This window comes from Solanum dulcamara, chromosome 10 (genome assembly GCF_947179165.1).
Source record: "Solanum dulcamara chromosome 10, daSolDulc1.2, whole genome shotgun sequence".
Classification (NCBI taxonomy): Eukaryota; Viridiplantae; Streptophyta; class Magnoliopsida; order Solanales; family Solanaceae; genus Solanum; species Solanum dulcamara.
This window is the reverse complement of record NC_077246.1, coordinates 68827000-69096561: the sequence shown is the minus strand read 5'-3', so window position 1 is coordinate 69096561 and position 269562 is coordinate 68827000. Positions and strand designations below refer to the sequence as shown.

General features: G+C 33.9%; 15 protein-coding genes, 2 long non-coding RNA genes and 4 pseudogenes across 31 annotated transcripts; 12 read left to right on the top strand and 9 right to left on the bottom strand.

The window, feature by feature from the left end:
- Positions 1–1985: 1985 nt before the first annotated feature.
- LOC129870407 (uncharacterized protein At5g23160-like) lies at positions 1986–4890 on the bottom strand. The gene is made up of 2 exons (XM_055945189.1): positions 4425–4890; positions 1986–2818 (listed from the first exon to the last, which is right to left on the bottom strand). The coding sequence occupies exons 1-2, from the start codon at positions 4770–4772 to the stop codon at positions 2249–2251; spliced, it is 918 nt and encodes a 305-aa protein (XP_055801164.1). The 5' UTR covers positions 4773–4890; the 3' UTR covers positions 1986–2248.
- Positions 4891–24161: 19271 nt separating this feature from the next.
- Positions 24162–33294, top strand: LOC129870309 (GTP-binding protein BRASSINAZOLE INSENSITIVE PALE GREEN 2, chloroplastic). The gene is made up of 4 exons (XM_055945043.1): positions 24162–24307; positions 24412–25757; positions 27205–27372; positions 32711–33294. Exons 1-4 carry the CDS (start codon positions 24184–24186, stop codon positions 33029–33031), a joined length of 1959 nt encoding a protein of 652 aa, XP_055801018.1. The 5' UTR covers positions 24162–24183; the 3' UTR covers positions 33032–33294.
- Positions 33295–36599: 3305 nt separating this feature from the next.
- LOC129870375 (disease resistance protein RPP13-like) lies at positions 36600–39407 on the top strand. The gene has a single exon (XM_055945137.1). The coding sequence runs from the start codon at positions 36689–36691 to the stop codon at positions 39224–39226; it is 2538 nt and encodes an 845-aa protein (XP_055801112.1). The 5' UTR covers positions 36600–36688; the 3' UTR covers positions 39227–39407.
- Positions 39408–84422: 45015 nt separating this feature from the next.
- LOC129869918 (disease resistance protein RPP13-like) lies at positions 84423–87273 on the top strand. Its single transcript, XM_055944485.1, has 2 exons — positions 84423–84438; positions 85164–87273. The coding sequence occupies exons 1-2, from the start codon at positions 84423–84425 to the stop codon at positions 87134–87136; spliced, it is 1989 nt and encodes a 662-aa protein (XP_055800460.1). The 3' UTR covers positions 87137–87273.
- Positions 87274–93066: 5793 nt separating this feature from the next.
- On the top strand, positions 93067–109346 carry LOC129870374 (disease resistance protein RPP13-like; annotated as a pseudogene). The gene is made up of 6 exons (XR_008762078.1): positions 93067–93350; positions 102396–106508; positions 106590–106643; positions 107414–108295; positions 108559–108619; positions 108917–109346. The product of XR_008762078.1 is annotated as a disease resistance protein RPP13-like (transcript).
- Positions 106416–108158, top strand: LOC129869917 (putative pentatricopeptide repeat-containing protein At1g10330). Its single transcript, XM_055944484.1, has 2 exons — positions 106416–106508; positions 107502–108158. Exons 1-2 carry the CDS (start codon positions 106416–106418, stop codon positions 108156–108158), a joined length of 750 nt encoding a protein of 249 aa, XP_055800459.1.
- Positions 109347–109448: 102 nt separating the features above from the next.
- Positions 109449–112412, bottom strand: LOC129870373 (receptor-like protein Cf-9 homolog). Its single transcript, XM_055945136.1, has 2 exons — positions 109643–112412; positions 109449–109543 (listed from the first exon to the last, which is right to left on the bottom strand). Exon 1 carries the CDS (start codon positions 112258–112260, stop codon positions 109660–109662), a length of 2601 nt encoding a protein of 866 aa, XP_055801111.1. The 5' UTR covers positions 112261–112412; the 3' UTR covers positions 109449–109543; positions 109643–109659.
- Positions 112413–135177: 22765 nt separating this feature from the next.
- Positions 135178–136603, top strand: LOC129871663 (disease resistance protein RPP13-like). Its single transcript, XM_055946621.1, has one exon. The coding sequence runs from the start codon at positions 135219–135221 to the stop codon at positions 136488–136490; it is 1272 nt and encodes a 423-aa protein (XP_055802596.1). The 5' UTR covers positions 135178–135218; the 3' UTR covers positions 136491–136603.
- Positions 136604–154578: 17975 nt separating this feature from the next.
- Positions 154579–157269, top strand: LOC129870525 (thioredoxin-like protein YLS8; annotated as a pseudogene).
- Positions 157270–160525: 3256 nt separating this feature from the next.
- LOC129870344 (putative pentatricopeptide repeat-containing protein At5g08310, mitochondrial) lies at positions 160526–166234 on the top strand. 13 transcript variants are annotated; one of them, XM_055945095.1, is made up of 6 exons: positions 160526–163329; positions 163510–163670; positions 163758–163884; positions 164464–164695; positions 164833–165239; positions 165645–165744. In XM_055945095.1, the coding sequence occupies exon 1, from the start codon at positions 160679–160681 to the stop codon at positions 163235–163237; it is 2559 nt and encodes an 852-aa protein (XP_055801070.1). In that variant the 5' UTR covers positions 160526–160678; the 3' UTR covers positions 163238–163329; positions 163510–163670; positions 163758–163884; positions 164464–164695; positions 164833–165239; positions 165645–165744. The 13 variants fall into 13 exon arrangements, 12 of the variants coding, with proteins under 12 accessions (XP_055801070.1, XP_055801075.1, XP_055801065.1 ...); XM_055945100.1 differs by lacking the exon at positions 165645–165744 and adding an exon at positions 166149–166234 and having other exon boundaries at positions 163510–163884; positions 165198–165239; XM_055945090.1 differs by lacking the exon at positions 165645–165744 and adding an exon at positions 166149–166234 and having other exon boundaries at positions 163510–163884.
- Positions 166235–166771: 537 nt separating this feature from the next.
- LOC129870345 (pentatricopeptide repeat-containing protein At5g08305) lies at positions 166772–168595 on the bottom strand. The gene has a single exon (XM_055945101.1). The coding sequence runs from the start codon at positions 168422–168424 to the stop codon at positions 166778–166780; it is 1647 nt and encodes a 548-aa protein (XP_055801076.1). The 5' UTR covers positions 168425–168595; the 3' UTR covers positions 166772–166777.
- A 1868-nt stretch (positions 168596–170463) lies between these two features.
- On the top strand, positions 170464–174433 carry LOC129870274 (glutamate-1-semialdehyde 2,1-aminomutase, chloroplastic). The gene is made up of 3 exons (XM_055944996.1): positions 170464–170762; positions 172171–172344; positions 173201–174433. Exons 1-3 carry the CDS (start codon positions 170556–170558, stop codon positions 174266–174268), a joined length of 1449 nt encoding a protein of 482 aa, XP_055800971.1. The 5' UTR covers positions 170464–170555; the 3' UTR covers positions 174269–174433.
- Positions 174434–174747: 314 nt separating this feature from the next.
- Positions 174748–178009, bottom strand: LOC129871637 (uncharacterized). The gene is made up of 5 exons (XM_055946595.1): positions 177728–178009; positions 176752–176854; positions 175838–175909; positions 175102–175307; positions 174748–175000 (listed from the first exon to the last, which is right to left on the bottom strand). Exons 1-5 carry the CDS (start codon positions 177835–177837, stop codon positions 174904–174906), a joined length of 588 nt encoding a protein of 195 aa, XP_055802570.1. The 5' UTR covers positions 177838–178009; the 3' UTR covers positions 174748–174903.
- A 348-nt stretch (positions 178010–178357) lies between these two features.
- Positions 178358–180689, bottom strand: LOC129870246 (uncharacterized). Its single transcript, XR_008762057.1, has 2 exons — positions 179736–180689; positions 178358–179125 (listed from the first exon to the last, which is right to left on the bottom strand). It is a non-coding gene; the product is annotated as an uncharacterized LOC129870246 (long non-coding RNA).
- Positions 180690–181401: 712 nt separating this feature from the next.
- Positions 181402–183474, bottom strand: LOC129870245 (transcription factor TCP7-like). The gene has a single exon (XM_055944947.1). The coding sequence runs from the start codon at positions 182677–182679 to the stop codon at positions 181876–181878; it is 804 nt and encodes a 267-aa protein (XP_055800922.1). The 5' UTR covers positions 182680–183474; the 3' UTR covers positions 181402–181875.
- Positions 183475–200907: 17433 nt separating this feature from the next.
- LOC129871452 (E3 ubiquitin-protein ligase RING1-like) lies at positions 200908–207481 on the bottom strand. Its single transcript, XM_055946361.1, has 2 exons — positions 206472–207481; positions 200908–201232 (listed from the first exon to the last, which is right to left on the bottom strand). Exon 1 carries the CDS (start codon positions 207408–207410, stop codon positions 206472–206474), a length of 939 nt encoding a protein of 312 aa, XP_055802336.1. The 5' UTR covers positions 207411–207481; the 3' UTR covers positions 200908–201232.
- A 13694-nt stretch (positions 207482–221175) lies between these two features.
- LOC129870047 (uncharacterized) lies at positions 221176–238404 on the top strand. The gene is made up of 2 exons (XR_008762024.1): positions 221176–221290; positions 238111–238404. It is a non-coding gene; the product is annotated as an uncharacterized LOC129870047 (long non-coding RNA).
- LOC129870046 (disease resistance protein RPP13-like) lies at positions 222699–228000 on the bottom strand. The gene is made up of 2 exons (XM_055944626.1): positions 227750–228000; positions 222699–226075 (listed from the first exon to the last, which is right to left on the bottom strand). The coding sequence occupies exons 1-2, from the start codon at positions 227993–227995 to the stop codon at positions 223775–223777; spliced, it is 2547 nt and encodes an 848-aa protein (XP_055800601.1). The 5' UTR covers positions 227996–228000; the 3' UTR covers positions 222699–223774.
- A 1585-nt stretch (positions 238405–239989) lies between the features above and the next one.
- Positions 239990–243402, bottom strand: LOC129870045 (disease resistance protein RPP13-like; annotated as a pseudogene).
- Positions 243403–248963: 5561 nt separating this feature from the next.
- LOC129870419 (uncharacterized) lies at positions 248964–258407 on the top strand. Of its 2 annotated transcripts, XM_055945206.1 has the most exons (10): positions 248964–249119; positions 251201–251411; positions 252541–252666; positions 252745–252897; positions 255983–256112; positions 256209–256250; positions 256643–256891; positions 257018–257057; positions 257744–257821; positions 257980–258407. In XM_055945206.1, the coding sequence occupies exons 1-10, from the start codon at positions 249049–249051 to the stop codon at positions 258044–258046; spliced, it is 1167 nt and encodes a 388-aa protein (XP_055801181.1). In that variant the 5' UTR covers positions 248964–249048; the 3' UTR covers positions 258047–258407. The 2 variants fall into 2 exon arrangements, with proteins under 2 accessions (XP_055801181.1, XP_055801182.1); XM_055945207.1 differs by lacking the exon at positions 257018–257057.
- A 1200-nt stretch (positions 258408–259607) lies between these two features.
- LOC129870106 (protein LNK1-like) lies at positions 259608–268482 on the top strand (annotated as a pseudogene).
- The last annotated feature ends 1080 nt before the right edge of the window (positions 268483–269562 follow it).

Sequence of the window (269562 nt, the reverse complement as noted above, 5' to 3'; positions counted from 1 at the left end):
CACTATATAAAGTTATAAGTGCCTATCTAATATAGAACGGATGGAGTAATATCTAACTACGGTGATTGACAGCAATTGTGGTATGGCTACTGCATGTTGATAGTTGAAATGATGAAATATGAATAACATCCATAGTAATAGTTGATACTGATGGATGAAATGCATAGTTGGCAATGAAAGTGAATGAAATAATGTTTGAAATGTCATATTTCTAGAAATTATTGAATAAATAACATCTCAATGATATTAAAGTTTTGTTATAGACGGAATTATTAACGTCTATTTAGATATAGGGTTCATTTATTTTTGTTAAGATTAAAATATTTGAATTAAAATATAATACACATGTGAATATTAAGATCTTAATCAAAATTTAAATATTTAAATCTAAATATTAAGATAAAAATACTGAATAATTAAACAATATGTTTTGTCAATATTTGAATGTATGAAAATTATTTTTATTTAAAATCTAATTATATACTAAATTAATCCAATATTATATCAAATAAAATATTTTTAAATAAGTATATGATGGTGAAGATGATATGACTAGTGGTGATGGTGTTAGTGTTGATCGAGGACGGTGTTGTCTAACGATAATATTGTGGATATATGGTAGTTAGTGGTGATGGTGATGACTTTGTAATGAATGATAGTGATAACTAATAGTGATGGTGAATGATGATGATTGACGATATATAGTAGTGATCAATTGTGGTAATTGTCGGCTCATTGGTGACGATAATTGTTAATAGTGATTATAAGTAATGGTGAACGATTGGTTACATTATAGTGATTGAAAGCAATGGTGATTATAGCTAAGAATCGTAGTAGTCAATTATAATGGATAACGAATGATGGTGATTGTTAATAGTGGATGAGGACGCGATCGATGAATGAATGAAGTTTGTGCAATCAATGAATTATAAAATAAAATAAACATGCACATAGACCATATAGTAAAATCAAATTAAAAGCTCCTAAATGATGGCCGCCGGCTTTAATGACATTGTTAAGTAAGACCAAATTCATTAAATATATCTATTCATTGTGAATTAATAAAACTTTAAAATCTTTGTAATTAATTTAAATATTAAACTAAGTGTTAGTTCAGGTTAATTAAGCATTTAATTAGTTAGGGCTTTTAATTAAAGTGGTGCAAGAAAAAATGCTAATTATTGTTAAAACAGAGAAAATTGATATACTTTTTCTTATTTTTTTAGTTGCTTAGATTAATTCTGAAACCCCTCATTATTCTTCATTTGGAAGATTTGATTATCAATTTAGAGTGTTTGCGATAACTTGAAGTTCTATATTTATAACTATACGTATTATTTCAAACTATCATTTTCAATGCAATATGGGCTCGTTACAATTTTTCATGTAAATTTTTTGGGGAATCATGTTTTTTAGATAAATATTTTATTACTTATATATTTTGAATGAAAAAATTAAAAAATAAAATTATTTAGTGAATATATCAGTCATGTAATGTCAGTTTACACAATTAAAATCGATGCATCGAATGCTGATTCAATTGCATCAAAATTTAGAACATGACAAATTTGATGTATTCTATTTCTCAATTTTTTTGACTTGTTCCTATGAAACCAAGGTAGAAAAAATTAAAAAAATCAGTCATTCACAATCATTGATGAAGGATTCCTCGAAAATTAAGGATTAGTAATTCTTTTTAGAAATCGAATTGATTCAGTCTTATACACACGCGAGAAAGGTAATCAAAAAAGAAAGAAAATGTGTTCTTCTTTCTTTATCACTTAGGAGTCGTGTGAGAAAAAAGTCTCATGAATGGTTTACTCTGACTCTCCTATTCTAGTCGTTGCTTTTTTTTTTACTTCAAAAATAGCTGCTTCAACTTCAGCAATTCGAATTTTTAATAATTTTTTTATTTTTCATTAAACGAATAACATACCATCTTAGCCTGAGGGAATAAATCAACAGAGATATTCCAAAAAAAAAAAATACTAAATGAAGTTGAAATTAGACAAACTTCTATACCAAACAACCATCTCTTTTGCACACTCCCATATATGTCTAAAATTTACATGAAAAATTCAATTCCAAATGAAAAAAAAAAAGTGTTTTCCTTTCTCTTTTCCCCTTCTCTCTTTTTTTTTTTAATAAAATAAATGAATAGAAAATAGCCCACATAAAATGGACCCTCTCCCCCCTCTCCCCCCAACCCACCCAAAAAAAAAGAGATTAAAATGCATTACAAAAAAACCTACGAAAATCCAACACTACTCCTATGGTTTCTCTCCAAAAATCCTTCCAACACCACCTTCTTCTTGTACTCCTCCGAGTTTAGATCAACATCTCCGGCGACACCGCCAACTTTTCCGGCGATAACCACTTCGTTTTCCGTTCGAAACCGATGGAGAAAATAAAACCATGCACACGTACAAACAATGGCACAAACCTTGCCCCAAAACAACATTATCAATAGAGTTACCATTAGAATTGACATCCCAATAATTGAGTCAAAATTGTCATGACTCGATACGTGTTCTCGTCGTTGACTTGACTTCTCATCGTTGACTTTTCCGATGGCAGCTGCCGCCACCGGTTTCTTCCACTTTGGTGGCGGAAGAGATTTTGAGTGGGAAAATTTGATCTCATGTTTGTCTTTTGTTGGATCGTTTATTATAAGGTGGTTTAAATTATGAGTACTAGAAATAGTAACACTTCTTGAAAGTTCATTTCGACACGTTGAATTGTCACGCACGTTATCTAATAATTGATCCAAGCTTTTGTTGTTTTTGTGGATGATGTCCTTTGTTTTATGGTCCTTTGTCTGAAAAAAAAAAGAGCTAAAAAAGTTAATTATTCATTTAAATAAATATACGGCAAGAAGGAAATTTTTTTTTTAAAAAAAAAGGTTTGGGGGTGGGGGGATACCTTGTAATTTTAATTTGTTTAAAAAGTATAATTAAACAGAATTCCAACTTCATAAATTCAAATAAAATGAAAAATATTTGAAATAAATTAGGGTAAATAAATTAGGGTAAAATTGAAGCATAATTAATTATTTTTTCTATTATTTTATTTTTATTGATGAAGTATAGTTACATTTTATAACTGTATAAATTATACTTACGACTTAAATAAATAAGAAATGTAAAACTAGCGTTAATGAGCTCGTGCTATCAATAACTAGAATGATCATAAACGTCGAATTAATTTTGGCCATTTAGTGTCAAAGTTTTTCATTTCAATAATTTAAACCAAACAAGCACTAAAAATAAAGAGAAGAAAGCATGCAAATAAATTCATCCAAAAGAGAAAGAAATCAAAGATTTCCTATATTTCGCATAGAATTTTTTTCTAAATTCTAAACAACAACAACAACTATACAGTAAAATTCCACACGTGGAATCTGCGGAGGGACGACTGTTTCCGAAAGACCCTCGGCTCAGTAAAATCATAAAAGAAGTCGGATAAAGATAAAAAAATTCAAAGTTAACCAAATAACGAAAAGAAATTGTGAATTTGTTACCTAGAAAGTAGAAACTCCACATAGATAGTGTAAATATAATTTCTTTCACTTTTGTACCACCTACTTTTGTATGGTTTAGAAGATTTATTAAATGGAGTAAGTTAATTACCTTCACCAACAGGTCGTTTGGTACGAAAGATGATAGAATAATAAAAATATATGATTATTTTATTTTATAATAAAATAATTAATTTTATAGAATATCTCAATCCATGATATAACTTTCCCCTTTACCAAGCAATCCCTAATAATATAATATAATTTTGAACTCATTTCTTCCTTTTTATATAGTATGGTTTCTTCAACATTATAGAATATTTAATTAAATAACAAAGAATACATGGTCAAATTTTGTGTTGGAATGAATAAATCTTATTTAATTTTAACTAGAGATTTCAAGTTTTAATTTTGTGAATGGAAAAAATTAAAGGAGGGGACCACAATATTGAATTTATGAGAGTTTTGAATTTTGAAAAAGACAAGTTTATTGAGTTTGAAAAATTATTTTTATGTATTAAATAATTTCTTAACACAAATACAAGTTTTGATCAAAATAAACTCATAGCTTTCTCTTTTGCTTTTATTCTTGATCTCAATAAATTTGATGTTGTACAAATTTAAATTAATTAAACTAGTAAACTTTGAATACTGAATGATTATATTGACAATCTCACAAAAAAATATGCAATCAATGAGTAATATACATCACCACCAAAAGTTGTGCGTAGAGTGATTTGAGCTCTGATTATGAAATTATTTTTAATAAAAAAACGCTTTTTATTTAAAGTAAAATTTTTCAATACCAATTTAGATCACTTAAGTCCAAAACGAACATAAAAATTAAAAATCAAAAAAATAAGTACTACTTATAATATAAAATTTAGTAGTACTAATATTTACTTACCTTTTTTGTATCCTTCTCTTGTATATTTGTTTTACTTTGACCCTTAATCGCCGGCGCTGGAGTTACATCGCCGGCGATCGCCGGAGTTTTAACCTTCTCCGACTTCACCACATGAATTTCTCTACTACTCCGGTTATCGAACTTATCGGAAATGTCCACCGGAATAGTTTTCGCCGCCGACGAATGCTTCCGTACAATTTTAGAAAAAGATAACATTTTTGACTTATTTTTTTTCTTGACTGATTTATTAACAGATAATAATTCTTTTTCAATAATTGAAAATCCAAAACAACCCAGAAAATATGATTTTCTGGGTTTTTTGATCTTTTTTGGGCTATCAAATTCCATTTTTGCTATGGAAAATGAAGAAAAAAAGTTTAGGCATGGAGAGGGGTATTTTAGGAAGAAAAAAAAGAGAAAGAGAGGATTTTTGGAATTGTAGTCTTTTGGGTGAGTAGTTGAAGTAGTTGGCAAATTTTCAAAAAGGAAACTAGTGTTAATTTATACTTCTAGATGGTGCTTAGTCAAAATGGAATATTTGTTTATCTATATAATATATAAATATGATTTTTAACCTGAATTCAATGGATAATTATAATTTTTAATTTTATTAATGTACAAATAAATACTTTAATTATCTAAAATTTGAATAACTAGATATATTCGTCCTAAATGATAATTTTGTGTCTTGTGGCGTCCTATTTGTATTATGTCGTGTATGATATGTGAGTCTATCTGTTTAATTTTATACAAGTTTAATTATCTATTTATGCACACCCAAAATTAAAGAGCATAGATGTAAGATGTTGACTGAATTCAAATTAAAGGACATATTTGTGTATTATGTCATTTATATATGAACGAAAACTTTGAAATTTTCATGTCAATTTCTAACCCTTTTTTTCCACTCATGTTTATTATCTGCGTCGAAGCCTGATAAAATTTAAATTTATATATTGCAAAACTTATTTCTAAAGGGCAATATTTTTAACCAGAGTTTTTCCGTTCTCATCCGCTTGAATTCAAAAATTTTCTAATTAAAGGTGCCTACCTACGATTCATATTGATATCAATTTCTAATAATTTAATTCTAACTTTCTATGAATATCTTTTTTCTTTTTAGTTTGTGTAAAAAAAAATATATGGTATGTTTTAGTATTTAGTGATGGACTCTCTAATGCCAAAACAATAAAAATTGATAGCTAATTTTATGTAGCAATGAATTGTTAGAAAATTTTGTAAGGTACATGCTATTTTATTGATAGATTAACAATGAATTTTATAGTAAAATTTTACTTTTTTAGGGGCGTATACTTTCTTCTTCTTTTTTAATTTTTTTTTTTTAGCTATTTGTATCATTGAAGGAGAGTGACACTTTTGATCTTTCAATTAGTGATAAATTTTTACTGTGATTTTTATGATATATGATTCTATGTATTTAATTTTAATTAATTAAAATGTATTTTGATTTTTTATATAGAAAATATGTTATATTTACAATCTTTAGAAGCATATGAATTGGAGATGTGGAAGATACATTGGTCGAAGCTTCTTGAAAGAAGTTTTCATTTCTCCAAGAACTTCACGGACACTATCAATATCTGAGTGAGGAGTCGTAATTGATTGGAAAGTGGCTTTCTTCACTTTAGGAGCCACCGCAATCCATTTTGATAATCCAAACCAAGATAGATATATCCTGACCAAATAATCACCATGATCAGACTTTGCCCTTACGTGTTTTCGTAATACCGCAGGTATGATCTTGGGAATTCCACATCGGGTCAATGAAACTGGAACAGACATGGTGTCATTCTTAGAACAACACCCAGCGTAATAAGGCTGAAGGAAAACTGTACACTGTTTTAAATACACTAGTATATCGAGAATTAAATGATTAAATGGTTAGCATTTCTGAAATTTTGTGAATATCATAAGCAAAAACATTAAAAAATATATTTTAACTAATTGAAGATTAATATATTCAGTCAAATATCATAAGAATTAAACTTAGAAATCAAAAGTGATTTACAGATCTTTATGACTTATTTAAATCAAGTTTCAAAAAGTCTCTTTCTTTTTAAAATTCACAACGACATGGTGGGATTTTTTTTTATTTTGGCAAGTTATTTTTCTAACTATTAGAAAAAATTTTACCATTAAGAATTATTATTTATTATTGCAATTTTTTAAAAATTATTATTTAAAGTTTGATATAAAAAGATATATGTTCTTGCAAATTACCTTAATATGATACTCTATTATATAAATTTTTTATACCCCCCAAAAAAAGTAAACTATACATCTAAAGCTAGAGCTTCCTCTCTTCTTGGTGTGTTTGGTAGGGAGGAATATATATATATATATATATATATATATATATATATATATATATATATTATTTTTAATGATCAAAATATTTTGAAAAATAATTCTTAAAAAATTGGAAAAAATAACTTCTTCAAATAGAAAAATAAATAAATTTCATAAACGTTATTCCGCGATTATTATTTTGTCCCACTCCTAACCCAACCCCCAATTCTCACCACCCACCATCACCTTCCTTACCCTTTATCTTCTATAGTCTATCCACTCATGTTTTTTTTTCTATATATATATATATATATATATATATAGAAATACTGAAATAATATTTTTTATTTACTTATTAAATATATTTTAAAAATAAATAAGAATTTTTTTTATGTGGAAAAGATTTTCTTACACCCTTGATTTACTTGTGACTCTCTCTGTCTTTTTTTGGTTGTTGATTACTAACTGACTTTATTCTACTTTAGCCATAATAATAACAATAATAATTGGTAAAGTGACATCAACCAAATCTAAATCAGCATCATAATACATACAATATATATAAAATACAATGCATTTGGCTTTTACGTCTTAGTTTTGTTAATTGCATGTTGCTTCTAAAAGATATTAATGTTGTTTTATTGCCTTTTACCCCCATCATGTACTAATTTGTTTCTATGTACTTTCTTGTTAAGCAAGTTCATTGAAATCAACGACATTTGGGAGGGAGGGGGGGGGGGGGTATTTGGAAAATTGAATAGTTTCGATTTATAGTCATTACGTGAAAAGAACTGTACAATCTCGACTCTCCCTTATTCATTTCCCAGGCCAAAAGAGAATATATATGTGATACAATATTAAAATAAGGAAATTAAATATCTCCTTAATATGCTATCAAATATATAAAGAATTATATGGCAATTATTTCCCTACAAATATGCTATCAAATATATAAAGAATTATATGGTAATTATTTCCTTATAAATATGCTACCAAATATTATACTGCAATATTACGATCCTCCAAAATGATGGCTTTAATTTTAATTTTAATTTTTTTTGGAAGGGGGGTCTAATTATATTGTGACTACGAAGTTTTTGATAATTAGCAAGGTGGAATTAAAGAGGATCTCCACTCATTACATTTATTTAGTGTTTGCAATTTTTTAGTAGGAGTTATGTTTTCTCTAGTGCTTTTCTTTTAAATAAAAGCATATGTTCTTTCGAAATCTCTTTCAATTCACTTATCCAGTAACCTCCTCAATTAAGAAGAATAAGATATCCTCAATTATGATAAATGCAACCTTTCATGAATGTCTTAATTGGACTTTATATCGATCTAGATGACAATACAACTTTTCTTCCTCGTGAAGGAGTAGACCTTAACTCTATTAGAACAAAACAACAAAGGAGACAAAATGAAAAAAAGAAAGAGACAAAGGCGGTCTTCTTTGAAGTTGTTGTTGGTTCGAGGGTAGAGTACATTACTAAAAGTCTTCGAGACTTTCAATCAATTTTTCTTTTAGGTAGTTGTTCAATCGTTAGATCACGCCAATACAACTCCCTGTAATTTTTGTTATCGAGATATTTTTTTTCATTGTTCCTAGAATTCTTTTGAGGGATATACTTCCATGTTGCGAATACTCAAATCTGAACTGAAGCTTCTTCTTTTCTGGTGTTGTTGTGCATTGTGTGATAGGGGGAGTCACTCTTATAATAAAACATAATCACTAAATATATATTAGTATTTGATTATAAATTCAAGTATTATTATATATTAAGTTATTCCATAAACTTCAAACCGTGAATCCGTCTTTATCCTCCAACACACCCCATAGGCCCCCTCCTACTTTCCTACTCTATACCCCTACTTCCATCGTGTTTAATGAAATATTTTTTTTACTATCAAACAATAAAAAATAAATGAAAAAATTATATGTTCTTTCGTAACGAACACACCCTAAAGGTAAATTAATTATTCCGCTAACAAGAAGTTCTAGAAAGCGTTAGCAGTCAATTTATGCAATTGCATTTTTTATCGAAAGTCATATTTTTTATCTTTAATAGTCTCTATTTAGTATTCAATTCTTATACAACTAGTGGTCCTCATTTTTATCTCACAAATAATTACAACCCCATGATAGCAACTTTGCCCTTCGTTTTACATGGATTATTTTTTATTTTATTTCTTAGTTTTGATCTTCTTTCAAAAACATGGAGAATTAATTTCAATTTTTTTGAAGAACCTGAAGAAATAGAATTTAGGAGCTATTCAAGTTTACCAAAAACTTGAATAAATGTGAAAGTTTTGAGAGAGAAAAAAAGGTATTTTTTTTTGCGAAAAATATCAAAAAAACACAACTATAGTATATATACTTTAAAGAATTTTTGGCCAAAATTTTTTCACCTTATTTCCCTTTCAAATGGAATAAGGGTAGGCGTAACAGGAGGCGAAGTTAAGATTTTGAATTATGCATTATAATTCTAGAAAAATTTATATAATTTATTGAGTTCTGAAAAAATGTTTGAATCAATACTATCATATTTTGTGGAACTCATAAACAACCGTATAGCTCTAACCCTTATTGGAGATTTGAGTCACATGAAAGGTAAATTGGATAAAAATAAAAATAAAAATGTAAAAAGAAAGGTTTTGAAAATCAAACCCAAGAAAGTTCCTAACTTGATGTAAAAACTTAGCTTAAAGTTTGACCATACCACTCCCACATGAAAAAGATGTCTACTAAGTAATATAGTAAGGAGAGTAGAAAAACAAATTAAAAGATTTTAGGAGCACAACCTAGGAGATTTCATATTTCAAAATAAACTAAATTAATGCTTTCTTTAAGAGAAAAATATATTAATGTATAGGAGTAAGGTTATTTTGGCGGCGGAGTTAGAAATTTGATAAAAAATGACAATTTATTTTTTCTCAATTATATTAAGAATATGTAAAATTAAAATATACAGTCATATAACTAACATTTTAGTCTCTATGTCCCATATAATTTTTCAATAAAAGGCATGCATCAGACCACTCCTTGCATACGGTGGTTCTGCTCATGCTTTCCTATACACTCATTTATTTTTCCTTCATACCAAGCACACTCTGAATATTTGCTCTATTTATGTGGCATCTCCTCATGATTGAGGTGCTTACAATCAATGTCGTTTTAATAAGATTGGGGACCTAAAGCCAAATTTCGAAGGGAGACCTTAATTATTATTTTAGTTGACATATGTAAATTGAATAACAATAGCACACTCAGTGCAATCCTACAAGTGAAGTCTAGAGAGGGTAGAATGTATGCAGATCTTATGAAGTAAGAATGTAAACAATGCAAATATATTTTGCATAATGTAGATGTTTGATCATTTTAAGAGACTTTGGAATATTCAATAATACGAGAATACAAATGATGAAAAAGGAATGAAAAAAGTAAATAATGTTAATCGTAAGAAATAAATGAGACAATAAAATAGATATCACGTAAGAATTAAGATATTAAAATTACCTAAAAATTATTTCATTTCTTTTTTTAAATTTAATCGTACATGAGTTTTTTTAACATTATATATATATAGATAGATAGATATATAGAGAGAGAGAAAGAGAGAGAGAGAAAGTGAAGGTCCAAAAAACTTATAGCCCCAAATCATTGTTTTAATGAGTTTATAGTCAGACCGGCCCTATTTGAAATCCTTAAGAACAATTATTATTAAGGGTACAATGAAAAAAAAATATCTTGAACTTTTAAAATATATAATAAATTATTTTTTAAAAATCACCACAAATACTTTAAGGTGGAAGATCTTTATGCAAATGGTCCTTAATATTTGCAAACAAACCGACACTTCTAATTCAAAAATCCCAAATCTAACCTAAAAACTCATGTCAACTATAGGAGTAAGACCCAACATATGAAAATTCTCCCTACATCATGGCTAATTGAGTGCAAGTTATTTGACAATTCCACTTAATTTTTTTCTTAAACAATTAAGAAGAAAATTCCAAGACATAACATAAATTAAAGGATATAAAAAGAAACTTAATGAAAAATAAAAACAAAAACTTGAAGGCCTACAAGTAATTATTCTTATGTTTCAATAACTTTATTTATATTTCATATATGGGCACTAAAAACTATTCAAACATTGCAATTTTTGTTTTGTTCCACCAATGGGTCCTAATCAAAACTCAAAAATTTATAAATTCCATATTTGTGTACTACACTCAATCAATGATTAGGAAAATATGATTCCAAAAGTCAAAATTTGGCTAAAACACTAACTATATATTATTTTTTAAAATAGAAAATAAAGAAGGTGCATGTGTTGCATTGCAATTAATTTATATTTTGCTTCATACGATTATTGATCTTTAGAGGTTGATTTAGTTTACCAAATAATGTGTTCTTTGAATGCCGATATATTATATACATAAATGTTTTTAGAATAATATTTATATTTACATATAAAACACAAAAAGATGAGAGTTACAAATTTACTTATTTTCTTGAAAAGCTTTTTTCGAAGAAAAATATTTTCCCTCAAGCTGAATACACTCTTTATATCGAATTATTTTCTACGTTATTTATTAACACTATAGTTTAGCTGTTACAAACGTTGTTAATGTTTTCTCTACAAAAAGAAGTTTCTCAAAAAAATGAGGACTTCCCTAGTTGAGACAAAAAAACAAATTCCCTTAAATGACATTTTACATTAATCGTCTCCTGATCTCCACAATCTCATCCTCCAACACAACTCAATTTAGGATTTTATTTTTTTTGCTAGCTTACGTACCAAACACGAAAAAAAATATTTTTCTTGATACCGAACACAACCTTTGTATCCACTTATTTTCTAAGTTATTTCCAAATGTTTTTAATCAGGCGTCCTATACTTGCATTAGAGTACTATTAAATTTGAATTCGCTCATCGCTAAACTAGTAGGGACCGTGCTTTCAACGAGATTTTTTCATTTTAAAAATTTAAATTCAATACCTCTAATTAAGGACAGAAGAAATAGACTAATATAAATTGGAAACGTGGTTACAGCATATTGACGTGAAACGCATGCCTTCATTGAATCTTCCACTTTGGATTTAGTGTTAGACGTTGACTTAGAAGATCTACTAAATTTTCTTAAGATTCATTGTGCATTTAGCCATGAGTATTTTTAGAAAAAATGTTTGAACATAAAATTATTACAATATTTAGAAATTTGAAAAACTTTAAAAATCATTTCACATTTTTCACATCAAATTATTCACAAAAATTGAAAAATAACTCAAATTTTTAAATATCATTTTCAATTTCTTTTCAAATACTATTTTCTTTTCGAATTTTACAATTTTATGTCCAAACACCCACCAGATATCGATGACGCTACCGTGTGACTTAAGATTCAGTAGGACTCAATAAATTTGGCTTAAACTCTATACTTCGTGTTCAACTTTTTTTTCAAATACTATCCCCCCCCCCCCCCCCCCCCCGAATTTTACATTTTTTATGTCCAAAATGCCCATTTACAACAATGACATATATATAGATATCAGCGGAGCTACAGTACGAATTCGACAGAGTCCAATAAATTTGACGCAAATTTTATATTTTTTTATTTATAAATTTATATAATATGTATAAATAATTTCATTTAGAACTCATAAATTTTAAAATTTTAGTTATATTTTATGTATAAAAACTAGAAAAAAAATGAAAATATATATGTAGTCGTTTTCTGAAAATACAAGTAATGCCAGCTTAACCTTAAAGCCGGCCATATATAAGTTCGTGTTTGCACACAATGCCACATGAGTCAACTTAGTGACTTTGTCAAATTATCATTAGAATTCTCAATATAAAATAAATAATTTTCACTCTTATGAATATTAATAAACAAACAAAATGCTAAGGAAGTGTTTGGAACTTTTCTATTATGAATTCTAAAATAATTTGTTGCTAATGAAACTACGTTATGACTCTCTTTTTTTCTTATTCGGTGTCCGAAATCCGCATTGAAACTTTAACTAAATTCGGATTACACATTATAGGGCTCATTCGGAAATGACGCTCCCAACAAGATTTTCTTCATATCCAGGGCTCGACCTCAAGACCTCTGTCTAATATTACCTAAAAAAATGTGTGATTGTGTTTTATTTTTCTTTATGATAAACTAATTAAGATAATAAAGAAATTGTAAAATTTATCAGCAACTAAATTAATCAATATTAAGATATATTAAAGAAGATTAATTTAGAATATTCGAGAAGTGATAAAAAAAATTGAAAGGAGAACTCTAGAAGAAAATGTCTCATCCGAATGAATTAATTGGTACTAGAATATCGTCGATCTCGATGAGGATCGAAAGAATGATTCTAAAAAAGTGTTTCAGATCAGGCATAAAACAAAATATACAACTTATATAATGAAGTAGTTAAGAAATAACTCATTACATTCATATCCATCATTACTTATAAAAATAGATGGTCAATTTGAGTCGCATGTGCTCAAACAAACAAGAAGAGCTACTAAGAGTAGAAATAAAATAAAAACCAATGACCCAGCTTCCACCAAATAAGGGAAAAATAGAAGTTGTTAGAGAATCACCTTCGTCTTCACCTACAAGACATAACTGACCTTGCAACCAGACTAGCCAAGTACTGGTAGGCATCATCGTTCAATCTGATATGCACCGCATAACATATGAACAAAAGAGTAAGAGATATCATAATACTTAAAACTTCCTCAACTTAGCCACCCCATCCTGGTAAGTGCACTCCTTATTCTCACCCTTAGGGCGTTCGCCACCCTAGACCTATGGGTTAGGGACACCCTTACTATTATTCCATCACCCCCGTAGTCCCCACCTAACAACCTTAATCATTCAATGATTTCGCCCAATCCTCACTAGTTGGTCTAATTGTCTCACAACATAAAGCATATCCATCTCACAAACACACTCTCCAACTCACCTGAGTTCTAGATATCCCCTATTCCTACCTCAGTTATTCATGGAAATCACAATGGTAACACTCTTTGGCAATTAGAAACCTCAACTTCTAAGTGTATAAATATAGAATACGATAATACCATATAGATTACATCCAGGCCTAACAGGGCCATGAAAACCTCTTTCTTAAGTATGCAAGACCAAACTGAAAGCCCTTCTTTTATTGTTGTTCCTCCCAGATATCCTCTTATCAACCAATAAGTGTATTGATGATCATGATTCTCTATATCTAGCACACCTCAACTCAAGAGTTCATTTATAGTTCTTAGTCCATAGCTTATCTACCACTAATCTTATTATTACATGAACATACATATATCATCATGTCCTCTCATGGGATCATCCACACACACATACTTGGCCTTCTCAGGGGACCAATTCAGTCATATTTGTGTCGGAACGTGACACTCGATCCAAGAATCTGTTGGAATGTGACACCCGATTCAAATACGTATCGAAACGTGACACCCAATTCAAATATATATCGGAACGTGACACCTGATCCATATATGTGTCGGAACATGACACCCGATCCAAACCTATTGCCTTCACAATTACATTAAGTATTCACAACATTTATATCACCAAGAACAGGTTCATCATAAAAATAGACCAACAAGTGCTCAACTATATATGGACTAACCTGTTACCTTTATTTGTTCACGTTTAGGCATATTGTAAGCAACTTAATTACACTTTTAAGATAATTTCGGGAATAATCAATGTCCACACTACCAACCTTATAGGTCTAACCTTAAAATCTACTAGTTTTACTTTTTGTACGAGATTCTATGCTTGATATAAATTAATCAGTTGCACACAAAAACATCACAATCAATAGCTTCTCAATTCACTGTAGAACCTTGCTACCCAGGTCACATTCGAATTTGGCCCTATCACAACCTGATCTCCGCCCGTAACCCATGACCGACAACTTATATATGAATTCTCATTAATTTTCCTCATATATTACATAGTAGGTATAGATTTACTACTCAAAAAAGAGAAGCCTAGCCTACCTAGGCGCCAAACATTCGCTGAGAGATAACACTGCTGAAATCATTAGTTTCAAATGTTCCACATGTAAGACCAGATTGAATTTCACGGGTTGAATCCTTCTAAAAGCTGAGATTCCCTCCCCACCTCTTCTTCATTCAAGAACAACCTTTGTGGAGGGTTTTGCAGAAACCCTCGCCTCTGACCTCCTCTCGGGAGAAGTGGAGAAATAAAAAAATTCACGACTTAAGTTTTGTCCTACGACTTTCCGCTCTGGCAGCCCCGCTCCGGCGGGATCATCCCGCTCTGACAGAGCGGTTGGATCCAATCAAGTCAAATTCTTGTGATTTCTTTTTAATCGAAATTAACAATGGATCAGATCATTACATCAGGCATAGCCGAAATACTTTCGTCGATAGCTCTCGAAGCAGTGGCTTGAAACTAACCACTTTAGTCTTACAATGGCTAAAGTTTAGAACCTTCATAGATTTGGCTATACTTTAAAGGAGTTTTTACATAAAAAAAATATGGGTCAATTACTTAAATAATATATTCTATAGCATTAATTATGAGCTTTAATACATTTTTCACCTTTACTGAAAATGACAGTACTTTTCTTATCCTAAATAGTAAAAAAAGTATCTTTTTTTCTTCCTATCTCTCTCCTTATTTTTTTCTTACTCTTTCTTTCTGTCTCTCTCTCTCTCTCCGTCTTCTCTCTTTTTTTTCTTCCATTTTATGTTTCTCTCTCTCTTTCTCTTTTTCCCTTTTTTAAAAGTAATAATTAATTATTTTAATTTAAAACTTAATTTTGGATTGGATATTACAAAAATAATGCTTTTACTATTTTTTATATTATATAATTTTTTAAAATGTAAAATACATACGTAATGTATTTCTAACACAATAAAAGAAATAAATATAAATGATAAATGTAATACATTTTGAATTCAATATATTATATATATTATAGGCATGTTTCAATGCACGTGATGAATATATAACTAAAATATTTTTAATACAAATGTATTATAAGTATTATGTGTGAATTTCAAATATTCTAGTACTATTCAAATTAATTTGTGTGTTAGAAATATATTATATTTATTGAAATAACAACAATTGAATTCATAACAATGTATAGTATTAAGTTCTAATTTTAGTACATTTCAAATTAAATATATTATACATATTATAGAGATGTTTCAATGCAAGTGGTGAATATATAACTAAAATATTTTTAATACAATAATATATTCCGTTAATAAGAGAAAAGGAATAAAAAATAATTATAATAAATTTTGAATTTAATATATTATATGCATGTTTTAATGCACGTGGTGAATATATAACTAAAATATTTTTAATACAATAATATATTTTAGTGCCATTGATAAGAGAAAAAATAAACAATAATTATAATACATTTTGAAATCAATGTATGATACATATTATAGAAATCTTTCAATGAATGTGGTGAATATATAATTAAAATATTTTTAATACAAATATATCATAGATATTATATGTGAATTTCATAATTTTTGGTACTATTTAAATTAGTATTAAATTAAGATAATTAATTATTATTTTAAAAAAAAAGAGAGAAAGAGAAATAGAAAAATAGATAAAAAGTAAAAGGAGAGAAAAGGCATGAAAAAAGGAAGAAAAAGAACGGAGTCACACAGAAAGAGGAGAAAGAGAGAGAGAGAGAGAGGGGTTGTTGTAAACATTAAAATTATATTGGATTTAAATCCGTAAATTAATTTGGACTATATTAAATTCAAGAAAATAGCCCAAATGAGGTGGCAATCCAAGTCAAATAAATGATCCACTAAAAGCACATCATGTGTCAAAGTTATGTGGCAATCCAAATCAAATTAAATGAGCCACTAAAATCACACCACGTGTCAAAGTTATATGGCAATCCAAATCAAATTAAATAAGCCATTAGAATCATGTCATTTGCCAAAATTATATGACAATATAAGTCAAATTAAATAAGCCACTAAAATCATGCCACGTATCAAAGTTATGTGGCAATCTAAGTCAAATTAAATGAGCCACTAGAATAATGTCACGTGTATATGTGACATATTCTCACCAATGAAATTAAAGCTCTTCATCAAAGAAATTTGATTGATTAGTTAAAACCAACCAATCAAATCACACTCTCATACCACTCGCAACAACTATAAATAGGGGTCCTCATTATTCTCAGAGGGGGTCGAAAAAGAACAAGAAGCAAGAAGGGAGCTCGTGGATCACACATCGTAAATTCTCTACAAAGTTACAAAGTTCAAGTAATCAAATTCAAGTTCAAGATCAAGAACGAAGGAAAATATCAAGAAGTTCAAGATCAAGTTACTTGATCATACTTATTATTCTTCATAACCATACACGTGTTCGTGATGAATAATTCAAATCCAAATTTAAAGACGAAGATTCAAGATTAAGCTATTCAAGCCCTTGACTCTAAATCAAATTCAAGTTCAACATATTCCATATTATTTAAAAAATCAGAGGATTATTGTTATATTCAGTATTTTTGCTTCTTGGATTATTCGTGAGCTAACAGATATAAATTTAAGGACTTTTAATTTTGAATTTTAAAATGACAGATTTGTTGTAAATGACAAGTTATATGTATAATTTATGTGAAGTAAAATACATCTCAAGAAGTACCCTTGAGCCAAATCAAAATAGAAGCCATCAAATATTTTTTTTCTTAAAGTCATGTTTCGGGTAAGATGACTTCGGGAGGCCATAACCCCTTTATAATTTAGTAATTTGGGAAAACCCTCGAAATGAAAGTTGTAGAAAATTTAAATATCTTTCCAACCATAGGTTGTGGGTATGGAGATGACATTGAAATAAGGAGATATGCATGTTTTAAGACAGAGGGGTCAAGCTGGATAGTAGATTCGGCCCAACCCGATTCTAACTCGGGTCAGGCCCAATAACCACATCATTAAGGGATTTTTTTAAAGCTTCTATCTTCATCCTCAAATAAGAAAACATTCAGAAAATTCCATAGAGAGAGAGGAAGTTCTTGAGAGAAATACCAAATCCGACCAAAATTCGAGTTTCGAAATCTAAAGCTCATGAAAAGAAAATTATTGTACGTCGCGTTGGCTTCAATTTGAGCTAGATATTAGCCAATAAAGAGAAGATTTAATGTGTTTGATGCACACTTGAGGTAATATTAAAGTTCTTTTTTCATTGTTAATCAGTTTAGTTCGAGTTTTAACGGATTAGAATGGAGAAAATAGCGTTATAAACTAGTTTGGTGATTTGTTGAGATTTAGGGGTTAAAGGGTTGTTTTAGTAGCTTAAATGGATGTAATTAGCTTAGTGATGATGTATAATAATGATTGATATTGTTTTGATGTTGTTGATAAGTTGTTGTTCTTGAATTTGGAGGAAAAAGGTGTATGAAGATTTTGAGTGTTCAAATTCATTTTTGGGATTGTGTAGTTGGTAGTAATTATGGAATATCTCACTGTGTAGACCTTTGATTTTAGATATTAAACATGTTTTGGAAACCTAATACACGTACCTACAACTTTTAGTTTTATGTTGTAGTCTATATCTGCTATTATTATGTCAAAAAAGGGGATGAATCATGAGATAAATTTTGTCCAGATTCTGGATTGAAAAATCCCTCATGTATAACTGTTAGTGTTTTGATGATATCTCTTTGTACAAAATGAGTTTTGAATTGATTTCTTTTGGGTTACAAACTTAAAACATATATCTAAAAGTTTCATGAAGGTCATTAAGTCCAGTTTTGCCGTTTTTCAATTTAAAAATTTAGATATAACGTGAGGTACTCGATTTTCCGAACTTACTGTTTTAGGTAACATAATTCGGGTGGCAACATTCTAGGCTTATTGTCAATAATAAATTTTGTTTTATGTCAATATTTTGGATTGTTGATATTACTTAATGATTATATGGCTGATTTGAAAGTGGAAAAAGTGAGCTGTATAGGGGAGGTGCTGCCCAATTTTTTTTAGAAATAACCTACTAATGGTAGAGTACATTTTATTCTTGTGCATAGCTTAATCATAGTGCTTAACGTTTTAATATAGGTTGAAAAAATATTGGGCAACATATTCGTGTAAACGCTAAAGGTATGTAATGTTAACCTTTCTTTCTTTTGGCATGATCTTATGAAATAAATGGACGACGAATGTATAAAATTTCAACGAAGCTCTTATTCTTAGATATACTAGGATGACGAATGTTCTCAATTTTCAAAATTTATATCGATATGTCTTGATTCATATGTATGATTTCAGCCATCCAAGTTGGTATAAGTCGTATTTTAGTATAAATCATACTTCTGTATAATTCATATTTGAAATAATTTATAAGGTCAATCGGAGGTTACTTGAAATAAATATTGTCTTGATTTTCAAATGATGGTTCATTTGAATTATTCTATTGAGTCTCAAATGATGATTTAAATGCATATGGTTACTCACTACTCTACTCATGCATGTCTTAATATATCTTTCACCGAGTCCCGAGCCGGGTATGTATTCGTGCACAGTTTCACTGCATTATTCACCGAGTCCCTCACTAGAGGGCCGGGTACGGTGTATATATATATATATATATATATATATATAATAATATGATATGATGACATGATGATATGATGATGGCGCCGAGTCCATATTGGGCCGGATATGATATATGATATGATCATGCATGATTTTATTTCATAAGGCGCAGGTACAGTGATTTCTTGATTATCGGTATTATACTTGTCTCCTGATTGCCTCTTTCAAATGTGATCTCCTTTACGGTATTTTATACTTTATATACTCAGTACATATGTCGTACTGACCCCTTCTCTTCGGGGGGCTGCGTTTCATGCCCATAGATACAGATACTCATTTCGGGAATCCGCCAACTTAGGATTTCCATCCAGCTATTTTGAAAGTGGTCCATTGTTCCGGAGCATTGACATTTGATATCAACCTTTTGATGTATATATTTATTTATCTAGGGGTACGGCGGGGCCTTGTCCCGTCATATGTTATTATTGATATTCTTAGAGGTCTGTAGGCATATATGTGGTGGTATATAGATGTTATCCAGTTGTACTAGTATGACATATATTTTGAAACATTCCTATTCATAGTGGTAGCCTAGTCGGCTTGTGTATATACATATATATTTTGAAATATGATCTGTAGAGGTAGCCTTGTCCGCTTACGTACCACATTACCTTTGATGTTATAACTCTTCCGAAGACATGTCGCATAAATATATAAATATGGGACAGTTTTGATATGACATCCTATTTCCTTAAGTCCCATATCATGTTTAGTTGTGAATTGGTTATAGACAACAGATATGTGTACGGGTGTTCAGTCCGGACACCAGTCACGGCCTACGGGGTTGGATCGTGACAATTATCATAGAGTTTGTAACACGCACTACATTTTGAAATTAAATATTACTATTTGTTACTCCAATTTTCCAATCTTATTTATTTATTTTTTTCGGCTCGAGAATTTATTGTTTACATGTGTAATTGATAATTTTAGTTATTAATGAAGAGAAATATGCTATAGACCGTAATAAAAAAAATGTATCCTAAAAAAAGATAATTATTAATCTAAAAGAGTTCATTTATGTAAAAAATTCAAAACATATTTTTAGGTTTATTTTTACCTTTTTAGGATATTTTTCTTTTATTACTATCCATAACATAATTACTTTGAATATTTAAAATTATCCTACTACTCTTCTCATTTCTCTATTTCTCCTTCTTTGTCCAGCTTTTTTTCTTTTATCTAATCTCGTTGGAGATGGAGCTCGGGGTTGTTTGTTGTTTTGTTCGCAGGAGAAGCTACTTTCAACGAGGCTAGATAGAGGAGAAGAGGCTGGACCAAAAATTACGAGCTCCCCAGAGCTCTATGAAAATCAATGATGGTCATGCCCTGTTCCTCATTTCTTTTTATGTTTTTTTATTTTCATGTTAGAACTCCATTGGCGTTTATATTTGATCAAAAAAAATTTCTTCGATGATGATTCATCTTCAATGAAGCCAATGAGAGACAATGTGTGATATGAATTAGTGTGGCGTTATTTGTCTGTCACTTTGACGTATGTATTTGTCAAAGAAGACAAGGAAGACATGAAGATGTGGTGTACGGTATAGGTAGTAGCGAGTGCACAAAAGAAATTGAGAAAAAAAAGCTTGGTGGTTGCTTTATGCGTGGGTGAATTGCGTGGTGATTATTTTTTAGTTGGTTGGAGCTACTGGTAGTCCGACGATGGTCTGGTGGTGGTGTCATTCACTGGAGAAAAAGTGGTGAAACTTTGAAAAATTGTATTATAGTTGTATTAAAACTGTACTAAATATAAATGATAGTTGTAATAAAATTTGAATTCAATATGATACATTGTTATGAATTCGATTATTGTTAATCCAATAGATATAATACATTTCTAACAAGGTAAATTAATTAAGTACTATTGAAATATTTGAAATTTACACATAATACTTATAATACATTTATATTAAAAATATTTTAGTTATGTATTCTCTACATTCATTGAAACATACATATAATATGTATAATATATTGAATTCAAATTTTTTTCTCTTATTAACGGTGTTAAAATATATTATTGTATAAAAAATATTTTAATTATATATTCACCACGTGCATTGAAACAATTCAAAATGTATTACAATTATTATTTATATTTATTTCTTTTATTAATGATGTCAAAAAATATTTTACTTGAATTTCAAACATTCAGGCACTATTTAAATTAATTAATATATTAATATATTAAAATTTTGTTAGAAATACATTATATATGTATTCATATAATACAAATTTAACACATAAATGATTTTGTGGTGGAGGTTAGAGCTGTTGGAGAATTTATTGGGATAAGAGAAAGAATTGCAGAAATTAATAAAAGAGATATTGCACAAATTAATGGAAGAGAGAGAAATAAAAAAAAGTGTATTCATTCTTTTTAGGGTAAAACAAAAGAGTAAAACTTGTACTAAAATTCATAATTAATATTATATAATATATTATTTCAGTAATTGAGCATACTTCAAATATGTTAGGCCCATTTACTTAGCTAATATAGTATATAACATTAATTATGAATTTTAGTACATGTTTCACATTTACCAAAAATAACAATATTTTTCTTATCCGAAATAGCAAAAAAATAAAGAATATTTTTTTCTTTTTCTCTTCCCTATTTTTCTTATATAAATAAAGTTTTCTCTCTCTTCCATTTTTCCATTTCTTTTCTCTCTCTACTTCTTTTCTTCTATTTATGTCCCTTTTCCTCCTTTTTTTGGTTTATGTTTTTTTCTTTCTCTTTCTCCCCTTTTTAGAAATAATAATTAATTATTTAATTTAAAATTTAATTTTGATTTGAATATTATAGAAATGATGCTTTTACTATTTTTTAAATTAAATATTTTTTTAAAATTCATATATAATGCAGTTATAACTCAATAAAAATAAATAAATATAAACGATAAGTATAATACATTTTGAATTGAATATATTATACATATTATAGACATATTTCAATGCACGTGGTGAATATATAACTAAAACATTTTTAACACAAATGTATTATAAGTATTATGTGTAAATTTCAAACATTCTAATACTATTCAAATTAATTTACGCTGTTAAAAATGTATTATATTTGTTGAAATAACAACGATTGAATTCATAACAATGTATAATATTGAATTCTAATTGTAATAAATTTTGAATTCAATATATTATACTTATTTTTTTTTACGGGAACAGACCCTACACGAGGCTCCCACCTTTCGTGCGCGGCCAGGGGTTTAGCCGCCCACCCCCAAGCTGTATTATACAATTATACAATTATACAATTATTCTTCTCTATTCATAGGTGTAGTAGTGCATTACGATCTCTTGCGCTTTGACTTCTGATTTCTGTTATTTCTGCTATTATTTATTACTTTCTATGCTTTGATTACTCAACTTTACCTGTGACGCTTTCATTATTTATTTAATCGTTATTTGTTATTAGTCTTTATTTATTTGTTATCTATTCGTTATTTGTTTGTTGTTTTTCTCATAAAGCTTTTAATTTTCTATTCTTATCTAACATTTTTTATGCATTTATGCTTTTACTGAGCCGAGGGTCTCCAGGAAACAGCCGTCCTACCTTGGTAGGAGTAAGGTCTGCGTACATTCTACCCTCCCCAGACCCCATGGTGTGGGATTTCACTGGGTTGTTGTTGTTGTTGTTGTTGTATACTTATTATAGAGATGTTTCAATGCACGTGGTGAATATATAATTAAAATATTTTTAATACAATAATATATTCCTTTAATAAGAGAAAAAGAATAAAAAATAATTATAATAGATTTTGAATTCAATATATTATAAACATGTTTCAATGCACGTGGTGAATATATAACAAAATTATTTTAATACAATAATATATTTCGTTAATAAAAGAAAAAAGAAAAAATATTATAATAGATTTTGAATTCAATATATTATAGGCACATGGTAAATATATAACTAAAATATTTATAATACAATAATATATTTTAGCAATATTAATAAGAGAAAAAAATAAACAATAGTTAAAATATATTTGAAATCAATTTATGATACATATTAATGCATCTTTGAAATGTTTCCAACGTCCCCCTTATGCAACTACGGGAATTTCTTCTGGTTCGCTACTATCTTTTCAATAAATGCGGTGAATATATAATTAAAATATTTTTAATACAAATATATTATAAGTATTATATGCGAATTTCAAACACTTCGGTACTATTTAAATTAGTTTTAAATTAGGACAATTAATTATTATTTAAAAAAAAAGAGAGAAAGAAAAAGAGAAAGAGAAAAATAAATAGAAAAAAAAAGAAAGAAGAAGCCGCACAAAGGGGAGGGAGAGGGAGAGAGAAAGAGAGAGAGGGAGAGAGAGGAGGTTAATGGGGTGATTTTTGTAATTAATTAAAATAAGTATGTTATAAATCGTAATTAAAAACTACCTAAAAAAGATAATTATTAAAACACTTATATAATACATTTATATTGCATGTATAATTCACTTTTAATACATAATATATATATATATATATATATATATATATATCATAATATTGCTATATATAATAATAAATAAAAATATCATTAAAATTAATAATTATTTATTAAAAATATTTTTATAGTAATATTTTTAATTATTAATCTAAAAAAGTTCATTTATGTAAAAATTTCAATATGTTACTTACTAGGCTAAGATAGTATTGGGTTTGAATCCATATTAAGCCCAAAAAATCTACATCATTAATGTTGTACGACCTGCTAGAATACTTGTACTTTAGTTTGCTTACTTTGATACATACCATAAAATGGCTAAGGCATAATTCCAGCCATGGCGCTTGTTCTTTCAATTTCAACTTCAACAGCAGCAGCAGCAGCAGCTTCCTCTTCTCATTTATCTTTGAATTCCATCTTTCAAACAAAGAATTTCTTGGTACCCCATCTTCAATTTTCAGGTATTCCAGCTCCCCTTTCATATCTTTTAATAATCAAGATTGAATTAAGTAACAAGGGTAACAAACATAATGGACATTTTTTCTCTATTGAATTGATTAAACAGGTTTTACTAAAAAACCCCACAAGAAAAGATGTCAGCAAAAAATTCCTTACTTGGTTTTATCTGTAATAAAGGGTGTTCAATCAAGAACAAAAAGAAGTGATAGTAGTAGTAGTATTTCAAGAAAAGGTAGTAACTTTAAGCTTTTGTTGAGTGAAGGAAGGGATAATGATGAGAATTATGGATGTATATGTCCTGGTTGTGGAATCTTTATGCAGGATGAAGACCCAAATCATCCTGGTTATTACAAGAAAAAAAAGGTGGAAGAAAGTGTAGGGGATTTTGTGGATGACAAGGATGTTGTTGGTGAAGGTGGGTTTAATGAAGAAGAGGAGGAATTTGGGGATTACATTGAGGGGGAATTGGAAGAAAGTGAAATGGGGTCTGGGAGTGGAGATGGATTTGATGATTGGGATTCCGAGGAATGGGAATCGGAGTTGGAAGAAGACGAGGATGACTTGAGAGAGTTAGATGGTTTTTTGCCAGCAGGTTTAGGTTATGGTAACATTACAGAGGAGGTTCTTGAAAAAGGAAAGAAGAAAAGGGTCTCGAAATCGGAGAGGAAAAGGATGGCGAGGGAAGCGGCTAAGGGAGAGAAAGAGGAGGTCACAGTTTGTGCACGATGCCATTCGTTGAGGAACTATGGACAAGTGAAGAATGAGATGGCAGAAAACTTAATACCTGATTTTGATTTTGACCAGTTGATTACGAGTAGGTTGATGAAACCCACTGGGAAAGCTGATGCCACGGTTGTAGTTATGGTGGTTGATTGTGTTGATTTTGATGGATCTTTTCCGAAGAGAGCTGCTAAATCTTTGTTCAAGGCACTCGAACAAAGCAAGGATGGATTGAAACAAAGTAAGAAGTTGCCAAAGCTTGTTCTTGTTGCTACCAAGGTTGACCTTCTCCCTTCTCAAATTTCCCCTGCGCGTTTGGACAAATGGGTTCGACACCGTGCTAAAGCTAACGGAGCGCCGAAACTGAGTGGAGTTTACATGGTAAGTTCCCGTAAAGATTTAGGTATTAGAAATTTGCTGGGATTTATTAAAGAATTGGCTGGTCCTCGAGGAAATGTGTGGGTTATTGGGGCCCAAAATGCAGGGAAGTCGACATTAATAAATGCATTTGCTAAAAAAGGAGGAGTAAAAGCTACAAAGCTTACAGAAGCTCCTGTACCCGGAACTACTCTGGGAATCCTGAGAATTGGAGGAATATTGTCAGCCAAGGCAAAGATGTATGACACTCCGGGCCTCCTACATCCATATCTTATGTCCATGCGATTAAATAGGGAGGAACAGAAAATGGTTGAGATGCGAAAGGAGCTACAACCTCGAACTTATAGGATTAAGGCAAGCTAGTCTCTCTTATTTACTTTATCGTTCGTTTTACAGCCCATAATATGATCTATTTCTTGATGAACCACTTATTTGAACTTTACGATTAGTGACCATACATTAATAATTTGAACTTTATGAATACATACAAATATCTGTACAAGCATATTGCAGTTAATCCCGTGAGAACCATTCTTTGATTTGAAATTGGAATCTATGAAATGGGAAACTTAGCTCTGGTGCATAAATATGCAAATTTACCATTTGACTAACATTTATCAGCACTACTGCACATTCTGATTATACAAGTTTAGCAAATAAAATTTATTATTCATATGTTTTCTGGACTTGCTTGTACGTTGTAATTGGTGAATAATGCATATTCTCACACAATTTATGTAATTGTTATAGTCAAAGATTTTGACTGGTCTGTCAAAGAAAGGAATGCATTTTGGAAATTTTTCTTTGACCTGCAAAGGGCTGCTGTATTCGTTTTTTCCTTTTCCACCGGAGAACATCTTTTCCTCCTCTTCCTGAGTTTCTTACTTGTCTGCCGAGTTTTTTTATCTAGAAGAATGAGTCCATTGTAAAAAGTGTCAGTTCAGTATTTTGTTAGTGTTACCAATAGAAGGGGAGCTTTGATGTAACTGGTAAAGTTGCTTCCCTGTGACTAGAAGGTTACATGTTCGAGCCGTGGAAACAACCTCTTGCAGAAATGCAAGATAAGACTCCGTATAATAGATACTTGTGATCTAGCCCTTCCCCGGACCCCGTGCGAGGCGGGAGCTTAGTGAACTGGGCTGCGTTTTACCAATAGCATTGTTGTGTTTGATACTGTCCGACAAGGTTAATGTATTCTGTGCTTCTTAACTCCAAGGTTAGTGCCTCTTGGGTCTTGAAAGAAACGTGTAAAACAACATAGAAGTTTTCCTTAGGAATCTGGTTCCACCACCGGAATTGCCCGGAGATGATAAAGGAGAGAGTAGATTGAAGTTTCCTCTTAACTGAAGGTTTACTTCGTAGAATCCTGTGATGCGGTGCCTCTAACTTGAAATTTGTACCCTTTTTCTTTCTTTCCTGATATGCCCATTTTGGAAATAGTTGTTAGTACATACATACTCTTTCTACATGAAGTTCTGGTGCGACACCTGAAGATAGATTCTTGCTCCAGAAATAGGTTCAGGCCCTTTGTTTGATAGGTAATATTGATGAAGCTACTGTAGGGTCTATGAATTTAGAAATGGAGAGCAATTTGACGAAATGACCTTAACTCCTTGCAAACTGGCCCCTAATCAAATTGTTTAAGATTCAGATAGCTCCTTTTATTCATCCCTCAGTCTTTAGCTGCTCTTTTAGTTTTATATTGCAGTCAAAGATATATATGACTGCAACAAACTGTTTTGCTTGAGATCAAAAAGACTTTTCTACTTTAAAATGTATTTTTCGTGATTTGTTTTTGCAGCACGGGCAGACTGTACATATTGGGGGCTTAGTTAGATTGGATCTAGTTCATGCCTCAGTGGAAACAATCTACGTCACTGTCTGGGCATCACCAAGTGTGTCTCTTCATCTAGGGAAGACAGAAAATGCCGATGAGCTCAAGAACAATCATGCTGGAGTAAGATTGCAGGTAATACTTCAATTCTTGCAGTATTTCTGATTCAATAATATTTCCTACTTTATTGCCAATTCCACTCGAACTGTATCAATATGTTTTTGGTTGAAGATTAATGTATAGATTTGAGAGAAGTACAATGAAAGGAGAGGGTATTCTTTGCTAAAGAGAAGCCGTAGTTGCAAAAATAAGTTAACAACTAAGAACATGTTGCAAGTTAGCCTGATTGCGGATGTCATAGCGCCGTATGTGTGAATAAATCCTCTACCCTTGATCGGCCAAGAACCAAAGAAAGGCTATTTTCCTAAGATGTTATTAATGGACATCTTTTATATGATATTCATCCATTTCTTTGCAGACATATATGCCAAATTATTGATAATAAGCAGCTCTCACCAAGCTTGCTTCTATCTGTTTGCTGAATCACCATTGTTTTGTATGGGTATCTATAAAGGCAAAAGAAAAAAAAAAGCTTTGCCATATGAGGGTTAATGCATCATTCGTTTGAGGGGATGTTAGAAATAACTCAATAAGTCCTGGTTAAAAGTTGACATAGCTGAAATGAAGAAAGTAAGCTAAAATCTGTCATACCGAGCTAAATTTGAGTAGAGAGTCTTCAATTCTCTTCTTGGGACAGTAGAAGTTCTTCAGTTATAGTTGAATGATAGGTTCCGAAGCCCACCGGCTTACCTAAAGTTAAAGTAAGATGAATCACTTAATCTATGGTAGAAGAAGAAGGTAATGTAGTTTGATAAAATTGGACTCAAACAATTGCTTTTACTAGCAATCCTCTTTGTGCTACTAATTGTTTACTTGGGAACATCTGAAACTCGAAAAGAATTGGACATTTTCTCAGCTTGCTAATTCTTCAAATGAACGATGGCATTTAAAGTACGTGGATCAAACCATGCAATTTTTGGGTTGATTTTTGACTTTGATTCTTTGATTTTCTTTGAGAATGAATTTCATATATTTTAAAGGAAAAAGGCGTTTCAAAAAAAAAAAGGCATTAAAACACCCCCAAGCTTGTTCAGCATTGTCAGTTACACACTTATTTTCCTCTCTCTCTAAATCAACAATAAACACAAGGGTGTGAGTCTCCAAACATCCTCCTATCTCCCTATTTTGATCCTTCTGTCTCTGCAATTTGTTTATTTCCACATTGGTAGGATCTTTGATACAGTTCTACCCATTTGTAGGGATGTGATTCGCCAAGTTGGGACTAATCTTTCCACCTTCAGCTCACCTTAGCATGCTTTATATCCTGAGCTTAAATAAAGAACATGGTTAGTGGGGATTCATTGTAACGACCTAGCCCGTGTTACTAAAAATATCTGCGTTAAAGATATACAAATCCCATTCTTCATAAGACTAGGATCAATGTTTTGGTATACGAGTGCATTAGTTGTGAATTAAGGTCATACAATGCCGCGAGTGCATTAGTTGTGAATTAAGGTCATACAATGCCCCTAGCACAAAGTTAAGTTAAAAGTATTTTTTTGATTTAGTTTCGGACTTGAGTTTAAATTAGAGTCAACTTCAAACGACCATAACTCTCAGTCTATAATGAATTAGGTGGCCCATGACCTATTAAATTAAAGGTCTATGAGTCTTTTTTTCAACGCCACCGAGTTTGTCTCATTTGAAATTTGGGGTAAAAAGTTATACCCATTTTACTGAGCACTGTCGGTGCTGAGTTGCCAGAGCGGGATTTGGCCGCCAGACGTTATAAATGACGTATTTTTATTATCTCATTCTTCTCTAAAGTGCCAAAATAGACGAGGGTTACCCTAGAAACCTTCAAGAAGCTGTTCTAGGCTTGGAGAGAAGGGAAGAAGAGATTCCTAGTGCAAAGAAGGCTACAACCCACAGATTTCAAGCTCGTCTCCATAGTTTCTCCCTCTTAAAGTCAGAGATCGTGCTATAATCCTTCTACAATTGTTTGGCGCCAGGTAGGCTAGGTTTTCTCAATTTGGTAGTTATAAATTCATTCCATCGCTTAATGTAATGTAGATTGACGGGAGATTTCATGCTTAGGCCTTCTAGCACGGGTCTGGATGGTTAAATGGTTGTCAATTGTTGTTAGAGTGGGAATGTATACTATGGGTCATGATTATTATGTTACTAGTGATAGAGGTCCAATCTTAAATGTTAACCTTAGTGAAATGTTTAGAAGGCGAGTGACTCTTGTGAGATTAAGTGTAGACAATACTGGGTCATAACGTAATCCTGAGACTTGGGATTATGTGCTATTGATGAATGACTTAGTGTTGGTAGATTTCTTGCCATGAACCTATTTGGTTGCCTGTGACTGTAGGTTATGATTTAGTCTATATCATAGAGACTCTTAATAGTGATTGAGTAATGTTGTGATGTTTACCATGCATTTAATTGTTGTGGTTAAGTGATTGATATGTTGTTGTGATTGGTCTACAATTCCAAGACCGTGAAATCTATAATCTTGAACTTGCTTTACTAAAAGTGATGCCTTGAATAAAGAAGGCTTTATGAAATATTGTTAATGAAGGGAAAGATAGAATGAAATCAATGAAATGACTATTTGTGAACAATTGCATGCAATGAACTTGTTACTTAATTGTGTAAGTATGTGAACTATTCGTTGTGGACTGTGATTGTGATATTGGATCGGGTGTCACGTTCCAACACATATATTGGATCGGGTATCACGTTCCGACATATATATAGTTTGGGTATGGGTTCCATGAGAGAACCATTGTGTGACTATCATCTATGAATTGATCTTGACTATATGGGTGATGATAGAGAAATTGATTCGAATATAATTGAGCATGCCCATCCTGTGTAATAATTGATATGAAAGGACCAAAGGTCCAAGTGTTACCATATTGACTGTTGTATTTGTGATTTACTCTGTGAAACTGTATATTGCTCCTGAAATAGTAAATTGATAATGTGTTCTTGTATATGCCTTTTCGGATTATGTTACGAGAGTTAGATGCATCCGCATCATAGGTATGAGGTCGTGGATAAACAAGTGTAAAGCAGTCGTTGTGTTGTTAAGTGAGATTAGTGACTTAAAGTTAGGTATTGCTGATGTCCTGTGGGCACATGTGTAAAATGGGGGAGTTGGAGAGAATTCAGAGATTCTGTCTCCGGGCAGGCCGCTTTGGCGGGATTGTGGTGAGGCCGCCAGAGCGGAATAGGTACCCCCATGGCGGATCAGTACGATTATGAGAGGAGCCTTAGTCCACCTAAATATTTTTCTTTTTCAAGTGAGATGTTAATTATTCTAGGGCAAGATATTGGTGTGAAAGCTAAAGATAGTAGACTGGTTAGACAAAGTTAATAGTGACCCGTAGTTCGGAAACTCCTCTATGTGATAAAAGGGTTAGACTTTAATATTATTTAGAGTTGGCAGCGGACCAATTAGAAGGGATGAGAGTTAAGCTTGAACAACTTAATGAGGTTATGAGAATGATAAAAGTTTGTGCATAAAGGTTTGGCGAGTGTATTTCCTGAAGAACATGCTTTCTTCTTGTTGATTTCTTTATATTATGCGGTGGGTATCGGGTTGACCGATGATGCCTATCAGTACGCGTTGTTTGTACTGATACTACTCTTGCTATGCCACTTGATATAGTCTGGTTACAGGGTCAATGATGTTTCTTAGGTGAAGACGAAGTTGATTCTCCAACAACTTCTACTCTTCCTTCCTTATGGTTGGAGCTGTGTCATTACTCTATTTATACTCTGTATCATTAGAAGTTCTTGTACATGTTTAGACTAGTATCCTTGGGGTGTTATAATATTTTTTGTAATAAACCTTAAAGTTTTGATAATTCAATTATGGTATATTCCTGACTTTTAGGGCTATTGTTGGTATTTTGTTAAACTTTTGGGGATTAACGATTTTCCTACTTAGGTGTTAGAGTAGGTGCCCGCACGGCCGGTGCGTTGGGTCGTGACATTCATATAGCTAACTCCAACTTATTTGGGACTCAAGCTCTTTGGGGAAACTGCCTATTGATTTGAATTTTCCTCTCCAGCTGAAGGTAGAACCAGCCTGGGACCTGAAGGAAGGAGTAATCCCGCGACCTATACCTCTCTCTAGAGCAGAGCAGTTGATTCTCACTCGCTTAGGAGGAAGAGGGGGAGCTCTTGACTCTAAGCTAGTTGAAGAAGCACGGTCGGTCGTTCAACTTGTTTTTGTTTTAGTATCTTGTTCTTTCAGGGGACATATAACAGTAAGCTATGTTGAACGACTGATCAACAACAATAAGAACAACAACATACCCAGTGAAATCTCACAAGTGGGGTCTAGGAAGGTTAGGATGTACGTAAACCTTACCACTACCTCATGGAGATAGAGATGCTGTTTTCGAAAGACCCTCGACTTAAAAGTCACAGTCCCATGTAAAATAGAAAAACAATATATATAGCATAATGACACAAAAAACGAAAAGTTATGCAAGTATTACATGACAAGAACAATAACAAGAACAATAACAATAGCAAAGTAATGTGATAATGTAATAGTCAAAGGCAATAACAACACAACTATAAAGGCATGCCTAGACGTACGATCACCCTAAACTGGCACACGACCACATACCATTCTATTCCTGCTAGTCTTCTACCCTAGTCCGTGGCCTCCACTCTTTTCTATCTACGGTCATGTCCTTGGTGATATGGAGTAGCGCCATCTTGTCTAATCACCTCTCTCCAATACTTTTTCGGTCTACCCCTGCCCTTCCGCAAACCCCCAAACTCCAACTGCTCACACCTCCTAACTGGGGCGTCGACACCCCTCCTCTGCATATGTCCAAACCATCTCAGTCTCACTTCTCTCATCTTGTCTGCCACAGATGCCACTCCACCTTTTGCTGAATAACCTCATTTCAGATCTTATCATTCCTAGTGTGTCTACACATCCATCTCAGCATCTTCATCTCCGCCACATGCATCTTTTGAACATGAGATGTTGAACGACTGATCGCGCTTCAGTTAAGCAAAAAATACTAAATTGAATGTTGATCTAAAGTCTAGAGCATGTAATGGAGTCTTTTTTTCTTGGGCTTTGTGGCCCAAATGGATCACAACATGATTGCAGGGTTTTGTTCTCTCTGTGTATGTTTTCCAAGTTAATATCCAAAGGGAAATTTGCTCCAGGAAGCTTATCAACTTGCATTGTTAAGTATATTTAACGAGTTGTGTTAGTTCTGCTCCTATCTTTCACCATTCAAATTTTTAGACGCTATATAATATTTGCATACCATCACTGCCTCTAAGATGTTTCAATTTACTCAAGCATAAAGGAAAACAGTTGTAAAGAGCACAGAACTACTCTAATTGTTCTGTATTTTTTTTTCAGCCTCCCATTTCAATGGAGCGAGTTTCTGAAATGGGACAATGGCAAAAGAGGGAAGTAAAAGCACGTGGAACGAGCTGGGATGTCAAGAGCATGGATGTTGCAATTGCTGGCTTAGGATGGTTCTCCCTGGGTTTGAAAGGCGAAGCAGATTTAGCGTTGTGGACATATGATGGCATTCAGATCACATTGACGGAACCGTTGGTACTTGATCGTGCAGCCTCTATCGAAAGACCTGGATTTTGGCTACCAAAGGCAATATCAGAGGCCATCGCTAACTCATCGAAGCTTGAAGGTCAAGAAGCAATGGAAAATAATCCATAAGAGGAGACAATGCAACTTTCATAAGTATCCGACTGAAAGAGGTAGCTGAGTCAATTTTGCTTGTGAACATTTCTAGTGTACGACGACTTAAAATAGGCAGGTTGGATCGAATATGAGCGGATTGAAAACAGGTTAGACAAAAATGGAAAAGAAATCCCATATGAAGGAGGCGATGTGCTATTATAGACAATTTCTTCTTGTTTTCATTTTTCTCTTGTAGCACTGTTGAAGCAATGCTGTTAACATATTTAGTTTTCTCTTCACCCTGTCTTTGGTGTCGCCGGTTATAAACTCATTTTTAATTGAGCCAAGGGTCAAAAATATATCTAAAGTATCTCGGATTTTTGAGTTTTCATGCCTGAACTATCAGACGTGAATTTCTTACATAAACTCATTAAATGCTTGTCGAAATATACCTTAACTATTAGTTGTTCACTTTTCCTACCTGAGCGATGGTGATATTTCAGGTAGGAAAAGTTAATCGTAATTGAGGTGTGTTTTGATAAACATTTGGTGATAGTTCAGGTAAGAAAACCAAGGTGTATTTCGATAAACATTTGGTGATAGTTCAGGTAGGAAAAACAAACACCTGATAGATTGATAGATTGGATAGGAAACTCAAAAAATCATTGTACTTTTAGTTGTGTTTTTAACCCCCAGTTTTTGAAATTGACAGGTTGGACGAATACTTAAAAAAGTTATACATTTTGCGAGCACTATATATACTCGACAGAGTCGAAGTCAGAATTTGAAGCTTATGAGTTTGAGATTATAGTCTTTTTATGTTATTGAGTTTTTAATTAATATTTTTTCTGGTTCCACTTTGTTTAACTAAATTAGATATAGTGAAGAGTGCTGAATCTTCACATAAACTGGAAAATTCTTGCAACTTAAACAAGCATAAAAAATCACATCAATAACTCTTCATCCAAAAGTATTTGAAATTAGGTCTAATTAAGGATACTTTGACACATTATTCTTTATTAAATGAGAAGGGACAATAATTAAATACAAGCGCTTTAGAGGGCAAAATTAAGTATCATCCCGAAATTAAAATAATCCATGCAAAAACTTCTGTTTCAATTTTTACCCATAATATCATTATAAAAAGTTACTTAAAACACAATCTAAAAATAATTTACCAATTTATTCCATTAGGATTTCTATTTGGGGATTTCTACATATTATAAATATGCATGGTAGTTCATCAATTTCATTTATTCACCATTATCGTCTTCGTCCATCACATTATCGTCATCGTCCATCATTATTATCAACTATGTGCCATCGCCCACAATTATTATTATTATTATTGCTCGTCACTATTACTAAGCACCCTTTACAATTAATATCACTAACCACTATTACCACAACAATTACGACCCAAAATATATAATCATCGCATTATATATCGACAATCACCATCATTATTCACTGCTTTAGCTTGTTCACATGTAGCAATTATTTCTTCATATTCAACCTCAACTTCTTCAATTCCCCTAATTTTCTTTAGTGCAACTTTATCGCGGATGACTTTAGAGCCCGTTTGGATGAGCTTAAAAAAAATAACTTTTATGTATAAAGTGCTTTTAGAATTTTGAAATGCTGAAAGTTATTTTTATAAATAAGCAGTTGAGTGTTTGAATAAAAGTGCTTATGATGTGAATTTTAGGGTTAAAAGAATAAAAAAAGGTAATTTGAGAATTTAATTAAAATATAAAGGATATAAAAGTAATTTCCATGGTCAAAGAAAATGACTTTAAGCACTTTGGAAAAAAAGTTAGAAATTCTAACTTTTCATTTTTGACTGACTTTAAAAACTTTATGGCTTAAAGTCAGCATTAGACAAACACGTCCAAAAGCTAAAAAGGGGCTTTAAGTTGGTTTTGACCAACTTAAAGCCAATCCAAACAGGCTCTTAAGCATATAATTTTTTGTTTACTTCATCATATTCTCAACCAACAACCAATTTCCTTACTCTTTACCATTTGCTTCAACTCTATTGTAAAACACATATAATTATTACTTTTAGACTTTTGTAATGATTGTTGAAGATATTTTAATTTGTTTTTCCGCAAGTTATGTAATGATTGTTGAAGATACTTTAATTTCTAATTTTTGTCTAAAAAATGGTAGTAAAAATAATAATTCTTGTAAATACCCTAATATTGAAATGATATCTAATTTTTGTCCCTCGAACATAAATTGTGTCTTTAAATTGATGCTATGCAATCTAACTTGTATTACTGAGCTTGTATACACAGAGATTCAATCGAGATGTTAGGTTGCCATGCCACCCCAACCCATACACATAGATCCACCATTACGACCTGGAGCACAACTTTTATCTTGAACTTATGCTATGGGAATTTCTATATTTCTTATGTTTTAATTTCGAATAAAATATTCCTAGTATTCTAAAATAGTCCTTTTCTTTATTGTTAACTTCAACTTTATCATCTTTGTACAAAATAATTGTTACTTTGGACTTTTTTCCCATGTTCATCTGTCAGATATTTTAAGATTTAAATACTCAATTCCATAATAACAATATTCATCTCTTATCAAACTCATAATCTACTGCTTCCAATATTTAATTGCCATACATACTTTACGTTTTTTCTAAAAATATTAATGATATCCATCGTAATTCCAATATTAGATTCTATTTTTTTGATTAATATAATATTTAAATATATTGCTTCATTTTCTGTCACTATATGCTGTCATAAATCAGTAATTTAAAGAATAAACTATACGAAAGGTAGTGTACGGGGTAAAAATATTATAAAAAAATTAAGATAAACAATAAAATAAAATTACTAGATATTTAATATCACTAACAATTATTACCACAATAATCACGAATCATCATATTTAATCACCACATTAGATATCGATAATCGTCTCGATAATCAAGGACGAGGGAGATATTCCAAAAAAAATGTACCTTTCGTTTAGTAGGAAATTTTGCTGGGAAAATTCGGACTAACACAAGAATATATATAATCAAAATGATAAAATAAAATAGGAAATAATGACACAAAAAATTTACGTTAAAACCCTTTTAAATAAGAAAAAAATCATATATAGGAAGAAACTTTACACCATATAATTACAATTACAATACTCAAAATGACTACTATACACTAAAAAAAATAATACTTTTTTAATTTTCATTTTATTAAAAATATCGCTCACACTCTATTTTTCTTTACAAACTATTTTCTTATAGTCTATAATATATCTCATCATTCAAATTTTTTTTCTCCCTATTTGTGAATGGAATATTGTAAAATTAAGAGCTGAAAAACTTCTTTTATATAGCAACTCTCGCCTATCCTTTTTCACAAAAAAACGCGAAGAAACAGCCTTGCAATTTGCAAATTGCTAAGCATCAATTTTTAACTAAAGCAATTTCTCAGGCAGCCATATTTGACTTTGAAATGGGACTGGACCCACAAACTTTTCAAAAAGGCTTTAATACATCTTCGTCGTTTTTGATAACGGGACCTTTCATTTCCTCTTGCTTTGTCTAATCGTAATTCTTTTTCAATACTGCTGCTTCTGAGTGTTTATCTCTATCTCCCATTTTCCAACTTGTATTCCAATATACAACTCCTTCTCTTTTTTCAATCAAAAGTAGTATTCCTGAAGATGGCTGATGCCTTTGTGTCATTTGCAGTTCAAAAATTGGGTGATTTCCTCATACAGGAAGTTTCCCTGCGAACAAGTCTGAGAAATGAAGTTAAGTGGCTGAGAAATGAGCTACTCTTCATACAGTCATTCCTCAGAGATGCAGAACAAAAGCAAAGTAGAGATCAAAGAGTTCAACAATGGGTCTTTGAGATCAACTCTATTGCTAATGACGCTCTCGCTATACTCGAGACTTATAGCTTCGAGGTTAGTAAAGGTGACGATGCTAGATTTGCTAGTCGTCTCAAGGCTTGCACTTGCATCTGCAGGAAGGAGAAGAAATTCTACAATGTCGCCAAGGAGATCCAATCACTCAAGCAACGAATCATAGATATTTCTCGCAAACGAGAGACTTATGGTATAACAAATATCGATAATAATACAGGAGAAGGACCAAGTAATCGGACAAACAATCAGTCTGCAACACTGAGGAGAACTACCTCCTATGTGGATGACCAGGATAACATTTTTGTTGGATTTCAGGATGTTGTACAAACATTGCTAGCTGAAATTCTCAAAGCAGAGCCTCGTAGAAGCGTCATCTCCATTTATGGAATGGGCGGATTAGGCAAGACCACTCTTGCTAGAAACCTCTACACAAGTCCTAATATAGTCTCTTGCTTCCCTACACGCTCTTGGATATGTGTTTCTCAAGACTACAACACAATGGATCTTCTTAGGAATATCATAAAATCCATCGAAGGTCGCACCAAGGAAACTCTAGATTTGTTGGAAAGGATGACACAAGGAGATCTAGAAATTTACCTTCGTGATCTTTTAAAAGAAGGCAAATACCTTGTGGTGGTTGATGATGTATGGCAGAGAGAAGCATGGGAGAGTCTGAAAAGAGCATTCCCAGATAGCAAGAATGGCAGCAGAGTTATTATTACCACTCGCAAAGAGGATGTCGCTGAAAGAGCAGACGACAGAGGTTTTGTCCATAAACTTCGTTTCCTAAGCCAAGAAGAAAGTTGGGATCTCTTTTATAGGAAACTACTTGATGTTCGAGCAATGATTCCAGAAATGGAAAGGTTAGCTAAAGATATGGTGGAAAAGTGTGGAGGCTTACCTCTTGCAATTGCTGTATTGAGCGGATTACTTTCTCATAAAAGGGGGCTAGACGAATGGCAAAAGGTGAAAGATCACCTTTGGAAGAACATTATTGAAGATAAATATATTGAAATCTCCAACATACTATCATTAAGCTACAGCGATTTGTCAACTGCACTCAAGCAGTGTTTTCTCTACTTTGGTATTTTTCCAGAAGATCAAGAGGTCCGTGCTGAAGACATAATACGGCTGTGGATGGCCGAGGGTTTCATACTAAATGGAGAAGAAAGAATGGAGGATGTCGCTGAAGGCTTCTTGAATGAGTTGATAAGACGAAGCTTGGTTCAAGTTGCAGATACATTTTGGGAAAAAGTTGTTAAATGTAGGGTTCATGATTTACTTCGTGATCTTGCCATACAAAAGGCATTGGAGGTAAACTTCTTTGACATTTATGATCCAAGAAACCACTCCATCTCCTCTTTATGTATCAGACATGCCATTCATAGTCAAGGAAAAAGGTACCTCTCACTAGATCTTTCTAACTTGAAGTTGAGGTCAATTATGTTCTTCGATCCAGGTTTTCCTAACATGAGTCTTGTAAACTTCAGTAGTGTGTTCCAATATATATATGTGTTGTACTTGGATATTGAAGGTGATATTATGCCTGATGCCATAGGGAGTTTGTACCACCTCAAGTTCTTAAGTTTGAGAGGTATCCGTGGTGATCTTCCCTCTTCCATTGGCAACCTCAAGAATTTACAGACACTTATTGTCACTGGAAATGTACTTCCATTCAAACTACCCCCCGAGACAGCTGACCTAATAAATCTAAGACATTTAGGTGTTTGGTATTCAGAACCTCTGTTACGTATAAGCAAACTCACAAGTCTCCAAGTTCTAAAAGTGGTTTGTTGTGATCAGTGGAAAGATGTTGACCCTGTTGGTTTAGTCAATCTTCGAGAATTACGCATGTCTAAAATTACCAAATCTTACACCCTAAACAACATTAGTAGCTTGATAAACCTTACCACTCTTAAATTATTGTGTAAAGATAATGAAATATTCCCAGCCCTTGAATTTCTTATTTCTTGTCAAAAGCTCCAGAAATTGTGGTTAAAAGGTAGAATAGAGAAACTGCCTCTGTTTCCAAATTCCATCACAATGATGCTTCTTTGGGACTCAAAGCTCATGGAAGATCCGATGCCTATTTTGGGAATGCTGCCAAACCTAAGGAATCTCATTTTGGATAGAGCTTATGAAGGAAAAGAAATTACGTGCAGTGATAACAGCTTCAGTCAACTGGAGTCCCTTAGTCTTGATCATCTTGAGAACCTTGAAAGATGGCATTTAGCCACAAGTGCCATGCCTCATATTAAAGGTGTTGGTATCCAGGATTGTAGAAAGCTGAAGGAGATTCCAGAGAGAATGAAAGACGTGGGGAGATGTTGAGCAGATATTATAAATCAGGTTCATGAAGTTGTCTTGTCCAAGCATCAATCAACTTATTTCAACATTCAGTTTTTTTTTCAATGTTTCATTTCTTTTTGTTTTTGGCTTTGTTTTAGTGTGTGGAATTGGTTCGAAGAGTACTTTTCGGATTCAATGCAAAAATGATTTTTTGATGATTTAATTAATAGAAAATGATTCTTAAATTATGTGAAATCAATAAAAATGTTCTTAGTTGATAGTTTTATCTGAAAATGCCTTTGCTTTCAATAGTTGGTTCAAAAATTTAGAGTTTGAATTAACTTATCTACGTTATTGTTTCCCCTAGAGCTTGATAACAACATATATTACTAATCATATCATATGTTACTAAAAATGGGAAGATCCTAAGTGCAAAGTTGAATTACCATTTTACCCCTACACCAAATCAAAATATTTATAAAACATTTAATTAATTAATTAAATAGAAAATTTTAATAATCATCATAAAAAATAAAACAATAATCTTTTATATGTTAGTTTAACATTGAATTAGATAGGAAGATTGTTTTATCTTCCGTAGTTATTGTAAGCAACTAAAGTTGTGTAAAATTGTAGCCTTTTCATATTTCAATCCAATTTGTTTTGCAGTAAATGAGTCAATTATTTCAACATAAACATTTTCATCTCCTACTTTAATTTAAGCTAAGGAGTTTCATGTGTTGGGTAAACTTTTGGTTTTCCATGTCATCATCATTTCTCCATACATCTGTACCAATGTTAAAAAGATAATTGTTATCAAATCTTATTGCTTATTAATTATCTATTATTAAATTGCCAAACAAATTCTGATTATTAGTGAGCTTATATAAACGGATATAAAAAAAAGTCATACTCATAACCATCAACATCAGAAGAAACACAAGACGAAAGTTCAATTTACCAAGTAAGTTTATTCCTTTGTTAGTTAAAAACAAATTTGAAAGGTGCGAAGAAAAAGACAAGTTTTTGAAGCTACTAAAGGAACATGAAAAATAGAAAATAGTTGCTTCAACCAGAATTTTCAATTTCCTTTAGGAATTATAAGTTTTATCTGCATGTTTTTTCGTTTATATGCTACTTAAATACTTGTGTTATGAATTAACTAACTTGACAATTTTATAAAGGAAGAAGAACAAGAGAATATGTATATAGAAAGTATTAATAGAGAGAGTAGTAATATAAAGAGAGTAATAGTAATTCTTTCTTTTATGTGTTTGTGTGTTTTTACATTGAAGTTTAAAGCTATATTTATAGCCATATTTACAAGTGGAGGAAAATATTAATGGGCATTTTACCCACTTAAAAAGTAAATGGACTATCCACCATTTTAAGTGGACAACCATTTTACTTGGTTGATATTACTTGGTTGATAATACTCCCCCTTGGATGTCCACGAGAAATGTGCCTCGTTAAAACCTTATTAGGAAAAACCCAGTGGGAAAAAGCCTAATGAAAGAAAAAGAGTACACATATCTGATAATACGCCTTGAATGCTGCCTCATTAAAAACCTTATCAGGAAAACCCAGTGGGACAAAACCTTGACTAAGGGAAAAAGAGTACAGCGCGTATTTTGCTCCCCCTGATGAAAATATCACTTAATATCTCGAAGACGACGCATTCCAATTTTGTATCTCATTTTCTCAAAGGTTGATGTTGGCAATGCTTTGGTGAACATATCCGCCAAATTGTCACTTGAACGAATTTGTTGGACATCTATTTCACCCTTCTTTTGAAGATCATGAGTGAAAAAGAATTTTGGTGAAATATGTTTTGTTCTGTCTCCTTTGATGTATCCTCCCTTCAGTTGAGCTATACATGCAGCATTGTCTTCATACAATATTGTTGGAGCGTCTTTTGTCAAAGAAAGACCACATGTTTCTTGAATGTGTTCAGTTATTGATCTTAACCAAACACATTCTCGACTTGCTTCATGAATGGCTATTATCTCTGCATGATTTGAGGAAGTGGCAACCATAGTTTGCTTTGTTGAACGCCATGATATAGCTGTACCACCACATGTAAATAAATAGCCTGTTTGCGATCGACCTTTATGGGGATCAGATAAATATCCCGCATCTGCATAACCAATCAATTGTGATGTGGAATCATTTGAGTAAAACAATCCCATATCAATGGTACCTCGAAGGTATCTGAATATATGCTTAATTCCATTCCAGTGTCTGCGTGTTGGTGAAGAACTAAATCTTGCTAACAAGTTTACTGAGAAAGCTATATCTGGTCTAGAATTGTTGGCAAGATACATTAATACACCAATTGCACTAAGGTATGGTATTTCAGCACCAATAAGTTCTTCATCATTTTCATAAGGCCGAAACGGACGGATCTGTATTAATATCAAGAGATCTCACAACCATTGGAGTACTCAATGGGTGTGCTTTATCCATATAAAATCTCTTTAAAATATTTTCAGTATATGTTGACTGATGGACAAATATCCCATTTGTAAAATGTTCAATTTGTAGACCAAGACAAAATTTTGTCTTTCCAAGATCTTTCATTTCAAACTCTTTTTTCAGGCATTTTACTGCCTTTGAAAGTTCTTCTGGAGTTCCAATAATATTTAAATCATCAACATATACTGCTATTATGACAAATTCAGATCCAGACCTTCTCATAAAGACACAAGGGCAAATTGGATCATTTTTATATCCTTCTTTTAGCAAATATTCGCTAAGACGATTGTACCACATTCGCCCTGATTGTTTCAACCCGTACAAGGATTTTTGAAGTTTTATTGAGCAATTTTCTCGAGAATCCTTGTATGCTTCAGGCACTTTGAACCCTTCGGGAATTTTCATAAAAATGTCGTGGTCCAATGAGCCATATAAATAGGCAGTGACCACGTCCATTAACTGCATTTCAAGCTTTTCATGAACTTCCAAATTCATTAGATACCTGAAAGTAATTGCATCCACCACAGGGGAATATGTTTCCATATAGTCAATGCCAGGTCTTTGCGAAAAACCTTGGGCTACAAGTCGTGCTTTATATCTTACGACTTCACCCTTTTCATTTCGTTTACGCACAAAAACCCATTTGTGCCCTACTGGCTTGACACCTTCAAGTGTTCGAACTATTGATCCGAAAACTTCACGTTTTTCAAGTGAAGTTAACTCTGCTTGAATTGCATCCTTCCATCTTGGCCAATCATTTCTTTGTCTGCATTCATCGACAGATTTTGGTTCAAGATCCTTATCTTGTTGCATTATTTCAATGGCAACATTATAAGCAAAAATATTATCGACCACAATATTATTTTGGTTCCACCGTTTTCCTGTCGAGACATAACTTATTGAGATTTCTTCATTCTCATTATTTTCAGGTACTTGGACCTCCTCGGTGGTATCACCATTTGTTGTATCTCTGGGCTCTTCTTGAGCACTTGCCTCCAAATTATGATCATCTTGATCATTCATTCCTTTCCTTTTTCGAGGATTTTTATCTTTGGAACCAAATGGTCTTCCACATTTTAAGCGTGGTCTAGATTCATTTGCCTGAATAAGTTGTCCTACCGGGACATCAACTCGAACTTGAGAATTAGCAGTTGGGATATGCGATTTAGTAACCCGTGGAAGGTTAGTAAATGCATCCGGCAGTTGATTTGCAATATTCTGCAAATAAATCATCTTTTGAACTTCTTGCTCACATTGATTTGTTCGAGGATCTAAATGAGATAGTGACAATGAATTCCAATCTATCTCATTTTTCATCTGCTTATGTTCTCCCCCTAATGTTGGGTATACTGATTTATCAAAATGACAATCAACGAATCTTGCCATAAATAAATCTCCAGTCATAGGTTCCAGATACTTTATAATAGAAGGAGATTCATACCCAACATATATTCCCAACCTTCTTTGGGGACCCATCTTTGTGCGATGCGGTGGAGCAATTGGGACATATACCGCACACCCAAATATTCTAAGATGGGATATATTTGGCTCCCTTCCAAACGCCAACTGTAATGGGGAAAATTCATGATAATTTGTTGGCCTTACGCGCACAAGTGCTGCTGCATGCAAAATAGCATGCCCCCATACTGAAATAGGAAGTTTTGTCCTCATTAGCAATGGTCTAGCTATCCATTGGAGGCGTTTAATCAATGATTCCGCTAGACCATTTTGTGTATGTACATGAGCGACCGGATGCTCAACTTTTATTCCAATCGACATACAATAATCATTAAATGATTGAGATGTGAATTCACCAGCATTATCAAGAAGAATTGTCTTTAATGCATAATCTGGAAATTGTGCTCTTAACCTTATAATTTGAGCTAACAATCTCGCAAAAGCCATGTTGCGAGTTGATAATAAGCACACATGTGACCATCTTGTAGATGCATCTATCAAGACCATATAATATTTAAATGGTCCACATGAAGGGTGAATTGGCCCACATATATCACCTTGTATACGTTCCAGAAACGCAGGGGATTCAATCCCAACCTTAGTTGCTGATGGTTTGATAATCAGTTTTCCTTGGGAACAAGCAACACAAGAGAATTCCTTAGATTGAAGAATTTTCTGATTCTTCAAAGTGTGTCCATGTGAATTCTCAATAATTCTGCGCATCATATTATAACCGGGATGGCTCAACCGGTCATGCCAAATGATAAAATCATTAGAATCAGTAAACCTTTTGTTTACAATGGCATGTGATTCAACAGTACCAATATTTGTATGGTACAATCCAGAAGAAAGTGCAGGTAATTTTTCGTGCATAATTTTCTTCTCCATATTTATTGTAGTAATATAAAGGTATTCAACCTTTCCTTCATTTGCAGTCTCAATATGATAGCCATTTTGGCGAATAACCTTGAAACTTAACAAGTTTCTTTGAGACTTACTACAATATAATGCATTATCAATTACCAATATCGTTCCTCCAGGTAGTAATAAGACTGCTTTTCCAGAGCCTTCAATTAATTTTGTACTACCAGATATTGTATTGACATAAGCCTTTTTCATAATCAAATGACAAAAATATTTCTTTTCTTTTAATATCGTATGAGTTGTGGCACTATCCAAAATGCACATATCTCCATTATTCATCTTGAATCCAATTGAACACTGATAAATTTATTTATCTTCATAAAATAAAAATGCATTGTAAGAAATAAAATAAGTAACAATTTTGCTAGTAAAACATAAGTCCCCTTTTTTTTTTTTAAAGTTAAATTATGGTAATTTAGAATTTAAAAAATTATATGATTCAATTATGATGAATGTTACAATAATTTAGTTTATGAAATTATATACTTATTAACCTTAAATAAATATTATACACAAGTATTAAAAACAAATATAAAATATTATAAAACATTAATATAATATTATTCATCATGTATAGATAATTTGTTTATTGACAAAAATAATACAATCATTATACATTATTAATGTCTAAAATATTAACAAGAATAAACAGTTAGTATAATGACATTAAATAAAGCGAATATTATTTTTAGTAACAATATGATATTAAGATTAAATAATAGCACACTAATAGTAATTAATTACAACATTGTAAAATAGCACAATGTAATAAATAATATACAATTATCATAAAAATGTAACCTTGATTATTATTTTTTTTCTTCAAATACATAAACGTAAAAACACAATAATTTAAAGTACATGATAACATATTGAAAAACATGAAATTAAACATCAATTAAGATCCTTAAAAAAATCTTCAACCTCCAAATGAGTAATATCATTGAGGTCATTAAAATCATCATCCCTTAAGGCCATATTTGCTTCAATATTATCATTATTCAAAGGCCTTGCCTCAACATTATTTTCGAACGCCAAGTGTGACTGTTGACACCCAATTTTGGCCATCCACAACGCAAATTAGCTATCGAGTTTCTTTGAATTTGAACATTTTGAAACAATTAGCTTTTATAAAAAATATATATATTTTCATATTATTCTTAACTATTTTTATCTTTTTATAAATTTTAGTATAATATATATATTTCTATATAACTATATATTTGATTAATATTTATGTGGTTATTCAAAAATTATCTTAAAAGATTTTATTTTTTACTAAATACAATGTTAGTTAGGTTAGTTTAATTATAGTTTGCATTTTTGAAATTTTTAGGTTTTTTCTAAAAAAAAAAAATAAAAAAAAAATAAAAAAAAAAATCCCAAACTCCCACATCGAAAATACATAGAAAACTTGGGGTTTTTGGAGCCTATATAAAGGCTCATATTTTCATTAAGAAGAGGAAGAAGGAGGAGGTTTTTTAACCACCCCAAAGTTAGAAATTTTCTTACCTTGGCTAGGATTTTGGACTTTTGTCCCCAGCCTAAAAGTTGTGAAAATTTCTAGCTTTCAATCTATATTTTCTTCACGGAAAATAGGAGATTGAAGTTGAAATTTAGGCTAAGAACCCACGAAGGTTCGAGTCTAAACTTTTTTTTAAAAAAATCTTTTTTCTTTATTTTTGTAGATTGGAGTTCCATCAAGCTATTGGATGGTGGTGAAGTTGTCTTCCGCTCATCGTTTTCAATCTTGGCCCGGAAAGAGGTAAAATATTTTTTCAGTTTTATTTTACTTAATTGTTTCACGTTTTATATTTAGTTGATTTATAGTCTTATTTTTTTAGTTAGTATGTATATAAGAATAATTAAAATTAATGATATAAATTTGTTATAGTTAGCATGTGTTAGGATTAATTAGCTAGCATGTGTTAGAGTTAATTAGCTAGAATATGTTAGGATTATTTTATTAAAGCACTTAGTTTTGTTCATTATTTTTCCAAGTAGTTTGATATTATTATTATTACTATTATTATTATTATTGTTGTTGTTATTATTATTGTTGTTGTTTTTATTATTGTTGTTGTTGATTACTATTATTATTATTGATTGTTGTTGTTATTATTATTGTTGTTCTTATTATTGTTGTTTTTATTATTGTTGTTGTTGATTACTATTATTATTATTATTGTTCTTATTATTGTTGTTGTTGTTGTTGTTATTATTGTGTTCTTATTATTGTTGTTGTTGTTGTTATTATTATTATTATTATTATTATTATTATTATTATTATTATTATTATTATTTTTGTTGTTGTTGTTATTTTTATTGTTGTTGTTCTTGTTATTATTATTGTTGTTCTTGTTATTATTATTGTTGTTGTTCTTATTATTATTATTGTTATTCTTATTATTATTATTGTTGTTCTTATTATTAGTATCATTATTATTATTATTATTATTATTATTATTATTATTATTATTATTATTATTATTATTATTGTTGTTGTTGTTATTATTGTGTTCTTATTATTGTTGTTGTTGTTGTTCTTATTATTATTGTTATTGTTCTTATTATTATTATTATTGTTGTTGTTGTTGTTCTTATTATTATTATTGTTGTTCTTATTATTATTATTGTTGTTATTATTATTGTTGTTCATGTATTATTTATTATATTTATATTGATTCGGGTTGTAATAATTTAGTTACTTATGTTAGTTATACTTTCTTAGATATTAATTTTAATTTATTTTAACCTAATTAGATTCCCCTAAAGATAAACCAATTCATGTTAAGTTTACTCTTTAAATGATTTTCTACCTTTACTTATTTATTTGATAAACTTTTACTTTTTTTATATATACATCTATATTATTTTCAATGTTTAAGTTTAATCTTTTTTTTTCTAAAAAAAATAATTCTAAAGTCTTCATTTCATTTTAAATTAATATTTTCAAAAGTTAGTCAAATAATTTTCAAATCGTCGGATAACCGCGCGTTAGCGGCCACTTTGAATGCTTAACATCTTCTCAAAGTGGAAATAAGAACCTCGTACCTTTTTCTCTAAATTTTTAAGACTTAAATCTGTTAGGGTCTTTTAAATTAAGTTTTCTTAATTTCTTTAAAAAATTAAGTGGCGACTCCTTTTTTTCTAAAATTGATTTTTTCTCTAAAAAGTTGAAATTAATTTTAAACCGTCTTTTTTTCGATATAACAGAAATGGCGACTCCGCTGGGGACTAATTAGGTTCTAACCATTAGATTTGATTGTTTATTTGACTAACTATTTGGGTTTGTAATAATTAGTAATTTTTGTTTTTCCTTAATTGTGCAATTATGTGTTTAATTTATATATTAAATTGTTATTTGCATTTCATAGCATTTTTCCTATTTAATGTATAGTATATTAAAGAACGATTTTGCGGTACCGCAGTCGGGCTTTTTATACTTAACCCTTTTCGGAATGATCGACAATTTATTGATACGCCATGCGTCCAATGGTTGTCGTAAGTTCCAGCCTGAGTTGTCCGCTTGGGTTACCAGTCTTGCAAAAGCCACTCTTAGTCAACCTAGCGTAGAGCAAAGCCAAATCCCTAATTTAGTGCATTGGCCTAAGACGACCCCATACCCAAGGCGTATTGGGCCCATTAGAAAGACCACCTTGAGTTCAAGACGGCCCTCGGCCTAAATGGACAAGCATACCTATATGTTTAAATTTGAAGGTTTTATACGCGGTTTGGCAAACCATTGTCCCTCGGGGCTGGGAGTTTTTTTTTTGTAGCTTAGTCAAGTCAAAGAAGGACCTTCAGTAAATGACACTTCATCCAAAAGGCGTTGGCGTTCGGAGATGTCAAGAAATCAAGAAAGAAGGATTTTCCACGAAGGCTTAGTTAGGATTGTACCCCTGCGTGGGACTGACAATTTATATCCCTTTTTTCCATTTATGTATCCCCATTCAAATTATTCATAATATTTGTATAAATATAAGTTTGGGGGCAATGGAATGTTTCAAATGACGTAATACATCCTTCAAATCGTTAGGCCTACCTTTGGCACAAAAAGGTCACATATCTGTTTAGGATGCGCAATAATTGTTTGTGTGCTATATGCTATAACTGTTTTGTGAATATGTTGCTTTATTTGGAGACAAGCTAGTCCACTCTTTTAGATTTTTTTAGAGCCTCATAGGCATAAATATCGATCACTATCGATAGTGCATCTAAATATTCAATGAGTCTTTAATTTCCCAACAAAATTCGAACTTTACACTCAAATCATAAACTTTGCTTTCTCATCTCCACAAAAAAAAATCAAGTGGTCGAACTACGTAGGACCTGAATTTTCCTTTGTGAGATACGTAGGCAGTCTTTCAAGGCTCGGTCCCTGTTTTTGAAGTTTTCAGTTTTCCTCATTCTTTCAAAGAAATTGAGAACTTTTTCTGCATCTAAAAAAAAAATAAGGGTACAAAAATTGAAACGCAAAAAAATCTGTGATTCACAAGTCAACTTTTCTCACACATTTATCATAAAATTAATTTTTGTCCGTTTACTCTTTCTTCACCCATAGATTAATTTGTCTTAAAACAAAGCAACATTTATGTGTTTAGTTCTTTATGTGATATTTTGCATTAATTATTATAAGCACAGACTAATACTTTGGCTTTTGAGTTATTCTTCTTTTTCAGGAAAAGACTAATTTATGTCGGAAAACAAACTTGCTTACTTCTCAAAGATCGAGGGTTCAACAAAGTGGTTTCTTTCTTTGTAGGGGCTGTTATCAAAGGACATCATGCGATAAATGAAAGGATCTCAATTTTGAGGTCAATTCCCTCTCCCTAACTAAGAAATTTTCTTTGTACACAGAAGAGACGACATTATTTCAAGAGAGGGGATTACAAGACAAAGAGTTCATGGGAAATAACGATGACATTAAATTTCACAAGACACCAATACACAGCCTGAAAGATAAATTGGGGGAGTCTTTGACTATGAAATCTTACTCCTATATCTTGTTACTTATTTTTTTATAATGGCCCTGCTTTCATACTTTTCTCATATCTTTGCAGGAAAACTGTCCCCGACAATAGTCGGGGATGGTTATAACAACGTATGATTCTTTGAATAGTTGGAAGAATTCAAATCATAAGAGACAATCCTCAAGAAAAACACAACAACAATAACCAGAGCTCAAGAAATTGGATTTATTGGAGAAGTATCAATTTGAGGAAGAAAGATATAGGGTGATAAACATCCAACGTCTATATTAGATGAAGAATTAAAGGGATACATATTCCAAGAGTCTCCTAAAAATGATGTAAAAATTCAAGATAAACAAGAAATAAATACTGAGTATGACAGCATAAAATACTGAAAGTAGAGAGCTAAATATTTGGACAAATTATTGGAAACAAGTGTTCAACAGGATACAAATACTAATTGAGAAATTATAGGAAAGCATAGAAAACATTGAAAGACAATCCTCTCTAGTAGAAGAATTATCCCAAATTCTGAAAAGAGCAGATAATTTCGTACAATTTGTCCTCCAAAATACACCCGTTATTATCCGTCACCAGGACAATGAGTTATGTTATCTACAATTGTTTGTCAAGTCTGCATGAAGAGGACATCATCAATAAATAAATGTAAAGATTTTACTAGTACTGATGTAAAGGAATCTCGAGACTTCAAATGAGAGGTTTTGGAAAGGGGAATATCGGCAAAGAAGAGATTATTTGGGTCAAAGAATTCTCTAATATATGTTGAACCCGTGTTCAGTAAGGCAGGAGAGACAATTGGTGTAAATTACATAGGGATGGAGATAACTGATCAGATAAGGAAAAGAGAAAAAAATGGCAAAATTGCAAGAAGAGATAATTGTACAGAAAGCCAAGGAGACTGAACTTAACAGAGAAAACTATGCGAGAAAAACAAATGCTTGCAACCATGTCTCATTAGATTAGATCCTTTTGTCAGGAGTGGTCAATATGATCGAGATTTTTTCTACCATAAAATTGGATAAGGAACATCGTCAGCTTGTGAATGTAATATTGTCTTCAGGAGATTTGGATCTTCAACTAATAAATGACATCATTGACCTTTCCAAAGTCGAATCAGGAGTAATGAAGTTGGAAGCCACAACATTCCGATCAAGAGAGGTTATAAAGCACGCTGCAGCATCTCTACAGAAAATATTAACATTGGAAGACCACACCAAGTTTGTCTAAAGCTCTAAATTATTTTATATATCATATCTGCAAGAACTACGCACACCTGATTCTCATCTCGATGAGATACGTAGGCAGCCCTTCTTGGGTTCGGTATTTCTTTTTTTCAAAAAAAAAAAAAAGATTAAAAAATAGAAAATAAATAAAATAAAAAATTGTGTACATATGTTAAGTGTCATATCTTCTTGATTGGAACGAATACAGTTAGGAGCATGCGAAATATTTGGTATGATGAAAATGATTGGCTTTGTGGTAAACCATAGCTTCTGTTGGTATCTTTCATTCGTACTTTTGTGATGCTTGAAAATTCTCTTGCGGGCATCCAAGGTAAGAATATAACCAACCTCATGGCTTCATGTGCATTGTGTGGTGAGCTTTAGATTAAAATTCAATTGCATCGCACTGTTGATCTAGAACTTGGCCTGATATGTTTGTTGAGGCGAAATCCTGAGTTATGTTTGGTTTGAGAAAGGATTGTAGGCTTTTTTTGACCCGATTGTGCCTTTCAGAGCCTACCAAATAACATTAATCCCTAATTTTCCCACTTTGAGCCTAAAACCTTTTCTTTGGACAACCACATCTTAGCCCTTTCCCTTCTGAGTGCTTACATGCACTATCCCTCTCTTGGCCCAACCTCCTTGAGCGCACCAAAGACGCGCAAATTATAGAAGAAGATCCAACTTCGAAATTGCCAAAGGCAAAAGACGTAAAGTCTCCAAAGTCAAGAAAGCAAAGACGACTTTCTCATAAAAAAAAAAGAACCTCCTACAAGGTCGATGTAAGACAAAAAGGAAACTACTCCAACAAAAAAGGAGAAACCTCAAAAAGGAACGAAAAGAGAAAAGCTCTAACAACTAAGGACTCAAAGAAGTCAAGACAAAAGAAAGAGGTGAAAAGAGGAAAAACTCTATCAAATAAAGACTCGAAGAAGTTGAGACAAAAGAAAGAGGATTAGACGTCAAAGGCGTATCAATCATCAAAAGCACAAATTCAGTGTGATGCTCAAGGAGAGATTAAGTCACTTTTATCCCAAATTAATATCCCACCCGTTCCCTTAGCCTACATTACAAACCAATAAACAAGCCCTATATGATCTCATTCCAAATATTCTCACATTAGTGGAGACTTACATGCAGGCCAAGCATATGGTATCACAGTTGCATGCGTTGAACTTTCTTGAGAGTGTGAGTGCACTTTGTAAAATGTTCTCAAAATCAAACACTTCATATATGTGCGAAATAGAACTTTCTTTATTGTGAGGGCACTTGAAACATGATGATTGGTATAATTCTAAACCTTTGTTGGAAGCAGGATGAAAAAAATCTTGTCGACACTTAAGTATGTTTGAGGTACTACTTGAAGCTATAAGAATTACCTTGAAGTCAATCTCAGTTATGAGAAAGGAAATGAGAAATATTTCTATGCATTCCTAACTGTTGATACCAATTGTAGTCAAAATTTGACTATCTCTTTACATTCACTAAAAAAAAAAAAAAAAAAACTCTTGCATTTGTCGCATTTGTCCTTTGAAAGTGGGTAATCCCATTGATGTGAGATGCCTATTTTACTTCATTGGATCGTCCATATCAAACTGGTGGAATATCTCGTGTTTTAAGTTGGAAATGTTGTAAGTAATACAGTTTTCCATGTCATTATGCTCATATTACACATGTGTCTACTGATTATCTTGTCTAAGATTTTGCAGCATTCATCATCCAGAGAATTGGAACTACATTTGACCTCATTCCTGCACCAACAGGATATGTAGGCGCCACAATGGCTCGGTCATGTTCCCCGTAAGATTTTCATTTCTCCCTTTTAATGAAAACTGGGACAGAATTTTTGAGATCTTCTCAAAAATTCAGAAGAAGATACTATCTCCAGCAAGTCAAGATTGGAGATCATGTTAATATATGCAACTGGGACAGAATTTTTGAGAAGATCTCAAAAATTCCATCAAGAATTGTCAGAAGTTCGAAGTCAACTTCAAATAATCTCCAACATTGCTAGAATGAAGCGAACTCAAATTCAAGTTGCGAGCCACCGAGGCCTCGTATAACTTCTATCAAAGACATGAGTTCCAACGAACACAAGTTGTTCAAAAAATAAAATAAAATAATAATAATAATAATAATAATAATAATAATTAAAAAAAAAAAATAATTGTCAAATCATCCAAGAAGATGACAATGCATTTCATTTCCATTGCATTCATCATTGCCAAGAGGGCCATTGCATTTTTATTTGCCAAGAAGGCCATTCATATTTTATTGCATTCATATTATATTACCGGAGGTGGTAATATCATTGCCAAGAGGGCCATTGCATTTTCATTGCCAAGAGGGCCATTGCATTTTTATTTGCCAAGAAGGCCATTCATATTTTATTGCATTCATATTATATTGCCGGAGGTGGTAATATCATTGCCAAGAGGGCCATTGCATTCATCATTGCCAAGAGGGCCATTGCATTTTTATTTGCCAAGAAGGCCATTCATATTTTATTGCATTCATATTATATTACCGGAGGTGGTAATATCATTGCCAAGAGGGCCATTGCATTTTCATTGCCAAGAGGGCCATTGCATTTTAATTTGCCAAGAGGGCCATTCATATTTTATTTTATTCATATTATATTATCGGAGGTGGTAATATCATTTGCCAAGAAGGCCATTCATATTTTATTTTATTCATATTATATTACCGGAGGTGGTAATATCATTGCCAAGAGGGCCATTGCATTCATATTATATTACCGGAGGTGGTAATATCATTGCCAAGAGGGCCATTGCATTCATCATTGCCAAGAGGGCCATTGCATTTTCATTGCCAAGAGGGCCATTGCATTTTCATTTGCCAAGAGGGCCATTCATATTTTATTTTATTCATATTATATTATCGGAGGTGATAATATCATTTGCCAAGAAGGTCATTCATATTTTATTTTATTCATATTATATTACCGGAGGTGGTAATATCATTGCCAAGAGGACCATTGCATTTTCATTTGCCAAGAGGGTCATTCATATTTTATTTTATTCATATTATATTATCGGAGGTGGTAATATCATTTGCCAAGAAGGCCATTCATATTTTATTGCATTCATATTATATTGCCGGAGGTGGTAATATCATTGCCAAGAGGGCCATTGCATTCATCATTGCCAAGAGGGCCATTCATATTTTATTTTATTCATATTATATTATCGGAGGTGGTAATATCATTTGCCAAGAGGCCATTCATATTTTATTGCATTCATATTATATTGCTGGAGGTGGTAATATCATTGCCAAGAGGGCCATTGCATTCATCATTGCCAAGAGGGCCATTGCATTTTCATCTGCCAAGAGGGCCATTCATATTTTATTTTATTCATATTATATTACCGGAGGTGGTAATATCATTGCCAAGAGGGCCATTGCATTCATCATTGCCAAGAGGGCCATTGCATAATCATTGCCAAGAGGGTCATTGCATTCATATTATATTACCGGAGGTGGTAATATCAGTGCCAAGAGGGTCATTGCATTCATCATTGCCAAGAGGGCCATTGCATATTCATTGCCAAAAGGGTCATTGCATTTTAATTTGCCAAGAGGGCCATTGCATTTTCATTTGCCAAAAGGGTCATTGCATATTCATTGCCAAGAAGGTCATTGCATATATCCTACCAATGGATTTTCATTCGTCCTACCAATGGACATGCAACATATCCTACCAATGGATCTTCATTTGTCCTACCGATGGACAGATAGTTATTTTTTCAAGTATCCTATCAATGGATCACCATCCTACCGATAGTACAGCATTATCCTACTAACGAATCAATGAGGATTTTTTCAACATGCAAAGAGGATGAAAGAAAGTGCGAACGACATCAAAGAGGATGCAGCACAACGTGGAATCCTTTTAGCAGCGAACTGGGACACAGTCCAAAGAATAATGTCAAACTCATAGGACACGAGCTAAGGAAACGACTTCCACCACAATAAACTACATTTCTATCGGAAGGCGTGTGGTTATTTCGGGGTTCATTCATAATTCAAAACTCGTACCAACCCCTTTTCAAAAAGATGAAAATGGAGTCGGCCAAAATTGGATTTGTCAATTTTCTTTGTCCACGATCTCTTTTATCAATCATATCCAAAGAAAGGGACAGCTGTTGACACCCAATTTTGGCCATCCACAACGCAAATTAGCTATCGAGTTTCTTTGAATTTGAACATTTTGAAACAATTAGCTTTTATAAAAAATATATATATTTTCATATTATTCTTAACTATTTTTATCTTTTTATAAATTTTAGTATAATATACATATTTCTATATAACTATATATTTGATTAATATTTATGTGGTTATTCAAAAATTATCTTAAAAGATTTTATTTTTTACTAAATACAATGTTAGTTAGGTTAGTTTAATTATAGTTTGCATTTTTGAAAATTTTAGTTTTTTTCTAAAAAAAAAAAAATAAAAAAAAAATAAAAAAAAAAATCCCAAACTCCCACATCGAAAATACATAGAAAACTTGGGGTTTTTGGAGCCTATATAAAGGCTCATATTTTCATTAAGAAGAGGAAGAAGGAGGAGGTTTTTTAACCACCCCAAAGTTAGAAATTTTCTTACCTTGGCTAGGATTTTGGACTTTTGTCCCCAGCCTAAAAGTTGTGAAAATTTCTAGCTTTCAATCTATATTTTCTTCACGGAAAATAGGAGATTGAAGTTGAAATTTAGGCTAAGAACCCACGAAGGTTCGAGTCTAAACTTTTTTTAAAAAAATCTTTTTTCTTTATTTTTGTAGATTGGAGTTCCATCAAGCTATTGGATGGTGGTGAAGTTGTCTTCCGCTCATCGTTTTCAATCTTGGCCCGGAAAGAGGTAAAATATTTTTTCAGTTTTATTTTACTTAATTGTTTCACGTTTTATATTTAGTTGATTTATAGTCTTATTTTTTTAGTTAGTATGTATATAAGAATAATTAAAATTAATGATATAAATTTGTTATAGTTAGCATGTGTTAGGATTAATTAGCTAGCATGTGTTAGAGTTAATTAGCTAGAATATGTTAGGATTATTTTATTAAAGCACTTAGTTTTGTTCATTATTTTTCCAAGTAGTTTGATATTATTATTATTACTATTATTATTATTATTGTTGTTGTTATTATTATTGTTGTTGTTTTTATTATTGTTGTTGTTTTTATTATTGTTGTTGTTGATTACTATTATTATTATTGATTGTTGTTGTTATTATTATTGTTGTTCTTATTATTGTTGTTTTTATTATTGTTGTTGTTGATTACTATTATTATTATTATTGTTCTTATTATTGTTGTTGTTGTTGTTGTTATTATTGTGTTCTTATTATTGTTGTTGTTGTTGTTATTATTATTATTATTATTATTATTATTATTATTATTATTATTATTTTTGTTGTTGTTGTTATTTTTATTGTTGTTGTTCTTGTTATTATTATTGTTGTTCTTGTTATTATTATTGTTGTTGTTCTTATTATTATTATTGTTATTCTTATTATTATTATTGTTGTTCTTATTATTAGTATCATTATTATTATTATTATTATTATTATTATTATTATTATTATTATTATTATTATTGTTGTTGTTGTTATTATTGTGTTCTTATTATTGTTGTTGTTGTTGTTCTTATTATTATTGTTATTGTTCTTATTATTATTATTATTGTTGTTGTTGTTGTTCTTATTATTATTATTGTTGTTCTTATTATTATTATTGTTGTTATTATTATTGTTGTTCATGTATTATTTATTGTATTTATATTGATTCGGGTTGTAATAATTTAGTTACTTATGTTAGTTATACTTTCTTAGATATTAATTTTAATTTATTTTAACCTAATTAGATTCCCCTAAAGATAAACCAATTCATGTTAAGTTTACTCTTTAAATGATTTTCTACCTTTACTTATTTATTTGATAAACTTTTACTTTTTTTATATATACATCTATATTATTTTCAATGTTTAAGTTTAATCTCTTTTTTTCTAAAAAAAATAATTCTAAAGTCTTCATTTCATTTTAAATTAATATTTTCAAAAGTTAGTCAAATAATTTTCAAATCGTCGGATAACCGCGCGTTAGCGGCCACTTTGAATGCTTAACACCTTCTCAAAGTGGAAATAAGAACCTCATACCTTTTTCTCTAAATTTTTAAGACTTAAATCTGTTAGGGTCTTTTAAATTAAGTTTTCTTAATTTCTTTAAAAAATTAAGTGGCGACTCCTTTTTTTCTAAAATTGATTTTTTCTCTAAAAAGTTGAAATTAATTTTAAACCGTCTTTTTTTCGATATAACAGTGACTCTATCCGAGCATTAGAAGAAGAGGCACCACCTCTATTTGCCTTTCTTTTAAAAGAATTTTGATAAAGTCTTACAAAATGCTCAGGCGTCCGACATTCATTTTTCCAGTGGCCTTTCATGCCACAACGATGACAGTTACTTTTTGAAGGGCCATTTTGAGAACTGATATTGTTCTCCCTTTTATGTTGACCACCACCACGACGATTATTATATCGTCCTCTGCCATTGCCACGCCCACGAACATTATTATGACCTTGATATTTATTATTTCTTCTTTCAGACTGGCCATGTGCTTTTACCATATTTGCCTCCGGTAACGGAGCAGTTCCAGTGGGATGGGCTTCATAATTTTTCATTAAAAGGGCATTATGTTGTTCAGCCACCAGAAGGCATGATATCAATTCAGAGTATTTTTTAAAACCCTTTTCACGGTATTGCTGCTGTAATATTACATTAGAGGCATGAAAAGTAGTTAGTGTCTTTTCTAACATGTCCTCATCATTTATATTTTCCCCACATAATTTTAATTGGGAAGTTATTCTAAATACAACAGAATTATACTCAATTACGGTTTTAAAATCTTGAAACCGTAAGTGCATCCACTCATAACGAGCCCTTGGCAATACCATTGTCCTGAGGTGGTCATACCTCCCTTTTAAGTCTTTCCACAATTCAAGTGGATCTTTCACTGTCAAGTATTCCATTTTTAGGCTTTCATCTAGATGATGACGAAGGAAAATCATAGCCTTTGCTTTATCCTGACTTGATGCTGTATTTCCTTCAATTATAGCATCACCAAGACCCTTAGCGGTAAGGTGAATTTCAGCATCAAGTATCCATGACAAATAATTTTTACCAGAAATATCAAGTGCCACAAATTCCAATTTTGACAAGTTAGACATGATGAAAATTAATTTGAAAGTAACAAAGATAATTTAAAAATTAAATTTCTTTAGTAGATATACCTGATATAGAAGTTAATTTTCTGAAAAATTAGAGCTTCGTGCTGATAATGTGTTATGAATTAACTAACTTGACAATTTTATAAAGGAAGAAGAACAAGAGAATATGTATATAGAAAGTATTAATAGAGAGAGTAGTAATATAGAGAGAGTAATAGTAATTCTTTCTTTTATGTGTTTGTGTGTTTTTACATTGAAGTTTAAGGCTATATTTATAGCCATATTTACAAGTGGAGGAAAATATTAATGGGCATTTTACCCACTTAAAAAGTAAATGGACTATCCACCATTTTAAGTGGACAACCATTTTACTTGGTTGATAATAACTTGCACTTTAATATTTCAAGTGATAGTTTCTAGATTTATTATTGAAGTATTTTAAAGATGTTACCCTTGCCATTTTGTTGGTGTTCTCTGAAATTTTACTATATTTGCAACTACTTTCTTTGTCATGAGTTTATGTTAATCCTACTTGAGTAAAGTTTTAAGAAAGCAATTTTTATATAAATTGGTGTCAAGTCAAATTACTTCACAACAACAAATCTCGAATTGTATGAGGATAATTCACACTTTTATTCTTCTAGCAAATTCACACTTTTATCCTTATTCACACTTTTATTCTTTTACCTAATGTAATATAGTGTTGTATTTTTTATGAAGTATGACAATACCGTGTACTATTAATATTTCATAAATGATTGTGAAATATTTGAATTATGTATTGTGACATATTAAAAAGAACTTTTATCAAGTTGAATACTTGATATATTATTGGAAGTAGTTAGAATGTTACTTTTGAAATGCATTTGATAGCAATATTTCAGTATGATGATGTGCCTTGCAATAATAATAATATCAGTTGAATATGCTCACGATTCATCGATTCGAGCTTGTATTTTATACCTTTAGTTTAAAAATTATTCCTTTAACATTTTTGTATAAAAGTGCAGATACATTATCATAAAGTATAAATACTAACATCTAATTTTTGTTGGACATTTTAGTAAATTATAAATGTTTATTTTGCACTGTAATTTTATTGTATAATATATTTCTCCTTTGCAAAATTATGTGACAATGATATGGGATACACCTGCGACGTTGTGTATTCAAAGATTACGTGTTGGATTAAATATTTTTCCTTTTGTATTGTTTCTAAAGTGTCAAAATATTTTAATATAACCTTTTCACCTAATAGAAAAAATGACCATAATTCCATTAAAGTTGTTTGTATTCGTATTTCATATATTTCAATTTAGTAATCCTACTTGACAAAATTTGATTCTTTTTCAAACTTCGTTAAAGATTTCAGAATTTTATAGAGATTTTTTTTTGATTTAAGGTTTGATATTTGTGTCCCGTAATTTGGTGAAGAAAATTGTCATATGAATGAATTGGCTTAATGTCAAACTCACAACGTGGTAAGTTTCAAATTATTATTTCATCTCACATAGCCAAATTGGTCTTACGTCTACCAAAAAAAAAAAAAAAAAAGCTTACAATATGTACAAGTGAATTCAAGTTATAAACAAAAGAGCATTTATTTCTAAATTATTTGTATTTCAGAAGATTGTGGAATGTAGTCAAAGTTGATGAAATAACTACAAAGATTAACAAACATGTAAGCAGCTAGCAACCGATTATAGCAAGGAATTTGCAAAACGACTAAAGGGAGAACAATTCAAGCTAAAGTCCTACAACATTATTATACAGATTTTCTTAATTTAATACATTTTTTTCTTTTGTTGTTTTCAACAAAAGAAACTCTACCTCGAGGTATTTTAGTATGAATATAGTATGTGTCGAATCAAAATGTTATTTGATGATTGTGTGTATATTTATATGATTTATTTTCTTTGATTTTATAAAATTTATGTTATTAAATACATTATGTTGAAAAAGATTAACTAAGATATCATAATATCATAATATACAAATTGATCTATAAAAGAATAATATATATATTATAAGGTTAATAAATCATTAAATTTATTTGACCAATACGATAAACAAAAAAAAGAATACATATTTTTTTATAAATAATAGATAATGTAAATGATATGTAAAGAATGGAAAGAGAAATAATATTTTAAAATTATTTGCTGTAAAATTCGAGAATGTATTGAAACAATTAAAAATAAAATACAAATCTTATGTAAGGCAATTGAAGTTAACATTCAAAAGTTAAAGTTATAAAAAGAAAAATAATCGTCAATTTGCACTTTATAATTTTGAATAATAATAACAACAATAACATATAGTCATATATTATCTCACAGGTGAGATTTATTTTTATCTATTTTGTGGGATAAAAAATTATTTCTGATAAACCCTAGGGACACCAAAAAAGTAAACTCTCATTAATGATTTTCGTTTATACAAAAATGAAAACCATATTTTCTTCTAAAAAAATATTTAAGGCACGAAAAGAACAAGCAAATATTAAGATAATATAGAAGAACTTATTTTGAGAGATTGTAAAATATTCTCTTAATTGTAGTATTCTTATTTTTTTATTCATTTTATACTTTCGAATTGTTTGTATATAATTTTGATATTTGGAGTACATCGAAAAGTTATTTGATAATTATTTAAAAAAATTATTTTCTTCAAAAAAAATTAATTAAGAAGTATATATTGTATTGCAAAATTAGATAACAGTTAGGCATTTGTTGATTTAATATGAACTAACACATGTTCAAATAAATAAAATTTCAATTATAATTTAATTTAATAATGATTGCGCATCACACGCGATACTTGTCACGATCCAACCCCGTAGGTTGCGACTGGGGTCCAACCTGGACCTCCGTATACATATCTATCAGCTGTGGTCAAGTCAAATTATAGACATGCAATGCATATAAATTAAGTGTAGTCAAATCGGACTACAAACAATACAACGCCATGTATCAGAATCCTATTGGGCGATAACATTTTCATAAACATGTAGCTTATTTCATTTGTATCACCTCATGAAAGGGCACGAAAGCCGATAAGGCTGCCATAACATAATAACATATATCATACATCATGTAGACCCAACTGAATCAAATTGACATACACAACCCACATATAATTATCTGCAGACCTCTAAAGATATTAAAGACAACATATGGCGGGACAGGGCCCCCGTCGTACCCCTGAATAAATAAAACAATGATTATACATCAGCGGCCAGTGCCAAAAACTAGGCTCCAATACAATGGAGCCTCTTTCAGCTGAGCTGAGCGAAATCCTAAGCTGACGGACTCTCAAAACCTGTATCTGTACCTGCGGGCATGAAACGCAGCCCCTCGAAAACAAGGGGTCAGTACGACATATGTACTGAGTATGTAAAACATAACATAACATAACTGGGACAGCAAAGCAAGGGATAAATATATCGTGAAAGAAACCTCGATACCTGTACTCTGTAAATCATAAAAGCATGCATGTTCAAATTATACCATATAGCCGGCCATCAGGGATCCGGTGAATACATCTGTAAAACCATCTTAGATGTGGTTGAAGTGGTTAGAGTGATAGGATTAAGTGTATGGTAGTCACTATGAGAGAGATGGGAGTAGGCTATTATTGACCTTTGGGGGAGTGATTGGATGTACGTGAAGGGTGTTATGAGGCTTAGAAAGAAAGGGAAGCTTGGGCACCAATATATTGGCCTTACGAAATTGTGAAGAGGATTGAGGATGCCACTCATGAATTGAAGTTCGACGGTTGATGATCTAGATGTTTGAATGATTCGATTGATAGGGTTTCGATGTTCTATTCATGCCTAATGATGAGAATGACGAAGGAAATGTCCCTACTCTTGACTTGGATTGATTTGGCTATTCTTGAGTTGGAATAGTTGATTGTCTAGATTGCTTGATTGGTTGATTTGATTGAGTCTCGATTGTTATTCATTCCTCGAGTCCATCTCTAGTTGACCTTTATTCGCGGATGAATGATCCCAAGGGGGAGATAATGTAACACCCCAAATTTCTTTTTGCAAAGACTCGAACATTTCTTCACGTATGTGTAGCCTCGAACCGAAGGAATTATAATTATATATATAAGTTAGGATTAATTCCTAAGTATTTTAAGTGTGTTAGATGTGTTTAGGGGTCATAAGGGATCTCCAACGCCAAATCGAGTCCAAAAATTTCCAATCGATTAAGTTTTCGAATGAGTTAGTATAAGGGTCAACTTCAAACGAATATATCTCCTAGGTTATAATGAAATAGGTGTACCACGACCTACCAAATTAAAGGTCTTTGAGTCTTCTTTCCAACTCCACTAAGATTGCAATTTTTGGAGTTCGAAGTTAAAAGTTATGACCATTTTACTATAGACTAGTACTTCAGGAATTTCAGGCCTGGGCGACCACTGCAGGAAATTTAGGCTTGGCGCTCCAGTGGCGCGACGCGCCACTATAGCGCCAGAAAAAAGCCTCAGTAGTTTGGTCCTTGGCGCGATGCGCCACTATTAGATGTGCAGATTTTAAGCCTATTTTGGCTTGGCGCTGCAGTGGCGCGACGCGTCACTATAGCGCCAGCAAGATTTTTGCCCAGTTTTCCAGATTTTTGAAGAGGGACAACTTGGAATTTTTCCCAAATTATATATACCCTCACTTGAAACATTTTGGGATCATTTTTTAGCCTCCTCACCTCCTAAAAACCCTAATCTTCATCTCCTCTTCTCTTCCAAACATCTCCAACTAGAATTTGCCCTCAAAAGCTCAAGGATTCAAGCTTCCCATTGAAGACCCAACAACAAGGTTTCTTCAAAATCTACTCTAAGGTATGTAAGACTGACCTAAAATATGGATTGAATTCTTCCATATGTCCAATAGATGTGTTGGATGGAGATTGTGAAAGGTTTGAAACTTCTATGAAGATTTTTCTTGAGTTTCCTAAACTATAGAATATTTTTTTTATATTATTAATTGAATGATGATTCTCATGACTTGAATGACTAAATAGTGATATTTCATATTGTTGACTACAATTGAATTTTTGTATATAAATTCATATGTATTGATGGTGCTCTTGAATTGAGTTTTGTTGAGAGTATGGATTCATGTATTCATTCACATGAACCCAAGATGAGATTTCCTTTGATCATAATTTGTCTTGAGTTTGAGATGGATGGTTTGTGTACGTGTATTGATTGGAATGAAAAGAATTAAATGGAATAGTTATGATGTGAATGAAGAGGTTTCATTGATGATGATGTTGTGTGATGAAGTAGATTGGAGTCTAATGTGATATGTGATTTGTATAATTTGATTTGGTTGGAGTCTTATGAATATTTTGAAAATAAACGATCTTTGAGAAGGAGTTTTAAATAAATGATTGTGAACATTTTGCATAAACTATTTATACACTATTTTTGAGTTTAAAGAATGATTATCTTTCATCTATGATTTAAAAATAGTTTAAGCATGAGTTGAGTTTGAGAAGTCTTTTAATTATTTTTGAATATGAGTATTTTGAGTATAAACGAGTTACGTATTTCTTTTATAAAAATGTTTATTTTGAGTTTGAGTTGAGGAGTTGAAATTAGGTTCTAAATGCATCTAATATTTTTCTAAATCCATTGAGTTGAAATGGTATCAAATTTGAAGAGAAGAGTTTGATGATTGAGATAAGTCGACTTGAAAGAGGGTCCAATGAGACCAGACTGATGGAGTATTGAAAAGAGTCCAATGAGACTAAATGAGTTGATTTGAAATTAAGTCCTAAAAGACTAAATGAGTATTTTAAATATTTTACTCACTTAATATCTATGTGCGTATTGAGTCTTGGGAGGAGTATTGGGAACCGAATTGGGTAAGAGTATAGTCCATACTCGAATCCCATAAACTATGCCGCCAACGTAGGAAGGAATTGTACCGTGTCGGATGTTTCCCTATTTCATTGTCCTGAAATGATAGAACTTAATTGATTGACGGATCCATGATTGGTTTGAGTCGTTCATACCCTGGCAAGTATGAACGGACGGAGCAATGGTGTGACTCATTGTGCATAACCTATATATAGGTGGTAGGATTGTTGTCAGTTAGAGAAACTCCCAAATTGAGTGGATTATACATTGATTTAATTGGTTTGATTGAGCTTGTTGATAATTGAGTTGGATTATATCACATTACTAAGTTCTAATTTGCATATTTATTGAGTTGAATCCTTTGACTTAATTATTGAGTTGATTGTATATGATTGAATTGGATTGGATGATATATGATTGGATTGTGTATGATTGGATTGGAGTAGGTGATATGTGGTGGATTGGATTAAATGATATGTGATCGGATAGTGTACAATTGGATTGGATTGTATGGAATGTGATTGGTCTTTGTCTAAAAATGCATTCTTACTTTAGACTTATGACACTTTGATTGAGTCTCTCTTATCTTTCTGAGTTGAGATATTTGAATCAACGTTACTCTTTCTTGAGGTATGTTTTCATTCTGCCATATTATATACTCGTACATTCCATGTACTGACGTCCATTTGGACCTACATCATTTCATGATGTAGAGACAGGTTTAAGAGATCGTCAGTAGGAGCACCATCGAGGATCTATACACACTCAGCGTATTGGTGAGTCCTCCCCTACATCCGGAGGACACCGCTTATGTTATTCTTGCGTCGAGTTAGCCCTTTTCATTTTGATTTGAGGTAACCATGGACATATCATTGACACCAATTAGATAGTAGTGATAGAGACTTCATAGACTAGATAGTGATGGGTCGATTGAGTATTTTCTTTCTTTGAATTATTCTTGTCAAACTATTTTAATGACAAAGATCGGAGTTTGATTTGTTGGCTCATGACCTTTCTTTCTTGAGTTAGATCGCTGATTTAGATTGCCCGCCAAATTATTTCTTTATTTTAAACTTTCTGCTGGTTGATTGATATTGAATAGATGTGTGATTGGACCAAGTGGTTCACTTGGGGACCAGAAATGGTCTTCGAGTGCCGGTCACATCTAGGGTACCCTCTCGGGGCGTGACAGAAACTCAGTGGATAATGCAGTGAACTGTGCACGAGAATCTGCCCTAGCCCGGGACTCAGTGATACAGGGGTTACAGTATGCACGAATAGAGTAGTGAGTAACCATATGCAATTTAAAACATTATCAGGGACCCGACGAAATAAAAAAGTTAACCTTTTGCCTGAGGACCTGAGTACTGGTGTAGTCATCTCGAGTGTCCTCTAAATATCATTATGGGATGTCTCAATTGTAATCTCGGGGACCTTATACATGTATTAACATAGGGCCAAATCGTTTATGTAATCAAAAACATTTGGTGTCATATAGTTTTTAAGACTTGGAGCCTGTACATTCATTATCTGCTTAATACATAGAAGTTTCCAGGGAACTAGTTCAACTATTACAAGAGTTCGTTATTCAAAAGTAAATAGGAGATGTTTAAGAATGGAGTTACCTCGGAGCTCATATCATATTTCACTTACAACTAAGACATGCCAGAAAAGAAAGAGAGTAATCTCTATATAGTCTGTACTTTTCTTCATGTGGTCATCCTATACATATTTCATATCCTGCCCATCCTGGGGCTCGGTGAACAATTATGGCATCATAAACTCACTTCCATACCAAGTACATATCAAAAGAAAGCAGAGATAGCTTTTCACACTACTACTTTTTAACACGTAGAATCCTTAATAGACAGTACTCAATTCTTGCAGGAGTTCCAATACCAAGCAGTGGATAGGGGTTATGAGGCGTACTTGGAGTTATGGGAATGGAATTACCCCCACATTTCACATACAATTCACTTACGGCTAAGACAAGCCAAAAGGAAAGAAAGATAGCTTTACATACTTATGTCAAAAACATGTCAAGAGAAAGCTTCACATACCTCTTATGAGTTACTCTTTATCACGTTCGCCTCGTCATCCTTTGAACCTATTCAACACAGAAGTAATACGAATATCAACCACTCTTGACTTTCCAGCATCTTAAGTTGCACCTTAGTATTCATAGAATCTATTTCCTTGTTCGTCTCCTTGATTAATTCTTTAATTAGTTAAGGTGTTAACGAAAATTGGGCAGCATCTCCCCTATAATGTGCCCTATTCGAATTTTCAATTACACCCCTAATACCTACGGCCAACCAACAACAATAACCTGCAGCATATGTTTTAGCAATTCACACCAACAATATACCAAAATAGGGTTTCTAGTCTTTATTTCGCAAAACCTTTAATTGTATGAAACGAGGGGTCGTGTGGCTGCAACCAGAAGCAACCACACCCCTTTCAGAATACATTTAGGCCCTGAAAAATACCCCCCACACCTGCAGCAGCACACCACAAGCACAATACCTTACTTCGACGACAATTCAACTATAACGACTCCAATTTAGTTTGTTTCGAACGTCAAGCATTTCTATGATATTGTCACATCTCTAGACACCTATAGGGTGTGTAACACACTCCATAATAATACCATAAATTCCAAATTGAAAGAAGAAACCTTACCTTACCTGAAATTGGCCAAAACTGCCAAATTGTGACTCGAAACTTTTTTAAACGTGCTGAAATTGAGCGGACTGTTTGTATCACTTCTCCGCTGCCCCAAATTGGAATTTTATGTTATGAAACACCATTATATAACCGTGGGACACATCAAATAATTAATTCACGAAACAAAAATCGGAAGTTTACCTCAAAGGGGCCAAATCCGTAGCCCTCCTCTTTGTGCTCCTAGCATTTTTCTCTTTTAGTTTCCAAGTGTAGGGATGAAGACATGGTTCCATAGGCATTGTAAGATATATATATATACCTCCATGTGGTTGAAGAACACCGTAGATAATTAATTCGAGGAGAAAAAGTTGGAGACTTACCTTTAGAGGGAGCAACCCATAGCTCCCCTCTTTGTTCCTCTCAACTTTTCTCTCTTCTGCGGCTGAACATTTTGGATGGAAAATGAATTAAGAGTCAGCCAACATGTATATATACACCTCCTTACGAGGTGAAACGTGGTATCCCTCTAGGGGTGACACGTGATAGCCCCCTAGGGTGCCGCCTAGTCCAAGCTTCCAACCCAAAGCTGCCACGTGACAGCGTGGGGTCCACCCCAAGTAGGTGTGTCACCTACTTGCTTGTCACCTGCTTGCTTCACTTTCGTAAGTTCTGTTATATCGAAAAAAGACGGTTTAAAATTAATTTCAACTTTTTAGAGAAAAAATCAATTTTAGAAAAAAGGAGTCGTCACTTAATTTTTTAAAGAAATTAAGAAAACTTAATTTAAAAGACCCTAACAGATTTAAGTCTTAAAAATTCAGAAAAAAAGGTACGAGGTTCTTATTTCCACTTTGAGAAGGTGTTAAGCATTCAAAGTGGCCGCTAATGCGCGATTATCCGACGATTTGAAAATTATTTGACTAACTTTTGAAAATATTAATTTAAAATGAAATGAAGACTTTAGAATTATTTTTTAGAAAAAAAAAGAAGATTAAACTTTACATTGAAAATAATATAGATGTATATATAAAAAATAAAAGTTTATCAAATAAATAAGTAAAGGTAGAAAATCATTTAAAGAGTAAACTTAACATGAATTGGTTTATCTTTAGGGGAATCTAATTAGGTTAAAATAAATTAAAATTAATATCTAAGAAAGTATAACTAACATAAATAACTAAATTATTACAACCCAAATCAATATAAATACAATAAATAATACATGAACAACAATAATAATAATAATAACAACAACAACAATAATAATAATAATAATAATAAGAAGAAGAACAACAATAATAATAATAAGAACAACAACAACAACAATAATAATAATAATAATAATAGTAATAATAATAATAATAATAATAATAATAATAATAGTAAGAACAACAATAATAATAACAAGAACAACAACAATAATAATAACAAGAACAACAACAATAATAATAACAAGAACAACAATAATAATAACAGGAACAACAACAATAATAATAACAAGAACAACAATAATAATAACAACAACAACAACAACAACAACAATAATAATAATAATAATAATAATAATAATAATAATAATAATAATAATAACAACAACAACAATAAGAAGAACACAATAACAACAACAACAACAATAATAAGAAGAACAATAATAATAATAATAATAGTAATCAACAACAACAATAATAAAAACAACAACAATAAGAAGAACAACAATAATAATAACAACAACAATAATAATAAGAACAAACAATAATAATAATAATAATAATAATAATAATAATAGTAATCAACAACAACAATAATAAAAACAACAACAATAATAAGAACAACAATAACAACAACAACAACAACAATAATAAGAACAAACAATAATAATAATAATAATAGTAATAATAATAATATCAAACTACTTGGAAAAATAATGAACAAAACTAAATGCTTTAATGAAATAATCCTAACATATTCTAGCTAATTAACTATAACACATGCTAGCTAATTAATCCTAACACATGCTAACTATAACAAATTTATATCATTAATTCTAATTATTCTTATATACATACTAACTAAAAAAATAAGACTATGAATCAACTAAATATAAAACGTGAAATAATTAAGTAAAATAAAATTGAAAAAATATTTTACCTCTTTCCGGGCCAAGATTGAAAATGATGAGCAGAAGACAACTTCACCATCACCCAATAGCTTGATGGAACTCCAATCTACAAAACAAAGAAAAAGATTTTAAAAAAAAGTTTAGACTCGAACCTTCGTGGGTTCTTAGCCTAAATTTCAACTTCAATCTCCTATTTTCCATGAAGAAAATATAGATTGAAAGCTAGAAATTTTCACAACTTTTAGGCTGGGGACAAAAGTCCAAAATCCTAGCCAAGTTAAGAAAATTTCTAACTTTGGGGTGGTTAAAAAACCTCCTCCTTCTTCTCCTTCTTAATGAAAATATGAGCCTTTATATAGGCTCCAAAACCCCCAAATTTTCCATGTATTTTCGATGTGGGAGTTTGGTTTTTTTTTTTTTTTTTTAGAAAAAAACTAAAATTTTAAAAAATGCAAACTATAATTAAACTAACCTAACTAACATTGTATTTAGTAAAAATAAAATCTTTTAAGGTGATTTTTGAATAACCACATAAATATTAATCAAATATATAGTTATATAGAAATATTTATAATATACTAAAATTTATAAAAAAGATAAAAATAGTTAAGAATAATATGAAAATATTGTTTTTTTTTATAAAAGCTAATTATTTCAAAATGTTCGAATTCAAAGAAACTCGATAGCTAATTTGCGTTGTGGATGGTCAAAATTGGGTGTCAACAGCTGTCCCTTTCTTTGAATATGATTGATAAAAGAGATCGTGGACAAAGAAAATTGACAAATCCAATTTTGGCCGACCATATTTCATCTTTTTAAAAGGGGTTGATACGGATTTTGGAATTATGGTTAGACCCCGAAATAACCACACGCCTTCCGATAGAAATGTGGTTTACTATGATGGAAGTCGTTCCTCAGCTCATGCCCTATGAGCCTGATATTCCTCTTCGGATTGTGTCCAGTTCGTAGCTATAGAAAGATTCCACATTGGGCTGTATCCTTTTAGATGTCGTTTGCACACTTTCATTCTTTTTGTATGTTGAAAATCTCAATTGATCCATTGGTAGGATACAAAATGCGTGTCCATCGATAGGATGAATGAAGCTGATCCATCGGTAGGATATGATGCATGTCCATTGGTAGGACGAATAAAGATGATCCATCGGTAGGATATTTGCATGTCCATTGATAGGACGAATGAAGATCCATTGGTAGGATATGTTGGTCCATCGATAGGACGGATGATGATCCATTGAAAGGATACTAGGCAAAATAAATGCAAGTCCATCGGTAGGACGAATGAAAATCCATTGGTAGGATATGTTGGTCCATCGATAGGACAAATGAAGATCCATTGGTAGGATATATGCAATGACCTTCTTGGCAATGAATATGTATTGACCCTCTTAGCAATGAATATACAATGGCCATCTTGGCAAATGAAAATGCAATGCCCTTTTGGTAATGAATATGCAATGGCTCTCTTAGCAAATGAAAATGCAATGGCCCTCTTGACAATGATATGCAATGACCTTTTTGGCAATGAATATGCAATGGCCCTCTTGGCAAATAAAAATGCAATGGCCCTCTTGGCAAATGATATTACCACCTCCGGTAATATAATATGAATAAAATGAAATATGAATGGCCCTCTTGGCAATGATATGCAATGGCCCTCTTGGCAATGATATGCAATGGCCCTTTTGGCAATGATATGCAATGGCCCTTTTGGCAATGAATATGTAATGGCCCTCTTGGCAAATGAAAATGCAATGGCCCTCTTGGCAAATGAATGCAATGGCCCTCTTGGCAAATGAAAATGCAATGTCATCCTCTTGGATGATTTGACAACTTTTTTTTTTCTTTTTTTTTTTTGAAGAACTCGTGTTCATGGGAACTCATGTCTTTGATAGAAGTTATACGAGGCCTCGGTGGCTCGCATCTTGAATTCGAGTTCGCTCCATTCTAGCAATGTTGGAGATCATTTGAAGTTGACTTCGAACTTTTGACAATTCTTGATGGAATTTTTGAAATCTTCCTCAAAAATTCTTTCCAGTTAGATCTCTTGATAAATCTCGAGCTGCTGAAAAAAGAATTTTGACATTCTTGTGGAATTTTTGAGATCTTCTCAAAAATTCTGTCCCTGTTGCATATATTAACATGATCTCCAATCTTAACTTGCTAGAGATAGTATCTTTTTCTGAATTTTTGAGATCTTCTCAAAAATTCTGTCCCAGTTTTCATTATAAGAGAGAAATGAAAATCTTACAAGGAACATGACCGAGCCATTGTGGCGCCTACATATCTTGTTGGTGCAGGAATCAGGTCAAATGTAGTTCCAATTCTCTGGATGATGAATGCTGCAAAATCTGAGACAAGATAATCAGTAGACACATGTGTAATATGAGCATAATGACATGGAAAACTGTATTACTTACAACATTTCCAGCTTAAAAACACGAGATATTCCACCCGTTTGATATGGACGATTCAATGAAGTAAAACATGCATTTCACATCAATGGGATTAGCCTAATGTTACATTATTTAAAGCAAACTATCCACCTTCAAAGGACAAATGCAAGAGTTTTTTTTTTTTTTTAAGTGAGTGTAAAGAGATAGTCAAATTTTGACTACAATTGGTATCAACAGTTAGGAATGCATAGAAATATTTCTCATTTCCTTTCTTATAACTGAGATTGACTTCAAGGTAATTCCTATAGCTTCATGTAGTACCTCAAACATACTTAAGTGTCGACACGATTTTTTCATCCTGCTTCCAACAAAGGTTTAGAATTATACCAATCATCATGTTTCAAGTGCCCTCACAATAAAGAAAGTTCTATTTCGCATATATATGAAGTGTTTGATTTGAGAACATTTTACAAAGTGCACTCACACTCTCAAGAAAGTTCAACGCATGCAACTGTGATACCATATGCTTGGCCTGCATGTAAGTCTCCACTAATGTGAGAATATTTGGAATGAGATCATATAGGGCTTGTTTATTGGTTTGTAATGTAGGCTTAGGGAACGGGTGGGATATTAATTTGGGATAAAAGTGACTTAATCTCTCCTTGAGCATCACACTGAATTTGGCTTTTGATGATTGATACGCCTTTGACGTCTAATCCTCTTTCTTTTGTCTCAACTTCTTCGAGTCTTTATTTGATAGAGTTTTTCCTCTTTTTACCTCTTTCTTTTGTCTTGACTTCTTTGAGTCCTTAGTTGTTAGAGCTTTTCTCTTTTCGTTCCTTTTTGAGGTTTCTCCTTTTTTGTTGGAGTAGTTTCCTTTTTGTCTTACATCGACCTTGTAGGAGGTTTTTTTTTTTATGAGAAAGTCGTCTTTGCTTTCTTGACTTTGGAGACTTTACGTTTTTTGCCTTTGGCAATTTCAAAGTTGGATCTTCTTCTATAATTTGCGCGTCTTTGGTGCGCTCAAGGAGGTTGGGCCAAGAGAAGGATAGTGCATGTAAGCACTCAGAAGGGAAAGGGCTAAGATGTGGTTGTCCAAAGAAAAGGTTTTAGGCTCAAAGTGGGAAAACTAGGGATTAATGTTATTTGGTAGGCTCTGAAAGGCACAATCGGGTCAAAAAAGGCCTACAATCCTTTCTCAAACCAAACATAACTCAGGATTTCGCCTCAACAAACATATCAGGCCAAGTTCTAGATCAACAGTGCGATGCAATTGAATTTTAATCTAAAGCTCACCACACAATGCACATGAAGCCATGAGGTTGGTTATATTCTTATCTTGAATGCCCGCAAGAGAATTTTCAAGCATCACAAAAGTACGAATGAAAGATACCAACAAAAGCTATGGTTTACCACAAAGCCAATTATTTTCATCATACCAAATGTTTCGCATGCTCTTAACTGTATTCATTCCAATCAAGAAGATATGACACTTAACATATGTACACAATTTATTATTTTATTTATTTTCTATTTTTTTAATCATTTTTTTTTTGAAAAAAGAAATACCGAACCCAAGAAGGGCTGCCTACGTATCTCATCGAGATGAGAATCAGGTGTGCGTAGTTCTTGCAGATATGATATATAAAATAATTTAGAGCTTTAGACAAACTTGGTGTGGTCTTCCAATGTTAATATTTTCTGTAGAGATGCTGCAGCGTGCTTTATAACCTCTCTTGATCGGAATGTTGTGGCTTCCAACTTCATTACTCCTGATTCGACTTTGGAAAGGTCAATGATGTCATTTATTAGTTGAAGATCCAAATCTCCTGAAGACAATATTACATTCACAAGCTGACGATGTTTCTTATCCAATTTTATGTTAGAAAAAATCTCAATCATATTGACCACTCCTGACAAAAGGATCTAATCTAATGATACATGTTTGCAAGCATTTGTTTTTCTCGCATAGTTTTCTCTGTTAAGTTCAGTCTCCTTGGCTTTCTGTACAACTATCTCTTCTTGCAATTTTGCCATTTTTTTCTCTTTTCCTTATCTGATCAGTTATCTCCATTCCTATGTAATTTACACCAATTGTCTCTCCTGCCTTACTGAACACAGGTTCAACATATATTAGAGAATTCTTTGACCCAAATAATCCCTTCTTTGCCGATATTCCCCTTTCCAAAACCTCTCATTTGAAGTCTCGAGATTCCTTTACATCAGTACTAGTAAAATCTTTACATTTATTTATTGATGATGTCCTCTTCATGCAGACTTGACAAACAATTGTAGATAACATAACTCATTGTCCTGGTGACGGATAATAACGGGTGCATTTTGGAGGACAAATTGTACGAAATTATCTACTCTTTTCAGAATTTGGGATAATTCTTCTACTGGAGAGGATTGTCTTTCAATGTTTTCTATGCTTTCCTATAATTTCTCAATTAGTATTTGCATCCTGTTGAACACTTGTTTCCAATAATTTGTCCAAATATTTAGCTCTCTGCTTTCAGTATTTTATGTTGTCATACTCAGTATCTATTTCTTGTTTATCTTGAATTTTTACATCATTTTTAGGAGACTCTTGGAATATGTATCTCTTTAATTCTTCATCTAATATAGACGTTGGATGTTTATCACCCTATATCTTTCTTCCTCAAATTGATACTTCTCCAATAAATCCAATTTCTTGAGCTCTGGTTATTGTTGTTGTGTTTTTCTTGAGGATTGTCTCTTATGATTTGAATTCTTCCAACTATTCAAAGAATCATACGTTGTTATAACCATCCCCGACTATTGTCGGGGACAGTTTTCCTGCAAAGATATGAGAAAAGTATGAAAGCGGGGCCATTATAAAAAAATAAGTAACAAGATATAGGAGTAAGATTTCATAGTCAAAGACTCCCCCGATTTATCTTTCAGGCTGTATATTGGTGTCTTGTGAAATTTAATATCATCATTATTTCCCATGAACTCTTTGTCTCGTGATCCCCTCTCTTGAAATAATGTCGTCTCTTCTGTGTACAAAGAAAATTTCTTAGTTAGGGAGAGGGAATTGACCTCAAAATTGAGATCCTTTCATTTATCGCATGATGTCCTTTGATAACAGCCCCTACAAAGAAAGAAACCACTTTGTTGAACCCTCGATCTTTGAGAAGTAAGCAAGTTTGTTTTCCGACATAAATTAGTCTTTCCCTGAAAAAGAAGAATAACTCAAAAGCCAAAATATTAGTCTGTGCTTATAATAATTAATGCAAAATATCACATAAAGAACTAAACACATAAATGTTGCTTTGTTTTAAGACAAACTAATCTATGGGTGAAGAAAGAGTAAACGCACAAAAATTAATTTTATGATAAATGTGTGAGAAAAGTTGACTTGTGAATCACAGATTTTTTTTTGCGTTTCAACTTTTGTATCCTTGTTTTTCTTAGATGCAGAAAAAGTTCTCAATTTCTTTGAAAGAATGAGGAAAACTGAAAACTTCAAAAACAGGGACCGAGCCTTGAAATATTGCCTACGTATCTCACAAAGGAGAATTCAGGTCCTACGTAGTTCGACCACTTGATTTTTTTTTGTGGAGATGAGAAAGCAAAGTTTATGATTTGAGTGTAAAGTTCGAATTTTGTTGGGAAATTAAAGACTCATTGAATATTTGGATGCACTATCGATAGTGACTCGATATTTATGCCTATGAGGCTCTAAAAAAAATTTAAAAGAGTGGACTAGCATGTCTCCAAATAAAGCAACATATTCACAAAACAGTTATAACATATAGCACACAAACAATTATTGCGCATCCTAAACAGATATGTGACCTTTTTGTGCCAAAGGTAGGCCTAACGATTTGAAGGATGTATTACGTCATTTGAAACATTCCATTGTCCCCAAACTTATATTTATACAAATATTATGAATAATTTGAATGGGGATACATAAATGGAAAAAAGGGATATAAATAGTCAGTCCCACGCAGGGGTACAATCCTAACTAAGCCTTCGTGGAAAATCCTTCTTTCTTGATTTCTTGACATCTCTGAACGCAACGCCTTTTGGATGAAGTGTCATTTACTGAAGGTCCTTCTTTGACTAGACTAAGCTACAAAAAAAACTCCCAGCCCCGAGGGACAATGGTTTGTCAAACCGCGTATAAAACCTTCAAATTTAAACATATAGGTATGCTTGTCCATTTAGGCCGAGGGCCGTTTTGAACTCAAGGTGGTCTTTCTAATGGGCCCAATACGCCTTGGGTATTGGGTCGTCTTAGGCCAATGCACTAAATTAGGGATTTGGCTTTGCTTTACGCTAGATTGACTAAGAGTGGCTTTTGCAAGACTGGTAACCCAAGCGGACAACTCAGGCTGGAACTTACGACAACCATTGGACGCACGGCGTATCAATAAATTGTCGATCGTTTCCGAAAAGGGTTAAGTATAAAAAGCCCGACTGCGGTACCGCAAAATCGTTCTTTAATATACTATACATTAAATAGGAAAAATGCTATGAAATGCAAATAACAATTTAATATATAAATTAAACACATAATTGCACAATTAAGAAAAACAAGAATTACTAATTATTACAAACTCAAATAGTTAGTCAAATAAACAATCAAATCTAATGGTTAGAACCTAATTAGTCTCCAGCAGAGTCGCCATTTTTGTTATATCGAAAAAAGACGGTTTAAAATTAATTTCAACTTTTTAGAGAAAAAATCAATTTTAGAAAAAAGGAGTCGCCACTTAATTTTTTAAAGAAATTAAGAAAACTTAATTTAAAAGACCCTAACAGATTTAAGTATTAAAAATTCAGAAAAAAAGGTACGAGGTTCTTATTTCCACTTTGAGAAGGTGTTAAGCATTCAAAGTGGCCGCTAATGCGCGGTTATCCGACGATTTGAAAATTATTTGACTAACTTTTGAAAATATTAATTTAAAATGAAATGAAGACTTTAGAATTATTTTTTAGAAAAAAAAAGATTAAACTTTACATTGAAAATAATATAGATGTATATATAAAAAATAAAAGTTTATCAAATAAATAAGTAAAGGTAGAAAATCATTTAAAGAGTAAACTTAACATGAATTGGTTTATCTTTAGGGGAATCTAATTAGGTTAAAATAAATTAAAATTAATATCTAAGAAAGTATAACTAACATAAATAACTAAATTATTACAACCCAAATCAATATAAATACAATAAATAATACATGAACAACAATAATAATAATAATAACAACAACAACAATAATAATAATAATAATAATAATAAGAAGAACAACAATAATAATAATAAGAACAACAACAACAACAATAATAATAATAATAGTAATAATAATAATAATAATAATAATAGTAAGAACAACAATAATAATAATAAGAATAACAATAATAATAACAAGAACAACAACAATAATAATAACAAGAACAACAATAATAATAACAGGAACAACAACAATAATAATAACAAGAACAACAATAATAATAACAACAACAACAACAACAACAACAATAATAATAATAATAATAATAATAATAATAATAATAATAACAACAACAACAATAAGAAGAACACAATAACAACAACAACAACAATAATAAGAAGAACAATAATAATAATAATAATAGTAATCAACAACAACAATAATAAAAACAACAACAATAAGAAGAACAACAATAATAATAACAACAACAATAATAATAAGAACAAACAATAATAATAATAATAATAATAATAATAATAATAATAGTAATCAACAACAACAATAATAAAAACAACAACAATAATAAGAACAACAATAACAACAACAACAACAACAATAATAAGAACAAACAATAATAATAATAATAATAGTAATAATAATAATATCAAACTACTTGGAAAAATAATGAACAAAACTAAATGCTTTAATGAAATAATCCTAACATATTCTAGCTAATTAACTATAACACATGCTAGCTAATTAATCCTAACACATGCTAACTATAACAAATTTATATCATTAATTCTAATTATTCTTATATACATACTAACTAAAAAAATAAGACTATGAATCAACTAAATATAAAACGTGAAATAATTAAGTAAAATAAAATTGAAAAAATATTTTACCTCTTTCCGGGCCAAGATTGAAAATGATGAGCAGAAGACAACTTCACCATCACCCAATAGCTTGATGGAACTCCAATCTACAAAACAAAGAAAAAAATTTTAAAAAAAAGTTTAGACTCGAACCTTCGTGGGTTCTTAGCCTAAATTTCAACTTCAATCTCCTATTTTCCATGAAGAAAATATAGATTGAAAGCTAGAAATTTTCACAACTTTTAGGCTGGGGACAAAAGTCCAAAATCCTAGCCAAGTTAAGAAAATTTCTAACTTTGGGGTGGTTAAAAAACCTCCTCCTTCTTCTCCTTCTTAATGAAAATATGAGCCTTTATATAGGCTCCAAAACCCCCAAATTTTCCATGTATTTTCGATGTGGGAGTTTGTTTTTTTTTTTTTTTTTTTTTTTTAGAAAAAAACTAAAATTTTCAAAAATGCAAACTATAATTAAACTAACCTAACTAACATTGTATTTAGTAAAAATAAAATCTTTTAAGGTGATTTTTGAATAACCACATAAATATTAATCAAATATATAGTTATATAGAAATATTTATAATATACTAAAATTTATAAAAAAGATAAAAATAGTTAAGAATAATATGAAAATATTGTTTTTTTTTATAAAAGCTAATTATTTCAAAATGTTCGAATTCAAAGAAACTCGATAGCTAATTTGCGTTGTGGATGGTCAAAATTGGGTGTCAACAAGTTCGGAAACTAGTTTTTGCTCCCTTTCGTAGGTTTGTCATCTCGTCTTCTTTTAAGAGCCTATGTAATCCATGCTTTGCAAGCTTGGTATATCCTCAAGTAGCTTAAGTATGTAAGACTTCTAAGTTAGTAGCTTTCGTAGGTAAATCGAGTTCTACGACTCATTACTTGGCCTCCAATTCCTTCCGGATTATTATGACTCTATTTCCAACCTTCACTACTACGGGGTATCACATTCTCCCCTCCTTAGAGTCGTTTGATAGTGTATGGACAGTAGGGGTCACCTGACCACTTTCAAGAAGGTTAGAAACACGTCTCAAGGTTCAAAAGTGCGGGGTGTAACAATATTATACTAGTATTGTTGAATAGTACTTTCTTAATTTTTGTAACTGTTTTTCTTATCATGTTGTCTAAAGTTATTTTTTTTACACTTTATAAAAGTGTTTTTCTTATCATTTTGAAAGAATACTTTCTTTACTTTATGTAAAAGTGATATTTTATCACGGTTAATGAATACTGTCTTTATATTTTGTAAAATTATTTTTCTTAACATGTTGAAAGATTCTTTATTTATAATTTGTAAAGTGATTTTCTTATCACAACGAATACGTATTTTCTTTACATTTTTATCTAAATTGTATTTCTTATCATGTTAAAAATGTACTTTCTTTATATTTTGTAAATGTGTTTTTCTTATCATGTCAAAAGTGATTTTCTTATCATGTTATATGATAATTTTTTTTTACACATTATCAAAAATGTATTACTTATCATGTTGCAATCCATTCATAATTGATCTCAGATTAATAGTATGCGCATCCAACTGATACTATACTAGTTCTATATCATAGATAGACTATTAATAGTGATTGATAGTCGTTGAGTAATGTGTGAAGTTTTCTCTGCATTTAATTGTTGTGGTTTGAATAGCTGATATGTTGTTGTGATTGGTCTGCAATCCCAAGATCGAGAAATTTATAATCTTGAACTTGCTCTATCAAAAGTGATGTCTTGAATAAATAATGCTTGATGAAATATTGCTAATGAAGTGGATGTGATAATAAAGAATGATGAATTAATTATATTATGAGATCAGGTGCCACAAGCCGACACGATATATTTGGATCGGGTGTCACAAGCCGACACGATATTATTGGATCGTGTGTCACTTTCCAGTACGTTAATATTAAAGAAAAACAAATTAATGACTTACTACTACCAATTTCAAATAACTTATTTTTCAAAAGAGCGTGATGTGGAGGCTTGAGTCCTCATATACTCTTGATATTGTTGACTGATTACGTAATTGTTTCATTGTGTTGTCACTTGATCTTGATCTTGTTTTTTGCCGATGTTAAGTGTTATAGTTGATTTCCTGCTATTACTTTTGCATATTGATTTCTATTTCGAGTCGGACGATGATACCTACTCAGTACATGTTGTCATGTACAGACCCCTACTTGTATTTTACTTTTTTATTTTGTGGAGTGCAGCGAGTGTACCATCGACTTCGACTTGGCCTCAACTCTATCCAGTCTCCAGTATATCAAATTCCAAGGTGAGCTATCCTCCTAGCTCGTGTTGAATTGTCTTAGTAATGGCAAGATGTCCTTAATTTTCAGACATAAACTATTTTATATATCTATTCGGGTGTTAATACTCTTATACTTGATATTTTGAGATTAGATGTCCTTGATGTGATGACTTTCAGATTTTAGAAAACGATATGCAATAGACTTTAGTGGATTTTTATTTGTTACTTTAATAAGATTTGAGCTTCCGCATTATTACATATTTCATAAGTTGAGCAACTAATATAAGTTGAGGTTTGCCAACCTAGAAGGTTAAGTGTGGTTCTACTCATGGCCATTTTATATCGCAACACGGGTCGAGACAATTATACAATGTTGTGTTGTATTATATTATATTCTATCTTTTTGATGAATACAATGTTTAAATAGAATGTATCGTTTCTCGTTCACTACATACTATCACACATTGATAATTTGAAGGAAAAACTACACGAAAATTAGGTGTGAGATAAAGCTATTATAAAAAAGATAAGATAAACGATAAAACAGAATTACTAGATAGTATTTAATACCACTAAGTACCATTACCACAACAATCACAAATCATCATATTTAATCACCATATTAGATATCGACAATCACAATCATTGTTCACCGCTTTGGCTTGTACACAAAAAGCAATTATTTCTTGGTATTCAAATTTAACTTCTTCAACTCCCCTAATTTTCTTTAGTGCAGCTTTTTCACGAATGATTTAATCCTATAATTTTCCTTAGTTGGTTATATTCTCAACCGACAATGTCAATTCTCAATTTCCCTACTCTTTACCATTTGCTTCAACTCCGTCATCAATATCATTAATTAGGTGGACCATTGTACAACACATATAATTATTATTTTTAGATTTTTCTCCATATATATTTTTTCACAAGTTGTGTAATGAGTGTTGAAACTTTAGAGCCTGTTTGGATTGACTTTATGTTGGTCAAAATCAACTTAAAGCCCCTTTTCAGCTTTTAGATGTGTTTGCCTAATGCTAACTTTAAGTCAGAAAGTTCTTAAAGTCAGTCAAAAATGAAAAGTTAGGATTCCTAACTTTTTTTTTCTAAGTGCTTAAAGTCATTTTCTTTGACAATGAAAATTACTTTTATATCTCTTATATTTTAACTAAATTCCCAAACTACCCTTTTTATTCTTTTAACCCTAAAATTCACATAATTTTCCTCATTTAAGCACTTTTATCCAAACACTTAACTGTTTATTTATAAAAATAATTTTCAGCACTTTAAAGTTCTAAAAACACTTCATACATAAAAGTTACTTTTTTTAAGCCCATCCAAACGGACTCTTATTACATATAATTCAAGAATCAAGGTCAAGTGAGTGGACCTTTAAAACACATTATTTGTTCTTTCTTTTAAACACATTGTACCGACACATATAATTATTATTTTTAGACTTTTCTCCATACTTTTAGGGCCTGTTTGTTAAATGAATAAGGAGTAAGTTATTCAAGTACAAAACTTTATATAAATTTTATAATATTTAATAGTATTTTTATGTCATGTATAAAATTTAACACACTTATTATTATGTTGATTAACAAATTAGAATGCCACTTAATTTACGAAATAAAATTTAGAATAACTTATACCTGAATAACTAATATATGAATAAAAAAGAAATGCGGCCGACAAGAAGAAACGCCGGCGAGCTGCTTACTACTCCGATTCCGATTCCGACAACCGATCTTTCCAATCCAAACTGAAACCAGATTCCGTCATCCTCCAAACCCAAAAATTCCTCAAATCCTCCTGCTCCACCACTTCCAAAACCCCATCCCTCTCCAATGTCGGCCTCTCCTCCACCTGCCGTGAAGTCGCTGACCTCCCAATCAACGAGGTACAGTCCGAAATTGAATCGTTAGCGTTTACTATAGCTAAGTCCATACCCTCCGGCGAAGGTTTCTCTTTCTCCGTCCCTTCCCGTTCCGCCGCTAACCAACTCTATGTCTCCGAGCTCGACAAAGGTAAGAAAAATGAAGGGTATTATAGTAATCAAATAATTTATTTTTAAGAACTATATAATGTTTATTAATTTTTAATATAACAAATCAACATCCAAATAAATTATTAAATCCTACTTAATTAAATCCTGCATAAATAAATCCTTCATAATTAAATATTGCATTATTAATATCTACATAACTAATACATGTGTTACTAATACCTGCATAACTCTAATGAGCAACCAAATGGACCCTTAGACCATTGTACAACACATAAAAAGAAATTAGCAAAGGATATTTTTGTAATTTAACTTTGAATTTAAAACCTTTCCACTTTTAGTATAACTAATTTAGCATGTGATTTGCACGTGTTATCACGTTAATTAATTATATATATATAATAAACAAATTATTACGTATTTTATCCATATCATTAAATACACAATTTTAAAGAAATACATAATATTAATAACTCATGTCATCAAATTTATAAATACATCATTTTTCTATTTCTATCCTTTTGTACAAAAAGAATTGTATGTAGAAGTATTGTGCGTACCCTTTTAATTATGTCCTAATAAAAATAGGGCATGTCCTGGAATTGCAGCCGCTGTCTTGGAAGAAGAAAATCGGCGCAAAAATAAGGAAGACAGACAAGCAAGTTCGCAGCAAGCTGAAGCCTTGATGATGGTGAGAGGAAGACCAACGGAACGTGGCCCTAGTGGGAGTCACAATCATGACAGATCTCAATCAAGAAGTAAGAAGAATATCAAGTGCTACAACTGTGGCAAGAAAGGGCACTTCAAGAAAGATTGTCGGTTCAAGAAGAAGAGTGAAAACCCTGAGCCATCAAATGCTCAAGGGAATGTTGCATGTACCTCGGATGATGGCGATATTTTATGTAGTGAGGCAATATCAAATAATGAAGGCAGAAAACGTTTTGCTGATGTTTGGATTATGGACACAGGAGCAACATGGCACATGACTTCCAAGAGAGAATGGTTCCATCAATATAATCCTATCTCAGGAGGGTCTGTGTTCATGAGAAACGATCATGCTTTGGATGTTATTGGTATTGGGTACATCAAAATAAAGATGTATGATGGCACGGTTCGCACCATCCAGGAGGTACGACATGTAAAAGACTTGAAGAAGAATCTATTGTATTTAGGACAACTAGATGATAATGGATGTTCATATAAGACTCATGGTGGAGTCATGAAAATATCCAAAGGAGCGCTTGTAGTGATGAAAGCAGAAAAACTTGCTGCAAATCTATATGTGCTTAAAGGTGAAACACACCAAGAAGGAGAAGCATCAACTGCGTCAGCAAGTTTATTTGAAGAATCAACGATGATGTGGCATCGTAAACTTGGCCATATGTCGGAACGAGGTTTGAAAATTCTTGTTGAGCAAAAACTTCTTCCAAGGCTCAAAAAGGTTTCACTACCCTTTTGTGAGCATTGTGTTACCAGTAAGCAAAATAGACTGAAGTTTAGCAGTTCCTCTGCTAAAAGCAAGGAAATACTAGATCTGGTTCACTCTGATATCTGGCAAGCACCGGTGGAGTCTCTAGGAGGAGCAAAATATTTTGTGTCATTTATCGACAATTACTCCAGGAGAAGTTGGGTGTATCCAATCAAGATGAAGGCAGATGTTTTTTCAGTTTTCAAAGAATTCAAAGCGCGGGTGGAACTTGAATCCGAGAAAAAGATCAAGTGTTTGAGGACAAATAATGGAGGAGAATACACTGGTGATGAATTTAATAACTTCTGTAAACAAGAAGGTATTAAACGGCAGTTCACGGTGGCAATCGGTCACCATCAACCGCAATTGATCTGAAAACGCCAATGGAGATGTGGACAGAAAAACCAGCTGATTATTCTCGCTTATATATATATTTGGAAGTCCTGTTTATGTTATGTACAACACCCAGGAAAAATCAAAGTTGGATCCAAAATCCAGGGAATGTATTTTCTTAGGGTATGCTGATAGAGTCAAGGGGTATCGCTTGTGGGATCCCACAGCCCGCAAGGTGGTTATCAGCAGGGATGTTGTATTTGTTGAAACCAAGATACAAGCAAAAGAAGGTAGCACTTCAAAAGAAAAATCAGAGACTACTACAGTTGAAGTTGAAGAAATTGAAGTTCCAGTTTCTTTTGAAGCAGCACCAGAGCACGAAGAACAAGAGCAAGCTGATATCGAAACTCCAGAAGTTCGACGGTCAACTAGGGAGAGAAGAGAACCATCTTGGCACTCAGATTATTCTATGGAGAGTAATATTGCATACTGTCTACTAACAGAAGATGGAGAGCCTTCAACTTTTCACGAGGCTATGAAAGGCCAAGAATCATCTCTGTGGGTGGCAGCAATGCAAGAAGAAATTGAAGCTCTCCATAAAAATAAAACATGGGATCTTGTTCAATTACCACAAGGAAGGAAGGCCATTGGAAACAAATGGGTCTACAAGATCAAACGCAATGGTAATGATCAAGTAGAGAAGTATCGTGCAAGATTGGTGGTGAAAGGATTCGCTCAGAAAGAAGGTATAGACTTCAATGAGATATTTTCTCCGATGGTTCGACTCACAACAATTCGAGTGGTCCTGGCGATGTGTGCTACATTTGACTTGTACTTGGAGCAGTTAGATGTCAAAACTGCATTTCTTCATGGAGAACTTGAAGAAGAAATTTATATGCTCCAACCAGAAGGTTTTGAAGAACAGGGAAAAGAGAACTTGGTTTGCAGGTTGAACAAATCTCTATACGGTCTCAAACAGGCGCCGAGATGTTGGTATAAGAGATTTGATTCCTTCATTATAAGCCTTGGATACAACAGACATAGTTCAGATCCTTGTGTTTATTACAAGAGATTTGGTGATGAAGATTTTGTTATTTTGCTGTTGTATGTTGACGACATGTTGGTAGCAGGCCCCAACAAAGATCGTCTCACAAATTTAAAGGCACAGTTGGCTAGGGAGTTTGAAATGAAGGACTTGGGACCAGCAAACAAGATTCTAGGAATGCAAATTCACCGAGACAGAAATAATAGGAAGATTTGACTTTCTCAAAAGAACTACTTGAAGAAAATCTTGAGACGCTTCAAGATGCAAGATTGTAAGTCAATTTCTACCCCACTTCCTATTAATTTCAAGTTATCCTCAAGTATGTGTCCTAGCAATGAAGCAGAGAGGATGGAGATGTCTCGAGTACCGTATGCATCAGCAATGAGAAGTTTAATGTTCGCTATGGTATGTACAAGACCTGACATTGCACAAGCAGTGGGAGTGGTTAGTCGATCCATGGCTAATCCTGGTAGAGAGCATTGGAATACTGTTAAGAGGATCCTGAGATACATCAAGGGTACCTCAGATGTTACAATGTGTTATGGAGGATCAGACTTTACTGTTAAAGGTTATGTTGATTCAGATTACGCAGGTGATCTTGATAAAAGTAAGTCCACCACAGGTTATGTGTTTACTCTTGCTAGATGAGCTATAAGCTAGGTTTCAAAACTGCAATCTATCATGGCAACATCTACGACGGAAGCAGAATATGTAGCAGCTACACAAGCTAGCAAAGAAGCAATATGGATGCAGATGGTACTGGAGGAGCTCGGGCACAAACAAGAGAAGATTGCTCTATTTTGTGACAGTCAGAGCGCTTTGCATCTTGCAAAGAATCCGGCATTTCATTCAAGAACAAAGCACATACGAGTTCAGTATCACTTTGTTCGTGAGAAGGTGGAAGAAGGTAGTGTGGATATTCAGAAAATTCACACTAATGACAACCTGACAGATATGTTTACGAAGCCTATCAACAGTAACAAGTTCATATGGTGTCGATCTTCTATTGGCCTAGCAGAAACGTAACATTGCAGTAATTGGGTAGAAAGGATGGTGTGAAGACTTAATTGATTCTCAATTAAATCTTCAAGTGGGAGAATGCAAGATAGTCAAAACGCGTTTTGAACGCGTAGTCAAAAAAGGAACAAAACGCGTTTTGAACGCGTAGTCAATAAAGGGAACAAAACGCGTTTTGAACGCGTAGTCAAAAAGGGAGGTTCAATACACAGATTTTACGCGTTTCTAGTTTCCTATAAATAGAAGACCTCTTGCCCTCATTTATCCCATCCCAGAAAAAGAGAGTAAGAATACAAAGAGAGTTATACACCAAGATAAATATTGTAGTCTTGAGTGTCCTCTTTAGTAGTTGTTCCTTTTACAAAAGAGAAGTGTTAATTGTTGTTTTCTCCTTGTATTTGAGAGCTGTGTACTCCATATTAAAATAGTGAGATCCTTCTACCCCGTGGTTTTTCCCTTCTATCATTTAGAGGGGTTTCCATGTAAAATTCTCGTGTCTAATTTATTTTCATTATTTTCATCATATCAAACTTTAGTTGTGGTGCTTCCTCCCCAACAGGAAACTCTAGATTTGTTGGAAAGGATGACAGAAGGAGATCTAGAAATTTACCTTCGTAATCTTTTAAAAGAAGGCAAATACCTTGTGGTGGTTGATGATGTATGGCAGAGAGAAGCATGGGAGAGTCTGAAAAGAGCATTCCCAGATAGCAAGAATGGCAGCAGAGTTATTATTACCACTCGCAAAGAGGATGTCGCTGAAAGAGCAGACGACAGAGGTTTTGTCCATAAACTTCGTTTCCTATGCCACGAAGAAAGTTGGGATCTCTTTTGTAGGAAACTACTTGATGTTCGAGCAATGATTCCAGAAATGGAAAGGTTAGCTAAAGACATGGTGGAAAAGTGTGGAGGCTTACCTCTTGCCATTGCTGTATTGAGCGGATTACTTTCTCATAAAAGGGGGCTAGACGAATGGCAAAAGGTGAAAGATCACCTTTGGAAGAACATTATTGAAGATAAATATATTGAAATCTCCAACATACTATCATTAAGCTACAACGATTTGTCAACTGCACTCAAGCAGTGTTTTCTCTACTTTGGTATTTTTCCAGAAGATCAAGAGGTCGATGCTGAAAACATAATACGGCTGTGGATGGGGGAGGGTTTCATACCAAATGGAGAAGAAAGAATGGAGGATGTCGCTGAAGGCTTCTTGAATGAGTTGATAAGACGAAGCTTGGTTCAAGTTGCTGATACATTTTGGGAAAAAGTTGTTTCATGTAGAATTCATGATTTACTTCGTGATCTTGCCATACAAAAGGCATTGGAGGTAAACTTCTTTGACATTTATGATCCAAGAAAGCACTCCATTTCATCCTTATGTATCAGACATGTCATTCATGGTCAAGGAAAAAGGTACCTCTCACTTGATCTTTCTTACTTGAAGTTGAGATCAATTATGTTTTTCGATCCAGATTTTCGTAACATGAGTCCTATAGAGTTTGGTAATGTGTTCCAACATATATATGTGTTGTACTTGGATATTCGTGGTCAAACTATTTCTTCTGCCATAGGAAGTTTGTACCACCTCAAGTTCTTAAGATTGACAGGTATCCATAAGCTTCCCTCTTCCATTGGCAACCTCAAGAATTTACAGACACTTCATGTCAATTATTATCAAATCTCATGCCAGCTACCCCGGGAGACAGCTGACCTAATAAATCTAAGACATTTAGTTGCTTCGTATTCAAAACCTCTGGAACGTATAAACAAACTCACTAGTCTTCAAGTTCTTGATGGTATTGCTTGTGATCAGTGGAAATATGTTGACCCTGTTGATTTAGTCAATCTTCGAGAATTACTCATGTATAAAATTACCAAATCTTACACCCTAAATAACATTAGTAGCTTGATAAACCTTACCGCTCTCAAATTGTTTTGTGACTCTGATGAATCATTCCCAGCCATTGAATTTCTTATTTCTTGTCAAAAGCTCCAGAAATTGTGGTTAAAAGGTAGAATAGAGAAACTGCCTCTGTTTCCAAATTCCATCACAATGATGCTTCTTTGGGACTCAAAGCTCATGGAAGATCCGATGCCTATTTTGGGAATGCTGCCAAACCTAAGGAATCTCATTTTGGATAGAGCTTATGAAGGAAAAGAAATTACGTGCAGTGATAACAGCTTCAGTCAACTGGAGTCCCTTAGTCTTGATAATCTTAAGAACCTTGAAAGATGGCATTTAGCCACAAGTGCCATGCCTCATATTAAAGGTGTTGGTATCCAGGATTGTAGAAAGCTGAAGGAGATTCCAGAGAGAATGAAAGACGTGGGGAGATGTTGAGCAGATATTATAAATCAGGTTCATGAAGTTGTCTTGTCCAAGCATCAATCAACTTAATAGATTTTTTTTCAATGTTTCATTTCTTTTTGTGCTTTGTTTTAGTGTGTGGAATTAGTTCGAAGAGTACTTTTCGGATTCAATGCAAAAATGATTTTGTGATGATTTAATTAATAGAAAAAGATCAAAAATATTCTTAAATGATGTGAAATCAATAAAAATGCCCTTAGTTGATAGTTTGGTCCGAAAATGCCTTTGCCTTCAATAGTTAGTTCAAAAATTTAGAATTTGAATTAACTTATCTACATTATTGTTCCCCCCTAGAGTTTGACAACATCATATATTACTAATCATATCATATCATATATTACTAAAAACGGAAAGCTCGTAAGTGCAAAGTTGAATTACCATACATATCATATCATACATCTGTACCAATGATTCGCTGATCCGGTAAAAAAGATAATTGTTATCAAATCTTATTGCTTATTAATTATCTACTATTAAATTGCCAAATAAATTCTGATTATTAGTGAGCTTATATAAACGGATATAAAAAAAAGTCATACTCATAACCATCAACATCAGAAGAAACACAAGACGAAAGTTCAATTTACCAAGTAAGTTTATTCCTTTGTTAGTTTAAAAAAAATTGTTAGCTAAATTAGAAGAAAGAAAATGTGAAAGGTGTGAATCAAAAGACAAGTTTTTGAAGCTACTAAAGGAAAATGAAAAATATAAAATAGTTGCTTCAACCAGAATTTTCAATTTCCTTTAGGAATTATAAGTTTTATCTGCATGTTTTTTCGTTTATATGCTACTGAAATACTTACCCTTGGCATTTTGTTGGTGTTCTCTCTGATCGACATATTCAAAAATGATAATGATCTACTAACCATCCTAAGGAAGGCATATGTTTGATCGAATTTCTCTACAATTATTGCAAAACATTATTCTCCTTCGACAATAATTTTTTGATATGTATGCATCTGTAAAAGAGTGGAGGCTACTATTCCTTAAAAAGAAGGCGGAAACTTTAAGGCGTTAAATATTTTGCTACCATAGTGCCAACATTTAAATTATGTGTTGTGACATACTAAAAAAGAACTTTTATCAAGTTGAATACTTGATATATTATTGGAAGTAGTTAGAGTGTTACTTTTGAAATGCACTTGATAACAATATTTCAGTATGATGATTGCCTTGCAATGATAATAATATCAGTTGAATATGCTCACGATTCATCGATTCAAGCTTGTATTTTATGTCTTTAGTTTAAAAATTATTCCTTTAACATTTGTGTATAAAAGTGCAGATACATTATCATAAATTATAAATACTAACATCTAATTTTTGTTGGACATTTTAGTAAATTATAAATGTTTATCTTGCATTGTAATTTTATTGTATAATATATTTCTCCTTTACAAAATTATGTGACAATGGATATGGGATACACCACGTGCCAAGAAACTAGTATTACTAAAAGTGGGAACAAAAATAATTGTAAGTTGAAATACCAAAATACCCCTATAAAGTTGAGTTATTACAATAATACCATTAATATATATATATACAACAACAACGACCCAGTGGAATTCCACAACGTGGGTCTGGAGAGGGTAAAGTGTACGCAGACCTGACTCCTACCAAGGTAGGACGGCTGTTTCCGAAAGACCCTCGACTCAGAAAAATCAAAATAAAATCCAAAAGAAGAAGTCAGATAAGAATAAGAAGTTTAAAGCTTGATGGAAAGCAGCAGGTAACGAAAACAAAAGCAACACAGATAAAAATAGAACAATCAAAGTACAGAAAGTAATGAAAGTAATAAATAATACTAGACATCATACCACAAGGAATCATAGTGCGCTAATCCGCCTACTTCTAAGGAAGAATAACGATACTATGAACTAGCCTTCTACCCTAATATGGCTCCTCCACACCCTCCTATCTAAGGACATGTCCTCGGTAAGTTGTAATTGCGTCATGTCCTGTCTAATCACTTCTCCCCAATATTTCTTCGGCCTACCCCTACCTCTTCTAAAACCATTCATGGCTAACCTCTCCCCAATATATATATATATATATATTATATTATTACTATTATTATTATTAAATAGTAAACTTAAGCTGCATTTTAATTTCAACATTGAATGTATTTGAGTTATTGTAATTATTGGTTAACCAATGAAAGAATAATAAACTGCATTTTTTTTTATTTTCTTTCGTTACCAATTTAGCTAGATAATGAATCATCTTATTTGTTATCTTAAATTTTCCTCACTAATCAACTTATTATAAATGGAATAATCAATCTATCGTATGTATGCCTTCCTGGCTCCTCATTAGAAGAAATAATAGAGACAAGTTGAAGATTTCTACAAAGGTATGTTCATTTTATTTGGTTATTTTCTATGAATGTTTATGAAATTATATACTCTTTTTTCGTGTATTTTTTTATGCATTATCTTGTAATGTAATTGTCCAGTGAGAATAGAGGAGCTGAACTCTGGCCACAATAGAGATTTTTGTATTACTTATTAATACAATCAAACAGTTCAAATCGAATTGATGTAATATATTATGCTACTCTATGTAGATCACTTTATGTTTGGAAACGTTTTGGCCATAATTTGTGACATTATGTATTGCAAGTACATCTCAAAATTGGCCTATGCCAATTCACTTCTACAGAAGCGTAATTTTTCTTTTCTTGTGCTTCTTTGTCTTTGTCAAATAATTATAATAGGTTTAATTTCTGCGATGAAGAACCTCAAAAATCATTGTCAAGGATCCTTGCTTCTATATAAACTTTCGGAGGTTTCAGATGAATCTATATGTTTGTACCTAATAATATCAAAATGTAACTCATTTTACAATTTAACTACCTAACCAATTTTTGTTGTTTGATCTTATAAATTTTTCTCTTTTTTTTTTATATGTTTTGATTTTTATTCTATAGCACAAAGAAAATTCAAGTATCATTTAAAATTTATCTTTTAAAATATAAATTTTATATTAATATATGAAGATAAGCGTGCAACGCACGTTCCCAAATACTAGTATTTCAAAATACTCTCAAATATTTCATGGAGTTTGAATGGTATCGGTGCTAACTCTATAAACATAATCTGAAATCTCTATATTTCAAGTTACATTAAGATTTTAAAGATTTTTATGATTTCAAGTTACATTAAGGTTTTAAAGATTTTTATGTTTTAATCTAGAGTTATGATTGTCAAATGATCGATCTTTTCAAATTTAGAAAGGAGGGTGTATGTTTAAACTTCTCATTTTACCCTTTAATGAAATGATTTATACACACATTTTTTTATGGCTTGTTTAATTTGATCATCAATTTCAAAAGTAGGGGTGTACATGGACCGGGTTGGTTCGAATTTTTTACAAACCAAACCAAACCATTTGTGTCGGGTTATAAAAATTTATAAACCAAACCAAACCAATAAAAGTCGGGTTTTTTTATATCAATTTTTCTCGGGTTTTTCGGGTTTTTTCGGGTTTTTCGGGTTTTTTCGAGTTTCTCGGATTTTTCATAATATCTAATAAAAAGCACAGAGCAGTGCTTCTTAAAAAGAGTTATAGTACAAAATATCAACATATAAGATGGAGGCAGAACACTGTTTGAAGTTTTAACTTTATAATATAACTTTATAAGATGGTTTTTTTTGTATATTATTTAGATGGACTTCTCAAGTCCAAATCTAAATGTAAGAAATAAAAAATATATGAAAAAATTTTAAAAAATATTTATAAATTACATTTTAATAAATATTTTCATGTATAACATAATTTAAAAGTAGTATATCTATAATCGGGTCGGTTTGGGTTCGGTTTGACTTTTTTTAGTTAAAACCAAACCAATCCTATAATGGTCGGGTTTTTTTTCCAAACACCAAACCAAGTCAAACCAAACCACTAGTCGTATTTTTTTTCCGGTTTGGTTCGGTTTGTCGGTTTGGTGCGGTTTATCGATTTGCCCTGTACAACCCTATTCAAAAGTCTTTCTTCACTTTTTAAATTCCATACCCAATCAAATACCTTCATAAAAATTGAAATGGAGGGAACAATAATCATGTTTGAAAATTGAAAAACCAAACTAAATAACAAAAATAAACCGTAAAACGAATGCACACTATAGAGTATCTAAAGTAGGGGCGGGAGACAAGTGAGGGTTGCTCAGTTGGTAAAGCCATCTCCATCCATGACCGGTAGATCTTGGGTTCGAGTCACACTAGAAGGATAGCTTGGATTCAAACTTATGCCATGCGAGTTTCTATACTTTTCTTTATTAACCTCAACTTTATCATCTTTGTATAACATATTTGTTACTATAGACTTTTCCCATGTTCATCGGATATTTTAAGCTTTAAATATTCAATTCCATGATAACAATATTCATCTCTTATCAAACTCACAATCTACTACTTCCAATATTTAATTGCCATACATATTTTACGGTTTTTTCAAAAATTATCAATGATATCCATCGTAATTCCAATATTAAATTCTATCTTTTTTATTAATACAATATTTAAATAGATTGTATTATTTTTCGTCACTACATGCTGTCACAAATTAGTAATTTGAAGGACAAACTACATAAAAAAAAATAGTGTACGGTATAAAAATATTATAAAAAAAGTAAAGGTAAACAATAAAATAAAATTACTAAATATTTAATGCCACTAACCACCATTACCATAACAATCACAAATCATCATATTTAATCACCACATTAGATATAGACAATCAAGGACGAGGGAGATATTCAGAAAAAAAAAATGTACCTTTCGTTATGGGAAATTTTTCAAAAAGCTTTAATGCATCTTTGTCTTTTTTGATAATGGGAACTTTCATTTCCTCTTGCTTTGTCTAATCGTAATTCTTTTTCAAACTTTAATCACATAATTGGACCCTTTGAACACTTTATTTATGTATTCTGATTGTTTATCTCTATCTCCCATTTTCCAATTTGTATTCCAATATTTCCTCTTTTTTGTTTTTTTCAATCAAAAGTAATACTAGTAACTTGGTAATACTATTCTCTGTAATTTGATTATTTTATTTTATGTGTGACGCTTTTGTTATTTGTTATTTGCTTTCACATAACACTTTAAACTTTTTGTAATTCTTAGTAGTATCTAACCTCTTTTTATGTTTTTATTGAGGCCGATGATTTTTCAGAAACAGTCGTTCTACCTTGATAAGAGTAAGGTTTGTGTACACTTTACCCTCCTTAGATCCCATATTGTGGGATTTCACTGGGTTGTTGTTGATGTTGTTGGAGATGGCTGATGCCTTTGTTGAATACATATAATTATTACTTTTAGACTTTTCTCCACATATATATATATATATATATATATATATATATATTCACAAGTTGTGTAATGATTGTTGAAAATATTTTAATTTGTTTTTTTCCTCAAGTTGTGTAATGGTTGTGGAAGATATTTTAATTTCTTCTTTTGAGAACATTTTAATTCAGAGGTCCAGTGCATGTTAATTTCTTTTATGTTTGACTAAATGTATGATAGGCATATAAAAAACATTCATTATTTTTAGTTTTTCTTATATATATATAACCTTTAGATATTTGGTACCCACTCAAATGATTAAGGTTGATTTTTTTCTCATTTAAATTTTGCCTCTATTTTTAAACATTGCGCAAATATAATGTTTTCTCATATATTTCAACCTTATAGATAACATTAATATGTGATGTTGGATGTTTTTTTATGGTGGTTTAAAAGGTTCATAAATTACGAAAATATTATATTTAAAAAAGGCAGTTACTAAACAATTAATCAAAAAAAAGGACAACCAGAAAGAAAATTTGTTCAATTAATTCAGATTTGGACGATGTACAAATAATTTAACTGTAATAATATTCTAAGTTAAAAGAAAAAAAAGGAATCTGCTGGGGTTGTTTCATAGGAGTAACTCGGAACATTCGACTTGTTGGCTTTATGTAATTTAACCATGAAGAAATTTTGATACTCTAGATCTAGAGTAAATACACTTAGGGACTTGAAATTTCTTGTATACAGCCCTCTTTTTCTACCCTCTCATTAAAGTGAAGATGGTTGATGCCTTTGTGTCTTTTGCAGTTCAAAAACTGGGGGATTTCCTCATACAGGAAGCTTCCCTGCGTTTAAGTCTAAGTAAGGATGTGCAGTGGCTGCGAAATGAGCTTGTTGGAGAAAGAAGAAAGCAGACGAAGAATGAGAAGAAGAATGAGCAGAAGAATGAAGAAGAAAAATGAGAAGAAGAGTGAAGAAGAAGACAGAAGCCTCAAGAAGACTCTTCCACTTCTTCTGATGATATGATAATCCTCCACCACGTGGCCTCATCTTGTCCCTACAAGTGGATTCATCCTGTCCACACAACACAGTCAAATTAAAATATGACTATACCCATATAGTTATGGGTAAATAAAATAAAGTAATGACAAGTTAGAATAGGACAAAACCAACCCATTTCTCTTTGTCTATATTACAATTGGTTGCAGCAACTTGTGTATAAGTAGATGTATATTTTGATGAAAATATAGACAGAAATTCTCTTAATCTTCAGCTTTTCATTCTTTAAATCTCTACATGGTATCAGAGCACCTCTAAAGCTCCATCCAAATCTGTGTCAAAACATCAAAGTCATCTTCAAAATCCCAGAATGCCTGAAACAACTGAAATCAAATTAGACAGTGGTGAAAAAGGAATCATATATGAAAACAACCATCCCTATTACTTAAGCAATTCAGATTCACCTGGTATGACTCTAGTCAACAGTATTTTTGATGGAAGAGGATACCCAGGTTGGAGAAGATCTATCTTTCTATCTCTATCAGCCAAGAGAAAACTTAGTTTTATCAATGGAACTTGCAAGGTTCCAGACCTGAGATCTGCAGATTTTGAGCAATGGAATTGTGTCAATGACATGATCATATGTTGGATATCAAATGCATTATCTAAGGATATTGCAGATAGTGTAATGAGTTCCAAAACTGCAAAAGAACTTTGGGACAGCCTGGAGCAGAGATTTGGGAAATCAAATGGTGCCAAACTCTACCATCTACAAAAGGAATTAACAGGATTAGTACAAGTCAATAGCGACATTGCAGGTTACTTCACCAAGGTTAAGAGATTATGGGATGAATTAGATGGGATGAATGTGATTGCCTGTTGCTCATGTGAATGCACCTGTGATGGGAAAGCAAAGTTAACAAAATCACTGGAAGATCAAAGATTGATTCAATTTCTAATGGGACTGAATGATGTATATACTCAGGCAAGGGGAAATATACTTATGATGAATCCATTACCTGGAATAGATGTTGCATATTCCTTGCTTTTGCAGGATGAGAACCAAAGGGAAGTGTATGCAAACACAAATGTCACTCCTGATTCTGGATCATTTATGGCAGTAGGCCAAGCAAACCAGCCAAACAACAAGTTAATTGCTGAGTTTGCAGCATTCATGGCTAATGGACAGGGAAGATATGCACAGAGGCTCAGATATCAACCAATGAAAGGAACAAACACATATCAGAAGTATGCTAACCCAAACCAGAACCAGAGATCTGATAAGCCACAAAACAAGTTTAAGGGTAAGAAAAAATATGATCCAAATCTGTCATGCACTTATTCTGGAAAAATAGGACATGTGCATGATGATTGCTACAGGCTGCATGGGTTCCCTGCAGATTTTGAGTTCACTAACTCTAGGAACTATCAGCCTCAGATTAAAGCAAATACAAGTTTAACTCAGCAGAAAAATGAAGACGTTGGGAGGACAGATTCTGCAGTCAATGATGGAGATTTTGAAGAATAGTATAGCAAACAACAGATTGCAGAAATGATGGAAATGTACAAGCAAAGCAAGTTGACAAAAACAGGAATCAATGCAAATGCAGTAGCTGGTACCATTTTTAAATACTCAAATTCTGTATTCAGTAACCTTAAACAGAATTCCTGGATAATTAATTCAGGAGCTTCAGAACACATGTGTTTTGATTCCAACTTCTTTTTGTTTCTGAAACCTCTCCCTGTGCCTTTGAACATTAATTTACCTAATTCTTTCAAGGTAAGTGTGACCCATATAGGCAACATCTCCATCCTGCCAGGACATGTCATAACTGATGTGTTACTTGTGCCAGATTTTAAGTACAATTTACTGTCAATTCACAAGTTTTGTATCCAGTTTCCATATGATGTCCTGTTCACTGCTAATGGATGTTTCTTGCAGGACCTTTCAATGAAGAGTCCTCAAGTTTTTGGTGAAGTTAGAAAGGGTCTCTATTTATTGAATTCTAATAGTGACAGGTGTAGAAATGTTTTCAATTCAAATGATGTATCTTCAATCCCAAAAGGAAGAAATCCCATCTTAGTTCCAGATTTTGATTCAGTTTATGTTAATGCTGCACCTAATGTAAAGCTCTGGCATGTGAGGTTGGGACATATCCCATTTTCAGCAATGAAACATTTAAGTTTTCTCCCTAATGAATCCAACTCCAATTTTATTTGTGACATTTGTCCTAGAGCTAAGCAAACTAGACAACCTTTTCCTACCAGCAGCATAAAATCCAAGCAAATTTTTGATCTTATTCATATAGATACTTGGGGACCATACAAGTGTAATACTTACAATGGTTTCAGGTTCTTTCTCACCATAGTAGATGATTTCAGTAGAGGTACATGGACATTCTTACTGAGTACTAAGAGTAATGTTTTTCATGTACTGAAAAGTTTTCTATCTATGGTAGAAAGATAATTCAATGTAAAGGTTAAGATGATCAGATCTGATAATGCTTTGGAATTGGGGAAAGGCACAAGAATCAGCATTTCTTACTTCTCAGGGGATTTTGCATCAATTGTCTTGTGTAGCTACACCTCAACAAAATGAAACTGTTGAGAGAAAACATAGACACCTATTAGAGATTGCAAGAGGGCTGATGTTTCAATCAAAATTACCTATGTGCTACTGGGGAGAATCCATCTTAACTGCTACTCATATCATTAATAGGTTGCCATCTAGTGTTCTAAAGGGAGTTACACCTTATGAAGTATTGCTTAGACAGAAACCAACCTATGATCATTTGAGGAATTTTGGGTGTCTGTGTTATGCTTCCACCCTGGCACAGGGAAGAAACAAGTTTGATGAAAAGGCTACTGCTTGTGTTTTACTAGGATATCCTTTACAACAGAAAGGATATAAATTGTTGTCTCTTGATAAAAGAAAAGTGTTTGTATCTAGGGATGTGAGATTCCATGAATCACATTTTCCTTTCAACTCATCTGAGAACTCACACACACCTATTTTTTTCAACTCCCCCTCTTCCTCAGATCATCATTCTGATTTATCACTCCACAATCACTCAGCCCCACCTGTAAATGATTGTTCCTACCCAGTCACACCCTCAGAATCTCCACATAATGCCTCTGGCTATATTCCACATCCTGAATCTACACTTCCTAATCTGTCACTAAGTCCCTCTCAGCAAACCCCTACTGAACAACCTATATTACCACAACTTGAACATGCTTATCCAAGCTCTACTACATCAGATACTTCCCCTCCTGTCCCTATAACAGCTATACCAAGAAGGTCTGGTAGAATATCTCATGAGCATGGTGTAATGACCCTCAAGGTCATTTTTTTGAATTTTTTTGTAAAATGACCATTTTACCCATCCCTTTAGATGCCCCGAGTCATTTCTAATTGTTACCGGATGTTGATTTTTAGAAAATCCTATGAAAAGTTAAGTCTTTGGAAATTTTGAGTTTCATAAGCTTTAAGTGTTAAAAAGTGGTATTTGGGGTCAATTGGAGCTACGGGTCTCAGAATGGAATTCCGTCGATTCCAGCAGCTCCGAATTGTCGAAATAGGCTTAGGAGACTTTACGGAATCAGTTTTGGAGCTGTAACGAAGATTTGAGGCCTTGAGTTGAGAATTTGAGGAACTTTAAGCCAAGGTTTGACTTTGGTCAACTTTTGAAGTTCCGATGCTCGGAATAGAATTCCGACAACTCCGTTGGATTCAGGAGATGGGTTTTGGTCTAGAATAAGTATTGGTTGAATTTTTAGAGGTCCCGAGTCCATTTTGGTATTTTAAAGGCCTAAGTTAGTTTAGTTGCGACTTTTTGAGTTTTGGGCTAACGAAATCTCGAATTCAAATTCTGATGGTTCCATCAGCTCCGGAATGACCAAATTAGGCTAGTAGCACTGTTGGAATGACTATCGAGTCAATTGATACGAGTTTGGGCTATTTGACGCTTTTGACTTTGAAACTTAGCCTATAGTTGACTTTGGTCAACATTCTTGGAAAATGCGCTCGAATAAAAATTCTGACAGCGCGGTTAGTTCCGGAATGTCAATTTTGGTCAGGAACGACCTTTCGTTCTCTTCCCGAGGCTCCCGAGCTAATATCGAGACCCGTTGTGGAAAATGATTTTTGGGTGTGGGACCCACTTTTTATTAAAATAATCTCGTATGGAAATTCTGAATGCGTCATTGAGTTCGGAATGTCGAATTTAGTGGGGTAGCATATTTGGTTTATTTTTATCTGATTCCGAACGAATTCCGAAGGTTCGTTCGGAGACTTTAAATTATGGCTAAACCAGAAAATCTGCAGCAACAGTGCAGAAAAATTTTCAGATTTTCTCCTCAACTTTGAACCCTCATTTCTTGAGTTCTAGAGCTCCAAATTGGGTGATTCAAAAGGCAAAATTGTGAGGTTTTTCGTGGAGAATGCATTGGAGAAATTGAAAACTGATTTGGAGTATTCGATTCTGGTAAAAATCGTGATTTTATTTGCAGCAGTATCCATTTTCGGAATGGATTTTTGAAGAACTTTGACAAGTTATATCTTGACCAATATAAATCCGATTTGGGTGATTCCAGAGGCTATCTTGCGTGGAAATTTAAGGAGAACATCGTGGAAGTTTCAGAATCTATTTTTGGCACGTCGTTCGAGGTAATAAATTGATTTTAAGCAGCAGATTTAGTCATTTTCGGAATGAAATTTTGTTGAAATTTGAAAGAGTGTATCTTGGTCAATATAACTCCGTTTTGAGTGATTCTTGAGGCTAGATTGTGGGGTTTTTCACAAGGAACGTCATGGTATAATTTGTTTTGATTGACAGTATTTCGTTTTTGAGAAATCGACGTGTAAAGAGGCTGCCTTATATCGTTTTCTTAGTTTAAAAATGTGGGAATTGATTTTTGATCGTCTTACGTAATTTTCCACCCCGAATTATGTTATAAATCTGATTTGTGTGCTTGGGGTGACGTTTAGAACCTGTTTTGGGGGTCAAATCTGGAATTTCGTATGTGGGCCCCACAATTCCCGTTTTCGACCCCAAAATTGGTCCATTTCAAAAAATTATGAAATTAGTGTCTAAACGACCGTATCAACGTTGTGGTTCTATTTTTGACAGCTTGGCAGCGTTCCGAGGCTGTTCGAAAGGGAAAAGCTCCAGCACAGTGATTTGGAGCCCGCGTGTTTGGCCTACAGGTAGGCTACGGTTTACCTTTCTTTAGATTGAGCCGAAATGTGTGAAAGCATGTTGAAATAGTTGGAATTTGGGTTGGGTAGTTTGATTGTATATCTTAGGCGTTAGAAATCATGCTTTAGGCTTATTATCGGGTTTTTGGATATTTAGAAGCATGTGTATCTTATCGTTATTTGTTAAGTTTTATAAGTAGAGTTGAATGAGCATGTTATTGATACAGTGGGGTATGTTGGCCTTAGTATAGGATGTAAACTTGCTTTAGATGTCCCGGCGTCGCTCCGGTAGACTTAGATCCTTGTACAATGGTGTAGCGGGCTAGTGCCTAGTAGTTTGGCCTTAGCTAGGCGTTACTCTTGCTCTTAAAAATACCATCATCCATAACTCAATATAATCGTGACTTTTGTGAGGTGTCGGCAACACTAGATTTCGTGATCGTTGACTTTGGCTCCGGTTTTAGTTTTGGCGGCATATTGGTTGACTCATTGGAAAGGAGATTCTCGGTACTATTATTGTTTAGTTGGAAAGGAGAATATTCGGCACCATAAGATAAAATATCTGTGAGTATCCGGGTACCCAATCCCGGCCTCCATTCTGAATTATCGAGGAGCATCCGGGTACCCAGCCCCGGCCTCCGTCAACTTGGTAGTATGACGAGCATCTTGGTATCCAGTCCTGGCCTCGATCATATCGATGTGTTACGGCGAGCATCCGGGTACCCAGTCCCGGCCTCGACCGTACTTATGTATTATGGCAAGCATCCGGGTACCCAGTCCTGGCCTTGACCACTTTGAATATTCAGGTGAGCCTCTGGGTCCCAGTCCCAGCCTCGACCCCTAAGTCACCACTAGATCGATTGACTCTTAGAGATTCTGGGTTTGGAAATGATATAATACTTCGGCTCCTAACATCGCAAATTCTTGGTTCCTAGCCTTGGTAGTTGTAGCTATTCTGTGTACTCGGCGGGCTTATGGGGGTTCGTCCGAGTTTTTATTTAACTTGCGCACGAGTATCCCGGTTGGGCTTATGGGGGCCCAGTTGGGTATAGTTAGCTGTAGTTTTCATAGGTAGTACTTTTTTTCCCTTTTGATGCTTATGTTGACTCCTATTTAGGCTATTCTTCTTTTTCATATTGTTTTTACCTTTTCTGCTCAGTCGGCCTATGATGCCTACTGGGTACCTGTTGTCTTGGTACTCATACTACACTTTGCATCTACTTTCGTGATGCAGGACCGAGCATCAGCTATCGCCGTGGATAAATCGAGCATGTTGCAGTCAACTTCGGAGACTAGGGTGAGTACTTGGCGTTTTTAGATCATTCTTGTCTCCTTCAGCATGGATGGCCCATCTTTTGCCTTCTGAGACTAGCCAGTTGTTTTATATCTTTTTGGTCCACTTTCGGGACTTGTACTCGTATTTTATTTTTTAGCAGCTCTGTACTTGTGACTTCCAGGTTCTGGGAGGGATCTTTAGTTGTTTAAAACATGTTTTGGTTTACTTCCGCTTATTCATTCTGTTTACTTTTATATTTCAATGCTCTTATATAGTTTTTGCCTTCAAACACATTACTTGAAGTTCCGGGTTAACAGGTTGGCTTACCTACTAGAGGGTTATAGTAGGTGCCATCATGACCTACGAAATTGGGTCGTGACACCTGGATATCTAAGAGACTACATTTGCAATAGTGTGATACTCACTGATCTATGGAAAACTTTCTTTGATCACTCTCCTAAGGCTAAGAGATATGCTTTCTCCTCTTTATCTCTCCATAATCAGCAACTACTCCATTCCCTTTCCAATGTTACTGAGCCTAGCTGCTATCACCAGGCCTCTCAACATCCAGAATGGAAGAAAGCCATGAACTCAGAGATTCAGGCCTTGGAGACTAATCAAACCTGGGATGTTGTCTTGCTACCTAAAGGAAAAAGAGCTTTACCCTGCAAATGGGTATACAAGATAAAGCATCTCTCTGATGGTAGTATTGAAAGATTAAAGGCACGACTAGTTGTGAGGGGGGATATACAAAGGGAAGGTATAGATTATGGAGAGACATTCTCACCTGTAGTGAAAATGACCACTATACGGTGTTTACTTGCCATTGCTGCTAAGAGGAGGTGGTCTGTTTCGCAACTAGATGTCAACAATGCGTTCTTGCATGGTGACCTCCAAGAAAAGGTCTTTATGAAATTTCCCCCAGGACTGACACCTCCTAGTCCTAACTATGTCTGTCTTCTGAAAAGGTCTCTATATGGTTTAAAGCAAGCTTCACGGCAGTGGTATGCTCGGCTTGCAGGAGCTTTGGCTTTCAAAGGTTATTCCTCTTCTTTAAATGATTACTCTCTCTTTTTTAAACACACTGGGCCACTAATTTCTATCCTAGCAGTGTATGTCGACGACATTCTTCTCACAGGAGATGATTTGCATGAACTCGAGAATATCAAATGCTTCCTCAATACAGAATTCAAAATTAAGAACCTGGGAGAAATTCACCACTTTCTTGGCATGGAAATTTTGCGCGAAGACCATGGCTTCATTGTCAATCAACGCAAATTTGCCATGGATCTGCTTTATGACTTCAATGTCTCTCATCTGCCTGTAGTTCATTCTCCACTGGATCCATCCTCCAAGCTTCGCGCAGATGATAGTCCTCGCTTGGATAACCCCACCCTTTATCGATACTTGATAGGCAAGCTGAATTACTTGACCAACACTCGCCCAGATTTGTCATTTGTTGTTCTTTCTCTGAGTCAATACATGCAACGACCATGTTTATCATATTTCTCAGCTGCTTTACGAGTTTTACGATATCTGAGCTCAGATCCGGGTCAAGGCATACTACTATCTTCCAATTCATCATTTTCTTTACTGGCCTTTTGCGATGCGGACTAGGCTTCATGTAAGGATTCTCGTAAATCAGTTAGTGGATTTTTCATTACCCTCGGAGGTGCCCCCATCTCTTGGAAATCGAAGAAACAAGTCTCCGTCTCCTTGTCCTTCGCAGAAGCAAAATATCGGTCTAAGCGTCGTGTTATCGCTGAACTTACTTGGTTGGTTCGTCTTCTTGAGGACCTTTCTGCTCCAATTTTGCTCCCAATTCTGCTGCACTCTGATAGTCAAGCTGCCATCCATATCGCTCGAAACCCAGTCTTCCACGAACGCACCAAACATGTTGAACTGGACTGTCATTTTGTGCGCCAACAATTTCAATCCGGTCTGATTACTCTTTCTTTTGTTCCCTCTAAGGATCAACTTGCCGATCTATTCACCAAACCCCTCTCTGGGGTTTCTCACTGTGCGCTTTTACACAAGTTGGGGGTCATGAATCTCCCCTCCAACTTGAGGGGGGATGTTGGAGAAAGAAGAAAGCAGACGAAGAATGAGCAGAAGAATGAAGAAGAAAAATGAGAAGAAGAGTGAAGAAGAAGACAGAAGCCTCAAGAAGACTCTTCCACTTCTTCTGATGATATGATAATCCTCCACCACGTGGCCTCATCTTGTCCCTACAAGTGGATTCATCCTGTCCACACAACACAGTCAAATTAAAATATGACTATACCCATATAGTTATGAGTAAATAAAATAAAGTAATGACAAGTTAGAACAGGACAAAACCAACCCATTTCTCTTTGTCTATATTACAATTGGTTGCAGCAACTTGTGTATAAGTAGATGTATATTTTGATGAAAATATAGACAGAAATTCTCTTAATCTTCTCATTCTTTAAATGTCTACAGTTCTTCATGCAGTCTTTCCTCAAAGATGCAGAACAAAAGCAAGTTGAAGATCAAAGAGTTCAACAATGGGTGTTTGAGATCAACTCTGTTGCTAATGACGTTGTTGCTATATTGGAGACTTATAGCTTCGAGGCTAGTAAAGGTGATGACGATAGATTTGCTAATCGTCTGAAGGCTTGCACCTGCATCTGCAGGAAGGAGACAAAATTCTACAACGTCAGCAAGGAGATCCAATCACTCAAGCATCGAATCATGGATATCTCTCGCAAACGAGAGACTTATGGTATTACAAATATCAATAATGCAGTAGAAGGGCCAAGTAATCGGTCAAACAATCAGTCTGACATGGTTAGAACGTTGAGGAGAACTACCTCATATGTAGATGAGGATCACATTTTTGTTGGCTTTCAGGATGTTGTAGAAAGATTGCTAGCTGAACTTCTCAAAGCAGAGCCTCGCCAAAGTGTCATCTCCATTTACGGTATGGGCGGATTAGGCAAGACTACTCTTGCGAGAAACCTCTACACAAGTCCTAATATAGTCAATAGTTTCCATACACGTGCATGGATATGTGTTTCTCAAGAGTACAACACAATCGATCTCCTTAGGAATATCATAAAATCCATCGAAGGTTGCACCAAGGAAACTCTAGATTTGTTGGAAAGGATGACAGAAAAAAAAAACAAATTTACCTTCGTAATCTGTTAAAAGAACTCAAATACCTTGTGGTGGTTGATGATTTATGGCATAGAGAAGCTTGGGAAAGTTTGAAACGAACATTTCCAGATAGCAAGAATGGCAGCAGAGTTATTATTACCACGCGCAAAGAGGATGTCGCTGAAAGATCAGATAACAAAGGTTTTGTCTATAGACTTCGTTTCCTGCGCCAAGAAGAAAGTTGGGATCTCTTTTGTAGGAAACTACTTGATGTTCGGGCAATGGTCTCAGCAATGGAAAGTCTAGCTAAGGATATGGTGGACAAGTGTGGAGGTTTACCTCTTGCAATTGTTGTATTAAGCGGACTACTTTCACATAAAAGGGGGCTAGAAGAATGGCAAAAGGTGAAGGACCACCTCTGGCAGAACATTAAAGACGACTCTATTGAAATCTCCTACATACTATCATTGAGCTACAACGATTTGTCAACTAAGCTCAAGCAGTGTTTCCTCTACTTTGGTATTTTTCCAGAAGATTATGTGGTCCGTGTTGATCACATATTATGGTTGTGGATGGCTGAAGGATTCATACCAACAGGAGAAGAAATAATGGAGGATGTTGCTGAAGGCTTCTTGAATGACTGATAAGACGAAGCTTGATACAAGTGGTAGGTACATTTTGGGAAAAAGTTAGTAAATGTAGGATTCATGATCTACTTCGCGATCTTGCCGTACAAAAAGCATTGGAGGTAAACTTTTTTGACATTTATGATCCAAGAAAGCACTCTGTATCCTCCTTGTGTCTTAGACATGCCATTCATAGTCAAGCAAAAAGGTATCTCTCACTAGATCTTTCTAACTTGAAGTTGAGGTCACTTATGTTCGTTGATCAAGACTTTTCAAAGATGGGTATTATAAAGTTCCGTAATATGTTCCAACATCTATATGTGTTGTGCTTGGAGATTCATGTTGACAATATATCTATAATACCTGCTGCCATAGGAAGTTTGTACCACCTCAAGTTCTTAAGACTGAGAGGTATCCATGATCTTCCGTCTTCCATTGGCAACCTCAAGAATTTACAGACACTTCTCGTCAATGACTATGGATACTTTTGCCAACTACCCCGTGAGACAGCTGACCTAATAAATCTAAGACATTTAGTTGCTCCGTATACAAAACCTCTGAAATGCATAAGCAAACTCACTAGTCTTCAAGTTCTTAAAGGCATCCATTGTGATCAGTGGAGAGATGTTGACCCTGTTGATTTAGTCAATCTTCGAGAATTAAGCATGTATAAAATTACCATATCTTACACCCTAAACAACATTAGCAGCTTGAAAAACCTTAGAACTCTCAGATTGTTGTGTAAAGATAATGAAATATTCCCAGCCCTTGAATTTCTTATTTCTTGTCAAATGCTCTACAAATTATGGTTAGAAGGAAGAATAGAGAAACTGCCTCTGTCGGACCAATTTCCAAATTCCATCATAATGATGACCCTTTATCACTCACAACTCACGGAAGATCCGATGCCTATTTTGGGAATATTGCCAAACCTAAGGAATCTGGATTTATTTAGAGCTTATGATGGAAAAGAAATTACCTGCAGTGATAGCAGCTTCAGTCAACTGGAGTTCCTTCGTCTTGATTGTCTTGAGAACCTTGAAAGATGGCATTTAGCCACAAGTGCCATGCCAAATATTAAAGGTATTGATATCCATCGTTGTCCAAAGCTAAATGAGATTCCCGAGAGAATGAAAGACGTGGACAGAACTCCTTTTCGATGAAGCTTTTCAAGCATATATGATGTCCTATTATCGGCCTCTTTCATAATCGTAGAGGTAATAAATCCCAATACACAATAACCATTTCTTTAATTCCTTTTAGTGTTAGTGGGAGCAACTAATATGAATTTAAATACAGTTCTATGGAAAATGACTCTCACCCTTTTTTATGAAACTATTCTGATAAGCAAATTACAAAAATTTCCTCGGAAATGACTTTCATCGTACGAAAACAAACCCAGTTTTATGAGCAATCAATTATTTGGTTGACACTTGATATTGTCTTGAACATTTTATAATTTTTATCATAATTGATAAATCTTTTGTCTTCTATTTAGTATTATATTAAATAGTTTCTTACAATTTGAGTTAAGCAGGGGAAGAAAGAAGCTGTCAGAGGAAATAAAATAGCAGATGGGGGTATTTTTGCCAAGCACTTGAAGGGATTGGTATGGCTAAAGTTGGATTGTTCATCGGAGCATTAATCAGGTTTCAGGGCTGTCACAACCTTGAGTGTGTTTTCAGTGTTTTTTGTTTGTTTGTTTTGAGCTTTTTGAGTGTATGGAATTGGTTTGAAGAGAATTGTTTTTGGGATTCTATGCAAAAATGATTTTCTGATGTTTTAAATAATTGTTCCACCTGATCAATGCGATAGGCAGCTTTGTCTATCTCAATTTTCTAGGCATTCTGTATTAACATTCATGATCCCTAGATACTGCACATGAGTTATCAAACTACAAAACGAAGGTACCTTCTTGTATTGTTCAATTTGATTTCAGAAACCACATCAAAATTCCTGCTTTGGATATCAGGTCCTGCTTTAAACTGTCCAGATGATGCCCTCTTACGTCTACTTAAATGCTGTGTTCACATTCATTTCATGCTAGTAAATAGTAACTAAGGTCAAGATTGCATCATCAATAATGGAAACAACATCAACAGAGTAAACAAAACTGAAATACAGACGATGACTCACAAAGCACAGATTGCTGTTCATAAATTCAAGTAACTATGCTTTTTCACACTGAACACATCAATTTCACCATAATAATTGGTTGGGCAACTCAATTAGACGACACCAAAACCCAATATGAAGATTATAAGACTTCATATTTACATACTTAACAAATTATTTAAGGAGAATAAAGTGTACTCTATTGGAAATCTTATGGAAAATACTCTACCATGACGAATACTAATACTCCATCGCGAATATTAACACTTCATCACGAATACTAAGTACTAACACTTCATCGCAAACACTTGTAAGGAATTCACATAGGCATAGCTTGAGGTGTGCTTCTGTCAATGTCTTAACGATATTTCACCCGGTATAGGTGTATCCCTCAAAATTCAACAAGTTTTTCTAGTATAAAACTAGGAGCCAAAATCTAATAAAGATTTAAAAGAACAAAATCCAGCACACCAATAAAATATGAGAGGAAAAAATTATTTCTTAGAGATGTATTTTTGTCTCCCTCTATATCTTTGTAAAAGAGGAGGACATTATTTATAGGGAAAACATATATGAGGTTAAAGCCTCCAACGGAAAGAGAGAATTAATGCCAATAGGATTAATGACACATGCTGCAACGGAAAGAGAGAAAGAAAGACGTGGAGATGTTGACGCCTTTCAAGCATATATGAAGTCTTATTTCATAGCAGCAAAGGTAAATATACAAACAAATCCCAATCCTACATAACTTTGTTGATTTTTTTTTTATAAAATAGATAATATTATGGTAAAACAGGAGAAGACGCTATCACTTGAAGAAATTTACGGTTGATGAAGTTGGGCTATCGAAGTATCAATCAAGTTTCTCTTACTTTACTCATTATTTCAACATTCAGCTTTTTTTCCTTTTTATTTTTGGCTTTTTTTAGTGTGTAGAATTGGTTCGACAAGAACTTTTCAGATTTTATGCAAAAATATTTTTGTGATAATCTAATTAATAGAAAATGGTCGAAATGTTGTTAAATTATGTGAAATCGATAAAAATGACTCATTGAGAATAATCTGCCTTCAGAATTATCAAGGCCTTGATTCTGATAGTACTTTTCTTTTTTAAAAAAAAACCGTGAAATTTTCAAGAGCTTGTTGACGCAAGTTTCAAACTCAGTGGATGATTGACCTACCTCTCTACCCTTCTCCACTTATATGCCAGGTGCTCTTACCAGTGAACCAAAACCCTTGGGACTTGATAGAGATGGTACTTTGTATGTTTGTGGTGGCCTCAAATGTTATTAGTGTGACTTCCTTTCTAATTCGAACAGTTATGGATGGAAAATCATGATGCTTTTATCTTTATAGTTACACGCTATAGGGACAACCTTATGACATGATTTATTTCCTTTAATTTTTGTGACACCGTTTGCTCCATGTTATAGTGGTATCACGAGAGGTTGTCCCAATAACATGTAATTCTGAATTCATTGATTATAGTAACAGACGATTCTTCTTCTGATTCCCTGAGGCCGTATTGGATACTAGATTTTCTTGAGTTATGAATCGGAAGATTCACATTTCTGAGATCATAGTCTCTTTAACTTCAATGAGAAAAAGTTAAAATTGCAGACTTCAACTTTGCTACATGGTCTCCATCAACTAACTAGACCTGAAAATGCCTTATGGAGACCAGATGTTGGTGTGGCATTATATCTAGGGAGGCAAGTACATGCTTACGGTAACGATTGAGGAGTTGAGTGTCTTCATGACGACCGCATTGATCGCGTTTTATGGGAAGATGGGTTGTTTGGTTTATGCTTCAAAGATATTTGATGCAATGGTTAGCAAGCAAGTTTGCTCTTGGAATTCTATGATTTCTTCCCTAGCTTTGAATGTAAGAGAGAAGCAGGCATTAACGATGTATGAGAAGATGAGGGCAAAGGGGCTGCAACCAAATGAGATTACCTTCGTGGCTGTTCTATCAGCTTGTGCACGTGCCAAGCTTGTCTATTTCGGTTTTAAATTGTTTGAAGCAATGCCAAATGAATTTGGACTTGTAGCTAAGATGGAACATTATGGTTGTGTGGTTGATCTCTTAGGGAGACATGGGCTACTACAGGAAGCGTACGACTTCATAAAGAAGATGCCTTTTGAAGCTGATGCCACTGTCTTGGGGGTTCTGATGGGTGCTTGTAGACTTCATGGAGCTATTGAATTGGGAAATGAAGTAGCACAACTACTACTTGAGTCACAACTGAATCATTCAGGGCGTTATGTGCATCTCTCAAGAATTTATGCTGGCGCAGAGAGGTGGGATCATGCTGCTGCCTTGAGAAAAGCAATATTAGATGCTGGAATACACAGTTTTATTTAGTGGAGCTTATAACTGCCACAGCTTGGTGATGGAATCTCGACTCATCAAAATCAGCTAAGTCATAGCTTGACAGATCAAGGAGGATGCATTTTTGTGAAAATGCACAACAAACCTGGTTCCAAAGTCTGTTTGGCGAGGTATTTCTTTTTGTTTTCCACTTTTCTTTTTCTGAATCTTTTTCTTTTGCCCCGAAACTTTGAAATTATGGAGCAGCTTGCTAATTAATTAATCTGAACAATAGTTGATCACGATAAGCATCACCTATAGGCAAGCGGTTCTGCTTGATTTCTTCCTAAATGAAGTGTCAAATCCATATGAATTTCGATTACTAGATATTCTATATATCACTCAATTGTGTGTTCATGTCTAATCTTACTTGAGGCTTTAAACATTGTTGCAGGTCTCTATGAAAGTTGTTGTTTGGGACTGATGCATAGTTGTTGTATAGCAGTGATATCCAGGTAAGCTTGTGTTTTGCTTGATTAATTCAATCGGTACCGTCTATGTTCCACCAACACAGATAGTGGATAACTCCACCATCCAAGACTTAGATGGGAAGAGTTCTTCCAGTATCATCTCTGCTAGGATTCTAACCTTGGTTTCCAAGGTTGTTTCTCCTACTTTTCAACTGCTAGACCAACCCCATTGTGGTCATCGTCGCTATTCAAATTATTGTATGTACGTGATCCCTAAACATTATATTATCAACCAGTAGAACTTTCCCAATTCATCTTATTTTCTCTCAAATTCATCCGTAGGTACTTAAATGACACAACGCTATGAGCAGCTCATGAGGCCGTGTTGGATACTATAGCGTGTAATGCTGAATTCATTGATGATAGTAACAGAAGACTCCTTCTGAGAGAGGCCGTGTTGGATACTAGATATTCTGAGTTGTGGATTGGAAGATTCCTATTTATGAGATCATAGTCTCTTAGTTGTGGATTGGAAGATTCCTATTTATGAGATCATAGTCTCTTTCTCGTGATGGGCATTTTGCTGCTGCTTCAATGAAAAAAGACTGAAACTTTGGCCCAAGGTGTCCTGAACTTATGTTCTATGTTTGTGTTAATGTTAAAGAGTAAAGTGAAAATGTTTTTAGTGAGGCAGGCACATATCGTCCGATTGAATGATCTAAAGATTCAAAATTTGTGTCTGATTTCTGTTTATCAGTTGAATTTATTTCTATATGCCATAATTTCTGGACCCTGCGCATAGCGGGAGCTTAAGTGCACCGGGCTGCCCTTTTTTTATAGACAAATGAATACAAAGTCTGGTTAAGTCTCAAAGGAAGAAAAGTCATGTCTTTATTCATAGGATAACAAACACTCTATGGAAACATCACAAACTATGAAAGATAAAAGGCTTTTATCTGCACTTGAATCCTGCAATTTTCAAAAATAAAGAATTAAGTTAAGAGCTTGGAGGATGGAGGAAGTAGAAAATACATCAATATATTGAAGGATAAAGATCAAGTTGAATACCTGGAGGTTGCTACACACTAATATCTTTTCCTGTACTTTTCCATTCTCGTAGTAATTCCGTGTTCCAATTGTACAACCATCCTCGAAAACCATACTGGATATTGAGTTGACAACATCATGTATATTACGGACAATCCAATAACAAGTCCACAACCGTAACCCATGAGAACCGCCTGCCAACTGATTATTGGTGAATCTTCTTCTTCTTCTTGATCTAGCTCAGCTGGAGTTGTCACTTGTGGTACCCTATCAACACCGCCACAATGTTTTGAGAGTGGCAATCCACGTAACCCATCATTTCCTTGGTATGAACTATTCTCAAACGTATCAAATTGTTTTCCTTTGGGGATGCATCCAACAAGATGATTGTGAGAGAGATTTAAGACTGCAAGAAATGTGAGAGATGCAAGTTGTGGTGGAATTTCACCGCCTATTTTGTTGTATGAGAGATCCAATGATTCAAGTACAGCTAAATATTGCAGTGATGCTGGTATAAGACCTTCCAAGACATTATGAGATAAGTTCAACGTACGAAGTCCAACAAGATCTCCAATAATGTTTGAAATATAACCTTCAAATCTGTTCCTTGAGAGATTGATAATCATGTTAGAAGCCAAAATTCGAACAGAATCATAATCATGTCCCTTTGTTGTAGTTGTCATCACATATTGAAAATAAGAAACATATTGATCAGACACATACTGTGGGATTCTTGTACTCACATCAATTTTCTTCATGGCTTGCAAATTCCCAAAAAGACTTTCTGGTAAATTCCCACTAAATCCATTGGATGATAAATCTATAATTTGAAGCTTCGCAAACAAGTTTCTATTTCCTAAAGATTTTATGGGACCGTAAAACCTATTTGATCTCAAGCTTAAAATTTGCAAATCAGGTAGGTCTCCCAACCAGTTTGGAAATGTGTCATTCAATTCATTGTTACCTAGATCAAGAAGTTTCAAATGTTTGCAATTGATCAAAGATCGTGGGACTTTCCCCGTTAGCTTATTCCCATGCAAGCTAATGACCTGGAGATAGTTTCCAATCCTAAAAGTTGTATTAATTGTCCCACTAAGACGGTTGTTGCTCAAATCCAAATTCCAAAGGTTTTCATTCATCTCACCCAAACATTGTGGGATTGTTCCCTCCAAATTATTATTTCTTAAATCTAGTATTACCAGTGTCTTCAGATTGCAGATAGCTGAAGCAATCTGTCCACTGAAATTGTTTCGACAAAAGAGAAGATATTTTAAGCTTGGCTGGTTTAGGAGTGAATTTGGTATAGGACCTTGCAGCAGATTTTGGTTTAGAGCAACCTCAATCAATGTTTTGGACTTGAACTCCTGAATTTTCCCACTGAAAGTGTTAAATCTCAAGTCTAAATGTCTCAGTGAAGAAAGGGAGAATATCCAGGAAGGTATAGTCCAATTCAAGTAGTTTGATGACAAGTAGAGAAATTGTAGGTTTTGCAGTCCACTTACGTTGGATGGAATTGGACCAGTTAGGTGATTGGACGAAAAATCTATCCATTCAAGTTGCGTCCAGATTCTGTTAAAGGATAAAAACTCAAGTTGGCCATCGAAGCTGTTATTTCCAAGGAATAAGTGTCTGAGCTTTCCAAATCTCGAGAACTGGGAAATTGGTCCTTCAAGATGGTTACCTTCAAGGTTCAAAAACTCTGTGTTGGTGAGATTCCATAGAGGTTTAAGAATTGGCCCTGACAGATTAGAATAACTCATGTCCAACTCATGAAGTAAAGTTAGATGGCTAAATGATTCAGGTATCCTACCAGTAAAATTCACATCACAGAGTTGTAACTTCATGAGTGATGCATTGCTATTCCATTTGGTTGTAGGAAACATAACAGTAAGCTGGGGATTGTGTGATAAATGAAGGGATTCTAAGTCAGAAAGGTGGAAAACTCTTTCGGGTAATACCCCACGTAACTGGGTGCCTGGAAGCCATAGAGCTGTTAAATAAGAAGAGAAATTTAGAGGAATGGTGGAAGAGATGTTCACAGAGTCAAGGTTGAGCTCTCTTAATTGGGTCAAGTTCTTAAGGAGCAGTTCAAAATTGTGAGGCCCAAGACTAAGCTCATATGGATCAGTCGAGATACGAAGAAAGTGTAATTTAGAAAGATGAGAGATTTCTGAAGGAATTAGACCTGTAAAACTTGAATCCGACAAATCAAGATGCGTTAAGCTAGAGAACTCACCAAATTTAGGTGAAATGAGCGATCTAGTGAAATCATTATAAGACAAATCAAGCCTTTTGAGATTTGAGAATTGAAAGAGGCTACTATTGGAATGAAACTTGCCTTGAAGTTGGCTGCAGCGGAGATCAAGCTCAATCACTTGTCCTGTCTTCTCATCACAATGAACTCCATCCCATGAACAACAATCTGTGCTCTTGTTCCATAAAAGAGTTCTTGGATATGACTGAATCTTTTGGTATGTTATGTCCAAACAATAATGATAAGGAACATTAGGATTAATGGTAAACATGTGCTTGAATTGTAGAAGGGCAAGAGCTTGATCTTTGGGGCACAAATGAGATAAGGATGAGGAGAAAACAAGTTGACAGAGAAAGGTACAAAATACAAGTTTTACACAACCCATTTCTTCACTAAATTAGTGATCAAATCTAATGAAGTTCGTATAGAAGAAATCAAGAAATGTTTGCTTTGTGTGTCTATTCAATAAAACATTGATGAGGTATGTATTGCACAAATCGAGCAAAGAAAAATTTACTAGAAAGGTTCCGTAGTCCAGGAATAGGACACAGCACACAAACTTAATTGGTTAAGATAAGAGTATTACATATTCCAGGAAGGTCACCTAGTCATTTTCAAAGTCGAAAATTCAAAGTTCGATTAATCATAATAAAAGTAATATTTGGTGTATAGACTTTGAGAAAAGACATTTCAAATCAAAATTTCAAAAAGAAATTGATTGGTTGGGATAATCGTGTTGGTTGATGTATGGACCTTGACTTTTTTTCTTAGGACATACAAAATTCTAGTGAATTGACATGCTATTTTTGTAATTGAATTTGATAATTTCTAGATTTTTCTTATTATATGCACTTTACGATTTAAGTTTTGAATATATTGGTTTATGTAATTGAATATTAAGTGTATTGTATTATATGAATATCATTAGAATTATGTTATTTGTAGAAATTAAGACTTAACCCTAGACTTAGAATTTAGAAAATTGATTATAGTAATATGAGTGTCTACGGACTCGTTTGCTTACGAATATTGTATACTCGTTAGATTGGAAACGTTCTGAGGCATTGAGGAAAGGAAAAACATTGGTGAATTAGCTTGCTTGACTTTGGTTCTTCGGTTGAGGTAGGTTATTGTTTATTCTATATCACAGATAGATTCTTAATAGTGATTGATAGTCGTTGAGTAATGTGTGAAGTTTTCTCTGCATTTAATTGTTGTGGTTTGGATGGTTGATATGTTGTTGTGATTGGTCTGCAATCCAAAGGTCGTGAAATTCATAATTTTGAACTTGCTCTATCAAAAGTGATACTTTGAATAAAGAAGGCTTGATGAAATATTGTTAATAAGTGGAATGCGATGATAAAGAATGATGAGTTAATTATATTATGGGATCGGGTGACACGAGCTGACACGATATATTTGGATTGGGTGTCATGAGCTGATATGATATATTTGAATCGGGTGTCATGAGCCGACACGATAATGTTAAAGGAAAATAAATTAAATGACTTAATACTACCCAATCTCAAATAACTCATTTCCCAAAAAAACGTGGTGAGCAGGCCTGAGTCCTCATGTATACTCTTGATATTGTTGACTGATTACGTAATTGTTTAATTATGTTGTCACTTGATCTTGATCTTGTTGTTTGCCACCTGTTAAGTGTGATAGTTGATTTCCTGCTATTACTTTATGCATATTGATTTCTATTTCAAGTCGGCCGATGATACATACTCAGTACATATTGCCCTGTACTGACCCCTACTTGTATTTTTTTTGTTTTATTTTGTGGAGTACAATGAGTGTATCATCGACTTTGACTCACCCTCAGCTCTAGCCAGTCTCCAGCATATCAGATTTCAGGGTGAGATATCCTCCTAGCTCATGTTGGATTCTCTTAGTCATGGCAAGATGTCCTTAGTTTTCAGACACAAACTATTTTATTTATCTATTCGAGTGTTGATACTCTTAGACTTGATATTTTGTGATTAAATGTCCTTGATGTGACGACTTTCAGAGTTTGGAAAACGATATGCAATAGACTTTAGTGGATTTTTATTTGTTACTTTAATAAGATTTGAGCTTTCGCATTATTACGTATTTTATAAGCTGAACAACTAATATAAGTTAGGGTTAGTATCGTTGGTTCGTCCACCTAGGAGGTTAAGTATGAGTGCCACTCATGGCTATTTTGGGTCGTGACAACTATACGATGTTGTGTTGTATAATATTATATTCTATCTTTTTGATGAATACAATATTTAAATATAATGTATCGTCTCTCGTTCACTACATACTATGATACTATCACACATTGATAATTTGAAGGAAAAACTACACGAAAAGTAGGTGCGGGATAAAGCTGTTATAAAAAAGATAAGGTAAACGATAAAACAGAATTACTAGATATTATTTAATACCACTAACCACCATTACCACAACAATCACAAATAATCATATTTAATCACTGCATTAGATATCAACAATCACAATCATTATTCTCCTCCTTGGCTTGTTCACAAAAGGCAATTATTTCTTGGTATTCAACTTTAACTTCTTCAACTCCCCTAATTTTCTTTAGTGCAGCTTTTTCGCGGATGACTTAAGACTATAATTTTCTTTACTTGGTTATATTCTCAAACGACGATGCCAATTCTCAATTTCCCTACTCTTTACGTACCATTTGCTTCAATTCCATCATTATTATCATAAATTAGGTGGACCATTGTACAACACATATAATTATTACTTTTAGACTTTTCTCCATATATATTTTTCCACAAGTTGGGTAATGGTTGTTGAAGCTTTAATACATATAATTCAAGAACCAAGGACAAGTGAGATATTTCAAAAAGTGGATCCTTTAAACACATTATTTGTTCTTACTCCTTTAAACACATTATTTGTTTTTACTTTAAAACACACTAGTCTCTGGGAACGTGCATTGCACGTTTGTCTCATATAATTATTATAAAACTTCTATTTACTTGAAAAGTTGAGTTATTACATAGAAAATGCTAAAATTAGCAATATTAATTTTACCATTTACATTTTATTCATTAAATAAAATCCATAACAATGGAATGGTGCATTTTCCATCAAGCAAGAAATATATGAAGCTAATTAAGATAATATACCTCTAATGGTATGAATATGTTGATATGACTTATCCTCAATAATCTCTCGAAAGGGAATGTTTGCTATAAAATGGTAGTCTATAAAAGTGACAGAAGAAGAATGATATATAGCTTTGAGTTCATATACACATTATTCTAAAAACTCATAATAATAGTTAAAAGATCACAACATCACATTGAATTGATCAGAGTTGCAAAAGAAACATAAAAGATAGAAATCTAATAATGGAGAAAGAAAGATTTGAGGAACTAAGGATATCCAAAGAAAGTGTTCACGTTCTTCTCCCCTTTACTCTATTTACTCCTTTTCCATCTATCTTTCTTCAATATTCTCAGATATGATGATGTGTTTGATCCAAATGCAACACTAATGCTATTGCCCCTAATAGTTCTATTTTCTTCTGTCCCTAACTATGATTGAAAAGAGAACCAAAAAAAGACTTCACTAAATAAAGAGAGAAAAATGAGAAAATGGTTCTTACTCGGAGTGAATCTGATCCATTAAAATTAATTAAGTGGCAAGAGTTAAAAATCTAACAGAGAACTGTAGAAATAGAGGTAGAATACTGAAGAGGTGGCAATATTTAGCTGCTTAATTCCAACATCTTGTGAGCGACCCCGTGGATGGTTTGCTGGTGAAGACATTTTTGAGTAAAAAGATCCAATGGGATTTGCAACTCTTCTTGGTGACTTAAATAAGGGACCTTAGGTAAGGGAAGATGAAAAGAAACAAATTACTATTAAACATATTTTAGCCAAAAATTAAAAAGACTCATCAATTTCCAACTTAATTGTTGTAACCTTTGATCTTCATCAGTTTACTCACAAACAAGAGATCATCAATAAGGATGAAGCAGTAATTGAAGAGTCTATAGACTTAAATCATAATTATGAGTATTTTTACATTTTTGTGCAATATTATTAATGTAGAACATATAATTGATTTTTTTTAATAAAAAGGATAAAATAGTAATTCAACTTTTGACTTGAGTTCTTTCCACTTTTAATAATACTAGTGTCTATGAACGTGCTTTGCACGTTACTGTAACACCCCCCCCCCCAAAAAAAAAAAAAAAATTCTTCACTAAGATTCGGACCCTTCTTCGTATACGTGTAGGATCGAACCCGACTATTGTGAAGTGTATGCATGAGTTAGGATGAGTTCCCAAGTAATTGAAGAGCGTTAGAGGTAATGTGGGGGTCATAAAGGATCCCTAAAACCAAGCTAAGCCCAAAGAATTCGTCTTGGCTAAGTTTTAGAATGAGTTCGTATAAGGGGTCGACTTCTAGCAACCATATCTTTTGAAATAGGACGATTTGGGTGGCCCAAGACCTATTAAATTAAAGGTCTTCGAGTCTTCTTTCCAACGCCACCAAGAATGTAATTTTTGGAGTTCGGAGTCAAAAGATATGACTATCCTAAGACGGACTAGTACAACAGGAATTTTAGGCCTGGGTAACAACTGCTGGAAACCTGGGCTTGGCGCCGCAGTGGCGTGACGCGCCACTATCGCGTCAGGAACAAGCCTCAGTAGTTTGGTCCCTGGCGGGGCGCGCCACTAGGAGATGTGCAGGGTTTTTAAGCCTGTTTTCTAGAACCCAGAAATTTTAGGCTTGGCGCTGTAAGGGCGTGATGCGCCACTATCGCGCCATAAAACAACCTCAATAGTTTGATCCTTGGCGCGACGCGCCACTATCATATGTGCATGTTTTAAGCCTAAATTCGACTTGGCACCGCAGTGGCGCGACGCGCCACTATTGTGCCAGGAGCGTTTTAGCCTGTTTTCCAGATTTTTGGAGAAAGGGCAATTTGGGTATTTCCCCAAATTATATATACACAAGCCTTGAATGTTTTTGGATCATTATTTCAGCCTCTTTCTCTCTCTCTCTAAATAGAAATTTCCCTCTCTTCTTCTTCTCCTTCTCCATATCCAACAAGGATTGCTTCAAGAACTTCAAGAATTCAAGCCTTCCATTGAAGACCCAACATCAAGGTTTTCTTCAAAGTATTCACTAAGGTATGTAAGGCTATTCAAAGCATGGGTTGAGTCCACCCATGTGCCCTACATCTTCTAACAAATTGATTGTTCATAAGAATGAAGTTTATTGATAGAGTTAGGTCCAAATAGGTCCTTTTCATCTATTACCCTAATATCTATTATGTTGATGTTGTGGAGTCAAGAAAGTGATGTACTACATGTTGGTATGAGTTGATTGAGATGAGAGGTCTATCATATATTGTTAATTTCTTAACTATGTTGATTATGATAAAGAATGTTATTTTTCTTAGATATGTTGCTTATCTTGAATTGTTGATTTAAAACCTTGGAGTTGTGTTGAGTCCCAAAAGATTTGTGAAATGAATAGAGGAACGATTGGATAGGTTTGTATGTTGTTAAATGCATATTTAATCTACTCTTGAAAGATATGATTGGGAGAGGTTTGATTGTGATAGAATTGATGAGTTGACAAGGTTGTATATGAGACTTGTCGATATGAATTGATTGAGTTGATTTGATGGAGGTTTATGAGCATTGAGTCTTGGGAGGAGTATCGAGAACCGAATTGGGTAAGAGTAAGTAATAACTCGAATCCAATAACTACGTCGCCAAATGTAGGAGGGGATTGAACCGTTAAAGTCGGATGTTTCCCCAAAGTTTATTGTCCTGACATTATAGGACTTGGTTAGATTGGATCCATGATTGGTTGATTCGTTCATACCCTGGCAAAGTATGAACGGACGCGGCAACAACGTCGGTTTGTTGTACTGTCACTGGCTCATAAGTGATGTTTGTCGGATAAGAGAAACTCCCATATAGGTCTTGATAGTACTCTGAGTCGTATTGAGTTGAGTTGTATGTGAATGGTCCCGTCTAAACCATATTCTTGTTTAGATTTAGGACACTTGATTGAATTGTTCTTCTTTTTGAGTTGAGATTCCGAATTGGTTTGGTTCTTTCTGATGTTGTTTCATTCGGCCATTTTACATACTCGTACATTCCATGTACTGACGCCATTTGGCCTGCATCAACCGGCGCACCGTTGAATATCCCAGTCAGTTGGTGAGTCCTCCTAGTTTTCGAAGGATACCGAGATTACCTTTATAGCTTTGTTTTGCTTTCTTTATTTTGATTGTTGGTAGCCATGGACTTGTCATTGTCACCTCCTAGATTGTTGATAGAGGCTTCATAGACTAGAGTGTGCAAGTGTCGGATTGTTCATTTTGTCTAGTCCTATTCTATCTAATTGTTGATTTGATAGGAAATCTCATCTTGGTTTTCATGTGAATGAAACATGAATCCGTACTCTCAACAAAACTCCACTCAAGAACACCATCAATACATATGAATTTATATACAAAAATTCATTTGTAGTCAATAATAGGAAAGATAACTATTTAGTAATTCAAGTCATGAAAATCATCAATCAATTAATAGCATATAAAAAAAATATTCTATAATTTAAGAAAAATTCAAGAAAACCTTCATGGAAGGTTCAAGCCTTTCACAATTTTCATCCAACACATCTATGGGGCATATGGAAGAACTCAATCTATATTTTAGGTTAGCCTTACATACCTGGAAATCGGAGAAAATAAAGACTTGAAGGAATGGTTTGAAACCTCACTCTTCTTCTTCTTCTTCTCCAATTCTTCTTCTCAACATTCTTGGATGTTTTTTGGAGAGAAAACTCTTAGAAATTAATGTGAGGGGCGGAAATGGTGAACCCTAGTGTATTAGGTTTAATATAGGATGGGTGGGAAAGGTCCAAAATGCCCTTTTTTCAAGAAAAATCTAAAAAATGCGTCCAAAAACCTGCAAGCCTAATAGTGGCGCGTCGCGCCAAGGACCAAACTACAAAGACCAGTTTCTGGCGCTATAGTGGCCCAGGCCTGAAATTTCTACAGTTATAGTATATAGTAAAATGGTCATAACTTTTGATTCCAAACTCCAAAAATTGTAATCTTGGTGGCGTTGAAAAGAAGACTCAAATTACTTTAAATTTGATAGGTAATGGGCCACCCAATTCATTATATTCTAAGAGATATGGTCGTTTGAAGTTGACCCTTATACTAACTCATTCGAAAACTTAATCGATTGGAATTCTTTGGACTCGATTTGGTATTAGAGAACTCTTATGATCCTAAAACACATCTAATACACTTCAAATATTTAGGAATTGATCCTAACTCATATATAAAATTACAAGTCCTTCGGTTCGAGTCTACACACACGTGAAGAAATATTCGAGTCTTTGCGGAAACAAATTCCAGGGTGTTACACCGACATCGGACCTCGACACCTGACAATGATTTAGGACTGCACTTTCGACACCAACTCCCGATGTAGGACCCGAACCGAATCCTGAATTGGGACCCAACTTCCGACCTGAGATTCGATCCTACACCCGACTTTTGAACTGGGATTCGACCCCACCCAACCCTAACATTCGACATGAGATGGACCCCGACTTCTAACTCCTTACCCGACCCAACTTTTGACTAGAGATCCGACCCCGACATAAGATCTTTGATCTGATTTGCGAACTAGATCTGACCCCGAATCTAACCTAGGACCCGATCCCAATTTCCGACATAGGACCCTACTCCAACTTTTAATTCGGGACCCGACTTCCGAAATAGGACCCGACCATGAGATCCGACTTTTGAACTGGGACCTGATCCCGACACTCGACCCTGACGATCGATTAAGGACCCACTCAGATACTTGACCTGGGACCCGACCTCGATTCTCGATCTGAAAACCGACTCCCGACGCCTGGCACAAAACCCCACCTTGACACCTAAGTCGGTACCCAACCCTGACACCCCGAAATCTTACCTCAATTTCTGACTCGGAATCCGACACACTAATTGAGATTCGACCCGGGATCCAAGAGTTGGGTCTTGAATCATCTTGAATTTAGGAAAAAAGGCTAATTATGGAAGGTTGTATCTCATTGAATTGTTGATTGAACATTGCCTTTATCGAAAGACTCTATAATAGATAAAATTATCATTTACTATTTTTCTACAATAGACAAAATTGTCATTTACTATTTTCTTTAAATAATTGTTATTTAATTATTATGCAAATATGTAGGATTTTTAAATTAATTAAATTTATAACTATTAAATATTTACTCCTTGAGGATATAAAAGTTGTTTTATACTTAATGGATATTTTGGTCGACCAATATTATTAAACATGTAAAAATTCTTTGTTCATAGTTTACTTGAAATAGATTTAATGTTAAGATCGTAGTATTAATAGGATAATATGTATCCTACAATAAACTTAGTCCTAATAGAAATATGTTTTTTTAGTCTTTGTACAAAATTACATTTATACCCATTAGTAATTTTTTAGATGGAAAAAAATTTAAATTAAAAGGGCAAATAAGTAGATTAACTTTTAGTGGATATTTTGATCAATCAACATTTATATTCGTGCTTTTATAATAATATAGATAGATAGATATGATTTTACAACACATATAAATATTACTTTTAGACCATTGTACAACACATAAAAAGAAATTAGCAAAGGACATTTTTGTAATTTAATTTTGAATTTAGAACCTTTCCACTTTTAGTATAACTAATTTAGCATACGTGATTTGCACATGTGTATCACGTCAATTAATAAAAAATATATACAATAAATGAATTATTACGTATTTGATCCATATCATTGAGTACACAACTTTAAAGAAATACGTAATATTAACAACTCATATCATCAAATTTATAAATACATCATTTTTCTATTTCAATCCCTTTGTACAAAAAGAATTGTATGTAGAAGTATTGTGCGTACCCTTTTAATTATGTCCTAATCAAAATAGGGCTATAGTTTGAAATGTGCTATCAAAATAAGGTTACAGAGGTCCTAACAAATCGGTATTAAGTAATGTAATTTTTTTTAATAAAAATAATTAAATAATAATGATTGAAAGAAGTATGCATGAAAATTAGCACAAGACTTTAATTATCATTTAGTTAACCTTTGTTTTGATTAAATGGTTTTGTATTTAGTATAAAAGTAATATAGCTCTTTAGGTAACTTTTTATAGACAAATCTATCTATATATATAAAGTTGGATAATAGAAATCTAATGTCGCACCTCTCTTTGATCAGCATTACCATTTATCTTTTTTTTGTCAATTTTTTTATTTCTTTTGATCTCTAAAATCTGCATAAAGAAGAAAAAAATATTTAAAATATCTTATTTATCTCTCCTCATCATTATTACAATTTATTAGTTTTCATCTCTCTTCAACATTACTATAATTAATTATTTTTCCTTAAATTCCTCTTTTTACCTTTTATTTTTATAATTTTCTTTAAAATATCTTATTTATCTCTCCTTTTTATTATCATAAATAAATATTACACCTTTTATTTCTACAATTTTCTAAAAATAAAAATATCTTATTTATCTCACTTACTTATTACCATAAGCATTTCTTTTTCATATTAATTTTTGTCTCAATCAATCTCATTAAATTTGTTTCCATAAAAATTAGCAGAAAATTAAAAATATTTTTTTTATTTCATCATTAATATTAATTGATTAATTTACCTAAGACCCTTCCTCTTCCTTCTCTCAAATTTCTTTGCATTTATTAAAAAAAATAAAACACTTCTTAAATTCTGATAAATTTCAATCACATTTATTTCGTATTAATTGAGTTTTACTAATTAATCATTATAATTTCAAATCGGTTACAAACCTTTTTACCTTCCATTCGTTTTTATATCTTCATAAAAGTCTCATAATTTTGTAGTTTCTCATTTCTACTAGAAACTCATTTACAAGCTTATTCTTTTTAATTTTACACTTCTTTTCTTGTGACAAGAATGGAGAAAAATGGTGTGCTAAATTTTTCAAGGAAACCAAAGGTGTATTTATAACTTATTTTCATTTGTTATCATTTAGTGTATGCTCTCATCTTTTCATTTCCTAGATTTATTGTGATTTTAACCTTTTGAAGACTTCATGTATTCTATTAGAATATTTCAATATGAATCAAGATCAAGAATTTGGAATACTTAGAAAAAATTCATAAGGTATTAAATTTCATTTATCAAAATGAAGCGTATATGGTGATGAACTTTCACTATTCGAAGCATTAGACTAGCATGTTGTAGTTCTAATTTAGCTTCCTATAATTGCTATTCTTTCAAATGTCATGTTCTAATGATATAATGTAAGTCCTGTCGTGATTATAGATGTAACTACGTGAGGAATTTTGTTTCAAGCATAAAGGCGCGGAGCAGATACAATCTCTTTCGGAAGAGTGTGCTAATTAATTCATTAGGCCCTGTCTTCATTACCTTGCTGTCTTGTTGGAGAAAAGGGATCTCTGAGCAAATTCAAAACTAAATATCAGTGTTATTTAAGTCTTTGAAAGATTTTATTTTAATTTTTGTGATTTTAGTTATGATTCTTTTGGAGTTGTTAATTTACATGAATACATCTATTTTGTTTCTCTCTAAATCTACATATTTTATTATAGTTAGATATAGACAATATGATGAACACTTTTCTATGACTAAGAAATTTATTTATCTTTTTTTTAAAAAAAATTATTATTGCAATAAAAAAGGCAATGAAAAATTATGAAGGCAATGAAAAAGGTGTAAAGGAAAATGAGCATTCACATTTGTTTAATTTGTTAACCAGTAGTCAACTCACAATATATGAAAGACTTCATTTTATCTTTCCTATAATTAATTTTCAATTTTAAAAAATAGTCTTAACTTATTTTGATATTACTTTTAATCTAATAAATTAGCTTAATATGTCGTTATGAGTTTGTCACTTTTTTGGCTAACCTTTTCAAAATACACATCAATGAAATGACACACTCTTTCGTACTCTGTTTTAATGGAGGACAAAAAAATCTCTACATTCTCCTGCATCATTTACCATATTCTTTTATTCAAATTCTAAAACATAATGAACTTGCATTATGTTCAAGTGCAGTCATGGCTATCATTACTTGTCAAGCCTCGGGAGGGTACCCTAGACGTGACCGGCACTGAGAAACCATTACTGGCTCCCAAGCGAACCACTTGGCCTGATCACACATCCGTTCATTCATTCAATCAACGGAAGACTTAAAATAAAGAGATAATTAGGTGGGCAATTCCAACCAACAATCTAGCTCAAGGAAGAAAGGCCATGGGCCAACAAATCGAACTCCAATCTATGTCATTAAAATAGTCTGACAAGAACAATTCGAAGAAATAAAATACTCAATCGACATGTGAATTAGAATTTAGAAATGTTTTACAAATGGACTCAATCATCTACAATCTCAATCAAACCACTCACATCATATTCAGTCAACTCAATAATAAACTCAAAAGACTCTACTCAACAGGTATGCAAATTAGAATTTAGCAATATTTTACAATTCGATTCAATCCTCTACAATCTCAACCAAACCAATCATATCATGCACAATTCACTCAATTTAGGAGTTTTTCTAACTGACAATCATCGTCTATGAGACAGTGATTGTAACACCCCCCAAAATTCTTTACTAAGATTCGGACCTTTCTTGTATACGTGTAGAGTCAAACTCGATTATTGTGAAGCGTATGCATGAGTTAGGATGAGTTCCTAAGTAATTAAAGAGTGTTAGAGGGGATGTGGGGTCATAAGAGATCCTTAGAACCAAGCTAAGTCCAAAAGAATTCGTCTTGGCTAAGTTGTTGAATGAGTTTGTATAAGGGTCAACTTCTAACGACCATATCATTTAAAATATGACGATCTGGGTGGCCCACGACCTATTAAATTAAAGGTCATTGAGTCTTCTTTCCAACGCCGCTAAGAATGTAATTTTTGGAGTTCGGAGTCAAAAGATATAACTATCCTAAGACGGACTGGTACTACAGGGATTTCAGGCCTGGGTTGTAATTGCAGGAAACCTGGGCTTGGCGCCGTAGTGGCGCGATGTGCCACTATTAGGCTTGCAGGGTTTTCAAACCTATTTTCCAGAACCCAGAAAATTAGGCTTGGCGCTGTAAGGGCGCGACGCGCCACTATCGCGCCATGAAACAGCCTCAGTAGTTTGGTCCCTGGCGCGACGCGCCACTATTGGGTTGCAGAGTTTTTAAGCCTATTCGACTTGGCGCTGCAATGGCGCGATGCGCCACTATCGCGCCAAAAGTGTTTTTGGCCTATTTTCCAGATTTTTGGAGAAAGGGTAATTTGGGTATTTTCCCAAATTATATATACATCAGCCTTAGAACATTTTGGACCATTATTTTTAGTCCATTCCTCTCTCTAAAAGCCCTAGAAATTCCCCTCTCTTCTTCTCCAAATCCTTCTTCAACAAAGATTGCCTCCAAGAGCTTCAAGAATTCAAGCCTTCCATTGAAGACCTAACATCAAGATTTCTTCAAAGTCTTAACAAGGTATGTAAGGATACTCAAAGCATGGGTTGAGTCAAACTATGTGCCCTACACCTTTGACATTGATCGTTCATAAGAATAGAGTTTTTGATAGAGTTAGGTCCAAATAGGTCCTTTTCATCTATTAACCTAATTTTCATTATGTTGATGTTGTGAAGTCAAAAAAGTAATGTGCTACATGTTGGTATGAGTTGATTGAGATAAGAGGTCGAATATGTTTTGTTGATTTTCTTAATTATGTTGATTATGATAAAGATGCTAATTTTTTTAAATATGTTGCTTATCTTGAATAATTGTTTTAAAACCTTGGAGTTGTGATGAGTCCCAAAGATTTGTTAAATGAATAGAGGAATGATTGGATATGTTAGTATGTTGCTATAAATGTATATTTAATTTACTCTTGAAAGATATGATTGAGATTGATCGGATAGTATGATTGGGAGATGTTTGATTGTGATAGAGTTGATGAGTTGACAAGGTTCCAAATGAGACTTGTCGATATGATTTAATTGAGTTGATTGGATGGAGTTTTATGAGCATTGAGTCTTGGGAGGAGTATCGATAATTGAATTGGGTAAGAGTATAGTCTATACTCGAACTCATAAACTACGCCGCCAACATAGGAGTGGATTGAACCGTTAAATTCGGATGCTTCTCATGGGATCGAACCGTTAAAGTCGGATGTTTCCCATTTTATTATCCAGAAATGATCGGACTTGAATGATCGATGGAATCCATGATTGGTTGATTCGTTCATACTTTGGCAAAGTATGAACGAACGTGGCAACAACGCCGGTTTGTTGTGCTATCACTGGCTCATAAGTGATGGTTGTCGGATAAGAGAAACTCCCATATAGGTCTTGATAGTACTCTGAGTTGGATTAAGTTGAATTGTATGTGATTGGGTCCCGTCTAAACCATATTCTTGTTTAGACTTAGGGCGCTTGATTGAGTTGTTTTTCTTTCTGAGTTGAAATTTTCGAGTCGATTTGACCTTTCTGATATTGTTTCATTCAGCCATTTTACATACTCGTACATTCCATGTACTGACACCATTTGGCCTGCATAGTTTCATGATGCAAAGACAGGTACTAGAGATCATCAACCGACGCACCGTTGTAGATCTACTCATTCCCAGCTAGTTGTTGAATCCTCCTAGTTTTCGGAGGATGCCGAGATCTTCTTTACATCTTTGTTTTGTTTTATTTATTTTGATTGTTGGTAGCCATGGGCTTGTCATTGACACCTCCCAGATTGTTGATAGAGGCTTCATAGATTAGAGTGTGGAAATGTTAGATTGTTCTTTTGAATAGTTCTATTATAGCTGTTGTTGATTTGATAGTTGTTTGGCCTACGGCCCTAAACTATGAATAGTATTTCTATGATTGAGTCTTCCGCTGAGAGAATGTGATTGAATGAAAGTGTTACTGGACTAGGTGGTTCGCTTGAAGGCCATAAATGGCTTTCGAGTGCCAGCACGTCTAGGGTACCCTCCCGGGGCGTGACAGTGATGTACAACAAGCCGACGTTATTGCCACGTCCGTTCATACTTTGTCAGGGTATGAACGAATCAACCAATCATGGATCCAACAATCAATCAAGTCCTATCATGTCAGGACAATGAAATAGGGAAACATTCGACTTTAATGGTTTAATCCTTTCCTGCGTTGGCTACGTAGTTCATGGATTAAAGTAGGGACTATACTCTTACCCAATTCGGTGCTCGATACTTCTCCCAAGACTCAATATGATCATATCTATCATATGAGTAAAATACTCAAAGTACTCATTAAGTCTCTTTTGGACTTATTTCAAATCAACTCATTTAGTCTCATTGGACTGTTTTCAAAACTCAATCAATCTGGTCTCATTGGACCCTTTTCAAAACTTAATCAATCTGGTCTCATTGGACCTTCTTTCAAAACTCAATCAATTTCAATCATCACTTCATTCAATTAGGCAATCCTTTCAAGACTCATTCATCACTCATCAAGACTCCGAATCAAGAATCATTAATGCTTTCAAACTCAATCAATGCAGTAAATATTAAATGCATTAAAAACATAATTTTAACTCCTCAACTCAATCTCAAAATAGACTTTTTAATGTAAAAATGCTCAAATTGTTTATACTCAAAATATTCATGCTCAAAATAATAATTAAGAGACTTCTCAAGCTCAACTCATGTTTAAACTCTTTCTAAATCAAAGATGAAAAAATCATTCTTTAAACTAAAATAGTGCATAAATAATTTATGCAAAGGCGTTAACAAATCATTTTTAAAACTCCTTCTCACACAATCATTTATACTCAAAATCCTCATAAGACTCTAATCAAATCGAATTATGCAAATTATATCATGTAGTCACATTAGACTCCAATTCACTCCATCTCAAAATATCATCATCAACATTACCTCTTCATCAATCATTTTACCTTTTTTAAAAATAAACATCATTTACATCATCATCAAACATCTTGCTCCAAAATCCTCATTTAACTCTATGTTCGATTTCATCAAACTCATTAAAATATGCATCATCTCACTTTGAAAGCAATACTTTATTTATACATGAAAACCATCAATCTCTACCTCAAGATAAATCATGACAATAATAAAATCTCATCTTGGGTTCATGTGAATGAATACATGAATGTATACCTCAAATACTCAACTCAAAGACATCATCAATACATATGAATCTATATACAAAAAAAACCTCAATAGAATTTATAGACAACTCAAGAACTCAACTCATGGAACCTCAAAACTCAACTCAACTCGAATCAATGAAGATGTAGGCACGAGGAAGAACTCACTCCAATGCTCTGATTAGCCTTACATACCTAGAATGAAGATCATCTTGAAGAACAAATCAAGGATTTGATGGCCTTACTTGAACTCTAGCCTTCCTTCTCTTCTCCAATTCTTGCTCTCAAATAAAATAAGGGTTAGATGAGGGTATAATCATATAGGGTACTTATAAGAGACTTAAAATAGTCCCAAAATGTCAAGGTTTTGATCTGAAAAGAATGGAAAAAGACCAAACTATCCCTCATAAGAATCTGTCTGAAGGACCTTATGACGCAGCCTTACGGGTCGTCAAAAATATTACGGGTCGTAGACCCCTTTCATCCTTTCAAAACCTTGAAAAAGAAGCTGAAATATGAGCCTCTGATCTTTGTTTACGAGAAGTGTTTATGAGTCGTAACTATTTCTACGGTTCGTCACTTGTTTCCACGGGTTGTAACTCAAGGTCGTAATATTTTCTACGGGTCGTTTCTGATGGTCTGACAGCCTCTAGTAGAATTGTCATAACATTTTACTCCAAACTCAGAATGAGGCAACCTTGGTGGCGTTGGAAAGAGGATTCAAAGAACTTTAATTTGATAGGTCGTAAGCTATCTAAATCTTAATATTCTGAAAGTTATGGTCATTTGAAGTTGATCCTTATAAGAACTCATCCGAAAACTTAGCCGATAGAAATTATTTGGACTTGACTTGATGTTAGAGATCCCTCATGAACATAAACCATATCTAATACCCTTCAAATACTTAGGAATTGATCCTAACTCATATCTAAAATTAAAAGTCATCGAGTTCGATCCTATACGCATATGAAGAACAATTCGAATCTTAGCAAGAAAAAAAATTGGGGTGTTACATTACTACTCATAACAAGGTAGACTTAGAAGGATCAAACATGAGTTTAATTTGTTTGGGTTAAGATAATTAGAGGGTCGGACATGAGTTAAAATTCGGTGATGGGTTATTTTCAAAGAAAAACGGACAGCTTCACTTGATTTGGAGTTTCCCTTCCAAGTGAGGGGTATGGGTGATAAGTTTATGCACGGCGAGGGTATGAATGACTGCATCGTATAGCAGAGGGTAAAACTAGCTATAAACAAAAGTTGAGGAGTATTTTTGACCCTCATCCCTACACTTAAATCAAGAGATAATGATAAGGCCGAACAATATAATATAGTGAATATATAATTAATTGGAAATAAAATTAATTCTGAAAATTAATTCTAACACATATATTTTAAAGCTCGCGCGAAGCGCGGCTACGTTCCCTAGTTAACATAATAATTTTTTAATTGTTATCGGTGTGTAGCCTTTTATCTTAATAATAGGCAAACTATTAACCTATTTTTTGACATTTTTAGTATATATTTATTCCTTTTTTTGTCTCCCACTCGGTGTTTGGAGCCCGTGGAGCTCCAACTAAATTTGGATCACGCATTGCAGGGCCTTCTTGCAGGGAGATCTGATAGAAGAAGTGTACATGCAATTGCCTCAGGGGTTTCAGCACACTAAAGAAGAAAAGGGTCTGGTATGTAAGCTACTTAAGTCACTCTATGGACTCAAGCATGCTTCCCGGCAATCAAATGTCAAGTTGACCAATGCTTTGCTTGCCGCAGGATTTCAGCAAAGTCATCTTGACTAGTTCCTCATGACTAAGAAAGTTGGTGATGATATTGTAGCAATACTCATATATGTGGATGATCTCCTTGTGACAGAAAGTAACAGTCAATTAATAGAAGAAGCAAAACAGGTCTTGAAGGACAACTTTAAAATCAAGGACCTAGGAGACCTTAGGTTCTTCCTAGGCATTGAATTTTCTAGAGACTAATAAGGAATATTGATGCACCAGAGGAAATATGCCTTAGAGTTGATTTTAGACTTAGGTTTGGGAAGTTCTAAACCTATGGCAACACCAGTAGAGTTGAACCAGAAATTCACTATACCTGTGTTTGATGATTTGGTTGGAAATGATTCAGATCCACTTCTATTAGATGCTGGTGAGTATCGAAGATTAATTGGAAGGTTGTTGTATCTAACACTCACCAGGTTAGACATATCCTATGCAGTTCAGAGTTTAAGCCAGTTCATGCAAGCTCCTAAACAATCTTACATGAATGCTGCAATCAGGGTGGTGAAGTATGTCAAGCAATCACCTGGACATGGAGTGCTCTTAGAAGCAAAGTCAGTTGGTTCTCTACAGGCATACTGTGATGCAGATTGGGGATCTTGTGTCAATACCAGAAGGTCAATCACTGGTTACTTGACCAAGTATGGAAATTCACCAATCTCATGGAAGTCTAAGAAACAATCCACCATTTCCAGGAGCTCAGCAGAGACAGAATATAGGAGTCTTGCCTCCACTGTTGCAGAGGTCACTCGGATCATAGGCTTGTTCAATACATTTGATATACCATTGACCTTACCTGTTCCTTTGCATTGTGATAGTAAAGCAGCTATCCAAATAGCTGCTAACCCATTGTTCCATGAACGAACGAAGCATATCGACATTGATAATGTCATTTTATTTGAGAAAACGTCCTGAAAGGTCTTGTGAGCATCCAATACTTATGCTCTCAATATATTAGTTTCTTTGCGGGTGAAATCAAGTGTAGTAAACATACTAGGCCAGCAATGATGTATGATGACAAAAATGGCTTGGCAATAACGCAAGTCAATATCAATTGTCCCAATTGTGAAGTAAGCAACTATCTCATTTGTGCATGATTTTATCTCTGCAAATGCATTAATACACTCCACTATACTCCCATGGTTTTCTACATCAAGTCTTGCCAGTAATATTGATATTTTACTGAACCAGTTAGTAAGAATGGCGAATAAATATAATATTTTGATTCATTTTGGTTTCTGAATTTATAGGCTTTGAAACACTCACCTACATGTTATAAGCCTTGTACTCTTTCCTAAGTCATCAAGGAATGATTTTACAACTATGTTGTGTTCTATTATATTTACAACCAGTTAGTAATTATTTTTTTCTTCAAAAATCACAATAGTGATGAAATAATATATATTTCAAAGGTTTCATCTAGAAATAATGAGAAAGTATCTTCATCAATTTTAAGTCCTAAACTGAGAACATTCATGTGTTTCTACTTGCCAGAGTTTTTTTTTCTTTATTTTGTGCGTGAATTATATTTGGCTGGGAATGGGTAATGGTTCTCAAAATTTCATATTTATATCGCTTGATATGATAGAATTTTAAAATCGTCCTGTGTAGTATTATTAGCGATTGTTGGGGTAGTGACCTTCTATCGAGCTGTTTCTGATATTTAGTATCAGTTAGTATTTTTCTTAAAATAAAAACAAATAAAGATGATTTCATTTGAATTAATTTTTTTATTATGTGTCTCCGCTTATATGTTTATTCTTTGAAATTGTATGTATATCTTGCCGTATATATTTATAATTTATAATAATTCCTATTTTTGTGTACTTAGAAGAAGTATTCACAACCGTGCGAAGCGCGGACAAATTCACTCGTATATATATATATATATGTTCACGGGTCAATTTGGGTCGGTTATTGGTCAAAGCCAAAATCAAACCAACTTAATCGGTTTCTAAATTCTCAAAACCAAACCAATTTCGATTCGATTTGGTTCGATTATTTGGTTGTTAATCATACACAAAAATAAAAAAACGATTCAATCAAAATGGGAAAAAAGCGATAATAATTCATTCAAAACGAGAAATAGTTAGAACGAATGACACTACAAAACTTTCGATCACTAAATTTTATGTGAATAAAGTTTCAAAATTGTAACACCCCCCAAATATTTCCCTAAGATTCAGACCTTCTTGTATTCGGGTAGGGTCGAACTCGAGTATTGTGGAGCATTTGCATGAGTTAAGATGAGTCTTTGAGAAATTGAGCAGCGTTAGAGGTGATGTGGGTCATGAAGGACCCCTAGGACCAAATCAAATCCAAATGATTCATCGTGGCTAAGTTTGAGGAGGAGTTCGCATAAGGGGTTGACTTCTAACGACCCTATCTTTTGAAGGACGACAATCTAGGTGGCCCACGACCTATTAAATTAAAGATCGTCGAGTCTTCTTTCAATGCCACCAAGAATGTAATTTTTGGAGTTCGGAGTCAAAAGATATGACGATCCTAAGACGAACTAGCTCGACAGGAATTTTAGGCCTGGGTTGCAACTGCTGGGGATATAGCCTTGGCGCCGCAAGGGCACGACGCGCCACTATCGCGCCAGGAACATGCCTCGGTATTTTGGTCCCTGGCGCGACGCGCCACTATTGGGTAGCAGGTTTTTTCAAGCCTATTTTCCAGAACCCAGAAAACTTGGGCTTGGCGCTGTAAGGGCGCGATGCACCACTATCGCGCCAAGAACACGCCTCAGTAGTTTGGTCCTTGGCGCGGCGCGCCACTAACGGGTGTGAAGGTTTTAGGCCTAATCGACTTGGCGCTGCAGTGGTACGACGCGCCACTATCTCGCTAGGAGCATTTTAGCCTATTTTTCAGAACTTTTGAGAGGGGCAATTTGGGAATTTGTCCCAAATTATATATGTATCAGCCTTGAGCATTTGGGAACATAACTTTCAGCCCCCTCTCTCTCTCTCTAAAAGCCCTAGGAGTCTCTCTCTCTCTCTCTTCTTCTTCTTCTCCATTTCTAACAAGGATTTGTTCCAAGAGCTTCAAGGATTCAAGTCTCCCATTGAAGACCCAACAACTAGGTCTCTTCAAAGTCTTCACAAGGTATGTAAGGCTAACCTACAATATGGATTGATTTCTTCCATATGCCCATAAATGTGTTGTATAGGAGTTGTGAAAGAGTTGAACCTTCTAAGAAGGTTTTCTTGAAAGTTTTCCTAAACTATAGAATGTTTTTAGATACTATTGGTTGATTGATGTTTTTAATGACTTGAGTTACTAAATAGTTATCTTTCATATTATTGATTACAAATGTATCTTTGTATATAGATTTATAGATGTTGACGATATTATTGAGTTGAATTTTGTTGAGAGTATGGATTCATGTTTCATTCACATGAACCCAAGATGAGATTTCTTTGGTCATAATTTGTCTTGAGTTGAGGTGGATGGTTTTGTGTATATATGTATTGATTGGAATGAAAAGAATGAATTGGATAGTTAATAATGTCCTTTTGCTTCCATAAATTGAACATATGACTAAAATAAGGATTTTGGAGTAGATGTTTGACGATTGATGTGATGATGATATTTGACAATGATGTGATGATAATATTTGATGATGATGATGATGTGATGATGATGTTTGATGACGATGTGAATAATGGTATTTGACGATGTTGTGTGATGAAGTGGATTGGAGTCTAATGAAATTTTGTGGTATGTGATGTGTATCATTTGAGTTGATTGGAGTCTTAGGAGTATTTTGAAAATAAATGATCTTTTGAGGAGGAGCTTTAAATAAATTATTTGTGAACCATTTTGCATAAACTATTTATACACCATTTTGAGTCTAAAGAATTATTAGATTTATCTTCGATTTAGAAAGGAGTTTAAGTGTGAGTTGAGTATGAGGAGCCTTTAAATGAGTTGAGTATCTTTACATTAAAATATCTATTTTGAGATTGAGTTGAGGAGTTGAAATTATATTTTAATGTACAAAATATTTTCTGCATTCATTGAGTTGAGATTGTACAAATTTTAAAGAGAAGAGTTTGATGATTTGAGATGAGTCGATTTGAAAGAAGTCCAATGAGGCCGGATTCGAGTTGAGTTTTGAAAAAAGTCCAATGAGACTTGCCATTATGACTCGATCGAGTTGAATTGAGGATAGAGTTGATGAGTCGGCAAGGTCCTAAATGAAACTAGCCGTGAGGGCTTGTTTGAGATGATTGGATGGAGTTTATGAGCATAGAGTCATGGGAGGAGTATCGAGCACCGAGGCGGGTGAGAGTATAGTCCATACTTGAACCCCAGAAACTACGTCGCCAACGTAGGTAGGGATGGAACTGTTAAAGTTGGATGCTTCCCGTGGGATCGAATAGTTAAAGTCAGATGTTTCCCATTTTATTGTCCTGAAATGATAGGACTTGACTAATCGATGAAATCCATGATTAGGGAGGCGTTCATGCCCTGGCAAGGTATGGACGGACGTGGCAACAACGTTTGATTATTGTACTATCACTGGCTCATAAGTGATGGTTGTCGGATAAGAGAAACTCTCATTTAGGTCTTGATAGTACTCCGAGTCAGTTGAGTTGAGTGGCATGTGATTTGGTCCCGTCTAAACCATTTCTTGTTAGACTTAGGACATTTGAGTGAGTTATTACTTATTTATTGAGTTGAGTCCTTTGAGTTAATTGTTGAATTGAGGGTATATGGTCGGATTGGGTTAGACGAGTTGTGATTGGATTGTACATGATTTGGATGGATATGTGAATTGATTGGATTAGATGATATGTGACCGACTTCGAGTTAACAGTATATGATTGAATTGGATTGAATGATTTAATTGCACTGTATTGTACATGATTGGATTGGATTGTATGGTATATGATTGGTCTTTGTCAAAAAAAGGTCTTCTTACTTTAGACTTATGACACTTTGATTGAGTCCCCCTTATCTTTCTGAGTTGAGATATTTGAACCAGCGTTACTCTTTCTTGAGGTATGTTTCATTCTGTCATATTACATACTCGTACATTCCACGTACTGACGTCCATTTGGACCTGCATCGTTTCATGATGCAGAGACAGGTTTAAGAGATCGTCAATAGAAGCATCATTGGGGATCTATTCGCACTCAGCGTATTGGTGAGTCCTCCCCTACTTTCGGAGGACACCGTTTATGTAATCTTGCATCGAGTTAGCCCTTTTTATTTTTATTTAAGGTAGCCATGAACATGTCATTGACATCAATTAGATAGTAGCAATAAAGGCTTCATAGACTAGATAGTGATGGGTCGATTGAGTACTTCTATCCTTGAGTTATTCTTGTCAAACTATTTTTAATGACAAATATTTTAGTTGATCTGTTGGCCCATGACCTTTATTCTTTGAGTTGGATGGGTGATTTGAGTTGCCCACTAAATTATTCTTTATTTTTAAACTTTCCGCTGAATGAATGAACGGATGTGTGATCAGGCTATGTGGTTCGCTTGGGAGCCAGAAATGGTTTTTGAGTGCCGGTTACGTCTAGGGTACCCTCCCGGGGCGTGACAAAAATTCACCATTTTGGCCTAGAAGGAAGAGACAGTGGCATTTCTAGTCCCACCAAGAATTGTCATAGACACTCATATACACGAAATCATAAGATAAATGTTCTCGTCTTGGATATTCTTGCTTTCATAAATAAATTAAAAATATTTTTTGATGAAAACATAATTGGTTTGGTTCATTTTTTGATTTGGATCAAATTTTATCCAAACCATGAACACCCCTATTAATATATATATTTTGTTCAAAGCTTACAATTTGGTTCACAATTTTCCTGTATGAAAAGTAACAAAAATCGGTGTTTAGGATGAATTAATTTTTAGAACTTCAAGCTCTGACAAAATCTTTGATGGAATAACCTCCAACGCTGAATTCGAATTAATTTGTGCTGACTTATTGAATATTTTATTTCTTCTCTTCAAAGTTATACAAAATGCATCTTCCAAAAATTGAGCAGCTCTCATCTTTTTTTCCCTATAGATTCCCCAAACAAGGAAAATTAAAAGGAAAAGAAAGGTATCTATTATTTAAAGATTAAATTTAAAATTTCTCATTTCAATTTTATATTCTTGCCTTGCAATTATTTTGAGAATATATACTTTTCTTTATCATTAACCTCAACTCTATCATCTTAATTTGTACTTTAGACTTTTTTCCCTGTCGGATTTTTTAAAGCTTTAAATACTGATAACAATATTCATCTCTTATCATACTCACAATCTACTGCTATACAGATTTTACCTTTTTACAAAAAACAATATATATTAATTATCATATTTCTGAAGATGGCTGATGCCTTTGTGTCATTTCCAGTTCAAAAATTGGGTGATTTCCTCATACAGGAAGTTTCCCTGCTGACAAGTCTGAGAGATGAAGTTAGATCGCTGAGAAATGAGCTACTCTTCATACAGTCATTCCTCAGAGATGCAGAACAAAAGCAAAGTCGAGATCAAAGAGTTCAACAATGGGTCTTTGAGATCAACTCTATTGCTAATGACGCTGTCGCTATACTCGAGACTTATAGCTTCGAGGCTAGTAAAGGTGACGATGCTAGATTTGCTAATCGTCTCAAAGCTTGCACTTGCATCTGCAGGAAGGAGAAAAAATTCTACAATGTCGCCAAGGAGATCCAATCACTCAAGGATCGGATCACGGACATTTCTCGCAAACGAGAGACTTATGGTATAACAAATATCCATAATAATGCAGGAGAGGGACCAAGTAATCAGTCTCCAACACTGAGGAGAACTACCTCCTATGTGGATGACCAGGATAACATTTTTGTTGGACTTCAGGATGTTGTACAAACATTACTAGCTGAACTTCTCAAAGCAGAGCCTCGCCGAAGTGTCATCTCCATTTATGGTATGGGCGGATTAGGAAAGACTACTCTTGCGAGAAACCTCTACACAAGTCCTAATATAGTCAATAGATTCCATACACGTGCATGGATATGTGTTTCTCAAGAGTACAACACAATCGATCTTCTTAGGAATATCATAAAATCCATCCAAGGTCGCACCAAGGAAACTCTAGATTTGTTGGAAAGGATGACACAAGGAGATCTAGAAATTTACCTTCGTGATCTTTTAAAAGAAGGCAAATACCTTGTGGTGGTTGATGATGTATGGCAGAGAGAAGCATGGGAGAGTCTGAAAAGTGCATTTCCAGATAGCAAGAATGGCAGCAGAGTTATTATTACCACTCGCAAAGAGGATGTCGCTGAAAGAGCAGACGACAGAGGTTTTGTCTATAAACTTCGTTTCCTAAGCCAAGAAGAAAGTTGGGATCTCTTTTGTAGGAAACTACTTGATGTTCGAGCAATGATTCCAGAAATGGAAAGGTTAGCTAAAGATATGGTGGAAAAGTGTGGAGGCTTACCTCTTGCAATTGCTGTATTGAGCGAATTACTTTCTCATAAAAGGGGGCTAGACGAATGGAAAAAGGTGAAAGATCACCTTTGGAAGAACATTATTGAAGATGTGGAGGTGTGGGGCACTGGTCACAGATTTGTCGGTCATCAAAACGTCTGGTTCAGCTATATCAGGCATCCTTGAAAAGAGCAAAAAATAATCTAGAGACAAATTTTATCTCTGAAGATAATATTGATCCTATGCATCTGGATGTAGCTGATTTCTTTAATTTTTCAGAAGACAATATGAATATTGATAAGCCTAATAATATTTAAATAATTTCCTTTTTATTTGTGTGTACTAAATGATATTTCTAGTTCATGTAAATAAATAAAATTTGTGTAATGAGCCATGTATTAATTATAATATTTACTTTATTTTTTTTGAAGAAAAATATGGTTATGCCTCAAATTTTATTTGGATCAATGATCAATCAAGAGTATATTTGTGTAATTGATAGTTGAACAACACATGCTATTTTTAAAGACGAGAAATATTTTTCCAACTTGATTTGAAGAAAAGTAGATATTACTACAATTTCTAGTAATTCAAAAATAATTGAAGGCTCCGGAAGAGCTACTATATTTCTGCCTAAGGGGACACAGATTGTTATAGAAGATGCACTGTTCTCTTCTAAATCCCCAAGAAACTTGTTAAGTTTTAAAGATATCCGCAGAAATGAATATCATGTTGAGACACTAAATGAAATGAATATTGAGTACCTTAGTATAATCAAGAGTGTCTCACGCCAGAAATATATTTTGAAAAAATTACCAACTTTGTCATCTGGCCTATATTATGCAAAAATTAGTGCAATTGAAGCACATGTGATCGTAAACCAGAAGTTTATTGATCTAAATACATTTGTGATATGACATGATCGAATAGGTCATCCTGGATCAATAATGATGAGACCAATTCTTGAAAATTCAACTGGACATCTCTTAAACAACCAGAAGATTCTTACGACTGATGAATCTCCATATGTTGCTTGTTATCAAAGCAAATTAATTATCAGACCATCGACCCTGAAGGTTGGCATTGAATCTCCTGGCTCTTTAGAGCGTATACATGGAGATATATCATCTAGATGTGGACCTATTCATCCACCTAGTGGATTGTTTAGATATTTTATGGTCCTAATAGATGCATCATCTAGATGATTTCATGTGTACCTCTTATCATCTCGCAACCTAGTATTTGCGAAGTTGTTGGCACAAATAATAAGACTAAGGGCGCAATTCCCAGATTATCCAATTAAGGCCATTCACCTTGATAATGCTGGAGAATTTACATCCCAAGCTTTTGATGATTATTGCTTATTAATTGAGATAAAAATTGAACATCCTGTTGCTCATGTTCATACTCAAAATGGCCTTGCAGAGTTATTTATAAAGAACCTACAATTGATAGCAAGACCTCTACTAATGAAAACAAAATTGTCAGGGGTTATGCTATCTTACATGCAGCAACACTTGTACGTCTCAGACTGACACATTATAATAAATACTCTCCGTCACAATTAGTATTTGGTCATAATCCAAATATAGTCCATCTATGAATTTTTGGTTGTGCAGTATATGTGCTTGTAGCACCACCACAACGTACAAAAATGGGTAATCAACAAAGGTTGGGCCTATGTTGGGTTTGACTCACCCTCCATAATTCGATACCTTGAACCGTTGATTGAATACTTATTCACTGCTCGATTTACATATTGTAGGTTTGATGAAAAAACTTTTTCGCCATTAGGGGGAGAGAAAAAGGAACCCGGAAAAGAAATTACATAGAAAGTTTCATCACTATCTCATTTTGATCCACGTACCCGCACATGTGAGCTGGAAGTCCAGAAGATCATCTACTTACAGAAAATAGCAAATCAAATTCCAGATGCATTTACTGATTTGAAATGGATAACTAAGTCACATATCCCTGCAGTGAATGTGCCTATCCGAATTGATGTCCCAAAAGGACCATCTACTAGTATCATAACTTTTGAATCCCAAACACGCCTGAAGCGTGGTAGACCATTGGGTTCAAAGGATAAAAATCCTAGAAAGAGAAGCGTGAGGAATAATAAAAATGATACTACAAAAGAACCTCCTAAAGATGGTCAAGATTTGAGTAATCCTGATAATCCTGAAGAAATCAGTGAACCCGAGACTCAAGTGAATGAAGAACTTTCAATAAGTTCTACCCGGTGATGAGATAAATTTAGATCGATTGAAAATCACGGTGGATAATGTTTTTGCATATAATGTGCACTTAACCTCATATAAGATAGTGAAAGTTTTGAGCCTAAATCCATCGAAGAATGTCGACGTAGATGTGATTGACCAAAATGGAAAAAGGCAACTCAATCAGAATTAGACTCACTTGCTAAACGTGAGGTTTTTGGACCTATAGTCCAAAACCCTGAAGGTGTAAAACCAGTTGGCTATAAATGGGTTTTTGTGCGAAAACGAAATAAGAGAAATGAAATTGTAAGATACAAGACACGCCTTGTTGCACAAGGATTCTCTCAAAGACCCGGGGTGTAACACCCCTCAAAATTTTTCCTAAGATTCGGGCCTTCTTTGTACACATGTGGGGCCCATCGTATTTATTTCAAAGTACGTGCTTGAGTTAAGATGAGTCCCCGAGGAGTTTAAGAGCGTTGGAGGTGAGGTGGGGTCATTGAGGACCCCTAGGACCGAGCTAAGTCCAAAAGATCCGTCGTGGCTAAGTTTAGGATGAGTCCACGTAAGGGTCGACTTTCAACGACCCTATCGTTTGAAAGACGTCAATCTGGGTGGACCACGACCTATCAAATTAAAAGTCATCGAGTCTTCTTTCCAACGCCACCAAGAACGTAGATTTTGGAGTTCAAGATCAAAAGATATGACGATCCGAAGACGAACTAGCACGACAGGGATTTCATTTTGGCCTGGGTTGAAACTGCTGGGGAAATGGCCTTGGCGCCGTAAGGGCGCGACGCGCCACTATCACGCCAAGAACATGCCTCAGTAGTTTGGCCCCTGGCGCGATGCGCCTCTAAAAGTGTGCAGGGTTTTTGGGGTCAAATTCCCAGAATTTGGAACAATAGGCTTGGCGCTGTAAGGGCGCGACACGCCACTATCGCGCCAGGAACATGCCTCAGTAGTTTGGTCCCTAGCGCGACGTGCCACTAAAAGTTGTGCAGGTTTTAGGCGTAATTGGCCTTGGCGCTGTAAGGGCGCGACACACCACTATCGCGCCAAGGGCGTTTTAGCCTATTTTCAGAACATTTTGAGGAGGGGCAATTTGGAAACTTACCCAATTATATATATGTAGCCCTTGGCCTTTTGGGAACTCTTTTGGCATCCCTCACTCTCTCTCTAAAAAGCCCTAAGAGCTCCTCTCCCTTCTCTCTACTCTTCTTCTCCATTTCCAACAAAGGAGTCCAAGAAGCTTCAAGATTAGAGTCCTCCATTAAAGACCCAACCTCAAGGTTTTCTTCAAGTCTTCACTAAGGTATGTAAGGCTAAACAAAATATGGGTTGAGTCCACCCATGTGCCCTATTCTTGTTTTGAGGTTAGATATCCATGAAAATGGAGTTTCTTGGTATGGTACATGTTTGAATGAGTATTGTTCCCATCTTATTTAATTATTGATGTGTTAATGTTGTTGAGCTAAGAGGTTCCTAAAATGAGCCCTTATATGAGTATGAAATAATGAAGAAATGAGTTGATAAATATGTTTGTTGGTCTTATTAATTATGTAGATTTGATAGAGTATACTATTTTCTTAAGCATGTTGCCTATTATAAGAATGTCGATTTGAAGTCTTGAAGATGTGATGAGTCATAAAGATTTTTCTCAAATGGATGGAGGTAATGATTGATTTTATATCTAGATGATGTGTATATATGCATTTTAACACTTCCTTGAATATATGATTGAGATTGAGCATTGAGATTGAGACTTGATTGTGATAGAGTTGATGAGTTGATGAGTTGACAAGGTTGTAATGAAACTTGTCGATGTGATTTGATTGAATTGATTGGATGGAGTTTTATGAGCATTGAGTCTTGGGAGAAGTATCGAGCACCGAATTGGGCAAGAGTATAGTCCATACTCAAACCCAATAACTGCGTCGCCAAATGTAGGGGGGATGGAACCATTAAAGTCGGATGCTTCCCCGAGAGATTTGTCCTGACATTATAGGACTTGGTTGGATTGGATCCATGATTTGATGACTCGTTCATGCCCTGGCAAGGTATAAGCGGATGTGGAAACAACGTCGGTTTGTTGTACTTTCACTGGCTCATAAGTGATGGTTGTCGGTTAAGAAAAACTCCCAAATAGGTGTTGATAGTACTCTGAGTCGGATTGAGTTGATTGTGTATGATTGGTCCCGTCTAAATCATATCCTTGTTTAGACTTAGGACATTTGATTGAGTTGTCACCCTTTTGAGATTGATATCCCGAGTTGATTGATTCTTTCTTGATGTTCGTTGTATTCGGCCATTTTACATACTCGTACATTCCATGTACTGACGCCATTTGGCCTGCATTGTTTCATAATGCAGAGACAGGTATTAGAGATCATCAACCGGCGCTCTATTGAAGATCCACTACTCTCCCAGCCAGTCGGTGAGTCCTCCTAGTTCCTGGAGGATATTGAGCCTTCTTGTACAGCTTTTGATTATCCTTTTGTTATTTAGATTGACGGTAGCCATGGGCTTGTCATTAGCACCTGTTAGACTTGAATAGAGGCTTCATAGACTGGAGTGTGGGAGATTGAACTGATATTTTGATGAGTCTTAATTTACTACTCTTGTTGGATTGAAATGTTTGGCCTTCGGCCCTTATGTTATGAGAAGTATTTCCTTAATTGAGTTTCCGCTAAGAGAATGTGCTTGAATGAATGAGTGGCCGTACCAAGTGGTTCGCTCGGAGGTCAGAAATGGCCTTCGGGTGTCGATTACGTCTAGGGTACCCTCCTGGGGCGTGACACGGGGTCAACTATGAAGAAACATATTCACCTGTTATGGATGTAATAACGTTTTGATATCTCATCAGTTTAGCTGTACATAAAAATCTTGAAATACATCTAATGGATGTAGTTACAACTTACCTTTTCGATTCACTTGATAATGAAATTTACATGAAAATCCAAAAGGATTAAAATTGCCTAAAGCATGTACTAAGTCTCGTGAGATGTACTCAATGAAACTCCAAAGATCATTATATGGTCTGAAACAATCAGGGCGTATGTGATATAATTGCCTTAGTGAGTACTTGATAAATGAAGGTTATATAAATAATGTCATTTGTCCAAGTGTTTTTATTAAGAAAATGGAATCAGAGTTTGTTATACTCGTCGTTTATGTTGATGACATAAATTTCATTGGAACCCCTGAAGAGGTCCAAAAGGCAATTGAATATCTAAAGAAAGAATTTGAGATGAAAGATCTTGGATAGACAAAACTTTGTCTAGGTCTGCAAATTGAACATTTAGCAGACGAGCTCTTTGTCCACCAATCTGCCTACACTGAGAAAATCTTAAAACGAATTTACATGGACAAAGTACATCTATTAAGTACTTCAATGGTTGTTCGATCACTTGAAGTGGAAAAAGATTAATTTCGACCTCCAGAAGAGGATGAAGAATTTCTTGGTCCTGAAGTATCATATCTCAGTGCAAGTGGTGCACTTATGTATCTTTCTAATGCAACCAGGCCTGATATAACATTTTCTGTTAATTTGCTGGCAAGGTATAGTTCATCCTCAACGCTAAGGCATTGGAACAGTATCAAACATATTTTGCGATACCTAAAAGGTACCATTAATATGAGTTTGTTTTATACTAACAAAGGTTGTGCAGACCTTATTGGTTATGCAGATGCAAGTTATTTATCATACCCACATAAAGCTCAATCTCAAACAGACTATCTATTTACACACGGAGGAACTGCTATATCATGGCGATCTACAAACAGTCTATTGTTGCTACTTCTTCAAACCATGCTGAAATAATAACAATTCATGAAGCAAGTAGAGAATGTGTGTGATTGAGATCGATGATACAGTTCATTAAAGAAAGATGCGGCCTGAAAAATGATGTCAAAATACCCACAATTATATTCGAAGACAATGCTGCGTGTATAGGTCAATTGAAAGGTGGCTTCATAAAAGGAGACAGAACGAAACATATTTCACCAAAATTATTCTTCACACATGATTTTTAGAAGAATGGTGATATTGATGTACAACAAGTTCGTTCGAGAGATAATCTTGCAGATTTATTCACAAAGGCATTACCAACATCAACTTTTGAGAAGCTAAGATATAAGATTGGAATGCGTCGTCTCCATAATATCAAATGAAGTTTTCATCAGGGGGAGTAAAATACGCGCTGCACTCTTTTTCCCTTAACCAAGGTTTTGTCCCACTGGATTTTCCTGGTAAGGTTTTTAATGAGGCAGCATTCAAGGCGTATTACCAGATGTGTGTATTTTTTTTCCTTCACTAGGCTTTTTCCCATTGAATTTTTCCTAGTAAGGTTTTAACAAGACACAATATTTATGGATGTTTACGATAAATATGTATATTATTTCTTGTAAAGTTTTTAATGAGGCACATTTCACGTGGACATCCAAGGGGTGTGTTAAACAGCAAGTGGAACAAGTGGATGTCCAATTGCAATTGCTTTTCCTTTTCGAGTGGGCAAGTTGCCCACTATATTTCTCCTTTCCCTGTGGCTATAACTTGCCAGATTTTGGCAATTTTTTACATACACTAATACGGCAATTATCTATTTTTCTCCCTTTCTTTCACTCTCTCTTTTTCTAATAAATTTGCTAAGTTAATTTATTTCATAACACTTTAGGAATTATAAGTTTTATCTGCATGTTTTTCGTTTATATGCTACTGAAATACTTGCACTTTAATATTTCAAGTGATAGTTTGTAGATCTCTTATTGAAGTATTTTAAAGATGTTACCCTTGGCATTTTGTTGGTGTTCTCTGATCGACATATTCAAAAATGACAACAAGAATGCATTCTTGAACAAGGTCAGGTAGTTGACATAATATGAAATTATAATATGACATCACGAGAATTATTTACTATATTTGCAACTACTTTCTTAGTCATAACTTTATGTTAATCCTACTTGAGTAAAGTTTTAAGAGAGCAATTTTTATATAAATTGGTGTCAAGTCAAATTACTTCGCAACAACAAATCTCGAATTGTATAAGGAGGATAATTCACACTTTTATTCTTCTAGCAAATTTACACTTTTATCCTTATTTTTTTTCCTGATGTAATATAGTGTTGTATTTTTTATCAAGTATGACAAAACCGTGTACTATTAATATTTCACAAATAATTGTGTTGTATTTCATAATTCAATTATATGTATACAACTGAACAAATATTTCTTTTGTCAAAATTTACAGATGACAAAATTAATAATTTTGAATGAGCCAAAGAAGACGAAGGATACATATACATGTAATTATGATTTATATATGCCAATTAAATATTTAAACAGTGATTATTTTCATAACAAATAAATACTATTTTTTTAGGTGTACACAATGGAATTGATAATGATCTACTAACCATCCTAAGGCAGGCATATGTTGATCGAATTTCTCTACAACTATTGCAAAACACTATTCTCTTTCGACAACAATTTCTTGATATGTATGCAGTATGCATCTGTAAAAGAGTGGAGGCTACTATTCCTTAAAAAGAAGGCGGAAACTTTAAGGCGTTAAATATTTTGCTATCATAGTGCCTACATTTAAATTATGTGTTGTGACATATTAAAAAAAACTTTTATCAAGTTGAATACTTGATGTATTATTGGAAGTAGTTAGAGTGTTACTCTTGAAATGCACTTGATAACAATATTTCAGTATGACGATGTGCCTTGCAATGATAATAATATCAGTTGAATATGCTTTTACGGCTTTACGGCTTTAGTTTAAAAATTATTCCTTTAACATTTTTGTATAAAAGTGCAGATACATTATCATAAAGTATAAATACTAACATATAATTTTTGTTGGGCATTTTAGTAAATTATAAATGTTTATCTTGCACTGTAATTTTATTGTATAAAATATTTCTCCTTTACAAAATTATGGGACAATGGATATGGGATACACCTGCGAAGCACGTGCCAAGAAACTAGTATTACTAAAAGTCAAAATTCCTGCTTTGGATATCAGGTCCTGCTTTAAACTGTCCAGATGAGGCCCTCTTACGTCTACTGAAATACAGACGATGACTCACAAAGCACAGATCTCAACTATGCTTTTTCACACTGAACACATCAATTTCACCATAATAATTGGTTGGGCAACTCAATTAGACGACACCAAAACCCAATAAGAAGATTATAAGCTAAATCCACAATTTTGGGGGTTCGTTTCTTTCCTCAAACAGCGTATGGATAATAAACAGGCGCTTGGTAAGTTGCCAAATAATTTTAGATTTTTCTTTGTTCATCAAAACTGGATTGTAATTAGTCTTCATTTGTATGTGGTTCTGGTGTTTGAAATTATGACAGCAAAGAGCATTAGAGCAAAATTTGGGCCATATTTACATACTTAACAAATTATTTAAGGAGAATAAAGTGTACTCTATTGGAAATCTTACGGAAAATACTCCATCATGACGAATACTAGCACTTCATCACGAATACTAAGTACTAACACTTCATCACGAACACTTGTAAGGAATTCACCTAGGAATAGTTTGAGGCGTGCTTTTGTCACTGCCTTAAGAATATTTCACTCGATATAGGTGGTGTATCCCTCGAGATTCAGCAAGCTCTTCTAGTATAAAACTAGAAGCAAAAATCTAACAAAAATTTAAAGAGCAAAACCCAACACACCAATAGAATATGAGAGGAAAAAATTATTTCTTAGAGATGTATTTTTCTCTCCCTTTATATCTTGTTGGGGGAAGGAAGCACCACAACTAAAGTTTGATATGATAATTAATATGAAAATAAATTGGACATGAGAATTTTACGTGAAAATCCCTCTAACTGATAGAGGGGAAAAACCACGGGGTAGAAGGATCTCACTATTAAATATGTAGTACACTGCTCTCAAATACAAGGAGAAAACAACAATTAACACTTCTCTCTTGTAAAAGGAACAACTACTAAAGAGGACACTCAAGACTACAATATTTATCTTGGTGTATAACTCTCTTTATATTCTTACTCTCTCTTTCTGGGATGATCTAAATGAGGGCAAGAGGCCCTCTATTTATACGAGAATGAAAACGCGTAAAATTATTTTACGCGTTTTCAAAACGCATTTGAAATGTATAACATTTGCAAAAAGTCATAAAGGGAGGCAACAATTGTTGACCCAAATGTGCAACAATTGTTGACCATTTGTTTTCCTTTCATTCTCCCACTTGAAGATTTAATTGAAAATCAATTAAGTCTTCACACCATCCTTTCTACCCAATTACTGCAATGTTACATTTCTGCTAGGTCAATAGAAGATCGACACCATATGAACTTGTTACTATTGATCGACTTCGTAAACATATCTGTCAGGTTGTCATTAGTGTGAATTTTTTGAATATCCATAATGCCTTCTTCCACCTTCTCACGAACAAAGTAATACTGAACTCGTATGTGCTTTGTCCTTGAATAAAATGTCGGATTCTTTGCAAGATGCAAAGCGCTCTGACTATCACAAAATAGAGCAATCTTCTCTTGTTTGTGCCCGAGCTCCTCCAGTAACATCTGCATCCATATTGCCTCTTTGCTAACTTGTGTAGCTGCTACATATTCTGCTTTCATCGTAGATATAGCCACGATAGATTGCAGTTTTGAAACCCAGCTTACAGCTCCTCCAGCAAGAGTAAACACATAACCTGTGGTGGATATGCTTTTATCAAGATCACTTGCATAATCTGAATCAACATAACCTTTAACAGTAAAGTCTGATCCTCCATAACACATTGCAACATCTGAGGTACCCTTGATATATCTCAGGATCCTCTTAACAGTATTCCAATGTTCTCTATCAGGATTAGCCATGTATCGACTAACCACTCCCACTGCTTGTGCAATGTCAGGTCTTATACATATCATGGCGAACATTAAACTTCCCACTGCTGATGCATATGGTACTTGAGACATCTCCATCCATTCTACTTCATTGCTAGGACTCATACTTGAGGATAACTTGAAATTAATAGGAAGTGGGGTAGAAATTGACTTATAATCTTGCATCTTGAAGTGTCTCAAGATTTTCTTCAAGTAGTTCTTTTGAGAAAGTCAAATCTTCCTATTATTTCTGTCTCGGTGAATTTGCATCCATAGAATCTTATTAGCTGGTCCTAAGTCCTTCATTTCAAACTCCCTAGCCAACTGTGCCTTTAAATTTGTGAGATGATCTTTGTTGGGGCCTGCTACCAACATGTCGTCAATATATAACAGTAAAATAATAAAATCATCATCACCAAATCTCTTGTAATAAACACAAGGATCTGAACTATGTCTATTGTATCCAAGGCTTATAATGAAGGAATCAAATCTCTTATACCAACAAATTTCTCTTTTCCCATATAGAGATTTGTTCAACCTGCAAACCAAGTTCTTTTTTCCCTGTTCTTCAAAACCTCCTGGTTGGAGCGTGTAAATTTCTTCTTCAAGTTCTCCATGAAGAAATACAATTTTGACATCTAACTGCTCTAAGTACAAGTCAAATATAGCACACATCGCCAGGACCACTCGAATTATTATGAGTCGAACCACCGGAGAAAATATCTCATTGAAGTCTATACCTTCTTTCTGAGCGAATCCTTTCACCACCAATCTTGCACGATACTTCTCCACTTGATCATTACCATTACATTTGATCTTGTAGACCCATTTGTTTCCAATAGCCTTCCTTCCTTGTGGTAATTGAACAAGATTCCATATTTTATTTTTATGAAGAGCTTCAATTTCTTCTTGCATTGCTGTCACCCACAAAGATGATTCTTGGCCTTTCATAACCTCGTGAAAAGTTGAAGGCTCTCCATCTTCTGCTAGTAGACAATATGCAATATTACTCTTCATAGAATAATCTGAGTGTCAAGCTGATTCTCTTCTCTCCCTAGTTGACCGTCGAACTTGTGGAGTTTCGATCTCAACTTGCTTTTTTTCTTCGTGCTCTGGTGCTGCTTCAGAAGAAACTAGAACTTCTTCTATTTCTTCAACTTCAACTGTAGTAGTCTCTGATTTTTCTTTTGAAGTGCTACTTTCTTTTGCTTGTATCTTATTTTCTACAAATACAACATCCCTGTTGATTACCACCTTGCGGGCTGTGGGATCCCACAAGCGATACCCCTTGACTCCATCAGCATACCCTAAGAAAATGCATTCCCTAGATTTTGGATCCAACTTTGATTTTTCTTGGGTGTTGTACATAACATAAGTAGGACTTCCAAATATATATAAGCGAGAATAATCAGCTAGTTTTCCTGTCCACATGTCCATTGGCATTTTCAGATTAATTGCAGTTGATGGTGACCGATTGATCACATAACAGGCGGTTTTGATTGCTTCTGCCCAGAATGGTTTTTCCAACCCTGCAGTTGCCAACATAGCTCTTGTCCATTCTAACAAGGTTATGTTCATCCGCTCTGCTACTCTATTTTGTTATAGAGTATATGCCACCGTGAACTGCCGTTTAATACCTTCTTGTTTACAGAAGTTATTAAATTCATCACCAGTGTATTCTCCTCCATTATCTGTCCTCAAACACTTGATCTTTTTCTAAGATTCAAGTTTCACCCACGCTTTGAATTCTTTGAAAACTGAAAAAATATCTGCCTTCCTCTTGATTAGATACACCCAACTTCTCCTGGAGTAATTGTCGATGAATGAAACGAAATATTTCACTCCTTCTAGGAACTCCACTAGTGCTTGCTAGATATCAGAGTGGACCAGATCTAATATTTCCTTGCTTTTAGCAGAGAAACTGCTAAACTTCAGTCTATTTTGCTTACTGGTAACACAATGCTCACAAAAGGGTAGTGAAACCTTTATGATCCCTGGAAGAAGCTTTTGCTCAGCAAGAATCTACAAACCTCGTTCCGACATATGGCCAAGTTTACGATGCCACATCATCATTGATTCTTCAAATGAACTTGCTGACGCGATTGATGTTTTTCCTTCTTTGTGTGTTTTACCTTTAAGCACATATAGATTTGCAGCAAGTTTTTCTGCTTTCATCACTACAAGCGCTCCTTTGGATATTTTCATGACTCTACCATGAGTCTTATATGAACATCCATTATCATCTAATTGTCCCAAAGACAATAGATTCTTCCTCAAGTCTTTTACATGTCGTACCTCCTGGATGGTGCATATCGTACCATCATACATTTTTATTTTGATGGACCCAATACCAATAACATCTAAAGCATGATCATCTCCCATAAACACAGATCCTCCTGAGATAAGATTATATTGATGGAACCATTCTCTTCGGAAAATCATGTGCCATGTTGCTCCTATGTCCATGATCCAGACATCAGTGATGCATTTTCTGCCTTATTTATTTGATATTGCTTCACTACATAAAATATCGCCATCATCTGAGGTACATGCCACATTCCCTTGAGCATTTGATGGCTCAGGGTGTTCACTCTTCTTTTTGAACCGATAATCTTTCTTGAAGTGCCCTTTTTTGCCACAGTTGTAGCACTTGATATTCTTCTTACTTCTTGATTGAGATCTGCCATGATTGTGACTCCCACTGGGGCCACGTTCCATTGGTCTTCCTCTCACCATCATCAAAGTTTCAGCTTGCTGCGAACTTTCTTGTCTATCTTTCTTATTTTTGCGCCGATTTTCTTCTTCCAAGACAGCGGCTGCAATTTCATCAAAAACTAGACTGTCTATATTGTTCGTCAGGTTGATGATGAGTTGATTATACGAGTCAGGCAGACTTTGAAGTAGAAGCTCTGCACGTTCAGCCCTCTCTATTTTATAACCCATTGTCGTAAGTTGCGAAAACAGAGTATTCAAAATATTGATGTGTTTAGTAACTGACATGGACTCTACCATTCGAAGAGTATACAATCTTCTTTTTAAGAAAATTTTATTATGCAAAGACTTGGCCTCATACAACCCCATAAGAGTATCTCATATTTCCTTCGCCGTCCATTTTTCTGCCACACTAGACAACACTTGATCAGCTAGTGCCAAGTGTAAATCAGCAACTGCATTGATGTCTATGTCGTTCCACTTGCTGTCATCAACAAAGTCTGTGGGTCTGCTTTCAATTGCAGCTAAGCAATTGTCCTTTCTCAATATTGCTTTTATTTTCATTTTCCACAATGAGAAATTAGTCCCATTGAATTTTTCAATGTCAAACTTTGTTGTACTCGACATTGTTATTTGCTTCACACCCTTCTAGATCGTTTCTGAATATTTTGCGAACAATCGTGACAAACTGAACCGTCATCGAAATTTACTATTCACGTGAATAGTACTATCACCAAATTTTACTATTCACAAATAGTACCTTTGCATAAAACAGACAGAATAATTGAGGGCTCTAATACCACTGTTGGGGGGAGGAAGCACCACAACTAAAGTTTGATATGATAATTAATATGAAAATAAATTGGACATGAGAATTTTAAGTGAAAACCCCTCTAACTGATAGGGGGGAAAACCACGGGGTAGAAGGATCTCACAATTAAATATGTAGTACACTGCTCTCAAATACAAGGAGAAAACAACAATTAACACTTCTCTCTTGTAAAAGGAACAACTACTAAAGAAGACACTCAAGACTACAATATTTATCTTGGTGTATAACTCTTTTTGTATTCTTACTCTCTCTTTCTGGGATGATCTAAATGAGGGTAAGAGGCCCTCTATTTATAGGAGAATGAAAACGCGTAAAATTATTTTACGCGTTTTCAAAACGCGTTTGAAATGTATAACATTTGCAAAGAGTCATAAAGGGAGGCAACAATTGTTGACCCAAATGTACAACAATTGTTGACCATTTGTTTTCCTTTCATATCTTTGTAAAAGAGGAGGACAATGTTTATAGGGACAACATATATGAGGTTAAAGCCTCCAACGGAAAGAGAGAATTAATGCCAATAGGATTAATGGCACATGCTGATCAAAGACGTGGAGATGTTGACGCCTTTCAAGCATATATGAAGTCCTATTTCATAGTAGCAAAGGTAAATATACAAACAAATCCCAATCCTACATAACTTTGTTGATTTTTCTTTTATAAAATAAATAATATTTTGGTAAAACAGGAGAAGACACTATCACTTGAAGAAATTCACGGTTGATGAAGTTGGGCTATCGAAGTATCAATCAAGTTTCTCTCACTTTACTCATTATTTCAACATTCAGCTTTTTTTCTTTTTATTTTTGGCTTGTTTTAGTGTGTAGAATTGATTCGACAAGAACTTATCGGATTTTATGCAAAAAATATTTTTATGATAATCTAATTAATAGAAAATGGTCAAAATGTCATTAAATTATGTGAAATTGATAAAAATGCATCATTGAAGTTTTACATACCTGAGAGAACGATAATTCAAAAGAGGAACTTGATTGGTCGTCTTGAAACCCTCGTTCTTAGCCTTTCTTGCATTTTGTTTGGGGAGTTGAGAGCGTAGAATAAAGAGAATTGAGTGCTTGATATAATATACTCCTAATTGAAGTTGAGAAAATAGTCGAATGACCCCCAACTTATTACTGGATTTCCAACTATACACTTATATTTTACGGAAACTATTTAAAATTAAAATTATTACCTTCCTAAATGTTTACATGGCAAAGTGAGTGTATTTCATTATTTGTTTTTATCTCATTTCTAATTTATTTTCTTCTTCTTGACAACTTAGTAGAGCATCCATAGCAGCCATCAAATTTCACCACCGCTCTCGATCTTGAAACCACCACCATCAGGATGTCAATCGACACAGCACAAACCCAAGATAAAAACTCTACTTTCACTCTCCACAATCAGAAACTATCAAGTAAATTACTCTACACCCATTTTTAAAATCAACTATTAGCCATTAAAACACCATTGAAACACCACTTTAAAGCTATTGTAACAAAATTTATTCAAATAATTTAATAATTATGGGGATCTCTAAAAAAGATTCAAAATATCCTCACCGAAAATAAATTTGACCGATAAAATTCATTTTTCAATTGACTGTAAGTCTTTATCATTTATTCTCCTATTCCTCTTGCATAACCATAAACTCAATAATAATTTTAGATTTGGTGAACAAAAAAAAAGAAAAAAAAAATTTTGGCATACGGTTGTGGTCAGGGATATAAAGAAAAAAGAGGAAGAGAAAGGAAAGAAAAAGAGAAAATATCATGGTATATTGGTATATTCTTAAATTGAAGGATGGAAAAAGAAGGGGAAAAAACTCTGATAGTGTTAGTTCTAAGTCTGAAAGGAAGAATAGGAAGAGAAATAAAATAAAAGAAAAAGAAAGAAAAACATAATAAAGTAATGAATCAAAAAGGGAAAAGAATTACAAAAAATAAAAAATTACACGTGTCAAATGCGTGGATTTCACTAATCTACACAAATGTGGTTGTGACTTTTTAGGGAGGTAATAATTTCGATTTTAAATAGTTCAGGAGGGTAATAGGACCCCCGTAAAGTATAAGTGTGTACTTAGGAATCCGACAATAGATTAGAGGGTCATTTGACTATTTTCTCAATTGAGGTTAAAACATTGTAGCCTAGGCCTTAGAAAGAATGAAAAAAGACTAAAACAACTTTGACTTAAATTTTGTCGGAACAATCTGCGAGGGTCATCTACGGTCCATGGTTTGATCTATGGATCATAGATCCCATTCGTGGAATTCAAACTGAAATTTTGAATCTCTAAAGTTTAATCTACGATACAAATCTATGATTAGTGGTTTCTTTTATGGGCCGTAGATGTGATTCATAAACATGAGGCTACAATCACGTTTCAGGACTTTGTTTCACGAGCTCAATTTATGAACCGTAAAGTAATTTATGACCCGTGGAGTAGACCCATAAAACTTAGGTCCGTGATTCTAGTTACGACCCGTAGATGGCGTCCTACATAACTTTGTTGATTTTTCTTATATAAAAAATATATTTTATATAAGATGGTGTCCTACATAACAACATATTTTAAAGTACTCTCGAATGTCTCATGGAGTTTGAATGGTGTCAGTGCTAACTCTAGAAATATAATTTGAAATCTCTATATTTCAAGTTACATTAAGGTTTTAAAGATTTTCATGTTTTAATCTAGAGTTATGGGTTCAGTTGAATTCAGTCTTTTTTAAATTCTATACCCAGTCAAATACCTTCACATAAATGGGACGTAGGGAGCAATAATCATGTTTGAAAATCAAAACACCGAACTAAATAACAAAAAAAAATCGTAAAATGAATGCACACTATAGAGTATCTAAAGTGGGGGCAGAGTTATTCTTTCAGTTATAGGTTCGGCTTAATTCAATAACTTTGGTTCAAACCCTATATTTGTATTAAGAAATTCATCGGATATACATTAATTATTAATTTAGAATCCAATAATTTTAAATGATTAGAATAACTTTAAATTTTAATTTACCTTAATTACAAGATATAGTCAGTACTATTAATCATCAATTGCTTTTAATGGATCTTTCTTCTAATGAATATTCCTCCCTTTGCAAGAATCATACCAAGCATTAGGATTTATATTAAAGCAAAGAAATAGTATATAGCAGTGGCCTTTTGCCGGCAACATATATATATATATATATATATATATATAATATTACAATAGGCATGTTAGACCAAAATTATGGAATACTTAATTTTCATTGGATGTATTAATCTTTTTAAACAGAAAGACATTAAGAACTAAACTCAATTATTTGTGACACAAAAGTAATAGAAGATATATACAAGCAGTAGTATTGGAGATCAAGTCGAATTTGTTGTTTGATCGATGAGGTATGAACAATACTCATTCCGCTAATAAACTAGAGTCTACATATTTTTTTGACTGTCATGACTTTTTGAGATCCGGTTCTTATTCGATGATCTTTTTTATTTCTTTTCATTCATAGCTCTTGTTTTGTGGCCATTAATTTTATTTTTATAATGATGATATTGTTGAGTTCGATTTGATTTTATGATGTTTATTTATGTTGTAAAGTGTTTTCGATTTATATCGAAAGATCCACCACTAAATAATTATGAATAAAGTTACACTCTAATTCATGGTGACTTGTACATGTAGCCGTAATACATTAAAACTTGTGGTTCAACAAAACATAAACTAATAATAATCAATTTCAGCTCTATGGACTATATAAAATAATACTTCATGTACAATACCTTTCGCAATGCGCCTTGAATGTTGTTTGGTATGGATATATGATGGATAATTTTAATCTCCATTTAGAGATATCTTATGGAATTAATTATTTTGTATTATATCACTATATGGTAACTTATTTTATTATTATAATATAAATAATGATGAATTAAATAATTTTACAATTAGCTAATATTTTTAACTAAATGCAAAATAAAAAAAATATTTTTTAATTATTATCTTTTATCTCTCATACCAAATATATCTTTGAGAAGTCGTTACATATGAAGATCAAATAGATAAAGTTATCTCATATATTTGACTATCCCATCATTTATAGTACACATATTGCAATAAATAATTTTGAGATTAACTAACCCACCTAACCAAATATAAAATAAAACAATCCAATATTTTTTTCAGAATTACTATCTCTTATCCTTTCTACTAACCATCCTTAAGGTCTCGATTAGTACGAGTGCTAAAGAATAACTAATTTTAATATTAATTTTAGAATAAATTTATTTCATATTTAATAAAGATAAAATCACAAATAACTTATCCTCAAATTAATTATCTCAAAATTATGATATTATTTATATCCTATATTGTAAAATAAATAACAATTTCAAAATAATTAATCTATAAATAACTTATTTCCGACCAAACAAGCTCATATATCAAATGATTAATGACGATCCGAATTCGTAGTTTTCTATAAAAAAATTTAAGAATTGGTGTGAAGATAAAAAAGGGCCTGAACTTTTTGTACGTGGCCCGAGCTGTATGAGGCCACGTACGGTTCGGAGGCCGAGCCCCAGGGTGGTACTAGCACATTCTAGACCCTTCTACTAGTATCACTTTTGTTCCCCCCTAATAGAGTGAAGAAGCATTCGGTTTCTCTCTCTCTCTCTCAGCTTCTTCACTGTTTTCCCCCCTTTTTCTGCATTAAAAAAAAAAGATCGAATCAGCTACCAATAGAAAGAAATGTCATACTTGTTGCCACATCTTCATTCTGGATGGGCAGTGGATCAAGCAATCCTTGCTGAAGAAGAACGCCTTGTCATCATTCGATTTGGTCATGATTGGGATGATACTTGCATGCAGGTACCCTACTATGAACATTTTTGTACATATAATTGTCAATTTCTTGAATTTTATGAGTGAGATTTGTTGGGTTGTTAGCTAAAAGAAGAATCTTTGAATGGATATTGAGGATTCATGTAGTTGACTCAACTACTTATGTTATGAGCATTTTTTGACATACAATTGTCAATTTCTTGAAAATTTTGAGGTTTGTTAGCTAAAAGAAGAATCTTTGAATAGATATAGAGGATTCGTATAGTCGAATCAACTACTTATGGTATGAGCTTTTTTTTGGGTTCAAATGGTATGAACATTTGAGCACCCAATTGTCAATTTCTTGAATATTTTATAGGAAATTGGATGGGTTTATTAGTAAACAGGAGGTTGGTTAAGCTTTTGGAAAACATTTTCCTCGGAAAACACGTTCCGAGGAAAAGACTTAAGTTCCACAAGTGGCATTGCACATTAATTGTGTCCTCTCCACAACCCAACCCCTCATTTCACCCCACCTCCGTAGCCTCCATCCCCACCCACTCCTTAACCCACCTCCCGTAGTGTTTGTCTAGATTATATCCAAATGCTTTTAGGATATCATTTTTTACTTACATACGGAGCGCAAGAAAATAAGTAAGAAATTCACTTATTTTCCTATAAAATGTTTTCCAAGAAAGCATATTCCTAAGAAAATATGTTCCATCATCCCAAACACGCTCGTATAATCAACTCAACTAGTTTGGGATTGATTGATTGGTGATTATTTGGAAGGAAAACTTTGATTGTCTTGTTTGTCCTTTTGAAACGCTTAGTCTGATGAAGTTGTTATTCCTGTCGGTTTAACTGATTACGGCAGAAAAAGGTAATTGATCCACCGTTTTTACTGGGATGAATCACCTGATTGTGTCATTGTTGATGACAAATAGAGTGTTGGGATAGTATATTTTATTTGCTTATTTATGCTGAATATTACTACACTGAGCTTTGGAAGGCATGGTACGTCCAAAGTCCAGATAAAGGGTGAGGGCTGCAGTAGGTCGGATGTTAGTGTAATTATGCTGAATCCTTTTAAAATGTGGATATAGAGGACCCATACAACCGATCCCCAGCTAGTTTGTAGTTGAGTTGTAGTTGATTGGTTGCTATATTAAGTTCTGCAGACTTGATTTTGCTATCTTTTGATGTGGAGTTGAAAGTGGTATTTTATTAACAAAGACGTATCCAAGATTTGATGTTTATCGAAAATAGTCTTTCTATCTCCCAAGGTAGGGGTAAGGTCCGCGTTACACACTATCCTCCCCAGACTCCACTTGTGGGATTACACTGAATATGATGTTGTTATTGTATCCTACATTACATCTTCCAACAATGTTCGCCCAACATAATCATCCTAAAAACAAATAAAAACAGCAATGAAGTGAGACACATATCTCACTACTATAATTTTCCGGATCGTCCTGTCATGGATAGATTATTCTGAAACCATTGCTTTGAACTGATTTCACATTATTGGTGCTTTTTGAAAGAAGAGAGAGTGTTTCATGGGCTACATTTTTCTTTTACATTTCATCTTCCTTGCACATCACACGATTAACACAGATTTGAGCCGACTGTGGTCCTGGTACGACTAGCCCTTACTTCAAAGCTTATTTGTCTGTTACTCTTTGGTGAGCTGTTTATTGTAGGCTGGTAATTTGTTCACAATTACAGGTTGGTGATTTAATCCTGCTTCCTCTATTTCTTTGTGAGGAAGGGTGTAACAAGTGTGTCTTTGATAATTTTGCATATCAAATGATGCACAGCTCGTCTATGTTCAAGTCATGGCACACATCTACGTTTGTTTGCATTTTATTAGGCGTCTTATATTATGTAGTTATTTCTTGTGGTTTCAATTGCATATTCTTTCTGGACTCCAGATGGACGAGGTGCTGTCTTCAGTTGCAGAGACAATCAAGAACTTTGCTGTGATTTACCTAGTAGACATCACCGAGGTCCCTGATTTCAACACGATGTACGAGCTGTATGATCCATCCACCATCATGTTCCTTCTTTAGGAACAAGCACATTATGATTGATCTTGGCACCGGGAACAACAACAAGATCAACTGGGCGCTTAAGGATAAACAGGAATTCATAGACATTGTTGAGACTGTGTATCGCGGTGCCAGAAAGGGCCGTGGTCTAGTCATTGCACCAAAAGATTACTCTACCAAGTACAGATACTAAGTATTTGTACATGTTGCACTTGGCTGCTGAAATATGCTGTGTACTTGATGATAAAGCTGGAAGAAGTCATAGAACAATGTCCAATTGAACTGTAAAAATTTGATCAAAGTACATGATTATTATGAGCTTCTTGGATGAGGCTCGATTGAGAAAAAATAAAAAGATGATTCATATGTTAAAATCATGATTTGAAAATTAGTTGATTTGAAGTTCAAATTTTGTTTAGACATATAATTTGGCTTATTTAAGTTGTATTTTTTTTAGTAGATATGAAAATCTCATAATTTGGGAAAATTATAAAAATGTTTTGTCATATCGCTTTGAACTTCTTATTCTTATTTGACTTCTTTTTATGATTTTACTGAGCCGAAGGTCTTTCGGAAACAGTCGTCCTATCTTGGTAGGTGTTGGATCTGCATACACTTTACCCTCTCTAGACCCCACGTTGTGGGATTTCATTAGGTGATTGTTGTTGTTGTATAAAAACATTTTCAACTTTTATACCATTTTATCAAATGAGCAAATTATACTATAGTTATGAATAAGGTGTTGGAATATTCTTAAAGTGACGAATTGATAAATTGTATCTGTCCATGTTTTTAGAAAAACATATTTGTGATTATATGATAAATATGCATAATTTTAAGATTTATTGGTTCAATACATCAACAATAATAACAATTAGTTTTTTGGAATACGCTAGTTAATTAGTTAATATAGATATAGTTTAATTAATTTATCATTCGCTATTGTTAATTACGGTTCGAGTATGTATAATTCGCACGTTTGTATAATTCGAAATTTATATAACTTTTGTATAATGTAATAAATTTTATAATATAATTTGTATAATTAAAGTTCAGATGTTTATGTTTGTATAAATTTGTTATTTCGAGTTTATACAAAAATAATTTAATTATCCACGAATAATACAAACTCATAAATTATACAAACCCACGAATTATACTAACGAGATAGTTTAAAGTATAGCTACATTCTGTAAATATGCAAACTATAGCTAAAGAAGGTAATTTTAAGTTTATTGTAGGTGGAATGACCTGGGAGACTTTTATACTTGGCTCTATTTGTCAATTAGATTCTTCTACGTAGTGATAAGTGTCAAAAACATACCTAAACTATCCCTCTTTTTTGAGTTTCATATCTAAACTATTGGGAGTGTGAGTTTCATACCTAAACTATCACTTATTAGTTTAAGAAACACACCTCTCTCTTTTATTCCACTCCTAGTGTGCGTACTACACTCTCTTTCATTTAAAATTTTTTGTCACATTACACTCCACATGGACAAAACATTCCATCTAAACAAAAATTAAATAAATTATTAGAATTAATTTAAATTAAGATTAAAGTATTACTATCTCCCGCCCAAAAAAAATTATAAAATTCTTACTTCACTCCACCACTTTCTCTCACCATACCCCTCCCCCCCCCTCCTCCCCGACCCCAACTTTTTAGTTTTATTTTTATTTATTAAATTTCTTTTATAATTTTTTTTAATAATTTTTTACTTCATACCCCTAGCCCCTTCAAATAATAATTTAGATATATTTTTTTTAAAATAAAAATTCTACCCCATCCTGCCTAACCCTCTGCTTTCAATTTTTTTCTCGTTTTGTGTTATATATATGATTTTAGGAAAGTATTTTTTATTTGCCGCAAGACTTTACTTAAAATAAAAGTTTTATTTCTGTTATACTTGGTACACAAGTAGGAAAAAAAAATTCCCCAAAAATATATGTACATATCTAATACAAAATGAGAAAAATATATAAAAAAAATTATATAAATTAAAAGCGGAGGATTAGATGAGTGGATATAATTTTCTTTTTTTAAAAAATAAAAATAATAACATTTGTTAGGAATGAGTGAGGGAAAGAGGGTGAAGTATGAATTTTTTAAAAAAATATTTTATAAAAGAAATTTAAATTTTTTTTTAAAATAAAAGGACAAGGTTGGGGGGGGGGGGGTAGGGGGAGTGCGTGAGAAAAATATTTTAAATTTTATTTTTTAAAAATAATTTCTTTTTGGGATAGAAATACTTTGATCTTTAACTTTTAACTAATATTAATAGTTTATCTAATTTTTGTCAAGGTGGAATATTTTATCCATGTGGAATGCTATTTGACAAGATTTTTAGAAAAATAGAGAGAGTAGAGAGAGTGTATTATACACACCACTAAGATGTGTTTCTCAAACTAATAAGTGATAGTTTAGGTATGAAACACACTTCTAATAATTTAGGTATGAAACTCAAAAAAAGGGTATAGTTTAGATGTATTTTTGATACTTATCACTTTGCCAATTGAACCCCAAAACCCATCTGAACACAGTATTTTAAAAACCTCCGAGCATTGATCGACATTATGTGGCATTGATGTTGCGGAGTTGGAAAAGAACATAATTACACGTGTTTGAAAACAAGTACATACGATGTTTACATTAAAAAATATTTTTTAAAAAATACTAATCAATTTTTAAAAAGTCAAAAAACATATCTTCCTAAATCATCCCTCTCCACCCTCTCTCTCCCACCCCAGCCCTCTTTCTTCTTCTTCTTCTTCTTGAAATTTCATTCACCACACCCACTCTCCTCCTCCTCCTCCTTCTCCTCATCAACACACTTCTCTTTTGCTGCAAATCAGCTCCCCACTCTAACCACTTCGTTCCGCCCTCACTCTTAACCCTTTTAAGTTTTAAATTTTTTAGTCTAAAAATATTGAAATATTATTTATGTTAGTTGACTTTAAAGAAGAGACGTAGGTATGGGTTACATGAAAGGTGATTGATGGATATTGAAAAATTGAAAACTACATTGATAAAGTTACAGAAAGTTTGAAGAACAATAAATGGATTTTGAGAATTTATGAAATTAATTCAAAATTGTGATTGAGGTTCGTTGGGTTTGCGTTGATAAATTTGTAGTTAAATTTTCTAGTTAAATGGAAAGAATTTCATCTATCTAACATGAATTTGGTGCTCACTTAGTGAGCAAATATGAAAAACATGCCTTGAAAATTTTCAGAAATTGTAAAAGTGCCCTAATTAATTTTTATTATTTTAACATGTAATTTCATATGTGTCATTAAAAATGACATGTAATTCTATGTGTGCTCGATTGTACAACACGTATACTAATTAGATGAAAAAGGGTTTAAAATATTGTATTCAGATAGGTTTAAGAGTTTAGTTGGCAAAGTGATAAGCATAAAGATTCAATTGACAAATAGAGTCAAGTATAGGGATCTCCCAGGTATTCCTCCTTTATTATAGTGATTATTTGCCAATTTTTTCTTTTTTTGATATAATTCTTTTATTTGGTATTAACAATAGATATTGAAGTTAGAAATTTTATATAGATTTCATAAATAAGCATTGATCTCAAATCAAAATCTCGTATGGCCAAACGTCTACTAAATTAAAAATATTAATTTTTGATAAACTTAAAAATCCAAAACTATTAATGGCATGTTAGCTTAAAACATAAAAGACCATTTTAATCATTTCCTCTCTAACTCATAACCAAACCTATGAGCCTATAAAGCTCTCCAATTTTACCAATCACACTTTGTTGTTCTTATGAATTTAAACAATGGAGTAATTCTCCCATTACACACCTAAAAATGCTCACCAGTCTTCCCAAGAAAAACATCAATGGCTGCTTTCTGTAGAATCAGAAAACCCCTTTTGCTTTTCTCCAATTCACTCAAACAATTCCTCAACCAATGGACTCACAATAACACTCTGGTTCAAATCCCTTTTACAAAACACAATCTTTCTCCATTTTCTTCAACACCCATTTGCCCAAAACCCATAAATTCCCCTCCCCTAATCTCTCCAGACGACTCAAGAATCGTTGATAGACTTGTTCACATATTCACTAAGCCTCTTGATTCATCAAAAAGCCAAGAACTTGATGAGTTGGGTTCAAATATTACTACTTGTATTGTTGAACTTGTTCTTAGAAAGCTGAGAAATTTGAGAATAGCCCATTTGTTTTTTAATTGGGCTTCGAATTTAAAAGGGTATCGTCACAATTGTCATACTTTTAACTTAATGGCTGAGTGCTTATCAGGTGCTCGACAGATTGACTCAATGAGAGTGTTGGTTAATGATGTAGTTAAATTTCAGTGTTATTTTACTCCGCGTGGTTTGGGTTTCTTTATAAGGTGTTTGGGTAATCAAGGGTTGGTTAAGGAGGCTAATGAGTTGTTTGATCAGATGAAAAAATCGGGTCTTTGTGTTCCGAATAGTTTTACTTATAATTGTTTGTTAGATGCTATATCTAAGGGTGGTGATGTCGGTTTAATTGAGTTGAGATTGAAGGAGATGTGTAGCAATGGGTGGGAACTTGATAAGTATGCTTACACACCAGTTTTGCAGTGTTACTGCAATGCGGGGAATTTTGAAAATGCGTTGATTGTTTTTAATGAGATGCACGAAAAGGGATTGGTCGATGCACATGTTTTGTCAATCTTGTTGGTTTCTTTTAGTAAGTGGGGTAAGGTGGATAAGGCATTTGAGTTGGTTGAGAGGATAGAAGATCTTAACATCAGCTTAAATGAGAAGACATGTTTTGTTTTGATTCATGGTTTTGTGAGGGAAGGTAAAACAGATAAGGCGTTGCAACTTTTGGATAAAATGAAGAAACTGGGTTTTGTGCCGGACATTTCTGTTTATGGTGTGCTAATAGAAGAGTTGTCTAGGAATAAGGAGATTGAGAAAGCTATGCAGCTGTACGAGGATATGAATGTTTCAGGTCTCCGTCCTGATATTAAAATACTTAGTGACCTTATATCTTGTGTGCGTGATGAAAGAGACATGATCCGGATAGTTGAGGGGAGGTATGAGAGTCTGGATCTGAAAGCTAGGATGTTGTTGTATAATTCTGTACTGAAAGGACTTATTTACAATGGTTCAACTGATAAAGCATATCGTCTACTTTCTGCGTCAACGGGTCTTGACTCTGGTGGTGATTTTAATGAGGACAATCTTTTTCCCATTAAGGAACTTGCTTGTCCTAATACCATATCTTTTGAAATAGTTGTTGATGGTTTGTGTCGTGCGGATAGGTTGGAAATGGCTCTCAGCCTGTTTAGATATATGGATAATATTGGTTGTAAACGCAGTGTGCTACTTTACAATAATTTAATTTATTCCTTGAGCAGGGTCGGTAGACTCAATGAGTGTTATGAGCTTTTGGACGAGATGAAACAGTCAGAATTTCAGCCGACACATTACACATACAATTCAATTTTTGGATGCTTATGTGGGCAAGGAGATGATGCAGGTGCCCTTGCTATGGTGAGGGAGATGCGTGTTCATGGCCATCAACCTTGGATAAAATATTACACACTGCTCATGAAGAAACTTTGCAAAGATGGGCAAGTAGTCAAAGCTTCTAACTTTCTTGCTGACATGGTTCAAGAAGGATTTCTCCCTGATGTAGTTGGTTATTCGGCAGTCATAGACGGCCTTGTTAAGATTAAACAGTTGGATGAAGCACTGAATCTTTTCAGAGGGATCTGTGCTCGGGGTTATTGCCCTGATGTGGTGGCTTATAACATTATGATAAATGGGCTTTGCAAGGCCAAAAGAGTACTTGAAGCCCAGAATCTTCTTGATGAAATGATGGATAAGGGGCTTATTCCATCAGTTGTTACCTACAACTCACTGATTGATGGGTGGTGCAAAAGTGGTGATGTAGATCGGGCAATTGCATATCTCACTAGGATGAATGTAAAAGAACGGGAGCCCAATGTTATCACATACACCACTTTAATAGATGGGTTATGCAATGCTGGCAAACCAAGTGATGCTATTAGGCTTTTGGTCAAAATGGAGGCAAATGGGTGCTCTCCAAATAGAATAACTTTTATGGCTCTCATTAGTGGTCTGTGCAAGTGTCGGAAGCCAGATGATGCTCTGATATATCTACAGGAAATGGAGAGGAAGGATATGAAACCCGATCCATCGATCTACATAGTGCTAATAGATGCTTTTATAAAAAATATGAATCCTAATGAAGCTTTTGACCTACTACAAAAGGTGGTCCATGATGAGTCTCTTCAAGATTTAAATAGTAAGAGTCGTCCTATTCTCAAAGAGGCAATACTTTCCCTCTCAGCGGATCCAAGGACATCCTCAAACTTAGAAATCCTGTTGGAGGAGGGTCACCTTACAACACTCTGTAATGACAATGAAGTTGGATGACATGATAAGATATATTACATGTCTTGACCCAGGGGCGAATTTATAGCCTAAAATGTGGGGTACGTGAAACCGTGGTCTCTCTATTAAACAAGGTATTTTATGTATATATTTTCTAAGATTGGTATAATATTATCTGTTGGCACTCATGCTACAAGAAGACTAAATGGTGCACTTGGTTGAATGTCGAGTTTTTTTCTTCTTTTTGTGGTGCACCCATGTTATAGAAATCCTAGATTCGCCTCTGCCTTGACCTCATCTCCTTGCATCTATAGTTACTTAGGATGAAGAACAAAAGTCAGGAACTGAAAAAGCATCAAGTGTCGAGCTTTACGCTTTGCTGGTTTTGGTGTACTTGCTAGTTTCTACTCATTATTGCATCGTCAATGAAAAGTTCTACACCCTAAATTTGATAATAATGGCAACACGCCGAGGGGTATGTTTCTTTCAGCTTTCTGCTCTGTCTAAGCAACTCTTTCTATTGTGACCTCAATTTGTTTTATTATGTTTCAAGAATTATTAGATTTGGTTGAAAAGCTTGAGGGACTTTGAATGTTAGAGGATAATCCGTTGAGTGAACTCTAGTAAGTAGCAAAGAAGTGTGGTGGCTGTATATGGACCCAGTCACTAAGAACCTTAATTCGTCGCAGGTATAATTCCGTACACACAACAATTTCATCCTGTCTCTGGTGTCCAAGTGCATTTTGTGTTACAGGCCATATGCACACACATGTTACATTTTTTAAAGCACAATATAGATGATGTAGTTTTATATAAATTGAAATTTAAGTTGATGCAACACCAAAACATTTCAGTGGTCCATATTACCTATAAAGTCGATATTGCCATCATAGATATCGGTTTCGCATTTGTGATGGGTGGAGCTTGTGAAAAAGAGTATACAGTACATAAAGATTGTGGAAATAGAAGCAAACAGAAAAAAATGTATTGATAACTGGACAATATTATAGATGACTTTGGCTGAACGAGTTTGAGTCGTATGACACATTTTTCTCACTGGTTTTTGTTCATGAATGGAATTTCGACTTGCCAAAAAATGAAAATGATTCTGGAATTCTTCACAACAGATAAGGTTGCAGTTGGTACTGTAGAATGCCAATTTATGAAAATGTCTGCATTCAGAATGATAGTTTCCCGTTTCTCTGGATTTCTTGGTGTTCATTCCCATTTGAGGAATATCAGGATAATGTTGGCAAATATTGCAGCAGGGATCTGCAAACATGGAGCATCAGTCGCCCTAAATGTTTATTGGAAGAGATATGCATCCATCTCATGGTGAGACAGAAACATAGTACAGCTGGACATGCTTGATACAGAGAAAGGTATTCTTCAACAACTGCAACGCTTCAGCGCCAAACAAATTGAGTCGGCTGTATGAATCCTCACTAACATTGTCACCCCTTATAAGCTCATCTCAGGCCAATATTATACGAAATAAAGGTATGTGGCAGCATAATTAGATACATTTTGGTGTTGAGCTTTTCCAAAGCTTTATCAGGATTCTCTTCCTTCCAATTTTGAGGAAGCTTTTTCATTGCAACTTTTATTTGTGGCTTTTGCATTGTTAAATGAGATAGCCACTACAGGTTGATGAAGCACTACTGCGATGAACCCATTTCTGACAAAAGAGGGGCCTTTCGTAAGCTCTAGAAGCTATGTTTACAGCTTGTTTAGGAGGTCTACGGTGATGTGAGACGAGTTTTGATTTCTGGAAACTCATCTGCAGAGCTTCCTCCTATCTTTTGTTGCCGTTTAAGCTATCCTGTATTCCTGTTAAGACCTGGTTGATTTTCTTGCGTTGATGGGCAAATATGTGTGATATCGTATTTTGAAGGAATAAGAAAGGCTCTCTCTCCCAAGGATAGTGTTGATGAATTTCAGTCGTTTATGGTACCTACTCAATTCTGTATTTGCTAATGACTGCTACCTTGATTTCTGGCAGAATTGAAAAGAGTTGATGAATTCTGTGAAGACAACTCATTTGGTTAGTCTTTTCCTGTTCTTTTTGTTTTCTCTTACAGAGAGAACAACTGTTTTCCTACAGTTGTCTTTAGTCATGCTCCCTCCGTTTCAGTTTGTTTGTCTGATTTTAATATCGCACGAAGTTTAAAAAAGTAAAAAAGACTTATTAATGTGGTTGTTAACTAAAGATATGTAGAATATACCAAAATATTCTTTAATCTTGTAGTCTCAAACATGTCATATGAAAAATTGAATTAAAGAGTTGGCAAAAAAGAAAAAAAGACATTCTTTTTTAAATGGATTAAAAAGGAAAGTTAGACAAACAAATTGAAATGAAGCGAGTATCATTTTTTCTGTTTCCATTGGTATTTTGTTTATTTCTTCATCAGTTCATTTGTTCTTCATCTTGTGTAACCACCACCATCAGGAACCACATTCACCATGGACCTCTACCCAACAACCACCACAGTTCACCATCACCACCAACGACGACCTCTAGCATCAGTCACTGTTGCTAGCCGCCACGGAACAACCATCATCTTTGGTTACTGTCGCACAATCACCACCACCCGTAACTGTACAATAACCATCATCAGCCACATCCACTAACTGCAATCACCAGCCGCCACTACTGCTAATTTTTAGTATGTGTTTCATCAAACAAGCAGTATTTTATGACATCGTGTCAATTAATTAAATATGTCATCCGTTAGCTGTAATTCGTGTGCTGAAACTTTAACTGTAAATAAGAGGGAACAAATGTAACAGATTGAAAATGACATTAGTCTTGACAGAAAATACACGATTAACACTTTTGAAGAATATACCTTCATCAACTCCAATATGACTCATATTATAGGAGTTCTCCCTGTAAACCTTTTAGTTCTGTATTATAATTGTATATCAGATAGTGTCTCATACTGAATGACAGACATTATTTCAAGCCAAATACGAATACATAGTCAAGGATTTTGATATCTGAAGACATTCACATCTGCAAGCTGGAGAAGGTTCTGCTTTCGAAATGAGCAGGAGTCTCCTAGTCCGACATTTCTTCAAGGAATTCAATCCCAACTTCTGTGACTGCAACAATCGTATTCAATCAAGATACGTTGATCAATAGCAGTCAATATCAAATGTATCAAGTGAGCTACGCCAACACATGTATTGCAGTGGCAATGAAAGTTTGGTGTATGCTGTGAATCTTGGTTTCTGATCTGTTAGCTTGATTCAATCACGGCCTGCAAAAGGAGATGATAACAAAGACCGAGATCAGATACTTCGTAAAACTCATTAATGTTGTACAAGAATGTGCTTCCTTATTCAAATGTGTGCATATTTACTTTGCTTCAGAGTAGTTTCTTCTAGCAAAATGCACTTACGAGATAGTGAGTTCACTGGGCTCTAAGCCCCGCTCACCTATGGTTAGGAAGATTTGCTGCAATCTGAGTAGTACAATGTATCATACCACCTATAGGTGGCTCTCCGCCCTATACTGCTCAAAAATGAACTGTATGATCTTGATCTTATAGCGGAAAATCATTCATCTGCAACGCACGGCTAATCATCTCCATTACCAGGTCCTACATTGATATCACATGACAATTGTTCTTGCTCTTCACAATCTCTATCTAGCTTCATTTGCAACAAAACAAAATCTAGAATCGTGTAGATTTGATCCGATTCAGGGTGTGCTTTATCATGTGCTATGAATCTGTGAAGAGCTCCAAAGATCTCCACAACACTGAAACCAGGGAATTTCTTCACTCCCCGGGTATCCATAGCTTCTCTCATGGCTTTTGCTTCATCCCAACGCTTTTTAAGCGCATAAACATTTGATAGCCCAACATATCTACCATCATGAAATGGCTCCAAGTCGATAAGCTTTTTCCCTACTATTTCTGCAAGATCCAACTTTCCATGGTTGATGCAGCCACTAAGTAGTGCACCCAACATGGAAGCAGTTGGTTCCATAGGCATTTCACATAGAAACCTGTAGGCTTCTGTTAAACGACCTGAGCGTGCTAGTACATCCATCATGCAGGCATAATGCTCACACTTGGCTGTCATCCCATCTTTACCAACAGAATCAAAGAAACACCAAGCTTCCTTCACTAGTCCTCCATGAGCACAAGCGCATAAAAGACACAAGTACGTAATCTCATCTGGTCTCACCTTCAAAACGTGCATTTCCTTGTACAACTCCAAAGACTCACTAACCAGACCATGTGTTGCCAAACCTCCAATCATGGCATTCCAAATCAAGACATCGGTTTTTCTCCCTAGAGCCTCTCGAAACACAATCAATGCCTCCTCTACCGCACCACACTTAGCATACATATCAACCATCGAAGTCCTCAACACTATAGTCATAGGCAACTTATTCTCAACCACGTACTCGTGCATTGCCCTCCCTTGCTCAAGCGCACCCAAGTGAGCACAAGCACCCAAAACACTCACCATGGTCACCTCATTCGCTTTGGGACCTTCCACTCTCATTCTCTCAAACATCGCCAACGCCTCACCATATTCCCCATCCTTAACATACCCATCAATCAAAGAGCTCCACGACACAACGTCTCTCTCAATCATCGAATCAAACACCTCCCTCATCGTAACAACATCCCCACATTTCCCATAACCATCTAACATCGAATTCCACGACACCAAATTCCTCACAGGCATTTCATCAAACACCTTCCGCGCACACAAAACATCACCCCAAGAACCATACATATGAATCAAAGAATTCGAAATATACAAATCCTCATCATACCCATTTTTCAAAACCCCACTATGAACACTCCTACCAATTGTTACCTCAGACAACTTAGCCAAAGACTTAACAACAAAAGGGTACGTCAAATGGTTCGGAAAAACCTCATTTTGCCACATTTCAACAAATAAAGACAAAGATTTACATGGGTTTTTGCTGTTAGAATAACCCCTTATAAGAGCATTGTAATCAAATATTGTTGGGTTTTCAATTTGTAGAAAAATACGATGAGCATAGCCTATATTGGAAGAATCAGATAATGCTGTGAAACAGAGGATTCTTGAATTGAATTGGGTTTCTTTGGAAATGCCACAGGTTATTAACAAGGCATGGAGTTTCTTGAACTCTGAAATTGATCTGCATTTTTCAAGAAATGTGATGAACTTTTGTGTTAGAGTTGCTGGATTTGAAGATACTGTAACATTAAACATCTATAACTGAGGAGAATTGATTGCTGAAATTAGCAAAAAATTAATTATGTCTGAAGCAGAATGGTTATTTGTTTTTTTCCAAAACGTAGCAACATACATTTTATTAGTGCGCATGTAATATTTAATCCATAGTGAAATCGCACGAATACAATATTTGATTTTAATTATATGTGTATTTATATGTGTTTTAAAGCCGAAGACATCAATTGTATGTGTAACCAACTGAATTCGATGCATGTATTTTCAAACTATATGTATAAGTCAATTCTATGTGAAGTATATATAAAGGGAAACTGAAAAGTATATGTTCTATGCAGGGGAAATACATCAAAAACCTCTGAACTTGACAGCATAAGTTACTTTACTACTTTAACTATACGGACGTTTAAATATTCCTCTTAATAATTTTAAGTGAATTAAACACCACCCTAAAGGGTGATGTGGCAGAGAGAGTGATTGCACTCTCTTTAAAGCGAGTGAAAGCATTTTCTTTTTTAAAAAAAATTATAAAATCATACACATGACATTTTTTTATAGGTCAATATATAATTAATATTTTAAATATTATTTTCTTGATATATTAACTTTTATTAAAATATGTAAAATTTCTTATTGGCCACAAATTTTTAAAATCTTTTTCTTTCTTTATTCTTCTCCAATATAACTTCTTCTCCATAGAAGCATCATTTTTTCCTCCATCTTCATCTTCAACTCTATCATAACCATTCGGCATACCCGTCATCGAAATATCAATTACATGTTTGCTTTGAAATTTCAATTTCTCAAATTCGCCATTGATGAACATCTTGGTGAGAAATTAAGATACTTTAATGGTAATTTATTTTTAGAGGAAGAAAGCCTCCATTCTTATTTGGTTATCTCATTTTGAGGGAAAAGAAAGGAAGGAAGAGGATAAAGAAAATAGGGGGGAAAAGAAAAGAGAAAGAAGAAAGAAGAAGAACAGTGAAGGACAAAAATGGGGAAGAAGGAAGAAGAAAGAAGTGGGTGGGGGTGGAGGCGGGGTTTGGGGAAAAATAAAAATGGGCTATTTTTATATTTTAATTTAAAAAAATATATATATCTAATTAATTAATTTAAGAAGTATTAAAGAATAAATAAAATTAATGACGTGGTGCTGACATGACAATGATGTAGTGTTTACATGGCGATGATGTGGCAGGTGAGAATGGTTTTATAATCTCAGGGTGATATGTAATTCATTTCAAAGTTGTTAAGGGGTATTTAAACACCTGTAGTTAAAGTACTAAAGTAAGTTATGCTGCCAAGTTTGAGGAGGTTTTGATGTATTATCCCTTCTATATATGGGAAAATCAAGACCTAAACATATATATTGTATTATATCATATATGTATGTTAAATATTTGTTGTCGTTTTTATTGAAAGAGTACTCACTGTTAAGATTTTAAATAGACAAATATAAATATCTTGTATATCTATTATAAAATATATTTCTGCAATTTTTTCCATAAAAAAGGTAATTATACACAAAATTTATATTATTAAAAACTAATTACATCATATTCCTATTTTTTTTAAAGAATTATAAAAAATTCTTAAAATTTAAGAATTTCGAATACATCACTCAACATTTCAATACATCACATCCAATACATTATCTTTGTTGATACAAGACACACCTGTTCCGATACATCACATCTCGATACATTACTTTTGTTGATATAAGACACACATGTTCCAATACATTGCGTCTCGATAAATTGCGTAAGAATGGTGTATCTGGGAATAAAAGATAGTAGGGATTCTTATAATTTTTTAATATGAAATTTTAAAGAATATAATAAAATAAATAAATTAAGTATTTGAATAATTTTTCTAAAAAATAATAAGAAAACAAAATTACTAGCGACGTCAACTTTTAATTTGTCGGCGAGAATTTGAAAACCTCTACATTAGTTAATTTTCCCTAAAAATAAAATGAAATTGTCACTTTGTTTTACCAAAAAATAAAATAGAATTGTCACTTTCTTGAGATTTCTCTATCTAGTTTTCCTTATCTTTATCATAAGTCAAGAATTAGAGGAAAACCCATTGCAAGACCAACTCAAGAATACTCAAAAAGAGAGAGAGAGAGGAGGAAGAGTTGGTAACAATGGCTGCTGTAACTGGTGTAGGGCTTTCATGGCCATCAAAATTGACTAAAACTCAAACATCCAAATGGGGTTTCTCTCCATCTCACCGTCGATGCAACCCATCATCTTCTTCTTCTGCTGCAACCATTAGAATGACTGCCTCAGTTGATGAGAAGAAGAAAACTTTCACACTTCAGAAGTCTGAAGAAGCTTTCAACAAAGCCAAGGTAACCAAAATTTCATTTTTCTTAGACTTGTGGTCTTTATTCAATTCAATTTGGTAATGTTACCCACTCAAAACCTTGTATTGTTTGTATAAATAATTTATCCACAACCCATTAGACAAAAAGATGTATGGTTCAAAACCTGTGAACTTAAAATCCTGGATCCACCTCATCTTCTAGATAAGGTGCTGACAAGATTCAAGATTATGGATTGGGTTCTTTGAAGGTATTATTGTTCAGTATTTGTTCTTTGATTTAAACTGTATTGGGTCAAGATTTGATTTTTAATGCTAATATTGTTGGTAAAATCGGAGGGGAACTGTCATGTGACCAGGAGGTAATGGGCTCGAGCCGTGGGAACAAGGTTGCGCATAATAGACCTTGTGGTCCGGCTCTTCCACCCCAAGCATAGCGGGAGCTTAGTGCACCAGGCTGCCCTTTTATATTGGTAAAATTGCTAGCTTTTAAGATATCTGGGTTGGGTGAAGAGAAGAAGGAGATGTTGATTTGATAAAGTTGGTGTTAGGTGTGCAAACAAAGTTTTAGCTCAAAAGAAAGCAAAGACTTTGTAGTGATATTGTTAATGGTGTGAGGCTTTTTTGTAGTAAACCGCGCAGGCTTGGTCTTAGTCCAAAGTGGACAATACCACACCATGTTAGAAGTTTCTTTGGGTTGTTTTAGTCTAACAATCAGTGCACCTGCGAAATTGGCATCTACTGAAGAATTGATGTAATACCAATGCTGTCTGATCTGACATAAGGTCTAGTTGCCCTCTCATATAATTTAGTATAGCTTAACTGTGATCTGTTTGTGTCTCCATGAGAACCTTGAGTATGTTTTAGGTGTGTAGATGTGCTTAAAAGGCGCAATTTATAACACTGTTTAAATTCCTTGAAAATCGTAAGTGGTTTGACTACAAAGAGGAGATATATTGAGGAATCGGATAATGTAGCAAAATTTCTGCTGCAAAATATGTTTCCTTGCTTTAGTTGATTTCTTTTCCCTTTAAATATTCTTTTGTTCTCGTGTATCTTCTGATGTGATTTACTGAGATTGGAACCTATAAGGGAAATATGCTAAAATCTATCACATTTTCTAGATGGGGGGAAGGGTAGAAACATGGCGTATGAGGAAGAGCAAATTGTACAACATTTTATCCTTCGTTGAAAAGGGAATTACACTTTGAACCTGAAAATACAGTTAAACTAATTTTTCAGTTATGTGGTGTAAGCCTTCAATCTACAAATCGTCATGTTATTCTTCTTGTATTGTGCTCAAATCTCTATATATTAATCTCTTGCAGCATAATATTCCCAAAAGCAAAGGAGGAGGAAAGATTCAATCATTGTTATTGATCCTTAGTCCTTCAAGTTCTTTCATTGATTTTCATTTCTTGTTTTACTGTTGGTAGGAGTTGATGCCAGGAGGTGTAAATTCCCCTGTCCGTGCTTTCAAGTCAGTTGGCGGACAACCTATTATAATTGACTCTGTGAAGGGCTCTCATATGCGTGACATTGATGGTAACGAGTACATTGACTATGTTGGTTCATGGGGTCCAGCTATAATTGGTCATGCAGATGATGAGGTTTAGTTCTCTGCTTTAACTCTATGTTAAGCTTGAAATTTCATCAGCCACTGTGCATTTATTTGGCCTGGCTTATTACTGCATCTACATGCTTTGTATTTTAACATGTTTTAGAAACTCTATCTTAAAACTGCTTCTTGTCTTTGTTCTCAGTACAGGTTAGGAAAGTTTTGTATTTTAGAACAACCATTGAATTACTTTGGCCTTAGATGACTGCTTATGACTACCAAGAACATATGGTTTAAGTTTTTTCTTTTGCTTAGATCTGAACCTGAGGCCTCATGGTTCTTAACCCATTCATTGACCACTAGGCCACACCTTCTGTGCTTTTGTTCTTTTCTTAAATAGAAGTTGGTATTTGACGTCCATCTTGTAGACAGTTCTCGTGATAAAGTGTATAAATCAGTATTATAAAAGGTTGATGGAGGAGCCTTGTTCAACTGGGAACGGTTTGTTTGGAGGTTGTGTGAACTGTGTTGCTTATTGGATGGATAAAGTGAAAACCCAAGTTGAACATGTCTACATAGTAGACCTAGGTGGAAATGTCTAAATGTTTCATCCACTTGTTTCTCCTTCTTCTTTCTGAGGAAGAAGAAGAACCAATGTGTCAACTGAATTCTGCAGCTTTAAAAACTGTTGCGCAAGATACCTCAAAATCTTCTATGCCCCTCTGTCTTATTACGCTCTACAATAGGATAACACAGTTGAAGGAAAGTGTTTTGGAAGTGTCAGTACTGCAGGTGGGGAGGGTCCTTGTTGGCATGGAAGGTTTAGGGACGAACACAAGAGGGGGAAGTTTTTAATGCTTTTTCCATTGTTTTCGAGGCAATAATCTTGGTATGACCTTTCCCTGCAGGTGCTAGCAGCATTGGCTGAAACAATGAAGAAAGGAACGAGTTTCGGCGCTCCATGTCTCCTTGAAAATACACTGGCAGAGATGGTTATTTCAGCTGTTCCAAGCATAGAAATGGTTCGATTTGTCAACTCTGGGACAGAAGCATGTATGGGAGTACTACGGCTGGCTCGTGCTTTCACTGGCCGTCCTAAGATCATCAAATTCGAGGGTTGTTACCATGGTCATGCTGATGCATTTCTTGTTAAAGCAGGCAGTGGCGTTGCCACCCTCGGTCTCCCCGACTCCCCAGGAGTTCCGAAGGCAGCTACTTTTGATACTCTGACCGCACCTTACAATGACATTTCTGCTGTTGAGAGCCTCTTTGAGGAGCACAAAGGAGAAATTGCCGCTGTAATTCTGGAGCCTGTAGTCGGAAATGCTGGCTTCATCCCACCCAAGCTAGAATTTCTTGCTGCCATTCGCAAGATCACCAAAGAGAATGACACACTTCTTATTTTCGACGAAGTTATGACTGGATTTAGGTTGGCATATGGTGGTGCTCAAGAGTATTTCGGAATAACTCCAGATTTGACAACCCTTGGGAAGATTATTGGTGGTGGCTTGCCAGTAGGTGCATACGGAGGAAGGCGAGATATTATGGAGATGGTAGCACCTGCAGGACCAATGTATCAAGCTGGCACCCTAAGTGGAAACCCATTGGCCATGACTGCTGGAATTCACACGCTTAAGCGGTTACAGGGACAGGGAATATACGAACACTTGGACAAGATCACAGGTGAACTTACACAGGGAATCTTGGATGCTGGAAAGAAGACCGGTCATGCAATGTGTGGTGGGTACATAAGGGGGATGTTTGGCTTCTTTTTCGCTGATGGTCCCGTCCACAACTTTTCGGATGCAAAGAAGAGTGATACAGAAAAATTTGGCAGATTCTATAGGGGGATGCTGGAGGAAGGTGTTTATTTTGCACCATCACAGTTTGAGGCTGGATTTACTAGCTTAGCACATACTCCAGAGGATATTCAGAGGACTGTAGCTGCAGCTGAAAAAGTTTTGAAGCAAATTTAACCACTAGACTTTCTTCTTTTTGTATGCTAGGTGGAGATTTTTCCTTTCCAAGTTTTTGTTGTGTTGAATAAAAGGTGATTTGTAATGACAAGTTTTGTAGCATATTGTTTATTCAGAAACATGCTGTACCATTTTACCTCCTTTATTTAAAGCCATTTTTAGTCACTTGGAGTACATCTGTTCTATATATTGAGAAGACAGTCATGGAACAACAATCAACTCGTCTCTGTGGGATATAAGTCACAGATTTGAATCGTGAAAATAATCACTAATGCTTGTATTAGAAAAGACTGTCTACATCACATTCTTAGGGGTGTGGTCCTTTCTTGGATCATGTGTGTATTGTGCATCGAGTTACCCTTTATATTATATATTGAGATAAATGTACCATGAAATAGATTATAACCTTTGCACACTTGAAGGAAATATATACCAACTGCATATATTACTTACCTTTTTAAAATATATATATATATATATATACCAACTGCATATACTACATATACACAATGCAGGCCCATTTCTTCTTCTTTGTTTATATTTATACAGAATCAAAGCAATCAACCAGAGAAAAGTACATCAGAAAATGAACAATTCACAATTCAGGTAACGTTGAACAAGAAGTATATCGAGTATTAAGCAGGTTGTGATTGGTATGAACGACGCCTAAGTTGTGACTCTGGAGTAGGCTGCTGCAAGTAGATTTTCGTTGGATCATTGGGATCGACATAACTGCAAAATCGACAAACACAACAAGAATTCAGCATACTAGTTGGAAAAAAAGGATCTTTAACAATTTTCGTTGTAAAAAGAGTAAAGCAACGTTGACATACGCATGTCTGATCATCTCATCAACTGGAGTTTGTGCAGCTTGGAGAGGATCCGCCCGTGGCTCTGCCCCAGACTGTTGCTGAGCTCGTCTCACAGAGGCGATTAAATTGAAAAATAATGGCACGAAAGTCCCACAACCACCTTCCTTGAACAAAATCTTGAATGTGTGGGTGGAGTACAAGGCCCTGTTTTCATTATCTGGAACAACCTGAATATAGGCCAGAATCAGTTTATCTAAGGTAGCACACTCATAGTCCAAACTCTAGTGTTATCAAAAGCGAAAAACGCAAAAAAAAGAATTATCTGGAACAACCTGAATATAGGCCAGAATCAGTTATCTAATGTAGGCATGTAGCACACTCATAATCCAGTGTTATCAAAAGCGAAAAGCGCAAAAAAATCCCTAAAGTTCGTCCAGTCTTTAAGCGCAAATAAAGTGTGAGCTTTAATGAAAAAGATAACAACAATTATGTATGTGCAGTCCAAGACTAATAATTGTAAGTACGAATAACAAATATATGGAGAAAGAAATTTTTAGAAAATTACGGTAAAGTGAAATATCAAGTATTTAGTGTCATTGGCAAGGAAAATGTGTTGGAGCCTTGATGACGAAAGTAAAGAGCCCGCTAAACAAGGCGAAGCGCTCAACATGTTTTATGTTTGCTTTGGGGCTTAAGCGTGCTTTAAGCGCACCTTTGACATAATCCAAATATATCTGAATTTATCTTTTCTACTTACCGGATCTACATGTCCAGAGATGTTGTTGCAGTGGAATACTGGTTGCTTAAATTTTTCATCAGAAACAGATAGCTGCAGAATGAAAATAAACTTTGTCAAAGAAAATGTAGCTTACATTTCTCAATTTTGTTACTTCTTGCTCACCAAAGTCACCAACCAATACAGATTGTTCTCCGAACGAAGACTTAAACAGATAAACACGAAGTCATGTCATGCCTCTTAACACTTATTGGAACGATATATACCATAACATGCTTCCTAGCAGATGCATCTAACAATGACATGCTTAATTACAAATCAAATATAAATCATGTTGTGATACCGTGGAATTAACATGTCAAAGCTTTAGAAACGAAATCACAGTATTTGATCAAAGTAACAGATATGCTCTAATATGCGCCATTCTGAATTGCACATAGTAGAATACAACGATTTTTCTGAAGTAGATTCAAGTTGAAGAGAGAGCAACAAAAATACAGGTTCAACAAAGCATTACATAAGTAAAAATTTGTTCAGCCTGAAAAGAAGCAACACAAGAAATATTATTATACTAGGAACCACCATTCTGAATTACACATTATGCCTATGTTGGTCTAGTTACAGAAGATTTTCAAGAAACGCCTAACAAAATCGGACCTTTTTAACTTTTGCTGGAATTACCAGAGGAATCGGAGATTGACATGTTATCCCTTTACTTCGATTAAACAAATATTTCCCTGTTACTTAGTTTTGATGATAAAATCTTGATATACAAGCAAGAGTAGAAAAAAAAAGTTGTTGTGTCTCTCTTCTCTGATCAGACATGTATCAGCATAGAGTCAATGAAACAATTAACTCAGACAAGGAGCTGGAATCCTATATATGAACCTATTATAAAATCAGGAGACGGTGAAGGACGTACAAGTATTACATACCAAGGGCATGTCAAAAGCAATGAAGTCCACAGGCATCTTTGCAACAAAGACCATCCGAATATTCGACAAGTAGATTGTTCCTCCTGTTCTTGTTTTTCCGACACTGTGAGCAAACACAAGTCATGAACTAGTAAAACTTAAAAGAAAAAAGAGTGAAGGCAATGCAAGAATTATGTGTTGAAAACAGGTGAAAGAAACTCATAAAGTAGAGCAAATACAGCCATTCTATGCACACTCAACAACCAAATGCATTTAACCATATTTTCTAAAACAAATTAATTCTAGCTCCTTATGTTTTCCTCATTCTCCAACCTACCTTATCTTCACCCCTTCCCATCACCGCACACTGTCACCCAGTGACGGATCAGGATTTTGTTCAAAATATAAAAAAGTAAAAACACGAACATCTACTATATATACAATAATTTTAACCATATATAAATAGCGTAATTTTCCGCCAAAAGGGTTTTAGATGAACCCCTAGTCCCTTAGCTCCACCCGTGCCGCCATCCTCAATTCTCATAGTATTTGTGTAAATTATATACAAATATTTTTAGATTTTTCTTTTCTTATATACCAAACACAAAAAAATAAGTTTCCTACGAAAAACATTTTCCTTTATACCGAACACACTCTATATATAAGCTTCAATTCCAAGGTATTTAGGGTCATTATTAATACTAAAAATATCTATTTTAGTCCATTTGGAGGTAGAGATTACCTTATTTTTGATTTAAAACAAAGAGGACATAGCAGGGGCGAATCTAGAGGGCAGCCCTCCACAAAAAATTACACCATATAGATAAGGTATTTATATATATAAATTTTGAACATTTAGGGTTTCAAATTGTTTAGGGTTTCAAATTTCATCTGAAGGTTCCAAATTCAAATCTCAACCACTTTTTTTCCAAACCCCTCGGTGAAAATCGTGGATCCGACACTTACACAGAGATAACAAACAATAATAAAAACTTACCCAGGGATTTTGTCAACCTCAAACTCAACACCATGTCTAGACAGGACGAACAATTCATTCAGGAAAGGAATTGGCATTCCATTAGCAAATAATTGAGGATTCACTGCCATTTTATTTTTTCGCTTTTCTGATCGGAAAAAGAAATCTCCGACCCCCCCAAAAAAGGGTTGTTTTGGAATTTGGAATTTGCTTTGAAAATTGTTGCTTTTCTACGTTCCGCAATCTTTAGAAGTACGCTTAAACGGGACACAGCAGAAATCCCTACCATATTTTCTGCTTAGTCCGTTTCAAAATAAGTGTCGGGTCAATTTTTTTTAAAATCAGTCAAATAAATAAATAAATATTCATATTATATAATGTTTTTTTAGCTTGGACATATAACGTAAAGAAATTCGGTCATGCTTGAGAACCAAACAACTCCTTATATTCTGCGTTTTTCTTGATGTGGTAGTCTACATCATGTTATTTGTCATAACATAATGTAGACGACTACAATAATTACATGTTTGGCCAAACTTTTAGTAAACAAAAGTCTTCATTTGGGGGGGGGGGGGGGGGGGAGGACAACACTCATGTTAAAGAATCAAATCTAGTTACAAGATAACTAAAGAGGCATAACTTGAAGTCATGTAGACGAAACATCTAGATACCAATCAATCAAGTGAACCTAGAAGCTTGTAATAGTGACATCTTTACAAATGTTGGAAGTATTCTAACATACTATTATGAACCTAAGAAGTCAAGTTTATATAAAAAAAAAACAAGGAAAGTTACGGATATATACAGTTACATATATCTTGTGTATAGCATGTATATTATATGTATATTTAGTGCAAGTATATGCAACATATACATTATGAGTGGTGGCCTGGTGGGTGGGAAAATTATGTGATCAGAATCCAATTAAATATTGTAGTGGAGCCAGAAGTGCATAAGAAAGGCGGTTGGTGCACAAGCATCCCGCGTTCATGCAGGGTCCGTAGAAGGGCCACACCTGAAGTATGCATCCGTGGCAATCTGGCGGATTCCAAAGCTTGAATAGTGACCTAGAACTCATGCAAAGATAACTTTACTATTGCTCTAATGCGCGAGAGGGAAAGAGCCCAAATCACCGGCTAAGGCCACTTTTGCATATCTCGTATCCAAAACCTCTTAGCAAACTCAATTGTTCCATTTTCAGATACTATTGATTTAGCAAATGAACGACCAATCGGTTAACAGTCGACCGCTCTACCACTGCTCTACCACTGATCTACTGAGGAACAACGGATTATCTGCTGCTTTCCCTCCTGGCAAGTGACTTGACTATCCAGCACGTGGCAAGTGACTTGACTATCCAGCACGGTTCGGAGAGCACTTTTAGTCTGCGCTGGTGAATGTAAGCCCCTAACACCCCTTCTGAGGCAGAAATGAATAACAAGTAAGCACTCAACATCAAGTGTTTAAAATAATACAGAAACTTGTTAGGAGACAATAAGGCAGTCTTCCCACGAGAGTTGGGAAATAAAAGCTCCATTGTTTCTTAAAAAAAACTCTCTCACAAAGTTGTTTGTTCTTAAGAGCATGTTTTATTTTGTTCCCTGAAAATCTATCCTTCAAATATGCTACTAGTTATGAGACAAATAGACATAATCATGGGGTCCAAGGCTTAACTATGATACTTTCTTATTCTCCCAGAAAGCGAAAATTGTTCCGCTAAATTAGACTACCAATTACGTGTTCATTTCACAACTAAACTGAAATTTCATAAGTACTTATCATTACGAAACACCATATTAGCATGAGCAACACATTGAGTACATAGACAGCTTCAAGTAGTTGGCACCCATGGTTCGTATCTTAAACTTGGCTCCACCCAAATAAGCTAAACCATCTGTCTTATAATGCAGAAATGGCACGTTTAGCGTTAACTCCCATGTTTGAAACAGATAATTTTCTTAGGAATATGACAGAAGACAGATACAGCAAAGATTATCACGACTAGGCATGCTGAAAACAATAACATTACCTTCCCTAAGTTGTTGTTCAGTGTTACTACAGGGCTCAGTAGCCTTTGGCTTTGAAAATTTCATGGAGCTCCCAGTGTATATGAATTGTGTCATAAAGTGGGAAGCAAATAGAATATCAACCAAAGCTTTAAGACTCCAGATTCAACAATGTTTTATATTATGAGCTCTTGCACCACTTGCTACTCTGGATGGCTACTTTAGACGGAACTAAAATAGAAAGAAAATCAGCCAGCTCGTGAAGTTAAAATTGATCAACAACAAAAACATATCCAATGTAATCCCACAAGTGGGATTTGGAGAGGGTAAGTATATGCAAACCTTACCCCTACCTTGTGGAGATAGAGCTCAAATGCAGCAAATCAAATATTTAGGAAAAGGAGAATACGGTAGTAATCCCACAAGTGGGATTTGGAGAGGGTAAGTATACGCAAACCTTACCCCTACCTTGAGGAGGTAGAGCTCAAATGCAGCAAATCAAATATTTAGGAAAAGAAGAATACGGTAGTGAAGAAAACATGTCAAGGAGTAAAAATCGATCATGGAGAACATATTTGCTTGCCAGCTCGTAATAATAGTATCACACGGGAAATTTTAGTATAAATCTAATAAAACATCAGCAACTCGAGAAATTAGCAAAGTTTGAAAAAGGACTGTAGAGTCACTCTTTTTAGAAATTGTACCTTTGTTTGTAAAGATAAATCAGGCACAAAGCAAGAAATAATGGGTTGCAAATCTCCAAGACATACATAACCTACTTATTTTCCTAACAAGATAGCTAGCAAGGTGTGCCTAGCTCGTTTTCAGCTTGAACTAAGACTAAGAAGATGTCACAAAATCATTCTGTTTTCTCGCTTTATAAGGTCAGAAAACTGATAAGTTATCTATATGTTTTATCTTCTAAACTTAGAAGATTCAAACAGAATCACAAGTAAAGCTCAAAGAATTTAACCACATCTTACCTAATATGATTGAAAATTAAAGCTGAAAGGCGTCGTTAATCTTCAGATGATGCAGAGCAGAATCCTCCCAGTTGCTACGAAAATTATCAGATGCTGCTGCAGCACAATTCCTTCATCCTCCAAGTTGAAGCAGCACATGATAGAATAGGGAATCATGTCGTCCGAAAATGTATGAGATACTATAACCAGTTTTAACAACTACAGTTCAAAACTTCTGAATACTAGTGAGGTACTTATAGCATGAAGATCATTAACATAAAATCATCAAATATGTTTTCTGTTGAAACTTGAGTTGTTCCATTTTGAATCTCTGGCACACATTGCACATTTATACATGGAATAGACATCAAGCTGTACCAAAATTTTCTGGTCCATAAACCAAACTAAGAAAGCTGAGTATGGAAATTTAGAGTTTTTATCCTCCATTTCTATACATTCGGCTCCACAGCATTTCACATGATCAATCAAGATCCCACCAAAGTTACGTTCATCAGTCTATTGATTCCACTTCACACTGTCCCATGCATTAGTTGATCAGTCGACAGGTGAATCCAGTAATGCAATAAATGAATATTTCATTTTATCCAGTATGGTGTCAACTCAATCATTGACATGTCGAAAACATATATACTAAGACCCATTCAAGATAACAGAGTAAAAAAATTTATACTCTTTTGAGTAGAAAAGTTTTAGCTCACAACTGATATAGTCTCAACAAATTACATAATTGAATTCAATGGAAACCTCCGTGGTTTCCTTACAAAACATTCATGTGGAACTACAGGTTTTCGTAGTCCACATTGATCCCTATTATCTCTTGTTACAAAGTGATCAAAGCAGCTTATTATGAGGTCTGCTCAACCAACAAAAGAAACCCCACCAAATTCATCACAAGCAGCAACTCCGCTAATGCTTGTGTTTCATGTTATCGTCCCACAGCTTACAACACCAAAACTTGGTGAATGTAACCTCTGACAAATAAGATTAAAGCAAACAAATCTAATCCTAAGCAATAATTCATGAAATTGAACAAACCCCTAGTTCATTTCTCACTCACTGGAACCTAACAACAAAATTTCTCATCTAACACAACAAGAACATTAAGACACATTTATACGATATATTAACAACAACAACAACAACAACAATAACAACAATAATGATAATACTATTCATATCTTCAGCGTCCGTCGTCATCTCTTCTCCCAGAAGAAGGCTGTGGAGGACCTGATAGAGAAGCTAGCAAATTGAGATGTCCTTGAGTCATTGGTAAATAATTCCCAACTCTAGCAGCTGAAGCCTCTCCCATCTGCTGCTGAAAGAATCTAGAACTCTGTGAACTTAACGCCGCAGCAGCCGCAGCTGCTGCGGCCGCTGATGTTGGCACCATCATTTCCGGTGGCGGCCCCGCCGCCGCAAAGCTCCAAATTTGACCAAAATCTGGTCTAGCTGGAACAGCCCAGAATCCTGCTGTATGACCCACAGCAGTAGCTCCGGCAGCCACAGCCACATCATCCTTATTCCCATTCTCAAGATTTTCGTCATCTGACCGGAGGCGTTTCCCGAGGATAAACGGCGCCGGTGAAATCAACTGCTGTGACGACGATTTCTGATCAAGTGGAGCCGAAAGTGATGAACCAAGAGATGAGGTTGAGTTCCGTACAGATACAGATACAGAAGAGAAGCTAGCAGGAATAGTACCAGTACCAGTTGCGGCTATAATGGAAGGTTCAGCTTGACGAAGAAGCCATTCGATAGTTTGTCCATCGGATTTGTGACCCAGTTCACGAGTAAGCTGAAAAACTCTAGCAGCACATACAATTGGCATCCTTATACGTCTTCCTCTACCATCAACCTTGCTATGACGATCTTTTACTGGCGGTTTTTTCACTGTTAAAGCACCATTTGTACCAACCCCAGAAGGCTGTAGTTGTTGCCTCTGAGGATCAATTATAGCTCCGTTTCCTTCTGCAGACGTCGACATAGAAGCACCAAACACTAGTTCAAGAATACCAACTTGTATATATCCCTTAACAATGAAGAAGTAACAAAAATAGTGGTGGAGAAGGATTGATGGGATTTATCACCAAACAGAGCTGAATTGAGCAAAACCCAACAATGAAAAAGCAACAAATATATGAAAATCAAGTCCAAATAGAGTAGTAGTGGAGGACTAATGTGGGATTTATAGCTGAATTGAGCAAACCCCAACAAAAACAAAAACAAATATGTAAAAATTACTTGACAAATCAAGAAAAGAGCTTCAGTTGAAGTTTCAAGTAACAGAAAAAGCTCTCTAATGTGGGGAAACAGAGCTAAATTAAGCCAAAAAAACCCAACAAAGAAAAAAACAACAAATATGTAAAAATTACTTGACAAATCAAGAAAGGATCTTCAATTTCTCTTTCTAGTAGAGCTAAATTAAACAAATTCCAACCAAGTAAAAACAAGTAGTATGTAAAAATAGTGCTAAGAGAATTGAGGGATAGTAGAAACTAGCTAGGAAGGATAAAAGAGATGTAACAATGGAAGAAGGTGCTAGGTAGAATTACAGGGGGGGGAGGGCAGAGGACTAATGATTGAGAAGCAGGAACTGGTGGAGACAGGAAGAAGGGCACATGGGTGGTGGGGACATTAGTACTACTCTCCTTCATATATTCACAGCTCATCCCTGCTAGCAATCCAGTACAGTACCCACTACACCTTTCACGCGCTCACTCATGTGGCTTCATATTGACGGAAAATTTTCACTGCCTCTTTCAATTTTCACACTTTGTTTGCATGATTGTTGATATTTTTCTTCTACGTTTATACTTTTTAAATTATTGATTTGTGATATTATATAATGACAAAGAACTAAATGTAATTGTGAAGAATATTGTAAAATAAAAATACCGAGGACTTCAAGGAATTCTGATTGTAAGTTTTGGAATTGTGCACTTTCGTCGGTAAAAAATTAAAATTGTTCACTCCTTAAAATTGAAGGATTTATTTGTCAATTGAGACCAAATTTGAGTGTTCATTTATGTATTATATATGGCAAATTTTATTTGTGCAAGTCACCCTTAATTTTATTCGAAACAACTATTAGATGTAGAGCCTGTTTGGATTGGCTTGAAAGTTTGTCAAATTAGCTTTTAAGTTATTTTTTAATTTTTGAAAGTGTTTGACAATTTTGGCTTAAATTTTCTTTTAAAGTCAATTCAAACGGGCTCGTAGTGTAGTCTACTCCCTTAATACTTCTTATAGTGATATTTTTAAAGAGTAATTTTCACATATAGTCACTCAAAAATATTTTAATTAATCTCTATAGTTATAATTTGCTAATTACAATTCGTAGCTAAGTTATAACTGCGTTTGTATATAATTGCACAACATTTATATACGTTTGTATAATTTACTATACAATTCACATTTTTTGTATAACGTTTGTATATTTCACTATACAATCCATTCACAACATTTTTATAATTCGCTATACAATTTGTAGTATTTGTATATTTCGCTATACAATTCGATTCATGCACAACGTTTATATAAAATCGCGCGAATTATACAAAATTCAACTATATAATCCCGCGAATTATACAAAACTCAAACTGTAATTATTACAGCTAGATATTTACCGCGAGCCATAATTAATTCAAACTATAGCTATATTAGTTAATTAACTAGTATATATTTGCTTATCCGCATAATTTTTCCATTTTTAAATAATTACAAAATATAGTTAGATTATATAGTTATATAGCATATACACATATAAATGTATCCAAAAATTTTAATTGCCACTGTCCATCCCAACCTTATTCATTTGCCATCATCGGAGTTTCAGTTAGCCGTTGAAAAATCAACGCTAATTTGCCGGAGATCGCCTCGTTGAAGGATTGCACGAAAAACTTTTCCAAATTTACAATGCTTTCAAAAAATATTGGGATATCAACTGTTCTCAAAATTGTGGCTTTCTTTATTTGACAGAATTCTAATGGAATATGTTGTGTGTATATGATTTTATGTACGTAAAAACAAATATTTGACATACATACGATATACATGTTAGATGTTAAATCTCTCGTGCATACGACATATACTTTACATACATTTTATATACTCATCATATACAGATATCTCATTCTACATAAAGTTGGTTATGTTATGTGTATATATACAGTTTCAAAATATATATATATATTGAATCCAATTGTTCAGAGATACAGTTGATGTCATCACACGTACATACACACATAATTGAGCATAAAGAGAAAAAAACATTAAATATACGATGAAGCTATTCGGATAAGTCGTGTTCACACTCCAACCGATCAAGCAATTTATCTCATCCACATCTCATATCGCCTGATTAGTTATAGTGTGAATTATATTTATCCAGACAACTTGATAGTGTATTTGATTTTCTTGTTTCTATATACAACTTCTATTGTGAAAGTACATTCGTATATATACAGTTGATCACATATACACAAATAAATAATTACACATTTTATTCATACAATTGTATGGCAATTAAAATTAGATTTTTGTATTCACATGAATTCAACGTATTGACTACGTTTTGAAAGAAAAACTATTGTTACGTGTTGAAAAAGGAGGAGAAAGAAACTTATCTATATATAATTCCCTATTTTATCATAGTGTATCTTTTGGGAAAAAATAGGGGGAATTTAAGTTTTAAAGGTTGTCAGAGTGGGTCATATTAATCCGTACTGTGGACTAAAAAGTCTTCATAGAGGGAAAATTTTATTTTGAAGCCAAATTCTTTATACATATTTTTCCTATTTTTAATTGAAGTTAAAATTGGTCCCTACATTTCACTATTTATTTATTTATTATTAGGTCATTGGTGGGACCCATAATTGTTTAAAAGGGTGGGCCACCAAGTGATGTACTACATTTTTCATCAATAATTGGGTTTGTTGAGGCTTGAGTTTTAAATGACTTGACTAGTCTGGCATTATAATTTGTACTAACTTTTTTTATCAAATAAAAATAAAATATAACCAAAATTGTCAGTAAAATGTTGCATGTGTTCCAACATGGTTCTTAATGTTTTACCAAAAGTAAATAAGCTTTGAATACTTCAAAGCTATTACTCCATCGGTTACATATTAAATGAGTAATTTTTATTTTATAAGGTGATTAAAAAATTAATTATTTTTATTATTTTGTTCTTTATTTATATTAATGTAGTATATATAGAATATAGATATAATTAGTATTGAGAATTATTCACATTTAAAAGGTCATATTAATTGTAGGGGTAAAAAAAAAAAAATTAATTTTATCTTAATTTTATAAGTGATCAAGTAATATGGGACAAATATTTTTAATAAGATGCTCATTTAATATGAAACGGAGGAAGTACAATAGGAAAAATATGTAGCTGACTATTTTAATGTAGACTCTTTATTTATTATTAAAATTTAATAATTTTCAAGAGTACTTAAATCTAATTTGAGTTCTCTGATCGAGAATATTCAAAGTTTTATTGGTTTTTAAAGATTTAGAGGTATCGTTTAAATGCAGTGTATTGTAAATTGGAAAATAAAGAGAAATGAAATGGAAGAAAAAAAATAAAATTTGAAGAAAGTTCAGTTCTCTCTGATTGATAATGAAGAGGAGAACTTTAGTGTTTTTATTTAGAAACACTTTTTCTAGCTCTTAAAGAGTTGAGAAGAGAATTTCTCTCGCGTCATTACTTGCTCGATCAACTTCGATAATTACAGACAAGACATTTGATGAATAGGTGTGATTGCACTTGTTCATGCTTATCAAAATCAAGTCTCTACAACTCAAATATTGTAAGCTTAATGAAGAGCATCAATGGAGGTATGAAACCGAGAAAGGAGAAGAGAAATTCTGTGAAATGCAAAGCTCAAGTGTTATTGCATAACTTCAATGTACATTTATACAGATGAAGTAGAATTAGAAAAAGAATCCCTAACTAACTGAATGGAAGATGCCTAACTAACTGAATGGAGGTGTCTACTCCGAACTAACTAACTAAGTAACAAACTAACTAACTTTGCCAGCTGTACAGATTTGCATGTGATACATATTATAATCTCAATACCCCTCCTCAAGTTGGTGGTGTAGTTAACACTGCCAACTTGTCAAGTATGGAGGAATGTTTTATTCCAGTCAAGGCCTTCGTCAATATGTCATCAAGTTGATCATGAGTGGTAATGTGATGTAAGGAAATGAGGCCTTGTTGTAGGATGTGTCTCACATAATGACAATCGACCTCTATGTGCTTAGTCCTTTCATGAAACACCGGATTCTTAGCTATATGCAAAGCAGATTGGCTGTCACAAAATATTGGAATTGGCTTTGAAAAAGGGACTTCCAATTCACCAAGTAGTCGACTTAACCAGACCAATTCTCTTACTAGCTTTCTGAGTGATCTGTATTCAGCTTCTACAGAGGATAAAGAAATGGTCTCCTATTTCTTTGATTTCCAACTTATTGGACTCCCTCCAAGTAGTACTAGGAATCCACTCGCAAACTTTCTAAAATCAGGACAAGAAACCCAATCTGAATTACAGTAACCACTAACAGTAAAATCTGCATCTTTGGATAGAAACAAGCCTAAAGTGGGATCAGACTTCAGATATCGAAGAAGATGGAAAGCAGCTTGCAGATGTGGTTCTCTTGGATCTTGCATAAATTGACTTAGATGTTGCACACTAAAAGCAATGTCGAGCCTAGTATTAGTAAGAAATTTAAGCTTTCTTATTAACTTTCTATAGTATGTGCTGTTAGTGAGCGCAGTGCCTTCATTGGCTTTTAACTTAACATTGGGATCAAGAGGGGAAGTTAGAGGACTAAGATATAAGTAATCATACACCTTAAGTAGATCAAGGACAAATTTTCTCTGGGAAATGACAATACCCTTTTGTGTATGCAGGACTTCCATGCCTAGAAAATAGTTGAGTAATCCTAAGTCCTTAATTTTAAATCTATTGTCCAGATATGCCTTTAGATCTTCTATTTCAGCAATATCTATCCCAGTAAGGACTATATCATCAACATAAACAACTAGATACATTGCTAAATTACCTCTCTTTTTGTAAAACAAAGAATAGTCATACATGGAATGAATGTAGCCTCTGGAACATAAGGCCTCAGTGAGTTTCCACTGCCTGCTGGCTTGCTTCAATCCATAAAGAGACTTATTCAACTTACATACTAGGTTGGAATCTGAAATTGCAAGTCCAGGTGGTACTTCCATATATACTTCTTCATGTAAATCTCCATGTAAAAATGCATTATTTACGTCTAATTGATACTTTGTCCACCCCTGCTTTACTGTTATGATAAGTAGTGCTCTTACTGTGGTCATCTTAACAACTGGAGAAAAAGTTTCAGTGTAATCAATTCCTGCCTGTTGGGTATAACCCTTAACAATAAGTCTTGCCTTTAATCTTTCTACTCCCCCATCTGCTTTGTGTTTCACCTTGTATACCTATCAACATCCAATGGCTTTCTTCCCAGGTGGTAGTGTTACCAGGTCCCAAGTATGATTGGCATGTAAGGCATCAAATTCTTGGGTCATGGCCAATTGCCAAGTAGGATCAATAGTTGCTTCCTTGTATAAGAATGGTTCCCTGTCAATGCAAATATTTCTTACCAGGTCTTGACGGGCTGGATTGAGGGCATTATGCGCTAAGTAGTGGTGATTGGAGAAAAGGGCTCTAAGAGAGTTAGGAACAGTATATAATATTTGGGGTGTAGGTGATTTAAGTTTTGGTATTGAGTGGACATAATCACTCATGTGAATGGGTGTTTTGAGTGGTCTAGTGGACCTTCTAGCTTCATTCATTGAGGCATGATTCTGGTTAACTAGCATAGCAGCAAATGGTGTAGATATGTCATGTAAAGATGGTGTATGCCTAGGTGGTGGTGATAAAGTAATTATTGGCTCAGGTGGCAAATTGCAGAAGACATCAGGACTCATTGAATTAGTAAGAATGTTTTGTGTACCATGAAACTCAAAGTGACGTGAATCATCAATAAAATGAATGGAATATAATGCATGAAAGGGAAAAATATGTTCATGAAATACAACATCTCTAGAAACATGTATCCTTCTTGTGTCCAATTTGAGAACTTTGTACTCTTTAGTCTGAAAAGGATATTCAATGAAAATGTGAGGTGTAGTTCTAGGTTCAAACTTGGTTCTATGAGGAATAGGTACAGTGGGGAAGCATAGACAACCAAAACTCCTCATATGAGAGTAGAGAGGTTTTTTATTGTATTGGATTTTATATAGACATTTATTGTTTAGAACTGTAGAAGGGAGCTTGTTGATTATATGGGTTGCACACAAGACACATTTTCCCTAATACTTTACAGGAAGTTTGGATTGAAACAAAAGGGCTCTGGCAGTCTCAAGTAGGTGTTTGTGTTTTCTCTCCATCACACCATATTGTTGTGGTGTGTAAGGATAAATTTTCTGATAGATTATTCCTTTAGATTAAAGAAAAGAGGTTATTTCTGAATTGATAAATTCCAGATCATTGTCTGTCTTAATGGTTTTGATGACAGCTTGAAATTGGGTCTCTATCATTGGAATGAAAGCTTTCAAAGTTTGTAGAGCATTGCTTTTGGAACTTAGTAGTTGAGTCCATGTAGATCTGCTAAAATCATCCACAATAGTGATAAAATACTTGAAATGGTCATAAGTGGTTGTATGGTATGGACCCCACAGGTCAACATGAATTAATTCAAAAAATGTGATAAGTCAGGGTGTTTCTTGGTTTGAAAAGTAGTCTCTCTTATCTTGCCATGGGATATATAGAACATATAAAGGATTGTCTTGATGGAAACTTAACTAGAATGGTAGATATACCTTTTTATTTTGACAAAGGGTACATACCCCAGTCTATTGTGCCACAAGATGTTATCATTATTTCTAGTACATTCAGATGCAGGATTATGCAGAAAAGAAGGAAAAGCAAACAAAGAAGATACATGAGATTTATTCACATGGGAATTAGTATTATTCAAACAAGACTATTGTTTAAACAAGAGAGAAGTACATTGTTGAGATTGTAACTAACAACTGGATTGATTTTTGGTACAATAGGCTGGCACCTTATATTACAAGATTGACATAAAGGCAAACTACTGGAAGAAGTAGACTTGTTCAGATGGGAAGATTAAGAAGTCTTCAAACACCTAGGACATAGAAAATAGAGGCCATCTTCTGCTCTACCAATCACCAGAGACCTCTTTATTGAAGGGCCCTGCATGAAACAAGAACTTTCACTGAAACTGACGATGCAATATGAATGTAGGGTCATAGTATGAATGAAAATCAAATTGCATTTGAAAGATGGCATAAATAAAACTTTCTCTAAGCTAATCATATGGCCTAACATCACACCACCAATTTGTGTCACCTTAACTCTATAGCCATTTGGTAAGACTACTAATATCGGATAGGGTAGGGTGATGATATTGTGCAGTAAAGAGATGTTGAAAGTCATATGGTTTGAAGTTTCAGAATCGAAAATCCATGAATCAGACCTATTTTTGAAACATTCACAAGACAGTTTTTCAAAATCAATAGAGGAGGTGCAAACTATAATACCTGTAAAGTCAGTAGGGCCATTGGCAAGATAAAGAGTGCCTTCATCACCATGATCGCCCTGGAACTGGTGAAGTATGTCTTTGACTTAATTATATTGATCCTTAGTGACATTTACACTATACATTTCTTCATGTCCATATTGATCTGCAACCCTTTTTACAGGTTCCAAATCCTGTGTACAATAGATATTTGCCATTATTCTGTTCATATTTCCTTTAGGGTAGCGGTGTGCTTGTGCATGATTATATTGATTGTGATTTGTAGGTCCTCCTCGAAAGTTATTGAATCTTTGGCTTGAGTTCTGAAAATTGTTGTTTATCTGATTGGAATAGTGTTGGTTCTGATTTTGTTTGTTGATGTTTGAACTAATATGCTGATTGAAAATCTGGTTCTGATTGTTGGGATGTGGGGATGGATAGCCATGAAGTTGGTAACACTTTTCCATCAAATGACCACGTCTTTTACAGTAGTCACAAAACATGTCCTTGAATTGAGATGAACTTCGCAAATTAGTTAAGGAATAGTTTGTTTTGTAGCTGGGAGTTTTACTAGTTGTTGCATATAAAGCAGTGGACTTTAAGGTAAGGTGATTAAAATGTTTGATTTTTCTTTGTTGTTCATCCTGGACTAACAAGAAGAATGTTTGTGCCATAAATGGTAAGGGATTTATCATGAGTATACTGCCTCGTATTACTGTGTACGTCTCGTTTAGCCCCATAAGAAATTGAAGCAGTCTTCTATCCTATTCTGCCTTATGAACATTTGCTCTTGCTCCACAGTTACATTCGCAAGTGCACTATGTCTTAACATTCAGAATACTGATTTCCTCTCATAGCTTCTTTAATTTCGTGTAGTATCTAGTAATATCCAAAAATCCTTGACACAAATCATTGGTTTTCTTCTGTATTTGATACAACTTTGCACCATTGGTTTGTTTATATCTATCTTTCAATTCTCTCCAGATCTCTGCAGAATTTGTAACATATTCAACACTATTAGCAATTTCTTTTGATAGTGAATTTAGAATCTACGATGTGACAATATCATCACATCTCTCCCATTGCCTGTATGTTGGATGATCAGGTTTGGGTTCTTAGAATTCTCTATTAATAAACCCAATTTGTTCTTCACTGATAATGAACGTAAGATACTTTTTCTCCATGAACGATAGCAACTCCGGCAAAAGGTACCGATATCAACATTGCCCTAGGGTTGTCAGATAGGTGCATATATAGGGGATTATTATAGTCAATCAAACTACCATTTGCATCACCAGACTGAGTAGGAGTGGAAGTGGAATCATCAGTAGTCATCATTTCTCAGAAATCAAAGAAAAATCAATGGCATAATTCGCAAAAAAAAGAAGAGAAAACTGGATCAATCAAAAGGAAAGTCAGAATTCGAATGAAAAAGAAAAACTTAACAAAAAAACTTCAGGGGAAGAAAAAATGAGCCTAGCTCTGATACCATATCAAAATCAAGTCTCTACAACTCAAATATTGTAAGTTTAATGAAGAGCGTCAATAAAGGTATGAAACTGAGAAAGGAGAAGAGGAATTATGTGAAATGCAAAGCTCAAGTGTTATTGCATAGCTTCAATGTACATTTATACGGATGAAGTAGAATTAGAAAAATGATCCCTAACTAACTGAATGGAAGATGCTTTTCCAACTAACTAAGTAACAAACTAACTAACTTTGCCAGTTGTACAGATTTGCATGTGATGCATATTATAATCTCAATAATGCTCAATCTGATGTCTATAAATTTTGAGACTTCGCCTCAGTTTATCAATAAATTAATAATCAGCAAAAAATGGTTTTCTTCACCATAGCATTTTTTGCATCGTTTTTCTTTCAAAGACAAAAAATAAGTGTGATTTTGCTTCGATGAAGTTTTGTAGTTTGCATTGCCGCTACTACAGAAATGATTTTTTTGTTTTATCTTGAAAAAAAATAACTCATCTCAATTTCTTGATAACAATAAAAAGGATATAATTCCTTAAGGACGCACCAGTAACTTGTGGGTTAGAAAATTTTCTTATTTTTGTTTTCTTGTTTTCTAAAACTGGTTGTTAAACAATAGAAACTAATTTGTTAACCTTATTGATTTGAAGATAGTTTAATCACACTTCTCAACACTCTTTAACACGAATTTTAAATTATATTATTTACATCTAATCATAAATACAAAATATATCTTTCATTAAATATTATCACATTATTCACACACTCATTGTTAAGGTTTTTTTTTCTTATATCAACTTAAAATTAAGATAAAATTATTTCATTTGATGTGAACATAAAACATGAGTAAAAAGAAAGAAACTCTGAAATACATGTAGTGGATGATTTTAAAATGGACTTTTTATTTATTAAATAGAGAAGATTATTAAGATTTTATGGTACGTTATCGAATTGATTCTAATTTCAAGATCTCAAATTCAATTTAAACTTTCAGTGAACATTTTTTTGATGTTATACTTTGAAGAGGATTGAACTTCCTCGCTCTTTTTTGCTCACGTATAAAAGATAAAAGAAATAAATAAGAAACTTACATATTTTTCAAACATAATATTTTTTCGTATTGATCACACCCAAAGTACTAAATTAATTTCAGCCTATTTAATATATGATTGGTTGATAACAAATATGATATTGGCTGAAGAAATTTCATTGTGGTTACATTGTCAACATCACAAATTTCAAATGGATAAGGCTTGTTAAAAGGGGACTATTATTATGGATATTAAGTCATAATACACCAATAATGATTTTTTTTTTTTTTGGGGGGGGGGGGGGGGTATTCTTCTACCTCTTTGTGCCTAATTGTTTTGACTACTTCAACAGCCATCAATAAATAAAATATTAAAGCAATTGCTATGTTTAATTTAAATTAAAAATAAATTTATCGAGTGCTTAGTATTTTACAATAAAATGAAAACAAATATTAATAATCCATTTGATTTTCAAAAATATTTTTCACTTTATTTGAAAATTAATGTTTGAATACAAAAATTTCAAACTCAATTTGAAGTTATTTCTCAAATTTGAAAAACAATTTATAATTTATTTATCAGATCACTTTATGTTTTAAATTGTATTTAAGTATGTACATAGTGTTGTTCGCCAAACTTGAAAGTCCAAATTAAATTACTCAATGGTATATTTTAAAAGAATATTTTAAATCGAATTAATTCCCTTTATAGTCATTAAAAATATTAAAAAGATTCCACTAAAGTCAGTTTTAATTTTTTTTCTTCCCTATAGGATCATTCAAGTATTGAGACATTTCACTAAAGATACTTTTGAATATTTCTTCTCTATAAAACCATTCGACTATAGTTTTATTAATTGACATATCATAATAAATTGTTAGTTTTTATGTCGCGTAGGATAAAAACTACATGACATATCAACTAAGAAATCTAGTAAGAAAATGAGATTTTTGTAAGACATAAAATTATAGCTAAATGGCCTTATTGAAAAGAAAATTCAAAAGTGATTTTAATCGAATCTTCTTAATACTTGAATAATTATATAAAGAGAAATTTAAAAATGACTTTAATAAAATCTTCTCAATACTTAAATGATCATACGGAGAAATAACTCATTTTAAATTTATCACAAACATAAGAAATCATTTTCCTTTCAAAATAAGAAAGAAAGACATCACGGATTCATGGATATGATATAAAAAAATTAGGGTATTTTACTTAAATTTTTTAGCGATTCTTCTCAATTACACTCTATTCCTACTCTTTTAAAAATTATCCGAAATTCCTTTTTTTTGGTCACATCCAGATACATCACGTATGTCCTGATACATTGCATGAAGTGATGTATCCGATCGATACATCGCATAAAGTGATGTATATGTATCCGACTGATGCATCGCGCACAGTAATGTATCAGAAAATAAGAGAAAGTAGAGATTTTTATAATTATTTTAAATGATAATTTTTTTTAAAAAATATAATAAAATAAATTATGTATTTAGATAATTTTTCTAAAATTTTGTATTAATTGTTTTGGAGCCCAATGTCAGTGAACTCAATTTTATTTCTTTTGGTCCCAACTTGCAGTGTTAAATAAAGCAATTTCCCTATAGAGTGTGGAAGGAGATTTAAAGTATTATAATATTGTTATTCCAATTGTATTATATGTTCCCCAATTTAGAGACCATGCAATTACAAAATCATTCCATCGTTTTCTTAAAACAGGTAAAATAAAAATAAAAATAAAAATAGAGGGACCCTAATTGAATAATTAATAAGCCTCCATTTTTAGTTATTTGATTTTTTTCTTATTCGAGAATAAATAAATGTTTCATGTGCAATTGTATTCACTTCGAAACTCAATTCCCATTCGATCATAAATTTTAAAGTTTTGAAATTTAAAATTTAAATTTTTGAGTTTTTTTAAGTTGTAATTTTTGAAATTTAAAATTATATTTTCAATATGTATTTTACTTGAATTTTTTTTGAAGTTTTATGACTGGAAGTCCCAAAGTCCGGAAAGTAGTTTATAACCAAAATTTTAAAAATTAAAAATATTTGAAGATTAAATTTTTAAAAACTGATCAAATTTGATGGCCAAATAAATATTTGAAGGCAGTTTTTTACAATCTATAATCAAGTCCTAAATCAAACTATGTCATATAAATTGCTAGTTCAAACCAATTTAAAACGTCATTTAAATAATTGAGCTATTTTTAAGTAATTTAACGTGTCATTTTTTATAATTTAAATTAAACTTTCTCGATAAAATACAATAAGCATAAAATAAAAGGATTCATTACACGTCACTTCAAATCATAAAATATTTTTAAATTTCATCAAATCAATAAAAAGTCTCAATTCATTTTAACAGCAAAATTAGGGATTACCTTTATTTAAATAGCTTAGAACTAAACTAATCACTATTTAAAATATCTAGAGATTGTTTGGTCCACCTAATAAGATAAGCAAGAATATATGTTTTCATATGAGATATCTCATGAGATTATTTTATTCTATTTTATACAATAATAATAATAACATACTCAATATAATTTCATCTCAATTTATATATAAGACAATAATCCTATAATTCTAGTACAAATGATAAAATAAAATAAAATAATTTCAAGATTAGCTAATACTTCAAAATACAAAATAAAGTTAATCTCAAATTTCCTCCTAAATTATTATTTATCTTCAAGAAACTTAATTTTTCATCTGATGTTCAATATCTACATAAAAGCTCGATTAAATTTGAATTCCATGCTTTCTAATAAAAATAATTAGACGCACAAATATAAGATCTCTGATTAAAAATAAAAGAATGATTAGACGTATCTAACGCCAATAAGAATCAAAATGAAACCAAAATTCATATACATTAAGGACATTTTGGTCATTTTGTCTCTCAATTTACCACGCAAGAGCAAACAAGTAAATCGTGAACACACGCGCCTTGAAAGCACGTGGAGCAGTCTTTGCTGAAATTGTTTTAATGGACTCAGTATACAGTGTGCAGTACTCAGAGGTGACTCGTGTAATTTACATTTCCCAAATTAGACACAAAAAAACATGAAAATTACGTAATTTGCCACTATAAGGTTCACACGTACACATAGCTTATATACGGTTAGTCGGTTACATATAAAAACAGGGAAAGTATACGTACAGCACGTGCGCAACAACTAATGGTTAATGACGTCATAATTCTGTTTATGTCATTAATAATAAGAAAAAAAAATATCTTTTATAAAATAAATTAAATAAATCTCGTGTTTTGGTACGCATTTCAAAATTATGTTCATTCTTTTTTCTTTTAAAATAACAATTTTTTGTCATTTTGCTATTTTGTTACCGTTATTCCCTTCTAATTCTGCTTCGATTACACTTTCAATCTAACAAAGATAGTGTTAAAGTTTGATGCCATTAATAAGAAGAAAAAATCCCGCCAACACGAACTCCAAAGCAAAAGCATAGGCCTCAGACGTTTCTAGGGCTTGAGTAAAATGGAAGGGGAAGAATCCGCATTTCCTCGTCTTTCACTTACCCAAAAAAAATGTGTTTTTTTCTATGATAAAAAATCTCATCTTGTATCTTGTAGTCATTTCAAAATTATGTTGTTTTTGGAAAGGGAAAAGGCTCAAATATGACATTAAATTTTGAGAAAAGACTCATTTATACCATCCGTTAAAAGTTTGGTTCATTTATGTCATTCTCGTTTGAGTAAAGGCTCATCCATGCCATTATTTGTAAATTAAAAATATTTTTCATTTTGCAAAACTATTTTATACACGTGATCAATTATGATTCGGCCACGTCATTAACTATTTTTTTTTTTTAAATGGAAAAGTTTCAAATATGTCATTGAACTTTGAGAAAAGCTCATTTATGCTATCTGTTAAAAGTTTGGCTCATCTATGTAATTTCAGTTATAAATAATGACATGAATGAGTATTTTCTTAAACGAAAATGACATAAATGAGCCAAATTTTTAACGAATGTCATAGATGAACCTTTTCTCAAATTTAGATGACATATTTGAGTTTTTTCCCTTTTTTAAAAATAACTATTTTTACCTTGTTGTTTTGTTATCATTATTTTTATAATCTTACTGCGATTACATTTTTTTTGAGAGAGTCTACTGAAAACTCTTGACCCCCATATAGATAGCGTTAAAGTCTGGTATATGCTATCGTTTATATTTTACTTATAAAATTATATTAAATATGTTGTTATTATTATTACTGTTCTAATGATATCATATCGAAAGAATTCCATTTAAAAATGAAGTGTTTCTATCAAATTTTTTAATTACGTATTCTAAAAGTATTTTTAAATTTTTTCATGTTTGATTAATTAAAATTACTTATGTACCAAACATGAAGATATAAATAATTTTTTTTACTTATTTTAATTTGAAAAATATTTTTGTGATATCAAACACACCCTTAGGCTGCACTTCAAGTCTCAATGATTTAATTGACCGACATAAAAGAAACAAACTTTATCAAAACAACTATTATTATTGTTTGAAAGGAACTAAAAAACAAAAATAAATTAATGTTGATAGCATTTTAATTGATTAACTTAATTAAAACAAAGAATAATACCCTACATAACTTTTTCTCCAATCATTTTCAATTTGTTAAACAGCATAACAAATGCTATGATTGTTTCTTCACAAACATAATTTTAAAAAATGTTTAATAATAAATTAATAATCATATTCTATTTACTTTATGAATTGTCTTGTTTTAATTTAATTAATTAATTAATCTTTTATTTAAGGGCGGCTAATGTCTCCGTGTAATGCGGTGTTTATACAGCTTAAAAGATAATACTCTATGATTACCATGCAATTATTTAAATTTAAATTAAGCACACGAGTGCATATATTCCACATTAGATTAAGCACTTTTTCCCAAAAAGAAAAAAAAAACAATTCCACTTTCTTGATTGTCATCATATAATAAAGATTAATTCATTATTTTTATCATTTGGACTTTAGAGAAGTCGGATAAAGGCGAAGTCAGAGTTTAAATTTTATGAATTTTAAATTTGCCTCAAATCTATTGTTCTGGTTGCTAGATTCACAACTTAATATTTATAGTTCATACATATAAGCAGAGGCGAATTCAGAATTTTAAGAAGACGGGTGCACCATTACTTTAAAGATAAGATCTAAAATTATCCGAAAGAGAGCATGATATATCTCTCAACTTTCTGATTTAGAGTTGATATACCTCTCGTCATAAAAGTGACTTATATATACTCCTATTATTACACATATGAATTACATATACTCTTTTCCTTTAATGTAAGTGCAAAAAATAATATAAATGAAAACAATCCATGTAAGGATATATTTGATATTTTTCACATGTTTTTTTCTTAGACTTTTTGTTTATTCAAAGGCTAATTTGAATTTATTATTTTGATGATCCAATTTATTTTTTCACTGGTTTTATTGTAAAAATTTACTATAACTGCACCAACATTTTTTGTAGATACAAAAACAAAATTATAAAATAGCCGAGAAAAATAGTTAAACTACAATATAGTCGCAAAAAATTATTTTAATTTTTTTCTTACCTTTTCTCTTTTTCGATTCTCACTTGTTTTTTTTATTTCTCTTAATTTACAATAAAGAATGAAAGCCAAAAAATGAAATAAGAAACTCAAATAACGATAATTAAATAAATTAAAAAAATAATTTATGTGAAAAAGATATAATATACTCCTACATGATTTTTTATAATTAAAAATTTCCCTCGAAGCCCATTGATATTTTTTTACAAAAATAAAATTAAATGGGCGAATTGTGATGTTAGTTAGGTCTTATATTTTTTACAAATAAATAAAAATTAATGGGCAGACTATCTTATTGACTGGTTCGAGCTATAGACCATGATGTTGAAAACAAGCCTTTAAACTAATGAATTGTCTCATTACTTTAAGCATGGATTTCATTCGCTAATAATTAATATATTCTTTAAGAATTATACAAGTAATATATCAAATTTAGTTGGATGACCATGGGTTTCTGTAACTCAAAATTTACACATAAATTCGCCCCTGCATATAAGATCTAAATAAAAGCTTTTTATTTGTCCAAAGCCATAGCTAGTGATCTAGTTCTACCTCTGATGAGAGGGAATGATTAGTACCTTGTCATTTTTGATTAGATATCTCAAGTTTAATTTTAAACAAAAGTGGATATACTTTGCCCTAAATGATATCACATGTGTGTATATAAATAATAAACAAAATTTTAAAAATTGGGTATTAAAAAATGATATAACTACTTGAAACAATGTGTATGCCACAATCCTCAGAATGAAGAACCTTTTAATAGAGAATATTTTATCTCCTTAATGTGCTTTTTAATGCGAATTCGAATTAGTTTAGTCATAAATTTTTAAATACTTCTTTGTTCATTTTTACTTGTTCACTATTTTAAAAATAAATTTTCACTTTTACTTGTTATTTTAACATATCAAAAAAAATATATTTTTACTTATTCTCGAGATTATTTTTCAAGATCTAAAACTAAACATCAATTAATATAAATATTATAATATAATATAATATTCATATTAATCATTATTTCTTATGGGACTTGCAAAATTTGAAGTGGACATACTAAATAGCTAAATTGAAGAACAAAAATACTTACTATTAAGTTTAGTCTAACCACCACAATAATGATAATGATTAATATTCACTAAACGACGATGCAAGATCTTTGGTAAGGATATTGATATGTTCTTTTGGGAGTTGATAATGTTGAATTTTTTAAAAGTAAATGAGATTATGATCTGTGAATCATATTATATTGTAATTAATTCCTAAACAGAACAACAATGATTTGTAGGGCCATATATAAATGGGCCCATATAAAATAGGGTTTTGCTTACATTCCTCGGACATTTTTTTTAAAAAAAAATAAAAATCCCATTACAATTTGGGCATATATTACAAGGGCCCATTTATGTGGGCCTTCATTACCTATTTTTTGGGCTAAATTTCTAGAAAGTGAGCAACTGTATAATGATTTAACTTATATACACCGATGATAACGCCCACTTCTTCCATGCTAGAAAGCATTCGCTCGATAAAAGGGGAACTTTAAACTTTCGATACACCTTTCAAAATAGGGTATTCGAGGCACCTTATCTTCTCATTTCGTTGTTGCTTATTCCTGTTGGATTGAAATGTTTGGCTTTTCCTTTTTCGTTCGTGCCTACTCAGGCTTCACTGGCCTAGTGATTATTTTTATACTCTAAATCCTTTGCGTGACTTTTTAATTTTATAGCTACACAGATACATTAGTAAACAATAGCCACTATCACTCACTTGATTGAACGTTAATTTAACAAACGAATAGGTGTGGGAAAAAGAGAAAGGATTAGTTACAGGAAAGAGCAAGACCCAGGAGACTGGCAGCTACCATAAAATGGAGGCTGGAGTGGGTGAGGAGGTGTTCTTTTGCATATATGCTTCTGCCAAAGTTGTGCACTTTTATCGTTACCATTCATCTGTGTATCTCACTAAAAGATCTTATATCCAGATAGTAAATTACACTGCAAAAATGGGCTTGGGTCTCCCAATTGCAATGCTTGAGCAAGATATATAAAGTACTCTTTTTCTCTCTTTATGTTTGTGCTTCTAGCCACGCTTTATGGGTAGAGAGTTGCAGAAACATTCGAAAATAATTTACCAACAGGGTAGTAATTGCTAGCATCGTCGTAGTTAGAAGGGATTTAGCAGACAACACTAAAGTTCAGGCTCATAGCGTAAATGATACTAAGTTGTGTTTGGATCGACTTATTTCAAGCGACTTTTGACTTTTAAGCTTTTTTTTAAGTTTTAGAAGTGTTTGGCACACACAAAAAATATTTTTAAGCACTTCTTTAAGGCTAAAGAGGTAAGAAAAAAAGCTAAAAGCCACAAGTTGGGTGTCCCCAACTTATGGCTTTTGGTTTTTAGCTTATAAGTCACTTTACAAAAATCAATCCAAACACCCCCTAAGTCCAACGCATTCATTTTCCACCTACTCCAACCACTAGCATCAAAGGCTTTTTGATGAGAAAAATATGTGGCTAAGAAATTCATCAACTAGCAGCACAGAGATCAATCAAAACAACAATGTCAGATCAACTGCACAAAGATCAAAACAATTCGCAGAATTCGCGATTGATGAAGCATAAACGAAAACTTTGGACAACTTTGGACATCTGACGCAAAATGTTCAGACAAAAATCTTGTAATACTATCTGAGGTTTGTGTAAACCTTGTATCTACTTTAAGAGATGAAACCTAATCCTTTACCTTTGTAGCATTTTCTCATTATCTACCCAACAATTCCTCCAACTCTGTATGCATGATACAAGCTGCAAGCAAGGATACCAAGTAACCATTAACCTGTAAAACAGAGAAATCATTAATGGTCAAACTCGACAAGGATTTCCCAGGAATATGATACACAAAATACATTTCAAAGTGGTATGCCATGTTTGGATATACAAAATTTAAATACAAATTTGTAAGATCTGTGGACATCAGCAACGGAGTTGACAGTTGAAGTGAATGATCAACACAATATAGGACCTCAAACAGAAGTTCCAATAAAGAGCATGAAATATTACCTAATTAATTACAAGACAAAGATCAAGAAGTTATACCATTTCTTTTGATCAGAGAAAATACTACATTGATGCTTTACAGTACTATGTAGGTGCAGTGGTACGAATAGGTACATCAAGAAGGTGCAAAAGTATGTCCTATTTCACCCTAATGGCTATGGAATCTAGCAAGAAGTGGAACTACTTTATCGAAGACATTATACTTTTGGACTATTTACAATCTAATGATACAATTTCAACTACTTTTCAAAAGCATCCACAGAAGGGAGATCAGCAGAGTAATGGAGTAACATCGTTCATGGAATCGTTAAAATTGAAAGGGAGACCCAAATATGATTAAATTATTCGAGTTTGAATTTAACGAGTTCATTTCCATTGGAAACTAGCTTTCAACTGAGGTTTGTACAAAACGCCAAACTGTTCTGCCTATTCCCTTATCCCGTTACCTACAGAAGTTCTGTTGAACAAGAGTCTACTAGGAAAGAGCTTGTTTATATTCTTAGTTTGGACCTCTCTTGTATACTCCAGCTGTATTCAATCTATTCAACCATACCCTTAGAGATACTATAACAATAAGAAAATCTCAAAGTGTCAATAAGCCCAACCAATTTGTTTATTGATTCAACCAGCTTAACCCACCCAAATCTAGCTCAACCTGCCTATTTGATCCCTTGAGCAAATATAGAACTTCAGAGTTCAATGGTGAAATATCATTAGAAAACATCATAAACCAAATACCAGCAGGTGTACAAAATGAAGATGACAAACAAGATGTACAATCTCGCATCTAAGAGCTCAACAAAGGCTTAAGTTGCAATAACTCTACCATCAATAACCTTGGAAATACATGGGAAACTCAATCTTCTTCGGACGGTATGAAATTACCGGGATAACTCCTCTTTCCAATGTTTTGTCCTATTTTAAAGATTCAGCCCCTTGTTTCAAGCCTAAATTAATTACTAGTTCTGCCATTGAACGTTATCTACAGACATTCCACAAGTAATTATGCAGTTCAAAATTCCACATGTGGAGTGAGAAAGTTTGTATCAGTAACTTATAGTAGCTGCGCTCACTTGACATATCTACATATGTTGATAACTTTATTAGTTGGTCGAGAAAATAGCCATCCCCCCAACCTATTACCCGATTCTCAACTACAAACCAATACTTCACCGGGGTCCTATGACCCCCCTGAAGTAATTTAAACAGAGATATTGACACCCTTAAATGCAGATGTGGCATAGCAAGTGTGTTCACTTTCCTTGAGGCAAGTGTGAGGCAAATAAACAAGTCAAAATTAATTAATTTGACAACTGTCATTTCTTAATCGGATACTATATAATTAATAAATGAATTTAATTAACTGTAATCACATTCTCTCTCTCTCTCTCTGTCTAACTCTAACCCCATCCCTCATTTACAAATTACACCTCTGCAATTGTAAGTTGCCATTACAATTTTGCCATGGCAAGCACATATACAATAATTTATCTTCTCATTCTTTTACTTCTAATCCACAATATACTTTTTCATACCAAGACCTTCAAAATTTTCCCCTAAAAATAGGCAACATAACCAAAAGAAAGAAAAAGAGAATTCTTTCATTTCTTCACCTCGACGGAAAATTTTTCTGATCCAACATCGAAACACGAAATTGCAGCTTTTGCCGGAGAAACCTTTTCGATTATAGTAGCAACCGGAGTTTCTTCACAGGAACTGAAAGTGGGTATTAGAATTTGAGATTTGGCAAGAAAAATTTCATTTTCATATTCATCAAGGGGGGCAATTGGAGAACCAACAAGTGTAGAACTACCTTCAAAGACAATAATGGCACCAAAATACCATCATAGAAAAATTCAACATCCATGTCAATTTTATCGAATTCAACAATGATAATTGGGTTTGTGCAAATAGGTGATCGGAAAGACAGAAGAAAGGTGGAGGATGATGGGGGTGAAGGTGGATTGGAGGAGATATGAGATCCGGGAACAATGGAGAAAAAATGGGATGAGTTAGGAAGATGAATAGAATGGTGATGAAGTGCAAGAATGATGGAGAAAAAATGAAATGCATCAAAATTGATGGATGTTGGTGATGATTTTTTTTTTAATTTTGTTGATTCTGAAAAATAGATGCGTGTATTACACTAGGCAACAAAGATTTGGGGGTGACGTTTTAAGGGTATCAATATCTCTGTTTAAAATACTTCAGGGGATAATAGGGACCCCATGAAGTATTGGTGTGCAGTTGAAAATCAGGTAATAGGTTTGGGGGACATTTGACTATTTTCTCTTAGTTGGTCTATACATAACATACATGCATATATGGGACTAATCATATCATCATCATCATACATTTCTATAAGAGGGACGCCCCAAAGTTAAAAGTTGAAAGACCACTTTGCCCCTTAATAAAAACTATTCCTATAATATTCCTATACAAAAATGTAATTTACACATTATATATTCACAATTTAGGCTACTTCATTAAATATAAACATTTTGGACAATAAATGAGAGGATTAAATATATATTGTGGAATGTGTGTGTATGTGCATCTATGGAGTATATAGTAAAAACTAAAGAGGATGGTAAATGTATTCAATTAATGTGGAAAATACATCTTATGAATAGAGTTAACATTCACGCTTGGCTTTTCATTTTCTTATATGCTTTTTCAGTGAACATACAATGTAATTTTTCATTTACAAATAGAGTTCATCTAATATCATTCATCCTTCTAATCAAATCCCTTCATCTATGTGAGCAAATCACTAGGGTATGAAGTTGGTCAAGAGAAGGAATTAGAGTCTATATTAAAATTTATAGTCTTGTTTTCTGTTGTAAAAGTTAAAAATCAAGTAATTTTATTCCTTTTTCAGTATTTATAAGCGGCAAACTTAGTGTTCTTTTAGTTTAGCTAATTTCTGTAATATGGAATAGACATATAGAATTATTGTTTATATTTGTTTATACAATAATTTCGTTACCAGAGAACTAAGCACAACACAATATCAATTTAAATTATTATAAAACTATCTTTCTTTTTATTTTTACTTTTGTTTTAAGAGTGGCGTCATGGATATTTCAAAACTAATTACACTGCTATCCTAAATTCTTTAAAAGTGAACCTATTAGTAATTTTGGCTAAAATTAAAAATAAAAGATGTTTAACAGGCACATGTAACATGTTATTCCGATTCATTGCCAAACTACAATAATTTATAGTTTAAGAAAAAAAATATAGCTTCATGCTGTATTTATTAGTAGTTTGTATTGAACACGAGACCTTTTAAATATCTTATTTCTCGATTTGACTTGAATTATTCGGTGTTTAGTTTAAGCTATGCAAGTGAAGCACAAAAAAGTTGATTATGTTATAAATGAGCAAAATTCACAATTAATATTCTTCTACTTAATTCACCAATTAAAGAATTCATAGTTTTGAATAAGTAATGAGTACTTGTACGACCAATTATGATTTGTATACCTCCAATTTTCTAATTTTAGTAACTATTAAGTATCTCTATTACAACTAATTGGTATGTACTTCTTTTGCAGAAGTATTTCATGAAATTAAAATGATCATAAGGGTGAGATATGACGATTGAATCACTCTACAATTCATACAGGTGTAACTTTCATTCGGCAACAACTTCTTGATTTGTATACATCAACAAAAAATTATGTGAGTAACTATTAAGATACGTGTTCGAAGACTAGTGAAAATATAAATCTAAAGAAACAGCACCGTTGTTAAACACATCTCCAATGAACCTAAAATATGAATCAGTCTTCTAGGTCATATTTATAGCAAATGGCTCAGTGGGTTCACGTAAGGACCGGCTATACACTGTAAACATAAAACATAGAAGTGGACCTAAATAGAGCCAGCACATCTAACTGAACCCAACTGTTTCGGAATTAGGCACAGCTGATTGATTCAAATGTCTAATGAACAGAGTTAGGGACATTTCAACTACCTAGTAAAATAAAGAACTACAGTTTAGCCACTTCCTAGTCTAGAGTTCCTTAAATTTACCAGAACTTTGGGTATATCAACTCCTAAAGTCAAGGGTATAAACCTCAGCTTTGATCAGCAAGTACAACAACAACATATCCAGTGTAGTCCCACACAAAGAGGTCTGGGGAGGGTAGAGTGTAAGCAAACCTTACCTCTACCTCAGAGGTGAGGTGGAGAGGCTATTTACGATAGATCCCCGGTTCAAGGCAAAACAGTCTAGGAAAAGACATAATTAAAGTAGTGTTGTGAAAGGCGATCGCCTTGTCGCCAATGGCGAGAGGCGAGGTGGTCTTCAAAAGGTGACGCCACGTCGACAATGGGCGGAAAGGCGAGAGGCGACAAGGCGTTGCCTTTTGTTTTTTCTTATTAAAAAAGGCGCCCAATTTAGGGTTTTACAAGTTGAAATGTGATTTTAGGATTTTCTTTCCAAATTTGCACAATTGCACTCTACTTATGATGTATTTCTTCTTTTCTTCTTCCTGTGTTTCTTTTTCCTTCTTCTTCAGACTTCAAAGTTACTTCTACCTTTGTTTGTTTTTCCTTTCACTGTTTTGACTTTTATTCTGTTTTTTTCTCATTCAAGTTCTAGACTTTTAGTATCTACAATCTATTTTCAATTTTTGACTTGCAATATTTGCTAATATGTTATTGATATTGAGATTTTGATTATTTATATATGCAATTAAATATTTTTATTTTTTGGTATTAATTGGCGCCACACTTCAAAAAGGCACTGACGACGCAGACCCTTGTCGCCTTTCGCCATCCAAAACACTGAATTAAAGTACAGTAGACAACAAAACAACAACTAGGAACACAATAAGTAATACAACAAAATAATAGTACAAACAAACTACACAAAATAATAGATAGTCATAAAAATTGATGAACAAAAAGTACAATTATAGCTTTGATCAGCAAGTCAAGTGTATAAATTGAATCAAATGAACTGAACAATCAAATATTTAAGAAGATTATAGTTTGTATATCTCTACCTAATTTGACTCCCTGTTCTGCTGCTCACGAGACTCTGATCCTCCCTGGCTAGATGATGATCCAAAACTCCCCAAAGGCCATGGCAATGATATTGTAGTAAACCTTCTCCCTGTTGCCCCACTTCCAGAAGCAGAACCACCCCCGCTCGAGTCCCCATCATTGTCTCTTTGCCTATTCTCGTACTCAGAATCATCCGTTGGCAACTCATATCGACAAACTGGGCAAGAATTGTGCAACTCAAGCCACGGGACAATACAATCCTTATGATAAACATGTTTACAAGGCATCTGTTTCACATCTAACCCCATCTCAAAATCATCCTTACAAACAGCACACTGTGCCAGTTCAGAACGCATCAATTCCTCATCAACTTTAATGCTCGGGAGCCCCTCCACTGCTGATTTGGACGCCGGCGGCGTGCCGTATCGATTCGGATCATTTTCCGCTAAATTCTGGATTAATTCCTCAAACCCGGGTCCGATGAAATAGTCCCCTATATTCGCCGGTAACTGTAACCCACTACCCCCGTTACCCCCATCGATGACGAATTCAAAACTAACCCCATTAGCTCTTCGAGAAGCTAAATGGGTCTGAAGAAAATCAAATGGGTTGAAACCATCAGACCCGAAGGACGATTGTCTAGGGTTTTGGGCTGAGTTGAAAATAGCAGGGTACGGGAAAACACGAGAACCGGTGGTAGAATCAGAATACGAACGAGAACCCATGAGTATACTACTCAACAAGGCCGGGTCCGGGAAGCTCGGAAACACTTCCGGTTCAGAGTCCGGCTCTTCGCATTCTTCAACGAAATCACTGTTGCAAGTAGGGCAGAAGAGATCGCCGGTCGGAGAAGGGGTGATGGTGACGGTGTGACTGCATTTGTGGCAGAAATACAGCGCTGCGCCGCCGTCAGCAACGGTGATTCCGGCAGAAGACATTTTTGATTCTCAGAAGAAAATGGAAATGAAAGAATATAGGGCGGTTGAAGAGTCAAAAAAATATATTTATTATATATAATATTGAGAGGTTATAAGAGTAGGAAAATTACAAATCAACCTAATATAATTTTTATTTACAAAAAAAAGGTCAAATATTTCGTTAGATTATGCAAAATTATGTAAATATATATCCATCGTTAATACTTCAACACAAATATATCTTACCGTTATCAACTATAAATATTGTCATTCATTATTATCAATTGCGTACCATCACTTACCATCCGCAAACATCAACATTAAGCCACAATTAGTACAATCACTAACTAACATTTACAATCATTATCATTGATCATCATTATCATAATAATCACCAATTACCACCTTCAATCACTATGCTATATATCGCCAATCATCGTTATGATTCACCATCACTATTAATTATCACTATCATCCAACACAGCTATCAACTGACTTTATTGACTTTTATTATCAATTACTATCAGTATTAACTACTAACAATATTTTATTATTAGCCAACATCATTCTTAATTGATATCCACAAGCACCGTCGCTAGTAATCACTTTGTGAGTTACTCACTTACTTGATGTATATAGATTATAATTCTCTAAAAAAAAAAAATTTGTACCGGGAAAAATTATAAGCTTAACCTTGAAATAGGACATATTAAGAAATAATAAGGATAGTGAAAAAAGTTTTAAAATACTAGTAAATGTTCAAAACAAATATTTATTTATTACATATAAAATAACAATATCATAGAATACAAATAACCATCCAAACGAGTTGTAAAGGATCATTTGGTTCACGAAATAGAGAATTATGAGATTTCTTCTCCGATTTAGAAGGATAGGAGGCTGCCGATCCCCCATAATCCGTGGATTTTCACCTATTTGAGGTAAGAATCGAACCTCCAAACTGTAACTTCAGCTTATAATCTTCTTTATGTATGAAGTACAGTTGAGTTGGGGATTAAATCAAGAGAAAGCTCCATTGATGAGCTGAATTGAGCTTCCATTGAAGCTCGAAGAGAGAATTGAAAGAAGATATCTTTCGCGTTTGATTAGAAGTTCAAAAATGAGTGGAGCGAGGGGCTTTAGAGGGAAAAAAAAGGGATGGGGGTGAGCTTTAATTGAAGTAGGGGCGGTGCTCCTCTCCTTACAATAATCAAGTGACTGTCTGTCCTTATAGAAAGTTAGAAAGCGTCAGTTCTCATAGTGAGCCTTAGGCCGACGGATTATTGCAGAATCTAAGCTATTACAAGTCTAGGCAGGCCCGTTTGGATTGGGCTTAAAAGTTAGTCAAATCTATTTTTAATAAGTTTTTTTGACTTTTTAAAATGTTTGGCAAATATAAAATAACTTAAAATAACTTAAAAATGAATTAAAATTAGTTAAAAACCAAAAGTAGGCCTCCCTGATTTTTATTTTTTGATTTAAAAGTCATTTAAGTTTGACTTTTTATTTTTAACTTAAAAACTATCTTTTTTAAGCCAATCCAAACAGGCTCTAAGAGTCTATTTGAATCGTTTTATTTTAAGTGATTTTAAGTCAAAATAACTTTAAACACTTTTTTTAGTGTTTGGGTAAATTAAAAAAACTACTTATAAACATATGGTTTTAAGCTAAGATAATAAAAATAAGTCAGGCTCTAAGATATACACACACAACATAGACTAGCTAATTAGTTATAGAAAATGACGAAAATACCCTTCCTTCCAAACTAACTAACTGACTTGACCATTCTAACTAATTAAATACAGCTGTTGATAGCTAATCCAAAGTTTGCATGAATTAAGTGTTGAACACTGCATGCTATATCCAATCTGATATTAGTGAGGAAGTTGAGTTTCCCCACCAATTTCCTATAATAAATAGGATCAATGAGTAGCTTATCATACCATTGTCTACTTGCCTGTTTTAAGCCATACAAAGACTTTTTGAGTCTGCACACTAGTCTTGGAGCATCTACCTGCAAATCTTGAGGAGCATTCAGGTAGACTTCTTCATGCAAGTTTCAATGGAGTAATGCATTATTGACATCTAGTTGATAAAGCTTCCATCCTTGTTTGACAGCCGCACTGATTAAAATCCTCAAAGTGGTCAAGATGATCATTGGTGAAAATGTTTCAGTGTAGTCAATTCCTACTTGGTGAGTGTATCCTTTGATCACCAACCTATCCTTGAACCTCTCTACAAATTCCATTTGCTTTGTGTTTGATCTTGTAAACACACCTATAACCTATTGCCTTCTTTCCTGCTGGTAGATTAACTAAATCCAAGTTTTGTTAGCATATAAAGCCTGAAATACCTGTGTCATGGTTGCTTGCCATGCAGGATTCATAGTTGCTTCCTCATAGGAATCAGGTTCTTTATCATGAGAAATGTTTTGCATAACCTGCTGGCTATCAGGATCCAGTGAGGTAACGGGAATTTGTCCAGTGTTGGTGAAAAGGGCACTGAGAGATGGAGAAGGTTCTTAGACCTGGTCTTTCAGAAGGGCAAGAGAATAGACAAATTCCTTCAAATGAGATGGGGTATTGTGGATTCTAGAGGGTCTCTTAGGTGCAGGTATGTCTTAGTGGCTACTAGAAGTGGATGGTGGTAAGGTCTGATCAGGAAAGGATGATTGATGAGGTTGATGGGATGATAAACTTTGATCAGCAAGTAAAGGAGCATCATTGGTAGGACTGGCAGTGTGTGAAGTGCAAGGTGAAGTGTCAATTTGCTCTATAGACACAAGAAGAGCAGTAACAGAAGGTGGAGTGTTCTCGGTTCGCCATTGATATTCATCTAAAGTGTTATCTACATGAAACATAAATGTGGACCTTGAATTAATATTTTTCAATACAGAAGGAAAAGAAGAATGATCTGGTGAATAAGCAAAAGGAAAAACATTTTCATAGAATTGAACATCCCTGGAGACATGTATCCTCTTGGTTGCCAGATCAAGTACCTTGTATCCTTTGGTGCCAAAGGGATATCCTATGAAGATATGGGGATTAGTTCTAGGTTCCAACTTTTCTTTATGTGTCTTGAGTATAGTTGGATAACACAGGCACCCAAAGCTCTTGAGGTGTGAGTAAGTGGGTTGTTTTTGGTGAAGGAGTTCATGAGGACATTTGTGCTGAGAATAATGGATGGTAGTCTGTTAATCAAATAGGAAGCAGTTAAAATGAACTCTCCCCAATACTTTAGAGGGAGTTTGGATTGGTACAACAGTTCCCTTGCTGTTTCCAACAAATATTTGTGTTTTCTTTCTACTACACTATTTTGTTGTGGTACATAGGGGCATGTTTTTTGATGTATGTTTCCTTTGGACTAATAAAAGATCAAAACTTCATGGCTGGTGAACTCCAAACCATTGTCTGACCTCATGGTTTTAATAGAGATTTGGAACTGATTTTCTACCATTTGTACAAAGGCTTTCAAGATTTGGAGAATATTGCTTTTGCAACTCATCAACTGTGTCCAAGTGGACCTCTATAGTCATCCACCATGGTCACAAAATATTAGTGGTTGTCATATGTAGGTAAGTGGTGTGGTTCCCAAATGTGTGCAGGAGGTCAAACAATTTGGTAGAGGATATGGACTTTGTTGGGTTTAATTGATAGGTTGAATGGGAAATTGAGGGAAAAAGAAGTGGAGAGGAAATGATATGTTCTCTCTTATTTTATTAAATAAGCTTTGGTCCCACATAGGTGGTGGAAATGAAAAGTCTCCTATTTAAAAATAGAAGCACTCCTTCATGTTGCTAAAGGGTTAAGAAGAGGGTCTCCCCTCGCGCCGTCGTCGTCGTCGCTCGCTCGGCTCGGCTCGGCTTCGGCTTCGGCTACGGCTTCGGCTTCGGCTTCGGCTTCGGATTCGGATTTGGATTTGGATTTGGATTTGGATTTGGTCAATTGATTATTTAATTAATTAAGTGGAAAAAATCCTGACCCGCGACCCGTTTCTTCCCGGATTAATTTAAAATTTCCCTCCGTTTTTTCCAACCGATTTTTGAATGGTTGCAACCTTGTCCGAAAAGTTGCAAACCTTCTCAACAGGCAAACCTTTTCCCAACAGGTGCCTTTTCTGAAAAGGTATAAACAGTCTATATATATCTGTAAATCTTCAGAATGTTCCATACGAAATACTGAATATACAATCTTCTTCTTCTTTCTGCACTTCCTAAACTCGTGTGAAATACAGCCATCAAGTGGTTCGAAGTCATCAAAGATTTGCAGTACCTCTACTTTGGTGAGTAAATCGTTCTATCCTGGGAGGAAAAATTCCAAAACCTCGGGTACTTTGAGGGGAATAATTTCCTTAAGGACACACTGTGCATTCAGTGGGCTCGATTCTATTTCTGCATTAACTTTTCCAGATTCTGTATTTTATTACCTTTACTTGTTGTTACTGGTTTTAATATTTACAATACAGTTTACTAACAATCTTAAGGAAATTATATTATTATTGTTTTCTAACCAAACTGTATTCTGTCTTTGGAGACTAAAACCTGTGTGGTTTTCTACTCCGTATGAAATAAATATTCTGATTTGAAGAGTATAAAAACTTCATTGGAATATTAAAGTTCATACTTGTACAACGATTTGAAGAGTATAAAAACTTCGTCGTTGTTTTTGTAAAAGGTCTGATATTCTGAAATATTAAGACAGTTTGTCTATTTTGACAGTGAAAAGAAATGACAAGTGATACTGCTACTACTTCTGCGACTGTTGCTGCAACAAGCCGCACTTCTGTGCCACCGGCAGAAAAACCAGGAAAATTTTCTGGAGCCAACTTCAAAGGATGGCAGCAAAGGGTGTTCTTTTGGCTTACCACTCTTGGTATGCAGAAGTTCACTAACGAAGATCCTCCTGTGCCCGCTGTTGATATGCCGGCCAATGAAAAATTTATGATTACTGAGGCATGGACACAGGCAGATTTTCTATGCAAGGGCTACATCCTAAGTGCTTTGGATGATGATTTGTACAATGTCTATAGTGCTGTGAAAACTTCTAAAGAATTATGGGATCCACTTGAGAAGAAGTACAAGACTGAAGACGCATGCTTGAAAAAATTTGTGGTTGCTAAGTTCCTAGACTATAAAATGATAGATAGCAGAACTGTTGGAACCCAAGTTCAAGAACTACAACTTATTTTTCATGACCTTATTGCTGAAGGCATGGTAGTTAATGAAGCATTTCAAGTGGTTGCGATGATAGAAAAATTGCCTCCTTCGTGGAGAGATTTCAAAAATTATCTAAAGCACAAACGTAAGGAAATGAAGTTGGAAGATCTTGTGATTCGTCTCAAGATTGAGGAAGATAACAAAACAGCAGAAAAGAAGTTGCGTGGAAATTCAGCAATTATGGGAGCGAACATCGTTGAAGATGCTGCTCCAAAGAATAAGAAAAGGAAGCAACCTTTTGGAAAGAATCAGGAGCAGAACAAGAAAAAGTTCAAGGGCAATTGTTATAATTGTGGGAAAGTTGGACACAAAGCTCCAGATTGTCGTCTTCCGAAAAAGGACAAGAGAAAGGGACAAGCCAATATGGTGGAAAATAAAGAAGCTATTGATGATCTGTGTGCAATGCTATCAGAATGCAACCTAGTAGGTAATCCCAAAGAATGGTGGCTTGATTCAGGAGCTACTTCGCATGTGTGTGCAGTCCGAGAAGCATTCTCTACTTATTCCCCTGCAGCACCTGATGCGACGATCTATATGGGAAATTCTGCAACTGCAAAGATTGAAGGATATGGGAGAGTTTTTCTGAAAATGACATCCGGCAAGGTGGTGACGCTGAACAAAGTGTATCATGTTCCAGAAATGCGAAAGAATTTGATGTCTGCCGGCCTTCTTATCAAGAATGGATTCAAGTGTGTTCTAGTTTCAGACAAAGTAGTTGTCAGTAAGAATGAAATGTATCTAGGAAAAGGCTACCTCACTGAGGGTCTTTTCAAACTAAATGTAATGGTTGTTGATGATAATAAAGTTCAAGCTTCTTCTTACTTACTTGAGTCAAATAATTTATGGCATTCACGTTTAGGACATGTCAATCATAAAACCTTGCGAAAACTGATTAATTTAAATATATTGCCTAACTTTGATTGCAATAAATCAAAATGTCAAGTATGTGTTGAATCTAAGTATGCTAAGCATCCTTATAAATCTATTGAACGGAATTCTAATCCCTTAGAATTGATTCACACAGACATTTGTGATATGAAGTCTACACCAACTCGTGGTGGAAAGAAGTATTTTATAACTTTTATTGACGATTGCACTCGATATTGTTATGTATATTTGCTTAATAGTAAGGATGAAGCAATTGATGCATTTAAGCAATACAAGAACGAAGTAGAAAATCAATTGAATAAAAAGATAAAAATGATTAGAAGTGATAGGGGTGGAGAATACGAATCTCCTTTTGAAAAGATATGTTTAGAATATGGAATTATTCATCAAACTACTGCCCCCTACACACCTCAATCAAATGGAGTTGCGGAAAGGAAAAACCGAACATTAAAAGAAATGATGAATGCTTTATTAATAAGTTCCGGTTTACCGCAGAACTTGTGGGGGGAAGCTATCCTTACAGCTAATCGAATACTCAACAGAGTACCCCACAGCAAAACACAAACTATTCCATATGAACTATGGAAAGGAAGAAAACCCAACTTGAAATACTTCAAAGTGTGGGGGTGTTTAGCAAAGGTCCAAGTTCCTTTGCCCAAAAGGGTAAAAATCGGACCAAAGACCGTGGATTGTGTTTTTATTGGCTATGCTACAAATAGCAAAGCTTGTCGATTTTTGGTTCACAAATCGGACAATCCTGAAATTAATGTTAATACGGTAATTGAATCAGACAATGCTGAATTTTTTGAAAATATTTATCCGTATAAAACTAAAAGTGAATCCTCAAGTGAAAGATCTAAACGACCAAGAGAAGTTCAAAAGGAAAGTAAACCATCCGAAGAGGATCCAAGGCGTAGCAAACGTCAAAACATATCTACTTCCTTTGGACCAGATTTTGTGACATTCTTGCTTGAAAATGAGCCTCAAACATTTAAAGCTGCAATGTCTTCTTCTGATTCAGCATTTTGGAAAGAGGCAATCAATAGTGAGATTCAATCAATTTTGAATAACCATACATGGGAATTGGTTGATCTTCCTCCTGGAAATAAACCTTTAGGATCAAAATGGATATTTAAAAGGAAAATGAAAGCTGATGGCACTATTGATAAATATAAGGCAAGACTTGTGGTCAAAGGTTATAGACAAAAAGAAGGTCTTGATTACTTTGACACATACTCGCCGGTAACAAGAATAACATCTATTCGGGTGTTAGTGGCACTTGCAGCTGTATATGGTCTTGAAATTCATCAAATGGATGTTAAGACGGCTTTCTTAAATGGAGAATTGGAGGAAGAAATTTACATGGAACAACCTGAGGGTTTCATAGTTCCAGGTAAAGAAAGGAAAGTGTGCAAACTTGTTAAGTCACTTTATGGACTTAAACAAGCACCTAAACAATGGCATGCAAAATTTGACCAAACAATGTTGGCAAATGGATTTAAGATTAATGAGTGTGACAAATGTGTTTACATTAAAAATACTCCAAATCATGAAGTCATTGTTTGTTTATATGTTGATGACATGTTGATAATGAGTAAAGACATTGCCAATATAAATGCTACGAAGCGTATGCTTGCTAGCAAATTTGACATGAAAGACTTAGGGGTTGCTGACTTAATCTTAGGAATTAGGATCCATAAAACTCCACAAGATCTAGCATTATCACAATCACATTATATAGAAAATATACTTGATAAGTTTAAATATTTAAATTTCAATGTTGCAAAAACTCCAATTGATGTAAGTTTTGCACTTCAAAAGAATGAAGGTAAAAGTGACTCACAATTGGACTATGCACGAGTTTTGGGAAGTTTGATGTATATTATGAATTGTACACGACCAGATATAGCATGTGCTATTAGCAAGTTGAGTCGATTCATGAATAATCCTAATCAAACTCATTGGATGGCAATGAAACGAGTCTTGGGGTATTTGAAACACACCCAAAACTATGCTTTGCATTATAATAAATATCCCGTAGTAATTGAGGGATATAGTGATGCAAACTGGATCACCGGATCATCTGAAGTTAAATCCACAAGTGGATATGTTTTCACCGTTAGTGGAGGAGCAGTGTCTTGGAAATCATCAAAACAGACATGCATCGCCCGCTCTACAATGGAGTCTGAATTTATAGCTTTAGACAAGGCTGGTGAAGAAGCTGAATGGCTTCGAAATTTTTTGGAAGATATTCCATTTTGGCCCAAACCTTTGGCACCCATATGTATACATTGTGATAGCCAAGCGACAATAGGGAGGGCAGGAAATGTTATGTATAATGGAAAATCGCGTCACATTCGACGGCGACACAATACTGTTAGACAACTACTCTCTAGTGGTGTTATCACTATTGACTACGTAAAGTCAAGAGATAATATATCGGATCCACTAACAAAAGGCTTATCTAGAGAGGCTGTTGAAAGATCATCGAGGGGAATGGGGTTAAGGCCAAGGACAAGTCAACATGGCGGTAACTCTACCTAGTAGACTGGAGATCCCAAGAACTAGGTTCAAAGAGATCAAACAAAGTTATGATTGACGGTTCAACATTGTCAAATAACTCAACCCATTCTCGTGATGATGACAATGTTCAGAAACAAAGGATAAAACCTTAAGGCTTTTAATGAGTTAATAAAGCTTTAAAGGTTTTTTAATGATTATCTAAATCTGACGGAAAATAACTAGATAGTGTGTCTATAGGACTACACGTTTAGAAATCACCTATGTGAATGTGAAGTATAAGCCGCTTCAAGGGGAATGACAGTAAAGGCCCATTCTCTATGCATTCACGAAACCAGGCGGTGTTCATGGCTGAAACGAACACAACCGTGAGAACCATAGATGGTTGATGATTGATTGTGTGACTTATGTTGTCTAGTTATACAACAAAGTTCGACGGTTCAAAGATATCGCATCTACCGATTGATCGAGTATATCCTATATAAGTTCACTATGGAAAGTTCAAAGGGAAACCTACTTATCCAGATGCAATTAATTTTCGCTTGTATATCACACACTTATCCGTGCATTCCTTTATCTTGTAGACATTCCCCATTCATGTGGGGGATTGCTGGGTTTAATTGATAGGTTGAATGGGAAATTGAGGGAAAAAGAAGTGGAGAGGAAATGATATGTTCTCTCTTATTTTATTAAATAAGCTTTGGTCCCACATAGGTGGTGGAAATGAAAAGTCTCCTATTTAAAAATAGAAGCACTCCTTCATGTTGCTAAAGGGTCAAGAAGAGGGTCTCCCCTCGCGCCGTCGTCGTCGTCGCTCGCTCGGCTCGGCTCGGCTTCGGCTTCGGCTTCGGCTACGGCTTCGGCTTCGGCTTCGGCTTCGGCTTCGGATTTGGATTTGGATTTGGATTTGGATTTGGATTTGGTCAATTGATATGATTGATTGATAATCTTTTTGGACCAATTTTCTTTAAATTTTCAATTAATTAATATTATTTATTTAATTAATTAAGTGGAAAAAATCCTGACCCGCGACCCGCGACCCGTTTCTTCCCGGATTAATTTAAAATTTCCCTCCGTTTTTTCCAACCGATTTTTGAATGGTTGCAACCTTGTCCGAAAAGTTGCAAACCTTCTCAACAGGCAAACCTTTTCCCAACAGGTGCCTTTTCTGAAAAGGTATAAACAGTCTATATATATCTGTAAATCTTCAGAATGTTCCATACGAAATACTGAATATACAATCTTCTTCTTCTTTCTGCACTTCCTAAACTCGTGTGAAATACAGCCATCAAGTGGTTCGAAGTCATCAAAGATTTGCAGTACCTCTACTTTGGTGAGTAAATCGTTCTATCCTGGGAGGAAAACTTCCAAAACCTCGGGTACTTTGAGGGGAATAATTTCTTAAGGACACACTGTGCATTCAGTGGGCTTGATTCTGTTTCTGCATTAACTTTTCCAGATTCTGTATTTTATTACCTTTACTTGTTGTTACTGGTTTTAATATTTACAATACAGTTTACTAACAGACTTTTGTCGAAATGGTGATCTGGTTTGCCTTGTCATGGGACAGATTTGGCACAAGAATGGTTGTTTAGGTGCAAAATGGGCTGGTGTAGAAGCCATTCCCCTTATTTTCACAAAAGGAACATGTCCCAATCTGTTATGCCACAAAGAGTCTACACAATTCATGAGAAGAACAATTAGTAGATAGAATTAGAGTGAGAACAGACTCCTTTATTATCTGAATGAGAAGCATTTACAGATGGGGGATGAGTCTGTAACTCTGTATAACATTGATATCACACATAGCAGTGGTTTTACAAGTATCACACACATTATTAGACATACAAGTATTCATAGGTTGAGAAAAAAGAACATGAAAAGAAAGTGAAACATGACATGACTCCGTGAATTGGCACTTTGTGCAGAGAAAGTATATTATGAAGTTGGGTTTTGATGTCTAAACTATGTGTTGCTTTATGGGTTCGTTTGACAAATTGATTAATTTGCTGGGAATTGCTGGACTTGAACTGTGACATTTTTTTTTCCTTCACAAGAAACATGATTTGGAAGTTTTATAGTTAACCGTGAACGTCTACATTCTATGGATTTTAGTTTCTTTTCTCATCTCAAAGAAACCAAAACAAGATATAAGAAAAAGAGAGCAAAACAATAGAAAACACTTAACACAGCTCCAAAACATTTTTTTGGTATTCAGGATTTAAGACGTATACTTTCTCAACTGCCTCTTGTGAAAAGCTGATGTTTTTGGCACTATGGTAGCAAAATATTTAACGCCTTAAAATTTCCACCTTCTTTTTAAGGAATAGTAGCCTCCACTCTTTTACAGATGCATACCTATCAAGAAATTGTACAATAGAGTTGAAGCAAATGGTAAGGAGTAAGAAAATTGGTTGTTGGTTGAGAATATGATGAAGTAAAGAAAAAACAAAAACGATCTAAAATGCCCTTGAACTATTAGAAATGGTATAAAATATTTTTCATCCATCTATTGGGCCTAAAATATCCTTGACATCCACCTTTCGGTCCGAAAATGACCTTTACTTTAATGTAAAAGGACATTTTAGGCCCAATATATGGATGAGGGATATTTTTCTACCATTTTCAAATAGTTCGAGAGCATTTTAGACCCTTTTTTGTAATTAAAATTTTGTTAAATAAATTTTGTTTTATAATTAATTTTAAATAATTAAATTGTAACCAATAGATGACCGCCACGTGTTTAAGAAAATTATTCAAATTATTTAATTAAAATTACGTTAAAGAAAATGTCAAAATTTATTTAACAAAATTTTAATTAAATAAATTGAATAATTTTTTAAAACACGTGGTGGTCATCTATTGGTTACAATTTAATTATTTAAAATTAATTATAAATAAAAATTTATTTAATAGAACTTTAATTAAATAATTCGAATAATTTTTTTAAACGTGTAGCGGTCACCTATTGGTTACAATTTAATTATTTAAAATTAATTATAAAACAAAATTTATTTTAAAAAAATTTAATTATGGAAAAGGGCCTAAAATACCCTCGAACTATTGAAAATGGTACAAAAATGTCCCTTATCCATATATTGGGCCTAAAATGTCCTTTTCCGTTAAAGAAAATGTCATTTTTGGACCTAAAGGTGGATGTCAAGGGCATTTTAGGCCCAATAGATGGATGAGGGGCATTTTTGTATCATTTTCAATAGTTCAATGACATTTTAGGCCCTTTTCCGAAGAAAAAATTATAGGCTTAAGTCATCCGCGATAAAGTTGCATTAAAGAAAATTAGGGGAATTGAAGAAGTTGAGGTTGAATACGAAGAAATAATTGCCGCGAGTGAACAAGCTAAAGCGGTGAATAATGGTGGTGATTGTCGATATATAACCCGATGACTATATATAATGAGTCGTAATTATTATGGTAATGGTGGTTAGTGATATTGATTGTAAAGGGTGGCTAGTAATAGTGACGAATACTAATAATAATTATGTGTGATGGCACATAGTTGATAATAGTCGACAACAATAATGGACGATGACCAATAATGTGATGGATGACGATAATGGTAAATAAATGAAATTGATAAACTATCATGCATATCTGTAGTCTGTAGAAATCCCTAAATAGAAATCCTAATGGAATAAATTGGTAAATTATTTTTAGATTGTGTTTAAGTAACTTTATATAATGATATTATGGGTAAATTTGAAAAGGAAGTTTTTGCATGGATTATTTTAATTTCGGGATGATATTTAATTTTGCTCTCCAAAGCACTGGTATTTAATTATTGTCCTTTCTCATTTAATAAAGAATAATGAGTCAAAGTATCCTTAATTCTTTTCAAATACTTTTGGACAATTTTCTGGTAGATTATGAGATTTCTTCTTAGAAACCTCCATTTCGATCTCCCATAATCCGTGGGTTTCACCTTTATGAGGTAAGAATGGAACCCCAGAAGCTATGAATTTAACTTTCGTATAATATCATATAATATTGTATATAGGTGTTTTTAAAAATTGGTGTACGAAATTAATGGCTACACAACTGAGAATTAAAAACTTGGCTACCTAAATGACAAATAAAAACATTTTTCTTACCAAGAATGTGTTATTGTATTTTTGATTAAAGATTTATCATGTAAGTTTTGGGCTATATTTTTATAATAGAAGTTAGCTAATTGTATATTGGGAAACTTACATAGATATATTATATTAAGAAAATATTACCATCTATAGCAATAACTGAATTCCGTAGCAAGAGCTAGTCGAATATATCCTATATCTATCTTTCTTGCGAAGGTCCTCCACTGCACACTTATAATATAGTTTTAATACATATTGCAGAAAATAATTTATAATACAATTTTTATTCATGAATAATATATTCATCACACACTTTAATATATTTATATATATTCTGTCAATTTATTACCAAACAAGTATAATACATTCTAAAACATTTATAATACACTTATATTGCATGGATAATTCACTTTTAATACATAACAAATTTATCATAGTATTGTTATATATTGAGAATGTTAATGTTAGAAGGTTAAAAATTCAGAAATAGCTTTTTTTAAAAGGCATAGTACATAAACGTTCCCTTTAATTTGATTTAAACTGACACATATGCTCTCTAATATTGAATGTGCATAAGTAGACACTTAAAACTTGTATAAAACTGAACAAATAGACACATTCATCTTATATGACAATTTTGTGTCCTATACACGTAGAACACATGTGTCAACTTATTTAATTTTCATATAAATTTAAGTGTCTATTTATGCATACTCAAAGTTAGATCCGAAAGTCTGAAACCAAGTAAAAACGACATAAAGAAATTAAGACAAGTAATTGTAAACAGAGGGGGTTAATAACTTTAATAGCCTGTTTGGATTGACTTATATTTAAGCAGCTTATAAATTGAAAATTATTTATAAGTTAAAAAAAAATATGTGCATGCCAATTTTTTTTTGACTTATAAGCTATTTTATTGAGGCTTATGTTAAGCACAAAATGAGTTTAACAAAATGACTTTAAATTGGTCAGTCAAACACTAAAAAAAAACTGAAAACGACTTATAAGTCAATCCAAACGTGTCTAAGTTGTAATTCGACCCAAATTTTATACTCATTAATCATTCCAACCCAAATACTTTGGGATGGAAGCACAAGATTACCAGTTTTCTTCTCCATGAATTTCAAACTTGTTGGAGGTGGAAGAATAGGAGGCTGCCTGATCGTGGATTTCACTTATTTGAGGTAAGAATCGAACCTATAGATTTAGCGGACTTGGAAATTGCCGGTTTTAATGTCTAATTGATCTATTCACTACGAAAATGTGCATTCTGATTTACTTTTACTTGAATTGATTAAACTATAAACTGTGTGTCTTGCTTTATGGATTCGTTTGACTAATTGAGTAATTTGGCCGGGAGTGGAGTTAGAGCTTGTTTGGATTGACTTATATTAGAGGTGTTTTTGTTATGAATTTAATTTGAAATACAATAGAACAGTAACTAGAACAGAGTCAATGTTTTGGGATGATTTTTTGATTATTTGGAAATTGAAACTAAAAGTATACGATTTGAAATAGAACTAAACAAAGATAGCTATAGATGAAACTCCTTGATCCAGATCTGAAATGGGAAGAAGAAGAAGGAGAAAGGATTAGAACTGAGTAGAAGGGAGAAGAGGCAAGGAAGAAGTTGTGAGTTTGTTAGGATACCAAATTTTTCACCGGGCCTTCTCTCTCTTCCGCTGTGTTTGGCAAATTGAGTAATTTGCCAGGGAATTGAGCTAGAGCCTGTTTAAATCGACTTATATTAGGTGTTTTTAAGTCAAAATAACTTTTAGTAATTTTGTAGTGGCACCCAAGGGTGTGACTTAGTGAATAAGCTGAGCACCATGACGTCTCAAGTTCAGTTCATGGTAGAAACTAAAACATTAGGTGAGAGTTGCTTGATACTTGTTGCTGGTGGGAGGTGACAGGTAATGTTGTTTAGAGAGTAAGATTCGGTGATATCATGCATGCTTAATTCTCGAAGAGTGTCTAAATCAACAGGGGATGCCTTTAAGAACCTAACGACTAGTGAGTTTGCTTATAGGTTTAAAAGGTTTTGAACACGGAGCAACTAAGTGGGGGGTGTTTGGATTGGCTTGTTTTAAGGTTTGGGTAACACAAAAGTGCTTTTAAGCACTGTATTTTAGATTGAGAAAGTACCAATAAAAAAGCCAAAAGCCAAAAATTGGGTATTCTCAAACACCCTTTAAATGTCTTAGATTTATTAGGTCAGTTGTCTCATGGGGTAGTTGGCATGAGTATCCGTACTCATTGACAAGAAGTGTCTGTAAATTCTTGAGGTTGCCAATGGAGGAGGGAAGATTACCGATACCTCTCAAGCTTAAGAACACTGAGGTGGTTCAAATTTCCTATGGCATCAGGTACAGTGCCACCAAGATTATCCAAGTACAACAAATATATATGTTGGAACACACTACTGAGGTTTATAAGACTCATGTTACGAAAATCTCGATCGAAGAACATAATTGACCTCAACTTTAAATTGGAAAGATCAAGTGAGAGTTACTTTTCTCCTTGATCATGAATGGCATGTCTGATACATAAAAAGGATAGGGAGTGGTTTCTTGGATCATAAATGTCAAAGAAGCTTACCTCCAATGCCTTTTTGTATGGAAAATTCACGAACTACCTCGTGAACCCTACATAGAATAACTTTTTCCCAAAATGTTCCTGTCACTTAAACGAAGCTTCGTCTTATCAACTTATTCAAGAAGCCTTCAGTGAAATCCTCCATTCTTTCTTCTCCTCTTGGTATGAAACCCTCGGCCATCCACAACCGTATTATGTTTTTAGTATCGAGCACTTGATCTTCTAGAAAAATAAGAAAGTACAGAAACAACTGCTTGTGCGCAGTTGACAAATCGTTGTAGCTTAATGATAGTATGTAGGAGATTTCAATAGAGTCATCTTCAATGTTCTTATAAAGGCGGTCTTTCACCTTTTGCCATTAGTGTAGCCCCCTTTTATGTGGAAGTAGTCCGATCAAGTTTTACAAGAAGCCGCATCCATTTTGTTTAAAATATAATTTTAAAAAAATATATTACATTTTGTTTAAAATAATTACTAAGAGCAGCCCGGTGCACTAAAGTTCCCGCTATGCGCAGGGTCCGGGGAAGGGCCCGACCACAAGGGTCTATTGTACGCAACCTTACCTTGCATTTCTGCTAGAGGTTGTTTCCTAGGTTTGAACTCGTGACCTCCTGGTCATATGACAGCAACTTTAGCAGTTACCAATTTTCAATATTTAATTCTTCTTTTATACATTTTATATTGATTGATAACTTAATGTGATGCATACGTGCATTGCACGCACACTAAATTAAACCAGTTATCTTCAATGTGGATAAGCAAGATAACATACCGTAGAACAATTAATTAAATCATCACAAAATCATTTTTGCATAGAATCCCCCCAAAAAATTCCTTGGAACCAATTCCACATACTAAAAAAAGCCAAAAACCAAAAAAATGAATGTTGAAATAATCAGTTAAGTTACAGAAACTTCATCACGTGAATGTCTTCAAGTAACAGCCTCTTCTCCTGTTTAACCCAAATATTAACACACTATTTATAAAAGAAAAATCAACAAAGTTATATAGGAACTTTCACTGTGGACCGGGATTTGTTTGTATATTTACCTTTGCTATTATGAAATAAGACATCATATATGCTTGAAAAACTTCACGTATTTCATTCTATCGGGAATCTCGTTCAGCTTTGTACAGTGATCAATACGAAGACCTTTAATCAGAAGCATGGCACTTGTGGCTAAATGCCATCTTTCTAGGTTCTCAAGACAAGCAAGACTAAGGAACTCCAGTTGACCGAAGCTGTTATCACTGCACATTATTTCGTTTCCTTCATAAGCTCCAAGCAATTCGAGTTTTCTTAGGTTTGGCAACATTCCCAAAATAGGCATTGGATCTTCCATGAGTTTTGAGTCCAAAAGAACCATCATTGTGATGGAATTTTGTAATAGAGGCAGTTTTTCTATTCTCCCATCTAACCACAATTTCTGGAGCTTTTGACAAGAACTAAGAAATTCAAGGGCTGGGAATGATTCATCACCTCCACAAAACAATCTGAGAGAGCTAAGGTTTTTCAAGCTGCTAATGTTGTTTAGGGAGTAAGATTTGGTAATATCATGCATGCTTAATTCTCGAAGATTGACTAAATTAACAGGGTCAACATCTTTCCATTGATCACAAGAGATGGCTTGAAGAACGTGAAGACTAATGAGTTTGCTTATATGTACCAGAGGTTTTGAATATGGAGCAACTAAATGTCTTAGATTTATTAGGTCAGCTGTCTCGAGGGGTAGTTTGCATAAGTGTCCATTTCTATTTATGACACAAAGTGTCTGTAAATTCCTGAGGTTGCTAATCGAGGAAGGAAGATTACTGATACCTCTCAAGCTTAAGAACTTGAGGTGGTTCAAACTTCCTATGGCATTAGGTACAGTGCCACCAATAATATCCAAGTACAACACATATATATGCTGGAACACACTACTGAAGTTTATAAGACTCATGCTACGAAAATCTGGATCGAAGAACATAATTGACCTCAACTTTAAGTTAGAAAGATCAAGTGAGAGGTACTTTTCTCCGTGATCATGAATGGCATGTCTGATACATAAGAAGGATATGGAGTGGTTTCTTGGATCATAAATGTCAAAGAGGTTTACCTCCAATGCCTTTTGTATGGCAAGATCACGAAGTAAATCATGAACCCTACATCCAGTAACTTTTTCCCAAAATGTTTGAGCCACTTGAACCAAGCTTCGTCTTATCAATTCATTCAAGAAGCCTTCAGCGACATCCTCCATTCTTTCTTCCTCTCTTGGTATGAAACCCTCGGCCATCCACAACCGTATTATGTTTTCAGCCTCGAGCACTTGATCTTCTGGAAAAATTCCAACGTACAGAAAACAATGCTTGAGCGCAATTGACAAATCGTTGTAGCTTAATGATAGTATGTAGGAGATTTCAATAGAGTCATCTTTAATGTTCTTCCAAAGGTTGTATTTCACCTTTTGCCATTCGTCTAGCCCCCTTTTATGTGAAAGTAGTCCGCTCAATACAACAATTGCAAGAGGTAAGCCTCCACACTTGTCCACCATATCCTTAGCTAGCTTCTCCATTTTGGAGGCCATTGCTCGAACATCAAGTAGTTTCCTACAAAAGAGATCCCAACTTTCTTCTTGGCTTAGGAAACGAAGTTTATGGACAAAACCTCTGTCGTCTGCTCTTTCAGCGACATCCTCTTTGCGAGTGGTAATAATAACTCTGCTGCCATTCTTGCTATCTGGGAATGCTCTTTTCAGACTCTCCCATGCTTCTCTCTGCCATACATCATCAACCACCACAAGGTATTTGCCTTCTTTTAAAAGATCACGAAGGTAAATTTCTAGATCTCCTTCTGTCATCCTTTCCAACAAATCTAGAGTTTCCTTGGTGCGACCTTTGATGGATTTTATGATATTCCTAAGAAGATCCATTGTGTTGTACTCTTGAGAAACACATATCCAAGAGCGTGTAGGGAAGCAAGAGACTATATTAGGACTTGTGTAGAGGTTTCTAGCAAGAGTGGTCTTGCCTAATCCGCCCATGCCATAAATGGAGATGACGCTTCGACGAGGCTCTGCTTTGAGAATTTCAGCTAGCAATGTTTGTACAACATCCTGAAGTCCAACAAAAATGTTATCCTGGTCATCCACATAGGAGGTAGTTCTCCTCAGTGTTGTAACCATGGCAGACTGATTGTTTGGCCTATTACTTGGTCCTTCTCCTGCATTATTGATATTTGTAATACCATAAGTCTTTCGCTTGCGAGAGATATCCATGATTCGATGCTTGAGTGATTGGATCTCCTTGGAGACTTTGTAGAATTTGGTCTCCTTCCTACAGATGCAAGCGCAAGCCTTGATATGACTAGCAAATCCATCGTCACCTTTACCAACCTCAAAACTATAAGTCTCGAGTGTAGCGACAGCGTCATTAGCAATAGAGTTGATCTCAAAGACCCATTGTTGAACTCTTTGATCTCTAATTTGCTTTTGTTCTGCATCTATGAGGAAAGACTGCATGAAGAGTAGCTCATTTCTCAGCCATCTAACTTCATCCCTAAGACTTGTAAGCAGGGAAACTTCATGTATGAGGAAATCACCCATTTTTTGTACTGCAAATGACACTAAGGCATCAGACATCTTCAGAAGTCTTGATTTTTATCTGGAAAAGAAGGGGCTATATAGAAGAAAACAAGTTGGAAAATGGGAGATAAACACTCAGAAGCAATAGACATAAGTAGTGTGTTCAAATTAAAGGGTCCACTTATGTGATTAAAGTTTTGACAAAAAATAATTACGGTTAGACCAAGGCAAGAGGAAATTAAAGCTATCTTCGTGAAAGTTCCCATTTTTTTGAAATACCTCACTGGTCCTTGATTCTTAAATTATGTATTAAAAAGCTTCTTCTAGAAATGTATTATTGACTTTTCTCTCTCCCTGGAAAATTATCTTTCGTGTTTTCTTCTTCTTCTTCTTCACTATTTTTAACTTAATAGGCAAGGACAAAGAAGAAAGCTAAGGGAAAGATACATTAGACCTGCTCAATAGGGTAATTTTTTTTAGGCATAATACATTAAGTGTTTTTTAACTTGGCTTTGTCTGAAATCTATGCCCATGCGTCCTACTATTTACATCTAACAAAAATTTTTAATTTCAAATTTATTCTTAACCTAGGCAACTTATTATGCTAAAGTTTACTGCAGTAAGCAGTAACTGAAAACAATTTTCAACACTCCTCTTCTGGTTTAGTTATTGCAAATTTAAAAAGTTGGTCCTCCTCAATTTCAATTTTAGCAGTTGGTGTTGAATTCTTTAGAACTTGTAAAGTCTTTGATATTGATCTCTCTCTTCTTTTCTTTTTTTAAATTGTTTTGATTTTGTGCTTAAAAATACACTCAATATCTTGTCTTGTTTGAAAGTGCTTTTATGTGAAAATGATAGGATTTGCAGGGAGTTGTTGTATGGATTTTTCTTTCATCACAACATCCCAAAAAACATAGGTTTCAAAATATCAAATTTGATAATTTTAATTTGTGGAAATTTGTGGGGCATTGAAAGAGAGATTGTTGCTTGCCTGCCATTTTTAAAAGACGGGGCAACAAAAAAAGGATTGAAAATGTCTTTCAATATTTTTATTAAACATATGAGTGTTTTAAATAACCAACTTAAACACAAAATATGCATAATTTAAAATTCAAAAAATCCTAAATTATCTCAACAACTAAAACAACCTAACAAAAAATTTATTCTAAACCTACACAACTTATTATGCTAAAGTTTACTGCAGTACCGGAAAGCAATTTTCAACAATCTTTCTATAACATCCTGAAATTCAACAAAAATGTGATCCTGATCATCCACACAGGTGGTAGTTTTCCTCACTGTTTTAACCATGGTAGACTGATTACTTGGTCCTTCTCCTGCATTATTATCGATATTTGTTATACCATAAGTCTCTCGTTTGCGAGAGATATCCATGATTCGTTGCTTGAGTGATTGGATCTCCTTGGCGACATTGTAGAATGTCTTGAGACGACTAGAAAATCCATTGTCATCACCTTTACCAACCTCAAAGCTATAAGTCTTGAGTATAGCAACAGTGTCATTAGCAATAGAATTGATTTCAAACACCCATTGTTGAACTCTTTGATCTCCACGTTGCTTTTGTTCTGCATCTTTGAGGAAAGACTGCATTAAGAGTAGCTCATTTCGTAGCCACTTAACTTCATCTCTCAGACTTGTAAGCAGGGAAACTTCCTGTATGAGGAAATCACCTAATTTTTGAACTACAAATGACACAAAGGCATCAGCCATCTTTAGGTGTCTTGATTTTTATCTGGAAAAGAAGGGCTGTATATTGGAATAGACTCAGAAGTAGTAGACATAAATGTGAGAGTAAATAGTGCTGAATAATACATTTTATCAAAAAGGACAAAAGATGCAAGCTAAGATAAACTGCTAAAGGTCCATTTTTTTTGGAATGTCTCACTGGTCCTTGATTCTTGAAATATGTATTAAAGCTTCTTTAACATGTGGGAAAATAGAGGGGCTGAGCTACAGCCATCCATGTACCATGGGTAAGTTGAACATCTTTTCCTCGAAAAATTATATTATGCATATACATCAAATTTTGGGTTTGGGATATATATTTAATGTTGAACATCATTGAAGTAAGCTCTTTCTTTGGAGCAATGGTCAAGGGTGCTCATTTTCAACCCAACAGCTCCAGTTTTTTTTTTTAATGTTTTGAGAGCAGATCACAACCTTACACTTGTACACGCATCATTATTCTTGCATCAAACAAATGGGTTTATTAATTTTAATTTATCTGAAAATTCTGAAATGTTTCTGAAGTTTCTTAATTCTTAATATTACAGTTTTAATAATATAGAGTAACATATATTAATGAATTATTTTTAATTTTGAAATTTTATTAATATAGATATTATGTATTTCTAATTTTATCTAATATATAATGCACTTTCGAAGGGTGAAAAAAACAAATTGGCCAACATTTTACATTAAAAACTTGTGCGCATATATATATATTAACAACTTTAAACCCAATGCTAAAATCGATACATGCGTTTTATCTTTTTTTTAAAAAAGAAAAAAAATTGATGGTGTGATTTGTACCTAGTATAAAGCTAGATGCATTTGTTCAATCAATATTTCACTTTATACACAATAATTCATGCATTTGTTCAATCAATATTTCACTTTATACACAATAATTCAGAAACTTTACTTAGTTATAACATAAGTATTTATTTAAAACTCTTTATCCTAAGTATTTATTTAAAAATTACCTATGGGTGGGAGTAGGACTTTAAATTATAAGAGACATTTAAGTTTTTAAATATAGTTTTAATTAATGGATCAGCGGAATTCTTTCTGTAAAAATGTTAATGGAATGAATTTTAAAATTTTCAAAAAAAAGCATTATTTACACAAAACTCCCTGTCTCCTAATTTCCTCCGTAAAATAATTTGGAGAGATATCAAGTATCTTATAAATATTTCGAACATCTCTCAGGATTTTTCAACCCAATAAGATATTTGAAACTTTTATTTGACAAATATTTGAAACATATAACATCTCTCAAGATGTTTGCAGAATCCTCACTTAAATTAATTTTCATCATCTTTTTATTTTCCACTCACATTTCAGATCACTAAAAAAAGAGACGAAAAGGAAAACACAGAAAATATAAGGAGAAGAAGAGGAATCATAAGGCTGAAAGAAAGATTAGAGTAAATATGTCGAAAGATCATTTAATTTAATTATGAAGAATTATGTTGTAAAGTAATTAAATTTTGTTTTGTATCAATAAGGTTATTCAATAAGTTTTTCTTTATAAATTAACTCAATTAATTTTAATAAAATTTTCACTTTAGCCCCTTAACATTTTCAGTTTGAAAAACAATCCCTTCACATTTTGAATGGAATAATAAATTGTAGAAATTGAATCTAACACATTCTTCCTATTTCTTTTTCTACATGTAAATTCTTTCACAGTTCCTTTGCGAGCTTTTATAACGACCCATTAGGTCGTTTTGAGTACTAGAACTTCTTATTTTATAAAACACTTATCTCGTAAATTTCTAATGGGTATTTTGGACTATTCAATAACTATGGTTATATAGTTGAGGGGTAACTTTAGATAAATAATGTAGTTAATGGACTAAAGTGATAATTTATTTAATACCCTATACCACTTGTTCAATACATATAAAAATATATTAGTGGAATTTAGCTTTTATTTGTTTATTAATTCATAATTAGTTGCCCTAATTAATTAAAAGAAAACAAACAAAGAGAGATAGAAACTTACCTGCGGCGTTGAGACGAGAGCACGGTGCGTGAGGTAAGTGCTTCGAATTGTTTTTATCATCTAAATGCGCATTAGATTGTTAGGTTCATAAACAATTGCAGCAATTTGATCTCGTTAGTGTATGTGTCAGATGTTATATTTTTTTCCTTCTAAACGACAAGACAGTGACCAAACTTGTTATTAAGAAAATATGTAAAAGAGATTCGCCTTTAGTTTCTAGATGATGATACAGTAGACTAGTACTATTGATTCTACAAGCTTAACATAGAGAAACACTTTCCATCAACCAATAATATTTCTAAACTTGTATTTTTGGTAATCTCTTATTTTCAGTAAGTTCTAAATTTGTCTTATATATAAAGGTGCCTTTTAGTAAATCATTAAGGACAATAGGTTGAATTCAGTATAGTTAGTGGATTAGTTTTATACAAAAATATTCGTATATATTTATATTTTTGAAGTAATATTACCTGTAATCTTTGTATTGTATTATATGAATATTATTAGATTTATGTTATTTAGAGGAATTAAGACTTAACTCTAGATTTGAAATTTAGGAAATTAATTATAGATTTAGATGAGTTTTTGGGTCCAAGCTAGACATATAGTAATATGGGTGTCTACGGACTCATTTACTTACGGATATTGTATACTTGTTAGATTGGAAACGTTTTGAGGCATCAAAGAAAGGGAAATCATCGGTGAATTAGCTTGCTTGATTTGGGTTCTTTGATTGAGGTAGATTATGGTTTATTCTATATCATAAATAGACTCTTAATAGCGATTGATAGTCATTGAGTAATGTGTAAAGTTTACTATGCATTTAATTATTGTGGTTTGGATGGTTGGTATGTTGTTGTGATTGGTCTGAAATTCGAAGACCGTGAAATCCATAATTGTCACACCCCAGAAGAGTACCCTAGACGTGGCCGACACTCAGAAACCATTACTGGCTCCCAAGCGAACCACTTGACCTGATCACACATTCGTTCATTCATTCAATCAGCGGAAGATTTAAAATAAAGAAATAATTAGGTGGACAATCCCAATCAACAATCTAACTCAATAAAAAAAGGTCAAGGGCCAACAAATCGAACTTCAATCTATGTCATTAAATAGTCTGACAAGAACAATTCAAGGAAATAAAATACTCAATCGACCCATCACTATCTAGTCTATGAAGCCTCTATCACTACCATCTAATTGTAGCCAATGACATGTTCATGGCTACCTCAAATCAAAATGAAAGACTAAACTCAACGCAAGAATAACATAAGTGGTGTCCTGCGAATGTAGGGGATGACTCACCAATAAGCTGAGTGTGAATATGTCACGCCCCGGGAGGATACCCTAGACGTAACCGGCACTCAGAAACTATTTCTGGCTCCCAAGCGAACCGCATAGCCTGATCACACATCCGTTCATTCATTTAATCAGTGGAAGATAAAAAAATAAAGAGAATATTCGGTGGACAACTCAAAACATCAATCTAACTCAAAGAATAAAGGTAATGGGCCAACAAATCAACTCTAATATTTGTCATTAAAAATAGTTTGACAAGAATAATTTAAGGAAAGAAATACTCAATCGACCCTTCACTATCTAGTCTATGAAGCCTCTATCACTATTATCTAATTGGTGCCAATGACATGTTCATGGCTACCTCAAATAAAAATGAAAAGGGCTAACTCGACGCAAGAATAACATAAGCGGTGTCCTCCGAATGTAGGGAAGGACTCACCAATACGCTGAGTGTGTATAGATCCTCAATGGTGCTCCTATTGACGATCTCTTAAACCTGTCTCTGCATTATGAAATGATGCAGGTCCAAATGGACGTCAGTACGTGGAATGTACGAGTATGTAATATGGCAGAATGAAACATACCTCAAGGAAGAATAACATCGGATCAACTATCTCAAATCAGAAAGGTAGGAGAGACTCACATAAGACGTCATAAGTCTAAAGTAAGAATACATTTCTAGACAAAGACCAATCACACATCATACAATCCAATCATACACAATACAGTTAGATCAAATCATATATCATCCGATTCAATCCAATCGTATACAATCGATTCAACCCGGTCATATACGATCCGATCTAATCCAATCATATATCCTTCCATTCAACCCAATCAACATATCATCTAATCCAATTCAGTCCAATCGTACACTATCAAATCACAATTCATCTAATCCAATCTGATCAATGCAATCAACTCAAAGTCAACTCAAAGGGGCTCAACTCAATAAATATAAAAATTAAGTTATGCAATGTCTTACTATTCAATTCAATCATCTACAATCACAATCAAACCAATTAGATCAAGCACAATCCATTCAATTGGGAGTTTCTCTAACCGACAACCATCACCATATGAGCGAGTGATAGTACAACAAGCCGACGTTGTTGCAGCGTCCGTTCATACCTTGCTAGGGTATGAACGCATCAACCAATCATGGATCCAATCCAACCGAGTCCTATAATGTCAGGAAAAACATTTTGGGGAAGCATCCAACTTTAACGGTTCAATCCCCTCCTATGTTTGGCAACGTAGTTATTGGGTTTGAGTATGGACTTTACTCTTACCCAATTCGGTGCTCGATACTTCTCCCAAGACTCAATATGCTCATATATATCAAGTGAGTAACACTCAAAATACTTATTTAGCCTCATTGGACTCTTTCAAATCAACTCATCTCGACTCATCAAACTCTTCTCTTTAAAATTTATACAATCTCAAAATAGACCTTTTTATGTAAAAAGGGTGCTCAACTCATTTATACTAAAAACACTCATGTTCAAAAATAATTAAAAGACTTTTCAAACTCGACTCATGCTTAAACTCTTTTTAAATCATAGATGAAAATAATTATTTCTTAAACTCAAAAATAGTGTATAAATAGTTTATGCAAAAATGGTCACAAATTATTTATTTAAAACTCCTTCTCAAAAGATCCTTTATTTTCAAAATAGTCATAAGACTCCAATCAACTCAGATTATGCAAATCACATATCACATAATCACATTAGACTCCAATCCGCTCCATCACATAACATCCTCATCAATATACCTCTTCATCAATCATTCTACACATATTAAATAAGCATCATTCACGTCATCACTCACATCGTCATCAAACATCATCATCACATCATTGTCAAGTATCATCATCGCATCAATCATCAAACATCTACTCCAAAATCCTTATTTTAGTCCTATGTTCATTTTATAGAAGCAAAAGGGACATTCTTAACTAATCAATTCATTCTTTTCATTCCAATCAATACATACATACACACAACTATCCATCTCAACCTCAAGACATTTATGACAAGAAATCTCATCTTGGGTTCATGTGAATGAAACATGAACACATACTCTCAACAAAACTCAACTCAAGAATATCGTCAATACCTATAAATCTATATACAAAGATACATTTATAGTTACTAATATGAAAAATAACTATTTAGTAACTCAAGTCATTAAAATCATCAATCAACCATTTGTATCTAAAAACATTCCATAGTTTACGGAAAACTTTCAAGAAAACCTTTCTAGAAGGTGCAACTCTTTCATAACTCCTAACCAACACATCTATGGGCATATGGAAGAACTCAATCCATATTTTAGGTTAGCCTTACATACCTTGTTTGAAGACTTTGAAGAGACCTTGATGTTGGGCCTTTAATGGGAGGCTTGAATCCTTGAAACTTTTGAAGGCACCCTTTGTTGGAGATGGATTTGGGGAAGAAGAAGAAGAAGAGAGGGAAAATTTCTAGGGATTTTTAGAGAGAGAGAGAAGTTGAAAATAATGGTCCAAAATGCTCAAGGATGGTGTATATATAATTTGGAAAAAGTCCAAATTGCCCCTCTTCCAAAAATCTGGAAAATTGGGCAAAAGTCTTGCTGACGCTATAGTGGCGCATCGCGTCACTGCAGCGCCAAGCCAAAATAAGCTTAAAACCCTGCACATCTAATAGTGGCGCGTTGCGCCAAGCCCCAAACTACTGAGGCTGTTTTTTGGCGCTATAGTGGCGTGGGGCACCACTGGAGCGCCAATCCTAAATTTCGCCTAGGCCTGAAATTCCTGCAGTACTAGTCTATAGTAAAATGGCCATAACATTTGACTACGAACTCCAAAAATTGCAATCTTGTGGCGTTGGAAAGAAGACTCAAATACCTTTAATTTGGTATGTCGTGGGCCACCCAGGTTTTTATATCCTAGGAGATATGGTCGTTTGAAGTTGACCCTTATACTAACTCATCCGAAAACTTAATCGATTGGAGTTCTTTGGACTTGACTTGGTGTTAGAGATCCCTTATGACCCCTAAACACATATAACACACTTCAAATACTTAGGAATTAATCGTAACTCATGTGTAGAATTACAAGTCCTCCGGTCTGAGTCTACCCACACGTGAAAAACTGTTTGAGTCTTTGCGAAAAATTTTCTGGGGTGTCACAGAATAGATCCTCAATGGTGCGCCTATTGATGATCTCTTAAACCTGTCTCTGCATCATGAAATGATGCAAGTCCAAATGGACATCAGTACGTGGAATGTACGAGTATGTAATGTAACAGAATGAAACATACATCAAGGTAGAATAATATCAGTTCAGATGTCTCAAATCAGAAAGATAAGAGAGACTCAATCAAGGTGTCATAAGTCTAAAGTAAGAATACAGTTTAGACAGAAACTGATCATATACCATCCAATCCAATCCAATCATGTACAATCCAATTCAATCAAATCATTTACAATTCGATCCAATCCAATCATATACAATCTGATCTAATCCAATCATATACAATTTGATCCAATCGAATCATTTACAATACGATCCAATCCAATCCAATCATATATAATCTCGTTCAATCCAATCACATACCATCTAATCCAATCTAATCATATACAATCCAATCATGTACAATCCAATTCAATCCAATCATTTACAATTCAATCCAATCCAATCATATACAATCCGATACAATCCAATCATATACAATCCGGTTCAATCCAATCACATACCATTCAATCAAATCAAATCATATACAATCAACTCAACAATAAAGTCAAGGACTCAACTCAATAGATATGCAAATTAGAATTTAACAATGTTTTACCATTCGACTCAATCATCTACAATCAAAATCAAACCAATCATATCATGCACAATTTATTCAATTTGGGAGTTTCTCTAACCGACAACAATCCCACTATCAATAATTAGGTGATGTACAACAATCCATGTTGTAGCCACATCCGCCCATACTTTGCCAGGGTATGTATGACACCCCGGAAAATTTTTCGCAAAGAATCAAACATTTCTTCACATGTGGGTAGACTCGGGTCGGAGGACTTGTAACTCTACATGTGAGTTAGGATTAATTCCTAAGTATTTGAAGTGTGTTAGATGTGTTTAGGGGTCATAAGGGATCTCTAACACCAAGTCGAGTCCAAAGAACTCCGATCGATTAAGTTTTCGGATGAGTTAGTATAAGGGTCAACTTCAAACGACCATATCTACTAGGATATAAAGAACTGGGTAGCCCACGACCTATTAAATTAATGGTCGTCGAGTCTTCTTTTCAATGCCACTAAGAATGTAAATTTTGGAGTCTGGAGTCGAAAGATATGGCGATCCTAAGATGAACGAGCACAATAGAGATTTTCAGGCCTGGGGTTCAACTACTGGAAATCTGGGCTTGGCGCCGTAGTGGCGCGATGCGCCACTATCGCGCCAGGAACATGCCTCAGTAGTTTGGCCCCTGGCGCGACGCGCCACTAAAGTTTGTGCAGGGTTTTTCAGGCCAAATTTCCATAACTCAGAACAAAGGCCTTGGCGCTGTAAGGGCGCGACGCGCCACTATAGCGCCAGAAACATGCCTCAGTAGTTTGGTCTCTGGCGCGGCGCGCCACTGCGAGGTGTGCAGGTTTTAGGCGTAATTGGCCTGGCGCTGCAATGGCGCGACGCGCCACTATCGCGCCAGGTGCATTTTTAGCCTATTTTCAGAACTTTTGAGGAGGGGCAATTTGGGAACTCACCCAAAATATATATATATGTTACCCTTGGTCTTTTGGAAACACATTTTGCAGCCTCTCTCTCTCTCTAAATAGCCCTAGGAGCTTTTCTCTCTCTCTCTCTTCTTCTTTTTCTCCATTTCCAACAAAAAGAGTCCAAGAGCTTCAAGATTTGAGTCCTCCATTGAAGACCCAACATCAAGGTTTCTTTAAAGTCTTCAAACAAGGTATGTAAGGCTAACCTAAAATATGGATTGATTTCTTCCATATGCCCATAGATGTGTTGGTTAGGAGTTGTGAAAGAGTTGCACCTTCTAGAAAGGTTTTCTTGAAAGTTTTCCCTCAAACTATGGAATGTTTAGATACAAATGGTTGATTGATGATTTTAATGACTTGAGTTACTAAATAGTTATCTTTCATATTATTAACTACAAATGTATCTTTGTATATAGATTTATAGGTATTGACGATATTATTGAGTTGAGTTTTGTTGAGAGTATGGATTCATGTTTCATTCACATGAATCCAAGATGAGATTTCTTTGGTCATAATTTGTCTTGAGTTGAGGTGGATGGTTTCGTATATATATGTATTGATTGGAATAAAAAGAATGAATTAGATAGTTAAGAATGTCCTTTTGCTTCTATAAAATGAACATAAAACTAAAATAAGGATTTTGGAGTAGATGTTTAACGATTAATGTGATGATGATGTTTTGGTGACGATGTGAGTGATGATGTGAATGGTGCTTATTTAATATATGTAGAATGGTTGACGAAGAGGTATATTGATGAGGATGTTATGTGATGAAGTGGATTGGAGTCTAATGTGATTATGTTATTTAAGTCAATTTCCTTAAATGCGCTATTCTACTTGAATGGTTGAGTTGAAGTGATAGAGTTGTGTTAAATCTTGAGGAGATGTCATAAATGTTCATATAGAGGAGGCTCATAAGTGATATGAGGAAGGAATTGGCAAGTGGACAAGGTCCTAAATGAGACTTGTCATTGTGACTTAGTTGAATTGAAATGAGAACCGAGTTGATGAGGTGGTAATGTACCACATGAAACTAGTCGTGAGGGCTTGTTTGAGATGATTTGAGGAGTCTTATGAGCATAGAGTCATGGGAGGAGTATCGAGCACCGAAGTGGGTGAGAGTATAGTCCATACTCGAACCCCAGAAACTACGCTGCCAACGTAGGTAGGGATGGAACCGTTAAAGTCGGATGCTTCCCGAGGGATGGAACCGTTAAAGTCGGATGCTTCCCGTGGGATCGAACCGTTAAAGTCGGATGTTTCCCATTTTTTATTGTCCTAAAATGATAGGACTTGACTAATCGATGGTATCCATGATTAGAGAGGCGTTCATGCCCTGGCAAGGTATGGACGGACGTGGCAACAACGTCTGATTGTTGTACTATCACCAGCTCATAGGTGATGGTTGTCGATTAAGAAAAACTCCCATTTAGGTCTTGATAGTACTCTGAGTCAGTTGAGTTGAGTGAGTTGTTATATGCTTATGAGTTAGTCCCGTCTAAACTATTTCTTGTTAGATTTAGGACACGTGAGTGAGTTGTTACATATTTATTGAGTTGAGTCCTTTAAGTTGAATTGTGAAACGTTGTATAATTTAATTTGCATATTTACTGAGTTGAGTCCTTTGAGCTGATTGTTGAGTTGAATGTTGAGTAGATTATATACGGTCGGATTGGAGTAGATGGATTGTGATTGGATTGAATAGAATGGTATGCGACTAGATTGGATTTGATTATTGAGTTGATTGTTGAGTTGAGTGTATATAATCGGATTGTACATGATTGAAAGGGATCGAATTGTAAATGATTTGATTGAATTGTATTGTGTATGATTGGATTGGACCGTATGGTATATGATTGGTCTATGTCTAAAAAAGTATTATTACTTTAGACTTATGATGCCTTGTTGAGTCTCTCTTATCTTTTCAATTTGAGATATTTGGACCGCTGCTATTATTCCTTGAGGTATGTTTCATTCTGCCATATTACATACCAATACATTCCACGTACTGACGTCCATTTAGACCTGCATCATTTCATGATGCAGAGACAGGTTTAAGAGATCGTCAATAGGAGCATCATTGGGGATCCATTCACACTCAGCGTATTGGTGAGTCCTCCCCTACATTCGGAGGATACTGTCTGTGTATTCTTGCATTGAGTTAGCCCTTTTCATTTTGATTTGAGGTAGCCATGAACATGTCATTGGCACCAATTAAATAGTAGTGATAGAGGCTTCATAGACTAGATAGTGATGAGTCGATTTAGTTATTCTTGTCAAACTATTAATTTTTTAAAATGACAAATATTTTAGTTGATATGTCAGCCCATGGTCTTTATTCTTTGAGTTGGATGGGTGATTTGAGTTGCCCGCTAATTTATTCTTTATTTTTTAAAACTTTCCGCTGATCGAATGAATGAACGGATGTGTGATCAGGCTATGTGGTTCGCTTGGGAGCCAGAAATGGTTTCTGAGTGCCGGTTACGTCTAGGATACCCTCCTGGGGCGTGACAGTATGAACGAATCAACCAATCATGGTTCCATCAATCAATCAACTCCTATCATTTCAGGACGATGAAATGAGAAACATCCGACTTTAATGGTCCAATTCCATGGAAAACATCCGACTTTAACGGTCATATCCCTTCCTACGTTGGCTACGTAGTTCATGGGGTTCGAGTATGGACTATACTCTTATCCAATTCGGTGCTCAATACTCCTCCCAAGACTCAATAAACACATATTTATCAAGTGAGTAAAATATTCAAAATACTCATTTAGTCTCTTAGGACTTAGTTTCAAATCAACTCATTTAGTCTCATTGGACTCTTTTCAAAACTCAATCAATCTGGTCTCATTGGACCTTCATTCCCAATCAACTCATCTCAATCATCAAACTCTTCTTTTTGAATTTGATACCATCTCAACTCAAATAGACATTTTAATGTAAAAATGCTCAACTCGTTTATACGCAAAATACTCATGTTCAAAATGATAATTAAGAAACTTTTCAAACTCAACTCATGTTTAAACTCTTTTTAAATCAAAGATGAAAATAATCATTCTTTAAACTCAAAATAGTGTATAAATAGTTTATGCGAAAATGTTCACAAATCATTTATTTAAAACTCATTCTCAAACAATCATTTATACTCATATGACTCAAATCAAATCAAATTAAATTATGCAAATCACATATCATGTAGTCACACTAGACTCCAATCCATTTCATCTCAAACATCATCATCAACACACCTCTTCATCAATCGTTCTACCTACGTTAAAGATAATCATCATTCACATCATCATCAAACATCTTGCTCCAAAATTCTCATTTATCTCTATATTCAATTTCATTCACACTCATTAACAAAAATACATCATCTCCCTTTGAAAGCAATATTTACATAAAAACTATCAATCTCAACCTCAAGACAAATTATAATTAAAAAAAATCTCATCTTGGGTTCATGTGAATGAATACATGAATCCATACTCCCAACAAAACTCAACTCAAGAACACCATCAATACATATGAATTTATATACAAAAATTCATTGTAGTCAATATGTAACTACGGTTTGTGAAATAAATATGAAAGATAATTATTCAAGAATTCAAGTCATAAAAATCATCAATCAACTAATAATATATAAAAATATGTTTTATATATTTTGTCACACCAAACGTACATCGTTTCTTAACGGCATCATTTTAGTACCACCCAAATTTAGTTCCTTTTAAGGTGAAAAAGGCATGTAATTAAATTTGAGACAGTAAATTAGACTTGTAATGATTGGATTATTTTGGTATGGGCTGCATCTCTAATTTTGCAGTAAAAGTGGTTTCCTTTTATAGCTTGTAGAATCTGTCTGAAACCAGAAACCAAAAATTTAAGGTACCAAAGCTAGTTAGATAAATGAACTCCAAAAATGCTAAAATGTGGACAAGAGAGTACCATATACTATTTTTAACATCATTTAACATATAAATCATTGTCTTATAATGTGGATAAGCAAGATAAAATACAGTAGTACAATTATTTAAAACATCACAAAACTATTTTTGCCAAAAACAATTATCTTCAAACCAATTCCACACACTCAAAAAGCCGAAAACAATAAGAAATCAAACACTAAAAACACTCTCATCGACAACCCTGAAATAATCAATGAAGTGGATCAATCCTACTTCATCGGTACGAATGTCTTAAATTGCTTGGCAGTATGAAGAGGCCAAAATATATCATATATGCTTGAAAAGATTCACCAAAATCAGATATCTTCAACCTCTCCACGTCTTTCATTATCTCAGGAATCTCCTTTAAATTAGGACAGTCATGGATACCAAGACCTTTAATCAGAGGCATGGCACTTGTTGAATGTTGAAATAATGAGTATAGTGAGAGAAACTTGATTGATACTTCGATAGCCCAAATTCATCAACCGTGAATGTCTTCAGGTGACAGCGTCTTCTCTTGTTTTACCAAAATATTATTTAACACATTATTTATTTTATAAAAGAAAAATCAACAAAGTTATGTAGGATTGGGATTTGTTTGTATATTTACCTTTGCTATTATGAAATAAGACTTCATATATACTTGAAAGGCGTCAACATCTCCACGTCTTTCATTCTCTCTGGAATCTCCTTCAGCTTTGCACAATTACTAATACGAACACCATTAATATGAGGCATGGCACTTGTGGCTAAATGCCATCTTTCAAGGTTCTCAAGATGATAAAGACTAAGGGACTCCAGTTGAATGAAGCTGTTATCACTGCACGTAATTTCTTTTCCTTCATAAGCTCTACCCAAACTGAGACTCCTTAGGTTTGACAGCATTCCCAAAATAGGTATCGGATCTTCCATGAGTTTTGAGTCCAAGAGAAGCATCATTGTGATGGAATTTGGAAACAGAGGCAGTTTCCCTATTCTCCCTTCTAACCGCAATTTTTGGAGCTTTTGACAAGAAATAAGAAATTCAAGGGCTGGGAATGATTCATCATAGGCACACACCAATTTGAGAGTGGTAAGGTTTATCAAGCTACTAATGTTTTTTAGGGTGTAAGATTTGGTAATTGCAACCATGCTTAATTCTCGAAGATTGACTAAATTAACAGGGTCAACATATTTCCACTGATCACAACAAACCTGTTCAAGAGCTTGAAGACTTCTGAGTTTACATATACGTAACAGAGGTTCTGAATACCAAACAACTAAATGTCTTAGATTTATTAGATTAGCTGTCTCGGGGGGTAGTTTCAATAAGCCTCCTTGCCATTGAAGTGTCTGTAAATTCTTGAGGTTGCCAATGGAAGAGGGAAGCTCACCAAGGATACCTCTCAAACTTAAGAACTTGAGGTGGTACAAACTCCCTATGGCATCAGGTATACTACCACCTTCAATATCCAAGTACAACACATATATATATTGGAACACACTACTGAAGTTTATAAGACTCATGTTAGGAAAATCTGGATCCAAGAACAGAATTGACCTCAACTTCAAGTTAGAAAGATCAAGTGAGAGGTACCTTTTTCCTTGACCGTGAATGACATGTCTGATACATAAGGAGGAAATGGAGTGCTTTCTTGGATCATAAATGTCAAAGAAGTTTACCTCCAATGCCTTTTGTATGGCAAGATCACGAAGTAAATCATGAACCCTACATTTAAAAACTTTTTCCCAAAATGTGAATGCAACTTGAACCAAGTTTCGTCTTATCAACTCATTCAAGAAGCCTTCAGCGACATCCTCCATTCTTTCTTCTCCATTTGGTATGAAACCCTCGGCCATCCACAGCCGTATTATGTCTGCAGCACGGACCTCTTGATCTTCTGGAAAAATACCAAAGTAGAGAAAACACTGCTTAAGTGCGGTTGACAAATCGTTGTAGCTTAATGATAGTATGTTGGAGATTTCAATATATTTATCTTCAATAATGTTCTTCCAAAGGTGATCTTTCACCTTTTGCCATTCGTCTAGCCCCCTTTTATGAGAAAGTAATCCGCTCAATACAGCAATTGCAAGAGGTAAGCCTCCACACTTTTCCACCATATCTTTAGCTAACCTTTCCATGTCTGGAATCATTGCTCGAACATCAAGTAGTTTCCTACAAAAGAGATCCCAACTTTCTTCTTGGCTTAGGAAACGAAGTTTATGGACAAAGCCTCTGTCGTCTGCTCTTTCAGCGACATCCTCTTTGCGAGTGGTAATAATAACTCTGCTTCCATTCTTGCTATCTGGGAGTGCTCTTTTCAGACTCTCCCATGCTTCTCTCTTCCATACATCATCAACCACCACAAGGTATTTGCCTTCTTTTAAAAGATCACGAAGGTAAATTTCTAGATCTCCTTGTGTCATCCTTTCCAACAAATCTAGAGTTCCCTTGGTGCGACCTTGGATGGATTTTATGATATTCCTAAGAAGATCCATTGTGTTGTAGTCTTGAGAAACACATATCCAAGAGCGTGTAGGGAAGCAAGAGACTATATTAGGACTTGTGTAGAGGTTTCTAGCAAGAGTGGTCTTGCCTAATCCGCCCATGCCATAAATGGAGATGACGGTTCGACGAGGCTCTGCTTTGAGAATTTCAGCTAGCAATGTTTGTACAACATCCTGAAGTCCAACAAAAATGTTATCCTGGTCATCCACATAGGAGGTAGTTCTCCTCAGTGTTGGATACTGATTACTTGGTCCTTCTCCTGCATTATTATCGATATTTGTTATACCATAAGTCTCTCGTTTGCGAGAAATATCTATGATTCGTTGCTTGAGTGATTGGATCTCCTTGGCGACATTGTAGAATTTTTTTCTCCTTCCTGCAGATGCAAGTGCAAGCTTTGAGACGACTAGCAAATCTAGCATCGTCACCTTTACTAACCTCGAAGCTATAAGTCTCGAGTATAGCGAGAGCGTCATTAGCAATAGAGTTGATCTCAAAGATCCATTGTTGAACTCTTTGATCTCCGCATTGCTTTTGTTCTGCATATCTGAGGAATGACTGTATGAAGAGTAGCTCATTTCTCAGCCATCTAACTTCATCTCTCAGACTTATAAGCAGGGAAACTTCCTGTATGAGGAAATCACCCAATTTTTGAACTGCAAATGACACAAAGGCATCAGCCATCTTCAGGAATAAAAGGGGTAGCTGTATGAAAATTAATACTTTTTTGTAAAAGGTAAAGTTTTGTATGGAAATTAATATTGGCAACAGAAAACTGAGAGGTTGATAAGAGATGGCTGTATTACTATATAAGAGTTGGCTGCATCGGATCTTTTTATATGCGATATATTTTTATATAAATAGTACCAAAAATCAATTTAAAATATTAAAAATATGGTTTTGTCTTGAAATTTCACTAGTAATGCGTAATTGGAACCGTGAAAGTAACGTATATTATTTGATTACGTTAAGAGTACTATAAATCACAACAATTAACAACTTAAATTATTTGAACCTGTTTGGATTGATTAATAAAAAAAATAGTTTTTAAGTCAAAGATAAAAAATCAAACTTAAATGACTTTTAAGTCAAAAAATAAAAAGTAGAGGCCTGCTTTTAACTTATTTTAAGTTATTTTAAACTTATTTTAAGTTATTTTATATTTATCAAACACTTTCAGAAGTCAAAACTGACTTAAAAGTTGATTTGACCAACTTTTAAGTCAATCCAATTCAAAATTTCACATGTGCGTCATAAATTGATAATGATTAACTCTTAAAATTTCACTGCATAATTAGGACTTAGGAGTAACATGTATTATTTAAAAATGATGTTAAAAGTACTATAAATCACAATAATTAACAATGTAAAATATTTAAAAAAACATATTAAAACGTGATTAACTCTCAAAATTTCACATGTGCATAAATTGAGACAGGGGTGTAACATATATTATTTAAAAATTATGTTAAGAGTATTACAAATTATAACTTAAAATATTAAAAACATATTAGAAATTTGGTTAACTTTTGAAATTTTACACGTGCCACATAAATTGCCTAAATTGGGATGTGTGAAATAACATATATTATTTAAAAACTTACGTTAATTAAGAGTTATATAAGTCATAAAAATTAACAACTTAAAATATTTTTTAAAAAAATCATATTAAAAATTTGATTGACTTTTAAAATTTCGTATATGCCACATAAGTTGAAACAAAGGAAGTGACATATATTATTTGAAAATTATGTTAAAAGACTATACTAAAATTTGATTGACTTTCAAAATTTCACATGTGTCATATAAATGGAGAAAAAGTGAGTATACGTTAAAAATACGATTTATTACAATAATTAAAAATTTAAAATATTTAAAAATTATATAAAAATTTAATTGGCTGTCCTAATTTGTGCCACATAAATCTAAACATATTGAATAATATATATTGGGAGTGCGGGCTCTTATATATCTAGTTTTGAAATAGACATAAAAGTAACAATAAATAATCTGTTTAAAGGGTCTACTTTTTGAAATATCTCACCTGTCCTTGATTCTTAAATTATATGTATTAAAGCTTCAACAACCATTACACACCTTGTGGAAAAACATATATGGAGAAAAGTCTAAAAATAATAATTATATGTGTCGTTCAATGGTCCACCTAATTAATGATATTGATGACGGAGTTGAAGCAAATGGTAAAGAGTAGGGTTGTTCACAGTTTTGGTTAAAACCAAAATTAAACCGAAAATTTAACCAAATCGAATAAAAAAACCGACATTCAGTTTGGTTTGATTTGGTTTTAAATTTGAATAACCGATAATATTTGGTTTGGTTATGGTTATAGAAAAAAATAACCGAATAAATAACCGAACCAAACCGATAATTATATACTTAAAATTTATAATTATTTATATGTATAATATTAGTTTTTCATAAATAATTAAAGATATTTTATACGTTTTAATTATTAATTTAATATTAATATACTTATTTTTAAGGCCCAACAATCCAAACCCAACTCTCAAGCCCAAATATAAATTCTAATAAACACTAAACAGCGGTCCAAGTCCAACAATTCAAGCCCATTAGCCCAACTCTCAAGCCCAATTCTAAATCCTAAATTCTAAATCCTAATTTTCTAATAAGCACTAAGCACTTGAGCAGCAGGCAGCAACATAAAGTAAAAGTTAAAACTTTAAAACCCTAGTATCTGTTTTCCTTTTACATTTTTGTTCCTCTCACGTTGGTTTCTCACAAAGTCACAGACTCACAGTCATAGACTAACAGTGAAGGCTCAAGAGCAACCTCAACTCCTCAACCCCAAGTATAAGATTGTCAAATTTTGAGAAGGTTTGTAAGGAGTTTTTCAAATTTTAAATTGATTTTAAGTTGTTTTCTTTTTTTTCGAATGTTTAAGTTGTTTCATTTTCTGTTTTGAACCTCTGTGGGTCGTGAGGAAAAAAGAGCTTCATAAGAATTTGAAGAACGTAGAGAGAGAATATTTGAATTATCTCGGCAAGTCATAAACCGAATAACCGAATCAAACCGAATCAAACCGACAATAACCAAACCCGTGGTTATTATTTTACTTGGTTTGGTTATGGTTTTAGACATTTAATAACCGATTAAATTGGTTTGGTTATGATTTTAATCAATAATCGACCCAAACCGAACCATGAACACCCCTAGTAAAGAGTAGGGAAATTGAGATTTGGCATTGTCGGTTGAGTATATAACCAAATAAATAAAATTATAGGTTTAAGTCATCCGCAAAAAACCCGCAATAAAGAAAATTAGGGGAGTTGAAGTTAAAGGTTGAATACCAAGAAACAAGGCATAATACAAAAATGACCCTCAACTCGAATTCAGCCTTATTTTTTTAAAAAAAATATATCAAATACACTTTTGAATTTGACGTGAATTATTGATTTCATTCTCGAATTATTGACAGGCTTAAAAATACTTCTCAACTTGAAGAACTAAGCTTAAATACACCCCTCATATGCCATATGACATACCAAGTGCCTACAATTTATTTAAGCGCGTGAAAGGGTTAAAAAAAAGGCCACATTAGCCTTATTTTTTTTATAAAAAAAACTTCCCTTCAATTTTTAGCTACCAACGGCTACTACCCTTTTTCTTCATATTCAACTTCTCCTCCATTAACACAAACCTCCAAACAAGATCCATTTTTTCATTCTCTTTTTAAATTTTTTTAATTGCATAGCTGTAATATTCCTTCTTCTCCTATTGTGTTCATGACTGTTTTTTGTCAATGTGGACTTTCGACAACATTAAAAATTTCATGGTCGGATAATAATTCCGGAAGAAGATTTTGGAATTGTAAAACCTATAATGTATGAATTCGTTTTTTTTTGTCGGATTTATTTTATGTATTAAACTTGGTCACTAATGTTCCGTTATTCAATTTCTTATAGTTGAATAATCGAGCTTAAATCAAAATTTAATTAGTAAAAAAACTCAAAAAAATCCTAACAAAATAAAGAAATAACAAAGCATATACTTACTAGTACTTTAACCAATGTTTTTTAGGTTAAAACCCTTCAATTTCCATGAAAATCGAAGGGTTATGTTGTGACATTGGAGAAAAGCTTTGGTGGGAAGATTACTATAAATCATAACTTAAAATATGAAAAACATATTAAAAATTTGGTTAACTCTCAAAATTTTACACGTGCCACATAAATTGGGATAGGAGAAATAACATATCTTATTTAAAAATTAGCGTTAATTAATAGTAATATAAGTCATAATAATTAACAACTTAAAATATTTAAAAAAATATATTTAAAATTTTGTTGACTTTCAAAATTTCACATATACCACATAAGTTGAAATAGAGAAAGTAACATATAAAGGGCAGCACGGTGCACTAAAGTTCTCGCTATGGTCGTTTGAAGTTGACCCTTATTCGAACTCATACGAAAACTTAATCGATATAAATTATTTGGATTTGACTTGGTTTTAGGGATCCCTTATGATCCTAAATAACATCTAATACCCTTCAATTATTTAGGAATTGATCCTAACTCATTCATGAAATTTAAATTCGTCGCGTACGATCCTATACGTTAATGAAGAATGGTCCGAATCTTAGCAAAATATTTTTTGGGGTGTTACAATAATCTTGAACTTGCTCTATCAAAAATGGTGCCTTGAATAAAGAAGGCTTGATGAAATATTGTTAATGAAGTGGAATGTAATAATAAAGAATGATAAATTAATTATATTTGGATCGGGTGTTACGAGCCAACACGGTATGTGTGGATTGAGTGTCATATTACGGCACGATATGTTTGGATCTGGTGTCACATTTTGGCACTGTATATTTAGATCGGGTGTCACGTTCCGGCACAGTAATATTAAAAAAAATAAATTAAAATGACTTAATGCTACCCAATCTCCGATAACTCATTTCCCAAAAGAGCGTGATGTGGAGGCCTGAGTCATTATGTGTGATCTTAATATTATTGACTGGTAGTGTAATTGTTCATTGTATTGTCACTTGATCTTGATCTTGTTGGTTGTCACCTGTTAAGTTCTATGGTTGATTTTCCGCTATTACTTTATGCATATTGATTTCTATTTTGAGTCGGCGATGATACCTGCTCAGTACATGTTGTTCCGTACTGATCCCTACTTGTATTTTTCTTTATTTTATTTTGTGGAGTGCAACGAGTGTTCCATCGACTTTGACTCGATCTCAGCTCTAGCCAGTGTCCAGCACATCAGGTTCCAGGGTGAGCAATTCCTTTTAGCTCGTGTTGGATTCTCTCGGGCATGGCATAATATCTTTAGTTTTCGAACACATTAAGTTATTTATTTATTCTGGTGTTTGATATTTTCAGACTTAGTATTTTTAGACTTTGTTTTTCCATATCGCTTTGAATTTCTTAGCCTTATCTAACCTCTTTTTATACTTTTATTGAGTCGATGATCTTTTGCAAACAACCCTCCTACCTTGGTAGGAGTAAGGTCTGTGTATACTTTACCCTCCCAGACCTCACGTTGTGGAATTTCACTGGGTTGTTGTTGTTGTTGTATTTTAGAATTAGATGTCCTTGAAGTGATGACTTTTAGGTTTTGGGAAAACATATCTAATAGACTTTAGTGGTTTATTACTTCTTACTCTCATAAATAGAGCTTCCGTGTTATTGTCATATTTTATAAGTTGGAGTTTGTATCGTTGGTTCTCCCACTTAGAAGGTTAAGTGTGGTGTCATTCATGACCCATTTTGGGTCGTGACAACTTTTAATTATTATTTTTGCCAACAATATAAGCGAAGCATAAAATCAATTCTAAGAAAATATAAATCTGTCTATACTGTATTACAAGTATGAAAATCCTTAAAAATATTGTTTGAACTTTTTGTCTTATTAAATGACTTTTCTTTAAACAAAATTGTCTTTTCATATTTTTTTATAATTATTATATTATTATTTCAATAATATTAAATATTGACTATAATAAACATAGTAGAAAATTAAATAGAGAAGATTGTGTTATTACGATTAAATTCCTACTCGGAGAATCTTTTTCCTATTAAAATAGACTTGATAAAAAAATAGTTATAAAAACTTTCAAATTAACTAGCAAATAGATTTTAAAAAAGGTCCCAAAAAAAGGCAAAGAAAATAATCAAAAAATGTCCAAAAAATAGGCAAAAAAGGTTTTAAAAAATGTATTAAAATACATAGCCAAAAAACCCACAAAATTAAGGAAAACTTTTTTGAAATACTTAAAAGCTTGAAAATATGGTTTAAGTATTGAGGTGTTAATTAAAGACCAAAAATACTTGAAATAAGATTAATCTACTTTTACATGTAGAAGTTATTTTAGTAAATAATATATAAAATATAATTAGATTTAGCTAATTATTTATAATTTGGATATCTTTTAGCCGTTCCACCGCGACCTGGGTTCCATTTGCTCTTTTTTTTCTTTTTCCTGAATCCTTTATACCAACTGCCGATTACTCGTCCGCCATGGAAGAAGGTTCTTCGCGACGTTCCAAACGTCCCTTCGTTGAGGACGATGACTCCAATAAAGCTCCAGAGTAACTATATCCTTATCTCAGTTTTTTTTTTGAAATTTTCCATGTGATTTTGTGCCCTAGTTTATTCTGAACATACTTAGGGATTCTGCACAAATGAAAGCTCATATTATTTTGTTCTATCGAATTCGGAAAATAAATTTGAGCTGTAAGTTTATGATTTCTTAGTAAATAATACTTTATGTTTGAAAGTTGAAAACATAGTGGGGAAAGGACCCAAGGTGTGTAGCTTAGTGGTCAATGATGTATGTGGGTTGAGTACCATGAGGTCTCATGTTCAATTCTCAATAAAGATAAAAAAGCTAGGTGATTTAGTTACCAATACTTGTTGTTGGTGGGAGGTGATAGACGGATAAGTATCTCATGGAATTAGTTGAGGTGAGCAAAGGGCCCGGACACCATGATTATAAAAAACACATAGTGTGGAAGGAAAACCAATTTATTTTACTATTGAAATATATAAATATCATAAAAAAAGTGAACAAGGGAAGGTGTGGTCTAGCCATGAAGTTTCCAGTTCAAATTCCAATAGATTGATAAAACAAGGTGATTTCTTTGTATTTGTCTAGCCTTGGGGATAGAGTTGCTTGATACCTGTTGTCGGTGAGAGGTTGCAGATATTCCGTGTAATTAGTTGAGGTCCGCATAAGATAGTCCGGATACTACGATTATAAAAAAAAAGTGAACAAGGGGAGTATTTTGTATCAATAGAAAGAGAATAATAGATAAATAAACAAGGAAGCTCGTTTTTTGTTTGTGCATTTTTTTCTATAACTCAATGAATTCTATTATATGAGATATTACTACGTCCCATCAACACAGGTACCACTTCATTTTGTCAACCAAGGCTTAAATAGATAGGGAGAAATCACATAGTGTTTTTTCTTCCGTTGGGATTTATTTATTATGTCGTTATTGTAAGAATTTAAGGAGCTTCCTGGATGATTGTAGGAGTATGCACTTGGATTTGCTTCCTTTCAGCTGCTATCTATATTTGTTTACAACATGATTTCTGCAAATGCGCCCAAATTCTATTAGCTTGGTTTTTTCTAATGCGAATTACTGTTTATTTCATATTGATTTGAACCTGGAGAAAAAATCCAGTAGGAATGGGTGGATTGTGTATTCTTAGTGCCTAGGAAATGTATAGGAAAGAAGGGTATATTTGTCCTTGAGAGAACTATGTAAGGAAAATATGTTATTTGTTGGAGGTTTAATGAATTATACAGCAACTATGCCTCATGCCCAAACTAATTGGATCAGTTATATGTAATCTCTATAGCTATTTTACTCTTACTGTGATCATTTCATTACAGTGCTTAATAGTTTGTCTTTGAAGACAAAGTAGGATACATTATTTGTTGGAGGTTTAAGGAATTATAAAGCAACTATGCCTCATGCCCAGACTAATTGGATCAGTTATATGTAATCTCTATAGCTATTTTACTCTTACTGTGATCATTTCATTCCAGTGCTTAATAGTTTGTCTTTGACGACAACGTAGGAGTTTTCTAAAACTAGAGGTACTCTAATTCTCTCACTTGTCCCTACAATGACGTATACTTGGTGAGAATTATGTTGTTGAAAAAGTGTCTCCATCTTTTCTATTGCCACGATGAAGAAATTACTTGGATGCCTTGTTTATTAATTTTACCTATCACCAAAAACTAAATTCAAAAATATTAAGCTGATGAGAAGGTTTACCAGTTTATTTCTTCACTAGCTATTTGTAATCTGATCAATAGGCTGAAGTCTATGCATCTGCCTGAGTCAAGAAGGAATAAAATATGATCCCAAATTTGACTGATTAATTCTTTTTGCTTCTAAGTAGGTGTAGAAGCTGGAACTGCTTTCTTTTTTCAGATCCGAGGTTGTAATTCGTTGTTGAGAATGTCATGAGTTTAGTAGGAGAAATATAAGAAATTAGTTTTACCTATTGTTATTTTCATTGTAAAGATTATGTGTTTCATTGGCCAGCAATAGCAAGTAATACAACTTCAAATGGCGTTCAAAATGGTTTCATTTTGATGCTGAATTTTAAGGATGTTTGCATTGACATGTTGCTTTCTTCCTCAACATCACAGCCAGAAGCGGGTAAGGTTCCCAAAGGGTAAGAAGGTAAAGCAGGGCGATAACACGATTGATGTGCCTGAAGATAAACCTAGTGGGTGGACAGATCCTCGCAATGCAGCCAAAGAGCGTTTGGTACGGCGGAATCAAATAACAGCGGAGCTCCTTAATGAAGAAAATGAAGGTGAAGTATCTGACATATCGCGGGCAGAAGTGGAATATGAGGTTTGTTCCTTCCAATATCTTTTATTCCATAATTCTTTGATTGTAGTTAGGTACTTTATTGATCTCTGATATCTAGTTCATATCTCTTGATAAGGAAGTGATACTAGGATAAATACAAACATTTTTGGGGCTTGACATGATTTGTGCTCCATTTTGTAGCTAGAACAACTTAGATATGGGTAATCTTCTCAAAAAGAGCTGAGATATGGGTGCTCATTTGTACAATTGAAAGCCATAACTAATCTGGTTTGCTAATTATATTTTCCAAGTAGTAAGTAACAACATAAGCAAAATAGGGACCATCTATAGGAACTTCATAAGAAAAAAAACCCACTAATACATACCTATAGAATTTTATATTTCAATCCTTTATGCTCTAGAAACAAAGATCAAGGAAGTGGTGAACTTTCTTGGCATATGACGGCTCATAAAAGGAATAGCATAAATATTGCATGCCATGTGTAAATGAATCGTCGTTAGAATTGCTTTACTTAAAAAAGCATGTGCCTTACTTCTCGCTCTTTGCTTCAAGCCTTGCAGACACTTTTTTGCACTTCACTTTTAAGTTCACTGAGCACAAATCGTTGTTTGTGTGTCCAATAGAGTTGTCTCATACTATTTTGTGTAGGGTATGAACAGTGGGTTTTTGCACTGTACAAAGAGAAAAGGTGTAAGATTTAAATTTTGCACATACTTTAATTTGCATAGAGGTGAGAAAAGGAACACAAAGAAGAAAGGAATTTGTCTGAGTTCCCTTGAATAAATTTTTCCTGCTCTTCATACTCCCTCGCCAATGAAACAATGGAAAGAAAAATTTGTAGCTTTACTTCCTTCGTTTTCTTCTGTTTTAGTTTCCGAGCATTTTCTTTCTTTTATTTAAACCCTCCAAACATAATGTTAATTAAATTTCATTAATGATGCTTCATGTGCCGTCACATTAAATTCATGGAATTATATTGTTATTTGTCCTTTGGTTCGGCCTGTAAATAGACTAAAGCACTTTTGATTATCATCAATGGCAAATTTTGCATATTCTAATTGATCTATGGCTAAACTTCGTATTTCTTGTTTGTTGTATTTCTTTGTGGTGTAACTAATGGATAATAATGGAACGCCATTTGTTTTGCAGGAAAATGAAACATTCATTGATGATGGGATTGCAATAGAGCCTTTTAATTTGAATAAAGAGAGAGAAGAAGGTTATTTTGATGCATCAGGAAACTATGTTGAATATTTAAATGAAAATGAGATAAAGGTGTGAGTCTTACGCCAAACATTTTCTGCCCCAAGTCCCCGATCCTTGCATCTTTTCCTGATCTTAGTAAGTATACAGGATGCATGGCTTGATAGTGTTGATACTGAGAAAAGATATTCTGGGAAGAATGCTATCAAGATATCAAATGAAGATGAGATTCAAGACCTTACATCAGAACAACTAGGAAAGATGAAGAGGCGAATTGCTGATGTGCTCGAGCCAGGAGAAACAGTAAGTATTCCCACCTCATGTTTTCTAGTTTTTTTTCTTGTTCATTACTATTAAGGGATAAATACTGTTGATGACATTTGTTTGTGGATTATTTTTGGGATAACACACAAGTACCCCCCTCAACTATAACCGAAATCGCTAGGACATACCTTAACTATACATGAGTCCTATTACCCCTGAATTATTTTAAAGTGTAATAAACACATCCTAAAACCTATATAATCACTCACATGAAGGGAGGTGCTTTACATTCGCCTCCACGTTAGCGCATCGTTAAATTCAAAAAAATCGTCAGTTCTAAAAAAAATAAATTAAAAAATCATCATATCTAAAAAAAATTAAAAATTATTATTTTTTAAAAGGATTTAATTTAAATTGTGCTCACCATATATTGCCTTGGAATAACTGGTAAAGTTGCTGCCATGTGACCAGGAGGTTCACGGGTTCAAGCCTTGGAAATAGCCTCTGGCAGAAATGCAAGGTAAGGCTGCGTACAATAGACCCTTGTGGTCGGGCCCTTCCCCGAACCCTGCGCATAGCGGGAGCTTTAGTGCACCGGGTTGCCCTATATATTGCCTAAACTAAATATCTAATATGCAATTTTTTTTTCGAATTTCATGTTAAGTGTTTGAGTAAAAAAAGGAAAAAGAAAAAAAAAAGAAAAATTCTTCCGATATTATACAAATTGATGAAATATCTGGAAAAAGATCACTGGCAATTTAAGTATGTTGTGAAAAAAATATTTATATTTCTAAAAATGATAAAATTGGGCTCTATTTCATAATGAAAAAAAGAAATTTTAATTAAAAGGATACAACAACAACAACAACAACCCAGTGAAATCCCACAACGTGGGGTATGGGGAGGGTAAAGTGTACGCAGACCTTACTCCTACCAAGGTAGGATGACTGTTTTCGAGAGACTTCGGCTCAAAAGGATATCAACTTAATTTTTAATGTTAACTACTTATGTGTATTAATTAATAATGAAAATGTCCAATTGAAAATGGACATGTGTCCAAATTAGTCATATTTTATACTTCTTTTTCGTCTCTCACTTGCCTCAAAGAGAGTGAACACACTCTCTGTGCCACCTCAGCACTGAAGGGTGTGTTTATTACAAAAAAAAAGGGCAGCCCGGTGCACTAAAGCTCCCGCTATGCGCAGGGTCCGGGGAAGGGCCCGACCACAAGGGTCTATTGTACGCAGCCTTACCTTGTATTTCTGCCAGAGGCTGTTTCCAAGGCTTGAACCCGTGACCTCTTGGTCACATGGCAGGAGGGAATAGGCTGTTTCCAAGGCTGTTTATTACACTTTAAAATAATTCAGGGAGGGAATAGGACCCATGTATAGTAAAGGTGTGTCCTAGCGATTTCGGTTATAGTTGAGGGGGTACTTGTGTATTATCCCATTATTTTTTGATATCTTCAAAATATTTTATGTGCTCTCATTTTCTGTTTCCTTCTGTGGTGGTTTCAATATGAATTGTATCTGCTTTTTCCACACGTGCTTATCTCCAGTAGCTAATAGTTACATGTTGATACTGTGCTTGGATGTTACCTTCTGTCTTTGGCAAGAGTAGTTGCTTGCATATTACATTTTCTTCATTGTCCAAGCAAAGTTCTTTGTGGCTTTTTGCACTGTTTTCAAAAGAGAAATGTAGAGGTTATGGTTGAGCTGTTAAGATTTACATTGTTATTTAAGAACTTTTTGGCGATTTTCGGTTGAACACAAATGAATGAGTCAAGGCAAGTTCTAATCATATTAGAACTGGAGGAGTTAAAAAGGAACTAGGTGTATTTTATGGAGCTCATTCCCAAGGCATTGAATATTTGAATTTAATAGTCATGCCCATGTTAGAATCAATTCCAGAAATATGTTGTCTAAATTTTTAGAATCACCTCAATATAGTAAATGCGTCATTGGCTTTTCTGAAGGAGAAGTTTTGGTACCAGTTATAATAGCACATAAAAGGGCAGCCCGGTGTACTTAAGCTCCCGCTATGCGCAGGGTCCGAGGAAGGGCCCGACCACAAGGGTCTATTGTACGCAGCCTTACCTTGCATTTCTGCCAGAGGCTGTTTCCAAGGCTTGAACCCGTGACCTCCTGGTCACATGGCAGCAACTTTACCAGTTACTCACATCCTTTCGAAAATTTTGCACAACCTGCAGGAGCTATTTTCATCATTAAATTTCGTCATGGTAGTAAGACATTGGCACTATCAACTTTGTATCTTCTATTTTGACAATTCAACTTGTTTCCTCCACAAAGACTTCCTCTAAACACAGCCATTCATTCAATAACAAGTAAATTTAGTATAGTGTTTTGCTGTATTGGTCAGTCAGTTACCTGCTTGCTTCCTCTGACAGCTTTCCTCTCTCCAAATAAATTTAAATAAGTTAATGATAAGATGTTTTGCATCAGACCAGCATTCTGGGAAAGTTGGCGCCACACCAATTATTCGTGATGCCTGCAGGCAGAGGTGTGTCATCTGGCGTCCAGTCCATTGTGGTGTTGGCAGGCCACTCTCTCTATTCTCTACTAAAAACCTGTTAAATTGATAGGTTGCTTTGAGGGTACATGTTATCAATTAAAGGAAGACGATAGAAGATTTTGTTTGAGAAAAGGCTTTGCTTATTTGCTTGGAACGGGGGTTATATTTTAATCTAAACACCGAATGCCCTTCTCCTTTACTTTCAATATGCATCACTCGTTTTGTTTTTTACCATGTTAGCACTAGGGGCATCCGAGCTGTGATCAGTCATCTTGTTTTTGTTAAGTTTTAGAAGCTGGTTGAATTTTTGGTCCTTCATTTCCAACCGAACAAATCATGCTGCCTAGTTGCAGTTTGCTTGCAGCGGATTTGCATTGCAGCGAATTCTCTCGAAATTACTGACAATTTAGACCATACACCATTCACTTTTCATTCCTGTATTAGCTGCCTCATATAAATCTGGCAGGCTTTGTACGATAAAGATATCCACTTGCTATGTTTGAGTACTTCTGTCAAGAATCTTTGTGCTATGAACTTGATGTTGTTCTCTATTGTTTTGGGACTCATGGGAAGAACTTGATACTTCTAACAGGTTTTGCGAGGTTTAAGGAGATTGAAAGGTACCTCAAACAATAACAAGGGCAAGATGTCTGTAGAAACTCAGCAGCTGTTTGATCAGCTAACGGAAGATGCTATGAAGCTGATGGAGAATGGAGATTACAGTTAAGTGTGTTTGCATAGCAACTGTATTGCAAGGTAATATTTGAATAGAATACCTAGGACAGTTCTAATCTTTTAGTCTATTTCTTGTTTCACAGATGTGTATGAAGAAAAGCAAGAGAGTTTCCAGCGGGAAGCAGGTACTTGTGATTGTGTTGTTTCCTCTTTTTCTTTGACATTTTTTCCACCATGACCGTGACTTTGGGAAGTGGAAAATATATGCTGGAAGTCTTGTCTCTTCTTTCCCATTCCATTCTTGTCTTTTCCCTAAACAAACTGGTTAATACTCCCCCACTTTTTTTCTTTTTTTTGGGGGGTGGGGGGGAATGTGTAATGTGGACACAGAAAAACAGGAAGTGGTAGATTTTTCCCGCTTGGATTTTATCTACTATAAGGATGATATTGGTGACTAAGTTTTATGTGAGGGTTCTGAAGTAAAGAACAATTGATCTCTCACTTGCGTGCGCTGACATTTCTCTTGAGCTGTATGATTGGGTTGTATTATCTTAATTTGCATTTTGTATTGCCCCAGAGGGATACGAGAAGTTATCTCAGGCAAGACAGGGTAAATTCAGTGAATCGACGCAGCCTAAACCCGATAATATCCTCGATGAAGGTTTCCTCCCCAGTGGGTCAACTGCTACTGCAGGAGGAAATTCTATGCATAATGCAGACGTGGCTTCATCAAATTTATATAACTCAGCTAGCAAGAGCGATGATGCATTTGACATATTTGGTGAAGACGATGAAAATATTCCAGCTAATCCTGCCTCTAATGGAGGTAATTTGATCCCTAAACACATCCAGAATTGACATTATTGACAAATTTAGTCCATTATTCTATGCGAGATGAGATTAGCATATTTCCCTTTCCACATACGTGACTTCCAGTCAATGTAAACTGTAGGTGATCAGCATGGAGATTATGTCTTTGATGAGTCCTCTGGGTATGCTTTCTACCTTTTAGCTCATTACTCTACTTTTCTCCTTCTGTTCATAGTGTGCAGACATCCTAGTAAGTAAGAAATCAAACCGTATCATTTTGAAGTTCCGCTGGATTCAGCTTGAGAGCAGGTTATTGTAGGGTTCTTCCTTGTTCAATCAAAGAATTACTCAACATTGTAGTTCTAGCGGAAGAGGATCCTATGAAATCTATTTGAACATAGTTCTTTAGGAGTTTTCCATTCCAATGTATACTGTGTCAACATTCTTTTCACGTAAATATTGGCAGAAGTGTTCCTGTTGGGTTGCCATTCCATTTGTCAGTTTCTGGCCACATTACTCTTGTTTCAGAACATGATAGTACTCATTTTTGGGAGTTCGTGGTAGTATGCATAGTTTCTTTACTTGATATGATATGCATCTTTGTTTTAGCAGTAGCAGGGACTACCAAAATAAGTAGGGGTTACCTGCTTGTCTATTTTTTTCTACATTGGCTTGATAATAGCAGATATGGGATATCAAGAGTGTTATGAAGGTTCATATGGGCTATCTGTCTAGGAACTTCAATTCCATTGTTTAAGGAACTGTGCCTCCAAAGTTGGAGTCTGTCATTAATGCCATAGTGCATTTCTTTTTGTTTTGCTGTCTCAAACTTTACGTCTTAATCTTTCTTGTATTTTGCGTGGATCAGTTATTACTACAGCAGCAGTTTGGGCTACTATTATGATCCTTCATCTGGACTGTATTGCCATGCATCATCAGGACAATGGTAATGACACTCAACTGTTTTAACTGACAGAAAATCTGGATATTGATCTTCCTATTTTCGGTTGGTTACTCGCAATTTGTGTAGACCCGATGCAATAGTGTGATTTAAGCCGTCGAAAATAGCAAGTTAACTGTTTTGCTTTGATGTATCAAATGTAGGTACTCATATAATGATGAATCGGGCATATACCAAGAGGTGCCACAAGCTACATCCAATGCAAATTGAAAGGGGCTGAGAGAATACAGGAGGAGTGATGGTCCTGGTGATAGTTTTCTTTGACAAAGGTCGCCGGCTTTGCTGTATTTGTCAAACTTACTGAATCTCAACCTTTGGAAACACGGCATATTTGAGAAATGCTTTTTGCACTTTTCTCAGTGCTCACTGCAAACATCATGGTTGCAATGGTATATTTTCGTTTACGTACAAACAGGTGTACAGTGAATTCACAGCATGTTGAGAAGTAAAAACTTGTTTCTTGTATCTTGTGGTTACAATCTCGTAGGTTTCTTGTTCTTGTAAACTGCAACATGCTGCCAGTTTCCAGTACCTCTCGAACTGTAAAATTGTTGTCTAGTTTGCTTCTCCAGTTCTATTTATTACTAGGCAGTCTAGAGCACTAAAGTTTTCGCTGTGTGGTATCCGGGAGGATCGAACCTCTTGTATTCAGTTTTACTATATTTCTGCAAGAAATTGTTTTCATGGCTTGAATTCTTGGTTTCTTGGTCACATGACAACAACTTTATTATTTACTTCTGACACTTTTCTTCACCAGTTCTATTTATGACCGATCAATCAAAATTATGATGTGGATATTTTTAAACTAGAAAGATAATAATGGGTAAAGTTAACCTATTTTGAATAGTTCCAGAAATATTTTAAACCATCGTTACTTTCTAAAATTGAAAAGAAACAAAGGATTCGTGCAAGTTGTTCTTTGATAAACATCAAATGCTTAATGATTACTTTTTGTAATTATGAAAATAATCTATGTTTTGACAATAACTCTTCAATTAAAGTGGCCTAGCGTACTTTTTAGCAGTTTTATTTAATTCTTCCCAAAATTTGTTTTTACTAGTTCACCAAATGAAAGGGATTAATCATTGGCCGATTCAATATTTTACATCAATAAGCGTAAAATAGTAACATACCTTCAAAATTTTTTTAGCATAAATATATTTAAAAACTTCAATATAATTTAGATCGATGGTTCACAACTTCAGTTAACGTTTAATCGAAGGAATAAAATACACAAATTTAAATATACAAAAATAGCGAGATAAAATAATCCCATGTACGTGAATTTACAGCACTTGAGCCGAAGATTTTTCGAAAGTAACTTTTCTACTTCTACAAAATAATAATAAAATTTGAGTAAATTCTATCATTTCCAAATCTCATTTTCAAAATTTAACTAATATATTATTATTGTTGACTAATATTTTATCTTCATATTATAATTCTTATCCAACCAAAAGACCTCACAATCCTAAAAGTGGATTATTCCATATTCAACAACTCTTTCAATTTTAAAACAAAATCATTGAGCCACCGGTATATAATAAGGAAAAAGACAAATAAATTAACTGACACGTGTCAGTTTCTTCCTACGTGGACCAATAAAATCACAGAAACAGATCACATCTCAACCCTTCTTCTCGTCCACTTATTTTGATTCTCCTCTTTCCCACCACAAATTAAATCACACTGCCACGTGTCATTAAATCCTAACACTTCCTTATATTTAAATAAAATCATTTACTTATTAGTAGGCGCATTGTGCTGTGATTTCTGTTATCAGCTGTTATTTTCTGTATTACTTACTTTATTTTTTGTGATTTCTGTTATCACCTGTTATTTTCTGTACTCTATTTTATCTGTGTTACTTACTTTATTTGATTTCTCATATCGCTTTGAACTTTTCTGCCTACACTTTATCCTCTCCAACACCGGGTGTGATTCCACTGAATTGTTGTTGTTGTTTCAAAGCAAACACAGAGTCTCTCTCTTTCTCGCCGAGATTTGGATCAAATTAAGGTTCTACAGATGAACTGTTTATTATCCGGCGAAGCGAATTCATGACTTTCCGGCGACTTACTGTTTTATTCATAGAGTTTTTCTGGTGAGATCTCATAATTAATTTGTGTATACTTATTTTTATTTTTATTTTTGGTTAGTATTATTCTTCTTTGTTGTTGTTGTCGTTTTATTGCTTTGTGAATTTGAGGAGGAGTGTTTTCAGTTAATGAACTGATTTTGTTTGTTAAAAATGAAAGAAAACAAATGACTTTGGAAATTGATTGTTTACTTAAGGCGAGAAAGAGTTTTCAGCTTATGAGCTGATTTTGTTTGTTAAAAAATGAAGGGAAATAAATGACTCTGGAAATTGATTTTTACTTAAAGGAGAAGATTTTAAGCTTATGAACTGATTTTATTTGTTGAAAATGAAAGAAAATAAATGACTTTGGAAATTTTTTACTTAAGGAGAAGAGTTTTCAGCTTATACACTGATTATTTTTTTTTTGCTGAAAATGAAAGAAAATAAATTACTTTGGAAATTGATTTTTAGTAAATAATTTATTCGGTTATACTTCATCTTCTTTATTGTTTTATTGCTGTATGAATTCAAGGAGAAGAGTTATCATCTTATGAACTAATTTTGTTTGCTGAAAATCAAATAAAAGAAATTCCTTGAAAGTTGATTTTTACTATTTTCAAGCTGATTATATGACTTTGCTGAGATCGATTTTCTATTTTCAATTAGTCGAGTCTTTGTAAACTTCCTATTTATTCATTTATACTTGTTATTATTCACTGTTGTACTGTTGCATGAACATTATATATATAAGCTTATGAGCTGATTTGTTTTCTGAAAAATGAAATTAATTTGAACATCGCATTTTTAATGAATAATTTATTTACGTGGCACTACTTCAGGCTGATTATATCACTTTGATGAATTTGATGTTACTATTTTTTATTTGTTGAGTTGTGAATTTAAGCGCACTTAATAGATTGATGCCTTGTTTTGTTGGTGTTGATTTGACTGATTGGTGAAATTGGAGTTGGTGTAGAGATTAGTATCATTTGTCTAAAAATTTAATGCTGTAACATATAAGAATATATCTAGGTTGATATAGAACATTCTTCCTTGTTCTGCCACAATTAGGTATGTTGGTATTGAGGTAATTTTAGGTATGTTGGATACATTCTTCCTAGTTCTAGTATCCTAATCTTGTTATATAAGGAGTCTTTTGTATGTTTCTCTTAACCAAATTCAATATACAAGTTCAAGTTTAGTTCTTTCTTGTTTTCTCTTTTTTAAACATACAGACTTTCTTGTCATTCTCAGCTCATTTCTCAATTTCATATTTCTTCAACCGTGTTTATTTTTCTTTGCCTGTTCTACCGTCTAAATTAGTGAGAGAAACTCTCTTACTTCAGCCAAAATGAAACCAAAAGTAGCTGGAGAACAGTGTAGGGAGGGGCTGAAATCTGAATTTCTTCACCTTTTCTTTATAATTTTCTCTCTTTAGTTCTCTTATTATAGTCATTTCAATTTTCTCTTATTAATGTGCATTGTACTTGCTTCATCTCTTTCTCTTTATGTGTGTGTGTGAGAGAGAGAGAGCGAGAGAGAGAGATAGAGAGAGAGAGTGCTTTCTTTTATTTTTTAGAATTTATTTGTCAAATGCATTGATGTTAGCTTCTTCCCTTGCTATTACCACTCATACCCTTAAACAGCAGACCTGTAGTATCTCTAACAGTGGAAATAATCTACTTTAATCCAAACTATGATGATTTCAATTTAAAGAAACAAATGCTGTGTTCTACTTTTGATTTGCTTTTTTTAAGGAAGCATTTTCTGCAGTTTCAGCTAAAATTCTGTAACTGGTGCTACAGCTTGAAGATATAGCTTTGGATGAAGTTTGCCTTAGAGATGACCATATAGTGCCGCATCCTAGTTGTGAACATGCCAATGATTTTCTCTCCCACACTGATAGCCGTAAGAAACCCTGGCATGAAGTAATTGGTTTGTTAAGAACCATAGGAGGTCAATCTACTCTTAGATATAATAATCAGAAAGAGACAAAGAAGTTCCTCCTTTGAATTGTACAATGTTGGGGAAGGACTCAAGGGCTGTGGTAGGCTTGATTGCGTGTTCCCTTCTAAACATGATAAGGACTCTGTTGAAGAAGTTTCAAGTTTATCACCTGAAAATACTAGGACATCAAATGATTGCTCCAGAAGTAACAATATAGACACCATTAGCAGTGAGGTCCAGCCCAATGACTCCATTCTGGATGACAAGAATGCTGCAGTTAGGGAAAACTCGCATAGCTATCCTCTTGGTCCCGTTTCTCGGGCAGATGATGATCTCAGTTTTTTTGATAGTAATCATGAGGATAAAAACGCTACCGAGCTCTTATATTATAGCTGGCCTGAGATGGAAAACTTTGAGGATGTTGACAGGATGTTCAGTTAAGTGCCGTCTCTAGAGTTTTTCAGTTGATTTTCTTTTCTTATTCAAAGGAGACTGACCTAATACTTTATGATTGCTTACTGTTTATAATATCTTCCAGAAGTTGTGATTCAACGTTTGGACTTGGAGCTAGTATTGAAGATAACGTTGGTTGGTTTTCATCATCTGATGTTATTGAAGGATCTTGAGGTGGATTGAGGTCAGATTTTGAGTTTCCCTTCACAACATCCAGTGCACTTGAAAATATCTCTGGAATGCAGGAAGCTTCCAGGCCTAAGGAAACAGGCAGTTCAATTAATGACTCTGGCACTAAAGATCAACCCTTTAGTCATACTGGCAGTTCAATGCCGTCACAGGATGATACAGCGTTTCTGAGTCATCTATCTTCCGTAAATGGCTCTAGTGATTCAGATTTCAAGATAGTGCCCAAAAAGAAGGTAAATTATTAATTTGGTGTACATTGGGCTTTCTGTTTAGCCTTTTATTCCGCCTCAGCTTAACCTTTAAGGTGTTCTATTTGAAGAGTGTTGAATTCAATGGCGGAATTAAGGTTGAGATTATGTCTAACATTCACACATGAACTAGTGATAGTGTGTTATTGGCGTTAACGGTGAAGTGTGTGTTCATCTCATCTAAAAGCTTAAGTTGTTAGAGAGAACACACCTTTATTTACTTAATTATGTCTTCAACACGCCCTTTCACATGTGGGCTTGATTCTTTTTCATGGGCCAAGCACATGGAGATTCGTTTTTGATAATGGGTGGCAATAAAATCCGAACCCAAGACATGTGGATGCTTTAATACCATGTTGATTGTCATCATTTCATCTAAAAACTTAAAATTTTAGATATAAACACTTTTATTACTTAATTATATCTTCAATAAGCACTCGTTCTTTTCCAAAATCTTGTCTTAAGCAAAGACGGGACATACGTTCATTGATGAGGTGCACCGTTACTGGCAACAATGGTTTTGACTCTATTTTTATGCATAAAACTTCTCAAGAAACTATTATATGAACGAAGTGGCTCTCCTTCTCTAAAGGGACAACTAGGTGCAGTGTTTCAGCTAAGGTATTCTGATAATGAACACAGTTCAAGCAAAATTCTGCATTTGTCCTCACCTCAGTCATGGGACCTTCCCGTTTCTTCCTGTTCTCTTTTTCTTTAGTTTCTCTTTTGTTTCTGATTCTTCATTTGGTCATTACTCCTTAAAAACAAATCTTCACAGCAAAATTAGGAAAGGATGACTAGGTGAGCAATGTATAGCACTCCTTTCTATTTTATTTTATTTTTTCGGAAATGCTAACAATTTTATATATCAGTGCACCAAAATTGTGCGAACAACCATAATTTCAGACAAGACACCTGATCAAATACCATCCTATGCACTTACAACAACAACAACAACATACCCAGTGAAATCCCACACGTGGGGTTTGAGGAGAGTAGAGTGTACGCAGACCTTACCACTACCTCATGGAGATAGAGAGGCTATTTCCGAAAGACCCTCGGCTCAAAAGTATTAGTCCTAAGAAAGAGAGAGAAACAATATATATATATATATCACTTACAGATATTCGAAAATCTCTAAGATAGACTCAGTAGCTAGTGTGAATTCTTTTTTACACAAACAATAAAATAACAAAAGTGAGTTCATCTTAATCTTCTGAATCGGACTACCCTTGCCTTTAAAAACTCTCCGATTCCTTTCCCTACAGACCACCATATGCAAGGTGGTATCTTTTTCCATCTCCTTTCTGCCTGGGTATAAGACAACCCCTCTGTTTCAACATAGCGCACTGTTTTTTTCCCTACTCTCTTTTCCTTTTCGGTCCCCCCCCCCCCCCACACGCACGCACACACACACTTTTACTTCTAATGAATCTTTAGAAGAAAAATCAGGAGAAGGTGAACCAGGGAAAGGTGCTATTTGCAACACTGTCTTCTTTTCATATATAAATGTAACTCTCCTCTGTTCCATTTTACGTGATGCACTTTGACTGGCATAAAATTTGAGAGAGAAGGTAAGACTTTTGAAATTTTTGGTCTAAAACAAGCCTTAGATATTTGTGTGACTGTGGTAAAATGAGAATTTTAAAGTTAGATTGTTTTTAAATATAGTAAGAAATCATTTCTTTTGGGACAACTAAAAACAAAAATGCATCACATAAGTTGGGATAGGGGGAGTATTTGGAAAATTGTAATCCATCTTTGAAGAAATACATTTTTTCTTGTGTTGTTGGTAGGACTATGGTTCCTGTATCGAAAATGTAAGTTTGTTTCTATTATTGATTAATGAGGGTGTGATTCAAACCGAAAACATTCATTTTACTTGTATTGTTGATAAAAGATGTGTAATGATGAATTGGTTGTGAATATAGGATATCTCTTAATTAATACAATTCAAACCATAAAGATATAAAAAGCGAACTCATCGGCCTATTGGTTTATTAGCTACAAATTCGAAATCTATATAAATTGAATAGAATCAACCCAAAATCAATCTAAACATGAATCAAATTAAGCCAGAGGCAATAGAACAGAACGAATACACGTCCCTCTTTGGACTTTGTAGGCGTTACCACCATTGTACGTTTAAGGCAATGGTGCACCCGTCACCTTAAAATCCTAGGTCTGATTCCGGTGTTAAGTAAAGTAAGAGTATTCTAGAGTTCCTAACTCTCTGGATGTGCACATTCTAGTTGATGCATTCGTCCTGATAACAGTGTTCACAATGATCTGCTTCTTTCTAATTCTGTTTATGGGGTCACAGATGAATCTGCACAAAAATATCTCTAAACTCCAGAATCAATCTGAGGGAAAAAGAAAACATGTTTACCTGGAAAAGGGGGAGACATTCAACTATATTGATAGCCTTCCAGAAGAGAGAAAACATCCTACTGCAATCACTGAATCTCAGGCTCTCACATCCACAGGTATTCAGCAGCACAAGCAAGTTGATGGATCTGATTTTGGGTATTTTCAGGATGGCTTTTCTTACTTATCTTCAGATTACAGTCGTTCAGATCAGACTATGGTTTGTCCTACCCTATCCATAATTAAATCTAAAAAAAGCAGTCTCGTGCCTCTTTCTGCTAAGGACTCCTGTTCAAAAAATCAGATGCAGTCGACTCAAAGCTTACCTGATCCTTCTTTTCAGGTGGCTGGTATAGGAACAAATGAAAATATGGTGGACAAGCTACTTCACCATTCTGGAATTAAGCATGAAAATAACAGGGATCTTGGAAGTGTCAGCACGGGAATTCCAGCAGAAGTAGGTTCCTCAATTGTAAAGGAGAGCTCCTGCATAAGTTCTGGGTTGAATGACATTTCTGAGGAGGTAGATAGTTTCCATCAGCTTCAACGTGTCATGGAACAGGTATACAATCTCAATGAAAACTGATATGCATTTAGATATTGTTTGGTAATGAGTTTAATCAAGGTTTGTTTTAAGTAAGTAATTTGACTGAACAAATTTGACACACCTTATTTGTGTAGGTCAATAGCTCAAAACGGCACGTGCAATGCTTTAGATGGTTCACATCTGAATTAAGATAGTTTATTAGTCTAGAGTCAATATTAATGACGAACATATTTTACAGATTCCTATATTCTGGAGAGGTTAAATGTGCAGCTATGCACCCTTGTAGCTTCACATAGGCGTAGGGAATTATTCTATTTTGTCAGAGAAGTGTCACACAGCATGCTGTAGCAGTGTGCATACATCTGAGTTTTTCAAATTATTCTAAATTAGAAATATTTGTTATTTAAGTGAGTCATGTGAAGATGCTGAGTAAAAAGGAACTCATTTGGTCCTCTTAATTATTATTTATATTTATACAGATCACATATCAAATTAGTTATTGTGTTAGCTTAATTAATATTAAAGCGATGTGGTTTTACTAAGGCTTCTTTAGAAAATTCTTTATTCATATATCTCTATAGTAACCTATTTCTATACTATTACCTATAGCTATAGCATATTGATATAGAAAAGAGTAGTTGTCTTTCTTAATGCATGTTTATGTTGCAGATAGCTATGCAGAGAGCTGATTGCTTATTTAGTACAACAGACAGCCTTAATATAAAAGCTGTTCCTCATCATCTTGCTGCTTGCTTATTTTAAATTATTTATCAGCTGCTGTGCAAAAGCCTTCCAAAGTCTGACTTATCGTTGAGTGTCTTGAAACTATCTTTGTGTTAATCCTGTTAACTTGGGCTAGGAAGGGGCAGTTAGGAGATATGGTATGTGGTTCTTCGAGTTTATACATTTAGTTGGAAATCAACTTTCTTTTCAGTATATACATGTTTGTAAGCTCACTGTGTTGAGCTTTCTGGTTTAGTTGGATATAAGAACAAAGCTACGCATAAGGGATAGCTTGTATTGGTTGGCATAGATTGCTGAACAAAGGCTTAGACATGCTCATCTCAATAATGGATCTGGAGATGATAGACGCACAAGCGGAGCATTTGTTGACGATGGAGCATACAGGTTGGAATCATTTCTTGATGCCTTGATCTACATGCATACTTCCTATATAGGCCATATCATAGTTTGCATACTTCAAGCACGGGGTATGGTTTAGTTAGTGAAGATCTTTTGAAGCACATTTTTCACCTTTGAGTTTGGAAAGAAAGTAGGTCTAGTCAGTCACACCTTGAATCAGCACTTTTCTTTTCTTGATACCAGTCATCATACTGGTAATGTGATAGGTTCTGTTAGCTTCCTTTCTGTGGTCCCAACATCTAATTAACATCTAATGGCTTGTATTTCAGGTGCACAGGATATTTGGACATGGAGACAGACACAAATTCTATAGATCGATCTATTGCTCATTTGCTCTTCCACAGGCCTTCAAATTCATCTGTGATGGCTGATTCTTTGGCTTTTTGAAGTCACCTTCCATGGTAGGTGTTTCTGCACATACTTCCAAATTTCATGTTCAACAATCTGTATCTCAAACAATACCCTGCAACTTGTCAATGAACAGATTTTCGAGACATTACTTAGCCCTCCAATGATTGATGAGAACTTGGCTTCTGCTGGAGAAAATGCAGCTGAACCAGATAAAGGCACGAAATATTAAAGAGGCTTCGATACAAATGGGTTGTGTTTACTTTCAATTTATGTCGCATGGACTCACCTACATGTACGTGCATGTAAGTATCTGCTATGGATAGTTATATATAGTTTTTTGTTGTTTAGTGTAATTTGAAGAATCTGCACAAAGTATGAGAATGAGGGTCTATGTCAAATAGCTTCAATTACTCGTGTTTGTGTATGAGAATTTTCAAGAATCTCAAATGAGAAATGATTTCATGTTTTTAACATGCTCGTTCACTTCTACAAAATAAATGTGTTTCATGTTTTTGATGTTTTGTCCATTGTGCAAGGTCCATCTTTCTCTGTCAATTCAGTATTAGCTTCACCTAGCAATGACATTTCGAGACTATGCCTCTTCCATATACCAGAATACATATACAAAACAACATCAAAATACTTGGTGTAATCTTACAAGTGGGGTTTGAGGAGGGTTGTTTATGCAACTTTGCCTCTGCCTTGTGAAGGTAGAGAGATTGTTTCTGAATGAAAGTCAGCCTATATCTCTGCTCACATGTAAAGTCAAAATCACAAAGACATGCATGTTTTGCTAATTATATCTAATTTGGCCATCGTTTCAACTTACTTTCAGCATGCAAGATGTTCTTAATTACTAGCATTTGAGTAGAAAATTCGAGCTCCTTTGTACTTCCTCTTCACTTGTACCCTTCCAAGCTTGGCCAGAGTTCAAAATTCGTCCGTTTCAGTATTGTGAAATCTCTGGCATTCTCGTCAGGAGAAAGCTAATGGCAATAAGACGCGAAGGCTAAAGAATCTGCTCAACAACAAAGATCATCTGTCTGATACTTCAGGTAACGGTACAGGGGAAAACAGGATACGCGAAGCAAAAGGATGCTCCTCCCAATCTTAAGATGCAGATGATTGTGATGCCCTTGATGATTAGCTTAGCTCAAGTGGTTGCAATTCTAGAAGAATGCTATTTAAGGTTTTCTTTTACTTTTTCTTTTCTATTGTGTGGCTGCTGGGCTCTTGCAATTTCACTCTATTTTTGAATGCTTGGCGATTTCCGGATCTGTTTTTTTTTTGGTTAATAGAGGAATTGGAATTATTCATTCAACTCTATCTAGCTGACTGTTAATGCCTCTCTTTCATTTTACATCTTCACTGTGGGATTTTTATTATAATCTTTGATTTCAATATGATATGCTCAGATTATATCTTTTCTGTTATTGCCTATAAATCTTCCAATGCATATTTTTGAAGTGTTCTATCATATAAAGATTGTCCCTGCGCTCTTATTAGTCAAACCATAGCATGTCTCCTGGATGTATTTTACTCGTCTCTCGACAGATTTTCATCATATGTTGGTTGCAAGACAATAAGAACATAGAAGAGTAAGAATAAGAAAACATTACAAACAACGATTGTCTCAAACTTCCGTATTGAATCAAATCGTGTAGGAAGTAACATTCTCTTGCGTAAGGGAGGGTGGCAGCGGTACCAAAACCGGGACAACTGGACTGGTATCTATCGGAACTAGACTGGACCGGTAATTACCGTAATTTCCGTTCCGGTCTGGTACGGACCAGTATTCCGGATTTTTTTTAATTAGTTAAATTAAGTTAAATAATGAATTAAAAAAAATTCTAAAATACATTATTAATTTAATATTTCTTTCAAAATACATTTTTAAAGTTTAAATTTCAAATTTTAAGCATTAAAAATTTAAAAAATTAAAATTTTCAAAGTTAAATTTTAAATTTTAAACTTTTAAAATTCTCAAAGTTTAAATTTTGAAGTTTAAACTTTTAATGTTTAAAATGTCAACTTTTAAACATTGAAAATTTAAAATTTTTAAAGTTTAAATTTCAAATTTGAAAATAGAAGTTTAAACTTTTAAACTTTTAAATTTTTAAAGTTTGAAAATTAAAATACATGAAAAATATTTGAATTAAATTGAAGACAATAATAAAACAAATTAAGGCGAATAGCCTATCATTTTATTTATAAAAAAGTAATTAGTACCATTTATATTACAATTTACAAATATTAGAAGAGCGCCTAATCGACGCAACCACCTTCTAGGAAGGGTTCTGTTTTAAGTAGGCTTCGAATTATCTAATATTTGTACTCTCCAAAATAGTCTCATCCTAATTCTTCTAACATTTCTCTATTTACTTGTTCTGGAAGTGGTTGT

Bases quoted from the DNA above. Each gene is read 5' to 3' on its own strand.
- LOC129870309 (XM_055945043.1), top strand. From the start codon at position 24,184: ATGGCGCTTGTTCTTTCAATTTCAACTTCAACAGCAGCAGCAGCAGCA. The intron at 24,308-24,411 runs GTATTCCAGCTC...TTGATTAAACAG, and splicing joins ACCCCATCTTCAATTTTCAG to GTTTTACTAAAAAACCCCAC. The intron at 27,373-32,710 runs GTAATACTTCAA...TTTTTTTTTCAG, and splicing joins ATGCTGGAGTAAGATTGCAG to CCTCCCATTTCAATGGAGCG.
- LOC129870375 (XM_055945137.1), top strand. From the start codon at position 36,689: ATGGCTGATGCCTTTGTGTCATTTGCAGTTCAAAAATTGGGTGATTTC.
- LOC129870274 (XM_055944996.1), top strand. From the start codon at position 170,556: ATGGCTGCTGTAACTGGTGTAGGGCTTTCATGGCCATCAAAATTGACT. The intron at 170,763-172,170 runs GTAACCAAAATT...TACTGTTGGTAG, and splicing joins AAGCTTTCAACAAAGCCAAG to GAGTTGATGCCAGGAGGTGT. The intron at 172,345-173,200 runs GTTTAGTTCTCT...CTTTCCCTGCAG, and splicing joins TTGGTCATGCAGATGATGAG to GTGCTAGCAGCATTGGCTGA.
- LOC129869917 (XM_055944484.1), top strand. From the start codon at position 106,416: ATGACACATGCTGCAACGGAAAGAGAGAAAGAAAGACGTGGAGATGTT. The intron at 106,509-107,501 runs GTAAATATACAA...CATTATATCTAG, and splicing joins CTTATTTCATAGCAGCAAAG to GGAGGCAAGTACATGCTTAC.
- LOC129870407 (XM_055945189.1), bottom strand. From the start codon at position 4,772: ATGGAATTTGATAGCCCAAAAAAGATCAAAAAACCCAGAAAATCATAT. The intron at 2,819-4,424 runs GTAAGTAAATAT...TTTTTTTTTCAG, and splicing joins AAGAGAAGGATACAAAAAAG to ACAAAGGACCATAAAACAAA.
- LOC129871637 (XM_055946595.1), bottom strand. From the start codon at position 177,837: ATGGCAGTGAATCCTCAATTATTTGCTAATGGAATGCCAATTCCTTTC. The intron at 176,855-177,727 runs GTAAGTTTTTAT...GTTTGCTCACAG, and splicing joins GAGGTTGACAAAATCCCTGG to TGTCGGAAAAACAAGAACAG. The intron at 175,001-175,101 runs GTATGTCAACGT...TCGATTTTGCAG, and splicing joins GATGAGATGATCAGACATGC to TTATGTCGATCCCAATGATC.
- LOC129870245 (XM_055944947.1), bottom strand. From the start codon at position 182,679: ATGTCGACGTCTGCAGAAGGAAACGGAGCTATAATTGATCCTCAGAGG.
- LOC129870046 (XM_055944626.1), bottom strand. From the start codon at position 227,995: ATGGCTGATGCCTTTGTGTCATTTGTAGTTCAAAAATTAGGTGATTTC. The intron at 226,076-227,749 runs GTTGGTAAAGGT...TATAGTTTTGAG, and splicing joins TCAAGACTTATAGCTTTGAG to GTTGGTAAAGGTGACGATGG.
- LOC129870345 (XM_055945101.1), bottom strand. From the start codon at position 168,424: ATGTTTAATGTTACAGTATCTTCAAATCCAGCAACTCTAACACAAAAG.
- LOC129870373 (XM_055945136.1), bottom strand. From the start codon at position 112,260: ATGGGTTGTGTAAAACTTGTATTTTGTACCTTTCTCTGTCAACTTGTT.
- LOC129871452 (XM_055946361.1), bottom strand. From the start codon at position 207,410: ATGTCTTCTGCCGGAATCACCGTTGCTGACGGCGGCGCAGCGCTGTAT.
- LOC129870419 (XM_055945206.1), top strand. From the start codon at position 249,049: ATGGAAGAAGGTTCTTCGCGACGTTCCAAACGTCCCTTCGTTGAGGAC. The intron at 256,251-256,642 runs GTACTTGTGATT...GTATTGCCCCAG, and splicing joins GAGTTTCCAGCGGGAAGCAG to AGGGATACGAGAAGTTATCT. The intron at 257,058-257,743 runs GTATGCTTTCTA...TGCGTGGATCAG, and splicing joins GTCTTTGATGAGTCCTCTGG to TTATTACTACAGCAGCAGTT.
- LOC129870344 (XM_055945100.1), top strand. From the start codon at position 160,679: ATGGCTGCTTTCTGTAGAATCAGAAAACCCCTTTTGCTTTTCTCCAAT.
- LOC129871663 (XM_055946621.1), top strand. From the start codon at position 135,219: ATGGCTGATGCCTTTGTGTCATTTCCAGTTCAAAAATTGGGTGATTTC.